Source organism: Colias eurytheme, chromosome 30, assembly GCF_061535395.1.
Source record: "Colias eurytheme isolate Ceu_HAF_F1 chromosome 30, ilColEury1 Martin Lab GWU primary, whole genome shotgun sequence".
NCBI lineage: Eukaryota > Metazoa > Arthropoda > Insecta > Lepidoptera > Pieridae > Colias > Colias eurytheme.
Window position 1 is genome coordinate 5,104,762 of NC_143009.1, and position 288,358 is coordinate 5,393,119.

At 32.9% G+C, this 288,358-nt stretch overlaps 6 protein-coding genes and 3 long non-coding RNA genes across 11 annotated transcripts; 4 read left to right on the plus strand and 5 right to left on the minus strand.

Moving 5' to 3' along the window:
• Positions 1 to 838: 838 nt before the first annotated feature.
• On the plus strand, positions 839 to 2,301 carry LOC149895836 (uncharacterized). Its single transcript, XR_016458448.1, has 3 exons — positions 839 to 1,138; positions 1,470 to 1,714; positions 2,203 to 2,301. It is a non-coding gene; the product is annotated as an uncharacterized LOC149895836 (long non-coding RNA).
• Positions 2,302 to 4,553: 2,252 nt separating this feature from the next.
• On the minus strand, positions 4,554 to 118,538 carry LOC149895837 (uncharacterized). Its single transcript, XM_090118689.1, has 16 exons — positions 118,036 to 118,538; positions 95,501 to 95,651; positions 19,323 to 19,467; positions 18,153 to 18,220; positions 17,764 to 17,911; positions 16,143 to 16,255; positions 14,630 to 14,744; positions 13,836 to 13,963; positions 13,069 to 13,184; positions 12,483 to 12,592; positions 11,433 to 11,569; positions 9,969 to 10,061; positions 9,279 to 9,395; positions 8,482 to 8,604; positions 8,012 to 8,110; positions 4,554 to 7,403 (listed from the first exon to the last, which is right to left on the minus strand). Exons 2-16 carry the CDS (start codon positions 95,592 to 95,594, stop codon positions 7,306 to 7,308), a joined length of 1,704 nt encoding a protein of 567 aa, XP_089974815.1. The 5' UTR covers positions 95,595 to 95,651; positions 118,036 to 118,538; the 3' UTR covers positions 4,554 to 7,305.
• A 14,727-nt stretch (positions 118,539 to 133,265) lies between these two features.
• LOC149895838 (uncharacterized) lies at positions 133,266 to 135,505 on the minus strand. The gene has a single exon (XM_090118537.1). It carries the CDS (start codon positions 135,166 to 135,168, stop codon positions 134,323 to 134,325), a length of 846 nt encoding a protein of 281 aa, XP_089974663.1. The 5' UTR covers positions 135,169 to 135,505; the 3' UTR covers positions 133,266 to 134,322.
• Positions 135,506 to 136,657: 1,152 nt separating this feature from the next.
• LOC149895839 (uncharacterized) lies at positions 136,658 to 137,843 on the plus strand. The gene is made up of 2 exons (XR_016458432.1): positions 136,658 to 136,996; positions 137,561 to 137,843. It is a non-coding gene; the product is annotated as an uncharacterized LOC149895839 (long non-coding RNA).
• A 4,173-nt stretch (positions 137,844 to 142,016) lies between these two features.
• LOC149895840 (P protein-like) lies at positions 142,017 to 172,025 on the minus strand. 2 transcript variants are annotated; one of them, XM_090118559.1, is made up of 19 exons: positions 171,914 to 172,025; positions 159,765 to 160,061; positions 159,272 to 159,380; positions 158,850 to 158,910; positions 158,174 to 158,309; positions 156,637 to 156,767; positions 154,390 to 154,543; positions 153,476 to 153,621; positions 152,621 to 152,824; positions 152,240 to 152,355; positions 151,452 to 151,590; positions 147,843 to 147,978; positions 147,138 to 147,235; positions 146,675 to 146,770; positions 146,280 to 146,373; positions 145,327 to 145,469; positions 144,841 to 144,951; positions 143,358 to 143,502; positions 142,017 to 142,829 (listed from the first exon to the last, which is right to left on the minus strand). In XM_090118559.1, exons 2-19 carry the CDS (start codon positions 159,937 to 159,939, stop codon positions 142,651 to 142,653), a joined length of 2,373 nt encoding a protein of 790 aa, XP_089974685.1. In that variant the 5' UTR covers positions 159,940 to 160,061; positions 171,914 to 172,025; the 3' UTR covers positions 142,017 to 142,650. The 2 variants fall into 2 exon arrangements, with proteins under 2 accessions (XP_089974685.1, XP_089974686.1); XM_090118560.1 differs by lacking the exon at positions 171,914 to 172,025 and adding an exon at positions 171,871 to 171,893.
• Positions 172,026 to 188,257: 16,232 nt separating this feature from the next.
• LOC149895841 (uncharacterized) lies at positions 188,258 to 193,575 on the plus strand. Its single transcript, XM_090118622.1, has one exon. It carries the CDS (start codon positions 188,689 to 188,691, stop codon positions 189,673 to 189,675), a length of 987 nt encoding a protein of 328 aa, XP_089974748.1. The 5' UTR covers positions 188,258 to 188,688; the 3' UTR covers positions 189,676 to 193,575.
• Positions 193,576 to 194,690: 1,115 nt separating this feature from the next.
• Positions 194,691 to 254,953, plus strand: plx (PTB_TBC1D1_like and TBC domain-containing protein plx). The gene is made up of 25 exons (XM_090118470.1): positions 194,691 to 194,835; positions 197,940 to 198,065; positions 198,538 to 198,626; positions 199,624 to 199,729; positions 231,271 to 231,434; positions 234,475 to 234,574; positions 235,304 to 235,444; positions 236,210 to 236,800; positions 237,542 to 237,740; positions 238,581 to 238,703; positions 239,389 to 239,504; positions 242,101 to 242,192; positions 242,859 to 242,994; positions 243,345 to 243,456; positions 243,897 to 243,984; positions 244,515 to 244,624; positions 244,999 to 245,130; positions 246,378 to 246,536; positions 247,093 to 247,254; positions 248,085 to 248,236; positions 249,391 to 249,489; positions 249,781 to 249,934; positions 250,823 to 250,992; positions 251,617 to 251,763; positions 251,974 to 254,953. Exons 2-25 carry the CDS (start codon positions 197,940 to 197,942, stop codon positions 252,868 to 252,870), a joined length of 4,365 nt encoding a protein of 1,454 aa, XP_089974596.1. The 5' UTR covers positions 194,691 to 194,835; the 3' UTR covers positions 252,871 to 254,953.
• LOC149895843 (uncharacterized) lies at positions 215,838 to 216,812 on the minus strand. Its single transcript, XR_016458452.1, has 3 exons — positions 216,717 to 216,812; positions 216,395 to 216,575; positions 215,838 to 216,054 (listed from the first exon to the last, which is right to left on the minus strand). It is a non-coding gene; the product is annotated as an uncharacterized LOC149895843 (long non-coding RNA).
• A 4,408-nt stretch (positions 254,954 to 259,361) lies between the features above and the next one.
• LOC149895844 (organic cation transporter protein-like) lies at positions 259,362 to 283,606 on the minus strand. 2 transcript variants are annotated; one of them, XM_090118616.1, is made up of 12 exons: positions 283,497 to 283,606; positions 273,918 to 274,321; positions 269,650 to 269,839; positions 266,668 to 266,797; positions 266,089 to 266,217; positions 265,428 to 265,620; positions 264,464 to 264,569; positions 263,561 to 263,808; positions 261,878 to 261,957; positions 261,050 to 261,225; positions 260,278 to 260,450; positions 259,362 to 259,630 (listed from the first exon to the last, which is right to left on the minus strand). In XM_090118616.1, the coding sequence occupies exons 2-12, from the start codon at positions 274,265 to 274,267 to the stop codon at positions 259,486 to 259,488; spliced, it is 1,920 nt and encodes a 639-aa protein (XP_089974742.1). In that variant the 5' UTR covers positions 274,268 to 274,321; positions 283,497 to 283,606; the 3' UTR covers positions 259,362 to 259,485. The 2 variants fall into 2 exon arrangements, with proteins under 2 accessions (XP_089974742.1, XP_089974743.1); XM_090118617.1 differs by lacking the exon at positions 283,497 to 283,606 and adding an exon at positions 275,313 to 275,331.
• Positions 283,607 to 288,358: the final 4,752 nt, after the last annotated feature.

The following is a 288,358-nucleotide window of genomic DNA, read 5'->3' on the forward strand; positions in this document are numbered from 1 at the left end:
ATCCACATAAAATTTCATAAAAATCGGTCTAGTCGTTTAGGAGGAACTCAATCACAAACAAGCGCACAGAAGAAATCTAAAGCATACAAATGTCAAAAATACCAAAAGTCCTGGGTTCGATTTCCGGTGGTGGTTAGTAAGAAAGTCGTTATATACCTACCACAATAGGCTGATCACCTACTAGGCTAAGGACAATAAAATTACATTACATCAATAAAAAAAAATAGATCTTACATTTTACATGCTCTAAATTCTAAAATTTAACAATAAGCTTTACAATTACATAAATTTGGTTCTTAGTATCAAAAGCAGTCTATGTGGTAAGTTTCAGTGACATTCATTAAAAAAATAAATAAATACCTATAACAACAAAAACATTTCCTAGACAGACAAAAAAACATAAAAAATGGTATGCCTATTACCTTGATTTTATTAGTCCATGCTATTACCTAGATATAATATACCTTTCTACTGGTGAATTTTCTAAGTGGATTAACCAAAATAACAAATGTTCATTTCTCTTTATTTGCCATAGACATTTAACGAACGAGACTGCGTCTTTCCAAACTATACAAGGCCAGTACGCAACAGTATGAAACTAATCACGTATAGTTTGGAAATAACTTTTTTATAAAGTTCTTCCAATCTATACAACAGCAGTACGCAAATACTCGCGTATACTTTGTAGTGAAGTAAGTAAGAATAGCGCTCCAAAACATACAGCGCCAGTACGCATGCGGACTAATCGTGTATGTTTCGGAGTAAGCGCGTCGTCTTTCCATTGCTCGCGTTTATATTATTGTATTGCTGTTTTGAAATCTATTATTAAAATGCATGTGTATCCTCGTAACGCCCAGATACCTATTAAAAGGCATGCAGCTCGATAGTGGTACCGGCCCAAGCTGTTATCCAACTTTATGACATAAACGCCCACGGTACCTTTTTAAAGGTATCTGACAGTATCTGATTTGAAAACGCCGTAACATTTTAAATTACGCGCCAAATCTAATTACTGTTTTTTATCCGGCTACTGGAAAGTATGTTTTTGTCTATGGTTAAGCAATAGTGCCAATAGAAAAATAAAATATATGTAATTTCCGGCGAAAAGTCTGGCCATCTTGACTGACTAGAGGACGTGGTAAGTTCAATCCATGATTATTGATGCAATCTTAGGTTTTTAACTGAGAGTATCTTACTCTGCTTGTTGACAAATAAGTAAATATTATAATTACATTTAGATTTACGCGAAAATAAAGAATATGCGTGTAAAATAACCTCGTAAAATCTGGATACCTTTTAGAAGGTATAAGAGTATTAACATATTATTGGATTTTAAAAGGTATAAGGGAATAAACCACTAATCAATTTGATTTGCCTTTGAAACTTATGATTTAGACCGTTTTCTCCTTCATAATATAAAGTAAATTATTTAGTCTGTTACAGAATATTTTAGTACCTATCCTTTTCAGGTAACCCAATGAGAGATGAGCAAATCGAAGAAGCTTTAGAAGTATTAAATCAGTCAGATATAGAAGAGTATGAACTATTTGGAGATGAGGATTACAACATATAAACCAAAACCAAGAAAGCTCTTCCAGTTCTGAAGAATCTGAAAATAATATTTTTTTATTAAAAACCAACTCTTATTTGCGAAATTATTTAAAATTTCTATAGAAATATATCAATTTACCTACTATCATTCTGATTTTAAAAGGTATATGGGTTGCTATTATATAGTGTTTTTGGGTCCAATTTAGAAACTTGCTAATTTTTGCTTCTGTCATCTGTTGGAAGTGGATTTCTTCTGATAGAAATCCTAAAACACGTGATAAACTAGCCTTTAAAAATAATAAGTACAGAAAATAATGATCATATTGTTCAAAAATTGATATTTTTTTCTCAGATTGTTAGTGTGAGATATCTTTTTGGTCATTAAAATTTTGGAAGACATGTATTAATCCAAATATTTATGTTCATTGTTTTTTGTAATATAAAATAAACCCTATATTGTCTACCGCTAATCAATAATTTAAAAAATACGAATTTTGCGAAATCGGGTTTTGTAATACATTAAAGCCCATATGCCTAAATAAAGAATAACGAATTTGGGGTTATTTAGTGTCTCAAAACCTTCCACTGACATACATTTACATGCAGAAAAAATCCCACGCTCATACGGAAATAATAAGGCACTTTTTTTAGATTTCATCACCTCCGGGTCCGCACCATGTGAACCTTTTAAAAGGTACTTGGGCTGCAAGCCAATGTTTGGTAAAAATAGCCTGGGCGTTACGAGGGTATGTAATGTTGCGTACTGATCGTATATTTTTTGTATCGAGGATGCTTGTGTCTTCGTTCCCGACTATACTGCACGACTTACAATTGACAATAGTGCTTAAATGTAAGAATCTAATAAGCGATGCGAATCGAATGCGAGGCGACGGAGCCCCGCGAAGCGGGGCTCCTATTTTTGTGTAATTAAAAATCACGAACCTAACCTAACCCATAGGTAACCCTAATTACTGTTACCTATTTATTTTTCTATAACTGTTACCTATTTATTTTTCTAAGCTTACCTAATAATATTTTTATTTCATATTTTACTGAATCAATCAAGAAGAATAGATATATATATAGCTGTACAAGTGTTTGATTGCCTATATATTTATTATTTCGCTTAAGCGTAAGTGGTGTAGTAGCTATATTTAGTTATACATATTTTGCGTACTGATCGTGTATAGTTTGGAACGAAGAAGCAAGCATCCGCGTTACAAAGTATACACGATCAGTACGCAAAATTCGTGTATATATTGTAATAACAAACTTAAAAACAGCATTACAAAGTATACACGAGCAGTTTCCTATGGTTGCGTTCTGGCTATGTATAGTTTGGAAATACGCAACGAGACTCAAAGTAAAATATGTAGGTAGTTGAATTTTGCAATATGTTTGGGTTCGATCCCCTAACACTTGGAAAGTCAGTAATAATCTTCATAAAATACATACACATACAAAAGCTGTAATCTGAAGAAATTTAAAATAATACAGTATCTTCTATTAAAATGACTGTCTGTACAAGCCGACCCAACGACGTCGTTGAGCCGACTCCTACATTAATAATTTATTACATTTTGTAAAGCCTTGCCTAAGCCATTTATTTTGGAAGAATAATTACAGTCGGAGAAAGTTTATTGTGATGGTAATATAAAATAAATACTGTATGAAAAAACTAAAAGCGCCTTCTATCGGAATATATAAAATTTGCAACCTTACGCAACATATAGGACCTTTCTATGGAAATGAAATTATCAAAAAAGTAACCTTAAGCCTATACCACTCTCTCACCTCGTAACTATCTCTACACATAAATAATAATGAATAGTTTAAAAAAACTAAAAAACACGCTTTTTATAGAAAACCGAACTAAAAAATAGAAAATTTTATCAAATTAGTGTATTGTCATCGGTTCTCAATAGATCTACAAAGTTTGAACGAAATCTGGCCGTTTAAAGTGGGTCAAAATCGCGCCCAAAGAAGTCGGTTACAAACATACAAACATACAGGTGAAGCTAATATAAAGCGTGTAAAAATTAACAAAGTTGATTCAGGGTCTAAATTTAACAATTACATTAATATGACAACGAAATGGGTTGCACGAGAGTTGCATTACATTTATTTACAGAAGTTGTCTTCGTTACTTTTAGTAGAAGATCCGAACCTAGGTCGACCTTCACCGGCGTGATAATAGAATGAGACCAATTTTGTAATAAATTTAATATATATTAAAAATGGGTTTGCTCGAAAAATCCCGGACAGGATATTTTTTATTAATTATTGTATTGTTACCACAGATTAGTAAATATTTGAATTTTGTTAATTATAACTTTCTTTAGATTATTACTAGCTTTCCGCGCGCGGCTTTGTCCGCTTTGTCTAAAACTTAATAAATTATATACTTACCTTCATCTTGAATTATTCTATCTATTAAAAAAATCGCATCAAAATTCGTTGTGTATTTTTTTCAAGATTCTAATTTTTTTTATACATAGCGATATAGGGACAGAGAAAGCGACTTTGTTTTATACTATGTAGTGATTCTGATCGACAGCGTTGTAGTTGGCATACTATGCTAAAGGGATCCTTCATAACAAGACATGTATTTTTTATTTTCTTTTCCATTTTACTAGCAATTAGAATTGAAATAAACCAAAATTGATCGATATGATTAAGATCTCTAATAATACAGCTACATTACTGCCGCCAAGATACGTCGTATAATATATACTAATTAAAAAGTGTATCAATGCTTATAACAGTGTTTTTCTGACTCTCTCACGGCCTTTAAGATTTTGACCATTATTAATTAAGTATTATTACTATTGTGTTAGATAGATTTATTAGTGTAGTGTACGCAATGGGTCAAATGCCAGGAAAAAATCAAAGATAATTTCCAAATGTGATTTTAGTATACATTTTATTGAGAAAATACTAAATATATTTTGGAACAGTCACGGGGCGGGTCGCTAGTTGGAAAATAAATAAAACACACCAAATGATTTTCAAATATATTTCAGTAATCAAAATATAATGATAGGCTTACATTAATAGTTACAAATCGTATCTCATGGCGATCGTAAGAAATACTCAAAAAATGACAAAAAAAAAACAACCGACTTTAGCCCAAAAAAACTCGTTTACAGCCGAAACCCAAAAATATTTACAAGCGAAACAACATTCCCAATACAGTAATACAGTTTTTACATACAATTCAGTGCATTTATTCACATTGTGGGTTCGCTTATTTTTTATTTTTCTCGATAATAAATAAAACAAAGGCACTGGCAACCCAATCACACGAGCTGTCAGCTGTCATCTGTCACCTGTCAATGTCAAACTTGACGTGAGCTGTCAAACGCTTGTGTAATTGCGTTGCCACACTTAAATACTACAGTGTATTACTTATATTGTGCATCAACATCTTAATTATAAATTTAAATTAAAAAACAATCTTTTGCGTTTTACATAGAATACGTTTTTTTATTCCATCGTTATTCGTTATATTCTCAATTCGACATAACTACATATTATTATCTCCATAATGTCCTGTACTTTAAAAAATGTGTTACGATTATAAAATTATATATATGAATTAATTACTCAGCTATTTATTTACAATAGTCATCTCGGCTACGTTTTTAAATATACTTTTAGAAATATTTTAGGCAAGCATCGATAATTCTTAAACTATTAAACGTAATACAGATAACAAATAAAAAGTTAGAAAACTCATGAGGAACTTCTCTTCTAGTATGTACATTTTTTTATTCTTAAAGTATTTCATATCACAAATAAAATTCCAAACTATTATATGAGCAATTATATTAAATACTACTATTGGTCAGGATTTATGTTAGCAAGTAGTAAGCTTTGATAAATGAGAAATAATCTTAATTTTTTTTATCGTAATAATATGTATGATTATCTGTAGCCCGCCGTTAATTAAAAAAATAAGCTGTCAAAAATAAAAATACGAATCGAATGTTTTTGTAATAAAAAATCATTCAAAAAATGCCTCACTTGAATTTAGGGCTGCCAATTATGTATAAAATATTATATTGAATTTTAAATTAGTATAATATTCTATTTTATTTAAATGCAAATAATTATTTAAACAAATTATTTGATCGCTTATAAAATAAGTGTAAATTATTGGCAGCCCTATTACAAAAAATAAAAATAAAAACAAAACTTCAGTATTATTTGTATCAATACAATTGAGTCAAAAAGAAATACTGAATGTACAATATTTAATAAACACTATCAAAAACAGTTCACTGGTTTAAAGAGGTTAAAAACAAGACAATAATTACGAAGAATTACATTTTAAGATGTACAAAATGGTTGTTCCCTCGTTTTTATTTAGAAAAAATTATATAAATTCGGTACATTTCGCAAATTCCATATTTTCCTACATTTTTACATTAACTGGTATATTTCGAATGAATGAATGAATAAATTTGTGCATTTACTGGATTATTTATATTTATATATTTTTACAGAGTCGAATTTGCAAAATATACCAAAAATAATCGAGAAATAAGGGCAGAGCTGTCTATATTTTAATCTATCTAAACTTAGTTTTAGCATACACTTAAAAGCGTTTTATATCTATAATATATTTGTCCCTAGTTTATAAAAATGTTTTTATTTCGTTAATTATTGAGCGTATCTTTAAAATGAACAGAAGCTGGGTTTTGTGACAACCCTAATAAAAAAAAAATACAAAAAAAATTCGTCTTAGACAAAACTAAAAAGGACATTTTAATACGAAAAAGTGGCAAATATAATTGCGTTGAATTTTCGTTTTTTTTTTCAAATATCGCAAAGCCAGATAATTTTATAAAAAGTCATATTTTACTATATTTACATTCGTCCGTCCGTACTAATTTAATATATATATATATAGGAAACATTGTCCATACATACAAAATTTAAATACACAGGCGTTTTGAACGCGGCGTTTTTTGTCAATAGATAAAAAATATTTTTTGTCGTTTGAATAAAAAATAAAACAATACACAATGTATTAAATAATACAATAAATTTAGAGGTATCAGAGAATATTATAATAAGATACTGAATTAAATTGATAAATCTAAACTTAAAAACTTTATTTAAAGTATTTTTATTTCAAAAATTACCATATTATTTAGTAAAATAATACATAAAATAAAAAATGTTACTAGCTGCCCGTGAAAATAAACGCCGCGTTTCAACCGCTCGTTTTAAGAACGCCCAAATTAAAATCAAACCCAAAAAATTATTTTACAGATAATAAATAACGTAAAAACTAGCTGCCATTACAAAGCTGGCAACATTAGAAAATTATTCCTGCCAAAATTTTTTATCACAATAAAGCAACACTAATTTTAAATGCGCTATTTTATATATAATTAGGTTAGGTTTAGCTGTGTATATGGTTATTTTATGCAAATTATATTTATTAAAAAAATAATGAAAATTAACATACTGGGGTTGGTAGCGCAAATTTTATTTTTATTTTTTAAAAAAATTAACCAGACCGACATTTTTATATTTGTTGTAATTTTTTTAATCTTCGAACAAAATCACTCTTTTTGAAATAGTACACAATCTTCAAACTGCACAAAAAAAACAATATTCCACAATAATTTTCTTCCATAAAAACCTACCATAATTCAGACAACAAATTCCAAATTAATTGTAATAATTAAAACAACCAACACACAGCCAAACCCCCGCACTGATCTACACGTCACAAGAGTATCATCTGACGCAGGCCAGCACTAGTGACGTCAGCAAGATGGCCGCCGGCGCCATCTTGTGAGCGACGCTGTTGTACTTGCTGCTTTGTTCGCATGTGCCTGGAAAATGTAATAATGTATTAAAAACTTGATTTTATGGAATATTTTGAGGATATAGCAAAGACATTCTGAAAAAGTATTATTAGATTGACATGGAGAAAATCTATACTAAAAGAGTTTGTTTGTTTGAACGCGCTAATCTCAGGAACTACTAGACCGATTTGAAAAATTATTTCGGTGTTAGATAGCCCATTTATTGAGGAAGGCTATACAGGGTGTAATCGTTAAGTGTGCACAGGCGATTATTCCGTAACTATTGCAGAAATCAAAAAACTTTAAGCTGATATCGAAAGCCCTTTACCTAATGAGTAAAATGACAGTAATAACTTTTAAAAAATAAAACGGGAATTATCCGAAAAAGTTACATTAAAGTTTAAACACTCCCATACATTGAATGTTCCATACATTTTGTGTTCAAAGCAAATGTTCAAAGTGACGTCCTCGTTTTAGAAAACCATTGTCTTCCAGCTTACCGAGTGGAAAATATCTACACACAATAAATATGATCCAAACAATAAAAATACTTTACTTGCTTGCCATATGAATGAATGAACAAACTAAATTTTTGTAAAATTCTATAGAATTATAATACTCAAAAACGGCTATACCATTAGAGGTGAGATTGTACGCTGCGTCTGGAGTTTTCGCAGTTCGGGAACATGATCCGCCCACTGCACTTAGATATACTGTTTCACCACCGCCGCTTGCTGAAATATTATTATTTATTTATTTATTTATTAAAGCTAATTAACATAAAAAATACACAACAATTAATATAGTCCGAAAAAACTAATAAAATAAATATTATATATGTTACAGTCAAAACCCTTAACCAGTCAATAACCTTATTGACCGGTAAAATTAGTCAATAAGGTTATTAACTAAGTACGATGACTGGGTACGTTGGTCAAAACCTATATTGACTGAATGTGTGCTCTTTAAATTAGTCAATAAGATTATTGACTGAGGGCGTCGGTCAAAATCCTTATTGACTGGTATATTTAAATCTTACCAAAGAAGTTTCACTTCTGACACTTGTGCTCGGTACATACACTCTTTTTTTTACAAAATATCTTACCATTAGCAGCTTTCGTAGTATACACGAAGCAAAAAGTCCGCGGGTGCGTAGACGAGCGTGCTACGGGGGCTGCTACGACGTAGCCGCGGGTACCGTCTTGCCAACTGCCGTAGCATGTGTATACTGGAGGAAATTAAAATATTTAAGTACATATTTAAACTATTAATAGTACTGAACTAACTATTTAAATTGTTCGTTTGTCGTAGCATTTGTTTAGAGGGAGGAGAGGGGAGGGCAACATAAACATGATAAAAACAAGACATTCTCAAAGATAAAAAGTTTGTTGCGTCGTGCTACAGGGTCGCTACGACGTAGCAGTGGCACTGTATTGCCAGGTACCGTAGCATGTTAAATGTATATACTTTAATTAATTAATTCCATAAATCAATATAATATGAAGATGAAAAAGAAATAGTTATATCCGCTACAACGTAGCTACGAGAACTTCGTCTTGCCAGGTGCCGTAGCGTGTGTATACTGCAGAATTTAGAAATACGATGAATATGTGATATATTCAAGTTAATACAAATCTTAATAATTATAATTATATGAACTCAAAAATTTGGTGGTAGTAATCATTGATACGTTTTTCCCATATATGTGTGTCTAAGTACAAAACTTTGTAGGTGCAAGCTACGGATCTCCGTAGCAATCTTGCTACGCCGTAGCTACGTAAACTTTGTAAAAACAGTTAAAGGCAATTTACAGCCGTAGTATACCGGGGAGAAACTACGTTAAACATAAGTATAAAACTGCTACATTTTCCACCCTTTTTGTCAACTAGTCACTCAACTCACCTGTACTCATACATGCTGACTTAAATTCGATGGTGTTTTGCGACGCGCTACAACCGATACTCGCGCTATCGTAGTCACCAGATACACACTCTGTGTGACCGTCCTCGTCTGGGTTGCCTGGAATGAGTGTGAGTTAGTTAGGAATAGTGTGTGTGAGTGAGTTGGGAATGAGTGTGAGTGATAATAATAATTTGAGTGAGTGAAAATGAAAAATGAATAATTTTTATTTAAGCAAAAACAAAATAAAATTAAAATGGGTTGCCCGGAATAAGTGTTAGTTGGGAATAAGTGTGTTTGTGCGAAAATGGAAAATGAAAAGTATTTTTTCCAGCAAAAACACAATACAATTAGAATTTAATAATAGTGAAAGAATAAACAACACAAGTAATAGATAATAAACTATTTTTGTTCTAGTGGATTATCTCAAACATAATGGATATTGGGAAACGTAAGAAAGAAGTGACCACTAATATCTTAGCAGTTCGTAGTTCTATTATCATTGCTATGTATTTTTGTAAAAACGTATGTAATTTTCCATTAAAAATACATTCATTCATTCAATCGCACAAATTCTCTATTAATTTATCAGTATTTTTATTCCATAAAGTGTGTATTACATGTGGTATTTTTTTTAATAAAATAAACTTTTAATTTCCTTCATTCATTTCATTCACTTCATTCATTCATTACCTGTCTGTTGTCTGCGCAGACGCCTGTCAGCCAGCGAGTCTATGATCGAGTATCGCCCGATAAGAGGACACCGCATTGGAGTCAATTGCGTGGCTGAAAACATATAAATACAAATGAATATATTTGTTTCATATAATTTATAACGTTTTGAGCATTAAAATTCAAGTTGAGATTATACTGTGTAAAGCGCTTATACCAAAAAACAATAGTGTACGTATTTTGCGGAAACCAATTTAAGTTTCGTGAGGGAGCATGTATGTATAGGTATGTGTAAGTGTTTAAAAACGAATGTAGTCTTTTCTTCTTTACTTCTATACGAGTGTTTGTATTTGAGCGAGTGACTGAATGACTGAGTGATTGAATGAAAGAGTTACAGAATTACTGAGTGATTGAATGACTAAATAAATAATTAATGAACGAGTGAGTGGCTGAAATGTTTAAACATTTTGTGACGATCTAAAAGTTCTTTTATAAGAAGTCTAAGTGACATATCACACTAGCGGATTGCGAGCGGTTTCAAAGCGGAGCGGGTGCGCAACGAATACGTTGCGGTTGCGCAGCGAATTCGTTGCGGACGCGTGGCAGATGCGCAACGTTTACGTCGCAGTCATGTACACTCATTAACAAAATGGAATCCGTGCTGGTTGTTACTTATAACTTGTGATAGTATAATAATTATGAGATCATTATTTTTTACGAGTTTCATAACATGTTAATGTTTAGGGTATTGTTTTATCTATTAAATCTTGGTCGAAATGCAATCAGATAACTTAATTGCTCATTAAGAAAGTTCATTAGTGAAATAAATGTTAAAGCTCCTTAACTAAAACAGGGCTATCTTATTATTAGATAAATAGCAGTGAATAGAAAATTTTATCAAGCAACCAGCAACTCACTATCACTTTGCTCATAATTAGGTTCACAAAATCTCTTTATAACATACGTTGCTATGGGAGAGATTATACTGGTCAGTCGTTACATACTTTTGGAATGTATGGTACATTCTAAAAGTCCTAGTAATTCAATTTTATAGCACCTTTTTTTAACAACTCCAGTTGTTATTACATCTTTAGTTAACTGTTAAGTAAGTGCATTTCCACAGTACGGTTAAAAAATTGAGTGCTACAGAAACGATGGAAATATTGAATGGAAGTTAGGCAAGGCGGAAGGGCTGGCTTTTGTGCGAGAGTATACAAAATGACGCGTCCGCAACGAATTCGCTGCGCAACCGCGGCGTGTTCGTTGCGCGCCCGCAACGTATTCGTTGCGCACCCGCTCCGCTTTGAAACCGCTCGCAATCCGCTAGTGTGATATGTCACTTATTGAATAAATAAATGTTCGAGTTTGAGTTTGTTTGAAGGCATGACTGAGTGACTTAGCCACTGAATGAATGACTTAGTGATTGAATGATTGTATGACTAAGTGAATGATGTGTATGTGTGTGTCTGTATGTATGTCACTCACACACGAGCGTGACGCCGTCCCCGGGCGCGTGGTCGGCGCATGCGTCCTGCGGCGCGTCCCACAGCGTAGTGCCGTGTTGCAGCTCGAGTATATTGCCTTCACGGCGGTGGAACTTGAGGCACACGTGACCAGACTCGCTAGAAACGGGAAAAGAGGGTTAATTTAAAGAAGAAAAAGACGGGTTGCACTCCGGGAGTGCCGGTAGAAGTGAAAACTTGATTATTAACGTTGAGCATGTTTGATATTTTGGAATGGTATCCGTCTTACGCTTTTTTGATCAGGTCATGTGTCCTGACGCGAGTTTAAAATTTTATACCCATTACAGAAAAAGTGCTCAACGCCGCTAAATAAGTTTTCACTTCAAAAATCGTGAAAATCCGAAAAAGAACGGCTGAACGGAGAAAATCATGAAAATCTGTACATCTGTTTTTACGAGGAAAATTGGACGATTCAAATAAACTAAAAATTGTGAAAATACGTTCAGCGGTTCGTAAGATACAAGTGTTGTAACGAAACGGAAATGCAAGTTTATATATTGCCAATAAACTAAAAATCGTGAAAATCTGTTCAGCCGTTCGTAGTTACAAGTAGTTACACGACTTTTTCATAATATATTATGTAAAGATTGATAAAAGATTTTTTCCCATATCAACATAAAACAATATTTTTATTTTATATGGGATTCAGATGGGATTATCATCATTATTATTATCAATTCTTTGAAATAAATGTCTCTAAACCTAATACATAATACGACAGTTTACAATCTCGCGAGATAGGTAAACATCTAACAATTTTTGAAGTGAAACTTCTTTATCGGGGTTGGAAAAAAATTTTGTGTAACATTTTTTCGTTACGCACCATCTTTTTCTTATCCCTACCACGCGTGATTCGACGTATTTCTGTAAAGTTGCATATAGTAAATTATTTTTGGAAAAATAAGGATCATAAAGAAGTTTCACTTCTTACGTGTGTACACTAGTACATGCACATATTTTTTTTTAATATATTTATGTTAAATGGAATGATGGTGTTGATGATGTCACTTACCACCCCCTAGTGACGTGTGCAACTAATGTAATGTGTTTCTTGTCTTTCTGTTCGAGTATCGAGTGACAAACGAGTCGCTTTTCTTCGTAGGAACCGTCTGTGTTCATTATCTGTAATATTATATTATTATGTTAAATATTTGAGTCAATAATTAAGGAGATTACTATAATAAACTACAATTTATTATTTTAGAAATACACAAATTTAACCAACTAGAATTTAACACAAATAGATTGATTTTTCTTTTAATTATTCCAAATTAGTTTATTCCTCAATAACATATAAATATTGTGGATATAAAGATGAAGGTATTATGTATTGTCTAGAGGCCGCCATATTGAATTTCAAATGACGTAATCATTAAAATTATATTAAAGAAATAGTCCTAAGGACACAATTTTGAAACAAGAACGTTTTAGATATTCTATTTCGAATTTATAATCTTTGAGCAATAATCAGGCGCCATATTGAATTTACAATGACGTCACAACCTATAACCCACTTCACTTATTAACACAACTACTTGTAATTTATCAAAACACATCCCACAGTTTCGACGCTACACCCAAACAATAAACATACATACCTTCAAAGTAGCATTTTTAATGGTAAAATGATATTGGTGCGTGTGATCAAGGCTGAACCATTTGTGATGCTCCACAATCCAGCTGGGGAAGTGACAGCGGTTGTGTTCATCGTCACCTGGAAGATATAAAATATGTATATGTATAAAAAACAATTTTGTGGAAACATATTTAGATATGTGAATATGCCTTTTTTGGGAAAACTTTGTACAGAGTCAAAAAATTTGCAAGTAATTTGTATTGATATGTGTAAGTTTCTGAAGAATTATGTACTAAAAGAGTTTTAAAAAGTTGTAATTCATTAGTTTTAGCATGTTTTAGTAATAAACTAATTCAAAATTAAATGGTGATTGTTACATAGTTTATTTTTTATAGACTTTTTAGTAACAATTTATTTATAACTATAGTCATTGAAATTGATATTTTTGATTTTATGGCATTCAAATGCTTTATAATGCGGGTCACGCGTGGCTGAGTTGGTCAGGCATCCGCCCCGGAATGGCGCGAAAGGATGCGGGTTCGAGTCCCGCTGAGCGATCGAATTTTTTCTAGTCTTTATAAATTTATAACTATAGTCATAACACATTTTTCAATAATAGATATATTATTATTTCATTTCCATTTTAATCATTATTACTAAGTACATTTTGTTATTGGCCTATAAGCCTTCCTCGATTAATGGGCTATCATCACGCTAAGACCAACAGGAGTGGAGCCACGCGGGTAAAACCGCGGGGCACAGCTAGTCTAACTTATAACTAATACTTACTAGTAGTAAGTTTCATAGTCCTACTGCCATCAGTAGGCGAAGAGAGGCCATTACAAGTTGCGTCACCCGACTGAGCTATTATGTAGGACATGCTTTTGTCACTGTGTTGCCCTTTGTATATGAAACACCTGGAATTAGTTGATAAATATATTAATAAAATTAGAAATATACGAATGAAGGAATTAATTAAAATCAGAATATGAAACAGCTGTAATTAATATATCACTACATAGCATAAAACAAAGTCGCTTTCTCTGTCCCTATGTCCGTTTGTATGCTTAAATCTTTAAAACTACGCAACGGATTTTGATGCGGTTTTTTTTAATAGGTTTTAGATAGAGCGGGCGAAGCTGCGGGCGGTAAGCTAGTATATGTATGTAAAAGAATTAAAAAAGACAATAAATATAGGAATTATCAAGTTAAATAAGTACATGTATGAATAAATGAATGAAAGAACGAACGCATGAATTGTTTCATTAAAATTTTTAATTCTAAATTTTGTTTAAATTTAGAATGAACAACAATAAAAAAATATGAATGATCTCAATGTTCATAATATAAATGAATAAATAAATGAAAACACTACAAATATTAACGAATGAAAGAACGAGTGAATGAATTCATAATGAATGAATGACTATATTAATAATACAAAATTTTTCCGAATTTGACCATCCCAGGAACTAGAGGAGCGATTTAAAAAAATTCTTCCAATATTAAATATATACGTGATCCCTGAGTGCTATAGGCTATATATGTACCACAAGCGAAGCCAGGGGTGATAGCTAGCTTACCTATATGTATCTTCATCGGAAGCTATGGAATTCCTCCTCTGGACTTGTGAAATTTGGCCCACGAGGTATCGAGTGGAACCTTCCTTCCATGTAGCCAAGCAGACTAGTTCTTCCACTGAAAATAAAAAAAGACGTGTGTCACTCGGAGACTGCCGCGGTAAAGCTATTGCATGCTATGCCTTCAAGCCACACCTCCGCGCCCGTCCCCGTGGGGAGCGTGAGGTTTTTTCGTTACGGAATTTCTCGATTCGGTCCCCGCGCTCAAGGCCCACGATAGAAGCTATGCAATAGCTTAAAATATTTATTTAAAAAAATGAGGGTAGATGAAAAACAACAAGTAGTTCATCATCACTATCAGCCCATATACGTTCCCACTGCTGGGACACGGGCCTCGTATGAGGGTATAGGCCATAATCCACCACGCTGGCCAAGTGTGGGTTGGCAGATGAATTTAATAATTATTGGATTTTATGGGACTTATGTACTGTAAGTACCTATATAAATATTTTATTTGTAGTATAATTATAACTGAATTTACTTGGAAATAATTATGTATTTTCAAATTATTTTACTTGGACTCTGAATTTGTGATAAATAATTTTCAAACTAGCCACGCTGCAGATGACAGCATACATACAGACAGCATGTATGCAGTCATCTGGTTGAATCTGCTATTTGATTGAATGACTAATATGTTCATTGAATGAATGAATGAATATGTTTATTGCCACAACAAGTTTTTAAAGTGAAACTTTTATTACATCGTCTCAAACTTTTTGGTCTGTGTAGCGCATGTCGCGTGACGGTCGAACCGTACGATAATTATCGTACAAATACGATAATTTTGTGCCTAAGTTTCACTTTTACCGTGGTTTCATAAAACCACACAACATTTTTATTTTTTTATTGAGGGATTTTCGTCCTAAAGGACGATGATAATCCCATCGTACCTTGTACAAATATTTTACACTTAACAAACGATATTAAATATATTTTAAATTTAAAGTTGAAAAGCATTCTAGCTGCATCAGAGTGTGGTGCAGCTAGAATGCTATGATATGCACCGACATTCATAAAATTTATTTTAAATTTTGTCATCAAGTCCTTTCTACAACAAGTTTGGTACATAAATTAAAAATCTACTTAACCTAAAGAACACAATAAAATTAAATAATAAGAAAATAAATATATTTGTGGCAAAAGGTCCACACTCAGCTATGCTGCTTGACTCGAATGGGGCAACAGCGCTGATTTTCAGTACATTTAATTGAATTTCATTCTTAGTATATACATTTATAGTATGTAGGATTAGTCCTACATTTCTCTATAAACTAACGGTCTTACTTATAAAATGTTACCCATTCGCTATGCAATGGATTAGTTATTGCAATAACCTGTCTTGTTTTTATGATTGACGTTTCATGTGAGCAAGAGCAGGACAAAGCTATAGTAGAAAATGGTAGAAATTTACCCATTGTTTAACTTTTTATAAGTAAGGCCGTAATAGACTCACCATTACTCTCAGTCCCGGGAACATCAGGACAGGCCATATACCGAAGCAGAAGCCTGGAATCATCCGTACAGGACTCTGCGCGGGATGGGGGATATGTACAATCGCCTGTGCCTCTGAAATTGTATACAATTAAATAAATAACACACATACAAACTCAAACTAAAACATTTATTTATTCAATTTGACTTCTTATAAAAGCACTTTTGAAACGTCATAACATTTTTTAACAATTACCACCGATTCGGAAAACAGTATCTATGGAGAAGAACCGACAAGAAACTCTATAGTTGCTCTTTTAAAATCTAAATCTAATACATATAATATTCCTACTAATACTATAAATACGAGTTTGTGAGGATGGATGGATGTTTGTTACTCTTTCACGCAAATACCACTGTAACGATTACAATGCAATTTGGTACCATGTATATAGCTGAAGACCCAGAATAAGACATCTGCTTTTTATATCGGAAATCCCACAGGAACGGGAACTAGCGAGTTTAAGTCTATCTTACAAATTGCAGATTTTGTAAAATCAGCCTGTTAAGAGTCTTTTACTAATACTTTATTATTACAAATGTATTTATTAGGAACGGGGATTAATTATTTAAACGTTGGATAAAATTAATATACAAAGAAAAACACCCTATATATAACACCTATTTAAATTTAGTTGCCGTATTCCAAAACAAACTTAAAAACAAATATACAGGGTGTTCGCTCAGTGGAAACAACCTTCTACTTGAATATTCATTCAGTAAATTTGAATTTTATTGGCTCGCCACCTGTGTACTTGCTTCTTTGTACCCTTTGAAATACTGAACAGAAAAAGATAAGTTTTATACTATGTGTATGTATTTGTTTCTGTAGTTATATTGAAAAATGTAAAAAATCAGTGTTCCTGTGTTAGGTGAAAGTAATTCACTTATTATTCTTTTTCTTACAATTATCGATTCAAACTCAAACATTCATTTATTCAATTAGACTACTATTTAGTAGCACTTTCGAATCGTCATTACATAGTATTTTTAACATTTACCACCGATTCGGAAAGCAGTATCTATGGAGAAGAATCGGCAAGAAACTCCATAGTTGCTCTTTTAAAATAATGTCAATAAATTTACATAATATGTAACTTATATCTAACTACATAATATGCCAAAGAACTGTCCTGTGGTTTTTACGCGACAACCCTCCATGGGTCTTTATCGTCCGCTTCTCTTTGGGAATAAATAATAGTAATTTAAAATAAATATCTATCTACAACTATGTTATAGACATAACACAGGGTATATGTTATTTTGTCTCTAATTATTATTAGAGACAAAATTAATTATATTATTATTAATTATTATTAACACAAAAGTTAAATGTTAACAAACATTCATCCACACAACCTGTAATGTCTTGTAGGATTATTAAATTTTCATTTATAGCAAGGTATACAGGATTACGTCGCCAAGTTTTTGCAACAAAGTTACACACAGAACCTATACATTATATCTTGTAGGATAATAAGAATAGTCTTATAACCTCAAGTTTTTAAAACACACAAGAACAGTACAAACTATCCTCTCTACTTTCCATTTATATAAAATTTATATCTTGTAGGACAACTTACTTATTATAAGTAAAAGTGAAAGGCGCCGGGTGGAACGGGCAGGGCTGTGGTGTCGGACTCGGTTCCTTTCTAAACATCGAGTATAATGGCGCGTCACCGCTTATCTCGTCGCAGATAGAGGATAATGAATCCTTGAGGCTGCAGTATGCTGGAAGATAGTGTAAATTGTTAGATGGGAGACAGAGAATAAATACTTATTTGAATGTTATTAGAATGGGAGACAAAGAATAAATAGTTATTTAAATGTTTTTTTTTCGTATTTAATTGTTTTAGAGTTAGTATGAAGAAATGGGAGACAGTAAATAAATCATAGTAGGATTATTTGGTAAATACTTTCAACATACATTGAATCCATTAAACTCGACTTATTATTAGATATTTCTACTCACTTTCTTTGTATTGCAGCACATATTTGTGTTTCTCGTGAATCACCATACACTTGTAGCAGTTGTAGCTCCTGGAAATTAGGAATTAATGAATGAATAATGGCACAGAATATTTTCATGGCGACCAGTCAATTATGACTAGGTCATTTGAAGTGAGATTAAAAGTAAACAAGACTACCTATTATAGGTAATTATGTAATTATGTATATTTAATATCTAATTGTTATTAAAAAATACAATTTTGTACGTTTATAATTTTTTTTCATATCTCAGTAAAGACTAGATCGATTGCAGTGAAACTTTTTTTGTTAATAATCAGTTACGGAAACGGATCGTGCTTCGATGCTTTCAACGTTTGACCCAACTACCCTCACTTTGTTTATAGGTGACTGGTTGTGATTTGTTATCAACTGACTATATCAATTAGGCAGTTGTGTAAAATCGCAGTACATTCTTATTACATTCAAACTAACATGCAATCCAGACGCTTCGAATATCTGTAGTGTCTGTATATATAAAAATGGATCCCTATTTCCCTTGCTCACGGCATCACGCGTATTCGGCTGGACCGATTTCGATAATTCTTACTTTGATGTGTTCGTTATTGTTAGGAGAAGGTTCGTATATAAGAAAAATTCAAGATATTTGCGACAAAAATACAAACTTCACGCGTTTGACTTTTTGATTTGCGCGTAGACAGGACAACGTCTGTCGGATCAGCTAGTTAATAATAATTATTCGTTGTAATTATTATTAGTACCTATACAGGGTGTCCCACTGTTGGTATACTAAGCTCAAAGGAGGTTATAGTTTTGCATACGCTGAGTTCGTAAAAAATACTTATAAAATTCCAGACGCATTTTTTTTTTCAAATAGATGAATTCTTAAAACTCTATGTGTACAAGCAACCCGCCCAACTTTGCCACCAGCACATGAGCTATCGTTTAAGATTATGTTTTCATAGACAAAATGCTCACATTAGCGAAGCGGTATATGCCGGCTGCACCAAGCTAGAGAAGAAAACATGGATTTTCAGGAAAAATTCAGCAAAAAATTTTTGACGTAATTTTGTTTTTTAAGTATTTTTTACGTGATCAGTGTATGCAAGAATACAAGTTCCTTCGCGCTTAGTATACCAATAGGACACCCTGTATAGAAGTCCTCCAAACATACCTGTCATATAGCAGGAACTTATCATACGACTCCGTCTCTGAACACTCGCCCTTCATCTGTATGTGCGTGGAGTTGATGTCAATCAGCTGCGGTACCCCCGACTGGAACCAGCTGCCCGTCCACTCAGAGGGGAAGGTGCAGCCACCTGGAATATAGAGAAGCCTTAATAAAAAAAGGCGTGTGGCACTCGGGGACTGCCGCGGTAAAGCTATTGCGTAGCAATGCCTTCAAGCCACACCTCCGCGCACGTCGGAGTGGGGAGCGTGAGGTTTTTCGTTACGCAATTTCTGGATTCGGTCCCCGCGCTCAAGACCCGCGATAGAAGCTATGCAATCTATACTAATATTATAAAGAGGAAAAGTTTGTAAGTATGTATGTATGTATGTATGGTTTTCACGCATAAACTACTGGACCGATTTCAAAAATTCTTTCACCATTAGAAAGCTGCATTTTTACTTAGCAACATAGGCTATATTGCATTTTCAAAAAAATTAGAGATCCTTACCAAAAATGCAATAATGTAACCCAAGGTGAAAAAAAATCCTCAATAAAACTTCTGTCATCGCGTGCGCTGCGGAATCTATTGAAGATAGAACAAAAAAATGTTCTACGGTATTATAGAATGGATTAATATCTACAAGAAAGTCCGCGATACCATATGTCCATCTTCAGTAGTTATGTTACTACAACAACTTTTTTACGTTTTCAAAGTAAATAGAATTGCCGACAGTAATCAAACCATGTTATCTATACACATATATTAATCCTTATCCCATTAAATGATGTTTTATTATAGACTGTTTCAATACCAGCAAAATACTTTTTAAATGAAAAGAATTGGATATTCCATTCAAAAGATATAACGAATTTTTAAAAGTGTCAATCTACAGAAAATAGTAGGTATATCTACTGTTCGAGCAGGCCGTAGTGCGGGGGTCACGGAGGAATTCTACCAATATGCGTCTTGACGGAATACAGTGGGGTTTTGGTCGGTAGGAATCCGACATAACCCACGGCCCCTCCCCCGGAGGCCGTGGGTATCTATGAAAGATTTCCCCACTAAAACAAAAAAAAAAAGGCCGTAGTGCGGGACGGGGTAAAGGTGATTTTCATGTGATTAAAAATTAAACCTATAGTCCGACCTATAGTAGACTTTTCACTGTAACGATATCGCTATCTATGCGGGTGAAACCGCAGGGCATTGCTAGTAGCTTAATAAAATCCTACTATCCTACTAATATTATAAATGCCAAAGTTTGTGAGGATAGATGTGTATGTGTGCGTTTGTTACTCTTTCACGTAAATACTACTGAACCGATAACAATGAAATTTATCACACATATAGAGGGTAACTTGCTTTAACACATAAGATAGGTTTTATCCCGAAAACGCGGGCGAAGCCGCGGGCGAAAAGCTAGCAATAAATAAATAAATATGTCGGGACAATTTTAAATAAATACTTAAATAGATAATTAACACCCAGACAAAGAGCAAACATCTATGTTCATCACACAAATATTTGAACCCACGACCTCTGGCTTGGAAGGCAGGGCCATTACCAGCCAAGCCAACCGGCCAGTCAAATCAAATCAATATTTTGAACAAATATTACTTCTTCTTTTGAGAACTTTACACTTTATACTTACCAAAAGTGAATACAGATAACATCAGCATTTGAATATAAAATGACGAAATTTTTATAAGGTCAAGAAAACAAATAAACCATTTCTTCCTTTTGCTATTGTGACCACAAACAATATTTTATTTAATTTTTTATCGCATATAGAGAAAATAAATGAAAACGAAAAATGATGGTTAATGTAAAAAATATCCCATCAAAAACATCCTGTAAAAAACCCAAGTCTCGCAGCTCAGTCTTTCTACCGTCAAAAGTTGTGAGATCCATGTAATACCAAGTCGGTTAATCTATTTAGTGTCTACTTGAAGGACCTTCTGTCTTAAGTTATTACATAAGTTATTATCATGCCAATATTAAAAATATTTAACGTTTTAAACAAATAGATCGACTTGGACATCGCTTGATTTGATTATTAGTATGTATCACACTACACAGCACGACGGGCCAGCGACCAACAGGAACGAGAGTTTCAATCGCGTGAGGCGCGAGAGACTAAAGAATCTAATATAATATTGTAATATTCATTTTGTTTTCATGCGATGTCCAAGTCGATCTATTTGTTTAAAACATTAAATATTTTTAATATTGGCATGATAATAACTTATGTAATAACTTAAGACAGAAGGTCCTTCAAGTAGACACTAAATAGATTAACCGACTTGGTATTACATGGATCTCACAACTTTTGACGGTAGAAAGACTGAGCTGCGAGACTTGGGTTTTTTACAGGATGTTTTTGATGGGATCTCACTTCTTTTTGTAGAGCCTTTCTTTTTGATACCACCATCAACCACCAACTGCATAAATAACTTTGTAATCCCATATATTTATATGGGATTACAAAGTTATTTATGCAGTTGGTGTATTTGGAAAACTGGACCGAAATTACAAAATATTTAAGTTTTCCCATGATTAAGACACTAAACTCTATATGTATTCCAAATATGAAGCTTCTAAGTCTGCTAGAAGTGCCTTGGACTTTTGATGATCGGTGAGTCAGTGAGTGACAAAATTTAGAAACTTTAACAAGTTGTCATTCTTAAACTACTGGTTGAAATTGACTGAAATTTTGAATATTCCGTGTTTATACAATGCCGGATTAGTTAGTGAAGATTAAGGTTTCTTGCTTTATCCACAACCGAATTATAGGGGGTCGAAAAAGGCCCGAATTGCTTCGAGAAAAGGATGGTACGGCCGTGCCGCTTTTTTTTTGCTCGACTTGGCGGGGGCACTGCCGTGCCCCCAGATGTTATGACGATTCAAAAGTGCTTCTAGAAGAAGTCTAATTGAATAAATAAATGTTTGAGTTTGGAGTGTTTTTCACTAAATATTCATACACAATACACGTTGTTTTTTACCTAGACTATTTTAGAGCCAGGCATCGTAAACCTGTTGTTTACGATGCAAAATATAATTGAATAACATTAATGAGTGCAAAACATGTTTTTTTTTGTTTTGAAATTTCAGTACTAAAGTATTGAATTTAATTTCAAAGGTTTGTAACTAGTGCTTCACCCTGGTTTCACCCAGTTTTTGCTATTACTGTCTTAAAATGAATTTAATAATCTTATATATAAAAATGAATCGCAAAATGTGTTGGTAAGCGCATAACTCGAGAACGGCTGAACCGATTTCGATAATTCTTTTTTTATTATGTTCCTTGAAGTACGAGGATGGTTTTTATGTAGAGAAAACGTAAATATGTACCACGGGCGAAGCCGGGGCGGACCGCTAGTTAATAATAAATATGATATTTTTTATGAGAAAAACAAAAAAGATTAAACTTATTAATCTATAACAGGTACTTAAAATTAATAATGTGAAAATATGTTTGTCACGCTTTCATAGCTAAACCGATGAACCGATTTTGATGAAACTTGTCATACGAAATGTAATGTAGCTACAAGATGACAGTTAATTCTACCAAACAAGAATAACCATCTCTACAAAAGCTTTCGTTTTCATAAACCACATTCAAATCGATTCATCCATACGAATACTACACTCAAACACACATGTTAAGTTCATTACACCCCTCTTTTCAGTCGGTTAAATCGTATGAAATTCATTAGTTTAATGGTAAAAGCAATTAATAAAGGGTCTAGCATGTAGGTCCCTTTTTGGTTCTTAAGCACAATACTTTATTGTTCCTAGGTATTTTAAAATTGACGCGATATGAAAAATATTATTGCGTTTGGCGCAATTTAGAAGCGATTCATTTTTAAATGAATTTTATTCGTAAGTGTTATAAATTTGTATTATAATATACATAATACAATATGTTAGATTTTCAAATATAGCGCCATCTATTGGTATTAAAAATTTCAATCAATTTCAATCGCTTCGTTATGACGCTAAGAACAGAAAAACAGTCAAACAAACACTTCTGAAATTATAATAGGTATTAAATAAAAAAAATAAATAAAATAAATCTTTATTTCACCTTATGACTAACAGCACCAAAACCACCATCGTTGTCGAGGGTGGGTCGGTTGCATATGTCGATGAGTATACTTACCTCGGCCAAATAGTTTCTTTTCAAGCCAGGCAGGATCAAGAAGTTGCCAAACGCATTGAAAACGCTTGGAGAAGCTTTTGGTCGATGAAAGAGCTGATGAAAGGAGACTTGCCTCTTTCACTAAAGCGAAGGCTCATGGACATGTGCATCTTGCCCATCCTCACCTACGGTGCACAGACCTGGTCATTGACTGATCGCCAAAAGTCCGCACTTGGGGTTTGCCAAAGATCAATGGAGCGCAGCATTTTGGGCGTAAAGCTTTCTGATCGCATTCAAAATAGAACGCTGCGCTCAAAAACACAGATTGTCGACGTAGCCCATAAAGCTGCCGAGCTCAAATGGAACTGGGCTGGACATGTTTGCCGGATGTCCGAAAAGTTGTGGGCAAAAATCACCACTATGTGGATCCCCGACAATGGAAAAAGGCTGCGTGGAAGGCCCAAAATCAGATGGCGCGACGAACTGGACTCTCATTGTAAGGAATGGGCTAAAATTGCTCACAATAGGAAGACATGGACGAAGGGAAGAGAGGCCTTTGCCCAGCAGTGGGACAGCCATGGCTGAATAATAATAAATAATTTCACCTTTAGATTATACAAAATTGAATATGAGGCTCTGGTTCTCTTGCTAGGCATAGCCTGTGTTAAGAGAGCCAGTCCCTTCCCTTGATACATCTTGGTCTTATTAAAGGTAAAAATGAAAAATGAAAGTATTAGAATGGATTTATCGAAATACATAATATTATATTGATTCTTTTTGCTTGATACAGCGAAAAATAACGCTGTTTTTTATATTACTATTTTATCCTTATATTATGTCTCGTGGTCGTGTAAACTGTTAATATTATTGAATAATTTTATAAAAATTAAACTGTTAGTAATTTTATTTTTATTGGTAGGTTTGAGAATAGATCTTTATCAATTTTTACATCTCTAAATGATAAGGATGTCTTTGCAGGACAGCGTTGACCAGGTCAGCTAGTACCTAACTAATGTTATTTGACATCTATACTAATATTATAAAGCTGAACAGTTTGTTTGTTTGAACGCGCTAATCTCAGGAACTACTAATCCGATTTGAAAAATTGTTTCGATGTTAGATAGCCCATTTATCGAGGAAGGCTGTAGGCTATATATCATCTCGCTGAGACTAACAGGAGCGGAGCACTGCGGGTAAAACCACGGAGCACAGCTAGTAATTAATATTTTTTTTTTACAAAAATCGCTTCCGCTCGTAACCCAGCCCACACAAACATACATACGTAATAACGCCTATTGTTTTCCACATATTGTTAGACACCAGGTGGTTCAGATTCAGTTCTAGACTGGATTGATGGGGTTCAATGAACCGTGAGGGCTCGTTGGGAATTCATTTGATTTTTAAAAAGTGGTAAATATAAATAGGGTAGTTTTCGATTTGATTTTTAAATACGATTATTGGTAAATTATATTTTAAATAGTTTTTTAATTTTATTTTTGAATAGGTACGTTTATAAAGCAAATTATGTTTTTAGTTGTCTTTGGTAGTTTCACCCGCGGAAAAATAGGGGTAAAATTTTATGAGGTACATAATCTACAAAACGGCTAAGTTTCATGAAAATTTGTTCAGTAGTACCGGTAATAATTTACTTTTTTTTATTTATAGTAGTATATATGTAGATAATTAGATATAGGTAGCGTTTAGCTACTATTATGTATTCTGTGATATACCTAGGTATGATGTAATAGAAATACCTATAATATGTCGTTTCTACTTGAAATACAGATTCCATAAAATTATTTCTAGTCTGTTTGCTTAATTTCATCAACATCTGTTCATCCTTATAGACTTGATTGCCACACGAACAAAAATAAGTTATTTTTTCACATTAAAATAATTAGAAGTACTTTCATACTTAATTTAACTCAATTAATGCATAAAATTCGATGATATTTTAGCAAAAAGGTAGATAATATTTCACATTGAAACGTAATGAGCATTAATATATTATTTTATGAAATAATTACATCATGTAACAAAACGAGCGTCAAAAGATTTTGTAATTGGTTTTCTGATTATGTTTATGCAAGAGTGAGACACGAATATTATTTAGTTTATTAGTTACTAGCTTACCGCCCGCGGCTTCAGCCGCTTTGTCTAATCACTACATAGTATAAAACAAAGTCGCTTTCCCTGTCCCTATGTCCCTATGTCCCTATGTCCCTTTGTACGCTTAAATCTTTGAAACTACGCAACGGATTTTGATGCGGTTTTTTTAAATAGATAGAGTGATTCAAGAGGAAGGTTTATATGTATAATAAGATCCATTAAGTAGTGGAGAAGTACTGTTATTTTTGAGGTTTCTAATGTGATGTCGTAAAAAATTACATTTATTCCGCTTACATTGCAAACGCAGGCTGAACCCTACGAGTTTTATCAAAATAATGTACTAAGTATTATACACATTGAAAAGGTCTACAGAAAAGTCCGCGATGGTATATGTCTATCTCTTATGGATAACCCACAATAACTTTTTTTTTGTCATTTACTTTTTACGACAAATAATGGCTAATTTTCGAAGCGATTTTAACCAATACAGCATTAATCCTTAACCAATTAAATACCATGGATACATTGTTCATTTAATATAGATCTATATGGCCCTTTACACCGTATGATTTAAGTGAATATTTTCGAAGATATTACGGATTTAAAAATTGCAGGACGTAGCGTTTGCGGCCGCCCGGCTATGTATTTTATACCCGTGCGATGCCGGAGGCCGGAGCGGGCCGCTATATTTTTATACCTATACAACGTTCACAATTTTTCTGTAGTGTATTTAGTATCAGCATTGCACCCGTGCGAAGCCGGGGCGGGTCGCTAGTACTTAATAAATTATATATTAAAAGTTAAAACCTTCCTCTTGAATCACTTTATCCATTAAAAAAAACCGCATCATAATCCGTTGCGTAGTTTTAAAGATTTAAGCACACATAGGGACAGAGAAAGCGACTTTGTTTTATACTATGTAGTGATGATAACATGACGTCATTTACAATAAAAAATACCTACTATATACTATGTATTATCGATTGATATTTTCTTAAAAAGTATAACAATTTAAGCCTTATTAATGGAAATCTATATATATATATATATATATATATATATATATATATATATATAACTCAAAGGTGACTGATATAGTGATCTATCAACGCACAGCCCAAACCACTGGACGTATCGGGCTGAAATTTGGCATGCAGGTCATAACGTAGGCGTCCCCTAAGAAAGGATTTTAGAAAATTCATCCCCCAAGGGGATCAAATAGGGGATGAAAGTTTGTACTATGAAAATTTATCTTTTCCACGCAGGCGAAGCTGTGGGCAACAGCTAGTCGTATAATAATCGTAGCACCATTCGTTTCAGAGATTCGTTTTAAACATACAGACAGACAGAGAAAGATGTATATAATAAAGATGTCTATATACTGAAGAGTATAAAAAATAGAATATTAACATATCATGACTCTTAAGCTATAGTTTAAGCATATTTCGTGAGAATCTGACATATTTTACATTAGAAAGAAATTTCTTTTTATTTAATACCTATAAAAAAAACAGTTGCTTTGGGATTTCGATTACTTACTTGGCTTTTCTTGATTATTTAATAAAACATAATTTTCATATTGATACAAAAAATTAAAAAAATTGAAATTAATTACCTATTACATAACACCATCCCATATGCGGCTAATATGATTGAAGTTCATTTTCAATGAGTAATAAACGACGCTCATTTGCTATTACAACCATCCCGCTCGCACACACACCCACACCACGAGTGTGAGCGAGACAGCTGTATACCCTGCCTTGTGATAGGAATTACAACCTTATGTTCAAGGTAACAAGGTGTAAAATAATGTAGCAAATATATAGTGATTAATTTTCCATTTTATAAAGTGCTACATATTGGTCGGTAATTGAAAAATATTCATATTTTTTAAGTTCATTGTTTTTCTATTTTACTAACGGTTCATTGGTTAGTAATTTTCTTTTAAACGTGCTTTTATTAGCTTCACCTGTATGTTTGTATGCAACCGACTCTTTACATTCGATTTTGACTCACTTTAAACGGACAGATTTAATTCAAACTTTGTACACTTATCAAGGATCGGTGAAAATACAATAATGAGTGTTTTTTTATTATTTACAAACTAAGTAAGCATATTTATGTATTGTTAAAATTGGTTAAAAAAACTCTTGAGTTTGAATTAAAAATAGCCTTTTTCATATTAAAATAGGTACATTACTTAAAAACTACCAAGCAATTTCGCCATTTTTAAAAGCATATTTCAATAAACATCACAGCTAGAGATTTACCTCAGCTTCCAGTAAATTACAAAAAACTCAAACAAATTAAAAAGGCTATTTTAGGGAAAAATTCGCTATAAAAATTCACCAAAGAAAATAATACCTCAACTCAAACAGTACATGTTTTCCGCCGTTTGCCCGCGATTAGAGGATTACCAAAATCGGCTTAGCTGGTCCGGGGGAAATTAGAAAATATGTAAAACATATTTTTATTCCGTTACCGGTTTATGTTTTGTAAATGTGAAAACAAAATTGACGTAGATGTTTGTAACTTCATAAGTCATAACTCATGGACGGCTGAACCGATTTTAATAATATTTGATGTGCTGGATTTGTTTCAGTTGAATTAGGATAATATGTAGATGCCTACATATTTAAAAAAAATAAAAGAGCGTGTGTGCCGAGCACACGTTTCAGAAGTGAAACTTCTTTGGCAAGATTCAAAGACTGCACAAAAATCGTCGCCTTATTCCATGACGTGATGACGTTGCCATGACGAAGTTTCACTTCAAAAAATTCCGAACGTCGTATATGCTTTGAAATTTTTATATTAAAATACGTTGAGTAGTTTATACTTTTTATTACACACAGACAGAAAAAACTACCTCTATAGTATTACTAGCTGCGCCCCGAGGTTTTACCCGCGTTGCTCCGCTCCTGTTGGTCTTAACGTGATGATATATAGCCTTCCTCGATAAATGGGCTATCTAACACCGAAAGAATTTTTCAAATCGGGCCCGTAGTTCCTGAGATAAGCGCGTTCAAACAAACAAACTCTTCAGCTTTATAATATTAGTAAGTAATTAAGTATACACTAGTGTAGACATGAACAAAAATAAACTACTTCTAATAATAAAACACAAAAACCCCAATACAATAGCTTTCATGATAATCATAGATTCGTATCTATGAAACATTTGCGGGCAAACAAACATCATTATATATAGATTGTTCGAAAACATGACAGTGGAATAACCCATGATATTGGTAGTATTTTAACGGGTTTATTACCGGTTTTTAACATGCGATGTGCCCTTATATTCATGAATTAAAAACTAATATGTACTAGCTTTCCGCCCGATTTGTCTAAAACCTAATAAATTATATACTAAAACCTTCCTCTTGAATCACTCTATCTATTAAAAAAAACCGCATTAAATCCGTTGCGTAGTTATAAAGATGCAAACATGAATGCATGAATGCATGGCCAATGGGACAGAGAAAGCGACTTTGTTTTATACTATGTAGTGGTACCTATGTATAATGTAATTTCCTAGGAGAAGTAAAATATATTATTAACGGATTTTAAACTCGATTTATTCGTAAAACCAAACATGCAAATTTTCATACGGTCATCATCTTAAAGTCAAACTTATGGTAGAAGATAAACTCAAGTTAGCATTTTAACTTAAACTTAACTAAACTGAAACTGCTGTGTTAATCTGACTTCTCAATAAAATATTTTGTATAATTATGTATGTATGTAAGTATGTTAAAAACTAGTATTAACCCGCGGTTCAAACACAATTTCTTTTTCGTAGTTGTTAGTTAAATCCATACTAATATTATAAATGCAAAGTAACTCTGTCTGTCTGTCTGTTACTCAATCACGCCTTAACTACTGAACCAATTTGCATGAAATTTGGTATAGAGATATTTTGATACCCGAGAAAGGACATAGGCCAATTTTTATTGCGAAATATATACCACGGGCGAAGCCGGGGCGGACCGCTAGTATTTAAATAATTTTACCTATATATCCTTATTATCACTAAAACATAGAAACACTTCAATTTTACAACCATTTCAGCACGAATTTTACACGACGACAGTCCTAGGAAAAAAACTAACAAGTGACAGCCCTACCCATGATATTGGCAAAGATAATCGCGAATATGGCCTGTCAAGACAAAGCGACGTGGGACCGCATTATGCAATTGTGTCTGTCACATGCAATTGTATTATTTAACGCGTAATTGAGTGCGTCTGCGATCTAGACTGCGCTAGGGCTGCCACAACCGAGTTATTAGTTGTAGTAAGTAGTAGTATTAGTTAGAATTTAATTTTAGAGAAATTAGAAGGAGTTAGGTTTGTAGTTATATTAAGTGAAGTCCCGTGTCCCCGTAGTGGGGTAGGGGGCAGATGCATTATTCATACATCTGTTTCACTGATCGATTTTTCTTTAGGGACAAGTAGGTGATCAGCCTTCTGTGTCCTGCCAGACCGAGACATTTCTTTTTCGTCTCCACCGGGAATCGAACCCAGGACCCCTCGGTTCTACGCTCACGCGTCAACCACTGTACCGAGGAGGCGGTCAATTTGTAGTTATATGCTCGGGTTTAATTCCCAATTAACTTGTATCATTAATTTCTGTCTATAATAGAACTACATGAAATTCTGTGTAGTAGGTTAGTTGTTATGTGAACAGACAGACAGACATCTTAGAAATTATTAAAGCAGTAAGGCTTTGTTTGAAAGGAATCATTATCTTATCACATGCATTTTTATGCCATAATATCACTATACATACATAGTATAAAACAAAGTCGTTTTCTCTGTCCCTATTTCCCTATGTCCCTTTGTATGCTTAAATCTTTAAAACTACGAAACGGATTTTGATGCGGTTTTTTTTAATACATAGAGTGATTCAAGAGGAAGGTTCTAGTATATAATTTATTAGGTTTTAGACAAAGCGGGCGAAGCCGCGGGCGGTAAGCTAGTTATAACAATAACCTTTTTCTTCAGGTATCAAACATTTTTAATTAAAGCAACTCTAGACTCGTACCGCCTCCTTGGTACAGTGGTTGACGCGTGAGCGTAGCACCGAGGGGTCCTGGGTTCGATTCCCGGTGGAGACGAAGAAAATAAAAAGGCCTTGGTCTGGTAGGACACAGAAGGCTGATCACCTACTTGTCCCTAAAGAAAATCGATCAGTGAAACAGATGTATAATGCATCTGCCCCTTACCCCACTTGGGGACATGGGACTTCACACTAGTTTCACACCAAATTTCATCAATAAAGGTTATGAAAACGTAACAGGCAGCTGAAATATCTTTATAGTATTACATACAGATATACTTTATAAAAATATCGCAGTTGACAACCCTTTCTGGACCACACATTAGTGTGTGTGAAATTCAAATTTAAAGTGATTTGTTTTCTGTGATTGGATATTAGAATATTGATTCATATCCAATTGATGAAGAGAAATATCATCATGATTCATGATCAATTTTTTATAAAAAGAAACTGCGAGAGGAATAGAAAATATTAACTTTGTGTTTTTTTTTTAATTAATAATATTTCACCGTTAGATAGCCCATTCATCGAGGAAGTCTATAGGATATAACATCACGCTAAGACCAATGCGGGTAAAACCGCAGGACACAGCTAGTAATAAAAATAAGTCTGAAGGAGGTAATTACAAGCTATAGCTATTTACCTAAATTAACATAACTTTACATAGAAAAAATTATATTTATGAATTGTAAAACTGATATGATTAAAAAGAGCAACTATGGAGTTTCTTGCCGAATCTTCTCCGTAGATACTGCTTTCCGAATCGGTGGTAAATGTTAAAAATATGTACCTAATGACGTTTCAAAAGTGCTTCTAGAAGAAGTCTAATTGAATAAATAAATGTTTGAGTTTGAGTATCTTATTATCTGCCCCTTACCCCCACAAGACCTAATGTCCCCTTGAATGTTTACGCAAATCGTTTTAAACCACTAAATTAGACAAATGTATATAAAATGGTTGCTTATAATTTATTGTAAATTGTCTTTCGGTTACACACCTGAGCGTATACAGCGGGAGGCGCGTTTTGATACTTTCATTGTTTTAATTAAATTTATTTTATATCATAGGAAATACTAATGCAATAACTTGCAAACTATGTGTATAAATGTGATGGAGAATGGATGTATAGATGTACAGTCACGAGCAATAATATATGCCTAGGGGGCGATGTGCAAAAATATTTGTCACTAGAACAAATTCAATAATATCTGTCTGCCCGTATACAGCAAAAATATCTGACATTAGTAGGCAGCATTATAAAGTGGCATCAAAATTATATGACGAAAATGTAGAGCAAATAATTGTGACAACCTCTCGAAGCATAAATATGTGACGTCACCTAGGAGGCAATAATATCTGACACACTTTTATATTTCTGTATTGTAAAATATAATTGATTCCTCACAAAAAGCATAAATATATGACACTAACTTTCCGCCCGCGGCTTCGCCTGCGTTTTCACAGAAATACCGCATAGTTCCCGTTCACGGCATAAATATGTGACTTCAACTAGGTGGCAATAATATCTGACACAATTTCATATTTCTGTATTTTGCATCGATTCCTCACAAAAAGCATAAATATGTGACCTCAACTAGGAAGCAATAATATCTGACACAATTTCATATTTCTGTATTTTGCATCGATTCCTCACACAAAGCATAAATATGTGACACCAACTAGGTGGCAATAATATCTGACACAATTTCATATTTCTGTATTTTGCATCGATTCCTCACAAAAAGCATAAATATGTGACCTCAACTAGGAAGCAATAATATCTGACACAATTTCATATTTCTGTATTTTGCATCGATTCCTCACACAAAGCATAAATATGTGACACCAACTAGGTGGCAATAATATCTGACACAATTTCATATTTCTGTATTTTGCATCGATTCCTCACAAAAAGCATAAATATGTGACATCAACTAGGAAGCAATAATATCTGACACAATTTCATATTTCTGTATTTTGCTTCGATTCCTCACACAAAGCATAAATATGTGACACCAACTAGGTGGCAATAATATCTGACACAATTTCATATTTCTGTATTTTGCGTTGATTCCACACAAAAAGCATAAATATGTGACATCAACTAGGAAGCAATAATATCTGACACAATTTCATATTTCTGTATTTTGCATCGGTTCCTCACACAAAGCATAAATATGTGACACCAACTAGGTGGCAATAATATCTGACACAATTTTATATTTCTGTATTTAGCGTTGATTCCACACAAAAAGCATAAATATGTGACATCAACTAGGAAGCAATAATATCTGACACAATTTTATTTTCAATTTAATATTGAATTAATATAAAATAAATAAATTTTATTTTAACTACGTTGTTTTAAAACATTCCATATTAATAATTAATATGTGCCGTCGTTGTATACTACATATCTATTGTATGTCTAGATATTATATCCTACTAGCTTAACACCCGCGGCTTCGCCCGCGTTTTCAAAGAAAAACACGCATAGTTTCCGTTCCTGTGGGATTTCCAGGATAAAAGCTCTCATAAGCGTTAATCCAAGTTACCTTCTATGTGTGTGCCAAATTCCATTGTTTTGTTTATTTGTGTGAAAGAGTAACAAACATCCTAACATGATACTCACGAACTTTCGCATTTATAATATTAGAAGGATACCTATCATATCATGACAAAATTAAAGTATTCATATACTTATATGAATACCCACTTGGGTAGATCTATTTTATTTGAAGGTTCAGTGTAACCTTCGTGTATTATTTAGAAATTGTTTTGTAATATTTGACGTTAGCGGCGTTTGACACGATTGCTCCGTTATTCATTTTCATTTACCTATAAAATTGCTATTATTTTATTGAGTATCGAAAATTATGGCAAGTTATCATATTATCGTAATTTCATTTGAATAAAAAATATTTACAAAATATAACTATTAATGTGTCTTTTGTTCATATTCTTACCCCAGCAAAATACAAAACACTAATTCAATAAAAAAACATTTGGCCTTTTTAAAATCCTATCCTATCTTATCCTACTAGTCCTACTATAATCCTACTTCCTATCCTACTAATCTTGTATTATAAATGCGAAAGTTTGTGAAGATGTGTATGTGTGTGTTTGTTACTCTTTCACGCAAATACTACTGAACCGATTACAATGAAATTTAGCAGACATATAAAGGGTAACTTGGGTTAACACATAGGATAGGTTTTATCCCAAAATTCCCACGGGAACGGGAACTATGCGGCATTTCTGTGAAAATGCAGGCGAAGCCGCGGGCGGAAAGCTAGTGTCACATATTTATGCTTTTTATGAGGAATCAATTATATTTTACAATACAGAAATATAAAATTGTGTCAGATATTATTGCCTCCTAGGTTACGTCACATATTTATGCTTCGAGAGGTTGTCACAATTATTTGCTCTACATTTTCGTCATATAATTTTGATGCCACTTTATTATGCTGCCTACTAATGTCAGATATTTTTGCTGTATACGGGCAGACAGATATTATTGAACCCGTTCTTATGACAGATATTTTTGCTAATCTGCAAATGGTAATATATTTATGCTTCTGACTGTACATAGATATTACTGACTACTATTTATAATATTAATGTGAAGAAAGTGAAGAAAAGGCAAAAATTTATGTTTGTTACTCTTAAATGAAAGAACAGCAAAATGTATGTGGAATTTAACAAAAATATTGTAGTCGATTAAGAAATATTTTCAAGGACACCTCCATATAAATACATTTATTTTGTATATCCTAACGTTTATTATTTCTTTCTTTAATTTATCAAGTATCAAATAGATTCGAACCCACTACAGTACAGTGCGGTGCCCAGGTGTGTTATTAAGACGTTTTTCTTGTCACTGTTAGTGTTGTGCTCAAATATCGATAAAATTTTATCGACTCATTGTCTTATTGGATAGTAATAAAGTGGAAAGTTAATTAAGCTATCAATGTCTTTGTAAAATTTATTGTTTAATATACCGTTTTGGTTAGTAAGTTACAAGTAAGTATAATTACGAAGTTTTTAATGACTTTAAGGTTTGTCAAATACATTTCCATTTAGGTATTTAGTTATTACATACATGAAAGGAAAATAACAATAAAATGTTTCAAATCCACTTTGATAAAATAATTTATTATTGTAAATATGACTGGGGGATAAAAACTAATTGAAAATAAGGCCACACAAGAAAAATTTAGTTATATAACGTTGAAAGAATGTATGAAATCTCTTCAATTCCCACAATACACAAACCACACATAAATACCTATATCATATGTATTATCTATACTAATATTATAAAGCTGAAAAGTTTGTTTGGCTACTGGTCCGATTTAAAAAATTCTTTCGGTGTTAGATAGCCCATTTATCGAGGAAGGCTATAGGCTATATACCTTCACGCTAAGACCAACAGAAGAGGAGCCACGCGGGTGAAACCGCGGAGCGCAGCTAGTAATATATATTTCTTGAAGTGGATAAGAGCTAAGCTAAGGTCTTAAAGTTCATTTTTGATTTTAATACAAGACGCGCTTAGTTGCACAAGTAACATGTATCTAGCGATAAAATCAGATATTTTAGTATGTTTATCTGATTATTGCTACACGTTCCCGTAGTTCTGAGACTAGCGATGACCTTTGGCTTCGTACGTGTTTGTGAGCTGTGTGAAATGTATCGTATCTTATTTCGTATTTTTGTATACTGTATTTAATATAATTATATTGTATTTAATATAAGTCATCATATATATTTTAATATTATGTAAAGGATCAAACAATTATGAAAAAATGGAGATACACAGTAAAATATCATATACTTAACTCTTTTCCTTAACAACTGATTTTCTCCATAAAAATCTATCGACATGTATCGCACATCACTATATCGTTTCCGCACTATGGCAGATATTGTTCCTCAAGTCCATAAAGATTTAGTACGTAAAGTGAATTTTAAAGAATACCCTCAAATTTATGAACATTTATAAATCCATACAGGATGTTTACAAATTGAATTATTTGGAAAAACTAACTATAGACCGCGGATTCACTCGTCTCTTACATATATAAAAGTTTATATAGATTTTCCTTGTCAAAAATAAGAGATTCATTATATCAATCTTAAAATTACCTATTCCATTGAAACAATAATTTCAAAATTGGTTAGAAATATCACTATCACGACTTAAAAACAGGTACAAACACAACCTTCTTTTTGGAAGTCGGTTAAAAAACAAAATGGCGGGCTCTTAGAACACTTGAAGCATTCTCAGACGGTATAAGCATCATAAGTAAGTACTTGGAAGGTTTTTATGAAAAATAAAAATATTTTGATGATGCTTACTTTTAAGGGGTAGGGTTAAGTTAGTTGTGTTAACTTGAAGTTATAGTGCAGTGGTTGACTTATTCTAGAGGGTTGGGGGTTCAATTCCCGTATCAGAGAAATATTTATTTTATATACTATGAACTACAGTATATTATCGGCTATTTTCTGTATTTCTAAAAATCGTTTATAAAGAAATTGTATGATTTGATTTAATAATTACTTTGACGTGGTTTAGTTATTTTTCTCATCTAGATTATGATTTAGATTAAAACAAAACATTGTAATAATATTATCACAGAATACTTAAATATAGGTTATAGGTACGTATCTACTAAGTATTAACTAAATGAATACTGAGAATTATTAAATTTCAACATAACATTAAACACACTAAAAATTGAACCTTTTCTTAAACTTAGAAACTAAGGAAGCCATCTTGGATTTTAGAAAACTTTACGACCACAGATAAGAAATTGGCGGGAAGCCAACTAGTAACTGTCAAATATTTTTAAATTTCTGATTCAATAATCTTCGTGGTGGAGCGTAAATTTTGTGATTTTGATACTATTAAGAAAATCTATGGTTTACGACAGAACCGGTAGGCTTTAAGTGATGAAATATTCATGTAGAGATAGTTTATCTATTCCAAAGTAGTAAAAAAAAGCGAAGTCCCATGTCGAGTAAAATGCATTATGCATGATACATCTGTTAAAATGATCGATTTTCTTTAGGGACAAGTAGGTGATCAGCCTTCTGTGTCCTGCCAGACCGAAACATTATTTTTTCTTCATCTCCACTACACAAATATTTGTGTTTTCTACCAATAATCATTCTTCATACACCAACAACTTCCCAACAAAAAAATCACATCCACGCACCAACTAATATTACTACTTAAAATCAACAATAAAACACTAGTCATATCCGCCACAGACAACAAATCGCGTTGACAGCTCGTCAAGTGACATTGACAGGTGACAGTTCGCGCCAAAAGCAATTTGCGCGGGCCACTCGAGAGCTATTGAACCGCCATGTTGATAATGTGTTTCGAAGTATTGTAGTATGATAACTATCTATGTCTAGAATAGGTTCACTAGTTTATAGGAAACTACTGAACCGATTCTGATGAAAATTTGTATGTATGTAGGTACGTTATGATCTTCTAGAGAAACGTAATTATAGGCATAGGTTAGCGGAATGCAATTATTTTGTAGCAATAGTTTTAACTTAAAAATTATAGGTATACCTATGTTTAATCTAAGTTAAACCAGACAGTCTATTGCACGCCTCATAAGCGAAGCGTTGAGGTGGGTACTACTGTCACTTCGCGCAAAACATCTGATTTTTCAAACTTAAAATGTCTTTATGTATCATACATTGCACTTGTAAGATAATACATACACACACATATTAAGAAAAAAACACTATTTTTAACGTTCATGATATTTTTGATGTCATTTTTGTTATTTAAACTAGTTAAAAAACAGTTTAAAAAAGTTCTGTCTTGGACGTCCGTGTGTCTGTATGTGCGGATCCTTTTTCTTGTTAACACGATAGCGACCGAAATACTTTACTAATCGAGTCTTTTTTTTTCTCTTACGCTTGAGTATGCTCAGGAATAGAACCCTTTCATTTTTCAGGGTCTGATTCGATGTGGTTTAATTGTTATTAAATAAACAAAAATAATAATTAATCCCTCAGTCCCGGAATCACAGACAAAATAGAAAATATATTGTGTCGCGGCCCGATCGGGCCGCTCGGTGGTCAATGGGTTAATAAATATTTATTAAAAAAAAATTATGAGGCGTGCACTTTTGGATTTTCCAAAATTATTTTTTAAATTGTATTTGCATGAACGAATAATTAACATATTTATATCCCTATCCCATTCAAAAATTATAATTCTATAAACTTCATATAGGCCAGTAGAAATCGACACTAAAAAACCCTAAATTCGCAAAGCACGATGTAGATTTGAATTTTTGGTATGTTGTTTGGATCAGTTAGGGTGATGTAAATCCCAATTTGCAACTTCGAAAAAGTTGTGCTCGCTGCGCACCACGTGATAAACTGCGAAAATTTTGGACTTTTTTCACTTTTTGCTCTAAAAGTCATAAACTATGCGTTTCCGACAAGTATGATTCAGTACATTAATTAAGGTTATTAAATTTGCAACAATTTAAGCCTAACCGCAGCTCTCTAAACCTTATAACGACTAAACTGTGGCCATTCGAAGATGGTTCATTTTTCCCGAAATATTGAAATTTTTAATTTTGCTCCCGTTTGAAGCAAAATATTGGCAAAAACCGCTCGTTCTATGAGAAGTTCGTATAATAAAGTTGTAGTGCATTTAATTTTCTTTCATAAGAGCATAGAACAAAGTCTGTGAGACAAATAGTTCACTCACAATATCTGAAAAACAAAAAGAAGGTAGAAATAGATTTTTAAAGAATTGAAACTGAGGGCATATAAAATCATAAAAAGGATAATACTTTTTCATTTGCAGGATAGGTAATTAACAAAATTACAAAGATAATTAAATTTGCAACAATTTAAGCCTAACCGCAGCTCTCTAAACCTTATAACAACTAAGCTGTGGCCTTTCAAAGATAGTCAGTTTTTCCCGAAAATTTCAAATTTTTAGTTTTGCTCCCGTTTGAACCAAAATATTGGCAAAACCGCTCGTTCTATGAGAAGGTCATAAAATAAAGTTGTAGAAAATTTAATTTTGTTAATTACCTATCCTGCAAATGAAAAAATATTATCCTTTTTATGATTTTATATGCCCTCAGTTTCAATTCTTTAAAAATCTATTTCTACCTTCTTTTTGTTTTTCAGATATTGTGAGTGAACTATTTGTCTCACAGACTTTGTTCTATGCTCTAATGAAAGAAAATTAAATGCACTACAACTTTATTATACGATTTTCTCATAGAACGAGCGGTTTTTGCCAATATTTTGGTTCAAACGGGAGCAAAACTAAAAATTTGAAATTTTCGGGAAAATCTGACTATCTTTGAAAGGCCACAGCTTAGTTGTTATAAGGTTTAGAGAGCTGCGGTTTGGCTTAAATTGTTGCAAATTTAATTAGCTTTGTAATTTTGTTAATTACCTATACTGCAAATGAAAAAGTATTATCCTTTTTATGATTTTATATGCCCGCAGTTTCAATTCTTTAAAAATCTATTTCTACCTTCTTTTTGTTTTTCAGATATTGTGAGTGAACTATTTGTCTCACAGACTTTGTTCTATGCTCTAATGAAAGAAAATTAAATGCACTACAACTTTATTATACGACCTTCTCATAGAACGAGCGGTTTTTGCCAATATTTTGCTTCAAACGGGAGCAAAACTAAAAATTTCAATATTTCGGGAAAAATGAACCATCTTCGAATGGCCACAGTTTAGTCGCTATAAGATTTAGAGAGCTTTAATTAGGCTTAAATTGTTGCAAATTTAATAACCTTAATTTATGTACTGAATGATACTTGTCGGAAACGCATAGTTTATGACTTTTAGAGCAAAAAGTGAAAAAAGTCCAAAATTTTCGCAGTTTATCACGTGGTGCGCAGCGAGCACAACTTTTTCGAAGTTGCAAATTGGGATTTACATCACCCTAACTGATCCAAACAACATACCAAAAATTCAAATCTACATCGTGCTTTGCGAATTTAATGTTAATTTCCACTGGCCTAATACTAAAACAGAAGCAAAACCGCAGGCTCTATCTAGTCAGAAATAAAACGTTCGTAAACAACCGCCCCAGGTTATTCCGACATCATTAATTTAAGAATATTAAATACGTTTCATTATCATAATATTGTGACTTATTCGAACAGTTCTTGAAACGATAAGGCTGTTTACAGACGCAGCGGTTTGTAGAATACGGAAAAAAACGCTACGTTATGTTAAAGTGTATGCAGCATAAGCTGTAGACATGTTTTGACTGCCTAAAAAAATGTTATGTGTGTAGTTTTTATTAGTATCTTGACGAAGTATATAGTTAAGGTGAGGCTAAAAATGTTTATATTTTGTACTGTTTACAGACCTTGACACATAGATATGCAAAATTTGAATTAACACATTTAAGTTAAAATTGATGAAAAACACCCTTCAAACATGTTTCTGTCTCTATTCAATTATTCATACAATAAAAAATCATGTGTACATTTGTGGAATTAATAAAACGCGGCGTTTCAACCGCTCCGTGTATAAAGCGCCTTTTCTATTATTGCGTGTTCCATCATTACATTTAGTCCGGGATACATCGCCCATTTTTGCAAGTGATTACTATCAAGCTAATTTTTCGTGAGTAGCTTTATTTTTATGAGATGCCCAATAATTTCATGTACAAAACTCTCGATTGTGGTAGCTACCAGAGGAAACAAGGATAAAATATTTTGATTTGATGTTTCTCAAATATTAATTACTAACTGAATGTTTTTTTTTGTTCAATCTCAAGATAATTATCTAAATTATTCGAAAAAATATTTGTCCTACAAAATCTATGGTTTGATCAAAGAGTCCCCCTTTCCAATGTGTATCGATAACGAAGTCATCATAAATGATTACTAACCAGCTGATTTTTTTATTTTCACTTATTTAATACTTATATAATTCAACAGACATATTGTCCTACAAATTGCGTAATAAATATTTGAGAACCGTCAAATCAAAAATTTTTATCCTTGTTACCTCTGTAAGCTACCACAATCGAGAGTTTCGTACATGAAATTATTGGGCATCTCATCAAAATAAAGCTACTCACGAAAAATTAGCTTGATAGTAATCACTTGCAAAAATGGGCGATGTATCCCGGACTAATTGTGTACATAATACCTCATTGTTTTTTTATTCATATTTTTGGAAATTTTATTACGAAATATAATTAATTGTTTGTCTTGCCCAGTGTTATAAGATTTTATTATTTTATTTTTAGCTTTCTATGAAGTCAGTTTTTCTATTGAAATAAGCTTTTCTTATGTAAAAGCAAAAAAATATTTAAATGGTGATTAAAGATGTTACAAATATTTACTCTCTCTATTATAATTGGTTTAAAATTTCATTTTTATAGCACAAACATTGATTGTCCTTTTTAAAGTAAATTATAATTTATTTTTATATATATAAAAATGAATCGCAAAATGTGTTGGTAAGCGCATAACTCGAGAACGGCTGAACCGATTTCGATAATTCTTTTTTTATTATATTCCTTGAAGTACGAGGATGGTTTTTATGTAGAGAAAACGTAAATATGTACCACGGGCGAAGCCGGGGCGGACCGCTAGTTTATTATATAAGTTACTTATAGCAAGAAAAACCGCGAGTATTCGCTAGTTATATGAAATACCAAACAGGAAACGGATGCGGCCGAAATCGCGCGAATCGGCCCTCGATCGAAAACGATTTGTCAATAGTGATTACAGCACGACTGATAGTATTGATACTTGGATATCTATACTTATTTAATAAAGCTTTTTTTGTGTGTTTGTTTGAATGTTATATGTTACTTTTGTATCTTTTGTATTATATAGCTATTTAAAAAGCGGTGTGCTAATATACAGGGTGTACCAAAAAGTAGTGATGAACGGAAGCTGAGAGGTAGAGGACCTAAAGGGCTATCCGAATCACCCCCATGTATGTGATGCGATTTTTCGTATTTTCGGAGTTATGACGTTTTTTTCAATTTTTCACCTATCGCCGAGTACGATGATATTTTCACTCATGCTGACGTCAATGATTGCGGAAGATGCTTGATTTTTTTTGTGTGCTAAGCTGAAAGATAGGCCAATTCAGTATGGTAACATTTACTATCGTTAGATCTTTGAATGGAATAAAAAAAAGAATTAAATGGCAAGAAAGATAAAATTACCCAGTATGTTCACCACTTCAAGGGCCCGTAAAAAAATAAAATCACATAAAAAAAGTTTTCCGTTTGACTTTTAAAAACTTGCTCTATCTATCAGATAGCTACCCTGAAAATTTCATTTAATTATTCAGAAAGCTTCAATCGAAAAATTTAAATCAAAATGTGGTAAGTGCAAAAATTGAATTAACTTGATGATCATTAAAACCAATAAATAGGTGTTTAATTACCAGAAATTTTTAAAATAACCCCGCTGTTGCTCAATGCAAGTGCGACATCACCGTAAAAAGTTGTCTTTTAAATGTCTGAATGCCCTTTTATCATTTTTAATGGTTTCTTCTGCTACTATGAATTTCCGGGTTATTTCGTCCAAATTGTGGCAGTCTCTCGTCTTTGTAGTATCCCCAAGGAAAAAATCAATAGGGTTTATGTCCGGGGACCGTGCAGGCCAGGCTAAAGGGCAAAGATACCCTGAAAGATGGATTGGTCGTTGCAGCCTGCGCATGCGCCGGTGATGCCTGCCTTAAAGCCTGGCCTCCACGGTCCCTCGACCTAAACCCCATTGATTTGTTTCAATGGGAATACTAAAAAGACCTCGGCTACTTGAGAGACTGCCACAATTTGGACGAAATAACCCGGAAATTCATAGTAGCAGAAGAAACCATTAAAAATGATAAAAGGGCATTCAGACATTTAAAAGACAACTTTTTACGGTGATGTCGCACTTGCATTGAGCAACAGCGGGGTTATTTTAAAAATTTCTGGTAATTAAACACCTATTTATTGGTTTTAATGATCATCATGTTAATTCAATTTTTGCACTTACCACATTTAGATTTAAATTTTTCGATTGAAGCCTTCTGAATAATTAAATGAAATTTTCAGGGTAGCTATCTGATAGATAGAGCAAGTTTTTAAAAGTCAAACGGAAAACTTTTTTTATGTGATTTTATTTTTTTACGGGCCCTTGAAGTGGTGAACATATTGGGTAATTTTATCTTTCTTGCCATTTAATTCTTTTTTTTATTCCATTCAAAGATCTAACGATAGTAAATGTTACCATACTGAATTGGCCTATCTTTCAGCTTAGCACACAAAAAAAAATCAAGCATCTTCCGCAATCATTGACGTCAGCATGAGTGAAAATATCATCGTACTCGGCGATAGGTGAAAAATTGAAAAAAACGTCATAACTCCGAAAATACGAAAAATCGCATAACATACATGGGGGTGATTCGGATAGCCCCTTAGGTCCTCTACCTCTCAGCTTCCGTTCATCACTACTTTTTGGTACACCCTGTATGTTTAGTTAAACTGTTTGTTAATCAAAACCAGTTCATAATATCAAGACAAAAATTCAATAATATCATAATACTGTCATTCCAAGTGCATGTTACTTCTATTTCATTACCAGTGCCTACTTCTCACGTGTCAATCACTATAGAAAACCTATAGATTGGATAAAATGTACACATTACTTAGATAGTATTTCGAAGTTTTACCAGCCACACAATAACACACGTTGAAATTACCTGAAACAATAAAACAAACCAATTAATCAATAAAATAATTCAATTAATAAATATAAATTAAAAGTAATCGAATAGCTTTGTAATTGTATCAATAAATGTGATATTTTAATTATTTATACTGTGATGTGTTAATTGTAATTGCAGCATAGTAACTATTGCTTTATTATCTCTATTCTCTACATATGCAATAAATTATATCAACAATTAATTGATATTAATGTTGCATATGATAAAAGCTTTATAACGTAGTTTTGGTTAATCCTAAGAGCCGAAATGGCTGGATTGATTTCGATGAGAATGTTAGATTTCGAAAGTTCAAAGAAATAATATTAACTTACAATAAATAGTTCAATTTCTTCATATATTTCCAGATTATTAATGTAAATAAATGCAAAGTATCAAAACTGTTAAATCGCAGTACACAAATTTGATCATCGCGTCGTTAAGTGATTGGCTTTTATACAAGAATGGACAAACGACGTTTTATATAAATGTTTTTATATTGTTCAACACTAGGTTTTTCCCTTGATTTTGTTCGTTTTGGAATAAAATTACAGCTTGAGAAAATTTACAACTATTGATAAATTATCGATGATTGTTTTACACTAATATTTAAATGAAAACACGTAAATATAATCTATACTTCATATTATAAAACTGAAGAGTTTGTTTGTTTGTGTGAATGCGCTAATTTCAGGAACTACAGGTCCGATTTGAAAAAGAAACATTTCACTGTTAGATAGCCCATTTATCGAGGAAGGCAATAGGCTAAATATCATCACGCTAAGACCAACAGTAGCGGAGCAATGCGGGTTAAACCGCGGGGCTTTTCATCATCATCATACAAAGTTTAATCCAGACAAAGTCGCAGTAAATGACTTGTTTAATAGCCTACTTCACCCCGTATACCTAAATAAATAAACTACCTACAATTTTACGCAATTTTATCTTCAAAAATAAAATGTTCCAACAAAATTAAAATTGAATAATATCTCAAAATTGTCCACATTTTTTCTCCATTCCAAGAACGAAAAATTTGGCCCGAATATATTAATTAAAAGGTCCATTAAAGGTATTCCTCACACGGTCCCCGGCGGGGCAGAACATGGGCCGTCCATTTGGCCGGGCCCTCTCCGGGGACGGACTTGGGACTAGGGTTCCTTTTCATATTATTTAGCTTAGATGTTACAACTACATTCATCATAAAGGCAATAAAGTTTTAAAAAAAGAAAATCGTCGCCTTACTCCATGACGTGATGGATGTCATGACGGGACCTTGAAATTTTACTCCCAACGCGCCTAAAGAAGTTTTACTTCACAAACTCTTCAGCTTATATAATAATATTATTGACTAGCTGCGCTTCACGGTTTTACCCGCGTAGATCCGTTCCAGTTGGTCCGTAATGATATACACACTAGATTTCCGCCCGCGGCTTCGCCCGCGTTTTCAAAGGAAAACCCGCATAGCTCCCGTTCCCGTGGGATTTCCGGGATAAAACCTATCCTATGTGTTAATCCAAGTTACCCTCTATATGTGTGCTAAATTTCATTGTAATCGGTTCAGTAGTTTTTACGTGAAAGAGTAACAAACATCCATACATCCATACATCCATACATCCATACATCCATACAAACTTTCGCCTTTATAATAGTATTAAGATATTAAGATATAGCCTATAGCCTTCCTCGATAAATGGGCTATCTAACACCGAAAGAAATTTTCAAATCGGAACTAGTTCCCGAGATTAGCGCGTTCAAACAAACGAACAAACTCTTCAGCTTTACAATATTAGTATAGATTGAAGAAGGAAGAATATTGCCTCTTTTTCCAAGTCGGTTCACAACCAAGCGTGATCCAGTTAATTACTACATCGGGGGTTCGATTCCCGGCGGGCACATATTTATCGTAACACGACCTGATGGAATGGTCGAATTTGTTAATGGAAAAGGGTTTTTTTGTATTTCTCTTAATTCTTTTATTGTTTAAATGGTGTTGAAAATGTGAAGAATTTTTTTGTAATGGAATAAAATCATTTATTGCCTGTTAATTTATTTATTACTTTCTACATTAAAATGTTTTGAGATTCATTTTGTATTCATATCGAATTTTTGAAGTGAAAACTTCTTAAGCGGCGTTGAGCACTTTTTCTGTAATGGGTATAAAATCTTAAACTCGCGTCAGGACACGTGACCTGATCGAAAAAGCGTAAGACGTAATATCAAACATGCTCAACGTTAATAATCAAGTTTTCACTTCTGCCGGCACTCCCCCAGTGCAACCCGGCTTTTTTTATTAATTTTTTATTCATGAATAGGTAAACATTTGGCCGCTGTTTCACCTGATGGTAAGTGACAACGCGTCCTAAGTTGGAGCATGTTTACCTAGAAGGTGCCTAATCACATTTGCTTTAAATTTGGATAGATTGTAAGAAGATAGAAAAACTGTATGAGTTATAGAGAGTTCCGTCAGTCCTCGGATCACAGACACAATAGAAAATCTATTGTGTCTCGGCCCGATCGGGCCGCTCGGTGGTCAATGGGTTAAATGTTCGAGAGAGAAATGATGACGTGAATCGCTTTGGGCGAAATTATGAAAAAAATACATTTTTTATCAAACAAGCCTATTTATAGTCAAAACTTGAATCGTAAAAAAACACAATAAAATTGCCACAATCAAAATAGTAAAAAAAGATTTATGAACCTCAATTTCCATTGAAGTTAAGATTTAACTTAAACATAACACAACTAAGTGTGAAGAAATGAAACTTCACTACATAGTATTAAACAGTCGATTTCTCTGTCCCTAAGTCCCTTTGTATGCTTAAATCTTTAAAACTACGCAAGGGATTTTGATGCGGTTTTTTTTTAATAGATAGAGTGTTTCAAGAGGAAGGTTTTAGTATATAATTTTTTTAAGCCGCGGGCGGTAAGCTAGTAAGTTATACTTTGCTCATACAATACATCGATATGCGTTGAATATCGCAAATTAGCTTAACTTTCAAGTTATTGTTCAATAACTTGAACTTAAATCATGTTCATGTTCATTCAATCGTGATTTTTCTGTTATGTCTGTTGCGGCTAAACTTACGCATCTATTTGGATGAAATTTGATAAAAAGATAGTTGACCTGAGAAAGGACATCGGATATCTTTTATCCTGAAAATCTCACGGGAACAGGAACAATACGGTATATATTTACTGGTAGTAAGTTAGAAATTTTTCCTTACGAACTACTCTATCTTTTTAACGAAACCGCATCAAAATCTGTTGCGCAGTTTAAACATCTAAGAATACAATATATCGACAGACAGATTTTATTTATTTATTTATTTATTTATTTATTTCTAAAAGGTACCGATGGGATTAAAGATTCTAAAAGGAACAGATGATTACAATATCTTAAAAATATCACAAAAATTACGTATTTTCATACGCATTTTGTGTTTCAAGGAAAAACACGCTGAAAGGTTTTTCGTGTTACTTTCTATCGATATCACCTGTTGTTGATACGTGACTGCTGTAACAAGTGAGGTGCGGTTGTTCAGTGGTAAGAGGTGGAGGTAATGGGTTCGATAAATTATGAGAAAAACATGTTTTTGAATAAAGATGCAGGTTTGAAACACGATCTTGATCGATATTTTTTATTGCAAATTATAGCATTTTAATATCTATTATTTGTACATAAATGCTTGCTATTTTTACAAATTCAGGTAGATAATAACAACAATAAGTTTGCGTGAAATTACAACAAAAACTAAGTTATACTGAACTTTATATAGATTGTACCTACTATAGCAATTCGGTATCTGAGTTTTAGATCATAACCACAAAAATCGATTTAGGAATTAATGATTTTAACGGATTTTAAACGCGATTTATTCATTATATTATTTTCCCGAGGTTTCGCACTATTTGCGAATAATATAATACAATGAATAGATCGTGTTTAAAATACGTTAAAATCCTTAATTTCTAAATGTATAATTCGCGTAAAAACACTAGATAACAAAAATTGATATTTAAATACGCAGCGCACTCCTCAAACAAAAATCCAGACGATTCCGGGAATCATATATTATAGTAACATGTTAAGTCCTTACAAGAATATATTATAAGTACACATCACACGTCGACTACAAAGCTGAAGGAAGCTTTGATCAAATTATATAAAAGGGAATAATTAAGTTTACCCCTTGAGTTCAGTGCTTGAGTTTGAGTTCAGTTTAGATTATAAAAAAAGAAAAAATGCCAAAAAAAATTCGAGTAATTTTTTTACAAAAAAAAACTAAACTAAAAAATTGTCAGAACTGGATAAAACTTAACTTAGACCAAACGAATAGCACTAGATTAAGAAAAATGTATCATCAAAATCGGTTCACCCAGTCGATAGTTCGAACTTCGAAGCCTCTAAGTTCACTGCAATTCAAAATCTATACTAATATTATAAAGCTGAAGAGTTTGTTTGTTTGTTTGAACGCGCTAATCTCGGGAACTACTGGTCCGATTTGAAAAAATCTTTCGGTGTTGGATAGCTCATTTATCGAGGAAGGCTATAGGCTATATATCATCACGCTACGACCAACAGGAGAGGAGCCACGGGGGTGAAACCGGGCGGAGCAGCTAGTAATAATTAATATAGCTAAAAATACGCAAACTCATGAAATGTTCTTTTGTCATCGATTCTTTTTAAGTGTACAAAGTTTGAATTAAATCTGTCCGTTTAAAGTGGGTCAAAATCTAAAGGAGTTGGTTACATACAAACATACAGGTGAAGCTAATATAAGCGTGTTAAAAAGAACAGTCGAAATAAGAACCTTCTTTTTTAAAGTCGGTTGAAAATGAGACAGCAACCTCGCTATCTGTAACTTGACTTAACTCAAACATTTATTCAATTAGACTTCTTCTAGAAGCACTTTTGAATCGTCATAACAGTTTTAACATTTACCACCGATTCGGAAAGCAGTATCTATCTATGGAGATGAACCGACAAGAAACTCCATTGTCGAATATTACATGTTATACTAGCGGTCCGCCCCGGCTTCGCCCGTGGTACATATGAAAAATAGATGTTGGCCGATTCTCAGACTTACCCGATATGCACAGAAAATTTCATGAGAATCGGTCCACCCGTTTCGGAGGAGTATGCAGACTAACATTGTGACACGAGAATTTTATATATAAAAAGATTTAGCACTAAGTAGCTTATTAGATATATATTAAGTAAGCTAAGTTAGCTCTCAAAACAAACACTAGATTAAGCTAAAATCACTTATATATTTGCAAGTTATCCCTAAGGTAACTTGCAAGTTAGTTTTGTAGACATTGACTTTGCTAATTACTGGATATTATACTTAGATATAATAATTTGTCAGGTTTTTAACCCCTGAGCAAAGAATGTTATAAATTTAGTAAGTGTGTATGTCTGTAGCTCCGTAGATCCGTAATAAATGGGCCGATTTAAAACCACATTGGTTTCTCAAATCTTACCAATCGATTTCATTCTATTTATGCTACCCTACTAAATATTATAATTTAGAAACGAGATAGTTTGTGAGGATGTATGTGTGATTGTTAGTCTTTCACGAAAAAAACTGCAGAATGGATTTGGATGAAACTTTACAGGAATAGATGTATAATCAGAATAACACATGAGCTATAGAAATATTTGCATTTATTACACACGGGTGAAACCGCACGGCACAGCTTATCTATCTCTTTAAAACTACTACAACGGTCTTCGATGCGGTTTTTTTAGATAGAGTGATTCAAGATGAAGCTTTTAGTAGGTATATAATTTATTAGGTTTAAGACAAAGCGGGCGAAGCCGCGGGCGTAAAGCTGGTATAGTATAAAGAACAATAATTTGTTTCGTATGTTTGAACATCAATACCTTTGCATCCATACATCATAAATCGATCAATACATTGTACCAACAAAGGCGCGTCTAATGATATTGAACAAACACCCGACTCCGCTTGCTTTCCCGTCATTACGGTGAGTTTTTGTTTGTCTGTTTGCGCAATGCTCGTAATCGGTTGGGCAAATTGTGACATCGGTTGATAGAGGGATATTTAGTTGTAAGGTTTAGGGTAGGTATAATACCTAATATGCTGGTAGAAAAATAGTAATGTAGTTGCAAATCGGTCGTTGAATTGAAAGTGAAACTAAACCGTAACGTCATGGAGTAGATATACAGGGTGTCCCACCGTCGGTATTCTAAGCTCAATGGAGGTTATAGTTTTGCATACGCTGAGTACGTAAAAAATACTTATAAAATTCTAGATGCATTTTTTTTTTCAAATAGACGAATTCTTAAAATTTGTGTACACCCCTAACGTCAAGCAACCCGCCCAACTTTACCACCCGCACGTGAGCTATCGTTTAATATTATGATTTCATAGACAGAATGCTCACATTAGAGAAGCGTTATATGCCGGCTGCGCGAAACTAGAGAAGAAAACATGAATTTTAAGGAAAAATTTAGCAAACAATTTTTGGCGAAATTTTGTTATTTAAGTATTTTTTATGTGATCAGTGAATGCAAGACTACAAGTCTCTTCGCGCTTAGTATACCGATAGTGGGACACCCTGTATATATGTTATATTAGTTGTAGTATACATATTACATACTAATCACTACATAGTATAAAACAAAGTCGCTTTCTCTGCCCTCTCTAATAGATAGAGTGATTCAAGAGGAAGGTTTTTTCATATAATTTACTAGCTCACCGCCCGCGGCTTCGCCCGTCTAGGTAAATCAAATAAATTATATACTAAAACCATGCTAAAACCTTCCTCTTCACTCTATCTATTAAAAAAACCGCATCAAAATCCCTTGCGTAGTTTTAAAGATTTAAGCATACATAGGGACAGATAAAGCGACTTTGTTGTATACTATACTAGATGTCCGCCCCGGCTTCGCCGGTGGTACATATTTCGCAATAAAAGGTAGCCTATGTCCTTTCTCGGGTATCAAAATATCTCCATACCAAATTTCATGCAAATTGGTTCAGTAGTTTAGGCGTGATTGAGTAACAGACAGACAGACAGAGTTACTTTCGCATTTATAATATTAGTATGGATTATGTAGTGATGATAAGATTATTATACTAGCACGTTTGAAAACAATTCAATTGAATTCTTCAATAATAACTTTACGTTTCTGTCACGTAGACGTAGATATTATAATTCAGACCGCTCCTCATATTTGGAACTGTTTTAATTGTATTATAATGAATTATGTGTTTGAATGAATGAATATTTGAAGGAATAATAGTATTAAGTAGATTATTTTAAAGAATTGTCAGGTGTATTAGCAGATGTGAATTAAAGTACCATTATTCAGCGAGGCACGTTATTTTTGTGTTTGTCCGTATTTTCTAGTAATTCTACGAATTGGCTGAAACGATTATGATGCAACTTTTTCAGACTGTTAACAGATTTTCGAACAAAAATTTAAAGATCTAATAATGACGTTATCTTTTATCGATAGTTTCATACTTTCATGCTTACTACTAGGAAAACATTTTCATCAGTATAAATGATGAACTAAAAAATTTACCAGTCCAACTAAAAAAAATCTGTATCTGAATCTATTTTATACGTCTGCTTATTTATTATGTTTGAATTTATTATCGTTTTCTATATACTTAATAAAATGATTTTTTTCCTATTCTATTTTTTCACACACTTATACTAATTATCGAACCCCCAACCCTAACCAATGAGCCACCGCGAATACGAGTACATACAATGCGCAACGGCGTGAATCACAAGTGTTTGTGCGTTTCCATTGTCACACGATACGGGATTATGCGTAACTATTTCCGAACACTAATTTACTTAACAAACAACGAAACATCCATTCTAAAAAACTTTATAATATAAGTGCGAATCAATCTATACTAATATTACAAAGCTGAAGAGTTTGTTTGTTTGTTTGAACGCGCTAATCTCAGGTACTAGTTACTACTGATCCGATTTGAAAAATTATTTCGGTGTTAGATAGCCCATTTATAGAGGAAGGCTATAGGCTATATATCATCGCCCTAAGACCAACAGGAGCGGAGCCACGCGGGTGAAACCACGAAGCGCAGCTAGTAATAAATAAAATAAAAAAATACTATAAAACTCGCTTTATTCAGACTAACATATGACTTTATTAAGTTTATTCTATTGTCACCAATAAGGAACTTAAGACTAATGGATTTTAACCGCGATTTCAAACTCAAACATTTATTTATTCAATTAGACTTCTTCGAGAAGCACTTTTTTAGTTTAGTCAATAAATTATCATCCCGACGTTTTGCAGCCTTTGCAGCGAGCGTGGTCACAGGGAGACCAGCGGCCAGCTTTAATTTCTAAATGTAGAATATTCACGAAAAAAAAACAAGAAAAATCTAAACGAGTCGGTTACATACAAACATACAGGTGAAGCAAATAAAAGCGTATTTAAAATGTCGTGTCGTGTGACAATGGACAAACCGGCGCGTGTCCATTATCGACCCGAGCGGGAACTAATTAACGACAGACTAACTGTCTTTTTGTTTGTGATACACGCTTTTGAGGAAAGCCTTTTATTAGGTCATTCAAGTTTTGTTTAATTTCAATGTAAGTTTTTTCCGTTGATGAATATTTTTATAACTTTATTAGTTACTTGAATTTTTGAATGGTATGTATAAAGTTGTTATATACTGTACCTATTAATGTAATTTTTTACTTTTTACTTCAAATGAAATGTAATGGCGGAATGGTTTATATTTTACTAGCATTCTCCGCGGTTTTACCCGCAGTGCTTCGCTCCTGTTGGTCTTATCGAGATGATATATAGCCTATAGCCTTCCTCGATAAATGGGCTATCTAACACCGAAATAATTTTTCAAATCGGAACAGTAGGTACTCCTGAGATTAGCGCGTTCAAACAAACAAACAAAAACAGCTATATAATATTAGTATAGATAAAATCATGATGTAGTGCATCTGCCCCATACCCCACTAGGGGACACGGGACACGGGGCTGTAATCCATTACCTTCCAATTCATGTCATCAGGGCATAGCTGCTCTCTGATTGGATAATCGCCGGATATTGCGATGACGTCACAACTCTCAACTTCCGGAACGTCGATACAGCCTATTTCGATCTGTACTAGGTCGTGTCTGTTATTTTTGTGATCGGGGTTCCGTCACTGTAGGGTTGCCAACCGTACTATAATATATAGTATTGTACTATATTTCGGGTCTGCGTACTATATACTGTTGAAAACATATATAGTACGCAAAAATACTATATTTTCCACACCGACAAATGTTACAAACAAATCCTTCATTAAAAAAAAATAAGAACGCGCCTTTTAATTATTATTGTTAAGATGGCTAAGTCATATAACCTATTGCGCATATACCAGTGGCGAGAAGAAAGAATTAAGAAACAGAAGTAGTGTATCTATTTATACTAATCTATACTATCTATATCTATCTTAATATCTATACTAGTATAATATTATAAAGAGGAAAGGTTTGTAATTATGTAAGTATGTATGTATGTATGGTTTTTACGCATAAACCACTGGACCGATTTCAAAAATTCTTTCACCATTAGAAAGCTGCATTTTCACTGAGCAACATAGGCTATATTGCATTTAAAAAAAAAATTAGAGATCCTTACCAAAAATGCAATAATGTAAGCCAAGGTGTAAAAAATTCCTTAATAAAAATTCTGTCATCGCATGCGCTGCGGAATCTATTGAAGATAGAACAAAACAATGTTCTACGGTATTATAGAATGGATCAATATTTACAAGAGAGTCCGCGATACCATATGTCCATCTTCAGTAGTTATGTTACTACAACAACTTTTTTACGTTTTCAAAGTAAATAGAAGTGCCGACAGTAATCAAACCATGTTATCCATACACATATATTAATCCTTATCCCATTAAATGATGTTTTATTATAGACTGTTTCAAAACCAGCAAAATACTTTTTAAATTAAAAAAAATTGGATATTCCATTCAAAAGATATAACGAATTTTTAAAAGTGTCAATCTACAGAAAATTAGTAGGTATACTGTTTAATACAATGAGCAGGCACTACGCCTGCTCATTGCGGGACGGGGTGAAGGTGATTTTCATGTGATTAAAAATTAAACCTATAGTCCGACCTATAGTAGACTTTTCACTGTCACGATATCGCTATCTATGCGGGTGAAACCGCAGGGCATTGCTAGTCGTTAATAAAAAATGAGCTTTTGATTTATATTAATTAAAAAATTGAATGTGACAAAGCTTGACACTTTTATTTTAAACAAAAAGCTGTTACACAGTGCAAGAAGTGCAAAAAAATATAGTTTTTATAAAAAAAATATATAATTGTCTATTTTTTTTGTTTTTCCCATAAAATACTATATTTTTTTTTAATGTACTATATTTTTTACACCTTATTTTGGAAAATACTATATTTTGATGATGAAATGTTGGCAACCCTTGTTCCGTGGGAATTATAAAGATATTTTGTAATAAATGTAGTTTCTTGTATTTGTAGGTTAATAAATTTTACAGTAATTGTAAAAATCTAAGTGGAAACAATTTGAACAAAGTACACTGAACATAGGTAACTAAAATACATACAGCCGTTTTTGTATACAACTTACGAAGTAATTGCTATTAATTTTCAATTTCCATACGTCTATAGCATTATATTATTATTTATTATCTATATTCTATACTAATATTATAAAGCTGAAGAGTTTGTTTGTTTGAACGCGCCAACCTCAAGAACTACTGGTCCGATTTGAAAAATTCTTTCGGTTTTAGATAGCTCATTTATCGAGGAAGCTATTGGCTATATAACATCACGATAAGACCAACAGGAGTGGAGCCACGCTGGTAAAACCTAGTAGCTAGTAAGTCATAACATCGCAGATAGAATAAAACCTAAATTATCTAACAAGCTTTCTATACTAAAACAACAATACGGAAATAAAATATTTATTTTATTTTTAGATCCACTAAAAGCTCGAATAACGAATCTAATTAGAATACTATACGTAAACACAGTTTTCTAGAAATAAATAAAAATAGAAACAAACAAACATTTCATAGAATTCTTCAATCAATAATAAAATTAAATAAAAACTTCCCCTAACTATTGAAATACGCATTCCCAATAAGGTCAGCGTATTTGCTATTTTACATTTTTATTCAATCTATTTCTTGTTATCGGAAAGGTCACAGGTTCGATTCCTTCATTCTTAGAAAGGGGTACAAGGTGCGTTAGATACGTTGGACATTTGTGGTAATACATGTTTATTTTCATGTCATTTTAAGAACATTAAATAATTGAAATTTTAACGGATATGATACGATGTACTTTGAAAATACTTACATACTTAAAAATGACAAAAAGCTGACACACGGACACTTTATAGTTTGTACATATAAGCATACACATTGATTTGTCAGATAAAATGCCTTATATGTGGATATACATATAGTGGATATGGACCTTCTGTATAGTCATACAAGTAATGAAATAATAATGAAGTTTTACTAGGTAAAAAAGCTCACGATAATGATGATGATTATTTAGATTGAGACCATAGATTATTACGAAATTACTTTTTTATATTTAGTTAATAGCATTTATACATGAGAAATTATTAATAAATGTCGATTTTTTTTCTATTCTTAAAAATGTCCTTAAATTACTTTTTTCCTATTTACTTGCTACTTCTATGTCAAAGTGAAGCATTATGTGGATGGATAGAATGTATATTTGTTACTCTTTCATCCTAAAACCGCTGATTAGATCCGTATAAAATTGCTACAGACTAATATGTACAAGACACTTATGCTACCCTGGTACCACACGAGTGAGGCCACTGGCGTTTGCTAGTCTTTATAATAATAAAAACACTTCCATAATGATAAAAGGTTAAATAATAAATATGCAAGAACAGCGTGGGATGGTTTCTTGCTATTATGTTAAATAATATGTTAATTCGCAATCTGCATACGTGGCGCATTCACTTGAGACTGAAATTCAGAGCAAATGAGCTGACAGTAATGCGTCTGCGTTATTTTATAATTATAATAATTTATAGAGACACTAGCGGCCCGCCCTGGCTTCGCCCGTGGTACATATGAAAAATAGATGTTGGCCGATTCTCAGACTTACCCGATATGCACAGAAAATTTCATGAGAATCGGTCCACCCGTTTCGGAGGAGTATGCAGACTAACATTGTGACACGAGAATTTTATATATAAGATGTTTCGAGTCGTCGTTGTTATGAAACGTAAATGCATTTCGCAATGTTAACAAAAAGGCATGAGAAGTAAGAATATAACGTACATTTCTACATCCAAACTAATATTGTAAAGAGGAAAACTTTGTTTGTTTGTTTGTTTGATTGTAATGAATAGGCACATAAACTACTGGACCGATTTTGATGAAATTTGGCACAGATAATCTTTAGACCCTGCGAAAGAACATAGGCTACCTTTTATTGCGAAATATGTACCACGGGCGAAGCCGGGGCGGACTGCTAGTGCAATTTTCATTGGTTTAGTATAGTTACAAAGATTACTTCCACAAACAAAAACAAATTTCTAAGTAGGAATGAATTTTCAAACCGTTCGCGTCGTAATTGCATAGATTAGATACTAGTAATAGTTCCACTAAAAACGCGAGCGAATCCGCGGGCAATGTCATTACCTTTTTTTGGAAATGGGATACACATTTATGGGATTCAATAGGTATATAAATACTGTCAAATACAAAGTCATAAATGAAACTACCCTACAGGCTAATCGAATAGGATCCAGCCAATCGCAAAATTACTTTTAAATTAATAACAAGAACGATTTGGATGTTTTCGTTTATTTGATAGAATAAAATTGATTACTCAAAAACTACTGAACCGATTTGGATCGATTTTGTATTGGATATAGATAAACCTGAAATAAAATACAGGTATGTATGTACATATACTGTTTTCTGCTTTGTCAGAAGTGAAACTTCTTTGGCAAGATTCCAAGATACCCAAAATTGTCGCCATACTCCATGACGTGACGGTATTGCCATGACGCGACCTTGAAATTTTACTCTCAACGCGCCTAAAGATTTTTCACTTCAAAAACCGCATCCAAATCCGTTGCGTAGTTTTAAGATACACAGCATACATTGAGACAAACAGACTACTATGTAGTGATATTACTGTTTTTTTACAAAAAAAACGCAAAAAAAAATTAACCAATAAAAATACAAATAGTCATAACAAAGAATTACACACAAAGGAAGTCAAATTAATCATAAAACGCTTACAAAGGATGGAAACCAAATCAATTTGTGTTCAATGAATAAATAGTCCCAATGCAACTCGAAACTGGGTCACACTCATTGCAGTTCATAAGTTACGTGTAGTTTTAATCATTTCGTATAATTAACGTGACATACTTACAAAAATATATTATGTAGGCTTTGATTTTTTAACTCACAAATAGGTTTTTTATCATGTCATTGAAGCGGTCAAATGGATGGTCCGATTTCGATAGTTTTGTTCGTTGAGATAGCTTAGCTATGTTTGATTATTTTCCTCATTTAATACAGAAACAGATTTTATTAATCTAAATAATATAATCAAAATGTATATAATAAAAATGAATCGCAAAATGTGTTGGTAAGCGCATTCTAGTTATGCACGGCTGTACCGATTTCATTAATTGTTTTTTGAAGTGAAAACTTCTTTAGCGGCGTTGAGCACCTTTTCTGTAATGGGTATAGGACACGTGACCTGATCGAAAAAGGGTAAGACGGATACCATTCCAAAATATCAAACATGCTCAACGTTAATAATCAAGTTTTCACTTCTGCCGGCACTCCCCCAGTGCAACCCGTCTTTTTTTTTAATAATATTCCTTGAAGTACGAGGATGGTTCTTAGGCGATTAACACACGGTGCCGCGTGCCGCCGCGGTTGGCGGTGAAGCGGTTCTCAAGTTGCATTGGCTTCTATTAAATCCGTTGATACCAAACACACATACACCGCCCGACCGCGCGGTCGAACGATCCGTTCCTCGTAGGGCTTCACTGCCAACCGCCGCGGTGCGCGGTGCCGTGTGTTAATCGCCTTATGGAGAGAAAACGTAAACATGTACCACGGGCGAAGCCGGAGCGGACCGCTAGTTATTTAAAATACTAACAAACACGCTTGAACTCTTGATGAAATGACTGTATTGTCACCGATCCTTGATAAGTGTACAAAGTTTGAATTAAATCTGTCCGTTTAAAGTCAAAATCGAGTCGAAAGGAGTCGGTTACAAACATACAGGTGAAGCTAATAAAAGCGTGTTAAAAACATAACCATTTTTACGCAGTCGGATAATTACTACACAAAAAAGTATTTTAAATCTACCCTCATTTCTTGTATTGTTATATTTATTCTGCTAAATAGTTGATGTATAAAATTTTGAACTTTTGTTAAAACATTGAGGTCGTGGCTTATATAAAATAAGCATTTGAAATGCTTTTTATTCACTTTAAAGTTAAAACGTTAATGTATTATTTGTGTGAAATTTTATATCAATAATAAGTATTTGTGATTTGCTCGTTGATTCAAATTTATTTTGAGAAAGTTTAATCTATACTAATATTATAAAGCTGAAGAGTTTGTTTGTTTGTTTGTTTGAACGCGCTAATCTCGGGAACTACTGGTCCGATTTGAAAAATTCTTTCGGTGTTAGATAGCTCATTTATCGAGGAAGGCTATATACCTATAAGGCTATATACCATCACACTACGACTAACAGGAGAGGAGCCACGGGGGTGAAACCGCGCGGAGCGGCTAGTATGTTATAATGCTGTTTAAATTTATTATATGTGCAATTTACTAAAAGAGGTGTAGGTAATAATTTATTGAAGAATAAAAGACAAATAGCTTTAGGTAATTATTTGAATGAAGAATAAATAATATTATAAATTATAATTATTTGTTTTTAACAAAAAAAACTGAATCGCCTTCAAATTGTCAGAATTGGATTAAATAATAATGGTATTTTGTTAAAAATTGTGATTTTATATTAAATACATTCTTTCACCACTCAAAAGCTACGCTAAGCTGATATGCATATATTCCTTTTATCCCTGTTCATTCCAAGCGAAGCCGGGGCGAACAACTAGTTACAAGTTACAACTTTAACATTAAGCCGTCGACAACATCTTAGATTGCTATAACACTATATAACACACTTGTTAAAAATTCATAGCCCCGTTTTATGGGGAATTCACCGTTGAAATGGGGTAAATACAATGCCCCTGGGGAAATTCTGCCCATTACATTAGTAGTCTGTCGATGGTCTGGACAAATGTGGGATCGATTTGTGACGTCATCCCATCTTGTGGGACCATTTCTTACTCTCGTTGTCGTTGCTACTAGCTGCGCCCCGCGGTTTTATCCGCATTGCTCCGCTCGACACATTTATTTATTTATATTGGTTTAAAATTTATACTAATACTAGCTGCGTTCCGCGGTTTCACCCGCAGTAGCGAAATGATATATAGCCTATAGTCTTCCTCGATAAATGGGCTATCTCCTGAGATGAGCGCGTTCAAACAAACAAACAAACTCTTCAACTTCGCTTCTCTTCTTTCTTATAATACTAGTATAGATTTTAAACCAATAGGGTTTAAAATATGAAAATGTGTCAAGTATGACTGCCCGTTCGCGCCGACCCTTAATGGGCTACTCTTTATAGGACCTACGTTTGAGTTTTGACCTACGTCAATGCAATAATTCAAATTCATCCCACCAGATGGCAGCACCTGGGCCATGGGACAAATATAAACCCCGGGGCACACTCATAAACCGTCCCCGTAAATGTCTGGACGTATAATGTATTCCTTCCTATATTTTTTATGGGCCAAAGCGCAATATTACTAAGTGACCGAGACGGTCGGACGGTCGGCAAAAAAGGTGCTGTCAATTTAATTTTTTATTGGTGATAAATTATAATGTTTGGATGTTTATGTTAATACAGGGTACATTATGTATATTTGTGTGTCAAATTCAATCTAAAATTCTACGATGAAATTTGACTAAGCGGTTCAATAGTTCTTGCGTGATAATAAACTAGCTTAATTTTATGTTTATTTTGCAATGATTATTTACTTACATAAACATTTTTATGAAATGCTTATGAATTCAAAATTAAAATGCAAAATTAAGAAAAGCACGGAAAGTTGGAAATTTCCAGAAAACTTAACCACAACGCGTTTGACAGCTCACAACCGACAATGCCTGTCGAGTCAACATGTACTTAAAACTTAAAAAGTATTATTAACTATCTGGAAACCCCGGCGTCACTCGTATCGCGGTAAAAAGTTGCTGTAGTGCAATCTCTATACAAAAATTTATACAGATTCAATCAGCTATTTTTGCGTGAAAGAGTAAGTATAGATTTGTCATAAATATTTATCGTTTCTATTTTTTTACTGCCAATTTGTAGCATTGTGGTATAGTGAATACCACAATGCTTCAACACACTAAGAAATTAGTAGCTAATTAGCTATATCTATAAGCTTACAAATTAAAATTATTAAAACGAGAATTCTAATAAAACATTGTCCTGTTCTGCTGTCGGTACTGCATTGTGAATAAGGACAAGTCGTTCCAGTGCATACATATGCAGACTGTAACTGCAAGTACATGGGAGAAATAAAACAATTCGCACCGCTTCAAATAAAACACTTTTAACGGGTTTAAAGTGGGGTTTATTTATACATAAGTTTCTAGTGTATTGTTTTACGGATTATTAATTTAAATCTTAACTTAAAAGAAAGTTATTTAAATAATAAATACACAGAGTTTATAGAGCTACAACGGTTGTCTAGAAGAAACAGCTTTTTAGCAAGAAGACCGCCAATTGTTAATTTATTAACTTAGGTTAAGTTTCACAAATTTTTATAAGTATCAAAAACAATAAAGCATAAATATTGAAACTTTATCATTTATTTTATGATTTCAAAGCAATAAACAAAACAAGAAAACTCAAACATTTATTTATTCAATTAGACTTCTTCTAGAAGTACTTTTGAAACGTCATTACATATTTTTAACATTTACCGATTCGGAAAGCAGTATCTATGGAGAAGAACCGGCAAGAAACTCCATAGTTGCTTTTTTAAAATCATGTCAATATTACAATTATTTATTAATAATGATTTAATTCACTTTATCCATACAATTAATTTCATAGTTAGATTTTCATTCTTACAATGACACTGCCCCATACCCCACCCAACAGGGGGACGGATTAGCACCGGGGACAAACAGATTACAATCCGATGAAACTAGATAATATATTAAAACCTAATAGATACTGACATTACTGAGATTACTGATTTTGTCCCCCTAGGAAATGGAGGGGCGTGGACCTATGTTATGTTGAATTATCGATTTTTTGTGTGGTACAAAATCGACTTTAACCCTGAAATATTGTATGTGTGTGTGATAAATGCATGTGTGTTAATGTTTATGCTTTGGCTTTAAAACATATTAGTGCATAGGTACATATTTACTGCTTAAATTGTAAAGTTTTATTTTTCTATAGATTAAAAATAATTATCAAATTCCAAACCAAATTTTTAACTCTATACAAAAAAAACTACCACCAAACACAAAAACCCACCTTTCAGTACAGTCGGTTAAAAAAGTAAAACTAAAACCTAACTCTCCTTTCAGTACAGTCGGTTAAAATGAAAACAAACAAGCTTCATCCCTGACTCGGAACGTGCCGCGGCGCCGCTCGCTCGGATTATGCGCAAATATTGAAGTCACCTGCTTCGAAATTACATTGTTTCTGTTTGTCATTTTTTTAGAGTGGAAATTTTTTATAATGCCACTTTTGCACGCCTCATAAGCGAAGCGTTGAGGTGGGTACTACTGTCGCTTCGCGCAAAACATCTGATTTTTCAAACTTAAAATGTCTTTATGTATCATACATTGCACTTGTAAGATAATACATACACACACATATTAAGAAAAAACACTATTTTTAACGTTCATGATATTTTTGATGTCATTTTTGTTATTTAAACTAGTTAAAAAACAGTTTAAAAAAGTTCTGTCTTGGACGTCCGTGTGTCTGTATGTGCGGATCCTTTTTCTTGTTAACACGATAGCGACCGAAATACTTTACTAATCGAGTCTTTTTTTTTCTCTTACGCTTGAGTATGCTCAGGAATAGAACCCTTTCATTTTTCAGGGTCTGATTCGATGTGGTTTAATTGTTATTAAATAAACAAAAATAATAATTAATAAATATTTATTAAAAAAAATTATGAGGCGTGCACTTTTGGATTTTCCAAATTATTTTGTTATTGCTGCGACGAGACTTTTCGCTTATCTCAACAGTCTTTTTTAATTCTAACGTTTTTATCACTAACTTTAGTTTGTGATAATAAATTGTAGGTTTGAAAGGCAGACTTTTCGCGTAAACATGGCTTCTTTTTCGGCTATGGAACGTGAAAGTTTAAAATAATAAATTGTAAAGGTTTTTATTTAAACTATTAACAAAAATTCAACCCCTTTTAATATACTTAATAGTAATTTAATCAAATATTTATAAGTAACGCTAAAGTTTTAAAATCAACAAGAATTTAAAACCTGTTTAAAACTCAACGTTATATGTAATTTATAATCATAAATTTCCATCTAATCAAACAACAAAATCCATGAAATACAAACGAAACCACGACAAACAACTAGTCAACAAATACCGTACGAAATGTCGCAGTTAAACATGCGAATTATGTATTTACGTGGAACGTCCGGGATGTCATACCTCTGATGTAACTTGACATGAATTATTGCAGAATATCTGTTTATTTTGTGGTGAAAAGGCTTTTAAATAACACTAGTTTGAGTTCGCATGTTTGCTTCAAACTCAAACTCAAACTCAAACATTCATTTATTCAATTAGACTACTATTTAGTAGCACTTTCGAATCGTCATTACATAGTATTTTTAACATTTACCACCGATTCGGAAAGCAGTATCTATGGAGAAGAATCGGCAAGAAACTCCATAGTTGCTCTTTTAAATCATGTCAATATTACATAATATGTAACTTATATCTAACTACATAATAATATATCATAATATGCCAAAGAACTGTCCTGTGGTTTTTACGCGATAACCCTCCATGGGTCTTTATCGTCTGTATATTCCTGAATACTGTAGTACGCTCTCTGAACTAGTACATTTTTTATAATTGATAATTGATATTATGAATTATCATCATCACTAATACATAGCATACAACAAAGAATAATTCTCTGTCCCTATGTACCTATGCATATTGCACGCCTCATAAGCGAAGCGTTGAGGTGGGTACTACTGTCACTTCGCGCAAAACATCTGATTTTTCAAACTTAAAATGTCTTTATGTATCATACATTGCACTTGTAAGATAATACATACACACACATATTAAGAAAAAACACTATTTTTAACGTTCATGATATTTTTGATGTCATTTTTGTTATTTAAACTAGTTAAAAAACAGTTTAAAAAAGTTCTGTCTTGGACGTCCGTGTGTCTGTATGTGCGGATCCTTTTTCTTGTTAACACGATAGCGACCGAAATACTTTACTAATCGAGTCTTTTTTTTTCTCTTACGCTTGAGTATGCTCAGGAATAGAACCCTTTCATTTTTCAGGGTCTGATTCGATGTGGTTTAATTGTTATTAAATAAACAAAAATAATAATTAATAAATATTTATTAAAAAAAAATTATGAGGCGTGCACTTTTGGATTTTCCAAATTATTTTAAACTACGAAACGGATTTTGATGCGGTTTTTTTTTCAATAGATAGGGTGATTGAAGAGGAAGGTTTATATGTATTATTTATTAGGTTTTAGACACAGCGGGCGATGCCGCAAGCAAAAACACGCTTTTATATTATAGATCGTATACTATACGATCCAAATAGGAATAGGATTAAAACAACGTCATATTCTGACGTCATAGCTGTTAATTCATACCAAGGTGAATTATAAAATGAAAATTTATCTTTTCCACGCGGGCTACGCTGCGGGCAAAAGCTAGTTTGTCATAAATTTAAATACAGAATATAATCAATGTAAATTATAAAGCATAATATATTAATACAACATTTATTAACAAATTATCAACACTCTCAAACATAATCTTATATATAAAAATGAATCGCAAAATGTGTTGGTAAGCGCATAACTCGAGAACGGCTGAACCGATTTCGATTATTCTTTTTTTATTATATTTCTTGAAGTACGAGGATGGTTTTTATGTAGAGAAAACGTAAATATGTACCACGGGCGAAGCCGGGGCGGACCGCTAGTACTTAATATATTTATTAATTCCTAAAAACCCATCCACCCCCCGACCGGAGCGAAAGTAGCTTAACCTCATTAATCGTAACAATGACGCTGCCAACTGTCACATATTTAACGACATATGTTTGTCCGTTTATACGCCTGTACAATGTACATATTGCAAGTCATTGTTTTTGATATATATTTATTTGGGTTTAATAAATGCATAAAAAAAATACATGTGGTACTGGAGGACTGCCGGGGTAAAGCTATTGCATAGCATCGCATCGCGGTGTCGGTTGGAGTGGGGGGTGTTAGGTTTTTTCGTTACGGAATTTATACATTCGGTCTCCGCATGAAAGCAACTGAGTAAAAATATACATATTGTGTTTTATTCAGAATAATAAGGTAAACTCGTGAAATTATTGTATTGTCACCGATCCTTGATATGTGTGCAAAGTTTGGATTAAATCTGTCCGTTTGAAGTGGGTCAAAATAGAATCTAAATACTATTTATACCCCGCAGTTTCAATTGCGAACGAACCCGCGGGCAAATGCATGTACATGCATTTCTATAGCTATGTGTTATTCTGGAACATAAGCTACATCACAGTTATGTATCATCAAATTCCATTCAGTGGTTTTCGCGTGAAGAAGGAACAAACATACATGTTTTAAAATAGTACCATATATTATGTACCTATATTTTATGACAAAATCATTTTTTTAAATATTATGTATATTCAGAAAAATATATCGTAAAAGCTTCATTTTTATTTATACAATATGGCGGTTAACTTATCTAAGTATATTTAATCAATCAAAGCAAAGCACACGTTTTGTGTGTAATTAATAATTATTGTGGGGTCAAAACTGCTGTATCATAATTGGTGAATTGAGTTGTACAATTGTAGGGGACGTGATTGGAAGCGGTTGAATAATATAATTATATAACTATTTTATGGTAATAATAATATCTAATATTAAGTGGCGTACATTTCGCGTACGAATAATATTAAAAAAAATAAACAAAAAAAAGATCGTGTGTGCCGAGCACACGTGTCAAAAGTGAAACTTCCTTGGCAAGATTCAAAGATACCAAAATCGTTGCTTTACTCGGTATTGCCATGACGCTACCTTGCTATACTATAAATTATTTTTCCTACACCAATTTAGCAACTCCTACATAAGATTTACATATCTTATCTTTGACATCTTCCTTTTTACAAAGAAAAACATACCTACTTCATCAATCATAAAAAACACGAATACGATTTACATATATTTCTTATAACATTTTAAAAGTAAACAATTCTTAATATTACCATAATTCAGTTTCAGCGAGTGACGCCGAGTGACAAACTTAGTTACACCCAGACAGAGGTGATATATTTTGTGAATTATTCACGCGAAACATAGAAATATTAACGAAGGGGCGAAACGGATGGTGGCACACTGAGCTCCAGTGTTGTGTTGTGACGCGTCAGAGAATGACATTCAAAAGAGAAGGTATTTACTATTTATTATCTATACTAATATTATAAAGCTGAAGAGTTGTTTGAACGCGCTAATCTCAGGAACTACTGGTCCGATTTTTTCAATCGTATATTTACCGGTTACGAAAACGGTTTCTGCAGAGTAATAAGAAGTAGTAAGAACGTAAAGTATGTGTATACCATTCTTTAAAATATAATTTAAAGCAATTAAAAATGCCTTATACCTTATTGGAATTTTAATCCAATGGCAAAAGTATATTTAATGGACTGTCAAACCCATTGTACCACTACCCTAACTCGACGGAAATCATGAATAATGACGTCACAGCATCAAGATATTAACTCATTATTTATTCACTAAGCTGTCTGATTTGCTACATCCCAATTTTAGTTGAATTATATGAATAGCTAGCTGTGCCCCGCGGTTTTACCAGCAGTGGTCCGCTCCTATTGGTCTTAGCGTTTGCGTAGCCCTCGATAAATAGGCTTAACAGTGAAACAGTTTTTCAAAACGGACCCGTGGTTCCTAAGATAAGCGCGTTCAAGCAAACAAACTCTTCAGCTTTATAATACTAGTGTACATTCGTATTTTTTTTTCATTCGTTAGGTATATGAATCTACACTGTAAATAAAATTAGAATTAATGTATGAAATTAAACAACCAAATAAGTGTAGGATATCATACCTACATGTTCATCTTATTTAGGTATGTCAATTTTGAATGTTCTGAAATCTTATATTCATCAATATCGATCCAACCGTTCCGGAGATTAATCCGAATACAATATATTCGAATACACAAATAATAAATACATAACAATAAGAACTTACTAATTAAATCTTAATCTCGTAGCTGGTAGCATTTTCTTTTACATATACTTCAAAATAAGTTACAACTTACCTGAAAATAAATTAAAAATATTTGTTAGACATAGAAATAAAACCGGCCAAGTGCGAGTCGGGCTCGCGCACAAAGGGTTCCGTAGCAGCAAATATAATAAATTACAGTTAAATCAACCTATCTCAAAAACTATAAGAGATACTTTGATCAAACCAAAAATCGTTGAAAGAGTTAATTAGCATGCATCACCTCTATTTTTTTTAGAATTTTATACCCCGTAGTTATAAAAATAGAGGGGGGGGGACATACTTTTTACGACTTTGAGAGCTGATATCTCAAAAACCGTTCACTTTAAGAAAAATGTTTTTTAGAAAACTTTATATCATTTTAAAAGACCTTTCCATTGATACCCCACACGGGTATGTACATCGAAAAAAAAAATTTCATCCCTCAGTTACATGTATGGGGGGCCCCACCCCCAATTCTTTTTTTTACTATTTAGTGTCATATTTTTGTAGCGGTTCATACAACACATATTCCCATCAAATTTCATCACTGTAGTACTTATAGTTTCCGAGTAAATCGGCTGTGACAGACGGACAGACGGACAGACGGACAGACGGACATGACGAAACTATAAGGGTTCCGTTTTTGCCATTTTGGCTACAGAACCCTAAAAATGTAAAAAAATGTGTGCGTGTACTAGTGTACAACAACATCAAAATCCGTTGCGTAGTTTTAAAGATTTCAGCATACATATAGGAACAGAGAAAGCGACTTTGTTTTATACTATGTAGTGATTGACAAAAAAAATTCATTAAGTTATTGAATAGGATGAAACCGCGTTTTTCCGCGATAAAATATGCTATATTATTACATCTATCTTTGTACAAATTTGTTTCACCTAAAACCAATCAGCCGATTTGGCGTAAAAAACGAACAAACTTTCGCATTTATTTAAGTACGAAAACATTATTTTGTCATCTCCACTGAAAAGAAAGGTATCGTATGACCTTTCTCTCTCTTTAATTGGCCCGTATTTGAATGTATGTTCGCTTGTAACCCGAGAACGGATTGACCCGTTTCTATAGTAATGCAAGAACTGATGAATATAATACGAAATTCTATACGTTTCTGAGACGGTACGGTTTATTTTATTTATATGGAAAATAATATAAATACTAGCCACTCAATCTGACTCCGCTTGGCATGCGGGAAGTAAATAATATTGTCATTCATAATGGAACTTTGTAGTGAAACATTATCAAAATTGGTTAAGTAGTTCAAGAGACAGTCACATACCAACACATTGTTAATTCGAATCTTCTAATTAATAAGAGAAATAAATCATAAAATTTGATCATTTTTTAAAGAAAATTGTTTGTTTTTTCTTATTCTCTACAATATAAACTAAACCGGGTAGGTAATCACTAAATTACACTAATTGCGTAACTACTTCATAAACTCAAGTAAAACCAGGGGACACAAATATACAAACACTAAGCCTAAGGCATCCTTCAATACATTTTCATTACATAGTCCTATAATTAAAATAATTTACAGTAATTTTTCTTGTCCTGTCAGTTCTCTAGGGGTTAACCCACTGCAAGAAAGAGGGTTATGTTTTTAGAATGTAGGTACAAAATTATAAAAAATAGCTAAGTAGTATACAGTAGGTATAGGATATTATCTGCGGTATAGGTATATAAGACGACCTTATCACTTAATGGTGATCTTTTCCAGGGTACCAGTCTCCAGATCGTAACAATGTAAAATTATATCTACACAATATTATAAACAGGAACAGTTTTGTATGTAGGTTTGAATTTGCTTAACTCAAAAATAAGAAAAGGCTTTTGAAAATACTTTCACTAGTAGAAAGCTATTATTCCTGAGTCACATAAACTTTATATTTTAACTTGCTTCCGCCCACGACTTTGTACGTACATCCCCGTTTTTCCCCGTTCTCTCAAGAATTTCGGGAAATCCTTTCTTAGCGGATGCCTACTAGAGCGGAGCAGTTTGGGCTGTGCGTTGATAGATCACTATATCAGTCACCTTTGAGTTTTATACATATATATAGATAGATAGATTTTATTGTAAGCAAAACCAGTGAAAATTACTAGTAGTTAAATACAAAATCGTATTTCCTTAACGTAAGAAAAACCCGATAGATACAGGCATTCTTGCGTGATTGACTCTCATACATACAAATTATTGCCTTAAAATAGTTGTTAGGTAATTAATTACCATTTATAGATATAGAGTTATTTTCCCACGAGAAACTAGTGCTCTAAGTTATCGTAAATAATTGTCTTAACCAACTTTATCAAAAGAAGGGGTTTGTTTATTGTTTTTTCTTTGTAATCTGTGAGTCATGTAATTAAACAGATGGAAAAATGTTTTTCATTTCAGGCACTTTTTTGGTAAAAAATATTTAAAACAATATAACTAGGTGCTTGTTGTTAAAATTAGTATTTTATTGTAAACATTAATAATTGCAAACAATACTACATCAATCAAACTATCGTTCCCACGAAGTTTCACCAAAACCGGTCCATCAGTTCGCTAAACAAACACCAATAATCATACAACCGCGTTATAAAACACTTATCAACCGACAAAACATCCGAACCACTGAAGGAATCAAAGAAATTATCGATCTTTCTTAAAGCCAAATTAATACAAAGCAAACTAATCTTTATCCCTATAACAACAAAGCTCATTTCTCTGTAACAGTATTCAAATAAAAACTATTCAAAAATAGCCCGTATCACAAGCCGTGACGTCACACAGAGGTGACGTCACTTAGGTCGTTATGGTATCGGAGTGTGTCCATGCAATAGTGCACTTTAATGCTATGGATTAGGGTTCAATTTGGCTTGTGTGTATCTGCCGTGAAGTTCCCCTTCAGTTGGCATTGTAAACAAAACGCCCATTATAATGGGATAGATATAGTGATGTTGGGAAGTCGATAATTTTAATCGATTTTTAATTAATTACAAAAGACTAATTTTATATCAGAAATATTTATATCTAAATTAAATTGAAAGAGTGGCAATAATAAAAGCATTTCTCATGTGATTTTTTAATGTGAATTGCCTTAAATAAAGGATCAATGCAACATCCGGTACTATTCAATACTTTAATATTGAATGTTTTCTTAGTTATCTATACTTTCTTGTTTCTAAATAAAATAAGATGAGCGTTTTACAATTAGGCAGGTAATAATAATAATTACAAAACCTACGTGAACAGTTTTAAAAATATTTCAGCAAAAAAAGTCACATTATCTATTATTGAATGGCAGAGCCTGGTCAAATGGCTAGTCTAAAATATTATGAACTAGTGGTCCGCCCCGGCTTCGCCCGTGGTACATATTTCGCAATAAAAGGTAGCCTATGTTCTTTCTCAGGGTCTAAAGATTATCTGTGCCAAATTTCATCAAAATCGGTCCATTTCATCAAATAGTTTATGCGTGTTTGCATACATACAAACCTTTCCTCTTTATAATATTAGTATTATAGATACAAACAGTGAGATTATATATGATCCACGTCAAAGATCCTTCATATGTAAGAATATGCTTTTGGTAAAACGTGAATTATTTAAAGGGCAATACACTTAGCTAAACGCTCTTCAAATGTAATATTAATAGATACGAATTTGTTTTATGTTAAATTGGGTATTTCGTTTTACTTAGGTACTATGGAAAGCATGTGACTTTACCTACGTTTAATATTATTGCTTGTATATAATACTGTAATTAAATAAGAGTTGAGAACTAGGTAAGGTATGTGTCAGTGTGAAAATTGTCTTTAAATTATGTTTATCCTTAGCATACGAGCTAATAAAACAAGTATTTCTTTTTTGTTTAGTGCGTAATTGCTTTAATTTTACTCACTTATAAATATATACGTCGTTTTGTACATGGTGTAAACAATTTACATTATTTGATTTTATAAAAAAAACATCGATAAAAACCATCGATACTCGCACACCACTACTATAATCCTAACCGTTGGCCAGCGATGATATATGAACGTCACATTTGATTGCCGAATATCCGATAATTGGTGTTACTGACATATTATTTTCAAAACTACCCGCACATTTGTGTGTTTCTGTTATTTACATAGGTAGTCTATGACCAGAAATATTATCTATGTCTATTAGTTGGAAGAATAAAAACGGCGAGAGCCATTTTGATGTAGTTTCTAAAATAGATAGAGCAATATTTACAACAATTAAGAATTCATGCGATAGAGCACTGTTTAATCAACACACGCTTGACTGTTTTTATTATGACTGAATATATTATTATGACCAGAAATGTCTCTATTACTGTTGTGTCTCTGTTATTTGGTTAGACAGGAATGGTTATAGCGATTTTGATGTACATTCAAATATGGATAATGAAATATTAAGAACTGTTGAATGTCCGTGGCGAGTAGAAAAAAATCATTCCTAGTCAAATTACATTATTATAATATTTATTAAGTTTTTTAAATATTTTCATAGCTGTAGTCACTCATACACATGTCAGAATAGTTTTAAATATTCATTATAGATTAACTAGCTTTCCGCCCGCGGCTTCGCCCGCGTTTTCAAAGAAAAACATAGTTCCCGTTGCCGTGGGATTTCCGGGATAAAACCTATCCTATGTGTTAATCCAAGTTACCCTCTATATATGTGCTAAATTGCATTGTAATCGTGCAGTAGTATTTGCGTGAAAGAGTAACAAACACACACACACACACATATATCCTCACAAACTTTCGCATTTATAATAAAATTAAGTAGGATAAATAAAATATATTAGAATTTGACACAATATTCGAATAATCGCCAATATCAATAATTTTAATCACATTATTACATTATAAATTAACATACCTAAATGCTAAGCCATTTTTCATATCACTTTAGCTAAGGGTGACACCCCTATACGGACAAACAGACAGACACAAATATGATTATAAATGATATATGGTTGGTTAATCAATCTTATTGTTGTTTTTTTAATGTGAAAATGTACAATAATTATTATCTGGTATGAGGGATTATTGTATACGATATTAAACTATTAAGTGAAGCTAAAATATGAGCTAAATGGTAATATTATGAAGATAAAATATTTGTATGTTTGTAATGGATAAACCCAAAAACTACTAAATCGATTTTGAAAAATTTTCACCATTGGATAGCTTATTATTCCAAAAATAATATTATTCCTGTGTCACATAGACATTGTGTTCATATTAGTCTTATGCCGATTCAAATTTAAAAAAAAATATTTCAGTTGCACCTTGCAAAATTGTATTTAAATATTTTGTTTTCACACCAAAACAGCTGAACCTATTTTGATGCATTTCACAATACTGGTAGATGAAAAGGGTTCAGATTTTAAGGAAATTTTTTAACTTCACAAAATTTTCCCATATACGAAGATATAAAAATGTATCTATACTATAGGTATAGCTACCATACATACATACACTTGTAACCTTCCACGTACAGTATGCCACGACTGTACATGTACACTATTTACATATTACAGAGTCGCGGGTTCGGTGCGGGTCAAAGTATACATTGAATGCTTTAAACTGAGAGCTAAATTTAACTTGGAGCTTAGTTAAGTTTAATTATGTAAGTTTTAATATTTAGAAATTAGCAAGTAATTATTGTCATTTTCAACAAAATATAGAAATCCTTTGATTTCTCTTGTTGAAAGACAAAAGATTGCACCATCTTCAACACCTTTGAAAACAAACTATTTAAATAACACTTTTAACGGATTAAAAACAAGATTTATTAATTACTAGCGGTCCGCCCCGGCTTCGCCCGTACATATTTACGTTTTCTCTACGTAAGAACCATCCTCGTACTTCAAGGAATATAATAAAAAAAGGAAGAGACCAAGGAAAACGCGGGTTTCATTTTTATATATTAATTATATTATACTAGCGGTCCGCCCCGGCTTCGCCCGTGGTACATATTTACGTTTTCTCTCTACATAAAAACCATCCTCGTACTTCAAGGAATATAATAAAAAAAGAATAATCGAAATCGGTTCAGCCGTTCTCGAGTTATGCGCTTACCAACACATTTTGCGATTCATTTTTAGGGTTCCGTAGCCAAAATGGCAAAAACGGAACCCTTATAGTTTCGTCATGTCCGTCTGTCCGTCTGTCCGTCTGTCCGTCTGTCACAGCCGATTTACTCGGAAACTATAAGTACTACAGTGATGAAATTTGATGGGAATATGTGTTGTATGAACCGCTACAAAAATATGACACTAAATAGTAAAAAAAAGAATTGGGGGTGGGGCCCCCCATACATGTAACTGAGGGATGAAATTTTTTTTTTCGATGTACATACCCGTGTGGGGTATCAATGGAAAGGTCTTTTAAAATGATATAAAGTTTTCTAAAAAACATTTTTCTTAAAGTGAACGGTTTTTGAGATATCAGCTCTCAAAGTCGTAAAAAGTATGTCCCCCCCCCTCTATTTTTATAACTACGGGGTATAAAATTCTAAAAAAAATAGAGGTGATGCATGCTAATTAACTCTTTCAACGATTTTTGGTTTGATCAAAGTATCTCTTATAGTTTTTGAGATAGGTTGATTTAACTGTAATTTATTATATTTGCTGCTACGGAACCCTTTGTGCGCGAGCCCGACTCGCACTTGGCCGGTTTTTTATATATAAGATTATGTCTGACTGACAGCATATATAGGTATACCAAAAAAAATATTTTATATACCTATGCGAAATATAGTTGAAATCACAATACTTCTTCCACAGTCGTTTTAAAAAAAGCGTATAAATAAGCAAATAATAACACAGCTATATAACAAAAACTCAACCATAAACTAAGAACACAACTTCCAGAGTAATAGAGATACGAACATTCAAACAAAATTATAAACTTCACTACTATAATATCAGTTTTCACATCAATATAAATTCTACATTTCAATAAGCAGAAACCCTCAGAGCCCCAACTTAACGTAACTTGGTAAATCGTTGGAGCAACTTATTTTTGTTAAGTCAAAACTTAGATACCTGCGCTCAAGGGACTGCCAAGTTACTACACAATTTACAAACATACAGATAAGAAAATTGGTGCAAAACGATCAATTTAAAAATACTAAAAATTGACTGTGTTAAGTAAAGTTATATAGCTGTCCCCCGCTGTTTTACCTGCATCTGCTCCGCTCCTGTTGGTCTTATCGTGATGATAAATAGCCTATAGCCGTCCTCGATATCGGCTATCCAACACCGAAAGAATTTTTCAAATCGGACCAGTAGTTCTTGAGATTAGCGCGTTCAAACAAACAAACTGTTCAGCTTTATAATATTAAGTATAGATTTATCATTCATTCATATTTGTTACATCGATTTGCAAATATTTCAGGGTTCACAGACACATACACAAAATTATATTATTTAATATTTATTTATCGTAATTTGCGTTAAAATAATTAAATTCTCACTCAAACAATATAATCCTATAAGCGCTACGTTTCGTAGCAAAATTAATGTCCGTATATTTCAACGAAATATTAAGTTTATAATTACTGTATTACATATGCAAATGGTAATAAAGAGATTACGTACGTATGTATTTTGAACTTATTTCGATATTAATTTAACGGTCTTAAATCGCGATTTATTCATTATTTGCATGGTAATTAATAATTATATATTTTAATGGTACCTATTTAAATTGGTATAAAGATGGGATTACTAAATATGGGATTCAATAAGTATGAATATAATTATTCAAATATAAAAATCAGCACCAGTATTCAAATTAATAAGAGTAGCGCGGGTTCGAATCCCACCTCATAAAACAATTGTTTTTCTATTCTTTCTTTACTTTTCTTTACTTCTGCAAATAAAGAAATTTGAATTTGAATTTGAATTTAAAACTATTTGATTTTAAGAACTTCCTTCTTTTTTGAAGTCGGTTATAAAACTAAATGCAACACAATGCAAGCAAATTCGGGAATTGAACCCGTGACTCACGTCAATTAATGCTGTATTGTGCTAATGAATGTTATCCGTCCGTCTGTATGTTTGTACATATATACATACACGGGTATATGTGTGGATAGATACATATCAAAAGTTGTATAGTGATGTCTGTAATATAAATTTCGAATTTGAATATTTATAGGAGAAAGTTTACTTTTAAAATTCGTATGAAATGAATGTAAATTGAAATGAAATGAACAAGTGTTTGTACAAGTATCTTGCAAAGTTCTAACGGCGTAAAAGTATAATAATTAATAAGGTAATTACTTCAATGTATTGAATAAATACAAGTGATAACTGCGTTAAAAACAACCGACTTCAAACTTGCACTTGCAACATTTACAAATACAGACAAAAATGCTCATAAAATAAAAACTACTGGGCCTATCCGAATAAAATTATGGGATCAATACGACACCATCCCGCATCGAACAAAAAAAGAATCACGTAAATCGGTTCAGAAACCTCGGAGTAATCGGCGTACATACATAAAAAAAAAACATACCGGCCGAATTGATAACCTCCTCCTTTTTTTTGAAGTCGGTTAATAACTAATATTATTAAACTCAATTTGACACAATATATTGAACTTATTATCTACAACGCAGAAGAAATGGCGTATGCTGTAGCTAATTACCACAAAACGCAAAACAATTTTTAATATCTAAGTATAGTAAAAATAAACATTATTCTCATTTATTTACATCTCTAAACCATCATCACTATCATCAAATCCAATGGTATTTCTCAAGTCACTTTAATAAATTTATCAACATCGATACATCAGCACATCACTAGCCCAGTCACGTCTCTTCGACGTTAAATTTACGACGCTTCTTCGGTCGGCTGTCGCCATTTTTTCGATATAAAATGCTATTGAATATCGAAACTTTTTGCATCGATCTGAGATGAACTAGAATCTAGAGTGAAATACTTAACACTTGTGGACCACCACGGCTTCGCCCGTAGTACGTATATATAGCCTACTAGCGGTCCGCCCCGACTTCGGCCGTGGTACATATTTCACAATAAAAGGTAGCCTATGTCCTTTCTCGGGTATCAAAATATCTCCATACCAAATTTCATGCAAATTGGTTCAGTAGTTTAGGCGTGATTGCGTAACAGACAGACAGATAGAGTTACTTTCGCATTTATAATATTAGTATGGATAGCCTATAGCATTTAGAGATCATGTACATATTATAGTTTATACAACGGTGAAATAATTTTTGAATCACTGCTATAGTTCTGGAGATTAGTTCTTTCAAAAAAAATATCGAGCCTTATGATATTACTAGCAGTGCCCCGCGGTTTTAACTGCATTGCTCCGCTCCGCCTTCCTCGATAAATGGGCTATCTCACACCGAAAGAATTTGTCAAATCGGAAACGTGGTTCCTGAGATTAGCGCGGACAAACGAACTCTTCAACTTAATATTAAAAATATAGATTTATAAATCTTTAAATAACACTTTTTTACGTCTTAGAAAAACTATTAAAAAGTGAAATACCTATAGAATCAAACATTTCTTTCGTACTTAATCTTGGCTAAGAGTTAGGGCTGCCTCTAGATTCTTTATTTTCATACTTACTGAGTGGAAGAAATTGATACCCCATCTATTCTAAGCTAGAGATAGGGCTGTCACTAAATACTTTCTTACTTTAAAACTCACGTGTGAAGGAAATCTGCTATAATGTAGGTACTTAAATAAATAGGCAGGGTTAGCACGAGATACTTTCTGCCATACCTACTTAGTGCATCAAATTGACAGTTTCTTACTGTTATAGGCAGCAATGAACATTGTAAGGCGCATTTTCCCCGAAAAAGTCGTAAGTCGTTATGGTGATATCCCATGGCCCCCCAGATCGCCAGACATAACACCTGCGGACTTTTTTTTATGGCGATTTCTTAAATCTAAAGTCTACGTTAACAAACAAATTTATTGCAACTGAAAATAAATATTCGCAACGAAATAAGAGGAATTTCGCAAGAAACTTGCAAAAAAGTTTTCATAAATATTATGGTGTTTCGTTTAAATGAATGTGTTCGTCTCCGTGGTAAACATTTAACTTCAATTATTTTCAAGAAATAAATCCGCATTTGTATGTTTTATTTTAAAATAAAAACGATTATATAAAAACTAACTTTTTTATTTTTTAATTTTAAATTCGAAAATTGTTTCGCGGACACCCTTTACAAATTAAACTCAGCCAGTGACAACCCTATCCAAAGCGTGCGACCAGAACCGCAACTTATTTCATTACAGCACTACGCTGTCGATATTAAATTATCGATATATTGCAATTATTGACGGCACTAGCACTTCACTGCATATGTCTTGGATGCAATTTTGAAAACGTAATGTGATTTTGCCGCGCTTTCGGCGGCCATCTTGGTTTAGTTAGTATTCAGTTGTATTTGAATTTGATATCTAATTTTGTTATTTGATTGACAATTCACTTAAATTATTATTCATTTTATCCTTCCTACTAATATTATAAATGCGAAAGTTTACTGTTTGTTGTTACTCTTTCACGCAAATACTACTGAATCGATTACAATGAAATTCAGCACACATATAGAGAGTAACTTGGATTAACACATAGGATAGGTTTTATCCCGGAAATCCCACTGAAACGGGAACTATGCGGGTTTATCTTTGAAAACGCGGGCGGAGCCGCGGGCGGAAAGCTAGTATATCATAAGAAAAATAAAGAATAGACAAAGAAAAATTACACGTTCATGTCGATGAAAAAGTACAAGATAAAATAAAAATCCATCTCTATATAAATAGGGATTTATAATTTTTTCAACAATCCACGAACAGAATAAGCAATGGAGTCGCCTCGAGCTAAAATAATATTTATTCAGTTATATCAACTTAATTATGTGCCACGGGTCTTGAGGCACGTTTTTCTGAGCATATAATTTGCCCCCTCCCGTGGGGCAGGATTTTAAAGAGGATTTAGAAGGAATTTAGTAAATTTTTACTTCTTTCCTGTAAAATTATGGCAACTATAATAATAGTATCTAGACGAACTAAAAGTTAATCTATACTAATATTATAAAGCTGAAGAGTTTGTTTGTTTGTTTGTTTGTTTGAACGCACTAATCTCGGGAACTACTGATCCGATTTGAAAAATTCTTTCGGTGTTAGATAGCCCATTTATCGAGGAAGGTTATAGGCTATATTTCATCACGCTACGGGCAACAGGAGTGGAGCCACGGGGGTGAAACCGCGCGGAGCAGCTAGTATAAGATAAAGCTGAACAGTTTGTTTGTTTGTTTGAACGCGCTAATCTCAGGAACTACTGGTCCGATTTGAAAAATTCTTTCGGTGTTAGATAGCCTATTTATCGAGGAAGGCTATAGGCTATATATCATCACGCTAAGACCAACAGGAGCGGAGCAATGCGGGTGAAACCGCGGTGAACAGCTAGTGTAGGTATATTGATTGAAAGGGACAGACAGTAACTAATTGCTAATATGACGATATATAGTTCAATAAATAAATGTTTGAGTTTGAACCCAATATAATAGTTTTATCGATATAAAAACTTTTACAATTAAAATTACGATGTGACTATTTGTACGGGTACTGTACGAATATAAATTATTATATTTATTCGTACAGAATGCTGAATGATTAGCTTAGCCTTAAAATTATTTAAATTGGCCATATCGATATAAAATAACATTATTTGCTATTATTATGATTAAAAAACAAAAATTTTTTTTCGTAAGTTTTATTTAACTCATAAAGTCAAGAAATTGAATTTGAATTTGAACATTTTTGAAAATGTATGTTTGTTACTCTTTCACGCTAAAACCACTGAACGGATTTTGATGATACTTGGCAACGATGTAGCTTATGTCTGATATTTAATACATTAACACAAAAGCTATAGAAGTACTTAATTTTTCCCTTAGTTTAAATATTATTTAGCTACCTAAAGAAAATCTAGTTTTTGCAGCTAATTTAAATATAAAACATGACCGTTCGTCTCAACTCAGACAGTAAACTAAAAATAACCATCATTAGTATTTACGCGTGTAACAACAATTAATTTAGTTTTTGTCTGTCTGTTTGTTACATGCCTGTCGCGGTATTTATGGCGCGCTTTATCCGTGCGTGTGTGGCCGGCTTAAATTATCTGAACGATTTGTTTTTTTAGCAAATTGTTAGAGTGGAATCCACTCTAACAATTTGCTAAAAAAACAAATCAGTGGATATCTATTCGATGTTTTAGTTTTTAAAATATTTTAAACGGAATGTAAATTTTTATATCTGCGGTTCTTTCGAGCAAAAATAAGTTAAACATTTTTGATGATGTTTTATAGGAATTATCATTTGTGGAAAATATAATTACCTATATGTATGAATGATAATTACTTCATTACAAATAGGTAAATAAAAGCTAGCTTACATAGAATATACGACCGCAAAGAGGGATTTCTTCCAAGTAGATAGTACATAGTAATTTTATAAAAAATCATCAAATCAATAAAATGTCTAAAACAGAAACAAACAAACACACACAGACACTCATCAAAACTTCAAATGCTAATTACTTCTCTACGCACAATAATACATTAAATTCACATACAAACATATATTTAACACATGAATAATGAATTCGCGTCTGTCTATCCGTGAACAGATGTCCTACAAAAAGCACCACAAGTACGACATTCCAGTCGCTATTTACAGACCCATTGTCGCGCGTGTGTGGCCGGCTTTATTTAGCTTTGCAATGTGCGTATATATTAGTAGGTATGTTTTATAGTATAATTTATCTTGTAATGTCATTTAATTTTGTCGAAATTGGTTCAGCAGTTGTAATGTGAAATCATACAAACTTCAACACACACGAACTCGAAATTAAAATTTTCTTGAAAATTAAAAAGAACTGTATCAAAATTATATTTGTATAATATGTAATACTAGACGTCTGCCCTGACTTCGCCCGGCTCCACCCGGCAAAAACCAATAGGTACATATTCTGAAAATCGATCTAGGTACATTGTTTGATTGATAAAAATTAAAAATAAATAAAAAAAACAACGGAACATTAAAAACTCTTTCTCAAATAAAATGCAACTTATGTAACTCTGAAGATGCTTGGATATAGTAAATAGTTTTTATAATCCACACTAGCTGTGCTCCGCGGTTTTACCCGCAGTCCTCCGCTCATGTTGGTCTTAGCGAGATGATATACATAATATAGCCTATATATACTCTATAGCCTTCCTCGATGAATGGGCTATCCAACACCGAAAGAATTTTTAAAATCGGACCAGTAGTTCCCGAGATTAGCGCGTTGAAACAAAACAGCTTTATAATATTAAGTATAGATTGTTAAATGTAAAAACAAAGAGAAATTCAAATCCTCCCTTTTCATAATATTAGTTCAAATTTCGTTATTTATTATCCCAAAACTTGAATTCTATAACTAAAACTGATCCTATCATATCGTCTCTTAGGGCCTTAGTTCTTAGGTATAACATCTGGTCATAGAATATGTTAACACAGATGCTGTATGTTTAGTTTGATAGGAATTAGCGATGTAATCGGTTTATGTGCCGTGTGTTACACCGGAGCGTAATGTGGGTAATAATAATTATTTAATATTTATGAATATGTGAATATTGTGGACACAATTATGTTAGAGTAATATATAAATTGAAGATTTTAAAGGTATTTTATTTATAATCATATTTGTCATGATGTTTCAGTCAGTCTGTCTGTAAGCGCCGCACGCTATAAATTTTATTTTACCCTGACCAAACTTTTACCTGTAACCAATATAATATTAATTAACTTAAGTTTCAAAAACGTTAAAAGCCTTCATTTTCTATAATATTCGATTAAAATCACAAACCAAGAATCTTGACAAAATTTTATCTTGAAAGTTGTAAGTTTTTAGAGTTAGGTAGTTACCTAATTCTAAAATAAAGTTTGAAGATACTGAAATCGGGAAATTTTTTGGTGACTTAGTTTTCTAAGTGAAATGTACAACAACAGTAGAATTTTTCTTCATGAAAATTAAAATCAATATTTCATTTCTTGCTCGCTACGGTGTGATGGCCTCCCTCAAATCACCTGAGCACAGATTAAGCAAACTATTAAACAATTCAAAGGATGCTCCCAAAGGCCGTCCGTAAATCGTTTGCAATGTTAATCTTACCCACCCTGTATATTTCAATTTATGTCGGTATTTTTTGTTGGCTTCAAGTTATACTAAGTTATAGTTAAGTTAAGTCATAGTTTAGTTATCTTACAAGTTATAATCCTCTATTTCTACTGATATTACTATCTTGTTATCATGACGTCTTAAAGCAGCATTATTTCCAGTATGGGAAAGTGATGGCGCTATGTGACCTATATGGCGCTGTCAGTTTTCCATTCTGGAATTAATACTGATTTATGACATCATGGTGACGTATCACGTATCCTACTAATATTATAAACGCAAAAGTTTGTATGTCTACACGTTTGCTACTCTTTGACTCAAAACAGCTGTTTGGATATGAATTAAATTTGGTAAAGAGATAGATTACTGTCTGGATTAGCACATGGGCTACTTTTTACCTACCACGAGTGCCGCCGCGGGTTCCAGCTAGTATAAAAATATTTTTTTTACAAAACATACTGTAGTATAGCACATTTATACCGGAAACTCGAAAAATACCGATCGTTTTTAAAAATCTCAATTAATGCGGTATTTTTACGACTTCCGATGGCTGTTGAGTTTATTCGTCACTTCCGGTTATATGTTATTTGGGATTTATTAAGTAATAGATCGGACATTGATATACTTATCTATGGACCCGCGGTGAAATCACGAACAATATTTCTACTTCATATACAATTTCAACGTTTATTTATACGGATAATATTAACTGTCCGCCCGCGACTTCACCCGCTTTGCAAAACACAAAGGTGACGGATATAAGTGATCTATCAACGCACAGCCCAAACCACTGGACGTATCGGGCTGAAATTTGGCATGCTATGTTAGGACGTAGGCATCCGCTAATAAAGGATTTCCCGAAATTCTTGCGGGAACGGGGAAAAACGGGGATGCACGTACAAAGTCGTGGGCGGAAGCTAGTAAATTATATACCTACTGACCACGCAACTTCGTCTGCTTTTAAAAGCAATATTTTCCCCATTTTTACAATATTTTTCATTGCTACTCCGTTCCTATTGGTCGTAGCGTGTTGTTACATAACCTATAGATTTCTTTGTTTACGTTAAAATAAAAAATATTTATTAAAGTGTCTATTTTTCCCCTATCCCTAAAAACTACTGAACTAAATTGAATGTAATTTTGCATACAGATACTTCATACTCGTACAGTTAAGTTACAATTTATTAAAGTGTCTATTTTTCCCCTATCCCTAAAAACTACTGAACTAAATTGAATGTAATTTTGCACACAGATACGTCATACTCGTACAGTTAAGTTACAATTTTAACCAACCAAGTTAAGGTTAAACGCTCTTTAACACAGTATTGGATTTCAAGTAAGGCTTCTTAGATCTATTTTATAAGTTAAGGGTGGAATATAATCCTGGCTACCCCTTGACCGGGGCAAGGGCCAAATGGGACAGAGGGTTGAAACAGAAGTTTGTTAAGTTATAGTTAAGTTACATTAAAGTTATATGTAAGTGTATTGTGTATTTTGCTATGAAGGTACCTATTGTTGTTGAGTGATAAAACATGGTATAGTAAGATGTAAGATTCGTATTTTTAGTTTTAATACGAGATATTATGTATTATGTAAATACATATATGTTTCTTTGCGACGAATATAATATTATAATTATTTTTTCATACAATTTAAAATACCTTAATGCAATAAATAGATTGTTATTTTTGAAACTGCCATGGAATTTTATTATTTTTAGGGCCGATTTTTCAATCGCGAGATAAATAGTCTAATAACTACCCCTCGAATAGATTTATTCAATTATTTATCTAACTCATAACGGCTCGCCTATTTTTCAATCGTGATTTATTTGATAAATAACTATCTGACCAAATATTTCCATATTGGCAGCTCTGCTCTCGGAGTGGCGAAACAAAAATATTAAATTAGTCAGGTTAGAGTGGGATAGAGTCAACTCTTGCAATTTGTCAACAACCGTCATTATGACTCACGTCAGGAGTGCATTTTAGTTTGTCTTGTATTGCTTTTGTCTTCTATGATTGTTGATTGTTGTTTTGATTCGAGTAAAGAGTTTGGTTAAATTTGTGTTTCAATTTATATATTTTACGATAGAAACGACATACTTAAAGGCAGCGTTCGGCAAATTTTCAATGGCATGGTCATCAGTACTATCAAAAACATCAATTTCAATATGATTTTAATTGATAATAATTATATAGAAAGAGGTTTAATTGTTAATAATTCTCTATGTTATGACATACGAAAATATCCCAAATTTGACGCGTCAGTTGTCAACTCAAACGCCTAAACCGTCGAATAGCGCGCTATCTGGCCGTTGGAGCGGCAAATAGATTTATTCCTCAAATAACGTAGTTATTCGATAGATAAGTCCTATTCGTCTATTGAAAAATTGAATATTTTGTTAACTGAAGAATAAAGTCTATCTAGCTGTTTATCTGGGCATTGAAAAATCGGCCCTTAATGTAATAAATAGATTGTTATTTTTGAAACTGCCATGGAATTTTATTATTTTTAGTATGTTTTTAGTAAAATAACATATGTTTAGATTTGGTGGCACGAGATTCGAACCTACTTCCATGTATAATAATATTTTTTCGACTTCCCAACACCATCTTCGAACATATAAAATACTAGAGGTCCGCCCCGGCTTCGCCCGTGGTACATATTTCGCAATAAAAGGTAGCCTATGTCCTTTCTCGGGTATCAAAATATCTCCATACCAAATTTCATGCAAATTGGTTCAGTAGTTTAAGCGTGATTGAGTAACAGACAGACAGACAGAGTTACTTTCGCATCTATAATATTAGTATGGATTATATTTTTTCATATTTACATAGGGAAATAATTCTCTCATCTTTAGTAAGTGTCACTTGTAGTGTTAAAACATGCACCCTTTAGTGCGAGTGCTGCAGAAGTTTTCTGCTTGGTTAGTGATTTTTAATTTATAGTGCGGGAGACGGTTGCATTTTTACGTAACAAATATTATAAACATTCGATTAGCGGACTTGACGCTAATTCGATCAATAAGGGAATAAATAGAAGATACCAGTCGTAAGAAATAAAACTGGATCTACATTTATGTGGAAATTATTATTAAATCCCTAAAAAGAAGTTATTACCTATTAGATACTAATAGAAAGTTATTATAAAATCGATAGTGTAGTGAATAAAAAATACATTTTATCATGATAGGTAAATGACATTCGCTACAAAAGATTGCAGGTACACTTTTCATACCTATTCATTTTTATCGAAATATGTCTGAATAGAGAATAATAGTAATGATGGTGAAAATAACATGCACATAGGTATGGTATTTACTATCTAAGTCAGTTTTAACTAGTTCTTACTCGAAATTGTAACGCCTAAAAGCGTTTAGCTTACTTTTAGCAACCAGCTCTCTGCCTATACCTGCAGTGTTGTAAGCAAACAATCTACCACAAAGGGCGTCCTGTGGTTATTACTAGTGATGTTCTAGTGATGTGAATTATCGACTAACGGAAGCTTACTTAGCACTACAGTTTTTAATTATGTTTGGGCAATTAATGTTATTTTTCGTATTATTTGTTGGGTAAAGGATTCAAAGCTATTATTATATTTACGCTAGCTACTCCATTTTTTCTGTGGTTGAATGTTATTAATAATTAAAACTATTACCTATATCAAAACGATTTACGAATAGAATGAATTTTATCTTCATCGTCACCTTATTTCAATTAATAAAAAAAGCATAAAGTAAAAGACACATTTATTAATTTACGTTTAACCAAATTTTCGCAATAATACCTAATTCATAATCGAACCTAAACCAATAAAAGCTAACCACTGAACAGAAAGGTAATCGTAACATGGCCGCTAAATTAAGCTGAGCCAGCAAATGTCACCGTAATAAGAACATTGCCGCTAATGGTGGAGACAATTTGTGGGGTATGCCCCTTGCCCCAGTGGTTAATGTACGATTTCGGGACGAAAATTGTAATATAAGTATAAAAATAGTAATAAAATACAACTATGTTTATAATATGTACATACATTTGTTATTTTTAGGACACTAAATTATATTATTTATCCTACTAATATTATAAATTTTGTTACTCCTTCACGCAAAAACTACTGAACCGATTTTCATGAAATTTGGAACACACATAGAGGGTAACTTGAATTAACACATAGGATAGTTTATATCCCGAAAATCCCACAAACTGGAACTATGCACGTTTTCCTTTGACTACGCGAGCGAAGCTGTGGGCGAAAGGCTAGTGAGCACATTTAATTTCAGTCTAATTTCACACCCTTGCTTCATACAAACATATGAATATACAAACTATTGAAATTCATCAAAATCCAGTCAGCAGTTTGGTCTGTTAAAATAACAAAGATTAAAGAATAAGAACATACCTACAAAATAATAAAACTACGTAATTATAATTTAAACGGATTTAAACCCGTCAAATTAGAAAACCGTTTTATGAAAGTAACAAATATGGCAGCAGTTCTATTTAAAATTAATAAAAATAAAAGGATAAAAACTTTCAAATAGACATGATATTCTAAACCAATTTTATACTGTCAACGCTTGTTCTAAATGAATGGAGTCGATGTTGATACATTTTTTTAATTAACACGTGATATTTGTTCCGGTAAATAAATGAAGCTATGGGCTACTTACGCATCAATATAAGTGGTAATAGCAATTAGTAGAAGTCAGTAATCTTATATCTATGTGTTGGTAAGCGCATAACTCGAGAACGGCTGAACCGATTTCGATAATTCTTTTTTTATTATATTCCTTGAAGTACGAGGATGGTTTTTATGTAGAGAAAACGTAAACATGTACCACGGGCGAAGCCGGGGCGGACCGCTAGTTAGTTAATAAAATTGATAGCAATAACAAAAACATATGTTAAAGAGAGAAATACGTTATTTTGATAATTTTAAGGTATTATTTCGTTAACAATTTCTACGATATCTCAGACGTTTTAATAGAAAAAAAAAATGTTGTGTGGTTTTATGAAACCACGGTAAAAGTGAAACTTAGGCACAAAATTATTATCGTACGGTTCGACCGTCTAACGACATGCGCTACACAGACCAAAAAGTTTGCGACGATGTAATAAAAGTTTCACTTTAAAAAACTTGAATTTATCCCTAACTAATATTTAAAATTGAAACGTTGAACCTAGTTATAGATATTATATAAGGAGCGATAGGCTATTCGCCTATCATCATATAATCATGTCAAATTATTGTTATTTAAAAATTATGGATCAATATCTACTCCATTCCATTCCTTGTTCCAAACATATGTTGAACACGTGTCATCAAGGCGATTTTATAACTTGAGGAAACACCTTTGAAATATTAATAGATATTTCATGAGAATTTTATATTTATATAATACTTGGCGCTCAGTCCCGGGATGAATCAAACAAAAATATTGCCTATGTTACTAAGAAATTATGTGTTTTTTTAAGACACTTATATTAGCTTCACCTGTATGTTTGTATGTAACCAACTCCTTTCGACTCGATTTTGACCCACTTTAAACGGACAGATTTAATTCATACTTTGTACTTATCAAGAATCGGTGACAATACAATAGTTTCATGAGTGTATGTATAGAAAAAAACATTATCTATGTATCTAATTATCTTAAAATACTTCAAGAATTACTTAAAATATCTGTAATATAGGCCATAACTTAACTATCTTATCGATACCTTATCCATAGATAAGCTACCTTCAGTCGAACATAAGTTACATTTTAAACGATCTTCCTTTATCTTTTTCAACTTACATTCACTGATATGTCGGCGGCTTTTAACTTAAACTTGATTTAAGTTTAAGTTTAATCTATTTAACTTCAAAAAAATCGAAGTCAATCAATTCTAACTTAATATCTATTACATATTAAGATGAAAAGTTCGTTTGTTCGCGCTAATCTCAGGAACTACTGGTCTGATTTCAAAAATTATTACACTCTTGGATATGTACATGATCCCTGAGTGCTATAGGCTATATACATGTATAGATTTATGTATAACACAACACCTATATTTGTAACTGCATTCTTGCAAATAAACGTAATTTTAATTATAGCTATACTACCTATCCAATTCAAATTTTTTCAATTTACCAATATTACAAAACGTGTATATATATCTAGTTCATTAGGTATCTATGTTATATCATCACGTCCGAACCACTGAATGTATTTAGATAAATTTTAATACAAAGATAGATTGATCCTTTGAAGGGTAGAGGCTACGTTTTGTCGTGAAAACAAAACAGGGATGAAAGGGGCTGCGAATTTGTATGCGTAACGACTGTCATGCTTTACCATGAATATATGTATGTATTTAAAGTTTAATCAATTACACAATAATATGATTAACTAGGCGGTTCTCCTGGCTTCGTTTGGATTGAATAGATTAAAAAGGGGTAATATTATGTCAATCGTATATAGGCTTCGCGGTAAAACTGTTTAAAATCTTTTGAGTAGTAAATAATATCGCTACAAACAAAATAATATAAAATCTATGTTTGTAATATTATAAGAATTCCGCCCGCGGCTTTGCCCGCGTTTTCAAAGAAAAACCCGAATAGTTCCCGTTCCTGTGGGATTTTCAGGATAATAAGTAGACCAGATGTCTTATTCTGGGTCTTCAGTTACATACATACCAAATTTCATTGTAATCGGTTCAGTAGTATTTGCGTGAAAGAGTAACGAATCCATCCTCACAAACTTACGCATTTATAATATTAGTACGAAGATTAAGATTTACCTCAAAAAGTCGAAAGCTTCAATTTAACCACCAAAACCGCGCATAGACAACAGTCGTTTAAAAATTTTAATTTCAGGCAAAGGAAAATACGCAGACAGCCAGCGTCCTATGTTGCCATCAATCGTCCCCGGGTAATTTGCTGAGACGTATACTTATTTATGCCGCGTTCGTCGCGTTCTTTTTTCAAATACTCGACGACGTTTGGCGGGAATGTCAAGTGACAGTTTTGTTTTTAATTGTTGTGCGAGCTGTCATGGTGACGTAATGATAATAAATTGTTAACAATGGAACGAATTTATATCTGTGAACGGGTTATTATGAATAGGAGGGCGTCGATTTATCAAAATTTTAATTATAATATTATAAATCGTAAGTTAAGGTTACAAAATGTTAAATGATGATACCTAAGATCAAGTTTAATCGCCTTTGTTCTGTTTTGAATAAGATAAGTCATAAGATTGCTTTATCGAGATAATAAAATAAAATTAATTTGGAAAATCCAAAAGTGCACGCCTCATAATTTTTTTTTAATAAATATTTATTAATTATTATTTTTGTTTATTTAATAACAATTAAACCACATCGAATCAGACCCTGAAAAATGAAAGGGTTCTATTCCTGAGCATACTCAAGCGTAAGAGAAAAAAAAAGACTCGATTAGTAAAGTATTTCGGTCGCTATCGTGTTAACAAGAAAAAGGATCCGCACATACAGACACACGGACGTCCAAGACAGAACTTTTTTAAACTGTTTTTTAACTAGTTTAAATAACAAAAATGACATCAAAAATATCATGAACGTTAAAAATAGTGTTTTTTCTTAATATGTGTGTGTATGTATTATCTTACAAGTGCAATGTATGATACATAAAGACATTTTAAGTTTGAAAAATCAGATGTTTTTCGTGAAGTGACAGTAGTACCCACCTCAACGCTTCGCTTATGAGGCGTGCAATATAAATTAAAAATTTTCCTCTCTTCGCTTGTCATCACAGATCAATCGCAATATCATACACACGTGTCAGCGGAAATTTCACTTCAAAAACATTTTTCAATGCGTTTTTAAAATCGTTTTGTTTTTTATCCAAGTGTAAAACTCTTGAATCATTATCATAATATTATAGCGATACAAAATATACAAATTTCTATTTCAAAATATACTCAAGTTAAATAAATACCACCATAATGTCATTGTAAGCTCAAATAACTAACTTTGGGTCACAAGTTGAATTGAAACTAAAGCCAGCCTTAAGTTATATATAAATCAGAACACGTTAAGTCACTTAATAAGTTGTATTAAGTTAATTTATTTACCTTTTACCGTTAGCTTAACGGAAGGGGGGTGATCGTCATAAATTTCAAACTCCGCCTTGCGATGTATCAATGGAACAAAAAACTGTGGAGTCGCAATCTCACAGAATAAGCGACTCCACAGTTTGAATTGCTTATTGAAATTCAAGAAGGAATAGAAATCAATACAATCATGATTACTTTGTTGATAGATACAATAAATCCTTTTGAAGTTTTGATATTTAGTTTTATAGCATTTGAAATGAGAATTTTTTTAAATATAAATTATCGAATATTTTGGATAGGAAACATGATTCGATCCCGCCTCGTTATCGAATTTTTTATATAAAAAAATTTCACAATGAATCCTTTTTTCAGACTATAATTAAAAAAAGGCCTTAAAACTACATAAAATTTACTTTTATTAAAACAACTAGTTTTAACAAAGCACAAGTAAACCATTGTCCAGTGATATTCTAAGACAACAAATACAATGTCACAATATTTAATCAAAGAAAAAAATAATTAAAACAACATCAGCTCCATACCTTGCATTGTTCTCAAACGTCATTACCGCGAACACAGACCATTTATAATGAACTCTATCCCCTTGTAATAAGGACGAGTTATTTATAATATTTAGTGAAAAACGGTAACATCAATATTCCCTTAGTTCACAATGTGACAGACTTGGAATTTAGTATTCAAATAAAATGGATTGTTCGCAATCTTTTGTCTTACTACCTTTCTTTCTTTAATTTCTAAATATCTTTGAATCCCCTTTTAAGTCTAAAAAATAATTATTACTATGGCAGGCTTAGATATTTATATATTTTTCTGCTGTCAAAACACAAAATATTTAAAAAAATCTAATAAATAACCTTACTTGAGAGGTCATTAGAAAACTTACAATACCTACATAGTATAAAATGTACATTATTTCTTGTATCATAGATAAAAGATATTATGGAAGCGATATTATTTAATATAATAGAAATTATATAATAATTGAATAGACACAAAGTTGCCTAAAAACCCAGCCTTCTAAATGACAGCTCGTTCAAAAACCTCAATATCCCATAAGCCGCCAAGCCCTTTGCCGATTATCTATGACGATTTAAAAAAGCAAACTGTCAAACTATATAGTTCGATATTTAAAACTGAGCCTAATAGCTGGAACGTGCCTTTCGCTGTAATGCCGATTACCGAATATAGCATGTTAGAGCGTGTTCACACAAGCTGCGTTTTTGGGTGATTACGATTAGATCAAATTTAATTTATTATAAACAAACTTTAAAATAAGTAAGTTTCTTTGAGCCTGTTTAAAATGTTTTCACTTTTCTCAGAATTTCTTCCATTGACACAGGTTCTATAAGAAAGAAAGTAACTAGGTATTTTAAAGTAAGTACACTTTTCAATAGGTACAACCACCAACCTAACCTGTATATAATGTGCGTACTACGTAAGTTACAAGCAAATTGACAATTAGAAACTTTAAGTACACATACCTACATATTATATCTACACAACCGCTGTTCATGTGAAAGTGGCCTAATTTCACAAATCCTCGCCTGCACGCGTTTGGCGCCATCTGTCATCGCGTTTGACAGTTGACAGTGGCACAGACTAAAAATAGCTTCAAAGCGCTTCCGAACGCTTAAAGTGTGTTTTTTTGGCGGTATATTTATATTTTGGGCTTGATATTGAAATTATGGTATTTTAGTTATTGATCGTTTAGGACTTAGGTGTTATTTAATATATCGTGGAATGTTATGTATTGATTAGATTTATGTTTAAAATGATTTCTTTTCTTATAAACGAGCTAGCTTTCCGCCCACGATTTCCTGTAATAATTAAAAAAAAAACTCCCATAAAAATGACATGACCAATATAAAAAGTAGCTTATATCACTCTCTAGCCTCCTAGCTATCTTCTAACACAAAAATCATGTAATACTATCCCACTATTGCGACCTGACAGAAAAACATACAAACACACTTTCGTATTACATATATGGTAAATCGTAAAACTATGTTATGACGATTCAAAAGTGCTTCTAGAAGAAGTCTAATTGAAAAATAATGTTTGAGTTTGGAAGCAGAATAACGTTCGGTTGCGACGTGAAAGACAGACAAACATACACATCTATCTATTACTTAATACTTAATATTATAGAGCTGAAGAGTTTGTTTGTTTGAACGCGCTAATCTCAGGAACTACTGGTCCGATTTGAAAAATTCTTTCGCTATTAGATAGCCCATTTATCGAGGAAGGCTATAGGCTATATATCATCACACTAAGACCAACAAGAGCGGAGCAATGCGGGGCACCGCTAGACTATATTTGCAAGGAAGTAAGGATGTCACATGCGGTTAGTGGTTACTAGTGACCATTGACCATTAACCGTTGAAAGTTCATTGACCCCTGGGTAACCGCAGGTATTCAGACCTTAAATTCCTTGTTATTTGGATTATGGGAATACCTTGAGAATGTTATTTTCTTTGGTTTTGCTTTTGGTGGAATTATTTTCAAGCATCGTTCGATAAATGATACAAAATTTATTATTGAACTGTAATGAATGAAACAATTAAAATATTTTTAAGCAAAACACATTTACATCTATTGATAAAATGGCTACCTATAACAACGATAAATACATAGAATATAAAAATAAGTTATGTATAATAAATATAATATAAAAATAAGTTATGTATAATAAATATAATATAAAAATAAGTTATGTAACAACATACCCGTTACCATTTAGATTTGTTATATCAGAAGGTTAGACATGTAGAAGATCTACCATTTATAAAAAACTTCATCAAAATTGAAACATCAATTCCAAGGGTCCCGACAAACACACACACACTTTTTTCTCATTCGGTCAAAGCTCCGCGTTAATGAGATCTATAACAAACATACTTAACGTCAAATTAGTGGTACAAAGATATAATTTGATCGCTTTTTCCACGGACCTTCATTTAAAATACATTATCTGGACCATAGATTTAAGAATGTTTAGACAGCCGAATCGTAAAATAATTATATTAAATTATATCTACCTTTGAATATAAAACGACGAAATGATTATCTTTTGTTACAAAATAGATATTCAAAATAACATCGAAAATTCTTAGTTGCATGAAAAAAAATCTTTCTATGAAAAATCTTTTTCATACCTATAAAGGTATGAAAAAAAAATACTTCTATATACTTAGATAAGAACGTAACAACGATAAATTACTATGATAAACGTACATAAAAATCATAACTACATATTAATTAATTTACTTTTTAAAGTGAAACTTTTATTACATCGTCTCAAATTTTTTGGTCTGTGTAGCGCATGTCGCGTGACGTACTATAATTATCGTACAAATACGATAATTATCGTAAGTTTCACTTTTACCGTGGTTTCATAAAACCACACAACATTTTTTTTAAATTATCAGTCACACCATCAATGCACTATTTTTTCAAAATCGCATGAACAGTTCTCGATATACTCGCAAAAACTTGACCTCTTTTAATAGAGATATTTTATTTAAACCAAAAATAGATATTTCTCACTAACATCAATACCAACATACATACACTTTGAAATATACAGTAATAACTTAAGTTGTTTGATGTGGTAACTTGCACCGCTTTGAATAACCCTGCTTTTGATTTTGTTTGTTTATCTATACATACCTACCTACAAACTACATAATATTATAAACAAGATTCTTGTATGTTTATGACGTTTAAATAACAGTAATATACTAAATGCATTATTAGTTATTAGTTACACAGAGCAAATATAAGTACACAAATTTTAAATAATGTGTGTGTCTGTTTGTACTGATTAAAGTAAATCGATTTGAAGTGATTCTCACAAGCAGCAAAGTCAACTTGTTACAAAGTACTTGAGCTCTTCTTAGCGAGAAAACTAAACAGAATAGCAAGAAATATACAAATAAATTAAAAATTAGATGAAAACCATATAAGTCATAGTGTTTAATTATTTTATTATTCTATAAAATTAAACAGCAGTTAATAACAAAAAGTAATTAAACATTCTCAGTCAAAAACTCCCAATCTGACAAAAAACCACTTGCACATTATAAAAACTGTGAAACAGATGTGAAATGCATTTACCCCATACCCTATAATAGCATCCTAATGGATTTTTTTATTAAACGTACTAAATAGAACTTGTGTAAAAGATCTCCCTTAAATAAGAAAACCTATAACAATGCTTTTTATCTCTCATATAAAACGAGATTTTAACTATAAATAAGCTATAAGTTATATAACATCACGCTACGACCAATAGAAGCGAAGCATTTAATGCTAAAAATATTACTTATAGCTGAAAATGTTACAATTATGAAAAACATCCTTTTAACAACATATACATAAATCATCCAATATAACATATTTCCCATAATTTTACCATATAAATCCATACATCAGGAAAAAATTAGTCCCATACAACCCCACGCTTTTACCCCACCCCCTCCCCTCACGTCAAAACTCAAGGGTGAGCTTTGACAAGTGTGACGAATCGTTACGACGTATCAAAAGATTTTTTAACATCTGTTTAAAAAACAACAATACGGCGGTTTACGATACAGTGGTGATGCTATTGATTTTATTTTTATACGTACTTGAGAGGAATTAAATTATTTCTGCCACTTGATGCGTGTATTGTTTTTTTCGATTCCCACTCTTGATACATTTTGGACACGTGTACAAAGAATTGAAATATAGAAGTGCGCTTTATGCCCTTAGATATTCATAAAATACCTATTGTTATACATTTTGTTTCTATTTAAGTAATTATACTCTTAACGAAGTCCATCTAAATCTGTTAAGCCATTTAGGCATGATTGACACACATGGATGACAATAATTACATGCAAGTATTCATTTTAAGAGTAGATACTATAAATAAATTCGTATTAAATAGGTACCTACTATAAATTATCGTCTTTAATTAAAAATGTCCGCTCTGAACATTATAAACTCTACATCGCCACCTGTTACAAAAATTACGTGAAATAAAATATAATTGGAAATAAATTACATTAATATTTAATACGCGACTTGATAGACGAGCCAAAGTTATGGTCCGGTATTTAAAACACCACGATTAAATTTTATAATAAAACTTTTGTAATAAACTGTTATATATGTTAAGCATTCCAATTCTAATATTTAAAAAAGAAAGTTTTTCTTTTTTAGCCAATCACGCAAAATCTAATGAACTAATTTTGATGAAATTTTACCAATCAGATAGTTTAATTTAAAACAAAAAAAATCCGCAATACCATCTAAAAATTATATAGTTACTTGAAAAAGCGGTTTTATTTTTAAATAGATCGAGATTTAAATCATCATAACCGTATTTTTAACTCGTTAAAAACAACAACAAAATACAACAAGGCTGCCCCAAGCGATCCCTGTTATTATTTGACATCTTCCCAAAAACATGTCGTAATTTTTTTCTCTATTATTTTTACAACTTAAACATTTTCTTGTAACTTAGACTGCTTGAGGGCTAAGTACCGTGTGTACTTAGTTAAGTATAACTAGACATCACTACATACTATATAAAACAAAGTCGCTGATGCTATCTGTCCGTCTCTATGTATGCTTAAATCTGCATTTTTAAGCGGTTTTTAACACGTGTTTTTAACTTCACCTGTACGTTTGTATGTAAGCGTTTTATTTAACTACTAGCGGTCCGCCCCGGCTTCGCCCGAGGTACATATTTCGCAATAAAAGGTAGCTTAGTAGTATGTTCTTTCTCAGGGTCTAAAGATTATCTGTGCCAAATTTCATCAAAATCGGTCCAGTAGTTTATGCGTGAAAACCATACATACAAACCTTTCCTCTTTATAATATTAGTATAGATATTTAAAACATTATTTTAATAGATAGTGATTCAAGAAAGGTTCTAGTTTATAATTAGGTAAGTCAACAGGCGAAGCCGCGCAGAAAGCTAGTAGTATATACTAGATAATATAATAACTATATACTTAGTACAAAGAGTACCAAAGAAAAACTTGTTGAGATAATTTCTGTAATATCTACTTAAATTATATTAATATGAAAATGTTTTCATTAATAAAATAAAGAAGGAAGATTTGATTATTTGCGATAAATAAAAACAACTCAATTACCAAGTTTATTAACGTTATTTATATTTCATTACTAGCGGTCCGCCCCGGCTTCGCCCGTGGTACATGTTTACGTTTTCTCTACATAAGAACCATCCTCGTACTTCAAGGAATATAATAAAAAAAGAATTATCGAAATCGGTTCAGCCGTTCTCGAGTTATGCGCTTACCAACACATTTTGCGATTCATTTTTATATATGTACTAGCGGTCCGCCCCGGCTTCGCCCGTGGTACATATTTACGTTTTCTCTACATAAGAACCATCCTCGTACTTCAAGGAATATAATAAAAAAAGAATTATCGAAATCGGTTCAGCCGTTCTCAAGTTATGCGCTTACCAACACATTTTGGGATTCATTTTTATATTATAGATAAGAAGATTTCTCTAGAAAGCTCAGGTCAATTGTTTAAATTATAATAAGTTTTTGGACGCAAATGTAATACAGGTTGCCTGGTAGAGATTACTGCTTAGCAATAAGGCCGCTTCGAGTACAAACGATGCCTTTTTTGTAATAGCCTTTTTTAGGTATATTACAAACGCGAAAGTTTGTAAGTATGGATGGATGCTTGTTACTCTCACGCAAATACTACTGAACAGATTACAATGGATTTTGGCATGTAGGTAGCTAAAGACCCAGAATAGGACATAGGCTACTTTTTACCCCGGAAATCCCACAGGAACGGAAACTATGCGGGTTTTTCATAAAAAACGCTGGCGGAAATATAGTTTAAAATTAAAATAAATAAATTTAAAAAAAAAGACGTGTGGCACTCGGGGACTGCCGCGGTAAAGCTATTGCTGGTATTGCATGCTATGCCTTCAAGCCACACCTCCGAGCCCGTCGGAGTGGGGAACGTGAGGTTTTTTCGTTACGGAATTTCTCGATTCGGTCCCCGCGCTCAAGGCCCGCGATAGAAGCTATGCAATAGCTTAATAAATTAAAAAAAAAACTCACCATAAGACGGGTACACCGAGCAAGCGAGCAGCAGGACGATTCGCGCCAAAACAACGCTCAATTCGAACCGGAACATATTCAAAATGGCCGCCATCGCGCGCCAAATCACATAATAGTTCACCGTCGAGTCCTTGTCATTCGTTTGGTGAACCTGGAAGAGACAACATTCAATATTTTAATAAAGATTATAAATGAACTTAAATATAGTTTATATTACTTCAATGACAAATAGGCTAAAGAGGAACTGCAAAAAAATGTTTACCGATCCAATTTATGAACGCAACAAGCGTTGCTTAACCTGAATTTTGTAGTATTTCATATTTTTTATTCGACTGCTCAACGCAGTACAAATTTTATATTTATAGCAAGTAAAACCGCGGTTTAAAACTAGTTATTTATACCACATGTATCTTTCAACACGCACGTAAATCTAAATAAGCTGACACATCAAAGACAAAATGGATGCGCCAAGTTGGATGAAATAATAAATGTCTGACAGGATGATTCTTAAATTTGTAATATAATAAACTAGCCACGCATTTCTCGGTATTATTTCTATAGCTTATTATTGTTATTCTGATATTCATGAGCTACATCACTGCAAAGTATCATCAAAATCTGTTCTGTTGTTTTTGAGTAGTTAATAGAGTAGCAAATAGCAATCATACATCCATACATTTTTACAATAAATCGAGTCGACTGCAGTGTACGTTTTTTTTAATTCTGGAATTTAAAATTATTAAAAAAAGACGTGTGGCACTCAAGGACTGCCGCGGTAAAGCTATTGCATGCTATGCCTTCAAGCCACACCTCCGCGCCCTTCCCCGTGGGGAGCGTAAGGTTTTTCGTTACGCAATTTCTGGATTCGGTTCCCGCGCTCAAGGCCCGCGATAGAAGCTATGCAATAGCTTAAAAATAACAAGATCCGAGAAAACCTATTAACTATTTTAAGACGAGATCACAACCCAGGTCATTCTTACCTATTATTTAAATTAAAAAAAATCAAGAAAATCGTATAAAAATAATACACATAAGGTGTACAATCTGTCTACATAAAAACATTGAACTTAACGCTTTTTTGCGCCCATTTCTATCCAACAGAGCAAAAAAGTGTAAGGTTTTGTGTTTGTTGTCTTTACTTTTTCTACGACAGATGGATGACTACTGTTATTTGTTGGTGTAAAAAAAAATACGTCAATATACCCTTTTTTTTCTGAACCTATTTTGATGAAACTTGCACGGATACTGCGTTTGACTTTAATGTGGGCGAAATAAAAATTTGCAGATAATATGTTCTAAAAAATGCATTGTACATATAAATATTTAAGTAAGTATATGATGATTGATGATGATGATGATTACTTATATTATATTATTATCATAGTATATTTTTTTTTCAAGTAACATTTACATGAACCTTCATTTTCGAAGTTGGTTAAATCATGCTTAAACCATATACCTACTCAAAGCCTACTCATATATTATTACGTGTTGGTTACTTACGTACCGTACCGTACGTATGCTACCTAGTACCTAGGTATATAAAAATACACATTTAAAAATTGTTCTTACATAAGTAAATACCTATACGAAAATATCAACAAAAAGCATTGTTTTCCAACATTATTTTTAATAATTAGACCGTTGTAAAGAAACGTGATGTACGGAGGCAAAAAAAGGCGGGAAAAAAACAAAATGGCTGCCGCGTTTGTCATGCGACGGATTGTTGGCGGGCTTCGGATATATTATTCACTTTTGTGGTATATTTTTCGCTTAACGTGTACAAAATATTATCTCTAAACCTTTATAAAACTAGCTTTTCCCCGCGGCTTCGATCGCGTTCAAATTGTACAACTAAACCATTCTCGAATCCAGAAGACACAAAAATTGTATTAAAATCGTTCCAGCCGTTTAGGAGTTAAATGACAAAGCCGATCTAAGAAGTTATACGTCTAGGTATCTGACTGACTGACATAGTGATCTATCAACTCACAGCCACTGGACGGATCGGGCTGAAATTTGCCATGCAGGTAGATATTAAGATCTGGTAAGCCGTAAGATCAATTCTACCCTCAAGGGGATAAAATAGGAGATGAAAGAAAATTTTTCTTTTCCATGCAGGCGAAGATGCGGGCAACAGTTAGTAAATAAATAAACTTGGAAGATATTACCACAGATACAACATTAGATTTTAGGTTTTTGTATAGATACTTTATATTCCTTTTCTTAATCAATATTTTCTTACGGTATGCTCTACTATCTCGAACCTTCGATTTTTATTAAAATTTGATACAACCAATGCACCAAACAACAAATTACAAAGAATTAAATAAAAGCCAATAAAGCGATGGACCGTAATTGATAATACGAGACCCCAATATTGTTAAACGGTTGAATTGGCCCACAATAGTTTTAATTTATTCAATGATATCGTACAATATTCGTCGAGTAGTATGATATGATCATGTACCGCTTTCTCTGTAAACTAGGGTTAAAAGTAACTTGTTACCTGTTGACTTATATATCCTTATTAATATTATAAATGCGAAAGTAACTCTGTCTGTCTGTCTGTTACTCAATCACGCCTAAACTACTGAACCAATTTGCATGAAATTTGGTATGGAGATATATTGATACCCGAGAAAGGACATAGGCTACTTTTTATTGCAAAATATGTACCACGGGCGAAGCCGGGGCGGACCACTAGTATATTATAAAAAGCTGAAGAGTTTTTTTGTTTGTTTGCTTGTATGCGCTAATCTCAGAAACTACTGGTACGGTTTGAAAAAATTAATTCAACGTAGGATAGTCCATTTAGATTATCCTGTGTATGTATTTTCTGACATGAACTTTCATCTCCTTTCTTTAAATCACTTTTTCAAGTATTTTGCGACTTTCTACTACCTACTTAAGTTTAAACCTATTTCTAACGAATTTTAAAATCATCATCTTATCACATCATCATTTTCCAGACGTTAAAAAACCGATTCACAAAATAAAAATGGAAAAAGCACTCATCTATCGACATCCAGCCCATCACTATCGCGGCCATTTCATCACTGCAGTTAAAATGATGTATATTTTAATAAACTCGAGAGCTGGACACCGAAAACGCGTGACCGTGTGACCTGATTCCAAAGCGCTGCTAACACAAAAAAATCTTAACGTTCAACGCGAGTTCTAGTGATGTGCTGTAGGGATATCGATGTTTCTCGATTTTTAATATGTTTTATGTAGGAAATAAGTATTCTGGAATGGAGTTGTTCCGGAATGTTCGGTATCCTCATCCTACTTGCTTAATTCTATTCAAAATTTAAATAAATCTTTGGAATTGTGATATTTTTGTTTCATTACACGTAAACTTATGTCCTAATTTATACTTTTATTCAAAAGTATTTATTTGTTTAAATTTTCATTATTTTTAATCGAAAATGCATCAAGTCTATCTAGGGTATACTTTATGATTTTGCAATCGAGAATCTCTATTGCAGTCAGTTAAAACAGTCATGCTCATGTGATTCATTATTCCAACCATTAAGACAGTTGCAAATCTAGATGTATCCATTTTATGACCTAGACGTGACGCATTATAGACCTAAGCGGTATCTGTAATGATAATTGCTTTCATGTTGATGAGTTTAATTTGTAATAAATAAAAAGCTAGGTAAATAAAATATAATCTATGTTATTTGAAATGTGAAAGATGATTATTTTACGTATCGCCATCTAATGTCAAACTAAGCAGAGTTTATTTAAACGCAACAACTTATAAACTCACGTTCGGAACAACCTGTGTCAAAAGAAGTATGAAAAAATTTTCTGATATTTCATGAACAATCGTATTACAACATCCAACATTCTTGCCAAAAAACGATACTATTTAAAACATCGACAAAAATCTATCGACACGCGCCCACCCTAGCCATTCACCTGCATAATTTGAAGAGTCCTCCACAACTCCGACCCCTTTACCTGTCTCTTTCTTTGTACGAGGCGTTTAGTTCATCCTTGAAAATAAGCGAAGAAAATACTAAGTGCTCGACGCTCATACTCGCCTGGTACTCGACTCCTTGGTTTGAAATCGTAAGTAACGCCTCTTGGCTATGCTGCCCTGGTACTTTGTGCTTTTACGGATTTTGAAATTCCGTTTTAAATGGTGTATTTTTTAATATGTTTTGATTGATAAGACTTATTTAACTGGTCATTGATAATTTTGGGCTTGAAAAAGGAACGAAATAACGTCATGGATATCGTGTCCTGGTTACCTATTAACCATGTACAGTGGATTTTATAAGATGTTTCAACGAGCTTTTTTATTATTTTTTGTTTAATGTAGATCCGTGAGCCATGTGCAAATTTCATCAATCCTTTATTTCAGGCCAATATAATTTGTACTTTGGTTAATATAATATTATTAAGCATGGTGACAGTCAGCTGCAGTTTTGTTTGTGAATTGAACAATGCAGTGTATTTTTGCAATTCCACCCATTCCAGTGCTTTTTTATACCAGCTTAAAGTTTAAAACCGGGTGAAGCCGGGGCACACAGTTAGTATAACATATAGACACATTAGATTGACAAAAATCCCTGCCACAGACGGTTGCATGTCACAAATGACACATAAAACGTTTAATAGTTCCTCTTTATGGCTGGATTTATGTCGGCGCCATTTTGAACCTGGTTAGTGGTTACCATGGCAACGCATTTAAGATCAATATGATTTTAATATTAATCTGCGCTAATACTAGCTGAGCACACTAGTGATAGTGCCTGGATATCTTTGTGCTAGTGTGGATTATTATCTGCGTGTCAAATTTTATCTAGATCTGATCAGCTGTTTTGTGTATGTAGCCAACCACTCAAACAATCTTTCGGATTTATAATTTGAACATGAAGTTGGATTATTAATGGACAATGCATGCAAATTGTTTCGTCTGTTAAATTATCACGTCTGAATCACTGCAAATATTATTTTTTTTTAGATAGAACATTAACAGACATTCAGCTATTTCAGTAACTAAAACTATTTATATTATTATGTAAAACGATTCTAATCTACAATTTGTATATTAAAGTAATTATGTATACCTATTTAGGTTAGTCCCTCTGTCAAGTCAGACAGATCTTGAGCTTTTAAAACAAATATCATAATTAAATAATAATTCTCTAACTTTTCAATGTCACAAAGGTAAAAACAGCCCTAAAGGTAACTACTACAGCCTAAAGGAACCGAAGTAAGTTGAAATTTGACCCCTTTCCCTTACGATGGACGTTGACAAAACTTGCTTAACATGGGTTATTATGTGTGGCGCAAGTTAAAAGCTTTATATAATATATATATAATATTTAGCTAATAGATAATCTTAATATATATAAATTTCGTGTCACAATGTTTGTCCTCAATGGACTCCTAAACCACTTAACCGATTATAATAAAATTCGCACACCATGTGTAGTTCGATCCAACTTGAGAGATAGAATAGTTTAAACATGTAGGTACCACGGGCGAAGCCGGGGCGGATCGCTAGTAAAGCTATATATAATATTTCATAACTTGCTGTGCTCCGCGTTTTTACCCGCAGTGCTCCGCTCATGTTGGTCTTTGTGAGATGATATATAGCCTATAGCCTTCCTCGATAATTGGGCTATCTAACACCGAAAGAATTTTTCAAATCGGACCAGTACTTCCCGAGACATACAAACAACAAACTCTTCAGCTTTATAATATTAGTATAGATTAAATAATATTGTTACATAATATTATAACATTTAATCATGAATTAAAAAAAAAACTGTATAAGTACCAGGAAGTTGTTCATGCTGACGATTTTTTAGCTGAAGAATAGATATAGAGAATTTTTAACTATAGTAATAGATAAAATATATGATGTCATAAAATCATAAATAAATGCTTTAAATTTTTGGTACAAGCTTTTTGCGTGTAATAAAAAATAAACAAGCAGTAAATAACTTTACTTGTTAAAATATCACGCTACCTCTCGACAGCTTTTTTATCATTTTACATTTAAAATACCACCTACCTACCCTTCATTATCAATTAAATAGACTCAAATCAAAATCGCTACACCCCGTCACTTGTACCACACATAAAAGCTGTCATATTTGTATGTACCGAACTTTTGTAAGTCTTTCATCTTATGTAAATCACTGCTTTATTAGAGAAAGGCTTAAATTAAAGAATTTTAAATACGATTTATTCGTTGTTTGTACTAACAAATGAGAATTTAATTAATGTTACTAGCTTTCCACCCGCAGCTTCGCCCGCACAGTCAAAGAAAAACCCGCATAGTTCCCGTTCCCGTGGGATTTCCGGGATAAAACCTATCCTATTTCCCGGGATAAAAAGTAGCCTATGTCCTTTCTCGGATATCAAAATATCTCTATACCAAATATCATGCAAATTGGTTCAGTAGTTAAGGCGTGATTGAGTAACAGACAGACAGACAGAGTTACTTTCGCATTTATAATATTAGTATGGATTATAACGTAAATACCTATAGTTGTATTTTTCAATCCTTGGTTAAAACTTATTCGTTGAATAAAATGTTAAACTACTCTAAAATGTGCTCTAATTGCCTATATTTTAACAATGAATAGGTGACATTTTTTATTAATATTTAATAATATATTGGACGGATAAGTTTTAACGTAATTTTAAACCAATGATTGAAAAACCAGCCCTTTAAGATATATGTACCTAATTAAGACTAGCTTGTGCTAGCCGTGCCCCGCGGTTTTACTCGTATTGTTTTGTTCTTATATACAGCGTGAGGATATAATATAGCTTTCCTCGATAAATGAGCTATAATATAACACTGGATTTTTTTAAGTGGACCCCGTAGTTTCCGAGATTAGGTCGATCAAGCAAATAAACAGTCTCTTCAGCTCTACATATGAGTAGGTATGGAACTTTTAGTTTTTAGAGCGGAAATCTAAGAGTTAAAACAAGGATCCGAACCCTGGACCCTTCCCCTCTGCTACCAACTTACTAACTTGCAAATTGCCAGTTAATAACACCAATTAAGACAATTATGTGAATTGTGTTGCCAGCAACAACCGCTTCATTTCCCACATACAGTTTCGCTAAAAATATACGTAATTATTATAATAACTACTCAATTAAATGTTCGTATTTACTTGATGACTTAAGTATGTGGGTTAGGATCCTGATGTAATAACTAATAACTAATACTAATTAATTCATTATTTTTTTACTAAGAAAGTAATTATTCACTGATTTAAAAAAAACACACTAAAAAACGCTTTAATTTATTGAAGTGAAACTTTAGGCGCGTTGAGAGTAAAATTTCAAGTTCACGTCATGGCAATACCGTCACGTCGTGGAGTATGGCGACGATTTTGGTATCTTTGAATCTTGCCAAAGAAGTTTCACTTCTGACACGTGTGCTCGGCACACACGCTCTTTTTTTAAATTATTTTTTGTTGCAGTTGTTGATTCAGGATAGGTAATAGATAAACTCATGAAATTATTGTATTGTCACTTACCTACTGTATACAAAGATACTTGTCAAGCTAATAAATAATAGTTTGGAAAATCCAAAAGTGCACGCCTCATAATTTTTTTTTAAATAATTATTTATTAATTATTATTTTTGTTTATTTAATAACAATTAAACCACATCGAATCAGACCCTGAAAAATGAAAGGGTTCTATTCCTGAGCATACTCAAGCGTAAGAGAAAAAAAAAGACTCGATTAGTAAAGTATTTCGGTCGCTATCGTGTTAACAAGAAAAAGGATCCGCACATACAGACACACGGACGTCCAAGACAGAACTTTTTTAAACTGTTTTTTAACTAGTTTAAATAACAAAAATGACATCAAAAATATCATGAATGTTAAAAATAGTGTTTTTTCTTAATATGTGTGTGTATGTATTATCTTACAAGTGCAATGTATGATACATAAAGACATTTTAAGTTTGAAAAATCGGATGTTTTGCGCGAAGTGACAGTAGTACCCACCTCAACGCTTCGCGTATGAGGCGTGCAATAATAAAAGCGTATTAAAAATGGCGCGCTAAATTGAATTCAATAATTACTAAGCTGTTATAATATTTTAATGTATCATCATATTTCAGATGTTAAAATTTTCCGGCCCCTGAATTGATTCACATTTCTCCTTACCGGCTGAGTCATAATTGATAACGTTCTTGCTACAATAAATATTAGCATTCTGATAAATCGCGATTGTGAAAAATTACAACCGTACTCCTTCAGTCTTGTTTGTTTATTTTTGGCTTAGTCATTCGTGAGGTTTTAGCAATGACTTTAAGAATTTCCGCTTACTGTTTGAACTAGCTTTGTAATCTGACTTTGCCCGTTAAAAAGAGATTTAAAGGTTCTAATTGATCTTCTAAATAAATTTCTGACTCTTTCTTAGAGCCGATCACGATTGAGACTAACCAACTACGCAGAAAATATATTATTGTGCTACCATTTTAACTATTTCATAACATGTGTTACCTATACTATCTGTGTGTCAATATTTCACCCAGATTTGTTCAGTTATTACGTATAAGTTATGTTGTTATCATATTTAAAATTTTATTGCGTGTATGCAATTGCTCTACAAAGATAAATAATTTTGCATCAATCTATTCCATAAACTATCGATTTGTCAAACTTAATTCAAACTAATTCATCCGTTCCATACCTCAACTAAACATACATGATACAACCTACCCACACACGAGAAATTTATATAAAAATAAAATATCAACAAACAGAAACACATATGTAGGTACCTACATTTCCACTTCAATAATGAGGGTAGGCTACAATTAAACATTTATTGATTCCCTTCTAGCTCATTGGGCCAGGTATTGTACGTTTCCGTTGCACGGGACGTTACGGCACGGGGTGTTTTATTAATTACTAGCTGTGCCCCGCGGTTTTACCCGCATTGCTACGCTCCTGTTGGTCTTAGGGTGATGATATATAGCCAGAATTTTTCAAATCGGACCAGTAGTTCCTGAGATTAGCGCGTACAAACAAACAAACTCTTCAGCTTTATAATATTAGTATAGATGGATTACAAATGTTTTCTCACTTATAATCAAACTCCAATAAAGGTCAGATTAGCTACAGACATTATGGTTTGTAGCACCTACAATCTACTCTGTATAGTATAATAAAACAATTTCGATATTTACCATTACTAGGTACACCCGCGCGAATCGATACTCAATCCATACTAATATTATAAATGCGAAAGTAACTCTGTCTGTCTGTCTGTTACTCAATCACGCCAAAACTACTGAACCAATTTGAATGAAATTTGGTATGGTGATATTTTGATACCCGAGAAAGGACATAGGCTACCTTTTATTGCGAAATATGTACCACGGGCGAAGCCGGTGTGGACCACTAGTATAAAATATTTTAATCTAGAACCATAATCAAGAAACTCAAAATATGCCGACCAATTTCAATACCACACACAGAAAAAAAATCGTTCAAAAATAAAAGTATAAGTATGTATTCGACATTTAAAATCTCACAAGCTTCAATGCCACACAGGCAAAAAAAAAAACAAAAAATCCGTTCAAAAATACAATGGACACGCATATTTATGAAATAACAAAACATATTTCTGCACGCTCATCGGTCGAACCTTTTCTTTATGTTACCTGCGCTGATTTATACATTTCCGTTCGTTTGAATTTCGAATCATTTCGAATATCGAACGCTTTTGGCGCGTTCCACATGCTACAGATAATAATTTCTATAGACTATAGATTGTAGAGATATCGATAAATATAATGTTCCTGCTACACCGCAAAAAAACTATTCAAGTATTTTTTGTTATTTTTTGCATTTTGTAAAACTGAATATGCAATACTCAGACCTTTCTAAAGTAATATTATAAAGAGAAAACATTTGTGTTTCTGTATGTATGTTTGTTTTCACACAAAAACTACAGGATCGATTTCAAATATCTTTCACCTGCAGAAAGCTACATTTTTCTAAGTCACATATGACATAGCCGGGCGGAGCCGGGATTACCAACTAGCTTATTATATTTTAACTTTTAAGGCATCATGATTGGTTGATTTTACTATAATCTAAATTCTCGGCTAGTTTGTTATTAGGTACCTACTGAACATGATCAATTTTCAATTTAAACTTGCAACTTTAAAATTGCTTTTTCAGTTCATGTTTTAATACCCTATGTTCCAAATTCCCAAGCATAGCCAGATTAAATCCTAGTTAAATTATCTTATTATTGAAAATATACTAGTTTTGCCGCGCGGTTTCACCCGCGGACGAACCCGCGGGCAAAATCAAGTATTTCCGTAGCTCATGTGTTATTCTGATGAATAACCTATACTACTTTAAAGTTACATTCAAATTTGTCTAGTAATTTTTACGTTCTTTTCAAGACAAACATACATCCATCCACAAACTTTCGTATTATAATATTAGTAGGATAATAATCGACTGAGTAATTGAAATACATAATATCAATTTATAAACAGCACGTGGGAATACGGTCAATTATAATTTATATAATTTATCTATATAGGGTAATTACTCAGAAATTACATATAAATTGCTTTTCCTTCAAGATTGCTGAGTAATTAAATGTAATAGATAGTAGCCTATTACTATTATCTTAATAATATTAATAAAGCTGAAGAGTTTGTTTGTTTGAACGCGCTAATCTCGGGAACTACTGGTCAGATTTGAAAAATTTCGGTGTTAGATAGCGCATCTATCAAGGAAGGCTATAGGTTACATATCATCACGCTGAGACCAACAGAGGCGGAGCTAAAGTAGAAAATATTTATTTAACTAGCTATTTTAATTGCTCTAATAACAACAAATATCACGACGCTTCAAAATATCATTTACAGAGAGAAAAATTAAGATGAGCCAATTTTAACAATTAAATCTTTGAATTCCCCAAATATCTTGAGATTCATGACTTCATGAGGATAAAAACTGATTCGTGTTTTCTTTCTCAATAATAACTTTCACTAAAATTATATTTTTGTTGACTAATATTTAGTGTGAGTATAAACCTTTATAATTATTAAACCGTGTGAACTAGCTTTATAAAATATGAATGAGCGCTTAATCACTGGCCTGTCATAAAAAAAGTTAATTCTATTTTTAATATACAACTAGCGGTCCGCCCCGGCTTCGCCCGTGGTACATGTTTACGTTTTCTCTACATAAGAACCATCCTCGTACTTCAAGGAATATAATAAAAAAAGAATTATCGAAATCGGTTCAGCCGTTCTCAAGTTATGCGCTTACCAACACATTTTGCTATTCATTTATATATACAGTAGCACCTCTATAAGTCGAACATCAAGGGAAACGCCAAAAAATTCGAGTAATAGAGTTTTCAACTTATGGAGGATTTCGACTTAGGCGGATTTTGATTCGACATAAAGGGTTTGAGGTTTATTCTTATAAATTTTGAGTTAGAGAGGTAAAGTACATTAAAATTCAACTTGCAGAGGTGACAAACATGTTTTTATTTATTACAAATCAACATTATTTCAAATTATTTTAAAATAAAAAATATGGCATTAAAAAAAGTCAGTATATTTTTTTTTTGCTTAAGATAATAATTTTTAATATACAATGAATAATTTTGCTTTACATTAACCGCACTGTATGTGCTATTTATTATTCATAGTTAGGTATATATAATAATTTAATAAATAATATAATGAAAGGAGTTTCTTGCTGGTTCTTATCCATAGATATTGCTTTCCGAATTGGTGGTAAATGTTAAAAATGCAATCACGTTTCAAAAGTGCTTCTACATTTTTTGACCTAAAACGTATAATTTGGCGGTAAACAATACGCCATTTTTCTTTCTTAATAATTTTGATCATCTATGCCACTCTAACACGCATATATCTTATCTTAGTAGTAGTCCTTCTTCAGTTAAAATAAACAATGTGTACCAGACACACAGTAAAAACTAAAAACATTTAAGCAAATTAATTAAATTGCATCTGAAGAAATACGATTCCAAACGCTAATGCGTCTAATGGAGAATATATAAAGTTACTGAGAAATCTATTTCCAAACACATTTTAATCCGTTGTTATTCTTCAACTAACTGTTGAGTTAACGTTCACAGAACTGCTATTTGAACCGACTTCAAAAAATGGCAGTTCTCGATTCGTCGAAGTCATGGACCGATTTTAAAAAGTTGAATATAAAGTAATATTATAGAAGAATGGAATTTATAAGTAACGATAGCGATCCGCCCCGGCTTCGCCCGTGGTACCTACATGTTTAAACTATCCTATCTCTCAAGTTGGATCGAACTGCACATGGTGTGCGAATTTTATTATTATCGGTTAAGTGGTTTAGGAGTCCATTGAGGACAAACATTGTGACACGAGATTTATATGTATATATATTAAAATTTATAAGACTAGAGTTACAATTTCAATATTTTATATTATCATCTACATGGTATCCTATTTTAATTAATACTTCGTAGAAAACTCCTCCGAAACAGCTTGACCGATTTTTATGACACTTTTTGTGTATATTAGTCGTTCTGAGAATAGATCGTAAACTATTTAAAACCTAGCTTGTGATCATATAAATACTAAACATCTTTCCTTGAAAGAATAATAAACAGAGCTAAAAACACACTTTAATAAGTTGAAATTATTTCATTGTCATCCCTTGATATAAGTGTACAAATGTTTGAATTAAATCTGTCCGTTTAAAGTGTCAAAATCGAGTCTAAAGGTCACATACAAACATACAGATAAAACATCGGTTACATAAAAACATACAGGTGAAGCTAATAAAGCGTGTTTTTTATTCATCTACCTTTATCTCAGTACACACCGAAATGCTAAACCATCACCGATTCGACTCGATAATAGTGGGCGTGTGAACTGTTTGGATTATCGCTGAGTATTTACAAACTTGAATGCGGTCATTGACACGGAAGTATGCCTTTTGACCAACTGCGGTGTGGAGGGTTATGTTTTACGTGGGTTCGTAGGTTTTTGCCTCGCCCGTGAGTATTTCAAATGATGGATTTGCTTGAGAATTGTTGATTGATTCGTCTTAATTGTATGATATCTTTAGGAAATTCAAAATCAAAATTGCGATTAAATACAGCAGATTTTTGGCACCAAATAAGTATTCAAAAGGTTTAAATTTAATTGACAAAAAACAGTTACATTAATAATAGTACGTTCCATCACTACCTACGTCCTACACAATTACACATTATATTATATTCTCTAAATTAAGCGGTTCGATTTGGGGAGTGCCTGGCGATCTGCACTACAGGCTACGGCCTATCGCAGACACCAGTCCTCTTGGTCTATGTTTACGTGCAAATTTTGTTAATATAGTTATAAGGTTTTTGAGGAGAATAAATGATTTATTAATTATTATTATTATTATTAATTATTAATTATTAATTAATTATTATAACAAACCCCTCCTCCGCGTCTGTTTGTCTGTTCGCGATAAACTGAAAAAAACTACACCGATTTTCATTATAGTAGGGGAGCCCAAGAGGGGATTTTGGGATTTACTCGAGCGCGTCAGATTACTATAAGGGACGGTACCTTAGCTATTCATTAGTACCTCTAGTCAATATGAGCAGTTATGGTTGGTGGGTGCGCTCAGGGGCCCCGCTGGAAAATTTGAATAATCCATAATTCCCTAAGGTTGAGCTCGAATCGTCAGATTAGCGAAATGGGGACTTCTTATACAGGGTGTCCCAAAAAGTAGTGATATACTGAAGCTGGGAGGTAGAGGACTTAGAGGGCTATCCGAATCACCCCCATTTATGTTATGCGATTTTTCGTACTTTCGGAGTTATGACGTTTTTTTCAATTTTTCATCTATCGCCGAGTACGATGAGATTTTTATTTATGGTGACGTGAATTATTGCGCTAGATGCTTGATTTTTTTTGTGTGCTAAGCTGAAAGATAGGCCAATTCAGTATGGTAACATTTACTATCGTTAGATCTTCGAATGGAATAAAAAAAAGAATTAAATGCCAAGAAAGATAAAATTACCCAGTATGTTCATAACTTCAAGGGCTCATAAAAAAATAAAATCACATAAAAAAGGTTTTCCATTTGGCTTTTAAAAACTTGCTCTATCGATCAGATAGCTACCCTAAAAATTTCATTTTATTATTCAGAAGGCTTCAATCGAAAAATTGAAATCTAAATGTGGTAAGTGCAAAATTTTTATTAACATGATGATCATTAAAACCAATAAATAGGTGTTTAATTACCAGAATTTTTTTTAAAATAGCCCCGCCGTTGCTCAATGCAAGTGCGACATCACCGTAAAAAGTTGTCTTTTAAATGTCTGAATGCTCTTTTATCATTTTTAATGGTTTCTTCTGCTACTATGAATTTCCGGGTTATTTCGTCCAAATTGTGGCAGTCTCTCGTCTTTGTAGTATCCCCACAGAAAAAAATCAATAGGGTTTATGTCCGGAGACCGTGGAGGCCAGGCTAAAGGGCAAAAATACCCTGAAAGATGGATTGGTCGTTGCAGCCTGCGCATGCGCCGGTGACGCCTGCTTTAAAGCCTGGCCTCCACGGTCCCTCGACCTAAACCCCATTGATTTGTTTCAATGGGGATACTAAAAAGACCTCGGCTACTTGAGAGAATGCCACAATTTGGACGAAATAACCCGGAAATTCATAGTATCAGAAGAAACCATTAGAAATGATAAAAGAGCATTTAGACATTAAAAAGACAACTTTTTACGGTGATTTCGCACTTGCATTGAGCAACAGCGGGGCTATTTTAAAAAAATTCTGGTAATTTAACACCTATTTATTGGTTTTAATGATCATCATGTTAATAAAAATTTTGCACTTACCACATTTAGATTTCAATTTTTCGATTGAAGCCTTCTGAATAATAAAATGAAATTTTTAGAGTAGCTACCTGATCGATAGAGCAAGTTTTTAAAAGCCAAATGGAAAACCTTTTTTATGTGATTTTATTTTTTTATGGGCTCTTGAAGTTATGAACATACTGGGTTATTTTATCTTTCTCGGCATTTAATTCTTTTTTTTATTCCATTCGAAGATCTAACGATAGTAAATGTTACCATACTGAATTGGCCTATCTTTCAGCTTAGCACACAAAAAAAATCAAGCATCTAGCGCAATAATTCACGTCACCATAAATAAAAATCGCATCGTACTCGGCGATAGATGAAAAATTGAAAAAAATGTAATAACTCCGAAAATACGAAAAATCGCATAACACACATGGGGGTGATTCGGATAGCCCTCTTGGTCCTCTACCTCCCAGCTTCCGTTCATCACTACTTTTTGGGACACCCTGTATTGTAATTAACCCCCCCATATATTAATCTGACGCGCTCGAATAATATTACTTAAATTTTTTACCCTTTCTTCATAGCGATTAAATCGCCACTTAAATCGTCAGATTAACGTATACTTTTTTTCAGTGACGTCCTGGAGCATGCAAAATATCAATATCTAACGCGCTTGAGTATTTCCAAGCCAATTTTTTTCTTTTTTAAATTAAAAAAAATCAAAAAACCCTTCCCCACCGCTAAAAGTGAAAACATTATAGGACCTTTTTTTCTCGCTATGGTCTAATCTACCAATTCTAATAGGTTCCCGTGACGCTCGAGTAAATCCACATTTAGCATCCTGGGCTCCCCTACTATTATGTTTCCACAAATGGATAGCGTAATTCTAGAGAAAGATATAAACTTACATACTTAATTTGTTAAGTTATAGAAAACGCGAGTTGAAAGCTAGTTTAAAATAATAAATTTCCCTTACATAAACACATCTATAAATATAAAATAATCATACCATCTTAGGTTGATGTGAACAAGTTTATATGCTAGTACAAAAATAGGAAACCTGAATTAAATCTAGGCTACGACGGCCATGTTTGTACCGTTAAGCCTGCCTTATATGTCTCTTAGGTAACCCAGGACCATTGTTAGTAAAAATGAATGAAACTTGATGATATAAATAACTCAAGATAAACAGAACTTTCTCGTATTATTTTAAATATGAAAGTGTGATTCTTTATTTGCTTTGGTATAACTTAAGAATTACTTCACTACATAGTATAAAACAAAGTCGCTTTTTCTGTCCCTATGTCCCTTTGTATGCTTAAATCTTTAAAACTACGCAACGGATTTTCATGCGGTTTTTTTAATAGATAGAGTGAGTCAAGAGGAAGGTTTTAGACAAAGCGGGCGAAGCTGCGGGCGGTAAGCTATAGTTTAACTAATAATCGTAAATCATACAATTTTACCTTATCTGAAAATAATTCATATTATTAAATATTAAGTATATGACTTTATTTAATGACGTGAATTTACAATACTAGAATACCATAAACCGGTCACCCATCCAAAACCTGACCGCGCCTTGATCCTTAACCCGCTTATCGTTCACAGACGGAATGCATCTAAAAATGTATTCTCAATTAGTATTTTCTCTATGCAAATATGTACCACATTTACCAAAATTTTATATTAATTTATCTCTTTCATTAAATTTATAGATATGACTATATGAGTAGGTATCACCTTACTTTTTTATAGTAAAAAATGAAGTCCCGTATCCCCGTAGTGGGGTAAGGGGCAGATGCATTATGCATACATCTGTTTCACTGATCGATTTTCTTTAGGGACAAGTAGGTGATCAGCCTTCTGTGTCCTGCCAGACCGAGACATTTTTTTTTTCTTCGTCTCCACCGGGAATCTAACCCAGGACCCTCGGTTCTACGCTCACGCGTCAACCACTGTACCAAGGAGGCGGTCACATATCATGAGGCGATCATTTAAATCGTATGTATTGATGTATGATCAATACAAATTTACCCTACCACTCAAAAAGACAGAATCAGAATCATTTTTAATGTAATATGGACACAGTACAATTTTAAACACCAATCAGACTGACAAATTACCAAAGTTAATTCATTATAATAAGAGCCAGTCTCACCATTTGCTGATTAACCTTTAACTGACGTGGTATACGTCTCACAGACGTCGTTATTTTTATTATGACAATATTTTTCAAATAACGTGACGTGCAGCGTTATCCCTCCCGCTACCTTCCCATCTCGCCATCTTGTTGCCGCCAGTCACGGCCACCAGCGCACCGAGTGCACAGGTGTTCCCACAGGAGCGATCGCCGTCTCACAGACGTAAGTACGGTGTTTATGTACAAAAACTAAGCATGTCTCTTGGTCGTCACCTCTGTGTTTACGTAGGTAGCCACATAGGGTCTCGTTGACGTCACATCGGTTTTAATTTTATTCAATTTCGCAGAATGCCTAGAAAAAAGAAATCTGCACCAAAGAGTATGCCACAAACACCTATGCTAGCTAGGAGTATGCCAAGGAAACGGGAAAGAACCCCAGTTGAAAGATCAACTTCTCCACCGGCACTGCATTGGACCAACCGACATGCCTGAACCTCCTCCGTCTCTAAAAGCCAAGCTAATCCGGAACCTGGAACTCGGAAGACGTATGCAATATGTCCAAGTTGCCTAAAAAGAAGTAGAAAGTACTATTGTTATCAATGCAGAAAGCCAATGCGTCTTACATGCTGTCTTCAAATATGCAATGACTGTATACTACGACGTTGAAAATGTACCGAATATGTGCCTTGTCATTTTTTTTGTTATTGAAGAAAGACTAATTATTTTTGTTATTTTTTAATTATAATACAAAGAAGTAAAGATTATTTAAGTTCATTTGTCGATTGATGAGTAGATTTATAAAAAAAAAGAGTTCCTAAATTTACCTAAGCAATTATAGTGTATTCATAAATAAATGTTGATTATTATTAAATTAAGGACAGTAGTTTTATTTTATCTGTAATTAATTGTTCTAAAACATGTATGAATCAATTTGTAAAACCGTTACAGTATAGTTTTGTTTAATTTATATTATTTTATTTCAATTTAATTTTTAACGTCTATGAGACGGTACTGCGGCGTTAAAGTTACATTTAGACCAGGACGTCAGCCAAAGGTTAAGTCCCTGATAGCTTTCCTTTTATGACATATTATTTAATATTTTCATGTTACATTTTAACTACCAGATAAGCTAATCTATACCAATAAAAAATTGGAGTGTCTGTTTGTGATATTAAAAAAATAGCTTTTTACTAAATGCATATGGATTATGGGTGTATAAATGGTATTTATATGTATAGAAAAAAAGTAATTTTTGTCTGTCTGTTTGTTCTGGCTAATCTCTGGAACAGCTGAACCTATTTTGACAGGACTTTCACTGACAGATAGCTGATGATATTAGCTAGTTGGAGTAACTAAGGCTACTTTCAATTTTGATATTTCATAAGAATTACGAACATTAAAAGGTAAATTACGCAGGTGAAACCGCAGGACACAGCTAGTCAGAAATATCCTAAAGTTATGAAACAATGTACCTACCATACTACAGAGTCAGGAAATAAAAATAGCCTCAATAACATAATATGTTTACATTACTGAATATTATGAGTCAATTGTTGACATAAACTACTTGCAACTTGATATTTTTAATAACATCCTTTCTTCACTTGCATTGCTTATACAATGAAATTATTTTGATATGAAATTCTTAAGTACCTACTAAATTTTATGTAAGTACTTATACTATATAAATATTACATAAGTACCTTCTTACACTTATTATTTCAAAGTATATTATACTGAAACTAGCGGTCCGCCGCGGCTTTGCCCGTGGTACATATGAAAAATAGATGTTGGCCGATTCTCAGACTTACTCGATATGCACCGAAAATTTCATGAGAATCGGTCCACCCGTTTCGGAGGAGTATGCAGTCTAACATTGTGACACGAGAATTTTATATATAAGATATTTCTGGTATGTTTGTCTTAACTCTTAAGTGATATATTTAAGTTTTATTTTTTATTCCATGTTACCTTGGCGAGTAAACTAATCTATTACATAAATACCTAACTAATAAAAAAAGCATGTGTGCCGAGCACACGTGTCAGAAGTGAAACTTCTTTGGCAAAATTCAAAGATATCAAAATCGTTGCCCAAGAACTGTTTCCTTAATACTATTGTGATTATATATTTTCTTTTTTATCGTTTTATCTTTGATTAATTTGTAAACGCTCATACTGCAGAGATTATAAATAATATGTAATACAGAATACTGTATATTGAAATGAATTTAAAAGAGCAACTATGGAATTTCTTGCTGGTTCTTCTCCATAGATACTGCTTTCTGAATCGGTGGTAGTTAATTGTTAAAAATGTTATGACAATTCAAAAGTGCTTCTAAAAGAAGTTTTATTGAATAAATAAATGTTTAATTTTGAGTTTATATATAAAAAATAATTAAACAAAAAGTACATATTAAATTTAGATCAGTGTTAAATCTCAAAGAAATTCTTTCCTTGTTTCCATACCTACTAGTTGCAGTTACAACTAGATTTCCGCCTGCGGCTTCGCCCGCGTTTTCAAAGGAAAACCCCCATAGTTCCCATTCCCGTGGGATTTCCGGGATAAAACCTATCCTATGTGTTAATCCAAGTTACCCTCTATATGTGTGCTAAATTTCATTGTAATCGGTTCAGTAGCTTATGCGTGAAAACCATACATACATACATACATACATAATTACAAACCATTCCTCTTTATAATATTAGGATAGATATGTACGAATATGTAAATTACAATCCTAAAAAACGATAACAACTTAACTGTCATCGCTAAGCTGTAACTTACACTACTTGCAAGCACATAACTGTACAACTTGACTCTCTGATTTTCAAACCTGTTTTGCTACTTTGCTTTAAATAGACTGGGATGAACCTAGATTTATGGAATGTCTAGACATAGGAAGCATTTTGTAATACTGAAAATCTGTACTAGTAATATTAAGATGAGTTTGTTTGTTTGAACGTTCTTATCTCAAGAACTACTGGACCAATTTCAAATTCTTTCACCGTTGGATATGTACATAATCCCTGAGTGCTATAGGCTATATGTACCTCAGGCAGGGATTGACTGCTAGTATGATATATTATACTGAATCAATTTGGATTGGAATATAGACTGTATACTAGAATAATAACTATGCTAATTAAAATTTATTTACATTACATTGTATAATACACCCTTCTTGGTACAGTGGTTGACGCGTGAGCTAAAACTTGTCCCTAAAGAAAATCGATCAGTGAAACAGATGTATGCATAATGCATCTGCCCTTTACCCCACTACAGGGACACGGGACTTCACACACATTTTATAATAACACCTGATAAACTTATTAAAACATTGACCTTATAACTACGGATATGTAGTATCTAATTTTTGTATCTGTATGTTTTATATTTAATAAATATCTGCTTTAATTTATCACTGCATTATTTTATGGTATCTTCATATAACATTCTCCACTAAGCTCTTTTACGCACATAGTCCTCATTACAATATCTTGTAAGCTTTAATTTTCACTTTGGTATGTTTGCAATTTGTAATTCATATTTTAATCTATTACTATATATTAACTAGTGTTAATCTGTGACGGTTTTATTAGTTTTTAAAGTGAAACTTTTATTACAACGTTTCAAACTTTTTGGTCTGTGTAGCGCATGTCGCGTGACGGTCGGCTGCCGAGTAGGTATAAACTTATAAAGCAGTGTTCAGAACCGTTCGAACAGTTTCACTTTTACCGTGGTTTCATAAAACACACAACATTTTTTAAATAATGAGTCTTCGGTCTAATATAATAATTTATATAATAATTTATATTAGACCAAAGTCTATGGTAGAATTACCATAAATACTTTTTTCGTAAACCTACATATATTATACAGATAAAAAAGGACAGACCATAGAGTATACACAATATTGATACCTATGTAGTACTATTAGCATTACAGTTAAGACCTAGGCTTTATTCTAGGACACAGTTTAGCATTAATTAACGGAATTAGGTAACCAGTGACGCTTATGTGATAGACGACTTCCACAGGCCATATAAGTCAACTAGCTGTGCCCCGCGGTTTTACCTGCATTGTGCTGCTCCTGTTGGTCTTAGCATGAAGATATATAGCCTATAGCCTTCCTCAATAAATGGGCTATCTAACACCGAGGGAATTTATCAAAACAGACAATTAGTTTTTGAGATTAGTCAACACTTCAGCTTTATAATATTAGGATAGATATAAATATGGTACTAAGTTACTATCTATCTGTGTCTGTTTGTCTGTGCTAAACTCAAGAACAACTGCACCAATTTTCATTATATTTTTGTCAATAAATATAGAATAGTTCTCAAGGTAGGCATAATTTGTTAAGTTTTAGTTAGACAGCTATTATAAAAATTAAAAAATTATTCGCATAAACTCACTACTAAGTGGATTTGGTTAATTCTTTCAATAGAAAGCTATGTTATTTTTAAGTATTTTTACTCAGTCCATTTTATAAAAATAAACTCTTATAACTAGATATACTTAAAATTGCAGATGAAAAAGATGAACTATTACTTGCTTTTGTGCATGGATAAAACCGAAGGCACCGCTATTATCTAATCAAACTGAAAATCACTTTTGTATAGAACAACAGACCTACCTTGATTTATTTATTATTTTAGGTTTTAACTGATATAATTGCGAAACTTAATTTGTTTAGAAAATAATAATTCAATGAGGCTACAGAATAACATAGATTAGCACAGTAGCATAACTACAAGAGATAAATAAAAGCAAAACAGTGCAAGAATAGCTAGTTCAATTTTAAAAGCATCCCTTTGTATGACCTTTTTGCATTCCCCTAACAATATACATACTCTTGAATCCTGAAAACTCTGCCAACAGGGTTGAGTAGCGCTTGTTAATTATGAATTTGTATGTCAGTAATGTATGTTGTATCTTTCAGTTACTGTATGTGTACAATTGTTTGTTGTATATAATCTATATTTTCAACATTTTTGACAGTTTTTGCTAACATTTGGCGCAATAAAATCAATGTAGAATAAAATCAATGTATCTAGTACTTGAGTAAGGTAAATAAATACCATAGACTACAAATTACGGACTGAAATTAAAAAATACGATCACGTAATGTTTGTTTTCAAGTTGTTTTCATTCACGAGTGAAAATGTCAGATCGATACTATTAACGACATAAAATAACAGTCATAACAACAATACATTTCACCGTTTAAAATGTCACAGAACAATGGTTATAGATTCCTGATAGTGATAAAAATCATCACGCGATCATAAAACATTATCTATCCTGAGCAATTTGAATATATTATGCGGGTCACAGACTATTTTATTATTCATTATCTGTCGCATGAAACCTTTTCCAGTGTCATTATGGTACGCTTATCACTGAAAAAATTACAATTCCAATTTCGAACATCGAACCTTTTATTTTTAAATGCACACTGGTTACTGGTTAGTCATAGATGAATATTAAACACGAAAATAATGTTACAGATTAAAAATATGTTTGTTTACTAACCTTAGTGTTTCAGGATTGAAATCACAACAATATTTTATCACTCATATCATTATATCACTGATCGCACTATCAGAAACACAACATCAGCCAGAACCAAACCGGCTTGTATCGAACCGATATTAAACCATGGGGAAAATATGCATTTTTTATTACCCCTATCGATTTTACCGCCACGATTGTACTGAACCGAAAATATTTAACTGTAGTCTAAACAGGTTCTATACAACAATATCACTTGGAGCACCTTAGTAATTTCATTAATAACACCTAATATCGATTCCCACAAAACGACAATTCAAACACTGCCCGATAAATTCATTATTTCTTGTTCACCTTACATAACACGCTGCGATTCGTGATCGATTGTGATACATAAATTATTATTTATAAATTCAAAGTTTACTATGCTATGTTTTGAGGATTTTCCGTGTCATTTTTCTTTATACAAAGGTTCTAAATACGTATTATGTGCACGCACAACCATCACGGTGAACGCTCGCGATGACACTAAACTCTGTATAGATGTCGCATTACTTTCGGCCATTATAGAAAATGGCGACCGATGTGAGATGTCAAGTATCATCAGGCGAAATTTTGCCTTATTGCTTACGAAATTGGAATTACATTGCCATATATGAGATTAGCCCCGAAACTATTCGATCGTATTATGCGACTAATTCAAATTGCCGCGTAATTCGGGTCTGTTATTCGGGAATATGTGTCTATTTGTCTATTCGCATTAGAAAAAGTATCTTTCTCTTCCACTTGGATGCGTTTTCGAACAAATAAATTTTATTACGCTTGCGCGACACATCTCGTTGTTATTGCAACATTCGACTTAATTTGAATAAAAATAAGGCATAGACATGGCATAGAAATAATATTTTTTGTAACAAAGATAATGTAGAGTAACTATAATACAGTTATGAGTGGGTATCGCAGCCAGAGACAATGGGATAATTTTTTTATGAAGGTAGTCGAATGAAATCTTTGTTTTATTATTTTTTGTACGATTTACGCCTGCATTTTAACCGACTTATAGAAGAAAAGGTGTGTTACATTATTAATTATACTGGAGTACCGGAGAATGGAATGGTATATTGGTTTATTTATTTATTAACTATTATTAATTGAAAATCATAAATGTCAAGAAAAATTTAATTTTAAAATTTGTTATACCTACATTTCATTTCTTTGCTTTACTTTAGAAAATAACGTAAATACGAATGTTAGTAAATAAAGCATGTAAAATGTCATACTTTTGAGTCCCGCAATTTAGTATGTGCATTGATAAAATAGGTATGGCATGAATGTGTGTTACTCAATCACGCAAGAACTGCTAAACGAATCTGAAACGGAGATAGATTGAGATTCTGCTCCATACATACCTAGGTGTGACCTATAATATAATATTTTATAATCTATACCAATAATAAAATTGGAATGTCTGTTTTATTATCAAAATAACCGCTTTTAATTAAATGCATATACCAAAACAGTAATTTTGTCTGTATGTTTGTCTGTTTGTTCCGGCTAATGTCTAGAACGGCTGAACCGATTTCGATGGGACTTTCATTGACAGCTATGGTTGATGTTATAAGGAGTAACTTGGGCTTAATTTTTTATTCTGATATTCCCACAGGAACAAAGGAATTACGCGGGTGAAGACGCGGGACGCAGCTAGTTTAATATAAAAAAAACTGTCAAAAAGCTTTGTACAGAACCCCGTTGTGCATGTATCAACTTACACTTAACCAGATGCAATTCAACTTACTCTAAGTTAAGATTAAGTTACATAATAAGCTTATTATGCGTATATAGGTTAGAACACTTGTCGCGCCAATTATACATATATGTATATGTGTCAAGGTTTTACTTGCCTCGGTACTGGTTTAATTAATTTTAGAGTTCCATTTTGGGGCCCCAGTGCACTATAATAGAGGCCCCATGTGAAAATTTTGCTTTATGACGTCCATACAAACGAAAGATCTTTAAATTGTGTTCAATATGATATACATTATATAATTAAATTAATTCAGAAATATCTCTGTCCTTTTCATTTTCATTCGTTTTAAAACATTAATTCATTCATTCCTTCATTTCCAGATTTAGTCCTATAAACTAGGCTTCGGAGTGGCAGCAACAAAAAAAATGTGTGTGTGTACTAGTGTACTCACGTAAGAAGTGAAACTTCCTTATGACCTTATTTGTCAAAAAATAATTTACTATATGAAACTTTACAGAAATACGGCGAATCACGCATGGTAGGGATAAGAAAAAGATGCCGCGTAACTGAAAAATGTCACGCGTAACGAAAAAATGTAACACTAAATTTTTTTCCAACCCCGATAAAGAAGTTTCACTTCAAAAACGCAAAATATTGACAATAGGTCATCATTTCAGAAGCTTAAGAATATTACTCTAGCAGAGATCCTGATAATAGTTGGGCTTAGCTGTAGCAACAACGATAGGAAGAAAAAATTGTGAAAATGGGGCCTTAAAACATGCCCTGACGTTATAGGGCCATATACGAGAGGCCTCGCTGTAAGAGGGTCATATAGCAGACACGATAAGAACAACAAACTACCAGCAAATATGGTGAAATAGAGCCCTATAACAGAGGCCCCGTGGTAATAAGGCCCTATAACAGAGGCCCCATCAATATGTCACCTAGGTGACTATTGACCCGTAATAGGTACACCCTTGACATTTTCACGAACTGTGTATGATTATACGAGTTAAAACAATCTCTATTAGTTTTATTAATGAGCGAGTATGTTTGTGTATAGTTTCAAAAAGGTTACTGAAAATATTTTTATTAAAGTAGAACTAGCTGTGCCCTGTGATTTTACCTGCAGTGCTCCGCTCCTGTTGGTCTAAGCGTGATGATAATATGCCTATAGCCTTCCTCGTTAAATGGAGCTATCTAACACCGAAATATTTTTTCAAATCGGACCAGTTGTTATTGAGATTAGAGCGTTCAAACAAACAAATTAAAAAAAAAAATGTGTGCGTGTACTAGAGTACATACGTAAGAAGTGAAACTTCTTTATGTCCTTATTTTTCAAAAAATAATTTACTATATACAATATTAAAGAAATACGTTAGTCACACGCTCGTCGCTACCTACTTAAATATTTACACCGGCCGCTGCTGCAACTCGCTCGCTTCGCTCGCTCGGCTCGTGCGGTAGTTCAAAAGTTAACCTAAAGGTAGCATTCGGATCTGGGCGGTCGCGACCCGGCAGCCGCTGCCCCGCAGCCGCGACCGTGGTCGCGCTTCATTACGCTCACTTCATTTACGCTTAAAGTTTCATTCATTTATTATTATTTATAAAATATATAATAATGCATTTAATCGAAAGTTTTTGACATGTGAGAAAATACCATAATTATTTCCAATAACATGAAGTCTACAATTAGAAAGTTTAATATTTTTGTCCAAAAACATATTGTGTCGACGACTGTACCCCATTTTACGTTAGTATGTAGAAGTTTACAATCAAATTTAATGGTTTTCTAGGTCAAAAGTCAAGCAAAAATTGGACTGATATTGGGCACTATTTCAAGCACAATTTTTTGAGACGTAAATTGTTCCTATAGCTCGTTCGATATTCGCGCGCTGAGGTGAGTATGCTGGGCGTAGAACCTACGCCCAGCATACTCACTGAACGAAGCCTGTAACTCCGAAGTTATTCGAGCACTGTTTTTTCTTTTTGGGCACCGTTTGGCACTATTTGGGAACTATTTTTTGAAGTATGAATTATGTTTGAAGCGTATACAGATTCTCCGGACGGAGGTGAGTATGCTGGGCGAAACCTTCGTCCAGCATACTCATCGAACTATGGCTATAACTTCGCAAGTACAAGAGCACTATTTTTTTCCTTTGGGCACTATTTAGCACTATTTCAGAACAGTTTTTTGACATTCATGAAATATCAGGATTCCATGGTGAGTTGTGGTGAGTATGCTGGACGAAGGGACACCCAGATCCGAATGCTACCTTAAGATGCTCGTCGCTTCGCTCCTCGCTACCTATTTGAATATTTACGCCGGCCACTGCCGTTTTCAGCTTATAAAGGATTTCGACTTAGGCGGATTTTGATTGGACAGAGAGTTTGAGGTTTATTCTTATAAATTTTGAATTCATAAAATTATAATTGAACACCTGACACCAATCAAGCAAACACGTGTTTACGTGAGTCATAGATTTATTATCGTATACTCGTAAAATGTTTTCTAAGAAACAATAGTGTACTTACATTGTCGGCACGTTCTTAAAGTCGGTAACTTATTTTTGTTCGAACAATAGAGGTAATAAATTCCTAATGATCAAGTTGTAAAGGTTGTAAAATAAAAAATATTCTATATTAAAACGTATATATAATATGTGCGTCATTAATTTCTGACTGTTTCGAAATTTGGTGTAAAATAAAATAGTGTGAATTAAGACAGAGGTTAAGCTTAAATAACTTGAAAAATAAATAACATGATCTCGCCCACGTGTTGGTGTTTTAAAAAATTCAATCAAAAACTGAGGTTAACTTTAAATACAATTTTAGAAAAATAAATACCACAATCAACATTCAAGTATTAGAAAAAATTGATACCATAATTCCACCCACGTGTTAGTGTATTGAAAAATACAATCAAAAAGTGAGGTTAATCATAAATAACTTAGAAAAATAAATACCATTATTACACCTAAGTATAAGAAAAATAGATATAATTACTTATTTACTTTTTTTAGAAATTCACTGGAATTAGAATTAAAACAAACCCTTTGATTTTCGAGTACGGCGTAACGCGTCACGCGCGCGGCGTAACGGCAAAAATGTCTCACAAAATTTTTGTCCACCCCCGATAAAGAAGTTTCACTTCAACAAACTGTTCAGCTTTATAATATTAGTATAGATAGATAGCTTAGACTGAAAATGAACAGTGGATATATACTTATGAGAAAATCTTTTTTGAAATCGGTCCAGTTCTTGAGATTAGTGCGTTCAAATAAACAAATAAACAAACTCTTTATGTATCTATTATTAGTATAGAAGTAGATTATATGTATATTATTTACCCGGGCGGAGTCGGGGCAAGCAACTTGTTAGAGACAAATATCTTTTTAATTCTAAGACATAACTAAACACGATAAAACAGATATAATTAACATATATTAATGAATAAATCGCGTATAAAATCCGTTAATATCTTTAATTTCTTAATGTGTAATACTCGCGTAAAATCAAACACTGGAAAATACTAAGATACACAGATTTTTCATGTTTTTCAGTTGTAGTCAGTACTCAGTAGTTGTAATATCACAATGTGCCAACGATATCATCCTCATATATACAAATCACAATCCAAATATAAAATTTTCTCATTTTTTTCAGTTAGTCATAGCCTCCTATAGCCTATAGTAACTGTAGTGTTTGAGTAAAGTATAGGTACTATATCCCCGGATGTCTCGGGTTCGCGGGTAGTGGGGAGCACAGTCACGCAGCAGCATCAGGCGTGAGCGGACGTGTGTTTACCCTAGTTACTGGCGACGTAACGAGCCATTCCCATCCATTGCGTATACGAGTGTGAACACGTATCTACATTTGGCGACGAGGATAAAGGTCAGACCTATAATTTTAAATAATTATTCTTAGAATTTATAAAAAAAGGGAGGTAGATTACTAATGTTATTACGTTACGTTTTCCTTTTGTTCAAGTCGTAAGCGATAATCATGATTTAGGCTTTGAGTTTGACACATAGGATGCTTACCTACTTACGTACGCGACGTCAAGGCACTAAACTAAACGTAACACTAACCTGACGCCGCGCTAATATTATGTCAAACGTGTTGTACCAGTATATTTTATATGGTTGTAATGCGCAGTAACTACTGTATACTGCTAAACAGATTACCAAGCGTGAAGCGCCAGCGCTGGGTGTACCTACTCAGACGCTTGACGTCTAACGTTATAATTTTCATAAAATTTATATTAGCGTCAGATGAAATATTTGCTTTTTTAATGTATTTGAGTACATAATTATTGTAAAACGGATATTATTAGTTAGGAAAAAACCTAGCGTGTACAAAATTATTGTATTATGATAATTCTTACTTATATACTCATGACACAAACAATGATATTCTGCTAAATGATTTCTCTTTATAACATGATCTTAATAGCTTCACCTACTTGTATTAAGTTAGTCCTTCAGACTAGATTTTAACCCATTTTGAACGGGCAGATTTGGTTCAGTATATTTTGCATACTTATCAGGGATCGGTGGTAAATGGTAATGCAATAGTTCTTAACGCACTAATGACACACGGGCTTTGCTTAGCGAGGCACTAGTCAATCGGTATGACATGAGCAGAGCGTGACACTAAAGCTACGCGGTGCTAAGTACGTGCACTGTCTGCCAAAGTTATTATATTATGTAGTTACCCACATGAGGTTAAATAAGCCAAACAAAGCGGCCAATGATTTTGTATCATAAATCTTGTAGATTGTATTAACTAAATATTATGATTTAATTATGTAATTGCTGAGCTCTGTTTTATAATAGTAAATAATATGTACATTTATAGGGCTGTAACTACTTATTATAAATAATAATTATATTTTATAATATAGTCGGTATCAGAACAATTAATAAATATGACATGATCATTTTGTTTCGAAATAGAAGACTTTATGTGCCACCATAAAAAAAATGCAATTCTTAATAATCAAATAAAATTAAAAAGAAGAAATAGCAATAGCGGCAAAAAGGATTACCGCAAAGCAGCAACCATTAATTGAAGGGTATGGCTGCTCATAGGAGACCACGTGACTGTACGGATGCAATAATTTTCTAATAAATATTACGTATATTATGACACTGTATGATAGACATAATTTATATTTGTTTATATTATAATATGTTGTCGTAAAAAGTAAATGAAGACATAACTTATTCCTCTTCTACGTATTAGTTGTTCAAATATACTTAATTCATATAATATCCGCCTACGGCCTACTGTACCTTAACCTCCTTTGCTGTTATTTATTGTCTTTCTGTCAACTTCATCTGTGTGTTCAATAAAGTATTTTTATTATTTATTATTATTACACTCTTTACGCGTGCACACTGCACAGTACCCGCTGTACACATTTGTATGGCCATAAAACTATTTAGAGTATTAAGTCGGAAGTTTTATGTAGGTACTACAACTTATACTTACTGGATACAAAATCTATTAACTGTACTGTAGTATCTTATAGCGAATTGTGTACCGACTAAATGAAATAAAATTATGTAAGTAGTATCCAAAAGAAAGATATAACTTTATAATTGATCTACGCTTGATCTACGTATTTCGCTTAATATTAAGTATGCAATTGTAAATATTAATTTTATATTCGATCAATATATACATACTGGCTGACCCGACAGAAGTTGTCTTAATTATGAATATGAACGGTCAAACGCGTAGTCTTCTAATTATTAAATAGCGCCATCTATTGAATACTTACTCAATCCAGTCAATAGATGCCGCCATATTATGTAAGAATCGATTGGAGTTAACAGATACACAGAGAACTGACTATCAAATAATAAAAAAAAAATATATATTTTTGCGACTATAAACTGAAATGTAACCTATTCATCTTCAAGTTAGACGAGACTGCACACTGGGTGCAAATCAAATCTATATATACAAGGCTCAAGGGTGACTGTGTGTCTGTCAAGTGATCTATCGGCGCGCAGCCCAAACCACTGGACGTATCGGGCTGAAATTTGGCATGCAGGTGGATGTTAGGACGTAGCTGTAGGCGTCCGCTGAGAAAGGATTTCCCGAAAGTCTTGCGGGAGCGGGGAAAGGCGGTTATGCACGTACGGGGTCGTGGGCGGAAGCTTGTTTAAAATAAAAATAATGAATAAAATTATTGGTTTATGCAAGATATATAGGCTGTACGAGCCTTCATTAAATGTAAATCGTGCGTGATTGGTTGTATAGGCAGTACGAGCCTTCATTAAATGTAAATCGTGCGTGATTGGTTGTATAGGCAGTACGAGCCTTCATTAAATGTAAATCGTGCGTGATTGGTTTATAGGCAGTACGAGCCTTCATTAAAAATGTAAATCGTGCGTGATTGGTTTATAGGCAGTACGAGCCTTCATTAAAAATGTAAATCGTGCGTGATTGGTTGTATAGGCAGTACGAGCCTTCATTAAATGTAAATCGTGCGTGATTGGTTGTATAGGCAGTACGAGCCTTCATTAAATGTAAATCGTGCGTGATTGGTTGTATAGGCAGTACGAGCCTTCATTAAAGGTAAATCGTGCGTGATTGGTTTATAGGCAGTACGAGCCTTCATTAAAAATGTAAATCGTGCGTGATTGGTTTATAGGCAGTACGAGCCTTCATTAAAAATGTAAATCGTGCGTGATTGGTTGTATAGGCAGTACGAGCCTTCATTAAATGTAAATCGTGCGTGATTGGTTGTATAGGCAGTACGAGCCTTCGTTAAATGTAAATCGTGCGTGATTGGTTGTATAGGCAGTACGAGCCTTCATTAAATGTAAATCGTGCGTGATTGGTTGTATAGGCAGTACGAGCCTTCATTAAATGTAAATCGTGCGTGATTGGTGACATAGGCTGTACGAGCCTTCATAAATTGTAAATCGTGCGTTATTTGTTATATAGGCTATATGAGCCTTCATTAATAGTAAATTGTACGTAATTGTTATATAGACTGTATGAGCCTTCATAAATTGTAAATCCTGCGTAATTGGTTATGTAGGCTGTACGGGCCCTCCAAACCTTATGTAAAAGTAGTCTGAGCAGGACGGGCCGTTCGTCTTGAATTTGCGATAGCTGTATAGGCCTCATTTTAAAATGTAAACTATACGTATATTGTATGTTGTTTGTTAGCAGTAGGCAGTATGAGCCTTCATTATATTAATGCATACAGACCATTTTTAAAGTGAAACTTTTATTACATCTGCATCGTCTCAAACTTTTTGGTCTGTGTAGCGCATGCCGCGTGACGGTCGGCTACCGAGTAGGTATAAAGCAAGTTTCACTTTTACCGTGGTTTCATAAAACCACACAACATTTCTTGTAATTTTAATGAGTACTTTTTGTGTGATATATTGATAAAACATTTGACTTAATAATTAATGATGGTATATAGTTACTGTATTCACTTTTTTATGTTATTGTAATGATTTAAATGTTGTGTGCAGTTTTAATTGGGTTGTAATCTTAATACTGATTAATTTAGTAAGTTGATTTAAATGTTTGTGGATTATATCATGTAACTGTGCCTTATATAAATAATAAATAAATAAATACGTACCGGTGTTATCACATAAAATCAAACCTGATTTTAGGTTGTCCCTATTGGACTAAAGAATGACTAACTTACTTTTCCTCCTGGTATACTCGACCTAGAAGATGACAATGCAACACTTGCTTTTTGTTGGAAAAGATGGAAAAGGTGTTCTTGGATTTTCTTGGACGCGCGAAAGGCGCCGAAAAAAATAGGGCCACTTTGTTATTGTTAGGTGGATCTGAGTTACAGGAGACTATTTACAGTCTACCTGAAATATATGTAACTGATTCTGAAGGAGTCGGTGTAGTTATTTGCCACAGCTATAGGAAAATAAGACGAGAAGCTACAGTGGGGAGTCTATGTTAGCACTGCCGCTGCTAGAACCAGCTCAGCTGCGTACAGTTCGGAACATGAGGCATCATTTCACGTATAAAGATACGACTAGATTGGATTATTAACTACTTTCATGACATATGGTTACTATGGGGCTTGGCAGCAGATATTGAAACTGTTCTTATATTGCACAAATGGCCCATACGCATTTATATAAATTGCGTGCGCGGGACTCACTAAGAGATACTGGCATCCTTACAGTAACTTCACAGTATATAATTAAATTTTAATAACGTTTTAAATGTACGCAATAATACTGCAATAATACGCAAGAGAAGGAGATAGACATTGTAATCACATAAGGAACAAAATAAAATTGACATGCTATTTTCCGGCTCTCTAATGGGTCAAGATATTGTACTCTTTTACAATAAAACTCCTGATAGAATTAAAGAGTTTAGTATTGGTAATTTTAAAACTTAAATATAAAACGTATTAGTTCAGTGAGCCTATTGCAGCATTAAGGAATATAATATGTATTATGGAGAATAAAAAGCCATGGAGGCTTGTCGCGTGGGATCCACGGGACAGTTCTTTGGCATCATCATTATGTTATATGTTAAATTAAATGTAATATTGTCATGATGTTAGAGGAATAGCTAAAGGGTTTCTTGCCGGTTCCATTCATAGATGATGCTTTCCGAATTGGTGGTAAAGCGTGAAATTATGTTGCGACGGTTCAAAGGAGTTTCTAGAAGAGGTCTTATTGAATGAGTAAATGTTGAGTTTGTGTTTTTATTTATCGAAAGGTATATGTTTCAACAAATAAAACAGGAATAAGGAGAGGTATTCGAGAAGTTGTAGGAAAACTGCGGAACCAAGCTGGAAAGTTGAATATACAAACAAGCTCCGAAGAACAACCGATGAAATGAAATTTTTTTGGAAAACAAGGGCATTCTCTGGAAGACAGAAAATAAAGATAAAAAATAAAGATAAAATTTCCTCTCGGTTGTATAACGAACAAAAATTTGACAATTCAGATGTTAGAGACAGGGATGTAAAAAACAATAGAAAATAACATACAGATAGAAAGAGGAGATTTTAAGGTCAATAACAAGTGATAAAGTATAATATGTAAAGGAGATGGAAAAGCGTAACAAACTGACAGCAAACTTTAAACCAACTCGAAACAGTGTAGAACGATTAGAAGGTGGATACGTACTTGTCAGAAACGTGGATACTAGCCAAAAGCATAGAAGTAATGTAACTTAATAAGAACAGAGGGAGAATGGAATGGAAGGGGTCCAGAAAGTTTAGGATACAGGTGGAGACAACGGTGATGTAAATGAAAGCGAAGAATACCGCTAATGAAATACCGAACTAAATCAGTCTGATAGCTTTCTATAATGTATGTCTATAAAGTATGTTGTAAACGATTACATTTTAATAAAAGAAAAAAATAGAATAAGGAAGGGATGTAGTGTTTGAGTAAAGTATAGGTACTATATCCCCGGATGTCTCGGGTTCGCGGGTAGTGGGGAGCACAGTCACGCAGCAGCATCAGGCGTGAGCGGACGTGTGTTTACCCTAGTTACTGGCGACGTAACGAGCCATTCCCATCCATTGCGTATACGAGTGTGAACACGTATCTACAGTAACTATTCATCCAAAAAATTAGATTTATACATTTTAAATAAACAATTTATCCAAACCAAATTGTGATCAGCGATATGGAAAATTTATTGAAAGTTTCACTTTAAACGTAAAAGAAGAAATGGGGAAAAAATAACAAAGACAGCGCCCGCGCCGCCTGAGGCAACGAGTCTTAAAAAGAATCCTAATTTTTGAACTGAGAAAACGATCATATTATTTTAACTGACAGCTCTTTGAGCGGGAAATTAGTTGTTACATTTTAGAATTCCTTTTATAGAATGATACAATATTTGGTTAATTTGAGTAAAATCAAACGGGGGCTTGAATATTTTATGATTTGGAACATTTTTTGTTTGAGATAAAAATAGTATCTAGTCGTAGCGCGCGCGCGGAGACCAATCCATAATCTATGCTATGTTTTATAGCTATGCTATGTTTTATATGCGTCATGCGAATCATAAATGTTAATAAACTTTTCTTTTAAAACTGTAAAAAAATTGTGCACCTACTTATCTACTATTAAATTTTTATTATAGGTTTAAATTAAATATCCTATACTACCATATCCTACTTGCTACTTATCCTACTAATCCTATAAATGCGAAAGTTTGTGAGCATGGATGAGTATTTTTGTTACTCTTTCACGCAAATACTACTGAACCGATTTCAATGTAATTTAGCACACATATAGAGGGTTGAACTTGGATTAACACATAGGATAGGTTTTATCCCAGAAATCCCACGGGAACGGGAACCATGTGGGTTATTCTTAGAAAACGCGGGCGAAGCCGCGGGAGGAAAGCTAATATAATAGCTAATATTAAAACTAAACCTATTTTCCTAAATCCCAAAATTCATTTAAATTCACTCCAGCTTTTAGGGATGCGTGATACAAATACATCAGTAAAAAATATATTGATTGTGCAAAAATTATTTCTTTACTATTATTGTACCTAATGTTACCTGTTGTAGGGGCTTGTTATGTGCGGGTGTAATAAAAGATGGATAACTACGCAAAGGTTATATTTCGTTAACTACATATATTTATCCGTATGTAATTAATATTCGACCTATGCGACCAACCCGCGTCCCGACAAGCCCTTAACTGTCTGTGCATAGCGCACGAACTGTTTATATATGAGTTACCGTGTGAACTTTCTTAGCGTTACACTTGAAATTCGATAACTCATAAATTGGCTTGTCGTCGCTACATCATTCCCCCCTTAAAATAAAAAAGGATATACAAGTAAAAAAATCTTACAATAAAATTAAACAATAAACAAAGGGGTATATATAAAGTGTCGCTATATAAGATTACAAAATGTTTACAATATAAAGTATAAAAAATGTTCACAATATAAATCAATCATAACGTATACAAGTGGTTAAAAGTTAACACCTAATTTCGTTAAACTATTTATGTTTTTACAAAAACTCGGTTGGGTCTTCTAAGTGGCGTGCGATAATTTTTACACGTCAATTAACACTTAGTAACATCAACATTTCAAATCTCAATACGTTCTTAACACTTGTATCGTTTAATATTACAAAGGCTATTACTATTCACTATACACTCAAAAGCCATAAATCAAAAGTACTTAAATTTCTAAGTAGTAAACATTTCAATCAATACTTAACACAAACATAAATATGAAATACCATACTTAAAACGTTACACAATGAACTCGTTTCAAAATTACTTAAGTTTTATTATTTATTAAATACGATGTGTTGATTACTAAGTATTTATTATACATTTCTAAGAAGACTTAAGAATACTTATAATCATCGTAATTCTAATAAATATAAAATAGTGGAAAAAAATTACAAATACAATACTATTACCTAAATCGTACTGGTAATCGTATAGCTCTTCCACTACGCGTGGTATGTGTATTAGACAATTCGCTACTTGGAATTAATTGTAATGGAACCTCAGTATCTGCCCCAGATGTCGTATCACTATCATCATTCAAATAATATGCAGGTTTTAGACGGTCTACAGATATTCTAACTTTCCTGCCAGTCATTTGAATGTAAAATACCTTTTCCTCTCGACTCAACACACGATAAGGACCGTCGTATGTTGGTTGTAAAGGCTTACGTACTGCGTCGTTTCTTACAAAAACATAATCGCACTTTTCTAAATCGGGGTGTATAAATATGTTCCGTCTTTCGTTCTGCCTAATAGCTACTGACTGATATTTCCTAATAGAGTCTCGTAATTTACATACATACTCAAGACTGCTATCTATTTCAAAACTCGATTTTTTATCGTAATAATCACCTGGTAATCGTAAAGTTGTTCCGTACGTTATTTCTGCTGCGCTTATGCCGGTATCACTTCTTACTGCTGTTCTAAGTCCTAGCAACACAGTTGGTAATTCCGTAACCCAAGATGATGATATATTGCATAAGCGAGCCGTTAATGCCGCTTTAAGCGACCTATGCCAACGCTCTACCGCCCCGTTACTCTGTGGGTGGTAAGGCGTCGTACGCAACTTATTAATACCTAATAACTTCATTAGTGTAGCAAATAATTGACTTTCGAATTGGCGTCCCTGATCGCTTGTTAGCTTTTTCGGACAACCAAAACGAGAGATCCATCCTTCATATATTACACGCGAAATCGTTTCAGCAGTTATATCTTTCGTAGGAAAACATTCTGGCCATCGCGTCCCCCTATCAACTATGGTAAGGCAATACCTAAAACCTTCGGGTGAAGTGGGTAAAGGTCCAATTAAATCAACATGAATATGTTCAAACCTATCGCACTGCGGAAACGATCCTAAACCTGACATTGTATGTCGATTAACCTTTGATCGTTGACATTCAATGCATGTTTTAGCCCATTGGCCAACATCGCGATTCATATTTGGCCAATAAAAACGATTTTGAATCAATTTGCGTGTAGTCCTTATTCCGGGATGACATAAATTATGTACACTATCAAAAGCAATACGTCGAAATTTATCAGTCAAGTAGGGTCTAATTTTATCATTATCTAAATTACAATATATAAATGTACCGCTTTCAGGTAACATAATTTTCTTTAACCTATTATTAGCGTCTTTCGAATTAGATAATTGCAACAAATAAGAATCTTGTTGTTGTTCCTTAGCAAGTTCCGCGTAATCTATCACAGTGGGACAATTTATTGTTGCGACTCGAGATAACGAATCTGCAACGACATTATCTTGCCCACTAACGTGTCTAAAATCCGTTGTGAACTCACTAATGAATATCAAGTGTCGTGTACGTCTGGGTAACTCTTTCTCGCTATTTACTTTAGAAAATGCATAAATTAACGGTTTGTGATCCGTATACACTGTTAACTGTCGTCCTTCGACCATATTCCGAAAATGACGAATAGCTAAGTAAATTGCTAATAACTCCCTATCATACGTACTATACTTGCGTTCAGTCTTAGATAAATTCTTAGAAAAATAACCTAAAGGTAACCATTCATTATTTGCACGTTGTTGTAAAACTGCACCTACATGAGTATCCGATGCGTCCGTCATAAGTGCGAGCGATGCATCGGCTAAAGGGTGCGACAACGTAATCGCATTACACAAGCTCGACTTACATTGTTCAAATGCTTGTTCGGCGATTGATGTCCACACAATGGGTGTTTTATCTTTCTTTTTAGAGCCATGAATGAAACTATTGAGAATCGATTGTGATGAAACTGCGTTAGGTAAATGCGCTCTATAAAAATTTACCATACCTAAAAATCGACGTAATTGTTCGATGTTTTCGGGCCTAGGAAATTCATTAATCGCTTTTACTTTATCATCAAGCGGGCGAATACCATCTGACGTAACATGATAACCAACAAAGTCGATTTCCGTTTTCCCAAACGTACATTTCGCTAAATTAATGGTTATATTATATTTGCTAAATTGCTTAAACAATGATTCTAAATGTCTACGGTGTTCGCTTTCATTTGATGAAGCTATTATGACGTCATCAATATAACAAAAAATATTATCTTTACTGTCCGCGTCTAGGTCCTGAAAAACAGTATGATGCATGAATCGCTGAAACGTCTGCGCAGCGTTACGCAAACCGAACGTCATGCGTGGAAATTCGAATAACCCAAACGGCGTTATTATTGCAGTTTTTTCTACATCTTCCGGGGCAACAGGAATACAATGATAAGCCCTATTTATGTCGATTTTAGAAAATATTTTCTTACCAGCTAATAAATACGTAAAATCTGATAAGCGCGGTATAGGATATCGGTCCGGCTTGGTTATAGAATTAAGCTTTCTATAGTCCCCGCACGGACGTAACTCGCCATTCTTCTTAGGTACCACATGAAGTGGACTAGCCCAAGGACTCTTAGAGGGTCGGCATATACCTGCTTCCTGCATGTAACGAAATTCTTCCCTAACTTTTTTATATCTAGCTGGAGGTAAAGGTCTAGCCCGGGCAAACACTGGAGGTCCAGTCGTTTCAATATGGTGAAAAACACCGTGGCTAGGTATTTCCCTGTACGATGAAGGCTTAGTTATATCTAGGTACTTACATAACAAGTCGTGAAATTGATGAGTTTCCTCAACTGTTGTCACAGACGGTTGATTCACCTTAATAACACTAGCTACTGATTTTAATTTAGTTAAACTATCAATTAATCGACATGATCTTAAATCTACAATCAAACCATGATGTGCTAAAAAATCTGCACCTAATATAGGTTGAGTTACCTCGGCGATAATAAATGACCATTTATACGGTCGCCGTAAACTGAGATCTAAAGTCATTAACTTAGTACCAAATGTCTTAATTACACTACCGTTTGCCGCGTATAGTTTATAGTCACTACACTCACTCGCGAATCGGTTATTTTTCGACACTGGTAAAACTGAAACATTAGCGCCGGTGTCCACTAAAAACTTAAGATTACTTTTTCTATCTCTTATACACAGGCGTTTATTTACGGTGGAACAGACATCCGCCTCTGTCTGCACCGTATTTAGTTTTTTTGTTGGCTCTCCTGCTGCTTCTGCCACGCACAAGGTTGAATGCACTTGCTGGCGTTGTGCTTATAGCGGTAATGGTAATAACATATCCAATTGGAATTTTTGTGTTTTGATATTCCTGTACGATCGCGACTTCGCGATGCGGAGCGATGCGTGCGATTTCCGTACTTTCCACCACTAAACGATCTGCCTCTCGAGCCTGCAGATTCCAGCTCGTTTAAGCGCTGCGTTAACTGTGTAATCTGTTCAACCAGCTTAGGTTGTATTGAGGATATTTTATCTCTGGCACACGATACCTCCTGTATCTCCGCGAAACGTGTCGTTTCTATAATTTTATCCGCCATGTTAGCTAATTTTTCTAAATCTTTTAATTCGCTAACTGTGAGGACTGCTTGCACAGCTGCGGGTAAATGTCCCATCCACAGCATCGTCAGTGTTTCGTCCGAGAATTTTTTTCGAGCCAGGTCTCGCATACGACGTAACAGTTGGGAAGGCTTTTGTTCGCCCAACTCAAGCTCTTTTAATAATTTTTGGACCTGACGCACTTCAGATTCTTCATATAATACGAGCAACCGTGTTTTTAATGCTTCGTACTTCTTTGTATCGGGTGGTGTTAATACAATGTCGCTAACCTGCTCAACGTGTTCGCGACTTAATTTCGCTACCACCAGGTTATATTTCGATTCGTCCGCCAGCTTCTGATTCGCCACCACTGCTTCAAACTGCGCGAACCAAAGTCGTGGTGATTCTTTCCAGAAGTCTGGAATTCTACTCGACACAGTGATCTGCGCGAGAGCATTTTCACTCTCATCCGCTCTAATTGGAACTGCCGGATTCATTTTGTATTAAATTTTTATTTAATCAATAAATTAAATAATCACACAAACGAAATCTATGCAATTCACTATAATAATGTTCACTTTTCGTCGGGGGTCACCAATGTAGGGGCTTATTATGTGCGGGTGTAATAAAAGATGGATAACTACGCAAAGGTTATATTTCGTTAACTACATATATTTATCCGTATGTAATTAATATTCGACCTATGCGACCAACCCGCGTCCCGACAAGCCCTTAACTGTCTGTGCATAGCGCACGAACTGTTTATATATGAGTTACCGTGTGAACTTTCTTAGCGTTACACTTGAAATTCGATAACTCATAAATTGGCTTGTCGTCGCTACACTGTGTTACTATTTTTGAAACGACGTGTAGGCAACACGTATAAAGCATAAAAATAAATTTGTTTATTTTATTACAACCAAATTGAACCCAAAATATGCATTTAAATATGTATTACAATTTAGTATTTACCTATCTATACAAAATTTCCTACAAAAAGGATTGCATAAAAAATTTACAAGCAAGAAAAAAAAGAAGTAACAATTGCGTGGTAGTTAAGTAATTATGTTTTAATTTTTTGAGTCATTAATATTTACAGACAATAATTAATTATAAAATTATTATATTTTTTAGTTGTATACGGTGAAATTATTTCGCTGCACTGAGGCTGTATGAATAAAAATAAAGATTTCTATCTAAAAACTCGAGAAATTTAAAATCTTATTTGTTCTTTGCAAAACATCAGAAAATATGAATACTAAAATTTTCAATAATATAGGTATTGTTGGTTGATTACAATCTGGCGGGATTTATTTAATTCAACTGGGTGAGGTTTATATTATATAAACACCGCGTGATTTCACCGTTTATTTTACAGTGACAATCAAAGTATATAAAATTTAGCAATTGTCAATAACGATTTATTGTTTTTACATTATTAATTATTTCTGATACCTCTAAGCTGATAACTCGTCAAGTTTTTAATTTCATGATAAAGAAATTAAGTAATCTAAAATTTCTTTTATATCACTGACATCTAGTGGTGAGTAGAAGAATCAAAATTAATAATATTTACAGCAACTTTCTAATAGATGGCGCTGTATAAAATTGTAGGATTCATCGAATAAAATGTAAGACTAAATGTAATACAGATGATATCCAAAGCATTTAGAAAAAGTTAACTGATAGTTTTTTTATGGATGTCTAAATATTACTGAAGTTAAAAACTTATGGGCATTTTCACAAAAATGTATACCCCCCTGATTTTCAACTGTCCCTCGAATTCATTAAATTCTATATAATGAAGTAGTTGCCAGAATTATTTATATATGTTATCAAAGTGATTATACGTATACACTATTTTGTTTTTTTAACAAAAACTATGACAAAATCTAAAATAAAGTTAAGTTAATTATAAATAACAATTGAAAAATGGGTAATTTTACGCTGTCCCCTGCTTACTCTTACGCGTTTATTAAATTATTTCTTAACTTTTTTGTAAGAAAGGTACCATCTTTTAAGGTTTTATTTGGTCCAGGATAATCAGTTACTGTGATAATAGTTAAAATATAATAACCTTATATAACAAAATAAAAGATAAAAAAATAAAAAAGAAAATCAAAAAAATTGTCCTTCCCGGAACATTCAGTTGTGTCACCGATTTTCTAAAAAGAAAATTACTGTGGTTCAAATAGTTTTGCATTACTGTCAACACCATAGCTACTGCTATGCAACTTATCAGGTTAGAAGCCGTCAGGGTCAAAAAACTGCTTAGAAGGAGTGCACGCGTGTTTGCAAGCCGCAGGGACCAAATTCTTCATTCAGGTATGTGACCATATTTTGGCTTATTTCTATCTATTTATCTTGTAGTATTTAGTTAATTTTGTTTTAAATGTTTTTATATGTAAGTTGATCAAAAGTTTTGATGAATATAAGTGTTGTGGTTATATTTTAAACCGTTTTTATTACTAGAGGATTATCAAATGTGACTTCCGCTGTGTGACTATTTGAGCGGTCACATATACGCTGAACGAAAAGTCACAACATGCCTGAACACATAAAGCAATGTTTACATGGCGATTTTCTTGAGCTATAAAAATATTTTTCCAAGACATTTTTGACTGAGTAGGAAACTACGGCAAAAAGTAGATTTCAAAAATAAAAATTATTTCCCCATACAAATCGCAACAGCTGATTGATCATTTTGCATGAGGAAGTAAAATTTTTTTTTGAGGAAAAAAAAAAGAAGCATTATGCAGAAAAAGAAACAAAATAAGCCAGCAGAACTAAGAATCTAGACAATGTGCCTTGTATAACTACGAAAGATAATAATGGAACAAAAATTAATTTTTTTCACGATATTTTTCATTGGTTTTTTTTTATTTACAGATTAACCTTCGTGTTTGCAGCGTCCACTGAAACAAGATTTTTTTATCCAATATGGTGATTGAGATTATTTAAGGTTAATAATAAACGAATCACGAAGACTGATTATCGACTGATTAATTTGATTAGTGCCAATATAAAACATAAAAGAGACTTCTTATTCTTGAATCTTGATAGTAATTTACCCTTTAGATAAATAATAATAATGTGATGGCTTAAGCCCGAACTGATTGTGATAATTTAGTTTGAAGTTAAGTTAAGTTTATAATTATATTTATTATGTGTGCCTGCGTACTTTTTTTTCGCCATGTAAACGCACCCTTTCCCTTTTTAGGTATTCGGTTGTGTGACTGTCCCTATATTACGGAGCTGAATTTTTTAAATATTTCAGTAGATTTTACATTTAATGCCCTTCAAATCAGTCTCTTTAATGGAGAATAATACATAAGTGTAATATTTGTTGCCTTTTCTCTAAAAAAGTATCTAACATTTTAAATGTAAAGATAATAATGACAGTTGAAGTACCAGAGTCACAATACTGAATATACTATTGTTTTTTTTAATTAGCTTAGATCCAAAAGTTGGGAATAGTGAGTGTTTAAAATATACAAAATAACGATTTTAAGTTAATAAATAAACAATATCTAAAAATTCTTATATTTTGCACTGTTTTTCCAGCTACTGAATATAGTCACACAACTGATATAAAATTGCGAGACTTTCCATTGTGTCCTATTATTTTTACAGTTTTCTCATTTTAACCCCCTCATATTATATGTTTTCTTGAAGTATATTGAATTTCCGTTTTAAAGAGACCAAAAAAAGTTTAAAATATAATACTATCCAAAAAAATATATTTTTCAAGGAGGGGGTACATTTTTGTGAAAATGCCCTTATATTATTACTTTAATATGCAACCTACTAGCGCCATCTATATTAACATTCGATTAATTTTAATTTATATCTGTGACATCTAGCGGTGAGTTGACATAACTAATTGCCCACAAGTTACAACTGGATTCTAATAGATGGCGCTGTATTCAATTTCATCATTACTGAATAATTTACGGAATAAATATTACAATATGGATAGCAAAAATCAGTAGCATTAAAAAAAAGGGATTTTCATTTTTTTATTATAATAAAAATATTGCTGTAGCTGAAAAGCTTTTATTATAAATTTATATAATTAAAACTACTAGCGCCATCTATATTAACATTCGATTAATTTTAATTTATATCTGTGACATCTAGCGGTGAGTTGACATAACTAATTGCACACAAGTTACAACTAGATTCTAATAGATGGCGCTGTATTCAATTCAATCATTACTGAATAATTTACGGAATAAATACTACAATATGGATAGCAAAAATCAGTAGCATTAAAAAAAGGGGATTTTCATTTTTTATTATAATAAAATATTGAAAAGCTTTTATTATAAATTTATATAATTAAAACTACTAGCGCCATCTACATTCACGTTCTATATAATTTATTATATATCAACGACATCTAGTGTTGACTAGAAGTATCAAAATGAAATAAGTACAGCCTAGTTTTAATAGATAGCGCTGGCATTAATTATGTGAAAAGTAAATTATTTTCGTTTCGCTTTTTGGTGTCGAATTTAACAATAACAATACCGGTAACTTTTAAAATACATACAAATGTAATCTCGTTTTGTTTTGGTGCCTCTGACATTACTGTTAAAGAGAAAAGTGATGGCAAATTTAATTTTCGTTTAAATTAACAGTTAAGGTTACACCGGATTACACATATTATATTTTAAAATTAAAATAAATGAATAAAAATGCGAGTCAATAATGTAGTTTTAATATTCGCCGCTAGATGGCGGTGCTTGGAAGTTAGTAGTAGTCTGTGTTAGTAGTATATTATTATTAGTCTGTGGTAGTATCACAGACTAGTAGTATTTATTAGTTCTGATACTTATATTATATTTTATTTTATGTATGTTATTGATAGCTTATTTAAAAAAAAAGCAGTTATTAATAAATTGAAAGAATGTAAAAACATTCTAAGATGGTATTTACAAGCTACTTCTATTACTACTAACATGCTACTAACACAGACTAATAATAATATAAGTACTACGCTACATGTACGCTACTAAGTTTTTTCTTGTACCTATTAATTGTATTGACACGATGAAACGTGATGAAATGAAACACCATAAAATATGATTTCAATGTAATTTATTTTCAAACAAAGTATCACTTTGCTGCTATATTTCTAATAAAAATTGTATACCAATTTACTATTTCTACAACAGAAAATGTCCCAAAAATATTCTATTGTCTGTAATCACAAAGGGAGACACATAGTTATGGCGGGATTGCGTTTTAAGACGCAGTTTACGCGCCAAAATTAGACATAAATAAATACGACCCTTGTTTATTATTGTAATGTTATTGTAGAAATGGAAAGGGAGTATGATATATTTTGTATACTTATTGCACAAAATTCAGCTTGAGTGGTTTCATTAGATTCGGCTTAATTTTGAATTTTAATATTAGGTAGGTACTTAATTATTAATTAATAATAAATTCTGGCATAGGTATTAGGTACAGTTTACTCTAAATAGTCGGTTTACTCGTATAGTATTATTTCTTTCCTAGCTCTGTTTTCATATTAAAGTATTTATCATTAGATTATGCCATATAAATAGAACCATATTATATTTAACTATTTTTTCATAACATGAATATGGTTATTGGCTTTTTACGAAGAAACTATACCTAATGAACAAATTTAGATGAAATTTTATGATGATCTAAAAAATTACATAGTTTATCATTAATTTCTTTTTTCTAGGTAGGGAGCAATGTGCTATGACAATAACTACCTACCTTTCAAGATTTTTAAAAATTAAATTTGTCTTCAAATAATACTGGTTTCTAAGCACATTTTATGTCTGCCCTCTATTTTTAATCCACAATACATTATTGTCATATTATTCTTAAAATTGCTTAAAATTTTATCAAAATTGATACACTAGCTTCGAAGTTCAACAGACACATTGACGTAAAAAGTGAATAATATATATATATTTTTTGTGTAACATATTATGAATAGGGAAAAAAACACACACATTTGAATAAAATATATTTATTTTCAATCAATAACAATAAAAATATCTTACAAATTTACGAAAATCTCATCATAAAGTTATTTTTAATTTTTAAAGCTCAATTTCTATTAGTACTCAGAATACAATACAAATATATTTAATTGTTAAAAATTAAAATATTTTAAAGTAAAAGAGAAGAATCATTTTTTCATAAATATAAAAATATATTCTAACATAGTTTTAATGTAATACATGTTGCCTATAACAAAACAAGTGTTCCGTTGTTACTTCACTTGGGACTGGACTTATTTTGATGAAATGAAACCATGTTTTTGATTCATTTTATCAATACAAGTATTTGTAATAAGTTAAGAGAGAATAGTCATAATATTATTTATTTTAATTAAATATAATATTACAGTTTTTAGTGGAAGACTATTTTATTTTTATATTATCACGAATATTTTATCACAAGTACCTAGATTTTATACAATTTTTGATAAAAATGTAATGTGACATATCCCAGAAAAAAACTAAATAATGTTTTTTAAAGTGAAACTTTTATTACATCGTCTCAAACTGTTTGGTCTGTGTAGCGCATGTCGCGTGTATCGCGGCTGCCGAGTAGGTACACCTACTCGGCAGCCGACCGTCACGCGACATGCGCTACACAAAGCAGTGTTCGGAACCGTTCGAACAGTTTCACTTTTACCGTGGTTTCATAAAACCACACAACATTTTTTTAACTCAATTAAATTGTGAATACAATCTTTTTTACTGGTAGGTAATAATATATGGAGACATTTTAAAGGTTTTTAACTGAAATAATACATATTTTATTATAATAAAGGAACTTAATTTAGGAGTCAATTATTAAAACAATCTTTTTTAATTATAACATACTAGCGGTCCGCCCCGGCATCGCCCGTGGTACATATTTACGTTTTCTCTACATAAGAGCCATCCTCGTACTTCAAGGAATATAATAAAAAAAAGAATTATCGAAATCGGTCCACCCGTTCAAGCGTGATGCCGTGACCAAGGGAAACGGGTTTCATTTTTATATACAATATATAGATGTGATAATTAAAATTTAAAATAGTTAAATTGTTATTTTATGGCATGTTACAGAACTATTAAGGGCCGATTTTTCAATGCTTAGATAAAACTTATCCGTCCAATAAAGTATTACACGATGATATTAAAATGTCACGTAAACTGTCAAATACGGTCAATTAGAATATGTTTTTAAAATGGTAGTTTTATACATTATTCGACGAATAAGTTTTAACTAAGGATTGAAAAATCAGCCCTTAGTATATTTATTGGTTTGTTACAAAACATAATATTTATCATATTACATATATTTACATATATTTAGAGGTAATAAAAAAAAATTATTTGTAGCAATGGGAATCGAACCCACTTCTGGCATTACAGTCATTAACCACTGGATTAAAACTACTTAAAATTAATTTGTGATTTATTTTTGAACATTAATTAATAAATAGAATATTAAAATAATTATTTTATTATTTTAAAAATATATATTTTTTAATAACTTAGGCCACTTCAATTTAAGTACTTATAACATCACTTTGTAAAACTTAAAACTATAAAATATCTCAAGTTTAAAATAACCAAATTAACATGATTTTTAAGAATAAAAATGATTTTTGCATACACATGTTAAAAATATAGTAGAAGGCAAAAGTAAAAAAAAATTTTTTTTGGACCTAACAAAATTTAATGGGACCTTGACTCTGGAAAGTAAATTTTACGTATTTTAATATTTTTTCATTGATTATTATCAAAAGCATTAGAAAAATTCAATTAAAAATCATATTAAAAAACATCCAACCTTATTACAATCAGTTATAGTTCCAAATCAAATAATAATAATTCCTTCCTATCACATTACTATTTACTATTACACTAAAATACATTTGAATACTACACAATACAATAAAATTTCAACCTTATTCCACCTACATAAGGTCGCTAATGCCATGTAAATAGTACATGACAGAATAAAAGATAAAACGAAGCTACAATAAGATTTCCGATCATAACCGGAAAACCGATTTTTAAATACTGCATGAATGTGAATCGGTAACCGTGCTGTTCAGCCACTCCTGCGCATACTACATTCGCACTTGCGCCAATTAATGTCCCATTACCTGTAGAAAACAATAATTAAATTAAAGAATAAGTAATAATAATATATTTATTTATTAAAACAACAGAAATTTACTTAATAGTAGTAACTAGTAGTAGTAAATACAATTAAATATCCAAAAAACTATAGCTATTTTGATTATTATATGCGATGTAGTTGTAAGACGTACGAAGAAGAACAAAAATGTCTTGGTCTGGCAAGAAACAAAAGGCAAATCGCCTACTTGTCCCTAAAGAAAATCTACCAGTGAATCATGCATGCGCTAGATTTCCTCCCGCGTTTTCACATGTACCCTACATAGTCCGTGTCCTACATAGTACACATGTACCCCACACAGTACATATGTACCCTACATAGTACACATGTACCCCACACAGTACACATGTACCCCACACAGTACACATGTACCCCACACAGTACACATGTACCCCACACAGTACACATGTACCCCACAAGTACACATGTGCCCTACATAGTACACATGTACCCTATATATCCCCCATGTACCCCACACAGTACATGTACTCACCGCCCAAGCAAGCGCCAAAGCTGAGCGCCCAGGCGAGCGGGGCCAGCGGCAGGCCGAGCCCGCCCGCCGACAGCGCGGCTGTCACACGCACCATCATAGTGCTGAGCGGGATGTTGTCTACAAACGCTGAGGCTAGACCTGATACCTATGATGAAATTTGAATTTTTATGGATGTTTTACATGCATATTTATTACACACAAATACCGATACGAGATACTTGTGAAAAATGGTTGTCTGTAAAGTCGGTTTACTGGCGATAGTTGAACGTGACAACGTCCGATTGTGCTTCTTTGTCGCTCGTTCCGCGCTCTCGCTTGCACTTCAAGCCTTACATGGAACGCCTCAGAGCGAGGTAACGCCGCATGAGTCATGTTTTTTCGTGCGTGCAGCCGGCTCTATCGAATTATAAGACGTTGTCACGTCATAAAGTTACCATTTTTATGGATATCTTACGGTAAAGACCGAAAACGTTAAAGAAACAATGTCACAATTCGCTGTGATCACAGTAATAGAGCCACAAAGTGAAATTAATGCTAAAGCTTTGATGATAACGCTCACAAAGCAATGGGGAAACTGGAAATGAAGTTTGAGACTCGATTGCATTGTTAAATAATTTGGAAAATCCAAAAGTGCACGCCTCATATTTTTTTTTAATAAATATTTATTAATTATTATTTTTGTTTATTTAATAACAATTAAACCACATCGAATCAGACCCTGAAAAATGAAAGGGTTCTATTCCTGAGCATACTCAAGCGTAAGAGAAAAAAAAAGACTCGATTAGTAAAGTATTTCGGTCGCTATCGTGTTAACAAGAAAAAGGATCCGCACATACAGACACACGGACGTCCAAGACAGAACTTTTTTAAACTGTTTTTAAACTAGTTTAAATAACAAAAATGACATCAAAAATATCATGAACGTTAAAAATAGTGTTTTTTCTTAATATGTGTGTGTATGTATTATCTTACAAGTGCAATGTATGATACATAAAGACATTTTAAGTTTGAAAAATCAGATGTTTTGCGCGAAGTGACAGTAGTACCCACCTCAACGCTTCGCTTATGAGGCGTGCAAAAATAGCATCGCAGTATGTTATTGTTCGTATGTAGGTATCAAAGTAGAACGGTTAAAAATAATTTATTTTTTCAAAATAAAATCAACGATATTGGAACGCGAGCAAACCGTGGTCAAAAGCTATCAATGATAGGAAAATTGTCATTTCGTCGTTTGACAAAGCCTTCTTCGATTATAGTAAAATAAAAATCCATTACCTAATTATCTGTGTGATTTTATAATTATTGTATAAATTGTTTCTGTAATTTAATGTTAAAATTGAAACCAAGAAAAATATACTTATATTCGCTACACAATTTACACAGTCCACAAAAAATTAAAACAATACAACAAGTCAAAAAATAATCAGTGAAATAATAAACAAAAACATTTATAGTACAAAATAAATCAACTACAAATACATACCCATAAAACCAGCATCAAAGCAACAGCAAGACGTGACTCTTCACCGACTTTCATAATGACAGCTTCAGTTAATCTCCCTATCCACGATATTAGACCTAGTTTTGATAATACCTGAAAAAACATTAAACAAACATGTGAAAAATAAAAGTGTGTGCCGAGCACACGTGTCAGAAGTGAAACTTATTTGGCAAGATTCAAAGATACCAAAATCGTCGCCTTACTCCATGTCGTGACGGTATTGCCATGACGCGACCTTGAAATTTTACTTACCTTCATCACATCATGGAGTAAGGCGACGATTTTGGTATCTTTGAATCTTGGCCAATAAGTTTCACTTCTGACACGTGTGCACACACTCTTTATTTATTTTTAATATATTTTGACTCAATTTAAGTAGGTATAGCTCTTTTACTATTCTTAGTTCGCATATAAAATTAATATTTTCATCCCAAATAACCTCAAAATCTATTAATTATTAAAACTCACCTCCATTAAAACAAATAAAGCTCCAAAGAACAGTAAAGTAGACCATTCTACTCTCGCTAAAATTGGCTCTAAATCATCTCTTTCAGCTAAAAGTAATAGTAATATAGCTCCTAGTAATGCTGTCCAGCCGAGTGATAGACTTTCTGTAAAGAAACATATTATATGTAAAAATAAATAAATTTTATTGGGACTTAGGACTAGAGATAGATGAAATAGAAACATATATTTATTTTATTGGGACTTTGCTTTTGGGACTTTATGTAGAGAAATGTATATAATAATAGTTAAAAAAAACTAAAAAACACGCTTTTTATATAAAACCGAACTAAAAAATAGGAATTTTTTATCAAATTAGTGTATTGTCATCGGTCCTCAATAAATCTACAAAGTTTGAACGAAATCTGGCCGTTAAAGTGGGTTAAAATCGCGCCCAAAGAAGTCGGTTACAAACATACAGGTGAAGCTAATATAAAGCGTGTAATAAAATTAAATTTTTTGGGACTTCAACATTGATAGAATTCCTGAAAAGAAACATAAACAAAATAAATAAATTTTATTGGGACTTCTGCTTAGATTACTTTCCGTTATTAAACTTGGACTTCAGTATAAATATAGGACTTTCTGTAAAGATATAAGAAGCTAGACAAATTTGAATGGGAATTAGGTACACTAGATCACACAAACTAAGTTTCATACATACTATATGTATATTAATGTTAAACAAATTTTAATGGGACTTATAAACTTATATATTTCTTTTCAACACATCTACTTTTACTTTACTTCAAATTCAACAAATTCTGTAACAACTTTAACTTTTAATTTGACTTTAAATTAACTTCATCTTGTACTTTTAATTTTCATTTCAACTGAGAATTGAACTTTTACTTTGACTTTTACATTAATAATTACTTTTACTTTATTTTTTATAATATTATTTTAAATATACTTACGTAACTGTGGTATGGCGTGAAGGAAGAACACAATAACTACAAATGTCACACATATTGAAGCTTTTATTAATAATTGGGTGTCTCGGATTCGATACTGGAAAATAAAATATTACTTAAATTATTTTATTAATTACAAAATATTATTTCAATAAAAATTAAAAAAGGAGGCAATTAGGTATAATTTTGATGTTTGTTACCTCAGAACTTCGACTGAGTGAACTGATTATGATGATTTTTTCAAGTTTTAAAATAATTATTGAGCGTTAAAAATGCTTCTATTTCTACATGAATAAGAAGTTAATGCTCTTTAATGGATACCGGAATTAAGTCTGCTGAAGACTTTAATATCTTTGATTAAGAAAAAATATTATAATAAATAGCACATTTTTACATACCTTTTGTTTCATCTGAGCTAAATTGGAACAGAACATTGGGTCAGTTTTGCTTTTCCCGGATTCTCTCTTCATTAACATTGTGTTTAATCTCTGCACCTGGAAACAAATATTTAGAATTATGTTTTATTAGGAAAAAAGAAGTTTGAAGGAAAACATTTTTTTTAAAGGTTAAGTAGATATCAGAGCCAAAAATATATATGTAAAGTTTGTCTTATTAGAATATTTTATTTATATCTCAATATAATTAAACTGAACTGTTTTCTTTATCTGTATGTGAAATTTAGTAAAGATGTACTTTTCTTATTTATTACTTAAAAACAACTGTTTAAATCTGCGTGAAATTTTTTGTAAAAGTCAAGATAATTGTGGTACTATTAACAAGATTGATGGCACTGTTTAGAACATTGAAACTAGCTTAAATATCAAAATCCCAAAATCCTACGCGTGTGTGAAGACGCCTTACCTTTTTCTCTAAAGCCCTCTTCACAATGTCCTCGTCTCTAGAGTATGACGTCAGAGACGCGGCAGCTCGCTTCCATACTGCTACTTCTTGACGGAGTTCTGGAAGAAAATTCAAACTCAAATTCTTCTGAATTGAAACTCAAACTCTGATTTTATACATTCAACGTAAAAACTTATTTCAACTCTAATTCAAGATTTAACAGAAGTCTTTACTCTCACTAGTACCTAGTACCTACTCTTACTCCAACTCTAACATAAATTAACTCTAATAAAATTCTAAAAGAAGTTAACTTTTACTCTTACTTATAATCTAATTTTTATAACAGAAACTAACTCAAAATAATATCTTTCTTTATCTCTAGCTAAACATTAATAAATTGTCAATCAAATGAAAAAAAAATCTCAAATTTGAATAAGTAAAACTAAAACTTATACGCAGAAATAACTTCTCAAACTCACAAACTAACCCAAACTTATTGAAACTCAAAAACAAACACACAAAATTTCAGGTAATTTTTTGAAAATTAAATGTATAAAGTCGCTTTATTTGATAAACATTCAGCAAATTTGATAACTTAAATAGCTAGGTATACAATGAAAAAACACGAATTCCCCAACCACCATTTCTAAAAAATCTCATCTATCACTCCGCTAAAATTCACCACAATCCGTTCATCCGTTACAACAATAGTCAATACATACATACCAACAATGTGCCGTGGTACTGTGTGTCTCAACGTATTGATATCTCTGAAAATGTACCGGATCTGGAGGTATGTTTGGATGCAAACAAACAAAATGCCGACACCCATGTGTAGTGTGAAATTTGTGAAGTTTATATTCTGAAATATAAATAATTATTTAAAGTAAATATAGGATTCAAATAAATGTATAATGATTTAAAATAAATGCAGGAAAAAATAAATAAAAACACGCTTTAATAAGACAAAATCATGAAATTATTGTATTGTTACTGATTCTCGATAAGTGTACAAAGTTTGAATTAAATCTGTCCGTTTAAAGTCGGTCAAAATCGAGTCGAAAGGTGTCGGTTACATACAAACATACACGTGAAAATAATAATAATATTATTGACGTACGTTAACAACAGCTATAGTCTGTCCCATAGAAATCTAAATAACAAGACACTAGAAGTCGTAAGCGTGCGTGACCTTGTCGCCACTCAGGTGATTTGCACATCACCAGTGCATTCGTCACTGTTCATTTGCTCTGGAGACGTATGAGTGTATACATGGTGTGTTTCAGCAATTCCCATTGCGGAAATTCTTCCACAACTTGTAATTATACTTATAAAGGAATAATATTTCATCGGAAAATATTTTTTTTTAGAAATAATGCCATTTTTCCTTAAAATTATAGAATATTTACAAGTATTACGAGTGTCACCATAGTAATCGAAATAACAATGAATGACACAGTCGACCATTCTTATTATCACGTTTGTTCGTATTGGAGCAAAAAGTCTCATATACTTAGGGATGTTATTCTAAAATAAAACGTAAATTCGTGCGTTAGGATACATATTCAAAAGCTTAATTTAATAGATAAGTTAGTTTTCACTAAAATCAAGCTGTCCAATAAAAGGCATAGTTTACTTGTGTGTACTGTTTAGCTTTCGGTTTGAATGTGTTGATTTTGGCGACAGCGGTTTTCATACGAATTATGACATTATAGCACTTCTATGTGTCTTGTTATTTAGATTTCTATGGTCTGTCCCTTGTCCACTATAATAGCATCTACAGACGCTCCGATTTGGTTGGTGCCAACCATATCGGAACCGACAAGGCAACCATTCCAACATTGCTACAGATTGTCCGACGGTTGGACTTCCAGCTGTCAGTTGACCATAGAGTAATATGTCAGTTGACCATAGTACGTAGAGAATGGGCTAAATTCTACTATAGAAATAGAGAAAATTACAGTCATATGCGGCTCTTACAACTTATTTTTTAAGGTTTTTAATGTAGCCGCACTGTCAATTTTTTTTAATACTTCTAACATAATAAAATACGCTTGATTCCTGGCATCTCTATTTGCGTAATCTTTGTTACTTAAGTCCCACAAACAGGGAAAGTATTTATATAGTTCCAGCAATTTTATTAATATGTCACGTTCGGTGACCGTAACTCCCTCGGCGTTCATGTTGACGTCCTACACCGGCGGCGTTGCGAATGTGAATGAGCCAATTACTTATATTAATCTATGGAATGAGCCGATTTGGTCGGAACAAAGCTTCCAGACGTTCCAATTTGGTTGGATCGGATAGGAAGTTGGTTTGGTCGGAATTGCTGGCGCATCCGACCACGTCAAACCAATATTAATAATAATTATGTCGGACCGACCGCTCTCCACACTTTCCGATTTGGTCGTGGTCGGATGGTTGGCACCAACCAAATCGGAGCGTCTGTAGATGCATTAATAGCATCTACGGTCAGGAGCGGAGCTACGGTCATCGAACGTGACATATTAATAAAATTGCTGGAACTATATAAAGACTTTCCCTGTTTGTGGGACTTAAGTAACAAAGATTACGCAAATAGAGATGCCAGAAATCAAGCGTATTTTATTATGTTAGAAGTATTAAAAAAAATTGACAGTGCGGCTACATTAAAAACCTTAAAAAATAAGTTGTAAGAGCCGCATATGACTGTAATTTTCTCTATTTCTATAGTAGAATTTAGCCCATTCTCTTCGTACTATGGTCAACTGACATATTACTCTATGGTCAACTGACAGCTGGAAGGCCAACCGTCGGACAATCTGTAGCAATGTTGGAATGGTTGCCTTGTCGGTTCCGATATGGTTGGCACCAACCAAATCGGAGCGTCTGTAGATACATTAAGAATTGCTTTTTGACAGCTCGACGGGTGAAACCAGAAGTGATGTTCAAAAGATTATCGATTGTGATAACATTTCAATTATAAATTCAAAATATTATCATAAATCGAATCAGGTACGTAAATAATATTGACAACGTAAACGTACTAATAAGATATGTAATAATAAGACCACATATCTATGCATCGTATGTTAAAACTAAACTAAACTAATATTTTATTATTTATTGGTTTATATCTTACAATTTGGTTGTCCTTACGTTTAAATTTTATAACATAATAGAAGAGTTTTTCTGTATCGGATATATTTTACAGAGTATTTCTATCGATTATTTTAATCTATCGACCCATCATTGAATAATTCTGTGTAGGCATCACTAAGTGGGCGGGACCTGTCCATGAAGTACGATAATTATTTGTATGACATTTTAACATAGACAATACAATCCTACATAGGCGTGAAGCTGTCAAAAAGCAAATAATATAATGGACAGAGTATAGTCTCACAATCGTCTAAAAATGTTCAAGCGGCGTTGTATAAAAAATTCAATGAAATTAACACTTTATTTCGTGGCAGTAATGTTCACAGTCGATCCTTAGAAAAATTTGTGAGCGTGATTGTGAGTCTAGTTGTTGATTATGCGTCAATGGGTATGGTGTATAATTTATTCTGGTACGTACATTTAGATAGTGGTTCTAAAAAAATATTAGTATGTTGATTTTGGTGGCACAATAGTTTATAGACTACTAGAGGTCCGCCCCGGCTTCGCCCGTGGTACATATTTCGTAATAAAAGGTAGCCTATGTCCTTTCTCGGGTATAAAAATATCTCCATACCAAATTTCATGCAAATTGGTTCAGTAGTTTAGGCGTGATTGAGTAACAGACCGACAGACAGAGTTACTTTCGCATTTATAATATTAGTATAGATTGTATTAATACTATTTAATACTATTGTATTATGTATTATATGTGTAATATTATGTTTAATACTATTGGTATTTTAATTTGTTAGAATATATTATGAAATCTATACTTATAATGTAAAGCTGAGGGTTTTTTTTAAGCGATAATCTCCGGATCTTTTTTTTGAAGTGAAACTTATTTTGGCGCGTTGAGAGTAAAATTTCAAGCATGGCAATACCGTCACGTTTTGGAGTAAGACGACGATTTTGGTATCTTTGAATCATGCCAAAGAAGTTTCACTTCTGTCAGTTCTCAGTAGTTTCGGAGGCTAATCAATTCAATTCAAACAAACAAATCTTTCCTTTTTATAATATAACTAGCGGTCCGCCCCGGCTTCGCCCGTGGTACCTACATGTTTAAACTATCCTATCTCTCAAGTTGGATCGAACTGCACATGGTGTGCGAATTTTATTATAATCGGTTAAGTGGTTTAGGAGTCCATTGAGGACAAACATTGTAACACGAGATTTATATACATTAAGATAACTTACCGAAGCCAACACAGAGGGGTGGCTGGCTATAATCACATTGGGGGGATCCCCCACGGGGGTGGCTGCCCCCCCCACGTTACTGAATATCACCATCGACATTAGTACTGGGACTGGGTTTAGTTGCATCACTTCGCATAATCTGGAAATATGTAATATTAATACAAAATAGTTGGAGGAAATCATATGTGAAAGAAGACTAATTTGTGTGTCTGTTTGTGTGTGTCAAATATCTTATTTAAGTCACAAAATAAATTGAAAGATATAATGCCATAGAAAGACAAATAGATATACATGATTTCTTCCTATTTTTAGTTTCTAATTTTATTCGAAAGTATTTACATGCATTTATAGACAGTTATTGATTTTTTATGAAGAAAGGAACTGGTTTATAAATGGCTTCATTTATAAATCAGTTCTGAGTATCGCCTAATTATTCACAACGCTCAACTTTTTATTAAAAATTATTCTCCATGTGTACGTTTCCTTAAACTTCTATAGATCTAGTATTTTCTAGTGTTCAACGAATTCTATAGATCTACTACCATTATGATGAATATTTTATGAGCATTAGCATGTCTGCTTCATTGATAGTACTGTAGCAGTGGAGTGCATTCCTAGTAGTCATATTGATTTTTATTAAATTGTATTATTCTTACTAACATAATTTTTAAGTTATCAATTGTTACTAACAAAATGAGTCCTGATGCTTGAATTAATAAATAAATTATTATTATTATTAGTACAAGTAAATTATTTAGTATAATAGTGAAGATAATATATTAAATTACCGTATAGTAACAGGCGTCATCAACAGCACAGTAGTAACATTATCAAGAAAAGTGGAGAAAAAAGCCGTGAAGAAACAGAGGCAGTTGATCAGCGGCCAAGTTCTGCCTCCTGTGACCTGGAAATTAAAGTAAACAATGATTATCATTGAGTTTAAAATTATAGAAGTCAATGGTATAATTGAGGCCAGAACTACTACAAGTAATTATTTGTGAAAACTAACCACAAAAGTAGCTAAAGTGACTAATATTCACTAGAATAGACACTTCCCACTAAGTATTTTGTCGTTTTTCCCATTTTCTTTCGAATTTTCAACTATTTTTGCCACTTTTTTTCGCATTTTCAGATTTTCCCCACATTTTTCCACTCTCCCCATTCCTCACCTCAAAAGCGACAACAGCCAGGTAATCAAACAGCCCAGTCTCCGCAAGTATGGCCACAAGGATCATCATGCTGAACAGCAGCAGCAGCGTCTCCACGTCTAACCAGGAGACCAGCTCCAATAGTGTGGGTCTGGAGCCACTGATGGCCAGAACTGCTACTCCAAGGGATGAGGTTAATAGGGCAGCTATTGTTCGATTTACTACCTATAAAGGGAGATTTGAATGTACAGCAATAATAAAATTGGAGTGACTGTTTGTAATATTAAAATAAGCATTTTTAGTTAATATTTAAGAGAGGTATGCATGGTAATTTACCGAAATATCATTTTTTACAATTTTTGCTCCGTTTGTGCCGTGTTTGAACTTTGAAGATCGAATGTTGTGTAATATCAATGTTCTAACTGATAAAGATACAATGCACGTATAACAAGTTATGTCGTGAGACGGACACGTTATGGAAATAAAGAAAAGCCTCTTTGTTCTTTTCTGTTTAGTTTTAGGTTAAAAATAACACAATATGCAAACCTCAATTAATTGAATCAATTTTAAATTCATACAAAAATCGATTCTGGTTGAGTTTGCGAGTCAACCGATCACGCACGCCTCTATAAACTATTTTTCTTGCTCTTAAAATTACCTACTTAAAATAAAAAGGAACTAAATACGTTTTTCTGTACAAAAAATGCTCTAGAATAGCCATATGAAAGTCAGGTAATTGCCTGACTCTTCTAAGAGTACGAGCAAGATGTAATGTGAAAGAGCGAGGCTTATACAATATTGAAATTGGTGTATTACCTATCTATCCTTTCGATATGTCATTGGTTATTTATATAAGTTGAAAAAAATAGCACTTACCTCAAAAATAATTAAAAAATACAGTAGTAAGAGTAAAACAGCCGAATAGATAATGCCGTCCTCTTCTGATAACGGATCCACTTGGTAGGTTAGAGTGAGAGGCACTGTGTGCTCGCTTGTGCTTATCATTCGGAGTGTTACTGTGCCTGGAAAAATATAATTACTTATGTAAAAAATGTAAAAGTTTATCTGTTTGTTTGTGAATCGTTACGAATGAATCAATTGTAACGAAATTAATAACAGAGATAAACTAAACCTTGCATAAGTATATAAACATTTTAATCATATATCCAAAAAATTCAAAATTAACTGATTCAAATTCAATTCTTCTTACGCGTGTATTTTCTAACTAGCGATACAATAGACTTTGAACATTACTGCCACGGAATAAGGTGTAAAATTCAATGAACGTTTTATGCAACGCCGCTCGGACATTTTTGACGAATTGTGAGTCTAGTTGTTGTGTAAGACAATCATTTTATAAAAAAATAGCCTTGTGGTATAGGTAATATTCCTTTCTATACTAATATTATAAAGAGGAAAAGTTTGTAATTATGTATGTATTGTTTTCACGCATAAACCTCTAAACCGATTTTGATGAAATTTGGCACAGACAATCTTTAGACCCTGAGAAAGAACATAGGCTACCTTTTATTACGAAATATGTACCACGGGCAAAGCCGGGGCGGACCGCTAGTATTAAATAAATATATATGTCGTTAAAACTATACTTATATAATATTATTATCTTCTTTACAATAAGAAAAGCTCATGAAACTATTGTATTGTCACCGATCCTTGATAAGTGTACAAAGTTTGAATTAAATCTGTCCGTTTAATGGATCAAAATCGAGTCTAAAGGAATCGGTCACAAACATACAGGTGAAGCTAAGATAGTGTTTATAATATATTACCATTAATTCCGTGATTTTCCAGATCTTCCAGCCCGCTGGAATTTATCCTGGAATTCTGTTTACCCGGTAAAGTTAGTGTTTTGGTTTCTGATGCACTTGGAGAGAAATCCAGGTCTTCGTCAGGTTGCAGGTATACCTTCCAGTTCTGGGAATCCTGGAAAATATAAACAACTTACTAATATTTTATTAAAATTGTGTTGAAAAATGCCATCTACTTATCTATTATCTATGACTAAAATTGATTTTTTCACAGCAATGTAAAAACTTGATAAGTAAAATTATTTTAAAAGTTTTTTGTTGTTTTATTTCAATCATTCATAAAAAGGTAAACATATATTTTATTGATATAATATTTTATTATATGTGTATAGGTATAGAATGATATGAAATAAAACAAAACTATACATAACTAAACATACAGGTTTTGTCAATTGTTTTTTATATATAAACTAAAAATAATTAAAAATCACAATGTAAATTACCGTATACATTACAATGAACGAATAAATCACATATCGATGTTATGTTACATATCTTTAGTTATATGTTACAGAAAATCATTTATTATTACTATAATTTATTTTTTATACTCTGCCTAGGCTATAATCTGTTTTATGACAGCATTGTCTCAAGTACTTGTAAATTTTATTACTTTTAACAATGTGTAGTAAAAAAATATATTTCCTGTAGTTTTGTCAAACTACGTGTATATCCTGTCTCACTCTTTTGGTAGGGAACGAAAGAGACATGATATAATTTACTTTACATAACTCAATTTTTTTTGATCCAAAGAACATAACGATAGTTTTTAACCGACTTTACAAGAAGAAGGTTCTTCATTTTTCATGAAGAAGTTCATTCAAACGCGATTTCAAATCGAATTTAAAATCCGGTAAAATTTAGAGTATAGCTGCGTTCAATCTTTAATTTCTAAACTAATAGTCTGATTTATATTATTTATAAATTACTAAATTAACACAGATTAGGACAAACTTAGTATGAATATAAAACATAGTTTAGTACTTAGCTTATATAATTTTTACATTTAATATCATAGCTTTGTGTTGGTATTTGAAAAAAAATTAAGAATACATTATTTTCCTAATCCTAAAACAATTAATAACTGATATTATAAATCGAAGGTATGCGGACATATTTAAAAAGTGTGTGAAAAAGTTTTGAAAGTATACAAAAAACAACGGAAAATTATTGACATACAAACGTACACTTGTATCAATATTTATAGATGTAACTGTGTGTTTGTAATCATTGGCAGTTGTAACCGGTTATGATTAACCGACTTCGCAAAAAGGTGTTGTTTTTAATTTTTATTAAAATGTCGAGAGAAATGTTTCAGTAATATTTAAAAAAAAATGCATTATCCATTATTACGGTTACACTCGACATGTGTAATATTTTTGATTGTTTGAATGAGCTAATCTCAGGAACTGTTTTGAATTGAAAAAAATATTTTTGTGTCGGATAGTCCATTTATCGAGGAAGGTTATAGGCTACATAATATCACGCTAAGACCAATAGGAGCGGAGCAGCAACGAAAAATGTCGCAAAAATAACAAAAAATATGCCTTATAAAAACATCTGTAACAATTGTTAAAGTAAATCCATACAATAATTAGTACAAAATTACTAAGCACGTAAAGATACGGTTCTTCCGTATAAACTGTCTGTTATCTAAAACATGGTGTTTATCTATTTAACTATGAGATAAGTGTCATTATGGTTTTTTGTTTTATATGTAAGTAGATAAATATCACATAAATATATGTATATATTTTTAAACAACACGTGATCTTGTTATTTTAACACACTTTTTAATATGAATATTATAATTTTTAACAAAATAATTTAGCGTTTCTCATTTACTTTGCATATAAAATAGGATAATAATAATAAAATGATTCTTAACAAATGAAATATATGAACTGTTTATTTAATTTTAAGCGATGAACTAGTACAATAAATGACAGTTTTTAATGTTTTTTCCAACCCAACACACCAAGCTGCTATAATGAGCACATTTTTAATATTTTTACGGTTTTTTTATAACCCTCACAAAGCTACTTATAAAAAAATACATATTTTTTCCTATTTATCAACAAAATGCTTATCTGCCCTTGCAAAACCAACTTGACCAAACAGTCAAATGGTACAAAAAAAAATATTTTTCCTAATTTTTTTAACACATTTTTTCCCATTTTTTTTTCAATTTTTTCACAAAAAACTTACCTGACTATAATCCCCCATACTTCTATGTAACCAAACCGTCAAATGATTGGTTTTATTCGTGGAATCACCAAACGGGCCTGTGAGCGTTACGGATACTCGGAATGTTGAATTTGTTGTATCTAGGTGGTATTCTGTAAGGAAATAAATGAATGAATGAACATGCTTTATTGCTTGTCAAATACATAAAACAAAGACTTAACAGAATCAGCGAAGGGCGGCCTTATCGCTAAGTAGTGATCTCTACCAGGCAATCAGAGGAAATATAACAATACGTTGTGGCGTCTTTCCAAACTATACAAGGCCAGTACGCAACGGTGTGAAACTAATCGCGTATAGTTTGGAAATAAATTTTTTACAAAGTTCTTCCAATCTATACAACAGCAGTACGCAAATACTCGCGTATACTTTGTAGTGAAGTAAGTAAGAATAGCGCTCCAAAATATACAGCGCCAGTACGCACGCGGACTAATCGTGTATGTTTCGGAGTAAGCGCGGCGTCTTTCCATTGCTCGCGTTTATATTATTGTATTGCTGTTTTGAAATCTATTATTAAAATGCATGTGTATTGTATATGTAATGTTGCGTACTGATCCTTTATTTTTTGTATCGAGGATGCTTGTGTCTTCGTTCCCGACTATACTGCACGACTTACAATTGACCATAGTGCTAAAATGTAAGAACAGAGTATAACAATAGGAAATAATATTGTAATACTGTGGTAAGAATCTAATAAGTCCAGAAGAAGATGGTTGCGAGGCGACGGAGCCCCGCTTCGCGGGGCTCCTATTTTGTGTAGTTAAAAAAAACACGAACCTAACCTAACCCATAGGTAACCCTTATATCTGTTACCTATTTATTTTTCTAAGCTTACCTAATAATATTTTTATTCCATATTTTACTGAATCAATCAAGAAGAATAAAAGTAGATAGATATAGCTGTACAAGTCTTTGATTGCCTATATATTTATTATTTCGCTCAAGCGTAAGTGGTGTAGTAGGTATATTCAGTTATATTTTGCGTACTGATCGTGTATAGTTTGGAACGAAGTAGCAAGCATCCGCGTTACAAAGTATACACGATCAGTACGCAAAATTCGTGTATATATTGTAATAACAAACTTAAAAACAGCATTACAAAGTATACACGAGCAGTTTCCTATGGTTGCGTTCTGGCTATGTATAGTTTGGAAATACGCTACGTTGTGGGTGAGTAATGAGGCAATAGTTGTAATACATCAATACTTGATATTATAAAGCTGAAGAGTTTGTTTGTTTGTCTGTTTGTTTGAACGCGCTAATCTCAGGAACTACTGGTCCGATTTGAAAAATTATTTCGGTGTTAGATAGCCCATTTATCAAGGAAGACCATGCCATGCAGACCAAGCCCATTTATCACGCTAAGGCCAACAGGAGTGGAGCACTGCGGGTAAAACCGCGAAGCGCAGCTAGTTATTACCGTCCGATTTCATTCCCATATCGTGGTTTAGTCATTCATCAATAGACAGACAGATATACACATTTATAATATAAATCTTACCTTTGATTTCCCCACTATTAACAGCAGTATGTAGCACTACATCAACTTTCTCTCTATTAAGTAGTAGCGCTACTGTGAGCAGCGCCCAGCATGCTACTAGACCTGATAACTTCAGTATACGTAATGTTTTTAGGCACTAGAAAAAAAAGAGTAAAATATTTTTTATAACTGGTCAAAAAAATCATCGAAATCGGTTCACATAATCGAAAGTTTTGAGGTAACGAAACTAAAACAGCTTTTTGGAAGTTTTTTGAAAGTCGGTTGAAAAATCAGTAGATAGATTGAAAGATTATGAAAGAATAACAACATACTAAGTTAGGTCTTAGTAATAGTAGTAGTAGTAGTAGTAGTAGTAGTAGTAGTAGTAGTAGTAGTAGTAGTAGGTAGTAATTTATTTACTTGTGACCTTTTCTATCGGATCGGAAAAAGATGCTTTTATATTATAACTAGCGGTCCGCCCCGGCTTCGCCCGTGGTACATATGAAAAATAGATGTTAGCCGATTCTCAGACTTACCCAGCACAGAAAATTTCATGAGAATCGGTACACCCGTTTCGGAGGAGTATGCAGACTAACATTGTGACACGAGAATTTTATATATAAGATTAACATACATGTATTCCTAAATTGCTAGTCCTACAAAATTAGGACTAGGTGTACTAATTAAAAACATTTACCTGTTTCTTTTTAGCTGATTTTTGAGCCTTCTCATCTTTTGTATTATTTTTATCCAATGCCCTGAAAAAGTATATTAATAAATGCATAAATAATATGTTTAAATATTTTGGGAGAATTTTCACATATGGCAGTATCTGGTCATACTAAGCTTTCGCTTGGAAACCAGATGGCTGATAAACACGTACATAGGTTTTAAATAATTTTAAATAAATACCTACTTATAAAGATAATTAACACCCAGACACAGAGCAAACATCTATGTTCATCACACAAATATTTGCGCTTGGTGGGAATCGATCCCAAAAATATGAAAATATATACTAATAAAATTTGTTATACCTACAGTCAATTCCCATAGTAGTATCATACACGTAATATACATATTCTTTTTTTCCTTGTTAAGTATAAAAATTAGACATACCTTCCGTGTTTGTTGTCCTCTTTATGATCATGGTGGAATATTTCAGACGTCTTTCTTGTGAAGATGTTGTGATTTTCTTCAGTAACAATTTCTGGTGATTCCAATTTGCCTGGAAATGAAAATTTATCAACTAATTACTACATAGTATAAAACAAAGCCGCTTTTTCTTTCCCTATGTCCCTATGTATGCTTAAATCTTGAAAACTACGCAACGGATTTTGATGCGGTTTTTTGTAATAGATATAGAGTGATTCAAGAGGAAGGTTTTAGTATATAATTTATTAGGTTTTAGACAAAGCGGGCGAAGCCGCGGGCGGAAAGCTAGTAACACTAAAAGGGGGTTAACTGTGATGTCTTAAAGCAGTATTAATTCCAGTCTGGAAAAATGACAGAACTATATTTATACTAATATTATAAAGCTGAAGAGTTTGTTTGTTTGTTTTAACGCGCTAATCTCAGGAACTACTAATATGAATAGTAGATTTTGACTCACCATGCCTCTGTTCGTATAGCTGCTTGAACGGTGCAAGTGCTGGATCGTATTTGATGGAATCCGGTAGATCTAGCCACACTTCCAGGCTGCCTGGAGTTAGGTCACTGCACGATACCATAGAATAAATACTAGGTGTATCACATTTCTTCTTTTTTAGTATGTTTAGGAACGACATTTTGTTACATGTTCACTTTAGGAGTAATTGTGTTTCACTTTAGGATTGATTCTGTTTCACTTTAGGATTGGTAGTTTCACTTTATAACACTTAACACTGTTAGAGATTTTACGAATTGTGCACTGAAAAAGTTTTGGTAATCAAGTTATAATATAAATTTAACCCAAATTGAAATTAAGTAATTTTTTCTGTTCGAATACGATTTTGTGTGTGTGTTTTTAAACGTTATATGTCGAAGGTACATCTTTTTAATAACAAACGATTCATATACGTTGTCACGTAAGGCCATAAGACTTTTCTGACCCTTTTTTTTTTTTTTTTTTTTATAGTGGGGAAATCTTCCAAAGATACCCACCGCCCCCGGGGAAGGAGCCGTGGGTTATGTCGGATTCTTACCGACTAAAACCCCACTGTGTTCCGTCGAGCCGCTTTAATGATGGGGCCGCGGGTATTTGTTGGAATTCTTCCGCGACCAAGACTTTTCTGACCCTACTAATAAAGCCTTTTTGAACCTTGAAATTGATTTATACCTTACCCATACATCTTTATCCGTTAAATATTTGTAATTATATATACATAGTAATAACACATAGCTGAAGGATTTGTACGCGCTAATATCAGGAAATACTGTTTCGTATTGATTTTATTTTTTTGCGTTGGATAGGCCAGTTATCGAGTTTAGTTATGAATTATGATATTATGATGTTATATTTAACTTGACGATACGACTAAAAGTAATTTTTTTGAAAAATATTTATTTTGAGAGCAGACGATCTTTCTTTTCAAAAAACTTTTTTGAGGTATATTTCATTTCATTATAGTCTATTTTTTATTTGTTTTTGTCTTATGTACTTTTTAAATCATGAAACAATGCAATAGATATTTTAGTGGTAAAGTTATATTTTGTCAATATGTGTCGAGTTTTAAATTCCTTTTCGAGCTCCAAATAAACAAACAAAAAATAACAGGTAGCTTATTATCAACAATCCTACGATTATCTGTTCACACATTCTCAAGCTATGCACGGACGGATGTAAACATATTGTAATAGTAAACAGAACGTGACACAATCAACAATGACCAGCCTTCTTGGAACTGATAAGCGTGCTGCAGTGCAATATAAAGAAAAGGCAGTTTAGATAATGTCCAGATTTTTTTTAATGTCCTTATTATCTGCTTTCAATTGTTTTCAGATACTGTTTTTAGGTAGTGTAATGGTATTTTTTGTTATAGAGACAAAAATATGTTACACTACGTAATTAACCGACTTCAAAAACGAAGGATCATTGTTTAATCATTGTTTAATCGCATTTTTTTTAATGTTAAGTTTATCCTACTATCCTACTAATATTATAAATGCGAAAGTTTATGAGGATGTGTGTATGTTTGTTACTCTTCCACGCAAATACTACTGAACCGATTACAATGAAATTAAGCACACATATAGAGGGTAACACATCATTTTTTATTGGTTTGTGTTCTATACTATAAAGAATCACCTTGCAAATTGCATCATCGCTTCAGTAGTTACAACGTAAAAGAGTAACATACATACAAACTATCGCCAAGTAGCGAATAGAAAATTATATTTTGAAATCATGTAACTACGTACCTACTGATGTTGTAACGTTTTATTTGTGTGTACCTATGTAAGAAAATAAGACAATAAATTGAGAAGCCATATTTGATATGTTCAATGGCATTGAGAATCTTTAAAAGTTGTATGAATTGAAAGAAAGTATTTTTATAGGTACTAGCCGTGTCACCCGGCTGCGCTCGGATTGATAAAAAATTAATTTATTTGTATGATAATCGGTTAACATGCATGTAGGTAACAGTATTGTAACTTTTTAATTATTTTCAAAAATAGTCAGCTAGTTTCTGAGTTTATAAAAAACACACAAAAAATCTAATCTTTCCAATTTAGCACATGAGTTTAAATTGTCCTGTGTGTGTCCACGGACGAACAGAAAGACAAACACACAAAAAATATAAATAAAACTTATAGTAGGTATTCAATAAATATTTTACATGTGAAAACGCAGCTATGTTGAAATCATAATTCTATATGTAAATTTTATTTAAATGTTGTCCTACGTCCTACTTACTATGAATATAAAAGTTTATTGTCTGAATGTATGTATATTTGTGTATCACGCAAGAACAGATCGGATCGGTATGAAATTTGGTACAGAGATAGATTATAGTCTGTATTAGAACTCTCTGTAATAAGTATATAGTCTATGATTAGAACATAGGCTACTTTCGACGGATATACCAGGAGTAAAGCCGGAAACTTGGTCTAGTATAGATTCCATTATCAAAAATTGCGAAAAAAACTACTAGAAAGTCGCTAAAAACATGAACAAATAACTCTAAAACTCATACAAACGAAACAAAATAACTTTCTTAAAGAAACCACAGGTCATTCACCCCGTAAACTAGTTTGATCCGGTTCGAACCGGTGCGAGTGGAAACTTTAGCGGCCATCTTGATTTGTTTTGGCGAATCGGCGATGGTCTAGAAAGATCCAGAAATTGAACAGTAAATAATATTATGTAGAATGAAATACTTAGTTTTTGACATCGAATAGATAAAAAAGCATAAGTACTTAATTATACATAACCTTTTCAGAAGTTGGTTAAAAAAATAGTTGGTCAAAATAACGATACTCTTAAAAATACCTAAGTTTTTTCTGACTTTTCCAATAAGTTGGGGAAAAGCAAAAGACATACATAGAAAAAATGTAACTGTTGTAACTTGTAAATGTAGATAACCCCATTTTGGAAAGTCCCAAGAGTAACAGATAAAATTTTATTATATTTATAATGTTACTAGCTTTTTGCCCGCGTCTTCGCCCGCGTTTTCAAAGCAAAACCCGCATATTTCCCGTTCCCGTGGGATTTCCGGGATAAAACCTATCCTATGTGTTAATCCAAGTTACCCTCTATATGTGTGCTAAATTTTATTATAATCGGTTCAGTAGTTTATGCGTGAATAGCATACATACATACAAACCTTTCCTCTTTATAATATTAGTATCTAGATAGATATTCATTATTAATAATGTTTTATAATAATAACTGAAGGACGACTCACGGTAAATTGATAAACAGGAAATATTCGTTTAAAACGGTAAATAAAACCGTTTTTATTAGTGCAGCTAAATATAGAAATACTAGATCCGGCCCTGGCTTTGCTTGCTTGTTTGTTTGTCATGCAAATTATACATATTATAGGGCTTCAATAAATGGGCTATCGAACACTGAAAGAATTTGTCATTATCGGACCAGCAGTTTCTGAGATTATCGCGTTCAAACAAACAAACAAGGAAAAAAATTTTAATAATATTTTTGTCAAATCCAAAATTTAGATTTCTTTTTTTTTTTTTTTTTTTTTTTTATGTTAATAGCAGGCAAACGAGCAGACGGGTCACCTGATGTTAAGTGAACATCGTCGCCCACTTGCACCCACAATACCAGGGGTATGGCGAGTGTGTTGCCGGCCTTTAAGGAATGTGTACGCTCTTTTCTTGAAGGTCCCCAAATCGTATCTCATTGGAAACACTGCCCGCGGGAGCAGATTCCAAATTTCCGTAGCACGAGGCAAAAAGCTTCTTTTAAAGCGAACTGTTGTTGATCGCCAGCTGTCCAGATGGTATGGATGGAATTTGAGCTTGTGACGTGCTGTACGGTGGTGGAATTCAGCCGCAGGCAGTGTTCCAAACAGTTCTTCAGAGCACTCCCCATGATAAATGCGGTAGAAGACGCATAATGAGGCGACTTCTCTACGCAGTGCTAAAGAATCAAGCCGATCGGTTAGACTTGGCTCGCCAACGAGGCGCACAGCTCTCCGTTGGTCTCCCTACCTTCAAGATGACCAAGGCGACGAAAGCAGATATCTTCCCGGATATATGCGCATACACCAGCGCGGGGTAAAAAATTGTGCTCCAGGCTGAAGCCAGGGTAACTAAGGTATGATGCATCTGACGGTGAAGATATCTGAGTTTCGGTTAGAAACAGTAAGGCCGGCTTCGCCGTTTCGAGGTGGTAATGCACGGCGTTGATGTTAGAGTGAATACCCCTGATATTGCAGAAGTTAACGCAGAGCGTGGAGAGGGGTGCGCTGGTCTTTCTGCTCTTTTTGCCTGGTAGGGAAGTAACGAGCGGTATTTTGCCCTCCCCAGAATACGTAGGGCGGCCTGAACAAGATTGCTCAGGGAGGGATTCTCCAGCATCGATGGAGCTGGTACCCTCCTGGGGTAAATGTCTGTTTAAAACCGCTGCCATGATGCTTAAAGGGGGGGGGGGGAGATGGGCTTCCGGATGCCTCACTTACCCAATGCGAAACGCAAATTTATGCTTCACGCCGGTTTCCTGTGAGGTAGTGGTCCTGCCCCGGACGAACTACAGCCCGTTCGTGCTACATACAGAGACTGTATGCAGCTGTAGTTCTACCACTCTAAACTAATCGCCAGAGCCTCGTTTGTAGACCAGCAGGGTGCACCACAAGCAGGTGAGGTTGGCTTTGGCCAATAGGTGTTATATGGCCATGACACCCCATTTCCCCATTTCATGAGCAGTTATTTTTACTTAAAGTTACAAATATGTGAATCACGGTGTTTTGAGTGTCAACAAAATTACAAAGAATGTCTGTTTGTTAATAACAAATAAAAATAAGGAAATAAATTCTATTCGATTTATTTTTATCCAACTGAAATCATTTTTAAAATATACCAAAAATAGATAATATTATAATTTATAACCAATTTTCATAAACACTTTAAAAGTGTTAATTCTTAACTAACTTTCCGTCCGCGGCTTCGTACACTTTGTCTACATCCTATAAAACCATAGTATAAAGAGAAAAGTAAGTTATTTTCGAACAAAATATTATGCTAAAACCTTCTTAGAGAATCAATCTATCTATAAAAAAACTTCATCAAAATCCGTTGCGTAGTTTAAATGATAACATACATAAGGACGGACAGACAGCTCCAGTAACTTTTTTAATACTATGAAATTATAGTAGGTACCTTCTTACTTGTCTACTGTAGCACATATTATATATGGTAACTACATATTTGCAAATGCTGAATCAATTTTGATTTATTTTTTATCCGGAAACGCTGTAACAATTTAAACGGCAACAACTTCCATAGTGTTGCAACCTTGTACTACAAATGACATTTTTTATTATTTTTCACAAAACAATACTTACAAAAACTACGAATAAAAAACGATACTATATTACGATACGATCTTAATTGATAAAATGGTGTATTTTTTTAAAACCATTAAAGTGTGTTTTTTTTTAAACTGTACATGTCGCAGCTATCTTGTTGAATCTGCTATTTGATTGAATGACTCTAGCGCTTTCATTGATTGGCGATATTTCAGCAAATTCAACCAGATGATGGCGACATACATAGGTATTATTAATTTTAGAGTGTATTCAGTCTTACACTCTAAAACTATCGATTTGGTTTACTACCCGAAATAACATACAGGATTTTATATCCTAACTACTCAAGTAGTAATATAAGTTTTAGGGCCGATTTTTCAATGCTTGATTAAAAGTTATCCGTCCAATAAAGTATTACACGATAATATAAAAATGTCACGTAACTGTCAAATATACGGGCAATTAGAATACGTATTTAAAATGGTAATTTTATACATCATTCGACGAATAATTTTATCCAAGCATTGAAAAATCGGGAACAATAATTTAATAAATCTCAATTGAAAATTGTCAAAATAGACGAACAAAATACTATACATATATCTACCATATTATATCTACATACTTATGAATATATCTACCAATATTAAATAACAAGATTATCATATGGTCCAATTTTTTATCAATTCCCATGATATGAGTGCTTTCACCCCATACTCTTTTAGATACGTATTTGTCATTACCCATACATTTATAGATAAAATATGTTTTTATCCGACTACGCGAAAAGAGTTACCGTTATAACAAAAAATCTACATTGCGAATAAAATTGGAATAATAACGTTTTGTTTATTAAATACTAGCTTTCCGCCTGCGGCTTCGCCCGCGTTTTCAAAGAAAAACCCGCATAGTTCCCGTTCCCGTGGGATTTCCGGGATAAAACCTAGCCTATGTTACTCGTGGATAATGTAGCTTTCGAATGGTGAAAGAATTTTTAAAATCGGTCCAGTAGTTTATGAGCCTATTCATTACAATCAAACAAACAAACAAACAAACAAAGTTTTCCTCTTTATAATATTAGTGTAGACAAGCCACTCTTTCTGGCATCGCCCAAATTGGCCGGCGATAAAATATTTATTTATTAACAAAAATCTACACCGACTTCAAATGATCGCATAAAATTTAAATAGGACCAACTGGAAGGCATAAGCTTTCAAATAAAAAAAGAATCATCAAATTCATGAGCTGAGAATTGAGAAACTCCTCCTTTTTTCGAAGTCGGTTAAAAAAACTTATTTTAGAAGAAGTCGGGATGAAAAGCTAGTCTTATAAAAATCTTAAATGCAATAGATAATTTCATTATCTAGAGTGCCCGTAAGTATCTGATAAAATTGTTATTTTTCTGGAAAAAACCGGTTTGCGTCAATAGATATTATCGATTCAATTTATCGGTCTATGTAGTAACAACCCTCGACCTTGATACCGGTTTATTGCAGATTGTAATCTATCTTTGTGCCAAAATTCATCCGTATATGTTTAGCCGTTTTGGTGTAGTAACTATTTAGTAATATGTGGTATATCTTATTAACATTCTGCATATCATGCATGCATTCGAATATCAACTACTGGCTGGTTGGCTTGGTTGGTAGTGGCCCTGCCTTCCAAGCCAGAGGTCGTGGGTTCGATTCCCACCCGGGGCAAATATCTGTGTGATGAATGTGGTGATGAACATAGGTGTTTGCTCTGTGTCTGGGTGTTAATTATCTTGTATATATGTATTTATTTAAAATTATATGTGTATGTTTATCAGCCATCTGGTTTCCATAACACAAGCGAAAGCTTAGTATGGGATCAGATCGTGCCGTGTGTGAAAATTGTCCTGAAATATTTATTTATTTATTTATTATAAATATTAGATACATAAGAGGAAACTATTGTATTGTCACAGATCCTAGATAAGTGTACAAAGGTCGAATTAAATCTGTCCGTTTTATGAAAACATAATCTTAAACGATAGCTCACGTGCTGGTGGCAAAGTTGGGCGGGTTGCTTGTTATGGGTGTACAAATAGAGTTTTAAGAATTCATATATTTAGAAAATAAATGCGTCTGGAATTTTTATAAGTATTTTGTACGTAGGTACTCAGCGTATGCAAAACTATAACCTCCTTTGAGCTTAGTATACCAACAGTGGGACACCCTGTATATGCGTGTTAATCAAATCTTTCCTCTAGTAAATAATTACAGTTCACATTGATTTTCCATATAAGTGAAACAAAGGTCTTATTCATAGAATGATATAACGAGTTGTTGTCAATGAATAACTTCTTTATTGTAGTAACTAGTAGTTTTCCGCGACTTTCTGTATTTTAATCGTAGTAATTATTATTTTGATACCATGAGTTGATACGAATTAACTCAAAAAATATACAAATAAAATAAATCAATTGAAAAATTATTTTACTATTAGAAAGCTAGGTACATTACCGAATGGCATAAAAATAGAAATAAAAAGGCATATAATAATATTAATAATACATCTTTTTTTAATTCAATACAGGCGCTATCTACTAGAAAATTTTTAGTTAAATATGTGTATCTTTTCGCCAGCTTCGCGTAGTCAAAGCAAAACCCGCATAGTTCCATTGAATTACTATGTATGGTTCTACCAGTTCTACGTAGTAATAATTCATCAATGCATAGTTCCCGTTTTCGTGGGATTTTCGGGATAAAACCTATCCTATGTGTTTATCCAAGTTACTCTGTGTGCCAAATTTCATGAAAATCGATTCAGCAGTTTTTGCGGGAAGAAGTACCAAACAAACAAACATACAAACTTTCGCTTTTATTAGGTATATTATATAAAAATATGTAGTATTTCTAACTTCCGTATATTTTAATAAATAGACTAGATTGTAAACTTCCTACAATAATATTGTCAGAGTATTTGATTCGGTTGACTTGTTGTAATGTGAGATTATAGTACATAACACTTATTAGTTATTTTCTTGTAATTGATGTAAAAATTATGCAATTAAAATTAAATAAGTGAAATTATAAAGCTGAAGAGTTTGTTAGCTTGTACGCGCTAATCTCAGGAACCGTGGGTCCGATTTGAAAAACTTTCACTGTTAGATAGTCCATTTATTGAGAAAGACTATCTATACTAATAATATAAAACTGAAGAGTTTGTTTGTTTGTTTGAACGCGCTAATCTCAGGAACCAACCAAATTATTTCACTGTTAGATAGCCTGTAGTCCAATCTGGTCAAGTTCAATGCGACCAAGACCCAGGCGTGTCTATTCTCCGCAAAACGGAGTCCATTCAACCTGACTCCGTCCTTCCAAGGTGTATCCGTGCCGATAACTGACCGCCTCGAGCTTCTTGGAATCACCCTAACGCCTACTCTTAATTTTGGTTCATACATTGAATCCATAGCCCAAGTAGCCTCGAAAAAGCTTGGTATACTGGCAAAGGTGAGGCAGTATTTCAGCCCGGGACAGTTGCTCAATCTCTACCAAGCACAAGTCCGTTCGTGCATGGAATACTGCTCTCATCTCTGGGATGGATCTGCCAAGTACCAGCTGGAGTCGCTTGAGGCGATAGAGAGGCGTGCCAAGAGGCTCATAAACGACGATGTGCTAGTAGGCAAAAAACTCCAGAGCCTCGCTCATCGTCGCAGAGTGGCAAGTCTATCGGTTTTTTACCGGATACACTTTGGAGAGTGCGCTGCGGAATTGCACGACCTTATTCCGCCATCCCCGTTTTTCCTTCGTTCATCGAGGCGCACAGATTCTAGGCATCGCCACATGGTTGACGTTCCATGTACCCGGACTAAGCGGTTCGGATCGACATTCTTTATTCGAACCGCTAGGGACTGGAACATGCTTCCTGAATCTGTGTTCCCCGATGAGTACAATATGGGGGTCTTCAAGAGGAGAGTGAACAGGTACATTCTAGGGAAGCACGCTCCATCTTAGGCCACATCTCAGCTTACCATCAGGCGAGATCGTGGCCAAGTGCTCCCCTATCGCAGCATAAAAAAAAAAAAAAAAAAAAAAAAAAAATTATCGAGGTGACTATAAAGGACTAGCCGTGCCACGCGGTTTCACCCGCATTGCTCCGCTCCTGTTGGTCTTAGCGTGATGATATATAGCTTATAGCCTTCCTCGATAAATGGGCTATCTAACACCCAAAGAATTTTTCAAATCGGACCAGTAGTTGCTGAGATTAGTGCGATCAAACAAACAAACACATCAGCTAAGTCTTGGATAGTTTTTAATATAATTCTCTTACTCCTAATAAAACCTAGACTAGGTTTTTTTAACTATGATTTATCAGCCAGTGAAAATCTCATCAAAATCTAAAAGAAGATATTTTTGTAAATCAGTCCATATTTCATACATTTATAAACATACATACATTTTAACATGTACAAGTAAAAAAAATTTGGAAAATCCAAAAGTGCACGCCTCATAATTTTTTTTTAATAAATATTTATTAATTATTATTTTTGTTTATTTAATAACAATTAAACCACATCGAATCAGACCCTGAAAAATGAAAGGGTTCTATTCCTGAGCATACTCAAGCGTAAGAGAAAAAAAAAGACTCGATTAGTAAAGTATTTCGGTCGCTATCGTGTTAACAAGAAAAAGGATCCGCACATACAGACACACGGACGTCCAAGACAGAACTTTTTTAAACTGTTTTTTAACTAGTTTAAATAACAAAAATGACATCAAAAATATCATGAACGTTAAAAATAGTGTTTTTTCTTAATATGTGTGTGTATGTATTATCTTACAAGTGCAATGTATGATACATAAAGACATTTTAAGTTTGAAAAATCAGATGTTTTGCGCGAAGTGACAGTAGTACCCACCTCAACGCTTCGCTTATGAGGCGTGCAATAGAGCAGAAACTCTATAAATAAGTACCTATGTTTGTTCGCACATTACTCCGAAACAGCTGTGTCTAATTATGTTAATTTTTAATTACGCATATTCCATTGTAACAAGGAAAATTATTTAAAACTATTGTACTAGTAAATGTAATTATTTCTAATGAATCATACAGTTCAATGGTTTATTTTTCCATAAGTCCAAGGTTCGATTTCCATTGATAGTAATGAGTACTTTGGAGCCTAAGTTTGGAGCTAATTTTAAAGACGATTTATTCGTAATATAATATTATTTAGTATGTTTTTTTTTGTGTTTTACCGATTTAAAAATGTAATTGTAATTGCTAGTCAGATTTCGATGGAATTTACTGTTCGTATAATTTTTTTTTCGTTTATATTAATATGCTCATTAGCTTATTTTAAAGCAGTTATTAGCACTTATTATAAAATTAAATACTTATAAAAACAATTAAATACGTTCAGTAATATTTGCGAAATATTATTAGAAATCATGAAATTGTCATAATAATGACTATACTTTTTATTTATTTCCCACGATACCGACACACACTTGGCCGGTCAATCAATTTGTATTCTACTAAACAAAACTATATAAAAAATTGATTAACATTTTAACATAAAAAAAAAACTTTATTGTCATTCATAATAATATATTAAAACTTTTGATGACGTCAATTGAATAATAAATGAGATACAATTTAGATTTTCGATTAACAATATGTACATGTAAAAAATAGTAAACGATAAGTGTAACATAAATTGGCAACAATTTCATCAAAATAGGTTTAGTTATTTTTGCAATAACGAATAACAAATAATATTTTCATCCTACTAATAGGTATTATAAATGCGATACCTAGTTTGTGAGGATGGATGTATGTGTAGGTGTGTATGTTTGTTACTCTTTCACGTAAATATGTACTAATGAACCGATTACAATGAAATTTAGCACACATATAGAGGGTAACTTGGATTAACACATAGGATAGGTTTTATCCCGGAAATCCCACGGGAACGGGATCTATGCGGGTTTTTCTTTAAAAACGCGGGCGGACGGCTAGTCTTCAATAATTGTTAAACTAAGTGATATATTTAATCTAATAATATTGTTTTGCTAAATTTTCCTTGACCACCAGGTTGTCTGGTAGAGATCGCTGCCTTAGCTATAAGGTTGTGCTCAACTGTGTGCTATATGTTCTACGTCATGTTTTGTTTTTTTTATGCTCAATATTTTCTCTATTTTTGTTTGTTAAAGTGCTTTATTAATTATTTAACTGTTTATAAATCATTATTATTATTATAGTAATTAATAATCCCTACTGGTACTAAATAAACAAGTCTGTTTGTCTGTCTGCTAAATCTTTACATCTAAACACAACACTGATTTGGTAATAATGATAGTAAATATTTGAAAAGCCAGACTCAAACATCCATCCTTTGTTTTTTAAAACAACACAATGAAAAGTTTTTGCTCACGTTTTACTCACGTGGTATTTTAATAACAATAAACCACATGAAATAAAATACAGATTCTATGACAATAGTAATCTATCTCTGTGCACAATTTCATACAAATCCGATCAGCTGTTTTTGCGTAAAAAAATAACAATTCAAGTTTTTAATACAACAACAACAACTTTCAACTTGTAATTGTATTCTAAGTTTTTAAAAACTTAGAAAAGTATTTGCTATTTATTTTACTTAGGCCTACCTAAGGTATATTTTAGGTATTAAGGTATTAGGTATATTTTATTACTTTCGTTCCTACATAAAAAATATCATTTCATTTCAACACGTTGTTTTATATCTTTAACGCCATCTACCAAGCAAAATTTATTTTCCAAAAATAATCCTCAAAATAAATGCTTCAATGCAATCCACGGAAACAACACGCTAAAACTGATGTGGTTCACACAAACACAAAATATAACTTTGCACTGAAAACTCGAAAGACGTGTAGTCTTCACTAGATCGCGAGCAATACTGAGCACAACTGAGTTGAACCATGATCCATGATTTGAACTCAAACAACTTAAGTTATTGTTATCTCTAACTTGTTTTAACTTTGTTTCCAAAAGCGAAACAAGTTACCTATAGTGTTTGTGCCTTTGTTTGGATGAAAGTGATTTATTATGACTGTCAAAAGGCCTGTTTTTGTATGTTTGTCCCGCTTTGTAGTGTGATCGGCTAGATGTATTTCAGCTTGAGATGTGTGTCAATGGTATTATAAGGAAAAAGGTATTTATTAGCGCTCCGGGATAAGCAGCATATCGAAACGTGGCTAATTAGCCACAATATTCTTCGTCTCTTTTTCGCTCACCGTTCCCAATATTCAAACTACGGTTATAGATAGACAGCTATCTCCGATACCTAGCTAGTAAGGTTCTATCTATCGTAAGATAGATACGATATTGGGAACGGCCATTACTGGCTGACAGCTGTCAAAACGTTATTGGGACGCTCAAATAGACAAATTCAAAGAGAAAAATATACCTCTAGTAAGCAGTTAGTCCTCCAGACGATAGATAGCGATCAGAAATAGGTTAGCTTATCGCTAGTAAGTTTTGGGACGCCAAAACAAAAGATAGATAGCATTTTCTATCTTTAGTAGGGTCAAACCGAAGATAGATACGATATTGGGAACGGCCATAATCGTGTGTTCGAAGATCGAATTGTATTGTTTATCTAGTTTTTACTTAGGTACTATAATAATATATAATATCATCGATATGTATATAACCGTTTGTCCCCGCTTCACCCGGATTTACTCGGAAAATATATCTTTAATCTTTATTAAGGTAGAAGTAAAACAATAATTAAAATTGATCGTATAGTTTTAAATTAAAATATAAATATTTAATTTTTCTGTAAGCATAATATCTATTAGTTTAGATATTGTTTAAAGGTGATTTAACGCAAAATTAAGGCAAAATTGTTTTCTTCAAAACCTAACGAGTTTGCTATCAAAACGGAGTATTTTAAAATGTGCATTGTATTGCAATAATATAAAATGTTATTTTCAATTATTCTAGACTAGCTTTCCGCCCGCGGCTTCGCCCGCTTTGTCTAAAACCTAATAAATTATATACTAAAACCTTCCTCTTGAATCACTCTATTTATTAAAAAAAACCGCATCAAAATCCGTTGCGTAGCTTTAAAGATTTAAGCATACATAGGGACATAGGGACAGAGAAAGCGACTTTGTTTTATACTATGTAGTGATAGTGAAGTACATTTATTTACAGTATCAGGAAAAATAATTACTGTTTTCAGAGTGGTTTCAATATATTTGTTCCTTTCTTAGCAATTGCATATACCTACCTAATTGTGACGCAAATTTTCATGAAATACCTATGTTTTTTAAGAGTTAAAATCTATTTATGTATTTGCCAAACGACCAGTAAAAAAATAATGAGATTTTAATTAATTGAACACAAAACCCTATTTTATAATAGTTAATATGTATTTAATGGATTTCAAATCGCGTTTTAAACATGTTTTAAAAGGTTTTTTTTTGTATTACTAATCGTAAAGTAAATAATGATTTTATTCACGAGTTGGAAGTAAATAAAATAATATATTACGTATGTCTGTTTGTTTGTCTTATATCACGTCTTAACATCACTACTTTTATCACTACACTGTACAAACTATAATTAAACAAAGTCGCTACTCTGTCCCTATGTCCTTCACGCATAGATAGAGTGGTTTTCGAAAAAGATATTATAATTTATTAGGTTTTAGATAAAGCAGGCGAAGCAAGGGCGAAGCCGCTAGCCGGTGGAAAGCTAGTATACGTATATTACATACTAGCTGCTCCGCGCGGTTTCACCCCCGTGGCTCCACCCCTGTTGGTCGTAGCGTATATAGCCTACTAGCGACCCGCCCCGGCTTCGCACGGGTGCAATGCTGATACTAAATACACTACAGAAAAACTTTTAACGTTGTATATAAAAACAAAAAAACGTTGTAGGTATATAAAAACATAGCGGCCCGGCCGGCCGGTACCGCCGCAAACGGTACGTCCCGCAATTTTTAAATCTGTAATATCTTCGAAAATATTCACTTAAATCATACGGTGTAATGGGCCATATAGATCTATATTAAATGAACAATGTATTCAAGGTATTTTATTCGTTAAGGATTAATACTGTATTGGTTAAAATCGCTTCGAAAATTAGCCATTATTTGTCGTAAAAAGTAAATGACAAAAAAAGTTATTGTGGGTTATCCATAAGAGATAGACATATGCCATCGCGGACTTTTCTGTAGACCTTTTCAATGTATACAATACTTAGTACATTATTTTGATAAAACTCGTACAGCCGTACAAATAAAAACTTGCTTATTCAAACCTTATGCAATGCATAGATATGATAAGAATAAATAAAGAATAAGGATGTCATAATTTCTTACAAATAAATTTGGAATAACGTCGATGTATCTATGCTCACGCTATGCAATAGGCGCGAAGCGGCAACGTCGCAATTCATTCACAAAATTATGAAAAACATTGAAATTGTCTACGGTTAAGCCTTGGTGCTGTCATTTTGCTGACGCTCGTTTGACTTCGTCGAATTTGTTGTGAAGTTTCATCATACGATGTTCTGTTTATTTATTTTTTAAATATTTATTGGAAATAATTTAAATATATCATTAAATATGCAAGCAAATGATAGATAACGCGATCCGCTATACGAAGATAAACCCACCTTGAGATAGAGAGTTGCCAAATAACTGGTATTCAAAACATACAACTCCAGGCTTAGAAGATTTATATTTTCAACGAAAGTGTATATTATTGTGATAAGTTTAGAAATAAGTTTTATGTATGTATGGTTTGGCGCATGTTGTAAATAAATAAATCATTATAAATATCAAAAGGGTTTTTCATAATTTCGTATATTTTGACATTTCATACAAAATTTTCCATTTCAATAGGTACGTAATGAAATTATTAATTTGCTCAACTTTTTCTACTTCTCGTATTACTCTCATTGCTATTATCTCAAATTTAGATTGAAAATTGCTCCTAAAACTTGTAAAACACAGCACAATGTACTAAAAGATATGTTATAACTCGGTTATGTCAGACTTATACTAGGGTGGTAGCCGTAATAAGGACGGAATAGCATTAGTATGAATACTTATTACGAAGTTATACTGGGTTACATTTATTTCGTGTTTATTTGTATGATTTTTCCTTATTCTTAGTTTATTCTTTGCATAAAATGTTATAACTCGTTTATTTGTACGGCTGGTAGGGTTCAGCCTGCGTTTAACGTTGCGAAAAACAAATTGTGTAGAGTTTATCCTTCCAAATGTAAAAAAGGTCAAAAGGGATATCATTTTAAACGGGGAGGTATTATACCCTGTCGAGTCTACTGTTTTTCTTGGTTTGACACTAGATGAGAAGCTACAATGGGGGACCCATGTTGCCACCACCGCTGCTAAGCTCAGCTCAGCTGCATATGCAGTTCGAAGAATAAGGCATCTCACCGATGAAGATACGGCTAGATTGGTTTATTTTAGTTACTTTCATAGCATTATGTCCTATGGAATTCTACTATGGGGCAGGGCTGCAGATATAGAAACTATATTTATATTACAGAAAAGAGCCATACGCTCTATATATAATTTACGTGCTCGGGACTCACTAAGAGATCTCTTTAAGAATATTGGTATCCTCACTGTACCATCACAGTATATATTTAATAATGTTTTACATGTACACAAAAACGCGGACTTACACACAAAAGTAGGAGATAGACACTGTTATGGCACAAGGAATAGAAATAAAATTGAAATGCCATTTTATAGGTTAGCTAAAGTTAAAAATTCATTTATGGGCCAAGGTATACGTTTTTACAATAGAATTCCTCATAGTATTAAAGAGTTTAGTAGTGTTAAATTTAAAACTTATTTAAAAAATGTATTAGTTCAGAGAGCCTACTACAGCATTAAGGAATATATGGAAGATGAAAATCCATGGAGGGTTGTCGCGTAAGAATAACAGGACAGTTCTTTGGCATATTATGATAATATATAATATTATGTAGTTAGATGTAAGTAACATGTAATGTAAAATTATATTGTATATGGACATGACTTTAAAAGAGCAACTATGGAGTTTCTTGCCGGTTCTTCTCCATAGATACTGCTTTCCGAATCGGTGGTAAATTTAAAGAATGTAATGACGATTCAAAAGTGCTTCTGGAAGAAGTCTAATTGAATAAATAAATGTTTGAGTTTGAGTTTGAGTTTGAGTTTGCAATGTAAGCGGAAGAAATGTAATTATTTACGACATCACATTAGAAACCTCAAAAATAACAGTACTTCTCCACTATTTAATGGATGTTATTATACATATAAACCTTCCTCTTGAATCACTCTATCTATTAAAAAAGACCGCATCAAAATCCGTTGCGTAGTTTCAAAGATCTAAGCGTACAAAGGGACATAGGGACATAGGGAAATAGGGACAGAGAATGCGACTTTGTTTTATACTATGTAGTGATAACCTTCCTCGATAAATGGGCTATCTAACACCGAAAGAATTTTTCAAATTGGACCAGTAGTTCCCGAGATTAGCGTGTTCAAACAAACAAACAAACTCTTCAGCTTTATAATATTAGTATAGATAAGGAACTGTTTGTTTTACACAAAAACAATGAACCTGTACATTTATCTGGAATCTGCTATGCGTGTTGTTTGAATAGATTTCAATCTGAGTCCTAATATTTTATTTATATATAAGAAAAAGTAAATTAAGCTCGTGTGCGAAGAGCTTTAAGTTTTTTGTTAGAATGGTTAGAACAATCCAGTTTGAACCGGTTAATGGTAACCTTTAAAGGTTTGTTTTGACTGCATAACCATACTATATATAAAGTTTAGAAATTGTTGCATGTAGGGATGATTTTTTTTCTTATTGTAGTCGAGGAAAAATCCCTACTTATTATACCTATTATAAATGCGAAAGTAACTCTGTCTGTCTGTTTGTTACGCTTTCCCGCTTAAACCTCTCACCGATTTTGATGAAATTTGGCACAGACAATCTTTAGACCCTGAGAAAGAACATAGGTTACCTTTTATCAAAAGACCACGCGGGCGAAGCCGCGGGCGGAAGCTAGTAAATAAACGTAATAATAACAGTTTTTTTTTAATATATCTACATAACTTTACCTATATTCTTTGGTTACCTAAGTAATATCTCTTTGTTAGAAGGGTTTTATTTTTTATTTATACATCTTAATTAAGGTTGATGTTCCGACCGTCCCTCCATACATTTTTGATTACCTCTAAACACTTAACACAGACACTATTTCTTTAAAACTAATCATTTTATCACTTCTCTATAATGAAATGTGTGCGCGTTCGACCTTTTTAATCAATAATTTACAATATTTACTTAGAAAAACAACAGTAAAATACCGGAAAAATTTGACACTTCTACAGTAGTGTGCGTGACTTTTGCCAAGCGAAACACGACATAAAGCACGACATCTAGCGCATAGACTATATACTTATTACAGATCTAGCGCGTCAATGTCTAAACGAAAGGCGATGTTTAGACATTGACGCGCTAGATGTCGTGCATTCGCGTTCGTTATCTTATGCATAATGAGCATAATTCTAATAAATCAAAGTTCTGTGTAAAAATTGAGTAATTTCATTTCCAATCGTTCAAAGAAAATAACAATAAAATAAAATAAAACTAATGACCTTAGAAACTATGTTTTTTTTTATTTATTACTCATTATTGTTCGTCCGTCGTAGGTCTGTAAACTGTATTGTACACTGAAGGTAAATGGTACTGTAGGTACTTTAGTTCGGCGTCGTCGCTCGTCGGCTTGATATAAAATTACATTCTTGATTTCATTGACACGCGCTATGATTTGCGCGCGGAATTTCTTGTGTTGTGAATTTATTTTTGTATGCTATGCATTTTAATTGATTCAAATTGCAATGTTTCTCTAGTATGCATTTGAGACTATATTGTAAATTGTAATAATTGATCGTGGGTATAGTAATTAATTATTCTAATAACGCAATTAGTAATATAATATGTATTTTCGGTGGGATTCAAAACAAAAAATTGGCCCGTGATTTTTATGAAATTTCACCACATTGCAAATCACATCAATCATAGTTCATACACATGTATGACGAAAGTGATTAGTATTGTGGCTAACATTGACTCATCAGTTCATCACTGAAACCAGTGATAAATCAGTACCTATATCATATTGTGTTTGAATATTTTTAAACAATGATATAAGTATACAATTATTATAAATCGGTAAAAAGTAATCACAAACTTGCAAACATTGGTAAAATGTCCAGTAGTTTATGAGCCTATTCATTACAATCAAACAAACAAACAAAGTTTTCCTCTTTATAATATTAGTGTAGACAAACACTATGAATACGATCACGAATGCAAATTCGGGGATTTTCTAATTATTGCTAAATAATAATTGAATTCGTTTTGAAATACTCTATAATTTTTAGTGTATAAATAGACATTTATAATGTGGTGCTCATTTTTTTTGTACTGCTAACGCTATTGTAGGTACCTATTTTCGTTGTTTTATTTCAAGTGAACACGGCCATACAATTTTGTCACGAGCCGCCTATGATTGTAGGTACTTTTGTTAGGCTCCTTCGTCGTCCGCGTCGGCTCGAAAGTTCTTGATTTCATTGTCACGCGCTATGATTTGCGCGCGGATTTTCTTGTGTTGTGAATTTATTTTTGTATTATTATTATTTTTTATTTATTTTTTTATTTTATTGATTCAAATAAAATATTTCACTAGTATGCATTTGAGACTATATTGTATTATGTATAATTTATCGTAGGTATAGTTATTCTTATAACGCAGTTATATTTTCGGTGGGACAATTTGACCCGTGATTTTTCTGAAATATCACCACGTTGCAAATCACATCAATCATACACACGTATGACGAAAGTATAGTGGCTATAATTGACTCATCAGTTCATCACTGAAACCAGTGATAAATCAGTACATAGGTATATCATATTTTATTGTGTTTGAATATTTTTTAAACAACGATATATACAATATTATTATAAATCGGTAAACTACCAAAGTACTTCCGAATTTTCAGACAGACAAACAAGTAGTTTGAACACGCAGTTTTCTTATACTAGTAGCAAAAATCAAAACCATAATATTATGTTTACCTACTATATTTTACTAAAAGTCGAGTGCGTCGAAATCGTAAATAATAATATGTTTTTCACCTTCCTGGTTATTTTCCCATAGTAAATAGTGTTTTAGGTTTGTTGTTGTAGGTAGGAATAATAATAATTATTCTTACATGTTGGTTATGAAATGTATATTGAAATAATTTACTTTTACAAATCATTAGTGATATAAGTTTTGAGTGAAAATGCTTGGATCAGCATAATATTATATGGTACTTCAAATACATGTTTTGATAAAAAAAACAATAGTGTAATAAAATAAAACTGCGTTTTATTGTAATCAATGTTGACAATTTTAAATTCCAAAATTATTGATCAATAAAATAGTTTACACCAACAAATATAACTTTTATTTTTATAACAATCGTTCATAATATAAACCGTAGCAGGTGGCGTTTTGAAGTTCTGTCTACTCATACAGAAAAATGGAAAACTTGTTTTTTTTGTAAACAATTTATTACTCATGTTGTTTGGCAACTCGAAGCGTGGTCGTCCGTCGTAGGTACTTTTGTTCGGCGTCGCGTCGTCGTCCGCGTCGGCTTGATATAAAACATTCTTGATTTCATTGACACGCGCTATGATTTGCGCGCGGAATTTCTTGTGTTGTGAATTTATTTTTGTATGCTATGCATTTTAATTGAATCAAATTGCAATATTTCTCTAGTATGCATTTGAGACTATATTGTAATAATTGATCGTGGGTAGGTATAGTAATTAATTATTCTAATAACGCAATTATATTTTCGGTGGGATTCAAAACAAAAAATTGGCCCGTGATTTTTATGAAATTTCACCACATTGCAAATTATATATTATACAATTACAATTACAATTATTATAAATCGGTAAACTATCAAAGTAATTACAAACTTGCAAAATATGCTTTTCCGAATTTTCAGACAGATACACAATTTTATTAGTTTGTTTTAGCAAAGTAGGTACCTACCTATACCTATACGCTTACGTCGCGCGTCGCGTCGTCGAAAACGGTGCGCCCAGAAACAAACATACCTAATTCAGTTACAATCCTTTTTTTGTTCCGTAATTTATTGTATTTATTCTAATACGATTTTTTTTATTCGTCGGCCAGTTCTACTAGGTATAAAAAGATAAAATTGAAATATAATTATTGTAGCGACAGCCATATTATGTTACTATGTTTTCGTAAATATGTTTTTCACCTTCCTGGTTATTTTCACATAATCTTATCTTATATATAAAAATGAATCGCAAAATGTGTTGGTAAGCGCATAACTCGAGAACGGCTGAACCGATTTCGATCATTCTTTTTTTATTATATTCCTTGAAGTACGAGGATGGTTTTTATGTAGAGAAAACGTAAATATTATGTACCACGGGCGAAGCCGGGGCGGACCGCTAGTATATATATATAAATGAATCGCAAAATGTGTTGGTAAGCGCATAACTCGAGAACGGCTGAACCGATTTCGATAATTCTTTTTTTATTATATTCCTTGAAGTACGAGGATGGTTCTTATGTAGAGAAAACGTAAACATGTACCACGGGCGAAGCCGGGGCGGACCGCTAGTCTTATATATAAAAATGAATCGCAAAATGTGTTGGTAAGCGCATAACTCGAGAACGGCTGAACCGATTTCGATAATTCTTTTTTTATTATATCCCTTGAAGTACGAGGATGGTTCTTATAGCTAGAGAGCTAGTTAGTTTAGTTTTAGTGCAGTGGCAGTGTAAATGTTGTTGTTGAGGTTATGTAAATTTAACACTTTAGTTAACTACCAAGATATAAAGAAATGAGGATAGGACACAATAACTATTGGTTGAGGTATTTATAAACTCATAATATACTTTTAAAAAAATCACGTTTTAATAAATTTCTAGAATTAAATTAGAACAGCTGATTCAAAATAGCCTAAAAAATCTTAATAATAATAATTACGCTTCACAGCAAGAAGAAATGTACCATATGTACCCGCACAAAGTCGATATTGTGTTGCCTACCGTTCGACTCAATGGCTAGGGTTGTAACTACCTTTAATAATTATTACCAAACTAATAAACCGAGTGATGCGAAATAACCATAATTCTTTTAGAGTTTGATAAAATGATCAGGCAGGTATTTTCTTTAATCCTCTGAATTCTCGGTTACTAAATTGTATCGTTGAAATTATTCTTAATCGCGTAAATTTAATAAATAATCATATGGAAAACACTTTTCATTTGTTTTTTTACTTTCACGCCCAACTACTATACAATAATTACGTTGTTTCGGTATTTTGACGAGAAAACGCAGGAAACATCCGTTGTATCATTTTAGATAGATTGTATATTTTGTATCTGTAGAATTGAAATCAAAGCTATGTATATGTTGTCTCCATTCTTTTCTTATCGGATTGTTGATCCCAATGCGAATGCGTCACTTAAATTTTATAAAAGACAATTAAGAACATCAAAAATAAAGTGATACGTAAATATTTCACAGTGCAATATATTATGTAATTAATAATAATTATATATTTATGAAAAAATAATTACATCAGATTTAATAATAGCAATTGTTTTGAATGTACATAATATGAATAAATGATTACATCATAATAGTAATAATCACAATTGTTTTATTTCCCATTTGTTGCAACCCTAGCATATTTTCATGTAGCAGCAGAAGTACCTACACTGGCGGCGCGGCGGCATCGTGCGACATCAAAGGCATTGCCTTACTAGGTAAGTTTATAATGACTCATTTCTTTTATTATATAATTTACGTTTTACTTTTACAGAATCCGATTCAATGGATTATGAAGACGAGTCACACAACGCCATACGATAGCATGGGCGTAGCCACGGTGGGGCAGGGTGGGGCACTTGCCCCACCCTGGCTCTGACCTGGAAGGTACCTAACCAAATCTAAAAAACTTAATTATCTAGGTACTGACTACAAAACTTAATATCCGTTAAAAAATTCTCACTGGAAAGTTGTCAGTCGACACAAAAAAATGCGATCTAAACAAAAAGCTTGCGCTTCTGTTACATGATTTAAACCACTTTTGGTGCCAGAAAGAGTAGTGTAGTACTGTTACCCCATTCAAAGCTGTTTTATTTAGCCAAATTCGCACTAAATTTCCCATCCAATTTCACTTTTGTTTTTGGATAAAGTTACTGACCATAAAAGCACAAAATGCTGACAGATCCAGGTGGAGCTACGCTCGCAATCTTACACTAGTCTTACATAAAAGTTATATATGGTAGATATCTCGGAAACTAATCAATATTATAAAACTAAAAAAATCTATTTTAAGGCAAAAAATGTTGGGATTTTTTTGTAGATAGTAAAATTTTACATCTTTTATACCTTGTAAACTTTATGTAAAACTTTCCGTTTACGATTTATGGCCTATTTAATGAACAGGTTAATCATGTTTGGCAAGTAACTCTTTAAATATTGGATTAATCAATGAAATGTATAGGCATTAATATATATACATATGCATTATCCATTTATTAAGATTACTTTATTTGAAACTTTTTTTTCTAATGCTTTTTGAGTTATTTAAGGTTGATGTTCCGACCGTCCCTCCATACATTTTTGATTACCTCTAAACACGATAAATAGAAAATTTCAAATATTAGCACTAGAAAAAAAAATTCAAACAAAAGTTGAAGTCGGATATAGTGACCTAAAAACTATGTAAGTACATACATGCACTTTATTCATTAATCCAATATTTTAACGATAAACCGGTTCATTAAATAGGCCATGAACCGTAAATAGTAAGTTTTACAAAAAATTTTACAGGGTATAAAATATGAGAAATTTTACTTTCTACAAAAAACTTTTGCCCTATAAATGTGGATAGTTTTCGAGATATCGGTCAATAACTATAAGATTGCGAGCAAAGCTCCAACTGGATCTGTCAGCATTTTGTGTTTTTATTGTCAATAAGTGACCATTCACCTAAAACAAACATGAAATTGGATCGGAAGTGCAAGATTTGCTTTATTTACTGAGTTATTTGAAATGGTTTATTTTTCCATTTACATAGACATGTTTAGTAGCTATATTTTATGGTAAAAAGGAATCATATTATTGTATTAGACAGATAAACTATAAAATATAGGGATGAAATTTGCAACATAAACGGCTGTAGGTATCTTTTGTTTGTTTTGATTTATTCATTACTAGCGGTCCGCCCCGGCTTCACCCGTGGAACATATTTACGTTTTCTCTACATAAGAACCATCCTCGTACTTCAAGGAATATAATAAAAAAAGAATTATCGAAATCGGTTCAGCCGTTCTCAAGTTATGCGCTTACCAACACATTTTGGGATTCATTTTTATATTATAGACTAGCGGTCCGCCCCGGCTTCACGCGTGGTACATGTTTACGTTTTCTCTACATAAGAACCATCCTCGTACTTCCAGGAATATAATAAAAAAAGAATTATCGAAATCGGTTCAGCCGTTCTCGAGTTATGCGCTTACCAACACATTTTGCGATTCATTTTTATATATAAGAAGATTATTTCAGCTTGATACCGCCATGCGTTCTTGAAAAAAAAAAGTATTTTTAGACAGACAGACAGACGGACAACAAAGTCTGCCTGTCGGTTTGTCTGTCAACACACTTTTTCTCAGGAACGCGTGGAGTTATCAAGCTAAAATTTATATCCAATACTCAAGTCTACGGTCTCTTAAAACTGTGAAAAAATCAAACTTATAAGCCAACGCAATCAAAAGATACAGTCATTTTATGCTGCAAATTATCGCAAATTTCGACATTCGCAAGGGAATCAAAACCTACATTGTACTTCCCGTGAACACAGAGTCTTGAAATTTGGTTAAAAGCTTGGTTAAAAGCAATGTCTTAAAGCACAGATAAAGGAAAAATTGCTAAAACATACATTTTAGAGTTACAACATAATAAAAAGTAGGTTTGTTCGGAGCCCTCGGTGCGCGACTCCGACTCGCACTTGGCCGGTTTTTTTTTTTGCCCCACCCTGTGCCCATGGCTAGCTACGCCCATGTACGATAGTGATGATGAATGAACATTTCAATAAATGCATGCGTGTTTTTTTATGTTGTTTTGTAATTGTTAATTGTTTCTTAAATAAAGAAATAAACTAAATATTTAAATGATGATTTGTTATTTGCAACACAACTTTATATTTGAGATTCTTTACAAATGTATATTTAGTTTTGTATCATCAAATTTATAAATTTTATTCCATAGTTTTCAAAATTAAATGTAAATGACCATAAAAACATTAATAAAGTAAATCATTGATGTAAGGTCAGGGAACGTAATACATATATACATCTGACCATGTAGAAGCTAAGTCTTGTTGACTGCTGAAGTCTGTAAAGTTTTGTTGTCTGCTGAAGTCTGTACGCAATGAAAATGTCTGCCGTTCCGAAAATAAGTTTTTAAGACCCTAATAAATAAAATATATGAATGGCAGATCTGGTCAAATACTTTCAAAATTGTATTTTTTTCAGCACTTTCATAAGTGTCTGCCAGAATGTTATCCGCGTGATAATGGTCTGCCATTGTTATTTTCCGATAGTAATAATAATCTATTTTCAAATATCAAAATGGCAGACGTGGTCAAATGGTTTCAAAGTTCGCCAAAAATTTCCACCTGTCTTACCTAAGCGCGCGCCCCGTCCACCACTCTGGGCTTAGTGACTCCTCATCTCATGGTAGGTATAGGGGAATCAACACACAAAAATCCAGATCTGGTCAAATACATACAGGTAGCTTTGCGCTAGCTCTCTAGCTATTACTTCTTATGGAGAGAAAACGTAAACATGTACCACGGGCGAAGCCGGGGCGGACCGCTAGTAAATAATAAAATAATAAATAGTGTATTAGATTTGTTATTGTATCTTGTATACCTACGAATAATTATTCTTACGTCTTGTTGGGAAATGTTCAAATACCTACCTATTGAAATAATTTACTGTTACAAATCATTAGTGTTATTAGTTTTGAGTGAATAGGCATGGATCAGAAATTCAGAATATAATATGCTACTAACTACTCAAATACATACATGTTTACACAACAAACACCACTGACCTCTATAACTATAAGTTATAGAGGTCAGTGACCGTCAGTGACAAACACTATGGATACCTACGCTCGCGAATGCAAATTCGGTGATTTACTAATTATTGATACCTAGTCATTGAATTCGTTTTGAAATAGCCTGTACTTTGTAATTTTTAGTGTTATAGACATTTATAAAATGTGGTGCTCATTTTTTTGTAATAAATCATCCCGAACGCTATTGTATTTTCGTTGTTTTATTTCAAGTGAACACCTATACAATTTTGTCACGAGCCGCCTCTGGCCTCTGGGTGAAATAAACAAGTCAAATGATTTTTGTTCTAATTGTATTTTGGTAGTAGTTTGTTTAGAATTTACATTACCATTGTTTAATTTTTATTTTGTATTTGCAGTAAAATAAAAAGATGAAAAACTTCATTAGGTATATTGTACGACACCTCACTCTGAATCGCGCTAGCGAAATTTTTTCGTTACAGAGCACATATACAACTTTCGGACAATCTTCATTGAGGCCGGCCGGCAAATCGAGTATGTCGAGAAACTTCACTTATTCGATGGAGGTATTCTACCTTCCTTCCTCCACAGTTGTGGGACCCCGACGTGCATTGAACACGCAGCTTTCTGATACTAGTAGCTAAAGTCAAAACCACAGATATGTCTGTGATCAAAACCATAATAATATTTTTACCTATTATTTTACTAAAAGTCGAGTGCATCGAAATCGTAAATATGTTTTTCACCTTCCTGGTTTTTTTTCCATAGTAAATAGTGTTTTTGATTTGTTGTTGTATGAATAATTATTCTTACTTGTTGGTTATGAAATGTATTTTGAAATAATTTACTTTTACAAATCATTAGTGATATTAGTTTTGAGTGAAAATGCTTGGATCAGCATAATATCATATTTGCTACTTCAAATACATGTTTTGATAAAAAAAAAACAATAGTGTAATGTAGGTAATAAAATAAAACTGCGTTTTATTGTAGGTAATCAATTTTGACATTATTTATTTCCCAAAATTACAATAAAATAGTTTACGCCAACAAATATAACTTTTATTTTTATAACAATCCTACTTCCTACTAATGCGAAAGTTCATACATGTTTCAAAAGAAAAACTTTTACTTTTACTATTATTTCAATTTATCCGGTTTAATTAAGACTTAATATTGATACATATGATCATTATAAATACAAATAGGAATTAACAATATAACGAATACGTGGCACAACTAAAATTTTACCGATACCACCCGTGGTCATTCTCCTTTGTGGGTCATTTGTAACAGGATGGCGGTTCTACAGCGAAAAAAGAAAAATGATGGTCAGAACGCTGATACCGGATACCTTAAGATACTGTAATATAAAATATTACTAGATTAGATAAAATATTATAGGTAGTATCTTCACCGTGTGTGACGCGCTTTACATTCACGCCATCTAGAGTTAAATCTTTATCATTTTTGTATACGTCTGTGTGTGTAAACGACCCTGTATGCAATGACAGATGTTAAAACGCATAATTTTACCGAATTGGGTGGATTTTAAGGCAATGATATAACATATTTCAATAAAATATAATATTCAGTAACCGCCATGACTATTCCTAGGTTTGATGACTATTCCAATTACGCAAAAACTCAAATAAACTAGAAATGTAGAATTCAGCGCCATCTAGCGGGATATTGGCTGGGAACAGATCGTTGCAATCACCTTAACATATAAAAACTGGTTTCTAATCACGTGTTTATATCAGATTTATTACCTCTTCTACCGAAATAATGTCCCTGCCTAATGATTTTATTATTCTATGGATACCAAAAAGTTAAGAGCTTCGATATTTTTAAAGAAATATAGGTGTTTGCTGATATAATATTGTTTTATTTATTGTTTAAATATTTTTAGGGCCTATTTAAGTTCAATCTACAACATTAAAAAAAAATGAATTGAAATTTGCAATATGTTTTGATTTGTGTACCTAATTAAAAGTAACTTGATATTAAAAAAATTGTTTATCTTCGAAATTTAGAGTTTCAGAATGAGTTTAAGTTTGTTATTACATCCCTTATTAGTAACTGAGAGATTTCAGATTATTCAAAATTCAAATCCTCGTGTGAAATGACTAACTAGTCAAATAAGATTTTCAGTAGGTACTAGAACTAGGTAGGTACGTATTTTGAGTGCAATAAACTTGAGTTTGAGTTTAAGTTGAAACTCACCGATCATAATCAGTAGACACATCAGCTTCACAACTGGACCCAGTGCCGGTCCCTTTCGACCTGAAGACCTTCCAACGATCACTGGAGTCAGCTATAGACGCGGTCGAGATTGTGGACTCCCTTGAATGGTAAAATTGTTAGTAACTAGCTGTGCTCCGCGGTTTTACCCGCATTGCTCTGTTGGTCTTAGCGTAATGATATATGTATATACTATAGCCTTCCTCTATAAATGGGCTATCTAACACAGAAAGAATTTTTCAAATCGGACCAGTATTTCCTGAGATTTGCGAGTTCAAACAAACAAACTCTTCACCTAAATAATATTAGTATAGATTCACATGTATTAGAAAAAATAGTTTTATTCCTAGTGCAGTTGGATAAAAAGATAGATGTTGTAATGTTAAGATAAGAGATCAATCGTGACACAATCATATTATACTATATTATCGATATCGATAAGTTATCTAAAATTATTGTAAATGATAATATTGCTTCATTACACTCGTGTCGGAAGCCAAGACTCTGTTTGGGTCGCAGAGCTAGTTAAGTAAGTAGTATAGACCAAAACAAATTTTGAAAAAATGGACACCTTTGGTAATGTTTTTCAATTAATTATTATATAAAAAAGCGTAATTATAGGTATACATATAAAGTTTAAAAAGTTTACTTAGTTAAACCACAGTTAAACCTTATTCATTTCGGTCTGTGACAGTTGGAGTGACAGTTACTGCTCTGCAGAATTTTAAGTTTTTTAATTATTTATACGTAATATACAAGTTTAAAAAGTGCATAAAAACATTATACCTAATACATTCTACCACGACAAATGTTATATCAGTGAACTTTTGTGTTATTGTGCACATACGTGTTCCAACGGTTAATACAGCTGTCAAACAGCTGATCTAACGGCAGTTACAATCAAACAGCTGATGAAAATAAAACCATATTGGAGATAAGGTTTGGACCAATTTCTTCTTAGTTTACGGCAGAAGGCCAATAATTAATCAAATATATCAAATATTATAAAATCAATAAGTGTACCTATCATACAATCACAATCATAGGTATATCTTCACGCCATCTAGTCGACACGTAAGATATTTCAATAACTAGTGGATCAATAGTAAAAAATCATTATGGCAAATAAATGTTCCAGCTGTGGAAAGTTTTGTGCGGCGGCAGATGGCGCCAAATGCAACAAATGCAGCGTTACTTACCACAAGCAATGTTGCAATGTAAGCCCTGATACGCGTATAAATGCTAAATGGGTTTGCCATAAATGTAAGCCGAAAAACACCGCAAAAGCACTAGACAATATTACCACGCAAGACCAAGATATTGACGAGTTTCAAGACGCAAATCCTTCTCGAAGTGATTCACCTTCACTTACACACGAGATAAAACTCCTGCGAACCGAGCTATCGAGTTTCAGATTAGAGATGTCTAAGCTTTCCGCACTTGTTTCAAGCTCTGGAACTAGGCTAGATAATGTAGAGGAGCGCGTATCGCAGCTTGAAGCCATTAATACGAACGCAGTGCATGAGCATGAGCAAATACAGCAGCACATTGAGTCTATTGATATTTTAAAAAAGCAATTGAATGAATCGGAGCAAGAAAGGCTACTGAATGATATCGAGATAACGAACGTACCGGAGGTTAATGGCGAGAACTTGCTACATGTCGCTATCACGTTGGCGCAGAAGATCGGTTTGACTCTTGACGAACGTGATATAGCGAATGTACATAGGCGTGGGATACGACGGCGCGCGGAGGTCGAGAGCCCGGGCAGCGCGAGCGACGAACGAGTGCACGCGCGCCCCATTGTCGTGCGTCTCACGCGCCGGCATCTGCGCGACGAACTACTGCACGCAGCGCGCGTGCGCCGCGGTGCCGACACAGCTAATACGGGGGTGGGGGGTGCACCGCGACGATTTTATGTTAATGAGCATCTTACCTATACTAATCGTAATTTATTTTATTCAGCTCGCGAGAAATTAGGACGTTCAAATAACTGGCGCTTTGTATGGACCCGAGGAGGTCGTATTTTCGCCAGGCGAGACAACAAATCAAAAGTTGTATATATTACATGTGAAAAAGACATAGATAAGGTTTTTTGTTCTTAAACGAGTTGGAAAATAATATTATGTATGTCATTATTAATTTAAATTTTATGTTTTATTACAATAATATTATGAATACGATATTTTATAACATATTGTCTGCGCCAAGTAATTTGAATCATGTTTATGCAACAAACCTAACCTTTTTAACAATAATTTTAACTTTTTATATTTTTATTTCCATGAATAACTTTAACACTAAACATATTTTAGTCTCAATTCGATTTCATTCCGCAAAAAATTCCAAATATATAATAAGTAACAAAATTGTATTGCATTGTGATATTACATGTGAGAACATATTATTACATTTTATTAATTTACTTTTTCCCTTATTCTTGCAATATTTGAGTAGTATATATTATATCATCAAAATGAATTTTATTATCATGTTCTATAAGTACACTGCATGGCTTTATATTTTTTCCCCGTTGATCTTTATGAACAAACAATCATTATATAATATATTATTTAAAATGTGTGATAGTAATGTTCAATATTAAAGAGAAGTTAAAATTTGGATTCTTAAACCCAGGATCACTGGGAACTAACCATGATGAGTTTTTTATAGCCATGCAGCGTCACTCCGTCGATTTGATGGCTATCAATGAGACATGGTTACGCGAGGGTGAGGAGGGGCGCGCGCCTGTCGTGCCCGGCTACCGGCTGCGTCATGTGCCGCGTCCACCCAGCACTCGTTCACGCGGAGGTGGTGTCGGGTTTTACATAAAAAAGGGCCTATCTATACAGCTGGTATCTCATCCTGGACATGCCTTTCCGATGGTTGAACAAATGTGGCTTAAACTTGTAGTTCGTGGTAAATCCCTGGTCGTGGGTACTGCGTATCGCCCTCCGTGGATGGACTCGGGGATGTTCTTTGAGGCCTTAGCTGAAAGTATGGGAACCTTTGTGTGGTGTGATTATATTATTTTATTAGGAGATTTTAATATTAATGCATTAAACTGCAATCACTCAAACTATTTAAAAATAGAGACATTTTTAAGCACCTTTAAATTAAAACAACACGTTACTAAACCCACACACTTTACTGCTAATTCGGAAACATTATTGGATTTGGTTTGCACAAATACTCCAGTATCATGCGTCACAGTGGACCATATTGGAGATCTTAGTAGCCATGCTTTTATAACATTTTTAATAAATATAAAAAAAGAAAAACCATTGACTACGCACATTATTCATAGACCCATTAAGACTATTGATACTGACCTTTTTACACAATCATTAAACAACATAGCGTGGAATGATTTACTGTTACTGGAAGATGTAAATGACCTAGTGGCTACTTTGACTGGTATTGTGTTATCTCTTTTTGATTGTCATGCACCAAAAAAGATAATACATATAAGAGAGAAACACTATCCATGGATTACCTACAACATGAAAAAAATCATGAAGTGTCGCGATGAAGCCCATATAAAAGCGCGGAAGACGAAGCTTAGTGCGGATAAAGACACCTACCTTGAATTAAAGCATTATGTAAGGCTCGCTATTCACAGGGAAAAGAAGGCATATTTTGACACATATATCAACAATAATATTCATCGACCAGCGATAATGTGGAAACATATTAAAGAGCAAGTTCAAATTAACACAAAAAAAGAAACCATTTTACCATCCCACATTAACAACCCAGTCGATATCAACAGTCACTTTCTAAATATTCCTGGTACCACACAAGTGGACCAGTCTACCCTAACTTTTTATCAATCTCGTAGATTCAATAGCTCTGTGTTTAAATTCAAGCTTGTCGATGAGAATATTGTCCTTAAAACTGTGAATGAGATCAAATCTCAAGCTGTAGGTGTTGATGATATCTCGTTAGATATGTTTCTCCTCACATTGCCTCAGTCCTTACCTACATTGACCCATATCATAAATAGATCTTTCCAGACGAACACGTTTCCACATTTATGGCGACAGGCACTAGTTTATCCTGTGCCTAAAAACAAAACTCCAGATAGCCTGAAAGATCTGCGGCCTATTAGTGTACTTCCTTGTTTGTCAAAAGTCATAGAAAAGATTGTTCATAAACAATTAATGGAATATCTGGAACTACATAATATCTTACCTGAGCACCAGTCCGGCTTTAGGAAGCATAGGGGAACAGCTACGGCTCTGATGGACGTTGTTGATAACATGTTGTGTGCACAGGAAGATGGAAGGGGCACAATCATGTTATTATTAGATTATTCTCGTGCCTTTGACACAATTGACATCGCCCTACTGCTCTCCAAGCTTGTATATTATGGGTTGGGTGATAATTGCGTTAAATGGTTTGAAAGTTACCTGAGCAATCGAACACAAACTGTTTCTGTCTTAAATGAAGACGGAACTAGATCATATTCTAATACCAGTATCGTCACGAGAGGGGTTCCTCAGGGTTCAATCTTAGGCCCTCTTTTATTCATATTGTACAGTGCAGATGTTGTCAAAATCATAAAGAACTGCAACTATCAAATTTATGCTGATGACATCCAACTCTACTACTCATTTCATCCTAATGAAACCCTTGAGGCAATTAACAAAGTCAATTCCGATTTGAATGACATTAACTTATGGTCTGAACGCAATTCTTTAATTCTGAACCCATCCAAGACAAAGTTTATGATATTAGGCAATCCAAAAATAATCAATAGAATTAATCAATTTGACATAAATGTATTAATTAATAATAGGAAACTTGACCGCGTACACGAAGCTCGTAATTTAGGAATAATTTTTGACGAGAACTTAAGATTCGAGAAACATATAAATACCATTATTTCCAACTGCTTTTATCGACTTAAGACTCTGTATAGAATACGAAAATATATTGACACTTCTCTCCGTATTCGACTTTGTGACGCGCTTGTACTATCCAAGTTTCATTATGCTGACACAATGTACGGACCTAGATTGCTCTCACGGACAAAAGCAGCAATTCAACGTGTACAAAATGCTTGTGCACGTTATTGCTGGAATATACCGCCTCGAACTCATGTTAGTCCATATATTCGAAGTGCTAAGATATTAAATATGGAAGCTCGAAGGCGCTTACATTTTGCCACTCTTCTTTTCGGTGTCATGCAAACCAAAGTTCCATCATACCTATACCAAAAACTTGCCTGGATGGGTGAGCGCAGTGCCCTAAGCTATCAAACAAGATCAGCATTTCAAAAGCTGGCCATACCTAGACACCACTCCGCAGGGTTCAAGGGAAGTTTCCGATACAGTGCCACCAAGTGTTGGAATAATCTTCCACCACCACTACGTAATTTGCGCAATAAGGAAAATTTTCGACGCAAATATCGAAATCACTTACTTTTAAACCCTCCATAGGGGACTTGGTGGCGCTGTGTAACTCCCTTTTGTAAATATGTCATTTGTATTGTGTATGTCTAAGTAAAATAAAAAAGGTGATGTTTTGAGTTTAAGTTTATTTATTTTCAATTGTTTTTCTTCGTAAGTGTTTGATGTTTTGATTGCATGATTTGCTTTGTTTCTCCTTTGGTTTTATCTATTCTGTTTTATTTTTTTATCTTTTCTTCGTTTTGTTTTCATTACTTTATTTTTTTATTATTTTTATCTCTTTTAGGTTTAAGGTGTAATGTATTTTTTCATTATTTTATTGTTCAGTGTGTAATTGTCAACTCCAAATGTCATAAGGGGCCACTGAAAATCAGTGGTGCGAATGGTCCATCTCATCATTCGTGCCAGATACTGAGTGGTCCCTTTTGTCAACAGAGAAATGTTCAATACCTATTATTAACATATGCTTTTCTTATATTTTATTACTATTGTTATCTCTTATTTTTGCTTTGAATGTTACTTTTGTTTTTATTTTTTAATCTTGTATTGTATGTTTTTGTGTGCTGTTGACAATAAATGTTTTATTATTATTATTATTTATTATCATTTTCAAAATTAAGGGATGATTTTTCAATCCTTGGTTAAAACTTATTCGTCGAATAATGTATAAAACTACAATTTTAAAAACGTATTCTAATTGCCCCTATTTGACAGTTTACGTCACTTTTTAATATTATCGTGTAATACTTTATTGGACGGATAAGTTTTATCCATTGGTTTTATCCAAGCATTGAAAAATCGGCCCTAAATTACCTACACAATTAGGTACTTACACATAATATTTGAATTTAGAACTAGGTAACTAAGTACCTAGTTAGGTACTCGTGCAAAAAGTTTTCCAAAAAAAAAAAAATGGTTTGTTAGCTTGCTAATAAAGTATTTATTATTTTAATTGATTTCATCTGTCTTGTAATATAAGCGATTTTATCTTTCTACAAAATATTATGTTGCACCTAGTTATATGTTTTTGTTTGAATTTTTGAAAAAATTAAATTCTGTGGTTGACATGGTACTTTTACACATCAGGAGATTGTTATTAGTTGAAAAATGTAAATACAGCAAAATTAATGTCCACAAAAAGGTTATTAAATGACTTACATAAATATGCTCATTAAAGAACTTGATTTAAACTGGCTTCTTTCAATTAAAATTCCGATCAAATACAACGTTCACACACAAGACATTTTTATTATTGTTAACATTTTTTCTACCTACGTTTTTTTTTAATCTACCTTAAATTATTAGGCGATGACTTTCAACAAGCTTTCAACAAAAGGTATCTACAAATCTTGTTTTTATATTTTTAACACTTTTAATAATTCGATAATACAATATTATTATGTACTTTAATCAATTAATTTAAAAATAATAATAAACTTGCATTTTGTTTAAAGCGCCATCTACTAGAATTAGATTTAACTAGTAAAACTCAGTGTTTCATAAACTAAAATCTGTAGCTATTCATCACTAGATGGCGCTGAAACAAACAAAATGTTCCTTCTAAATTTGAACGATGGCGGTAATATTTTATCAATATTTACGATGACTATATTCCGTCTCGTTTCAACGTATGGTATAGAGTGAGATGGAAAACACCGTAAAACCACAGAATGTATTTTTCCCCATTGTTTTTCTGATGTCCTGTGTTTTGGTTGTGAAAATTGCGTAAAAAATTTGTAAGATATGATCAAAATTCTGTGTGATGTTTCGTTTTTTGTGAACAAATTACTTGAAGGTTGTTTGTGGTGATAATATTGTAGTTTTGTTATTGTGGTTTTCCTTAATAAATAGGTAAGTTGTTATAATAACAAATTAATTATTAGTGGAGTCGTTTTATTTATGTTTTTAAGTAATTAAAGGCTTAAGATTTACCTATGTTCATCTTATGTAGGAATCAAATTATTGTCATCATTAGAAAAACTACGATCAAGTTAAATCGATGGAGTGAATACCTACAGCATTATTTGAAATAGAAGGCCTTGGCTTGTTTCTAACATACATAATATGTTACTTCAATACTGGATGTGTAGGTGTTAAATTAAATAAAGTTATTATCCATTTCTTTATTTATTTATAGTTCCTATGAACGTAAGAAAAAATGTTAAAACTTTAAAGGTACCCTAGATTAGTAGGTATTTAAGTTTTGCACGTAAGCGCTTTTTTCAATTAGGTAGACTGTAGGTACCTACCTACCTTTATATACCTTTATTACCTAGGTATCTAATTAAAATCAACATTATAATAATTATATTGAAATTAAAATGTTATAATAATCTTCATGTAAATATTAATTAGCTATTTATTATTATAATAATTGTGAACCACAGTTTCATAACGAGCGAAGCCGCGGGCTATACATTGAGTTACTATCACGTTACTATGTAGGTACTACGTAACTTACGTAGTATTTAAGTAACTCAATGGGGCTATAGCACTTTTTTTTAAATTTATTTAATGTTTGAGTTTGAATAAATTGTAACTTAAGATCCTACCTACCTATATTATTTAACAAATGTATTTAAAACAAATACGATATTTTTGTACCTATGCCACTAAAAATATCGATCATCTTTTGTCGCTTACGGTCTACCAAATTCTTAGAATAGGGGAGTCAAAGGTACTAAGGGGTGCAAAGAGGTAGGTACCTAATTATTAGTGTATCAAAGCAATTCATGTTTTTTCACAGAATCGAGGAAACTTGATTCAATACCTACATTTCACAGTACCTACCTACTATAATAGAAAAAAAGAAAAACTATGACAAGATTTTTCAATTTATCTGCACATTTTATAAATTTCCCTACAAAAGCGTTGTTTTGACAAGATATCCTTATCATTTAGGGATAAAAAATAGTTTCCGATCTACCTACGTCGATTTTATATAGGTAAATTGGTTCAGCCCTTTCGTAGGAATTTGGTTACAAACTGACTCTAGGTACGACAATTTTTAAACGTACAGATTTTGGGACTAAACCTAAACATAATCTTTATATTTGACGTAGGTAGTTACTCAACCTGTTATACAAATCTCGAAAAATACCGGTTTTTAATATTTATTCTTACCAATATAGCAAACATAGAGTTATGATTTTTTTTGTATTGGGTTATTGTTCGCAGTTGCATATGGATAATTAATTGTATGCTTGACTACCTACTGACCGCGGCTTTGATTGCGTTTAATAAGATTTTTTGGCTTTATCTACCTATAACGTTATATCCAGTAATGTTTTTATTTGCCGTTTTGACGTGTAAAATTAACAGACATAAGAACATTATTACTAACAGAAATAGGTAATTGGATAGAATATAGCAAAATTACTTAGTTAAGTATATGAATTTTAGGAAATGAACACTTTTTTTGAAGTAAAACTTCTTTATCGGGGTTGAAAAAAAATTTAGTGTAACATTTTTTCGTTACGCGTGACATTTTTCCGTTACGCGCCATCTTTTTCTTATCCTTACCACGCGTGATTCGACGTATTTCTGTAAATTTGCATATAGTAAATTTTTTTTTAAAAATAAGGTCATTAAGAAGTTTCACTTCTTACGTGTGTGTCTTTATAAAATAATGAGCTGCAAAGCTCTACCAGTCCGTCAACTTCATGCTTGATATTTTTTTAACATAAAAGGTCGTAATATATATTTTGTTATTACGAATTATAAATACAATACTTATACTGCTTACTTATACTTAGGTACATGATAACAATTTAAGTAACTAATCACCTAGGATTCGAACCTAAAACTTTTCACTAACCACTACTGTAAATGTCAAGGATTTTCCTATCCTTGTTATTAAACACTACGAAACTTGTTCTGATAAACAAATAGACATAGTAAATCTTCTTCTTATATATAAAAATGAATCGCAAAATGTGTTGGTAAGCGCATAACTCGAGAACGGCTGAACCGATTTCGATAATTCTTTTTTTATTATATTCCTTGAAGTACGAGGATGGTTCTTATGTAGAGAAAACGTAAACATGTACCACGGGCGAAGCCGGGGCGGACCGCTAGTATTAATAATAATAGTGTTAATTAATAATTAACACCTATTACGAGTGAACGTCATCACTTTAAATCAATGGAATGTTTCGATACAATGACGATAGTTTACATTTAGGAATTTAAACCAACTAGCGGTCCGCCCCGGCTTCGCCCGTGGTACATATTTCGCAATAAAAGGTAGCCTATGTTCTTTCTCAGGGTCTAAATTTTCTGTGCCAAATTTCATCAAAATCGGTCCAGTAGTTTATGCGTGAAAACCATACATACATAATTACAAACCTTTTCTCTTTATAATATTAGTATAGACTAAATGCTCCGCGTGGTTTCACTCCCGTAGCTCACCTCCTGTTGGCCGTAGCGTGATGTTATTAGCATATAACCTTCCTCGATAAATGGGCTATCTAACACCGAAAGAATTTTTCAAATCGGACAAGTAGTTCCCGAGATTAGCGCGTTCAAAGTTCAAACAAATAAACTCTTCAGCTTTATAATATTAGTATAGATATTACCCATTTATATTTCGCGACATTTTATATGCAATATAGGTAATGTTTGTAACTATCAATAGTGGAAATTTTATCAATATTCGTATAGCCGTATATAAAGTTAGTTACAATTTTTCACGTTTAAAAATTAGTTTTACGTTATTTAGGTACGTGATTATTAGCAAAAAATGGTTATTTCGATGGTTTGCAATCGACTTCATAAAAAGGACGAGATTCTCAGTTCGAATGTAATTTTTGTATTTATTACCTCAGATCTTTCGGCTGGGTGAACAGATTTTGATGATTATTTCTTTCTCATTCAAATTTAACCTCGTTCTGATAATTTGAAAGTTCAGTTTATTGTTAAAAATAATAATTCTAAATAACATTTCCTATTTCTAGATGAAAATGAAGACAAAACTAACTTCCGTTACCTACTTCGGTTTCACGGCGATGGACCGTCGCTTATCAAACTCCATGCTTCCCTGGCTTTTGAGAGAGATAAGAGCCACTGGCACACAGGAGAAGGTAAGGAAATGAGACCCCGTCACAGTATAAATATATAACAGTATAGTAAGTAAGTCTACGTAAGTTGTAGCTCGCGATAATCGTAGCGACGCGGGCGTAGGAAATCGACAAGGTAATAAAAGCAGTGGATAGATCCATCATAGTATAGATATGGAGCAGTATAGAAACTAACACTGGTTTGTTCTCGAAGAGCATCGTTTTGAAAGGAGATTTAGTAGGAAAGATCTGTCACAGTATAAATATGTAACAGTATGGCAACTAAGCATTAAGTATATGTATGTATATTTTATTTTTTACTTCGTTTAATTAAGAACTGTGACGTCACTTGTCGTTAAATCGATCCTATTCTTACTAAGTCTACTTCAATTAATCAATGTTTGAGTTTGAGTTGAGTTTGATCACGTATCAATGCTTGAGTTTGAGAATGAGTTTGAGTTGAGTTTGAGTGATTAATTTTCTATCTTATTTTCAGCTAAGCATTGCAATCGAAGATGGCTGCTTGAAGGCGTACAATGAAAACTTTGAGCCAGTTATTCTTCACAGATTGGTCGATATTTTGAGGTAAATGTATAAATAAAACACTCACAAACTCACAACAAAATAAAGAAATAAAACCCTGCCTAAACTCGATCTGTGGAACAGTAACAAACATACACACCCACACACATACACAAACATCCATCCTCATAAACTTTCGCATTTATAATATTAAGCAGGATAGGATATAAAAATAACTATAATTTATTATGTAATATTCTTAAGAACATCATTATAAAATCCATTGATTTTATATGTATTTAAAAATGTTTTGTTTGTTTATCTGTGTAGAAAATTTGCAATATACCTACTGAACAATTTCCTACTTGTTTTTCCCGGGATTCAAACCCGTTACCACTTTACCAACAAGGCGGAAATAAATAGCTTTAATTTCAATTGATTTTACATATAATTGTTTGTAATTAATTTAATTAGATAACCAGGAAATATGTTAAATCACACCTTGACCTGATTGAATACTTAACGAAATTTATAAAATAGTGTATTGTTTCCGCGTCTATTGTAAAAAAAAATATTAAAAAGAGATTGTATTATTCTAGTGTTACCTGATTTTTTTATTTTAGCAACATTTTTAGAAGAATGAGGTTATATTATGTAATTTTAAATATTATGTCGTATGAAATTATTAAATTTATAATAATAATAATAATTAATAAGGAGAACTTCATAAAGAATAAAAAAAACGATCACGAATCACGACCACGGGCGGCTAAGACGCTAGGCGCGGGTCCGAATCCCGCCTCGAAATCGATTTTTTCCTATTCTATAAAATATTTCATTTTTAAAGCATTTGAATGCTATAAAATATAAATCTATAAGTGTATACAATTTATGATAGTTAGTCAAAATGTTTAAGATTATCTTATTATCATTTATTTTCTGGAAAAACAGCCTCTAATATTAAATAGCTTCCAAAAACATTTTTTTGCAATTCCAAATTGCAATAAAAGACCAAAAGACCAACATATACTATAGAAACTAAAATATACCCTGTTTCCAGGGCCAGCCAAGTTCCCGGTAGACCAGAAGAATTATTTTACATTCTTCTAAATGAAAAGGAAGGTCTTCTGCAATTATTTCTGTTCAGAGCCGCTACAGTTGTGGAGGTATGTAAAAATAAATATAATATAGCCTATGTTAAAATAATAATTTCGATTTGTCCTGGTTATGTTAGAAAAAAATAGCCTAGCATGTCTGGTTGTCTGGAAGAAATCGCTGCATAGCGATAAGACCGCCAATTGTTTATATGTATTCTTAGGTTAAGTTTTATTGTAACCGTCTCGGATCAATCTATACTAATTTTATAAAGCTGAAGAGTTAGTTTGTTTGTTGAACGCGCTAATCTCAGGAACTAATGGTCCGATTTGAAAAATTCTTTCAGTGTTAGATAGCCCATTTCGTCGAGGAACGCTATAGGCTATATATCATCACGCTAAGACCAACAGGAGCGGAGCAATGTGGGTGAAACCGCGAGGCGCAACTAGTTAGATATAATTTCAGATATTGATTCGAAGTTCGAACTCGCAACCACTGCCCCATTTTGATCTCAAATACAGCGATATAACTTCCATAATAACCTCTTTTTTAAGAAGTCGGTTAAAGCTATCATTGTTTACTCTTTATCCAGGTTAGACAGTGATGGATGGATGGCACTATCTCATTTTATCAAATTAATTACTATATATAAATATATGTATGTTATATGTATACTATATTATAACGCATCTTTATTATCCATATTCTTCGAGCGTATAATAAAAATATCAAAATATAGTATTTTCTAGTGTTTGATTTTACGCGAGTATTATACATTTAGAAATAATGACTTTTTAACGGATTTTAAACGCGATTTATTCATTATATTATTTTCCCGACGTTTCGAACACTTTACAGCGAGCGTGGTCACGGGGAGACAGATATAATGAATAAATCGCGTTTAAAATCCGTTAAAAAGTCTTTAATTTCTAAAAATAACAAAATACATATTGCCTAACAGAATCTTATCACAATAAATTTACAGATATCTGCAAAAATATAGCAAAGTTATAAGACATGCTTACTAAATATACAAAAATCTAGTATGTGATTATAAAAATTTAAGATGTTTGTCACTCTTTCCGGCAAAAACTGCTGAACCAATTTGACAAAAATAAAGTAAATAGATAGAACATGGAATACGACGTAGGATAAGGCGAATATAATTATTTCCGCGTAATTTCGGGCATTTTTTTTAACAGAAATAGAATAGCAATACATAAATATTAAAATAATTATGAATAACATTTAACGCAAAACAATAATCATTGGTTTATTTTATGCAAATAAAGCGTTAGGGTTAAACCGCACAATTTGACCTCTCATTATTTTAAATTTAAAACCTTGAACAGTTTTAAAATTAGACGAATAGCGTATCAGTGCTTTCATTTATAACTAGTCTATACACAACGCTCAATGTGTTATAATCTGTGGAGATTTCACGTCTGTGCAAAAAAAAATTAAAAGTTACATTCGAAAAAAGAAACGAACGTCTCGAATTAAAAAGTTATGTTTGGAAAACGAATCGAAATAGAACGCCTGAAATTAAAAATCAAAGAGGAATTTATAAATGGAAGCAGGAACGAAAATTAAAATTGGAGTCAGTTTTTAAACAGTTTACAAATTTGAAGAAAGAACAACAGTTGAAACAGGAAGAAATCTGACTGGACTTGATATTCGAATCCAAAGTTCAACAAACAAATGAGACGAACGACATTCGAATTTTGAATTTAAATCTCGAAGCTATTTAAATAAACAATTTCACGAACAGGAAGTATTTAAAATTGGAACGCGATAGAAATAGAGCTAGACCACAAAATATACGATTTATGTGCATCAAGAATACGAATTAAGACTACTTATATGAAGTGAATTGTAAAGACAAATTGATCAACGTCCAATAAAATTAAATTGAACAACATTCTTGGAGTTCTTATATTGAAGGCTGAGTTAAAAATATTGAGTATGTACTTTTAATTATGACAGGTGAAAGGTGAATGTTACCTCTAAACCCTTAAACTATATAAAACAATTATCGGAATATAAAATAATTAATGACAAGGAAAAGAGAGCTATGACATTTAAGGTTTTACGGATGTACAAGAGATCAAGGTTCGAATACCTTCCTGATTTGCCTCTGATAATATAACTGTGCCTCACGGTTTTACCCGCATTGCTCCTCTCCTGTTGGTCTTAGTGTGATGATATACAGCCTATAGCCTACCTCGACAAATGGGCTATCAAACAGTGAAATAATTTTTCAAATCGGACCAGAAGTTTCTGATATTATCGTTCAAACGTATAGATGGTATCATGTGTAACCCAAATTCTGTGTTCCGTATAACAGTTTCAAGGGTAACAACACATGGTGATGTTAATGTTTATGTTAGTAATGAATGCAATCAAGATGTAAATCAATCAATCAATGATTTGTGAGAGATTATCCATTGAAGAGGGAATATCTCAAATATGAAGATTGTAAATAAATCATAGAGGAGATATATTCTGAAGATACTTTGAGAATATCTAAAATTGGAAAAGCATCAACATAGATATTGCATATAAATTTATATCTATCGATATATTGTACATTGAATCAAAACAGAAAAGGACAAAATTTGAAGTCTTGAGGATAAGTCATACACAGGAGTCTGTTTATTAAGTTCGATATATTGTGAAGATTGAGTAAATCTAAAATTGGAAGAAAGTCAACAATCATAGACTATACTTAGGACTTTATTTCCTTCATTAACAAATCAAAACAGAAAATAACAAAATATTAAGACTTGAGGAAAAGTCACACACAGGAGTCGGCATGGAAGAATATCAACGACAATAGACTATAGATAGGATGTTGTATCCATCAAAAACAATACGATATATAGGACGATGAACAAAATTTGAAAACTAGAGGGAAGGACTGGAAGAGGAAGGTGATTCCTGTAACGTCAGCTAACAATTTTTTTATCAGAACTCGAAGAAACTTTTAAGAATTATTATTTAGTTTAATTTTTATTTAGTTTAGTACTAAATCATAGGCTATTTCACTCATTAATAAAATCATCGGATCGCAGCCAAATAGTGACGTAAAAACGATGTCATTTGCGTTAGTGTGTCTCCCGCTCTCGCGCGCGACGCTCGTGTACAGAACAGTGTCACAATTGGCCAATTTCGAATTTTGGTTCGGCGCTCTGCTAATAATAATCGCGTGTGAAATGGACATAATATATTTCCACATTTTGAATATGAACGTCGAATCTTTCGCGTTCCATATTTGAATTTGACATTTTTACGTTCTTTATTTGAATTTGAAATTGTGTGATGTGTTAGTGTGTGTGTTCTAGTGTTTGTGTAGGTATTCTTTTTAAATTGTTTTTCTTTATGGTATGTCAATATTGTGTGGGAACACTTTTGGCGCGTAAAATATAAATTATCTTTGGTTTGTATTATGTGTGTACTTGCGTTGTTCTATTATTAGCTTCACCTGTATATTTGTATAGTTCTATAGACTCGATTTTGAAACACTTTTACACACAGATTTAATTCAAACTTTGTACACTTATCAAGGATCGGTGACAATGCAATACTATCAAGAGTCTATCTTTTTTAGCGCGTGTTTATTAGTTTTGTAAAACTTTAAACTACCTATTTATTTTCAATTGTTTGCTTTTCTTTATGATGAAATTTTTTGGCGCGTGTTTTAAATTATCTTTGGTTTTTCCGCATTTGCGTACTTCTATTTTAGAATATTGTTTATGTAAATAATAATTTAGTCCTTGTTTTATATTTGTTTTTAATATGTTTGCAATGTTTAAGTATGTGATATTTACATAGATACGAAGGTGTGATGTTTTTAACCGACTTGTAAGAGGAGGTTATTGTTTCTATGAATAAAATGTATTAAATATTGTTGTACTAATATTGGCTCTTTGAAATAATTATATTGTTTGTTAATTTCATTTATTTCAACTGAGGCAGTTGAGACGATTTCATCGAAATCGATTTAGCAGTTTAATAGTTATTCCAATCTGTTCATATAATTTTTATACTAGATTTTCAGTAGTAGCACCACAGTATAAAAATGTAACACTAGAATATAAACTTCACTAGGTAGTTATCTTCCTACTAATATTATAAATGCGAAAGTTTGTGAGAATGGATGTGAGTAGGTATGGTATGTGTAGGTGTGTATGTTTGTTACTCTTTCACGCAAATACTACTGAATCGATTACAATGAAATTTAGCATATAGATGGTAGCTTGGATTAACACAAAGGATAGGTTTTATTCCGGAAATCCCACGGGAACGGGAACTATGCTGGTTTTTCTTTGAAACTGCGGGCAAAATCGCGGGCGCATAGCTAGTCTACTATAATTTTCTATTTCATACTTAACCTATAAGTTAATAAAAAAGTGAAGTCCCATGTCCCCTAGTGGGGGCGGGGGGGGGGGGGGGGCAGATGCATTATGCATACATCTGATTCCCTGATCGATTTTCTTTAGGGACAAGTAGGTGATCAGCCTTCTGTGTCCTCCCAGACCGAGACATTTTCTTTCTCGTCGCCACCGGGAATCGAACCCAGGACCCCTCGGTGCTACGCTCACGCGTCAACCACTGTACCAAGGAGGCGGTCTCGGCGGTATAAGTTATTAGTTAATAAGTTAATACTTTATACCTACTTAAAAACATACACAGTCGGACAGCTACATACACATAAAATGTAATTAAAATATCATGCAGTAGGTACCTATGTTTATTTACTTTTGTCACGATTTCATTTAAGTTAGATAGTTCACACATTTATTGTTTTTTAATTTAAAATTATTGTGTTTACTATTTACTACTTCTAACCTAGGTACTTATTTTGCTTTTTTTATGCAAGAATTATTTTATTTCAGTAAAAATTTAAATACTTACCTATCTGGAGATACTTCTGCACTGTGCCCCCTTCACACACACGCACACGCATAAAAGTATTTTCTTACTAATAAATTACTTCAAACATTTAGTTTTGTGTGTGTTTTGTTGAAATTATTAGTTGAAAGTTCACCAAATATGAAGTAATTATTGCTATTTTAAATTTTCAGAGGAAAAACAAATTAATTTCAGCTTAGTTATCGAAAGGGTAAATTATAATAATACTTTATGACATAAAACTTAAAATATTATACAACTTTTTTACCGACTTCAAAAAAGGAGGTTATCAATTCGGCCGGTAGGTATACCTATTTTTTTCTAAGTGCCTACTTAATTGATTAGATCGTTTGAGATTATATTTTTAATCATTAGTCATCGTAGTTTCCAAATAGATGAATCTATTTCAATGCGGTTTTATCTCTCTAGTTCTTATCTATAGATTGATGTTAATTACTCTTACGTAAAAACAGCTGATCAGATCTGTATGGAATTTGGTACAGAGATAGATTATAATTTGGATTAGCACACTATTTATATCCATAACACAGATAATCTATACTTATATTATTTTTAATATTATAAAGCTGAAGAGTTTGTTTATTTGAACGCGCTTATCTCAGGAACTACTCTTCCGATTTGAAAAATTCTTTCGTTGATAGATAGCCCATTTATCGAGGAAGGCTATAAGTATAATATATCATCACGCTAAGACCAACAGGCGGAGCAATGCTGGTAAAACCGCAGGGCACAGCTAGTATAATATACACAGACTCCAAACAATAATAATATACTTGAATATAGAACTAATGTAAAAATGAGTTTATCCAAATCATAGGAAATGATTCTACTATTAGTAACTAGCTTTCCTACCACGGCTTCGTCCGCGTTTTCAAAGACTAATCCGCATAGTTCCCGTTCCTGCGGATTTCCGGATAGCCTGTCTTATTCTTCGTCTTCCGCTATCTATGTCAAATTTCATCGTATTTGGTTCAGTAGTATTTGCGTGAAAGAGTAGCAAACATCCAAAAATACATACATACAAAATAAATGCGAATTATAAAATTATTAGGATAGCAAAATACATTATACTTTGTAGCATTAAAGATTACAATGATTGCATTGCACCGTGTTATTAAATATTGTTACTATTACACACTTACCATAAATTATATGCTTTAAAATTATATGCTTTTTAACGATAAAAAATCTTTTGGTATAGTGATCGATAAAATAATCCTGAGTCGTAAAATAGTCCTGAGTTAATTTCCCTTTAATATTAAATAGCTGTGCCTCGCGGTTTTACCCGCATTGCTCCGCTCCTGTTGGTCTTAGCGTGATGATATATAGCCTATAGCTCTCCTCGATAAATGGTCTATCTAATAATGAAATAATTTTTCTAATCCGGCCTGTGGTTACTGAGATTAGCGCGTTCAAGCAAGCAAACAAACATACAGCTTTATAATATTACTAGCGGTCCGCCCCGGCTTCGCCCGTGGAACATGTTTACGTTTTCTCTACATAACAACCACCCTCGTACTTCAAGGAATATAATAAAAAAAGAATTATCGAAATCGGTTCAGCCGTTCTCGAGTTATGCGCTTACCAACACATTTTGCGATTCATTTTTATATATAAAAAGAATAGTATAGATACAATCACTACATTTGTCAATAATCGAACATTTTCAATACTTAAGTCCCTTTACATTTTAATTACTTCGTGTGTAAGATTTCCGATTACTTATGTAATTAAGTAAGTCAATAACTTGATTTAAAAGCCTTGTGCTTGAATTTTAAGGTTAAGAAGGTATTTTTATAACTTGTCGATTTTCATCAATTTTTAAAGTACTGGTTGATAGCCACAATTTTTTTGCGTTATTAAATTAAAAAGTAACTTACCTGCCATTAATTTAAAAGTCTGATCATATTTGATATAGCCCTTGCGTAGATTAGTTGGAACCAACGGATTTTGATGTGTTTTTTTTAAAGATAGTGATTCAAGAGGAAGGTTTTAGTACATAATATATCATTTATTAGATTTCAGACAAAGAGGGTGGAAAGCTAGTCTATACTAATATTATAAAGAGGAAAGGTTTGTAATTATGTATGTATGTATGGTTTACACGCATAAACTACTGGACCCATTTTGATGAAATTTGGCACAGACAATCTTTAGACCCTGAGAAAGAACATAGGCTACTTTTTATTGCGAAATATGTACCACGGGCGAAGCCGGGGCGGACCGCTAGTTTATTATAAACTAGCTGTTTTACCCGCAGTGCTCTGCTCCTGTTGGTCTCAGCAAGATGATATAAAGCCTATAGCCTTCCTCGATAACTGGGCTATCTAACACCGAAATAATGTTTCAAATCGGACCAGTAGTTACTGAGATCAGCGTGTTCAAACAAACAAACAAAATCTTCATATTAGTATAGATTATACTGGAATCGAACCTTAACCCTCTGAAAATAAACACCGCACCATCACAACAATATTCATAAGTTAAATTAAGTGCAATCAAGTATGAACGTCACTAAGTTAATGTTTTGTCGTGTTTTGAATAACTTAAGTTAATATATTATGAATAAATTAAGATATATTTGCATATATGTACATACATAATATGTAAACACTTATGTGCCGTAAGATTTGAATTTAACGGGTATAAAACTGGATTTATTTACGCACGCAGCTTTAGCCAAGGAAAAAAAAGAGTGTGTGTGCCGAGCACACGTGTCAGAAGTGTCAGTCAGAAGAAAATCGTCGCATTGCTCCATGACGTGACGGTATTGCCATGACGCGGGCACGGCTAGTATTTTATAAACCTTATATTATAGAGATAGTTTGAGGAAGTTCTTTCACGCCAAAACAGCTGATCAAATATGTATAATATTTGGCATAGTGGCAAAATATGAACCGGTGTAGTAGTTAGCACAATATATTATATAGGTAATAATATAATAATATGCAATTTTTTATATCAACGCGACCTATTCGAACTGTCAAAAATAGTTAAAATACTATACTAGTAGTTACAATTAGTCGCATATCATTTTGATTTTATTGAAGTTTATTTTGAAATCAAACAACTTTGACCCAAGAGCCACGACGTCGTTTTTTTTTCAGTGTCACTCTCTGCAGTCATACAAGAAGAATCCAAAAACATAACTCTATTAAAACAGACAAACAAAAGTACTATATTGTGCTTCAAAATATTAAAACAATTAAAATTACTTCATAATCGGGTAACTCCAAGAAAACGGCCCATTTCTGGTAATTTATAACTAAGGTTAACAACGTAACGACAATTTAATATTCAAAATTTTATCTGATAAGTAGAAGTGATTAAAATATTAATTTGAATAGATATAAAGTTAATTGAATAAAAGATGAAATAATTTTGGTTCATTCAAACCGGTTAGTCACCTAAAATAATATAAGACAGTTTAATTTTTCGTCTTTACGCTCGTGATAATAAGAAAAGCCTATATGCTAATCCAGACTATAATCTATCTTTATATCAAATTTCATACATATGTGATCAGCTGTTTTTGCGTGAAAGAGTAACAAACAGCCATCCTCAAATACTTTCGTGTTTATAGTACGTGGATTTTTGGTAGATTGAGGAACAATATATTTTATATTCATTAATAATACATCCATACTAATATTATAAATGCGAAAGTAACTCTGTCTGTCTGTCTGTTACTCAATCACGCCTAAACTACTGAACCAATTAGCATGAAATTTGGTATGGAGATATTTTGATACCCGAGAAAGGACATAGGCTACCTTTTATTGCGAAATATCTACCACGGGCGAAGCCGGGGCGGACCTCTAGTATACTTATATATTAACATCAATAATTGTTTTACGTGTAAGTTACGTTAGTTAGTTGTGTTTTTTTGCACTCTTCAATTGAAATACTCTATCTTACTTATATAAAAAAGTGTAAGAGTATGTTTGTGTATAATTTGCATGCTCTTAATAACGGCTGAACATGCTGGAACTCAATTGTTAACATATAGGTATATATACCATGTTTTTTTTGGCAAATAAATTAATTTGAATTTGTTTGCTTGACCACGCTAGAAACAAGCATCTCTAGAACCACGGGTCAGATTTGAAATATTATTTCACTTTTAGACTGTCCATTTATCGAGGAAGGCTATACATATATCATCACACTAAGACCAACAGGAGCGGAGTAATGCGGGTAAAATTGCGGGGCACAGCTAGTGTACTATAATAGCGTAAAATTATACACGAGAAATATTAATATATTCGTAGTTTCGCAAAAAAAGGCATTTTTAAATATAATTCATGAATATATTTTTTCGTCAAATATTTAATTATTATTCTACGTAAACACAACCTGTATATTTTAGCTGTAAGGTCATTGGGTACATACAAGGTCTTTTACCTTACTTCGCTTGGGTTTTAAAGTTTTAATAAATCGATTTTGAAAAAATATTTATAAAAATATATAAAAATGCATGGAATGGAAGTCTGAAATCACAGGAACTGTCCTGTGATTTCAGACTTCCATTCCATGCATTTTTATATATTTTTAAATATTTGTGTTTAAATTTTTGTGTTTGGACAAAATTAATTTTAAAACAATAACTGTAGAGTTCCTTGCCGATTCTTCTCGGTAAAAGCGACTTTCCTCGGTAGTTTTAAAATTATTATTTATAAATACAAAAATTTTACATGAATAAAAAATATTTGAATTTGAGTATACATACCAGTAAAATATTTACGGTTGTATCATCATTCATCATAGTTCATTTGGAAGCTGATATGTTCCCGATTTGGTTAAAAAGCAGATGTCTGTTTTCTTATCTATTATGTTTTGCCAGGGACAAAATAGAAATAAATAATCATTTTAGATAGGTACGTAATAACTAATTTATACTAATATTATAAAGCTGAAGAGTTTGTTTGTTTGAACGCGCTAATCTCGGGAACTATTCCGATTTGAAAAATTCTTTCGGTGTTAGATAGTCCATTTATCTAGGAAGGCTATAGGCTATATATCATCACGCTAAGACCATCAGGAGCGGAGCACTGCGGGTAAAACCGCGGAGCACAGCTATTCACAGATAACATAATACCAAACTGGTAGTAATATGTTACATAGTCGGAAAATACATCTTTTCCCAGGATGATAATGTACTTAATTATGATGGTTATTATAATATTTATATTAATTTAACTAGGACGAGTTGTTTTTGAGTTTTATCATAACAAACGAACAAAAAATGTAATTTCCATTTATAATATTAGTTTGTATGAGTCGCCTTATTTACACAATTATTAAACTATATCCGCGATTCTCATGATTTTTTTGTTTATTTTAAAACAATGAAAGACAAATGAATGAAATAAATTGATATAACAAGATTTTAAGATTGTTTTTATGGTTGCCATGGTTACAAATTATTTAATTATTATAGTCCTACTTCCTAATTACAGTAATGTACTAATATTATAAAAGCGAAAGTTTGTGAGGATGAATGTATGTTTGTTTGTTACTCTCTGATTTGGATGAAACTTTGCAGTAATTTTAGTTTTACCATCAGAACAACAAATGCTCGTATAATAGCTATGTAGTTATAGAAATATTTTATTTTAACCTTTCTAAAATTGTAAGAACCATAAAGATTGAAAATATTTATTTTCGTCAAACAAAGCCCGAAAAATTGTGATTTTCTTTTCCAAAGAAAGTTAATTAAAAACGGTGACTAATAAACTTCCCCTTTGCCCTAAATAGGGTTAATGACGTCACACAACTATCTCTTTCGCACGTATATAAGTGCTGTGTGTTAGAAAGAGACAGACGATCGCTTTATTTCAAATTCGGTGTCACAATCAATTAGCTTAATGGAAAATTATTTTTTTGTTTGTAAATGAAAATGTATAGAACTATTTCCCGTGGTTTTATGCTATCGCGTGACATACAAATATATTTCCATCCCTTATTCCACTTGCATCGAGTTTATTTAAGTAGGTACATGTCTTATGGTCTAGTCTATCTCTTTTTAAAATTTTGTTAATATTTGTTCAGTGGTTTTGGTGTCTATTTAGTTATTTTCGCAATTATAATTGACAAGCTTTGCTCAAAAATATAATTAAAAACGAGATTATTTTTCATGGAATTATTGTATTGTCACCGATCCTTGATAAGTGTACAATGTTTGAATTAAATCTGTCTGTTTAAAGGTTCAAATCTAGTAGATTACATACGAAGTACAAACATACAGATGAAGCTAATAAAAGCGTGTTAAAAAGGGCTACACACACATACACACACATTAGCTGATGATTTTCCCAACTCGTAAAGGTCATTGGCATTTTGCCGCCAAAACGTTGCCAAAATAAATATTTAAACGAATTTCCTGGTATATTTCAATTGTTAACCGACTTCAAAAAAAGGAGGAGGTTATCAATTCGGCCGGTATGTTTTTTTTTTTTTTTTTTTTTTTTTATGTATGTACACCGATTACTCCGTGGTTTCTGGACCGATTTACGTGATTCTTTTTTTGTTCGATGCGGGATGGTGTCGAATTGGTCCCATAAAAATTTTATTCGGATAGGCCCAGTAGTTTTTATTTTATGAGCATTTTTGTCTGTATTTGTAAATGTTGCAAGACGTGCAAGTTTGAAGTCGGTTGTTTTTAACGCAGTTATTGACTTGTTTAATAATATTCGAGTTGTTCTAGAACATAATTATCACAATAGTTTTAAAATATCGTTTTATCAGAAGAAAAATCCAAATAAGTAGGTACATACAAAGCATACAAAGAAACATATTTTTAAACATACCGAATTCAAAAGACATTGACATTGAAACAAAAAATAAAACAATAGGTACAAAACAATAACATACAGATTTTTCAGGAAATACCATGTTTGTGCATTTAAAGTATTACAAATTATGAATTATAAGTTTTAATTATATTCGTCAATTATTGTTTGTTCACCCGTTCGATGTCAACGCCCGGACTGTAAAACTAATAATTTAAATTTCTATGAAAATTATCAAATGTTTTCTGTGACACAAAAATTTTGAAGGGAAACTCTGCCTTCGCGTGTATCAGGCAGAGTTCTCTAATTATTGATACACTTTGAACATTAATGCTACGAAATAAGGTGTAAATTTCCATGAACGTTTTGTACAACGCTGGTCAAATATTTTTCATCCCTCAGGCAATTTTGAGTCATGTTGTTTATAATATTAAAGTAAATAGTTATAAAATATAAACTGTTTCAGAACAATGCACCCTACCCGCCCCCCCTTTGGGTCGCATTCCGACACATCAGCTATCAATGTGAAGACGCTGGTAAGGGTTGTGTGTGCAGACCATATCGTTAAGAGAGCTTAAGAAAGATGTTATAGAAAATATTTTCAAACCTACACAAATTCGTGCAAATACACAATTTTAATTGGAAAAGAAACTCAGCGTTCACACGCTACGTTTGCATACGCAAAGCGCGGCGTTATTACGCTGCAGCTGCTATAAACTGCCGCTTTGCCACGTGGCTGTAAAATGTGGGGTTGCCACGTTGCTGTTGAACGCGGCATTGCCACGCTGCTGTCGAACAAGACGTTGCCGCGCTTCGCTTGAACGTGGTATTCAAACGCGGCGTTGCCACGCGGCTGTCGAGCGCGGCGTTCATTTGTTTATCTTACATAAACTATAATAAAGACTATTACCACCTATTATACATAGTATAAAATAGTAATTGATGAAATTGATAACCAAAAATAAAACTTTGTGAATTCATATGGTTTATTACTTATGTAGATATATTTTATTTTCAAATGTAAAAAGGTACATTACCAAAAATTACGTATAAGAGATTCTTTCTAAGCTCTCACAAAAATAACAATTGATATGGTCTGTGCTGCGTTTCCTAACCCGATTTGAGTGACTACTAATAACTAAAAACTTCACTAAAGTGTGTTTTATTTTTTCGTGTTCTGTTATTATATTAAAACAGCATGAAAGCATGTATTTTTTATGAAATTTCGTACCCACTTTCAGTGTGTGTTACTATTAAAACGAATCTAAACATACATATAGTACTACTAGCTTTCCGCCTGCGGCTTCGCTCGCGTTTTCAAAGAAAAGCCCGCATAGTTCCTGTTCCCGTGGAATTTCCGGGATAAAACCTATCCTATAATACTCGTGGATAATGTAGCTTTCGAATGGTGAAAGAATTTTTAAAATCGGTCCAGTAGTTTATGAGCCTATTCATTACAATCAAACAAACAAAGTTTTCCTCTTTATAATATTAGTGTAGATAATAATATAATATGTATGTGTGTACCAGTTAATAACAACTGAAAACATACAAAGACGGAATACTTGTAAATGCAAGACCTTGCGTCTTCGTATATTGCGAATACAAATAAATAAACAACTATCAAATGTATATGAAAGACATAAGAAAGAAAGAACGTTAATTTAGATGATTATACAGGGTGTCCCACGCTAGCTTCGCGCAGCCGGCATATACTGCTTCGCTAATATGAGCATTTTGTCTATGAAAACAATATTAAACGATAGGTCACGTGCTGGTGGCAAAGTGGGCGGGTTGCTTGTTATGGGTGTACACAGAGTTTTAACAATTCATCTATGTATTTGAAAAAAAAGCGTCTGGAATTTTATAAGTATTTTTTACGAACTCAGCAAATGCAAAACTATAACCTCCTTTGAGCTTAGTATACCAACAGAGGGACACCCTGTATAATTTCAAAACATCAAGTAGTAACTACAGAGTTTCTTGCAGGCTCTTTGTAGAAACTGCTTTCTGATCCGATGGCAAACAATTAAAGAATTGGAAAAACACTTCACTGTAAGATAGTCCATTTATCGAGGAAGGCTATAGGCTATATATCATCACGCTAAGACCAACAGGAGCGGAGCAATGCGGGTAAAACCGCGGAGCACAGCTAGTAATATATGAAAACATGATATAATATACGATACGATATAATAACCTTGGCTTTAAATTGAATGACATCTAATTAGTTGCGATGGTTGAGATAAGACGATTAGATGAGTCTTGATTTAGGTCTTATTATGTCCCTATATTATGTTCAAAATTTACGCGTTATACTTATTTAAAATCTTAACTTAACCACTTTCACTACGAACTTAAACTTAAATTGCGAATTCAAAGAAAATCCCATGAGAAAGATGTTTCACTACCCTAAAAAGTAGCCTATACATATTACCTAGGTACTCTCTAGGATCCTATCTCCAGACAAAAAAATCATGTTCTAAAATCACTCCATTTCGACGCGAAAGACAGACAAACATACACACTAAAATGTATATCCATAGTCCATACTAATATTATAAATGCGAAAGTAACTCTGTCTGTCTGTCTGTTACTCAATCACGCCTAAACTACTGAACCAATTTGCATGAAATTTGGTATGGAGATATTTTGATCCCCGAGAAAGGACATAGGCTACCTTTTATTGCGAAATATGTACCACGGGCGAAGCCGGGGCGGACCTCTAGTACATAGTATACAGTGGTGGTCATATAATTAAGAACGCTGATACAAAGGGAAGATTTTTTCAGACCAAGATGCATAACTAATTTCATGTAATTATTTTTATTTTTCTCGATATAGAAATACTTTTCCAACAAATCACTGTATTTATTAATACACGTGATTAGCCTAAAAATTAATAGACAAACTTTTTACACTACTTCTAAACATAGTATTCCTATTTACTAGCTGGGGGGTAACCGGCACCTTTAGAATAACAGTCTTATTATGGGTACGTTTTGTTGCGTTCACAAAATAATCTTACTTTTTTGGCACCGGGACCTTCTAAAACATATGAAAACCAATTGCAACAAGACTGTTTCGAGCGGTTTCGAGACGTCAATCGAAAAATTGGAACCGGCACGCTCTCTTTGACATTTAGCATTCTTGTTATAATGTCAATAATGACAGTTTTAAGCAATTTTAGTGAAGTTGTAAATATGGAACTTTTATAACATTATTTTGAATATTATTAAAAGAATACACATCAAATTTAAGTGAAACGTATGTAGTTGGAAATCTATTTAATAAATGAAGCTTTTAAAGAAGATAATACATTTATTATATTAAAAATGCAAAATTAACATAACTACATCGGGTTGTTCCAAGAAAAGGCTTCAAACCTTTTGATTTAAGAAGAATCGTGTAAATAATTTATTATTGCGAAGTGCGCAATCATCACGAGTCTCTATGAGATATGGGGGCAGCATATGAACAATCTTAAAATACAATAATTATAACCTACAGATTTATCTGTGTAAGATAAAAGTAATGTAAGTACCATACCCAATGCAAATCTTAAGAGTATATTTAAAAATACGTTTGTTTATGTACACATTCTCCACTTGTTATTTCTCTATATAATAAAATGCAACCCTACTTACTTATTCTCTAAACATAAATTTTATCTAATACCTATTTAATGTAAATCTATAAAAGATTGTTTATTATTTCTTCTTGATTCAATATATTTTATCATGTTATATTATTTATATAATAAAACACTTAAAAGTAAATCTACACTCAAATGCACTACCCATATCATACTTATGTTAGGGATCTCATTTAATTTTGAGAAGTAATACCATTATTTATTTCCAGGTTCTACAATCAATTCCGAGCACTAGGGATAAGATTACCCAGAGTAACCACATGGAAGCATTGATAGTATTCAAGAAACTATAAAGTGCCAGCGCAACATGAATATATTTTTTTCAATAGGAAGCAATATCATGCTTTAAATGTATTAGTGCAATTAAAAACATATTTTATAAATCCAAAATCTTTATTTAGTCCTTTTTATTTATTCATTGACAAAACATTTGCTCCTTTACTTCTCTTGATAACATTTATATATATATAAAAATGTAATAAAACATGGAATTATTTGAAAATAGATTCAATTCTATTTTGATTAAATATTAATTAAAAACAATTAGGTATATTACTCAAATCCAAATTTGTAAGTAAATAGCATATTAAAAAGACCCTTGATTAAAAAAATAAAGTCTTATATTTTATAATACCAGCCTTTAAAACTTAAAATGCAATAAACAAAAACTTTATATTTACATCACAATGAATAATTCCTGCACTAATAGTTTAATGGTATTTATATTTTTATTTTAAATTTAAATCAATTATTGTATTTGCATAATATAGAGTAGATAAATAATTCAAAAACTTGCAGTACTTATGTATACTTTTAATTTCATTTTTATTAAACTTAAAATAAAAACAATGTAGGTACTATATTAAGGTACAATTAAATTTTTACATTTTCTTTGAATATTTTAAGTGTAGACATGGTGGCGCCTCCCCCAACTTGAAGTTCTCACTACCACATGATCATCTCCCAAGCCGGTACGTCCTTGTTCAATGTTCGGGCAAGCCGGCAATCAACACAACTGTGAAAGATAAATTGGATTTAAACTGATTCTTTGTTGCTTTAAAATTTAATAAGTACATTTAATATGTTTACTTTTATTATTAAAGGGCTTGTCATGGTGTATGTAATTTAAGATGTTTTTTTAAACAATGTCGGTATAGTTTGTTAAATAATAAATACTTTATTTGTTAATCATTTTTCTAGTATTTTAACATTTTAGTTGTTTATCTTGCAATTCTTAATATCGTATTAAAAAAAAGTTAAATGTGTAGGTGTGTAATTCCTTACAAAACTGTTAATATAAGTAGCTTCTAACCAAACATAGATAGGTTTGCTTATAAATTAATATAAATATTTACTTTTGACCAGCTGCTCTAGTTTTTGTGAACTCCCAAATCATTTGCACTTAAACTTTCAGCAGAGAATTCTATCAACTTCGTCTCATCATAACTTTTACCTCGTTGGGAGTTATTCATGTACCTATCTTTGTCTGTGTAATTTCGGGGTCAGGGAGCTTCGCGCACTCTGCACAATGTTCTGCTGTAAGTTAAATAAAAATTACTTCAATTAAGTAACAATAATCAAAACAGACGCAATCATGTAAAAACCAAAACTTTATTCGTAAAAATATATCTCTGTAGTCTGTTATCATAAATCGTCCTTACTCGTACTTTATCTTACCTTGCTATTTCAATATTGCTTTTTCGCACTTTCTCATTTATCCATCGATGAGATTCACATATTTAAGTTTAAGTATGAATTAAGACTAAGAGGACAGTGACATGACATTTTGATTTTTGACGTTTAATGTTCGATACAAATCATTACGACTTGGCCTAAAAGCCTCGTAGCCAAGCCATTAATCTTAAAAAAATAGACAAAACTTCGGAATTCATTCGCTCTTTGGACATTGTAGGCAATCGTATAGTAATCATGTTGAAAAGGCTCCCGGTACCAAAATAAAGTAAGATTATTTTGTGAACTCAACAAAACAAGGTTGTTATTATAAAAATGGCGGTGATTGAAAATTAAATGTCAAAAATCCAAATGTCATAATCACTGTCCTCGTATTATTAACTAAAATTTGGATAAATCAAATTAAAAAATTGCGAAAGATAAGTAATATGCATTAAAGAATGCATGAAAGAGGCATGAAAGAGCAATTGAAATAGCAAGGTAAGATAATATATACGAGTAATAAATATATCTAAAACATTGGACGATTTATGATAACACAGATATATTTTTACGAATAAAGTATTGGTTTTTGCATGATTTCGTCTGTTTTGATTATTGTTAATTGAAGTAATTTTTATTTAACTTGCAGCAGAACATTGTGCAGAGTGCGCGAAGCTCCTTGACCCTGAAGTTACAAAGACAAAGGTACATAAATAACTCCCAACGAGTTAAAAGTTATGCTGAGACGAAGTTGATAGAATTCTCTGAAAGTATAAGTGCAAATGATTTGGGACTTCACAAAAACTAGAGCAGGTGGTCAAAAGTAAATATTTATATTAATTTATAAGCAAACCTATCTATGTTTGGTTAGAAGCTACTTATATTAAAACTTTTCTAAGGCATTGTACCTACACATTTAAGTTTTTTTTTATACAATATTAAGAATTGCAAGATTAACAACTAAAACGTTGAAATACTTGAAAAATTATTAACAAATAAGGTATTTAACAAACCATACGGACATTGTTTAAAAAACTTCTTTTTAGACGTTTACATACACCATGACAAGCCCTTTAATAATAAAAGTAAACATATTAAACGTACTTATTAAATTTTAAAGCAACAAAGAATCAGTTTAAGTCCAATTTATCTTTCACAGTTGTGTTGATTGCCGGCTTGCCCAAAAATTGAACAAGGAAGTACCGGCTTGGGAGATGATCATGTGGTAGAAGAACTTCAAGTTGGGGGAGGCGCCACCATGTCTACAGTCTACACTTAAAATATTCATATTTGTATCATACATCTGAAAATGTAAAAATTTAATTGTACCTTAATATAGTACCTACATTGTTTTCATTTTAAGTTTAATAAAAATGAAATTAAAAGTATACATAAGTACTGCAAGTTTTTAAATTATTTATCTACTCTTTATTATGCAAATATAATAATTGATTTAAATTTAAAATAAAAATATAAATACCATTAATCTATTAGTGTTAGTCCGTTTTCTTATGGGAAAAGGTATACATTTTTGAGTAAAGCAATGCCATTTGGTACGAATGTTGTACTCGTCCACCTAAGCCCAATTCGCCTGGTAGCCAGTGTCTACTCCCCGGCAGAATGGAGGGAGGGGGGGTTATAGAACAGAGCGCCCGGCGCTCGGAAAAAAAATTCTGGTGGATTCATTTGGCCCTTTGAGTCGAGTTTGGTGTCGTTATCAGGTAACTAGATGATGCCCGATTCATTCCCCATACCAGTTTTTTAGGGTTCCGTAGCAAAATATGTCACAATCTTTAAAATAATAAACTTTTGGCAGTGGCAAAATCCAAACAAACCAGTATATTTTTATATTTTTGTATCAAACTTGGTTGATAAAAAAATACTGTCTGAAAGGCCATTTCATGCAGATTATAAAAACATTAACGTGTAACATATATCTTACCATTTTCAATGTGAAATAAATTATAGAAAGTACAGGAACGTTCGTCAGCGCAGCGTAGCGGACGGCTAATAGAACCGAAAAATAAGCAATAACATAAAACAAAAACCAATCAAGTGCGAGTCTGACTCGCCCATCGAGTGTTTCGTACTTATTTGTCCTATACCATGTTATCTTGTCTGGTATTACCTGGTTAACTGATACACACACACACTTTCGTCTTTATAATATTAGTGTGATTTTTAATCATCTTTAAATTATAAATGAAGTCAGGTAACATTGTTAAATATAAAGATATATAATAATAGAACGTTTTTGTATTAATAATAATGACAACCACCTCCACAATTACATAATTCGGTACATTTGAGCTGGCGTATAAAACACTTCAATCTGGAATTGCAAGATTTCACGCACCGACATCTTATCAATTCAAAGCTTCTCTTTTCTTTTTATTTCAGATGGGCAAGGAATATTTTGATTTTTTTAGGTCCCTAAATATATTATACAGCCTGTAAAACTGCCCTTAAGGTGTGTTATTTAAGGGCAGCTTCTGTGGGAGGCAAATTTTCGATTTGCCTGTCCGTTTTTGTAAAAAATTTGTTTGCGACCCTCATTTTCTGCCACAGCGGGGTACAATATGAAAAACAAACATGTACTTATAATAATTATAAAAAAATATAAGTTCTGGATAAGAGTAATCCTTAAAATATCGTGACCGTCCTTACCTATCATGCATTGTAATCACAAACTTTTCAATTTCACTGTCTGCATATTTGCCACTGTAAAGTGCTTCAAATCCTCGTGTGACATTCGGATATGCCTTCCATACCTCAAATGCAGGTGTATCTATAGTTCTTTTAGACCTTCTAGCTTCGGAACACACGATATAGTAGTAGTAGCCAAAATAATGTTAAGAACAGTCGATAGATATGGCTAGTACAGAATATCATGTATTCCAAGCTAGAAGGTCTAAAATAACTATAGGTACACCTGCATTTGAGGTATGGAAGTCGACCTACCCCGGAACCTACCCCTAAGGAAGGAACCTACCCCGCTGTGACAGTAAATGAGGTTCGCAAACAAATTTTTAACAAAAACGGACAGGCAAATCGAATATTTGCCTCCCACAGAAGCTGCCCTTAAACAACACACCTTAAGGGCAGTTTTACAGGCTGTATCTATACTAATATTATAAAGCTGAAGAGTTTGTTTGTTTGTTTGTTTGTTTGAATGCACTAATCTCGGGAACTACTGGTCCGATTTGAAAAATTCTTTCGGTGTTAGATAGCCCATTTATCGAGGAAGGTTATAGGCTATATTTCATCACGCTACGGGCAACAGGAGTGGAGCTACGGGGGTGAAACCGCGCGGAGCAGCTAGTAATATATATTTAGGGACCTAAAAAAATCAAAATATTCTTTGCCCATCTGAAATAAAAAGAAAAGAGAAGCTTTAAATTGATAAGATGTCGGTGCGTGAAATCTTGCAATTCCAGATTGAAGTGTTTTATACGCCAGCTCAAATGTACTGAATTATGTAATTGTGGAGGTGGTTGTCATTATTATTAATACAAAAACGTTCTATTATTATCTATCTTTATTTTTAACAATGTTACCTGACTTCATTTATAATTTAAAGATGATTAAAAATCACGCTAATATTATAAAGACGAAAGTGTGTGTGTATCAGTTAACCAGGTAATACCAGACAAGATAACATGGTATAGGACAAATAAGTACGAAACACTCGATGGGCGAGTCAGACTCGCACTTGATTGGTTTTTGTTTTATGTTATTGCTTATTTTTCGGGTCTATTAGCCGTCCGCTACGCTGCGCTGACGAACGTTCCTGTACTTTCTATAATTTATTTCACATTGAAAATGGTAAGATATATGTTACACGTTAATGTTTTTATAATCTGCATGAAATGGCCTTTCAGACAGTATTTTTTTATCAACCAAGTTTGATACAAAAATATAAAAATATACTGGTTTGTTTGGATTTTGCCACTGCCAAAAGTTTATTATTTTAAAGATTGTGACATATTTTGCTACGGAACCCTAAAAAACTGGTATGGGGAATGAATCGGGCATCATCTAGTTACCTGATAACCACACCAAACTCGACTCAAAGGGCCAAATGAATCCACCAGAATTTTTTTTCCGAGCGCCGGGCGCACTGTTCTATAACCCCCCCTCCCTCCCTTCTGCCGGGGAGTAGACACTGGCTACCAGGCGATTTGGGCTTAGGTGGACGAGTACAACATTCGAACCAAATTTCATTGCTTTACTCAAAAATGTATACCTTTCCATACAAGCATGCCCATAAGAAAACGGACTATGTAGGAATTATTCATTGTGATGTAAATGTAAAGTTTTTGTTTATTGAATTTTAAGTTTTAAAGGCTGGTACTATAAATAAAACTTAATTTTTTTTAATCAAGGGTGTTTTTAATATGCTATTTACTTACAAATTTGGATTTGAGTTATATATATCTACCTAATTGTTTTTAATAAATATTTAAGCTAAATAGAATTGAATCTAATTTCGAATACTTCCATGTTTTATCACTTTTTTTTATATAAATGATATCAAGAGAAGTAAAGGAGCAAAAGATTTGTCAATAAATAAATAAAAAGGACTAAATAAAGATTTTGGATTTATAAATGTTTTTTATTGCACTTAAACATTTAAAGTATGATATTGCTTCCTATTGAAAAAATATATTCATGTTGCGCTGGCACTATGGCTTCTTGAATACTATCAATGCTTCCATGTGGTTACTCTGGGTAATCTTATTCCTAGTGCTCGGAATTGATTGTAGAATCTGGAAATAATTAATAATGGTTTTATTTCTCAAAATTAAATGAGATCCTTAACAACAGATTACATAAGTATAATATGGGTAGTGTATTTGAGTGTAGATTTACTTTTGTAGTCTTATATTCTAAATAATAAATAATAATAAATAGTAAATAATAACATGATAAAATATATTGAATCATGAAGAAATAATAAACAATCTTTTATAGATTTACATTAAGTATTAGATAAAATTTATGTTTAGGGAATAAGTAGAGTTGCATTTTATTATACAGAGAAATAACAAGTGGAGAATGTGTACTCATACAGACGTATTTTTAAATAGATTTGCATTGGGTATGGTACTTACATTATATGGTATAGATTGTCTAATCTAAAAATGAACGCCCCTCCACTGTGTTTACGCTCACATTCAAAGTACGTGTATAGACGCAATACACACAAATTGGTCTGCCTCATTGGTCGTTCAGTCCTCCAGTCCTGTCCATGCCCGAACGACAGGATCAGTTGGCCAACTAGTGCATAAATGACGCGATGCACGACAGAACGGACGTGTCATTCCGTACATAGCGCACTCTCCCCGCCATACAATGCTAGGCACCTGAACTGATCGCCCGATTAGTTGACAAATCAGTGCGCGAAAGTCAAAGTTTGCAGTAGAATCGCCGCGCGCACACATATAAAAGTGGTTCAATAATTATTTGTCCTCACACATTGAAACAATGAAGTTTAGTGGAAGGGCGTTCATTTTTAGATTAGACAATCTTTACTTACACAGATAAATCTGTAGGTTATATTGTATTTTCAAATTGTTCATATGATGCCCCCATATCTCATAGGGACTCGTGATGATTACGCACTTGTTTAATATTTAGGTACACGATTCTTCTTAAATCAAAAGGTTTGAAGCCTTTTCTTCGAACAAGCCGATGTAAAGTTCTATTATTATCTGATAACTGTCAAATTGTCAAATGGATCGCAGTTCGCACCGGTCCCAATAATTGAGTGAACTATTACGAGTGACGTCATCAAAATTGCTAGAAAAACAAAATCAGTTTAACGCTGCAACAAGCTTGCGTTAAGGGTGTCACGGTAGGAAAAGACATAGTAATGTTATAATAAGCTTGCTATAAGAGATGCCGGTTACCCCCCTGGTCACGTAATTAAGAACGCTAAATAGTTTATACTTTTATTCAAATTTCAATAGAGAACACTGGACTCGATTTGTTGTGTGTTGTGTGTTGTGGTTGTTTGTATAATTTTGGCGCCATTAAGTGTTGCAAAAGATTAAAAGTGATTACTTCTCATAAAAAAAATGGAAATAAATAAAAGTTGTGATAAATCTACTAGGAAAGTTATAATGAAACTTCGCGGGAAGAATTGGTCTTATAAAAAGTGCATCTGCAATGTTCAAACTATGGTCACCTATGGTTTTACACACCTTAAGGCATTTTGATACGTATCAAACAACTTCGGATGTCCCACGTATGCCAAGACAGAAAAAAACAACTCCTCAAGATGACCGAAACATCGTCCGTAATCCGTATGGTGAAACAAAATCCTTTTAAAGGGTCTAATGGGCTGAGAAAAGAATATTTCGGCGAAAATAACCCTTCAGCAATCTCAGCACGCACTATTCGAAGACGTTTGGTAGAAGAAAAATTGCACGGTCGGATAGCAAGAAAAGTACCCATGTTGAAACTTCGCCACAGGCAAGCCCGGTTTAGATTTGCAAGAAAATATGAAAACTGGACTGTGCGACAGTGGAAAAATGTACTTTTCTCTGACTAAACGAAAATAAACAGAGTATTTTCCGATGGAAAACGATATGTTTTACGTCCTCCGAATACAGAATTCGACAGGCACGGTGGTGGAAATGTGAAAATTTGGGGGTGCTTTTCTGGACATGGTGTTGGACCTGTAAAGTTAATAGAAGGTAACATGAATCAATTCCAATACAAAAATATACTGGAAGAAACAATGTTACCTTATGCTGAAGAAGTTCTACCGGTTATTTGGACATTCCAGCATGACAATGATCCAAAGCACACTGCACACACTGTAAAAGAATTTCTAACAGCGCAGTCAGTTTCTGTTTTGGACTGGCCAGCTAACAGCCCTGACCTAAACCCAATAGAGAATCTGTGGTTCGAAGTAAAGAAAAAGGTTTCAAATACACAGTGTCGAAATTTAAGGGAGCTGTACGACGTTTTCTTAGAAGAATGAAAATCTATTTCTCTAGCAAAATGTCAAAAATTAATAGAGTCAATGCCTCGCCGGTGTAAAGCAGTAATTAAAAGCCGTGGACATGCTATTAAATAGTAATTTAGTATTAACTTGCTCTACAAATTTTTCTCGCAACGTATTATTGTAATTTTTTTAAATAAAAGTGTCATACAAAACAATTCCCGAGCAGATAAATTAATCGTTCTTAATTATTTGTCCAGCTTCACTATTATTTGAATGTGTTGCTTTGGTAAAATAAATTATTTTTCAAAAAATATTGTTGGCGGTTTTATTATTTATTATTAAACTTAGTTGCTCTATTAATGTGGCTATTTTATGACATAACTAGTTGCTTCTCAGAAGGTGAACCATCTCTGTGTATGACATTATTTAAATAAAAATTTCTAGTACTTCAGATCGTTCTTAATTATATGACCACCACTATATAATATATAATATAAAGTTAGGTTTTTACGAATAAACAATATGATTTACGGAAGAGCTTTTCAATAGATATATACAAGTACAAACATACAAACAAGTTAATTAGGACAAGGACAAACATATTAATGTTTTATGTACGCACGCGATTTAATATATCTATTGGTGTTTTATTAGTTCGTTAGTGTACGACGTACGTCATGCTCATGCAATAATAGATTTTGTACGTATAAAGTTTTGAACTAAAAACAAACATTTATTTATTCAACTAGACTTCGTTTAGAAACGCTTTTTAATCGTCACATACAAACAAAAATATAACATTCTTACTAATAGTTAAGAGGGTTTACGCGGTCCGTGAGCTGTTTGGCTCAAATATGTGATTTTTCAAACCAGATTGTCCATCAACCACTTATCTTACAAACATATGAATTACTAATAATTTTAGGAAATTTTATTGTCTATGTAGTTAGTTAAGAGTTTTTTTCAATTAATACAGTATTTCTGAATACCATCAAGATAACTGAGCCGATGATTACTTGATTTCACTTTTAGTGTCAATTTCGAAGCTAAAAATATCTGAAATTGCTGACAGATCTAACACACAATTATTTTTAACTAACTGCAAAAATCCTTATTAAAATAGTAAGTTAAAAGATTTTTTTATTTTGGACTCCTAACTTACGAAATTAAAATCCGAACAATGTGAATTTTTTTAGAAATTATAGTCGACAAAATGATTATTTTCACCAAGATATTTGACTTTATTGAATATAATTTATACATATTGCAATAAAAGAATGTCTTACTTATAAGATAAAATTTAAAAAATCAACTAAGGTACCTCTATTATTTTTCTACAAATTTTTTTAAAGTACTATAAAACACTGCGCGCGACCCGATTAAAATCAGTCGGCAGCGAGCCTTTCCAGAGAGAGGACATGTTGCTCGGCGCTCTCCTGCGGACCTATGCTGTTCATAGTAAAAGGATAGCGCAAGCCGCGATCTATCGTAATAGATCGCGGAGTTTTTGACTTGCGTTAAATAGAATATGCGCTCTTAACTTACTATGGATATAATATTAAGATTTTTGTGTCTGGATAGATAGGAGACTAGACAGTGACTAGACTACTTTTGACTTCGGTAGCGAAAATCAGTATAGCGCCCGGCAAACTTATTGGCCAAAAAGTACATGGTGGGGGAAGCTTGCGCAGATAAAAATGTACTAAAACTTGATGCGCAAACTTCCCCCACCACGCTACTTTTTGGCCAAGAAGTTTGCCGGGCGCCATACCTACCTACCCAATATTATTAATAAGAGGAAACCATCATTTAATCATATTTTCGATCGAAAGTTAGTGAGGATGGATGTATATTGTATGTGTATGTATGTTTATTACTCTTTCACGCAAACACTACTGAACCGATAACAATGAAATTTAACACACATAAATAAATATAAATAAAATAAATATTTCAGGACAATTTTTACACATGGCACGATCTGATCCCATACTCAGCTTTCGCTTGTGTTATGGAAACCAGATGGCTGATAAACATACATATTATATAATTTAAAATAAATACGAATATAGATAATAATTAAAACCCAGACACAGAGCAACATCTATGTAGATATATAGAGCGTAACTTGGATTAAAACATAGGATTTATCCTGGAAATCCCACGGGAACGGGAACTATGCGGGTTTGAAAACGCTACGGGTGGAAAGCTAGTAATTTTAACAAAACTTCTGTTTACAAATCAACTGACGTATGTGTTTTTTTTATTTTTAACTTGTTTTTAACTAATGCATAAAGCCTTGACTGTAAGGTTATACACGTAACGAATCTGTCAAAGTAATGGTTTTAATATGGAAAAGATATAATGGACCGAAGATCAAGGTGGTAAAAGACCTTTGTTTATTTACTAGCTTACCGCCCGCAGCTTCGCCCGCTTTGTCTAAAACCTAATAAATTATATTAAAACCTTCCTCTTGAATCACTCTATCTATTAAAAAAAACCGCATCAAAATCCGTTGCGTAGTTTAAGAGATTTAAACATACATAGGGACATAGGGACAGCAAAAGCGACTTTGTTTTATACTATGTAGTGATATACTAGCTTCCGCCCGCGGCTTCGCCCGCGTGGTGTTTTGATAAAAGGTAGCCTATGTTCTTTCTCAGGGTCTAAAGATTGTATGTGCCAAATTTCATCAAAATCGGTTGAGAGGTTTAAGCGGGAAAGCATAACAGACAGAAAGACAGAGTTACTTTCGCATTTATAATATTAGTAGGGATAGTTATTTTTCCTCATATAGTCTAAGGAAATTCCGATGAGAATATGTTGTTTCGACGCGATAAAAGTAGCCTATAATATGACTCTTTAGCATCCTAAATATCTAAGGTCAGGTGGGGTAAGAGGAACATATTTCATTTTCAGTAAAATATTTTGACTGCTAGGAACAACATTTGTAGCTTTTTAAGATGTTTGAAACACACAAAACTTACCTTTATGTATTAGCTTCCCGTAGGCTAAATGTCATTACTCTAATAACAGTTCTTACGAAGATATTGACATTAATGTCAAGATTGAGTAATCGTTCCTCTTCCCCCTTACATGGGGTAAGAGGAACAGTCATTGTATTTCCTAAGATTGGAGTTTGAATTAAAATATTCGTTGCTAAATTTTCGTTAATTTGTAGGTAGAATATCTTTGGTCAATATTAGATCTTAATATCGATGAAATAAGGTATAATTTGGAATAAAAAACAAGAATTCATCAATTCGGGGTAAGAGGGACATACAGGTTCGATCAGGGGTGGCAAACTAAAAAGAAGTCGTCAAGTTATACTGCTATTTTTATTTAATCATATAAACTATGTGATATGAGATCAACATTGCGATTCAGTCTTTAACCCTTAATCGGCCATGACTTCAAACAAGCATTGTTTGCATTTTCACTGCATTGACAGCCGCATTTTATTTATCATTATCATAACTGCTTCTATTAGATTTTCTTATATATTTTCGCGGCATGTTTTATCTTATATTCCTGCAACAGTCAAACAACAAGAAGTCAATACTTATTACAATTATAGAGAAAGAGACAAATCGCATGAAATTTTATTTATCTATAAAGGTAAAATAAATATTTAAATTTTTATTTGTTTGTGATAATAATAATATGGTTTCAAAAACTAAAAGACCGATTAAAATTTTTTTTTTGTTATAATAGCCCCTAGACAACACTGGCTATAAATTATAAATTATACTAAAAAATTAATCAAAATGTTGGTCATCCCTAACACGGGGGAAGAGAAACGTATGTTCCTCTTTCACCGTCAATAGTGAGCCTCTTACCCCAGCTATTGTTTTTGGAGGCTAGGATTTTCAAGCGAAATAAATTCATATAATTAGTTGTTTCTCAACTAAAATGATTAATAAAAGAAATACTTACAGTTTTTTCCGTGTATCACTGTATTTAAAATATTTCTAGCACTATTTTATCAACAAAATATGGGTTCGCAAAAAAACGCGCCAACTTGGTGTAAGTCAAATTCGCAACTGTCACATTTGTTTACATTTTTTGTAACGTCTGTGCTACGTAGCGACATCTACTCAAAACCGCTCAAACTAATTCGCCTTCACTGTTTTACCGACGGAAAGTACATAGTCATAAACGTTTCGGTTTACTAGTTATGGTCTTTAGGCCCTCTTCCCCCAGTGACCCTCTTACCCCACCTGACCTAGACACAAAAATCATACCATAAGATTACTCCGTTGTGACGTGAAAGACAGACAAACAAACACACTTTCGCATTAATAATATTAAAGAAATCTATCTAATCTAATATTCTAATATATGTATATATGTATATGGCGAAATTTTGTAAGGATGTATGGATGTATGGATGTTTGTTACTCTTTCACGTAAAAACTACTGAACCGATTACAATGAAACTTAGCACACATATAGAGGGTAACTTGGATTAACACATAGGATAGGTTTTATCCCGGAAATCCCACGGGAACGGGAACTATGCGGGTTTTCCTTTGAAAATGCGGGCGAAGCCGCGGGCGGAAATCTAGTATATTATAAAGGCGAAAGTTTGTAAGGATGTATGGATGTATGGATGTTTGTAACTCTGTCACGTAAAAACTACTGAACCGATTACAATGAAATTTAGCACACATATAGAGGGTAACTTGGATTAACACATAGGATAGGTTTTATCCCGGAAATCCCACGGGAACGGGAACTATGCGGGTTTTCCTTTAAAAACGCGGGCGAAGCCGCGGGCGGAAATCTAGTATATTATAAAGGCGAAAGTTTGTATGGATGTATGGATGTTTGTTACTCTTTCACGTAAAAACTACTGAACCAATTACAATGAAATTTAGCACACATATAGAGGGTAACTTGGATTAGCACATAGGATAGGTTTTATCCCGGAAATCCCACGGGAACGGGAACTATGCGGGTTTTCCTTTGAAAACGCGCGAGCGAAGCCGCGGGCGGAAATCTAGTGATGAATATTATAGAGAGGAACGATATCATTGTTTGTTTGTTGTGGATTAACTCGAATGTTAACTTATGATTAAATCATCAATTGATCAGCCGTTTTTAAGTGCTACAGTAACAAACTTACCAACGTTATACTAATTCTGATTGAATTAACAAGTTTTCCAATAACCAATAATTATTAATTAAATAAAATTGCGTCCAATTTTATATGAGAACATTTAAATTTTAATTAAAATGCATTTATTAAAAAATAAAAGATGTAACATACCTAGAATGGAATTAATTTAGAATTTAAATCATTAAAACTCTAATTCCTAAATGTTAGAAACTTCCTAGCTACAGAAGGGTAGAATTTTATGGCAACATTAAAATGTCTTTCCTTTCTTAAGCTGGAACAGTGTTACAGTGTTACATAAAAGATATGGCATCATTGCTGCAAAAGGCAGAAACTTATGGCCACATGGTGGTGTCTTATCGCAATATTAATACTCTGTCCATTATATTATTTGCTTTTTGACAGCTTCACACCTATGAAGGATTGTATTGTCTATGTTGAAATTTCATACAAATAATATTGTACTTCATGGACAGGCCCCGCCCACTTAGTGATGTTTACACATAATTATTCAATGATGGTTCGATAGATTATAATAATCGATAGAAATACTCTGTAAAATATATCCGATACAGAAAAACTCTTGTATTATTTTATGTAATTTAAACATAAAGACAACCAAATTGTAAGATAGATAGTTATACCAATAAATAATAAAATATTAGTTTAGTTAAGTTTTAACATAAAATGCATCGATATATGGTCTTATTTTTACATATCTTACTAGTACGTTTACGTTGTAATTATTATTTACGTACCTAATTCGATTTATGATAATATTTTGAATTTATAATCGGAATGGTATCACAATCGATAATCTTTTGAACATCACTTCTGGTATCACCGGTCGAGCTGTCAAAAACCAATTCTTATAGTGGACAGACCATAGAAATCTAAATAACAAGACACTAGAAGTCGTAAGCGCGCGTGACATTGTCGCCGCTCAGGTGGTTACCATTCCACAAGTCTGTTCGTCGCTTGGTGGTCGCTTGTTCAGTTGTTTCTGACACGTGCGTGAGTAAACATGGTGTGTTGCAGCATTTCCCAGTGCGGAAATTCTTCCATAAATTGTAATTATACTAATAAAGGAATAACATTTCACCGGCAAGTATTTTTGTTTATAAATATTGCCGTTTTTCCTTAAAATTAAACAATATTTACAAACAATACGAATGACACAGTCAACCGTTCCTCTCATCACGTTTAGCTATACATTGCCTTTTACTATTGTCAACATCTGACAGGTCGGTTGTTATAACTGCCAGATGTTATCAAATGACAATTACAAGAAGCAATGTACTGCATTGTTAACGATAAAGAGTAAATAGTCGCAAGCTAGTGATTTGATGTGTTAAAATTTTTCGATATCGTAATACGATGTTTTTTTGCGTAATATGACGACTGATGGAATAATTGGATTATATTTTAATTTGAATTCTATTTTATTTTTATAACTGATATATAACTTTTTAAACTAAGTACATCGATACAATCATTTTCGGACAATTTTACTGTCGATACAGAATCACATTAATTAAATATACAATAATGCCATAATGTAAAGGACATTCTTCGCTTAGGTTGACAAAACTATTTTATGTTAAATATATTCTTTGTAGATTTCCACAACGCCGTCCTGACATTAAGGACGAATGGATATCCGCGACTGGGAAAAGAAATTGGTTCCCTACAGGCTATAGTAGGATATGTTCAAAACATTTCAAAGAAGATAATTTCAATGTCACAACAAAAAGACGTACATTAAGTAATTGTTATAACTCTTATAATTTTTGGTGGTCTGGCGCGGTTCTGCATCAGGTGTTCGAGATTTTCAAATTTAAACTCTCAGTTTCTAAACCCCCTCCATTTTTTAAATATATAATGTAATAAATATTTAAGTACATAACATGTTTTTATTTCTTATACCTATATGTACAGTCTGCCGTGGGCCCACGAGATGAGCCTACCACTGTATTAAAATCAACAACTATATATTTCTTATTTGTTAACTATCACTTAACTATCGATAACAAGGCTGATGAAGTCTTACATCACTAAAGCGTTGAATGAACGTTAATGAAATTTCAACCTTATTTCTATGCGTTGAGGTTAGAAGTTATATCTATCAAAAATTAACGCCCTCTGTTGTCGAGTAGCCAAACTTTTTCGTATTTGAAGTTTCTAAGCAAAAGGAAACAAAACATCTTACGTACCTAGGGATGTTATACTAAAATAAACCGTAAAGTCGTGATTTAGGGTACATATTAAAATGCGAAATTTATTATTTATGTTAGTTTTCATTAAAATGAAGCTGTCCAATAAAAGGCATAGTTTACTTGTGTGAACTGTCTAGATATCGTTTTAAATGTGTGGATTTTGGCGACAGTGGTTTTCATACTAATTATGACATTATAGCACTTCTATGTGTCTTGTTATTTAGATTTCTATGGGACAGACTATACCTGCAATGATTTCCTTTCCAGGTGACAGACCTGTTCACCCAAATGCGGGACCCCTCCACCCCCAAGGGGTCGACCGGCTCGCTGAACGTCACCAAGAACGCTGGCTTCCATCACCAGAATGGATCTGAGCATCTACCCTGGACGAGCCCGGCGATCTCGCTGCCGGGGAACTGTAGTTCGAATTTGTAAGTATTTCATTCCATCATATCATTTATCATTCACTAGCTTCCGCCTGCGGATTCGCCCGCGTGGTGTTTTGATAAAAGGTAGCCTATGTTCTTTCTCAGGGTCTAAAGATTGTCTGTGCGAAATTTCATCAAAATCGGTTGAGAGGTTTAAGCGGGAAAGCGTAACAGAATGACAGACAGAGTTCCTTTCGCATTTATTATATTAGTAATTTAGTAGGGATTATATCATTACTTTAGCAGTAATGTTTCAACGAGACTTCCTTATGAAAAGCTTTTTAAAATACCACAGTAAAATACGTTTTATATTTATCGGGAAAAGGTTAATAAACATCATGTTATGTATCGTCAAAATTCATAATTTATTATTTACTAGCGACCCGCCCCGGCTTCGCACGGGTGCAATGCTGATACTAAATACACTACAGAAAAACTGTGAACGTTGTATATAAAAACATAGCGGCCCAGCCGGCCGGTACCGCCGCAAACGCTACGTCCCGCAATTTTTAAATCTGTAATATCTTCGAAAATATTCACTTAAATCATACGGTGTAAAGTGCCATATAGATCTATATGAAATGAACAATGTATTCAAGGTATTTAATTGGTTAAGGATTAATGCTGTATTGGTGAAAATCGCTTCGAAAATTAGCTATTATTTGTCGTAAAAAGTAAATGACAAAAAAATGTTATTGTGGGTTATCCATAAGAGATAGACATATACCATCGCGGACTTTTCTGTAGACCTTTTCAATGTGTATAAAACTTAGTACATTAGTTTGATAAAACTCGTAGGGTTCAGCCTGCGTTTGCAATATAAGCGGAAACAATGTAATTTTTTACGACATCACATTAGAAACCTCAAAAATAACAGTACTTCTCCACTATTTCATGGATGTTATTATACATATAAACCTTCCTCTTGAATCACTCTATCTATTAAAAAAAACCGCATCAAAATCCGTTGCGTAGTTTCAAAGATTTAAGCGTACAAAGGGACATAGGGACATAGGGACAGGGACAGCGACTTTGTTTTATACTATGTAGTGATTATTTGATCATTGTAAGTATAGAGGTATCAAGTTGAAAATTACATCAATTACTACTACCACTTACTACCTAGTGTCACTTGAAGATGCGAAGAAATCCATACTAATATTATAAATGCGAAAGTAACTCTGTCTGTCTGTTACTCAATCACGCCTAAACTGCTGAACCAATTTGCATGAAATCTGGTATGGAGATATTTTGATACCCGAGAAAGGACATAGGCTACCTTTTATTGCGAAATATGTAGTATATACCACGGGCGAAGCCAGGGCGGACCTCTAGTATCAAATAAAACTTATAAGCCAACGCAATCAAAAGATACAGCAGTATTATGATGCAAATTTTCGCACGACATTCGCAATCAAAATGACAAATTTTAATAAAATTAGTTCAGGTTACTATTACGTCTTAAAGCAGTATTATTTCCAGTGTGGAAAAGTGACAGCTCTATATTGGCTCTAGCGCCATCATTTTCACACACTAATATATCCATACTTATATTATAAATGCGAAAGTAACTCTGTATGTCTGTCTGTTACTCAATCACGCCTTAACTACTGAACCAATTTGCATTGAATTTGGTATAGAGATATTTTGATACCCGAGAAAGGACATAGGATAGGTTTTATCCCGGAAATCCTACGTGAACAGGTTTTTCCGCTTTTTAAGCCGCGGGCGGAAAGCTAGTAAATAATATTGCTATAAGACAGCATGCGATTTCCATGATTGCAAAATATTTGTTTTATACTAATACTAGCGGTCCGCCCCGGCTTCGCCCGTGGTACATGTTTACGTTTTCTCTACATAAGAACCATCCTCGTACTTCAAGGAATATAATAAAAAAAGAATTATCGAAATCGGTTCAGCCGTTCTCGAGTTATGCGCTTACCAACACATTTTGCGATTCATTTTTATATATAAGATATACAGTTAGTTAACCTTACTTGGTTGTAAAACCCGTCGGAATATTTTGGATTCGCTCCAAGATTTAAATAGATCGACATTGATGATATAAGCTTAAGGTGTAATTTTGTAGACTATTTTAACTTTTGTTATTGTGAAAACTTATGTCCCCATGTGGGGAATGGGACATTGGGACATATACATCTGTTTCACTGATCGATATTCTTTAGGGACAATTTGATGATCATCATATGATAGCATACTTGCAATCAAGTATTTCTATAGCTCAAGTGTTATTCTTATGTATAAACTATATTACTGTAAAGTTTCATCAAAATCTGTCCAGTAGTTTTTGAGACAATTCGTTATACTCATACTTTTTGTCATAGCAAGCAAAGGAGCAGGAGTTTCATACAAACCTTCATGTTTATAATATTAGTTTAGACTAAGATTTTTTTTAATGGATGACAAAATGTTCATCCAAATCATTTTTTAGTTTTTCATTTACTCTTCCTTATTTTAACATAACTATACAGGGTGTCTCGCTGTTAGTTTATAATGCGCATTGGAACTTATAGTTTTGCATAAACAAAAAATATTTAAACAAGAAAACGAATGATTTTTGAAGTGAAAACTTCTTTAGCGGCGTTGAGCACTTTTTCTGTAATGGGTATAAAATGTTAAACTCGCGTCAGGACACGTGACCAGTGTGCTAAGTGTGAATTTTTTCTCGCACTCGATCGCGATAAAGTTAACTCGAATTTCTATGAAATTGAAACAGCGCCGCCTAGCGTCCCCATACGTTCGCTACGGGCGCTGTTCGATTTCTCATACTAATTCGGCTGTGACGCAGACGCGATAGTAACGTTTCGTACTCGATCAAACTCACACTAGGGGTACTGATCGAAAAAGCGTAAGACGGATACCATTCCAAAATATCAAATATGCTCAACGTTAATAATCAAGTTTTCACTTCTGCCGGCACTCCCGGAGTTCAACCCGTCTTTTTTATTGTATTCTTTCATATTTTTATTATCAATAACATATAAATGTATAATTATTAATTTATAATTATTAAAATTGTCAGAAACAGCGAAGCGCCACCCCTAATGCGCAGCGCGAGCAACGCGTCAGCCCTGACGTCACTTTGCGCGGATCTATCGCCCGCTGAGTCGCACTTCTTTGAGGTACATACATACATACATACATACATACATACATATATACAAAAAAATGACATCACGGGACTCCTGCACAACATCGACATTATTTTGTACGATGAATTTAGTGAAAACACTACTGCATATAGACTATGTACATATATGTGGGAAACGGAACGGTGACGGATGAAAGAGAGGTATGAGGTGTGCGAGAGGGAAGGAGGGCTTATGGCGGCGGACGTAAGACGAAGTGTGCGTGCGGAATATAGTAAAATTATTTAAAGTATTAAAAGACGTATTTACAAGCAAACAACCATTTATTTATTTCAATCCCACATATATATACCATCATATAGCGGAAATAAATAAATATAAAATATATAAACAACTAGACTCACAATCGCGCTCAAAAATTGTCCGAAGTAAAACTCTTCAATTATATTTAATTACCTACAATTAGTGTTTATTTTAATAAAATGCTTGTCAAAAGTGAATGAAATGAAATGAAATGAAATATGTTTATTGTGGATACATAAAAAAAAATACAAATAAAATAAAACAAAGAAACTTAAATCTATGCATGCCACAAAAGGCCTGCCACTCAGTGCAATACACTGATTTTCAGTGGTTGCCTTAGAATGCCCTGTTGACAGTGGAGGTTTTTTTGCTCAAAACTGCATAAAGTTATTAAAAATTAAAAAATAAAGTGATACCTTTTCCCATAATATAAAATGAACATATATTAAAAATTTGCAGGTTCTCTACATAGGTAAAGTGCGTATTTCCCAGCGCAAAGTTCCAGATACTTTAATAGATGATGCTCTTCTGAAATTCGCTCAGCATGAGGCTGAGAAGAATAGACTGCAACGACGTCACAGCTTGCTGTCTTCTACTGGGGTAAGGGATACTCAAACTCAAATGTAAACTCAAACTTGAACGTATACTCAAACTCATACTCAAACTAAATTGTGAACTCAAGAAGCTAAACTTAAAGTGATGCATAATCTAGAACTCGATTTTAAATCATTTTTTTTTTAGTTTTTATTTGATTTTAACTCAAACTCAATTCTCAATCAAACAATTATCTCAATTTTTAAGTTGAACTCAAAATTAAACTTAAAGTCAATTTTGTTGATCATTATAAATTTCCTGCTGAAGATATGAAAATTTTAGCCAATGTAAATCAAAGTAAATAAATTAAAATACATAGTTTGAAAACAAACAAAAAGGTCATTGGCATTTCACAACGTCAAAGACAAATGACCCTTATATTTAAATATTAACATTAAACATGTTAATAAGTTTTTAATATTTATTATTAAATTACATATTCTAATGCCTTTCAAATAAGGTCAAAATTCAAACAATAGGTATGTTAATATGCTTCCTGAGACTACACGAAATATTTATAACTAGCTGTGCTTCGCGGTTTCACCCGCATTGCTCCGCTCCTGTTGGTCTTAGCGTGATATATAGCCTATAGCCTTCCTCGATAAATGGGCTATCTAACACTGAAATAATTTTTCAAATCGGACCAGTAGTTCCTGAGATTAACGCGTTCAAACAAACAAACGACATAGTATATTCTAAAACAACACCAAATATTTCTTATTCAATTTCCGACTCTAAGGTCCTTTAATTAAAGTCACATTTACTTTACAGACTTCACTAAGCAGCAATTCAGTTGAGAGTCTAAACAATACATCAGCTTCTAACGAAAACTTTCAAACATCTTTGATACCAAGCACAACTCCATTAGAACCAGATAAATCTTACCCTTGGAAAAGCGCAGAAAGCCTTAATAAACCAGAAATACTAGTAGATAAAGAATTCGATGAATTCACAAAAGAAAGAGTCGAAAGAAAGCAAGAATTAACAAAAAATGGTAAAACTAATTTGGGAACTGTGAAAGAGGACGAGGAAAAACATGACGAAAATCCTTTTAGGGAGATCAAAATTGTTAAAACTGTTACTTTAGACCCGTTACATATATCAGAAGCTGGTGATATTAAATCAGAAGAACTTAAAAATGACGATAAAGAAGTTAAAATAGAAAAAGATGAATTAAAAGATATTACTGAAGGAGCAGAAAAAGCTATGAATTTTAATGAATTACGTAGACATGACAGGAAAGGCGATTTGCCAGAAAATGTGCTGTTTTTAAGAGATAGATCTGCGTCGATAGGAACGTTGAATTTGAAAACTCCGCTCGCACATTTGTTTGGTGAACAGAATAGAACTATGCTGTTTCAGGTGAGATTTTTACTAGTTGTAGATTATGGTTTTGTTCGCTTTTAAAGTACATACTTGGTTATAGTATTTTATAGGTTTATATTTGTTTGCATATTTTTGCGAAATCGATTTATAAGTTTTCTTAGTTATAATATAAATGGTTAAATTTACAGATAGGTTTAATTTTAACTTATGTGAAGTGGGGGACAGAGTTTACAGTAACTTTCATTAGATTGCATATTCAAGATTGTATCGTATAAAAAGTAAAAAAAAAAAACTATTACTGAGGAGTAGGAAAATACATATGAGCGTGGTAATATTTTACACTAAATTCATGTTTCTATTTAATGTTACTAATGTCAGACGATACAGACGGTCTGGTTACTACGCCACGTCTGCTAACTTAGCAAAACACTTTCTGGTAGTATAAAAAAAAAGTATTTTTTCGCGTTTTTGAAGTGAAAACTTGTTTAGCGGCGTTGAGCACTTTTTCTGTAATGGGTATAAAATGTTAAACTCGCGTCAGGACACGTGACCATCGAAAAAGCGTAAGACGGATACCATTCCAAAATATCAAACATGCTCAACGTTAATAATCAAGTTTTCACTTCTGCGGCACTCCCCCAGTGCAACCCGGCTTTTTTTAAATCGTAGTTCCTGAAATTAGCGTGTTCAAACAAACTTTAGCTTTATAATATTAGTATAGATTTGAACATTTATTTCTCCTTCTTTAATTTTTTTTTCATTTTTTTTCATTTTCAGGTGGGTCGATCAGAACTACGCTTAATCAGCCCCGATCGCAAACAAATCCTCTTACACCGTGCTCTCACGGACGTCGCTAGTGTTGCTCTGGGGAGATGTAACACACAGCACTTGGGCTTCGTGTGCCGGGAGCGAGCTGCGTACGCGTGTTATGTGTTCAAGTGTGAGAGTGGGGAGGTCGCTGTGGAGCTGGTTAGCGGTGGGTAGTGGGGATGGGGAAATGGGAAAAATGAGGGTAGTTGGCAAAATTAAAAAAAATTGTGGGTACATCGAAAAAATTGTGGGTAGTTTGGAAAATTTATAAAATGTGGGTAGTTTGGAAAATTTATAAAATGTGGGTAGTTTGGAAAATTTATAAAATGTGGGTAGTTTGGAAAACTTATAAAATGTGGGTAGTTTGGAAAATTGTTAAAATGTGGGTAGTTTGGAAAATAGTTAAAATGTGGGTAGTTTGGAAAATTTTTAAAATGTGGGTAGTATGGAAAATTGTTAAAATGTGGGTAGTATGGAAAATTGTTAAAATGTGGGTAGTATGGAAAATTGTTAAAATGTGTAGTTTGTGTCTAAATATTACGCAGTTGAAAGGTAGTTTGGAAAATGTAAGAATAAACATCGAGAAAAGGGTGGGTAGTATAGAAAAAGGAAAAAATGTAATCTTAATAGCGCGTAGGTCAATTGGAAAATGCGACAATAGAAACTATTGGAAAAAACATCGAAAAAGTGAAGGTAGTTAGTTAATTATGAGAATAAAAATTATTGTTAAATTAGTTAAACAAATGTAAGAAAAAACATGTCTAAAGAGTAGTTGGTTTCTGAGTTTGCCGGTATTTAAATTTATTTAACTACACATTATAGAGGTATGATACTATACTTATATAATGCAGTCTATATGCAACAATTACCGTAATTTTTTCACGTTTTTCAGGGATTTCACTATTCACAAACCTATAATTAATATTTATACCATCTTTAAAAATATTTTCAAATGCTAAAAATCTAACCAATTCTATATTTAATACATATTTTATAAAATTTTCAGCTATAAAACAAGCATTCGTTGCACACGCGGAGTTACTCAAGAAATCAAGGGAAAAATCACCGAATATGACATGCGAACATTGCCCTATGTTGTGGTACCACAGATTATGTCATGATGTTGAAGGTTAGTAGCTTGGGGTATGGGGCATGGGGCAAAAAAACATTTATAAAGAAGAAACAGATCGCGTGTGAAGATTCAAAGATACCAAATTCGTCGCCTTACTCCATGACGTGACGGTAATGCCATGACGAGACCTTGTTATTTTACTCCCAATGCGCCTAATGAAATTTCACTTCAAAAACAGGAATAACACACCTACAACAAATAATAATAAAAAATAAGAAAAAATGTAAAAACATTAAAATTGATTATACATTTAATGTTGTGTGGGTTGTGCCGTTAAATAAAAAAAAAACGTGTCTAAATGTACAATCAGGCGCTAGTTAGACGCTATAAGTCTGTTTGGTCTGCTACAAGTTTTAGTTGACGAAAAGGGTCTGGCAATATTCAATATTATATTATAACTAGCGGTCCTAGTAAATAGATGTTGGCCGATTCTCAGACTTACCCGATATGCACAGAAAATTTCATGAGAATCGGTCCACCAGTTTCGGAGGAGTATGCAGACTAACATTGTGACACGAGAATTTTATATATAAGAAGATTATATTTTATAGTAAACGTATACGTATATATTTTCTCTTTCTTATAATATTATAGACGTAGTTATTTACCTTATAACAGTATTTATAAATAAATAAATAAAACTACTTTCACTGTATTAATTAATTACAACATAACTTTCCAGGTATGAATGACAAGAAAACCCATGCTTTTATACTGCGTCGGATAGAAAGTTTGCCTGAAGATGAACAAGACACTATCATCACCAAGTACCAGGGTGGGACTAACCATATGTTTGAAGTGAGTAAAACCTTATTTATTTATGTATACTAGCTGTGTGTTTTGATTTCATCCGTGAAAAAATTGCTGCAGATTATACAGGGTGTCCCAGAAGTCGACGTCAAGCCGAAATTTTCTGAAAGGTTGCCACACCAGTTATCAGAAAAATTGAATAAATTAAAAATGTCACGAGTATGGCGTAACGCAAAAATGTCACGCGTACGGCGTAACGCAAAAATGTCACGCGTACGGCGTAACGCAAAAATGTTACACTAAATTTTTGTCCAACCCCGATAAAGAAGTTTCACTTCAAAAATTTAAGTCATGTATTCTTGAAGTTATGGGTTTTTTTTTTATTTAATTCCAGAAAATATACACCATGTGACAGTTTTTTCATTCCTGTTGTTACAAATATTTACTTTTTGCCAATTTTTTTTCTCTAACGTCATCCCGAATAGTGCTTTATGTAACCTGTGATCCTAAACCCTGTGCCGATCACTCCAATTTGTAGAAAAATGTCATTTTATACCGTTGCAATTTTTCTGATAACTGATAACCTTTCAGAAAATTTCGGCTTGACGTCGACTTCTGGGACACCCTGTATATTAGAATAATTAGAATATTAATATAGTTATAAAAAATGTTACTCAGTATAGATGTGATTTTCTCACGGTACAAATGTATTAAAAATGATCAAGAAGCTTTTGATAATAAATCGTAAAAAGCACTTACTTACTTACTTACTCCTCTGGCGCTGAAACCCCAAAGTGGGTCTTGGCCTCTGAGACGAGAACTCTCCATCTTCCCCGATCCTGAGCGGTCTCTTGCCAATTATTATTGGCTCGTAGCACGCGCAGGTCCGCCTCTAGTCGATCGCGCCAGCGATACTTAGGTCGTCCAACCGGCCGTCGGCCCAGGGGTCGCCCCAAGTATGCCCTCTTCAGTCCTCGTTCCTCACCCATTCTTTCTACATGACCGAGCCCACGGAGCCGTTGTGCTTTTATTTCTCCAAGTATATTTGGCTCGGCCATTAGTTTTTCTAGTTCGGCATTTGTTCGGACTCTCCAGCTTCCATCCTCTCGTCTGGTGGGACCAAAGATCTTGCGAAGAAGCTTTCTTTCGGTGACTAACAGCTTGAGTTCTTCAATCTGGGTCAGGGTCCAGGCTTCACACCCATACATAAGTATTGGTCTTATGACCGTTTTGTATATACGCAATTTGGTGTTTTTGCTCAGAAGCCTGGACGCGAGCACCTTATGCAAGGCTGCACCACATTTCAGGGTATTTTGGATACGGATATTAATTTCTTCCTCCCTGGAATGTGAGTCAGTTATAGTGCAACCCAGATATCTAAATCGCGTTGGCCCTTGCGGCGTAGGGGAGCGTCCCCCGGGTGGCGGATGGGGGGATGGTCGGTAGTATAGCCTAGCTACGCTACCGGCTAAGTCCGAGGGACTCGCTGACCAACGATGGGTGTGGTCCTCCAGCAATATGGGGGTTGTGCGGCGGGTTAACACCCCTCCCACGTAAAAATCTTTATGTTACGAAACTGAGTACGAGAAATAGAAAATCCGTAAAAAGCACACCGACAAATAAACATCATATTACTGTTTTTACCAGTTGCTATTTAACACATCTCATCCTTTATTTTTATAACTATCTGATGTTAAATTATTTATTTATTGCATACAAATAAAAAAAAAAACAGATCACACGCATTGAGATAATATTAATAGGAGACGACACCGCCTACATCACATATGTTCACATAATATGTATTTTTTAATGGTTTTAAAGTGAAACGCATCAAACATGCCTTCGTGTGTGTTACGCAATTGCACAAATAATACAAATAATACGGAAAAGTGCAAAGGAATAACTTTTATCGGTAAGTACCTAACTAGATAATAATTTTTAAAACTTAGTTAGAGCAAAAAAATGGCGCACAGATTTTGTTCGTGGTGTCTCCTCCATACGTAGTAATATTATCTCAATGATCACACGCAATTTCTTACAAGCAACCAATGTATACCAGATAATTTGGTAAAATTATGTACACAATAAAATAAAAAAGACACCACATAACAAGAAAATAATAATTCTCAATGTTGTGATGTTTAAATTCACACATTGTAAAAAAAATGTGTGCGTGTACTATTATAGTGTACATACGTAATAAGTGAAACTTCTTTATGACCTTATTTTGCAAAAAAAAAATTACTATATGCAACTTTACAGAAATACGTCGAATCACGCGTGGTAGGGATAAGAAAAAGATGGCGCGTAATGGAAAATGTCACGCGTAACGAAAAAATGTTACACTAAATTTTTTTCCAACCCCGATAAAGAAGTTTCACTTCAATAAAAAAAAATTGGTTGTCCGTAAAGTCGGTTTACAGACGTTAGTTGAACGTGACAACGTCCGATTGTGCTTCTTTGTCGCTCGTTCCGCGCTCTCGCTTGCACTTCAAGCCTTACATGGAACGCCTCAGAGCGAGGTAACGCCGCATGAGTCATGTTTTTTCGTGCGTGCAGCCGGCTCTATCGAATTATAAGACGTTGTCACGTCAAAAATCATCGTTACACATTATTTTGGTAAATTTATCTTTCTTTACAGGTGAGCGAACACAACGCGTTTCTAATGATGCTTCTGCGAGCACATTGCGAAGCGAAACAACAACGGCACGTACATGACACCGCTGAAAATAGGTAACCATACTTACTTACTTACTTCACTACATAGTATAAAACAAAGTCGCTTTCTCTGTACCTATGTCCCTATGTCCCTTTGTATGCTTAAATATTTAAAACTACGCAACGGATTTTAATGCGGTTTTTTTTAATAGATAGAGTGATTCAAGAGGAAGGTTTTAGTATATAATTTATTAGGTTTTAGACAAAGCAGGCGAAGCCGTAGGCGGAAAGCTAGTATGTACAGCTAGGATAGCAACCAATTTCAACTCTAAAACAAACTCAACAAATTTGAACTCTCATTTAATTATAAATCATTATAATTAAATGAGAGATACCGAGAGAGAAGACCGTCAACCGTAGACCGGTTTTCATCATTTAAATTTTGCTTTTTCTGCCATAAATAACAACCAGACGTTTTAAACCGAATTATGTTCAAAGCGTCTGGTATGAAGTTTATAATTTTAAACCTTTTGTCTACTTAAGTAGTATGAATAAATACTATTTAAAATATGTAACTATGTTATTTATTCTATTTAGTATTGGGTTAAAAATTGAATACATTCCTCATAAATATGAATGCTTAATTATGCACATAAAATTATTTCTTATACAAAAAGCGGTCTTATGATTGTAAAAGCGATTTCTACCACACAAAACACATCAAATCTTCTTAATTTTCAGGTCAGAATTCCTCAACCAATATCTAGGCGGTAGTACAATATTTATGAAAGCAAAAAGGTCATTATCTAGTGGCTTCGATCACTTGTTGAAACGTAAACAGAGTAAGGAAGATGGACTTTCCCCTAGTTTGAAGAAGGTATGTCAGAAATGGATGGACGGATTTTGATGAAATTTAGTTACTATGGCAGATATGTTGCGTTTGCGTTTACTTTCAAATTATGTGTTTTGTAAGAGAAGCTGCTGAAGCTAGAAGTATATTGCATCGAATACTCTAAAGACTAAAACGATTGAACCGATTTACATGATATTTTGTATGTTGATAGCACGTGAAGTTGAAGTTTTTTGTTCGAAAACAAAAATAGAATCTTACTGAAACTTCCATAAAATAATATAACACTAAAATCATGATTATTCTATAAGATCCTATAAGAATAATAAGATCACCATTTATACAAATAAACAAACAAACAAATAAATAATTTCCAGGAGCCATCACCAAAACCATCACCACTAAACCTGGAAACATCATCAGAACCGAACACTGAACTGTTATCACCAGACACTGTGTATAAGTCGTTATCACCTGCTGTTATGAATGGTGAGTCCCTACTGTATCAATACAGATCAAAAAAATCAAAATCAAAAATATTTATTCAGTAACAAATATGTTTACAATTATATCAGTCATTGACTTCCTTCTTCCCTTCTCCCCGTGGTAGCCTGGCAGAAATCACTACGTAGTGATAAGGCCGCCCTTTGTGTTTTTGTTTATTGTTATTTTATGTACTTGGTTTATTGTACAACTAGCGGTCCGCCCCGGCTTCGCCCGTGGTACATATTTCGCAATAAAATGTAGCCTATGTTCTTTCTCAGAGTCTAAAGATTGTCTCTGCCAAATTTCATCAAAATCGGTCCAGTAGTTTATGCGTGAAAACCATACATACATACATACATAATTACAAACCTTTCCTCTTTATAATATTAGTATAGATTTATTGTGTTAAATAAATAAGTACCGTATTTTATATATTTTTTCAGAACAAACAACACCAAAAACGCCTCCAATTGAAGACCAAACGGATTCCAAAGAAAACACGCCTACCGTCAATTCCCCAATGATGGATATGTAAGTATATATTTACAACTAGCTTTCCGCCCGCGGCTTCGCCCGCGTTTTCAAAGAAAAACCCGTTCCCGTAGGATTTCCGGGATAAAACCTATCCTATGTCCTTTCTCGGGTATCAAAATATATCTATACCAAATTTCATGCAAATTAGTTCAGTAGTTAAGGCGTGATTGAGTAACAGACAGACAGAGTTACTTTCGCATTTATAATATTAAGTATGGATTTAGTACAATTCCTGATAAAGTCTTTCGTAGTTTATTTAACACATTTTGACATATATGACACACATGATTTGTCATTTTAACCGACAGATTAAATAACAAGAGATTAATTATGATAACTTGTGTCTGTATATTTGTTCTGGTTATTCTCTCAGACGGTTGGAGTAATTTTGAAGTCGTACGTAGTTTAAAAAATTTACAGCAATCAAAAATTATTTGCATTTAAATTCTAAATAATCATAGTGTTAATTAAATTAGGAAAGGTAAGTTTTCCAATAAAATGAAGCGAATAATTACGACTTTTTACAGATTTCTCAAAGTTAGTGACTCTCGACCTCAACCCTCTGAAGCGAATGAAACAGATACGACTTGGAGACAGGCGATTTATGAGAAAGTTATTAATCCGGAGGTTCATGAAGGTATACATAATTATATTTTGAAGTACTTATTAATTATAAGACAATAATACTGAAAAGATCAATGAAAAACTTTAGAAATGGCAATTTTGCATAATTTTTATTCCTTGTGGCTTACAGAGATTCTGTAAGAATTATTTTCTATTTGCGATTGCACGAAGACAAGCCAATGTCTATCAGTTAGTAATTTCCAAAAGTTTTATCGAAATCTAAAAACATTTTTGTGTTTACGAACAGATATTCTTACACAATCGCAATTTCAAAAAAAAAATCATTGATTTCAACAGCTCATTTGACCATAATAAACACTTAAATAAAGATTATCGAAATGATAGAATTATCTACCAGAACATAAAATACGATTTATTATATTTCAGGTGATGCTTCATCAAACCAAAATAAACCGTCTGGCAAACGAACTAAGGAGCAGTTGCGACAGTTATGGAAAATGGCTATCGACCAGACCCTTTTGCTGGTTAGGATGGAGAAAGAAAATAATAGAATTAAAGGTATGTATTTTAGTATGTAGGTAAATATGGAGACGGAATTCATCAGACTTAATCAGACCAAATAAATAAATTCTGACTAGACCAGACCCTATCAAATCAGATAGATATAATTATAATTATATTTTATCAGACCAGACTGTTTATAAACCAGACCAATCATATATTTTAATCATATTCACACGAGATTTATATATATATTAAGTATATATAAATCTCGTGTCACAATGTTTGTCCTCAATGGACTCCTAAACCACTAAACCGATTATAATAAAATTCGGACACCATGTGCAGTTCGATCCAACTTGAGAGATAGGATAGGTTTTTTTTGGTTTGAGGAAATCCCACGGGAAAGGGAACTATGCGGGGTTTTCTCTGAAAACGCGAGCGAAGCTGTGGGCGGAAAGCTAGTATTAGTATAGATTTATGAATTTATCTATTTATACTAATTTGTATGTATATATTTCTCAACCAGAAAGCGTAGAATCCTCTACCATGCGTCGAATAAAGCTAGAATACACTGACCTATCGGCATATGATCATTCATAAAGTACATATTACTGTTTAGCTCTGCCCTATCTATTTATCTATTTTCATCTATTTAACCAGATTTTCTTATTTCTCAACCAGAAAGCGTAGAATCCTCTACCATGCGTCGAATAAAGCTAGAATACACTGACCTATCGGCATATGATCATTCATAAAGTACATATTACTGTTTAGCTCTGCCCTATCTATTTATCTATTTTCATCTATTTAACCAGATTTTCTTATTTCTCAACCAGAAAGCGTAGAATCCTCTACCATGCGTCGAATAAAGCTAGAATACACTGACCTATCGGCATATGATCATTCATAAAGTACATATTACTGTTTAGCTCTGCCCTATCTATTTATCTATTTTCATCTATTTAACCAGATTTTCTTATTTCTCAACCAGAAAGCGTAGAATCCTCTACCATGCGTCGAATAAAGCTAGAATACACTGACCTATCGGCATATGATCATTCATAAAGTACATATTACTGTTTAGCTCTGCCCTATCTATTTATCTATTTTCATCTATTTAACCAGATTTTCTTATTTCTCAACCAGAAAGCGTAGAATCCTCTACCATGCGTCGAATAAAGCTAGAATACACTGACCTATCGGCATATGATCATTCATAAAGTACATATTACTGTTTAGCTCTGCCCTATCTATTTATCTATTTTCATCTATTTAACCAGATTTTCTTATTTCTCAACCAGAAAGCGTAGAATCCTCTACCATGCGTCGAATAAAGCTAGAATACAGTGACCTATCGGCAAATGAGACGGGTTCTCTAATATGGGACGATCTGCTCTCGCGGGACCCGACACAGAGGGCTCGTGTGGACCGCCGCATGCTTGTGGAGGCTGTGAGACAGGGTGAGTGGGGGGAGGGGGGGGTTTTAATTAAAAATTATGTAATGACTAGCCTACCGCCTTTTTCTAAAACCTAATAAATAAATAATAAATAAATAAATATTTCAGGACAATTTTCACACACGGCACGATCTGATCCCATACTAAGCTTTCGCTTATGTTATGGAAACCAGATGGCTGATAAACATACATATATAATTTTAAATAAATACTTATATGGATAATTAACACCCAGACACAGAGCAAATAAATATGTTCATCACACAAATATTTGCCCCGGTGGGAATCGAACCCACGACCTCTGGCTTGAATGGCAGGGCCACTACCAACCAAGCCAACCGGTCAGTCCATAGTAATGGTAGTAGGAGTAGTGGCAGAAGTAGTAGTGAAATAGTTATAGTGATAGATGTCTTTTCAACTGTGAGTTCTGCCTTCAATCATAATTTATCTTATATCAATTGACATGAAATGAATTGAAATAAAATTTTAATTCCAAAAATTCTTAATAATGTAATTTATCCATTCTTATCATCAAACATACCATTGTACATCTACCCAGGTGTACCCCGGAACCTTCGCGGTGAAGTATGGTATTTCCTCGCGGAACAGGCGTGTCTTCGGATGCCTCCACCTGACGCGAAATGGCCGAACTATGCGGCACCATATAGGAAATTACTGGCTGGACTGACTAAACACCAACACGCTATTTTGATTGATTTGGGTGAGTAACAACACAAACACACAAGATTTGTGATACACATAACATGAAGTAAAGTTAGGCAGGCAGTAACACAACAGAGGAAAACAAAAGACAATAATTTATACATATATTGCAACACACACAAAAATTTAAAATACACGTAAAACAGAAAAATAAACAGTTGAATAGAATTTTTAAGCTATTGCATAGCTTCTATCGCGGGCCTTGAGCGCGGGTACCGAATCGAGAAATTCCGTAACGAAAACCTCACGCTCCCCACTCCGACGGGCGCGGAGGTGTGGCTTGAAGCCATAGCATGCAATAGTTTTACCGCGGCAGTCCCCGAGTGACACACGTCTTTTTTTTATTACATCAGGCTATGACAAATAAAAACAGAAATTTTTGAAAATAAAAATTGTATCTTGAGTTTGAGTTACTTTACTCACTTCTATAGTACCGATGACAATCTTATAATTAATTCTTTCATGTAATTTTCCTCATTTTCCCAACGAGAACTGTCAAAAACAAACAAAATAATAAATATTTTCCGTCGTACACGTTATTATCCAAATCTTTTTGCACTTTCCATTTTGACGTGACAACGTCTTATAATTCGATAGAGCCGGCTGCACGCACGAAAAAACATGACTCATGCGGTGTTACCTCGCTCTGAGGCGTTCCATGTAAGGCTTGAAGTGCAAGCGAGAGCGTGGAACGAGCGACAAAGAAGCACAATCGGACGTTGTCACGTTCAACTATCGTCAGTAAACCGACTTTACAGACAACCAATTTTTAACCTATATTTTAATTTGCAGAAACATTATCTTTAGTATCCATTTTATCAATTTCAGGTCGTACCTTCCCAAAACATTCTTATTTTGCATCCGCGCTTGGGCCCGGTCAATTGGCCCTATACAACATTCTGAAGGCCTATTCATTATTGGACCCTGAAGTTGGATATTGCCAGGGCCTTAGCTTCGTTGCTGGTGTACTGTTGTTACATGTAAGTTTGTTTTATCATCATATTCATCATCATCATAAAATTCATCATAAATGTCATCTGCACCATCATCGTCACCATCACTGTAATCCATACTTAATATTATAAATGCGAAAGTAACTCTGTCTGTCTGTCTGTTACTCAATCACGCCTAAACTACTTTACCAATTTGCATGAAATTTGGTAAAGAGATATATTGATACCCGAGAAAGGACATAGGCTACTTTATCCCGGAAATCCCACGGGAACGGGAACTATGCCGGTTTTCCTTTAAAAACGCGGGCGAAGCCGCGGGTGGAAATCTAGTTTCATCATAAATGTCATAAGCATCACTTCATCGTCACCATCACTGTAATAATAAATAAATGAAAACAAATATTGCTAAACCAACGAATAAATTAATCATCATCACCATTAACATCGCAAGAATGGTCATCATCACTAAGTTAATTTCCAATTATATATTAAAGTGAATGGCAATACCGTCACGTCATGTAGTAAGGCGACGATTTTGGTATCTTTAAATCTTGTCAAATAAGTTTCACTTGACACGTGTGCTGCGTACACACGCTCTTATCTACATTAATATTATAAAGAGGAAAACTTTGTTTGTTTAATTGTAATGAATAGGCTCATAAACTACTGGACCGATTTTAAAAATTCTTTCACCATTCGAAAGCTACATTATCCACGAGTAATATAGGCTATATATCATCACGCTAAGACCAACAGGAGCGGAGTAATGGGGGTGAAACCGCGAGGCACAGCTAGACTTCTTCTTCTCTTATATATAAAAATGAATCGCAAAATGTGTTGGTAAGCGCATAACTCGAGAACGGCTGAACCGATTTCGATAATTCTTTTTTTATTATATTCCTTGAAGTACGAGGATGGTTCTTATGTAGAGAAAACGTAAACATGTACCACGGGCGAAGCCGGGGCGGACCGCTAGTTATATATAAAAATGAATCGCAAAATGTGTTGGTAAGCGCATAACTCGAGAACGGCTGAACCGATTTCGATAATTTTTTTTTATTATATTCCTTGAAGTACGAGGATGGTTCTTATGTAGAGAAAACGTAAACGAAACGAAAACGTAAACATGGGCGAAGCCGGGGCGGACCGCTAGTTATTGATAAAAATGAAAATAATTACAGATGGAAGAAGCCGAGGCCTTCATGCTCCTTCGTCATTTGATGTTCCGACGAGGATTGAGAAACCAATATTTACCTGATATGAGCGCTTTGCAAGTTCAGGTAATTATTTATTTATTTCGCTTTCGCTGTTTTGTTAAAATTGTTTGTGAAAATTGTCCTGAAATATTTATTGACGTGACAACGTCTTATAATTCGATAGAGCCGGCTGCACGCACGAAAAAACATGACTCGTGCGGCGTTACCTCGCTCTGAGGCGTTCCATGTAAGGCTTGAAGTGCAAGCGAGAGCGCGGAACGAGCGACAAAGAAGCACAATCGGACGTTGTCACGTTCAACTATCGTCAGTAAACCGACTTTACAGACAACCAATTTTTTTTTTATTTTACTCCAGTTGTACCAACTATCCCGTTTACTCCGGGACCACCTCCCGGACCTCCAAGCACATTTGGACCTGTTGGACGTCCCGCCCGCGCTATACGCTGCCCCGTGGATGCTCACGTTGTTTACCAGCCAGTTCCCATTGGGATTTGTTGTGCGCGTGTTTGGTAAGTGGCTGACTGACTGACTGACTGACGGTAGTGCTATCTAACACTGAAATAATTTTTCGGATCGGACCAAAAGTTCCTGAGATTAGCGCCTTAAAACAAACAAACTTTATAATATTAATATACAAAGTGTCCCGTAAGTAGTGGACCAACAGGTTATGGGGGGTGGCGAGACTTAGAGCCTATACGCACTATGCGGGTAGCCGCATTGCGGGTAGCCGTCCGGCTGACCGCAAGCACAATTATGTACGGAATATTCATTTCTATGCGCACTGCGATGCGGCTACCGCAGACCGCACAGTGCGCATACAAATGAATATTCCGTACATAATTGTGCTTGCGGTCAGCCGGACGGCTACCCGCAATGCGGCTACCCGCATAGTGCGTTTACGCTCTTATTATGTAACAAAAATACTAAAATTTATTGTCCTAGACCATTCATTTTTTTTTTAAATCAGCTTTGTTTAAGCTTCAGTCCGTAAACTTTAAAACGTAAAATTTTTACCTATTTTTTGGTCTAATTTTCTTGTTGTTGTTAATTATGCTTAAGTATCATTTTAATTAGGAAGACTTATGTATTCTTAACTACCTTGAACAATAAAATTAAAAACAGAAATGGTAATAGTTCATATTTAGCGTGAATGATATTTTTATCAATTTTTTTAAATAAAGTATAAAACAAAAACTTTATGGCCTAGAACAATAAATTTTAGTATTTTTATTACATAAGTCTCTCTACTCCCCATAACCCGTTGGTCCACTACTTACGGGCCACCCTGTAGATTATTATATCGATAATTACAATATTGTGTCCTGAATTTAATATTGATATTTTGTAGCACTCAAATGCGATGATAAATGACTCTTTTTTACAATTACCCCCCACAGATCTAATTTTCGCGGAGTCACTGGACATAGTTTTTTCCATCTCGCTCGCACTGCTTACGGTACACAAGGACGGACTGATGATGTGCGAAAGTTGTGAGGAAGCTGCTGAGTATTTGAAACATAAGCTGCCGGATATTGATAGGGGCGTGTACGAGCGGGTTATGAGTATTGTGAGTACACACACATGTATAGTAAGAAACACATGTATAGTAAGAAACACAATCACCTGCACACATACTAACACAAACACATAGAAAATTGTTAAGGATTATGGGGATAATTAAAGATACAAACTGAACATTTAAACGTGCTTTTTATTAATCACACAACTGATAACAATATGGAGGAACGTATTACATGATTGACACAGAGCAAGTAAAATCTTCCTTCATAACCACAGATTAAGTATACACATCAACGCAGTGTTGCCATTAAAATATAATCCATACTAATATTATAAATGCGAAAGTAACTCTGTCTGTCTGCCTGTTACTCCATCACGCCTTAACTACTGAACCAGTTTGCATAAAATTTGTTATGGAGATATTTTGATACCCGAGAAAGGACATAGGCTACCTTTTATTGCGAAATAATAATATGTACCACGGGCGAAGCCGGGGCGGACCTCTAGTTATCTATATATGTATTTATTAAATATTATATTTATCGTCGCCTAGTACCCACAACACAAGCCTTAATTGAGCTTACTGTGGGATTAGTTCGATTTGTGTAATAATGTCCTATAATATTTATTTATTTATTTATTTTATTTATCTATGTATATACTTTGACAGGTCTACAAACTAGACATATCCCGGCAACTCGTAGAGTACTCAGTAGAGTACAGCGTCCTGAGAGAAGAAATGCCGCGACTGGCAACACTCACGGAACAGAATAGAGTACTGGGGAGTGATGTGAATAAGATGGCAACCGAGTTGGACGTGAGTATGGGTTACACATACACACACACACAAATATACATTTTTAAGATATAAAAATAGTAATAATGTTATATCGGGGGTTCCTCAAGGTTCCTTGGCCCTATTCTTTATAATATCTTCCTTAATGACATTCCAAACTCATAAATATCAATCAAGCATCAGTAATTTTGTCTCTTAAAAATATTATCTAATAACAACACTCTTTTCCAGTCGGCCATGGAAGCGCTCACAAACTACCAGAAGAGCCAATCTCGCTTAGAATTACAAAACAAACTGATGGAACAACACCTGACTATACTCAGCCGATACATAACCAACAAAAACGACGTGCCCATAGAAATAAAGAAAATCGCGCAAAACTACACGAAAAAACTATCGTTCAGTTCAAAAATAAGTTCCTTGACGAAATTCGCCGGAAACGACGAAGACGAGGAAAAAGAAAAGTATTCGAAACAGAAAAGCGCGCCAAATCTATTTGCGAAAACTTCGAAAGAAGATATTATTAATGCAATGAATAAAATGAACGAAGACAGGAAACATTTTATGATGAAGAAATCACAATCGGTACATTCTGGTCTAATAGCGAATAGACCTTTTCCCCTGCAAGTTTTACAAGAAAAAGATTCAGAAACTAGAAAATATTCTCTAATAGATGGTCCGAAAAGGATTGAAGGGACGAGAAAGCACAGTCTTACAGATATAGGCAAAAGAAATAACAATTTATTCAACACACAGGAACAAATAAATCAAGAGAGACTTTACGAACAACAATTAAAACATGATTTTGATGAAAACCTGCGTAAATTGGAAAACAACGATTCTGAAAACACGTCAGACCAATCTTCCGACATTTTTGACTTAAAAACGGATTTAAAACGCGATTTAAACGAGTTTCAGAGCAAAAAGAGCATGTCGTTAAACTTTCATGGTAAAAGTGATAGCGGTTTTGTCACACCGTTGACTCCAGATAAAGAATTGAATGATCGGAAAGAGGAAACCGCATCAATTATTTCGCATCCGTTGAGTGACTGCTGCAGTGATATAGATGTGAAATTTGATGGGCAATCCACTAAGTTGAAACAAATACGACCGATAAGACACCATTAGGATAAAAAAACACACGTGTCAGAAGTGAAAATTCTTTGGCAAGATTCAAAGATACCAAAATCGTCGCCTTACTCCATGACGTGACGGTATTGCCATGACGCGACCTTGAAATTTTACTCTCAACACGCCTAAAGAAGTTTCACTTCAATAAAGGATAAAAAAAGATAAAAAATGCCTAAATATAGGAGTAGTGACATTTTCAGAGTTTATACACGCAATCGAAAGTGTTCATATAAAATCGTGATAAATATTCGTATGTAAAACTAATTCACTGTAGATTTTTAATTTAATAACTATTTCAGATTTATGACAAATTTTTGCACCACATTATTATGATTTAGGTATTTTTTAATATTTACTCAGCGTTACTGAAAATGTACTTATTTGGTACAATACTTAGCTTCAGTCTTTAAAATAAGGTCCTAAATTCGATTCCCTTTAGAGATTCATTAAAGATAGTATTACAAAAACCTTAAAATTTACTTTTAAATAGTACAATAAACAACTAGACTCACAATCACGCTCAAAAATTATCCAAAGAAAAACTCTGCCTACGGGTAATAGGCAGAGTTTTCTAATGAGCGATACAATAGACTTTGAACATTACTGCCACGAAATAAGGTGTAAATTTCAATGAATGTTTTATACAACGCAATTTTTAATCCTATCCTATTCTATCCTATCCTACTAATATTATAAATGCGAAAGTTTGTGAGGATGTGTGTGTGTTTGTAACTCTTTCACGCAAATTCTACTGAACCGATTACAATGAAATTTAGCACACATATAGAGGGTAACTTGGATTAGCACATAGGATAAATTTTATCCCGGAAATCCCACGGGAACGGGAACTGTGTGGGTTTTCCTTTGAAAACGCGAGCGAATCCGCGGGTGGAAAGCTAGTATTTAATAAAGGTGATTGTGAGTCAAGTTGTTTTTATAATATAATACTTAAGTATGTTACCATATATTTTTCTTACTTATTAATGACAATAAACAATAGAAATAAAAAGAAGTCAATTTATTTTACAGACTACTGAATAACCGCGTTTTTGCGTAAATTTTCTCTCAGATATAATAATGAACTTACCTTCCTACCAAAATCCTATCATTTTAGACTCAGTTAATTTACTTAAAAAACATAAAAATACTAAAGTATTCCACGCGCTGTCTAAACCTTAAATTATTTGTTAAAACCTTTCTCTCTAGTGAAAACAGAATCAAAATCAATGCAGTAGTTTTTGAATCTATCGAGAATTGACAGACAGACGTGAATGACTTAATGATTATAAAAAAAACTTCTTTAAAAAAGATTAAGTACTTTAGTTTGAGTTAGGTAACTTGAGATTTACTTAAGGCTTTCTTGCCACATGTATATTTTTTCGTTTTACTATAAAATAAATATATTTTTATGATTTACTTTATCGATATAACAAACCTATTTATTTTTAATTCAGTATTTTCAGAGATTTCAATATTTATACATATAAAAAATATAATAGTAACACATGTGTTCCGCTTATTATAATATAAAATATATTATATAGATAATTATAAGTATAACACAGAACTTAATTATAAAATATATGAAAAGAATATTGTCAATATTGTTGACTGTCAGTTGATAAATTTCTGTAGTGAAAATATCATGCCATTGTCCGCCATATTGAATTTTTAGAAAATATATTTAAAATGTAATAATATTTTATTTCAGATCTCACTCACATGTAGTTGTTTTATGTATTTGCTCAAAAATATTGTTTTGTTATTATTTGTAAGGATTGTCGCTCATTCAACGCTTTTTTTAATTTTCTCTAAAGTATTAGTATAATAAGATGCCTAAGTTACTCCATAATACATCATCTATCTGTCAGTTAAAGTCCTATCAAAATCGGTCCAGAGCTTACCAAGATTAGCCGTAACCAACAGTGACAAAATGTACCGTGTGAAAATATGTAGGTACCGTGTATTTGTAAAAAGAAAAAATATCGTTAAATGAGTGAAAATCCAACTAAATTCTTATTGTGATGTGTATCAAAGCTTGGTTAAGTTAAAGTGTTGATGGAATAAATAATTAGTTGTATTTCTGTTGTTTTAAATTTTCATTTTTCCTTAAAACATTAATATCATAATATACACACATTCTTACTTTATTTTTTTCGCTGATAATGAAACCAATATTTTATTCTCACAAGGATTTTCCGTAATTAAACTTATCAAAGAAATTCATATCCTTTTAACACGCTTTTATTAGCTTCACCACAGGCTTCACCTGTATGTTTGTTTGTACTCCTGTAGACTCGATTTTGACCCACTTTAAATGGGCAGATTCAAAACTTTGTACACTTATCAAGGATCGGTGACAATAATAATAATTTTATCTTATTAGAGCGTGTTTTTAATTATTGTCCGATGGTTAAAGATTCTATTGCTAATTTTCTGACAAGTTTATAACATTCAGTAAATAAATTGGACATTTATATGACGAAAAGGTAACTTGTAAATGTATTTTAGGACCTATTTTCTTGTGTTTGATTTTACGCTATTATTACTTCAATTATAACTGAGCGTTTTCAAAAAAAAGTGTACCCCTCACTTTCGGCCTGTCCCCTGTGTTTCAAGTCGAATAACAAGTAAAATTTATATGATGGCTAATTATATAATGCTTGAAAAGTATTAAATACATCATAATTTGATAAATGCAAACAATTAATTCACGGAAACATTGCGTACTATTTTTTAAATAATCATTTTTAAAACTAAAGTGTCAGTTTTTGGCGTGTCCCCATCCAAGTTCTTCGATGTTAGAAAAGCGATTCTAAAAAGTTTTATACCAAGGTACCATAAGTTAAGTGTCATCTAAAAGTACATTTATTTGCGAATCGTCGCATGTAGTTCATAATTAAGGCCTTATAATCGTTTAAAAGCAATTTGATTTCCAAAAATATCTTAAAAAGTGGTACCGACCGGACATGTCGGGTTTATCACGGCTAATAATGCCACTTACAAATTTTAGATTACTATTTGAATTTTATAAATGGCAAAATTATCGTTTACTTTCACCGTCCGCTAATTTAAAAAAGCTTATTTTCAAATACAGTTCGAGTAAAACAGAAGTGTTTTGTGAGTGCAACGGCCGTTGCAATTTCTACTGTCTGGTTTGAGACATATTATTACTTGATACAGGTAAGTAAACATCGTTTAAATACTTTCAGAAGATGAGCAATATATTCATTAACCGTTATTTACATTTGATAATCAGTGTAGGCACATTTTTTCGTCAGAATATAATTTTGACTAAAAACTGAAAAGAAAACGTCACGTCAGTTTTGCAACATTTTGCTTCGTGACCTATAGGCTGACAAGAAAAGTCGCAAAACTGCAGCATAAAGCCAAGCCTAGATTGTCATTGTAATATTCTTCATAATTATTATAATTTTTTCATATTTTTAAGTTTCACTAATCTCGGGACCAAAAAGGACATGTATAATTTGCAAAAAATGGTATTGTAATGAATGCGTTGGTCAGCAGGTATACCCTGAATACTTAATATGTGATACATGTATGGAAAGTTAAAAGGTGTAGGTAGTGTAATTCTGAGTTTTACCCTAAAATTGATGCTGTGTCAAACTGTGTGTTGGTGTATTTTTTTTATGAGACTAAAATAAAATTTTTGTAAACGTATTCTCGGTTTTATTTTAACCATGTTAATTGGATTCAATATAAACCTAGCCTTATAAAAAATGGTCTATCGGTTCTGCGACAGTCCCCCGTTTTGCGACAAGAAAAATTTTAGTTTTTACATTTTTTTATTATAAGGGACACAAATAATTTGATTTCAATATTGAAAATGGTTTAACTGTTCCGAAATAAAATAATCACTTTGCCGATTTTAATCGAAAAAGTAACGGCTACTTTGGCATCAGCTGTGACAAAACAGAACTTAAAGCTAGTTTAATAGGAATTTTAATTATTTGTCGACTTCAATTTTCTATTTTTTAAATAATGTATGTTATAATCTTCGTAACACAATCAAAATATTTTGCGTCTTTCTTCGTAGTTAATAGTTATATGAGCATTGATGACTGTCGCAAAACTGACACTTTTTTTCACAGTCCCAATTTATTTTGATGATTTCTCGTAAAACAAATTAATCTGCAAGCAATTAAATATAATTTCACTTACTATGATGTATATTTAAAATTTCTAAATCAAAATTTTATTAAAAATGCAACATTTAAAATTTATCCATAAATTCAGCCATGGTACACTTTTTTTTGAAAACGCTCTATATTAAAACATCAGGTTAATTATATTTTATATCAGAGACATCTAGCAGTGAGTAGAAATAACTAATTGCACAAGAGTTATAACTACATTCTAATAGATGGCGCTGATTTCAATTTCATTATAATGAATTAACGGAATAAAATGTAATTACATTACAATATGGATAGCAAAAATCAGCAACATTAAAGAAAAAATAAACATTTAATTTTTTTATATTATAATAATTTTACTGTAATGAAAAAGCTTTTATTATTTATATAATTAAAACTACTAGCGCCATCTACATTTATGTTCCATATAATTTATTATATATTCACGACATCTAGTGGTGACTAGAAGTATTAGAATAAAATAACTACATCTAGTTTTAATAGATGGCGCTGGAATGAATTATGCGAATATTGGAATACATAATATTTAAAAATAAAGAAATTTAAAAATAATGATGTCGTTACATACGCTCGGTGCACCATATTATTTTAGTTATAAGGTTAATGTCAAATGTAACAATATCAGTAACGGGAATCGGGAACTGATAAGTTTGATTTTTTCATAGCTTGAAGAGACATTTTCATTCGATATAAACAGCTTGATACCTCCACGTGTTCATGAAAGTACCCTGTAGGTTTTGAATTTTGATACCCTTGCGAATGCCGAAATTTGCGAAAATTTTCAGCATTTACAGCTGTATCTCCTGATTGCGTTGACATATAAAATTTGATTTTATTACAGCTTAAAGATATTATAGACTGATTTTTTGATTTTAATATCAATTTCATGAAGCGTTCAAGAATTTTAAGTTTAAACTTATTAAAAATATCTTTTTTATATAATGTATTTAAAAATTCATATTCTTTCCTATATACGTAGTATATTATTATTAGTCTGTGCCTATATTAATTGTGTTATAAGACGTTATTTTATACCAAATTTCAAGACTCTGTGTTCATGGGAAGCACATGTAGGTTTTGATTCCCTTGCTAATGTCGAAATTTGCGACAAATTTCAGCATTTACGGCTGTATCTTTTGATTGCGTTGGCTTATAAGTTTGATTTTTTCACAGCATCAAGGGACCGTAGATTTGAGTATTCGATATAAATTTAATTCAGCTTGACAGTTGACACCTCCACGCGTTCCTGAGAAAAAAGCTGTTGACAGACAGATAGACAGACGGACAACAAAGTGATAGGGTTAGGGTTCTTAGGGTTAGGGTTAGGGTTAGGGTTTTAGGGTTCCGTTTTGTCCTGTTGAGGTTCGAAAAACAATTTTTTTCTGTCCATGGTTTTCTTTGAATGTTATGGATATGTCAAGACCCTTTTTTTAAAGAACGCGTGGATTTATCGAACTGTTATTTTTATTGATACTTAAATCTAGGGTAGATTGAAGCTGTGAAAAAATACAACTTATAAGCCAACGCAATCTAAAGTTTTACAGCTGTTTATGCTGCAAATTTTCGCAAGTTTCGACATTAGCAAGCGATTAAAAACAGGTTTAAACGGAAATTAAGGTGTGCGAGTGACTCCGATTCGCACTTGGTCAGTTTTTTTTTTATATATTGTACAATGTTAGATTTTTTTTTCTATTTTATCGAGTACGATTTTTAATTATATCTATGGTGGGCAGGATAGAGGTAAAAGAAACACAAAATTCACTTCAAAAAATATAATTATAATATCACAGACAATCTCATTTACCAAAAAATGGTAAGTTAGGCAATTTTCATACAATTATGGAACTAAGAATGAACGAAATAATATATTATACAGTACCTACATAAAATATTGTTTTTACATATTTTAATAATAAAATGGTTGAAACTTGAATATATAAAATGTTTGATGGTTAGGTGGGTAACGAAATCATAAAGACAAGTGATTATATGAAAAGAAAAAGATTCTAATTCTTTAGGTACATTGTTTTTTAATACTTTAACAAAAGACTTATGTCATGTAAGCTCGAATATGCAAGATGGTTTTAACTTGATAAAATTTACACTTTCTTTTGATATTTTATAGCATTTAAATACTTTAATTAAATCAATAATTAAATAAATGAGACATTTTTAAGAATAGAAAAAATCGATCAAAGTGGAAGACGTGGCTTCGAATCCCGCCACGTGTCGATTGAGTGAAACTTATTTGGCAAGATTCAAAGATACCTTACTCCGTGACGTGACGGTACTGTCATGACGCTGAAAGTTTTACTCTCAACGCGCCTAAAGAAGTTTCATTTCAAAAATATTTAATCTATCGTCTATAATCCAACACGCCTCAGTTCCAATAATTCCGAATAAATAAATATTAATTACATATCGTCTAGTTTAACTATACATTGTCATTTCTTCGCTTATTGGATCTAGATGATAATCGTATAGAAGCTCTAATGGAGGCCCTAGAACCGATCCCTGGGAGGGGCCGGACGAAAGTCTCTTGTGTGTCTTCTATTCTTTGCTGGTGGACTTCTTTTTTCCTGTGAATTATTAATAATTTAGTTAATTTTTAGTTTTAGTTTGCAGCATTAAAGGTTTCAACAATATTTAATAATTTTAAAGGACCGAAAAATATCATACTGGTGGAATGCGAAATATAAAATAAAAATGTGTGCGTGTACTAGTGTACACACGTAAGAAGTGAAACTTGTTTATGACCTTATTTTTCAAAAAATAATTATATATGCAACTTTACAGAAATACGTCGAATCACGCGTGGTAGGCATAAGAAAAAGATGGCGCGTAACGGAAAAATGTCACGCGTAACGAAAAAATGTTACACTAAATTTTTTTTCCAACCCCGATAAAGAAGTTTCACTTCAAAAATATTATATAAGCGTATTTTTAAGCGTAAATTAGGTACTTGATTAAATATACAGAATCATTTAAATACTACAACAAACAATCGAAAGAGTGATTGCTGTTAATGTAATTATTACGAAGTCAAAGTATTTCTAAAATATTTAATTTTGAGTTTACTAAAATATTATACATTTTTTTAACAATTTCACTGAACATGAACATTTTTTAAATTACCTCATTTTTATTTTTTTCACAAACAAAAAGACAATACCGAACTTTTAAAAGAGAATTTGTAAAAAAATTACCATCATAAAAAATATCTCACCTAGGAAAACACGGATTATCCCAGAACCTCTGATCAGCCCCGAAAGCCTCTCCATCAGCGAGGGTCTGCGGCATCTCAGCCCCCATCGTCTCCGGCAGTAGGAGACACAACACACCTCCTAATATACCGAGCACTCCTAGGATTAGGAGTGGCAGTTCTGGGGATATGTTCGCCTGGAGATTAATAAAAAAATTATATTAAATTGTAAAGTACATGAATTAATTAACAAAAATGTAATGTTTTTTTTTGAGTCAAATAAACTTTATTTATTTAATTTTTATTATAAGCCAGGGATCATCCTTTCATCTAGGTATACTACTTAGAATCGTGCCCAATCATATTTTTTTAGATAGCATACATAATGACAGGTTCTTGGGGAAGGTTTTAGAATATAACTTGTTAAGTTTTAGACAAAGCGGGCGAACGAAATCTTGGGCGGAACGCTTGTTTTTAAATATATAAAAAAATCTTTAAGGGATAGAAAACAAAATCGATCACGAGGCGGGATTTGAACCCGCGTCTTCTGCTTTTTTGCCGCCAGAGCAATCGAATTTCTAACGGACATACATATATCATTTTTAAATAAGTACTTATATAGATAATTAACACCCAGACACAGAGCAAACATCTATGTTCATCACACAAATATTTGCCCCGGGTGGGAATCGAACCCACGACCTCTGGCTTGGAAAGCAGGGCCACTACCAACCAAGCCAACCGGTCCGGGTCAACCAAGCCAACCAAATCTTACATAAATAACAATCAAACTCACAAGATAAACAACAAACGGCGCCAGTATACTCGCGACGTAGCCCATAATATGAATTAGGGCTACGCCCTGCGCCCGCACCACAGTGGGCAGCAGCTCGGCCGCGTACTGGAGCCCTATGTTGTACGACACGTTCACTGCGAAGCGCCCGAGGATCGCTAGGGCTGCGGACGGACCGCCTGGGACGAGATAAATGCTAAAATTAGCAGTATACAGGGTGTAATCGTTAAGTGTGCACAGGCGATTATTCCGTAACTATTGCAGATATAAAAAAAGACGGGTTGCACTGGGGGAGTGCCGGCAGAAGTGAAAACTTGATTATTAACGTTGAGCATGTTTGATATTTTGGAATGGTATCCGTCTTACGCTTTTTCGATCAGGTCACGTGTCCTGACGCGAGTTTAAGATTTTATACCCATTACAGAAAAAGTGCTCAACGCCGCTAAAGAAGTTTTCACTTCAAAAAACTTTAAACTGATTCCCGGTCGAAGCAAGTGATTTTTCAAAAAGATTGGAATGCACTTCTAATTCTTTTTAAAAATGAAGGAATGTTCCTTTCCTTTCCTTCGTATTTCAAGTTCTTTCCCTCCAGGGCACATTGAAAATGTCCACCCTGTATACCTCGACTAATCGTGTGTTTGGTTGTGTGGTGTACGTATGCTATGAGTATTTCTGTGCAAAGGAAGATCAAACTCAAAGTAAAACTTGTTTTTTCATGTAAATCTCAACAAGTATTCATTATTATTACAATTTAAACCGAGAAGAAATTGCAAGATACTTCTTTAAAAATATTTACATATTAAATTATTTTCTTAAAACAAAAATCCTCACCGATCGGCACAGCAGTTGCCAGTAGACTGAAAAGACCGCTGATGACCATGGAGCCACAGGCCAACCATCTTCTACCCCATCTGAATTTATAAAAAATCATATTGAATTAAATATCAAAATAAATATAAATATCAGATCAGATCGTGCCGCGTGTTAAAAATTGTCCTGAAACAATTTTTAACACGCGGCACGATCTGATCCCATACTAAGCTTTCGCTTGTGTTATGGAAACCAGATGGCTGATAAACATACATATATAATTTTAAATAAATACTTATATAGATATTCAACACCCAGACACAGAGCAAACATCGATGTTCATCACACAAATATTTGCCCCGGGTGGGAATCGAACCCACGACCTCTGGCTTGGAAGCCAATCGGTCATATGTTAAGTAGCTGAAACTTTAGGAAAAATAGAAATCTCGTAACATAATAGTAAATACTAGTAACTATTTCATTAACTTTCTTCGTCATAGCAAATGATCATGCAAACTTCAATATCTTTCCTTCAACTTTCTTTGACAGTCATTCTTTCTTTTCAAATTTCCAAAAAAAGCAGTTTACAAAATTGCAATCAAACATGGAACCAATCAATAAGTTCCTTCAATTTATTAATAAAGTATCAAATAAATATTATAAGTGGAGAAAAATCCACTCTTAAGGAGTTGGTTACATACAAACATACAGGTGAAGCTAATAGTGTGTTAAAACGGAATGATAAAAGGGAGTAACATCTTAACAAAAATTAACAGTAATTCTTTCTTTCATTCTTTTAAAAGAACTTACCGACAAAGTACCAGCAGCCAAAGGGACAGCAGGAAACTCCGTGGCAGCTAATATTTAGATACCCAACTCTTTCTTTCACCTAACTTTCCTTTCTTAAAGAACTTACCAAATACCAATTAAAAACTACAATCACAAAAGTTTCAGAACAGAACGTCATGACAGTAACAAAAAAAGTTTAGTAATGACAGTAATTCTTTCTTATTTACTTTGCAGTTAAAAAGCTTATCGAACCACAGTCAGATAAATGATTCATGATAATAGCAACTAATTTTTAGAAATGACAAGTCTCTCTTTCTTTCATAATGATAAATATCTTCCCAATCCCTACTAATATTATTAATGCGAAAGTAACTCTGTCTGTCTGTTACGCTTTCCCGCTTAAACCTCACATCCGATTTTGATGAAATTTGGCACAGATAATCTTTAGACCCTGAGAAAGAATATAGGTTACCTTTTATCAAAACACCACGGGGGCAAAGCCGCGGGCGGAAGCTAGTTTATAAATAACAGTATTCCTTTCTTTCCTAATCTTAGACTCTACAGTACTTTTAAGTCTCAAGTCTCAACCTTTCTTTCTTGTCCAATTTTATAGAACTTATATTTAAGCAACTTAATAAACGGTATTTCATTCTTTCATCATCTTTTCTTAGCTTAAAAATTATATTACAATAACATTTTTTTACTACAGATTAAGTTTTTAACTACAGAATAAGCTTTTTAAATACAGTTTAAGTTTTTAACTGCAGTTTAAACAGTTCATTACAGATTGTTTTTAACTACAGTTTAAGATTTTCAAAACAGAATAAGCTTTTAACTACAGTTTAAGTTTTTAACTACAGTTTAAGTTTCTAACTACAGATTCAGTTTTTAACTACAGTTTACGTTTTAACTTACCGATCCAATACTATAGTGAGGAAAGTATCAGCCGGGAACTCCGTAGCCGTCGCTATAGTGAAGGTAATGAATATATCCAACCCCAAAGACCCAACATTTCTAACATGGCCGTCGAAAACCAAAGAAATGGCCATCCAAATGATTATTAACAAAATGGCGTTCTTTCTGAGACGGGGAGTTCGGAAAATGTCAAGAACGGAATAAGTTCGTTGTGTCTCTGTCTGTTTTAGTGCGTTGTGGGATGCTTGCTGGAAAAAAAAAATATTTTTTATAGAATTATATATTTTTGAGGAATAGTTTTTTTCTTGATAGTGACAGTGGGTTAAAAGTAACTAGGTTTTAAACTATTTCTAATTGAACGTTATTTTACACACATAAACTAACATAAAATAGAAAACAGCGACAAGTTTTTACAAATGGCGGCCTTATCGCTAGGTAGCGATTTCTTCCAGACTACCAATTACCATTATTACTATGAAGAGAAACATGAAAAGACATTGGTATATTGGTTTTTAAAGCGTATTTTTAAAGAATAGAAAAAAAATTATAGTTATTTTTTTTAAATTAATTACTTTAAATAAATAAATAAATGTTAACTTTAAACTAAGGTATTCTATTTTGGAAATTTCGTATTCTCAATTTTGTGGAGGAATATTAGCAAAAAATGTATTAGTTTGATACAGAAGGCTTGTACACAACAAAGAAAGAGTTAAAGGATAAAAATGTAGGAAAAATTGTAAATCACGATAATTATTAGAAAAAAAAAACATTTTTAAATATTTTATATCATACACAGTGGTTAATCGTTACCATTATTGTTTATATAATTTAATAATTTTAAATAGATATCGCATACAAAATAATATCATTTTCACATCTAAATAAATAAATAAATAAACTCACTGTAAATTCACTGAGAACTTTATCCGGTATCTGCCTTTTGTTAATCCTCTCAAACTTCTTCATAATAACTAGAGCTTTATCTATTTTCCCTTGTGATAAGAGCCATCTGAAAATTAAATAAAAATTAGTTATTTTTAAATAGATATTTGGTTTTGATATAGCGTCATCTAGTGTAAAATTAAGGCTTGTTTATGTGTGTGTGTGCGTTCGTACTTATACTTTTGTATTGTGTGTGTTGAAATATTAAAATCATAGTGACAATGGGCCTTAGACAAAGTAAAAATTAAAAACCTTAACGAAGTTAGAAAAGGAAAAATGTATGGGATTGACATTAGATAGACCACGTGATCTAACGCGGCGTAGGTATGTCAATCCCATACATTTTTGCCTTTTCTAACTTCGTCATCGTTTTTTAATTGTTACTTTGTCTAAGGCCCAAGGTTATTATAAATCAAGTGGTTATAATATTATGAACCCATAAGATCATATCTAATCATCGGCTAATTAGTAGAGTCCCTTCTGTAGTTTCGAAGGGAAGAAATTGCCAAAATGATTGTTACAAACGCTTTTGTGTGTGTGTGTGTTAGCGTATATATGTATTTGTGTGTCTATGTGTACATGCGTGTAAGATTATATCTGTGCATGTATACATATGTGCACTTATGTTTATTTGTTTGTTTGTCTATGTGTGTGTGCACTGTATGTAAATATATTTGTATTGATTTTGCATTTTTTATGTGTGTCTATATATGTATATTTATGAAGTTTTTGTTCGCAGGCTTATATTAAAACTTTGTGTGCATATAACATAATGTATATGTCTCTGTTTCAGTATGTGTATGTTCATACTTCATAGTGTGTGTATGGGCATAACGCTGTCAAAGTTAATAATAGTTATGTTAATGTCTGTCAAAGTGTGCGTGCATACACTTATATGTGTGTGTGTGTGTGTGTATATACAAACCTAGCGCTCTCCGGCACAACCCAAGGGGTAGCGGCAGCAAATATAAACGGCAGGCTTATCCCAATAGCGTATCTCCGCCAGTCAGCTGCCCACAACGCGAGCCAGGGTAATAATGAGGCTCCAAATGTAAAGAATATAGCTATTGACATGTTCGCTACGAATGTCCGCCATTTTGGACCGACGTATTCGAGGACTGGAATGTTTTGATACTTTATTTATCAGAATCGAAGTGTTATTGTTGATTGTTGAAATAAATTATTAAATTTTATAAGTGTTTTATTTATTTATAATGATACTTATCAATTTTAACAATTATTTATTGAAAGGGACCTAACTTTATTTTAGTTACTATAAAGGAATAATGTTTATAATAATAATTTTGTTGTTACTAAGAGGGATTTGTATTTCTAGCAATTTTTTTAGTATAAATGCTATTTTGAACACTTACATTTACATTATTTATACTAATATGTATACGAGTCATATTTGTAAAATTTCCTTAAATTACAATATTTCAATAAAAATTCAATATTTCACTGAAATGTAAATTTCTTCTGATGAAGGAATATTCAAAATAGATATAGTTATTTAGCTATACTGAAATACTAGAATAATTATAGATACTGAATACTGATACAGATATAAGTAAAGAAAATCTCACCCAAAATATACATCATAGTGAAACAATTATCAAAGGCCAATCCCACTAAAAACCTGCACAAGGCAAAAGACCAAAAACTGTTCGTGAAAGCCGTTCCCACTCCTGCTGCGAATCCCATCATGTTCGTACCTGGGGACATACTCAAACTCAAATGCGTACTCAAACTCAAGTGCATACTCAAACTCAAATGCGTACTCAAACTCAAATGCGTACTCAATCTCGATATGGAACTAAAACTTGAAATATGTCTCAACAAAACCTTACTCAAACTCAAATGCGTAGTTACTCAAACTCAAATTCGTACTCAACTCAAATATAAAATATTTAAACGGGTACGAATCCCGTCTAGTAATCGCATTTTTCTATTCTTTACAATTTACTCGTCGTTCTAATTAAAATTTTAAAATTGAATTGCATTGAATTGAATTTCATAGAATTAAATTGAATTGAATTGCATAGAATTAAATTGAATTGAATTGCATAGAATCGAATTGAACCAAGATGAATTGAATTAAATTGAATTAAATCGAATTGAATTGCATAGAATTGAATTGTATCAAATAAAATTGAATTCCTTACCAACCAAAGCCGGTATCCGACCATATTTATCAGCAATCCAACCAAACACAAGACCCCCCACGATGGCCCCACAAAAGAAGATAGCTTGAGCTGTAGCAGGTAGGTTGTCTTTATCGCACACCCAGTCTAACTGTAATAAAAAAATAACATTATTTAAATTATGAAATTATTAGCTTTCAGCCCGCAGCTTCGGCCGCATATTTATAAGTCATTAGTTCCCGTTTCCGCTGGATTTCCGGGATAAAACCTATCCTATGTGTTAATCCAATTTACCCTCTATATGTGTGCTAAATTTCATTGTAATCGGTTCAGTAGTATTTGCGTGAAAGAGTAACAAACACACACACATCCATCGTCACAAACTTTCGCATTTATAATATTAGTAGGATAAGATAGGATAGGATTGTATTGTCACCGATCCTTGATAAGTGTACAAAGTTTGAATTAAATCTGTCCGTTTAAAGTCAAAATCGAGTCTAAAGTTGGTTACATACTTAAACATACAGGTGAAGTGTTATAAGCGTGTTAAAAATAACTAATATTTTGAAAATATACATATAAGAATTTTATATTACTGGCACAGAATACATAATAGTAGCTAAACGCTATTACTGCTTCTAAATTGTAATAATATTTTGAAAATATATGAATTTTGCCTGCTTTTCTGGGAGAGATAGCTTCTAGCGACTCGTCTCGCTTACCTATAGCGACAAGACCGCCCTCTGCTCATTATTAGATAAGTACCTAAAGTTTTTTGTAATGGTTTTCATTAAAGTATTTTTTGTTTATTTGAATTTCATTTCATTCGTCAGTGCATTTTCCAAAAATTAGGTAAGTAATTAAAATATTGAAGTAATTAAAAAGTTGTACGCATAAAAATTTGTAGTTAATTTTTTATAACCACTTTTTAACAACCTTAATTTTAATGCACATAATATGTAGGTAGACTGTACTTTTTTATTTCTTTGTGCTTGAGAACACAAAAAAACAGTAATTTGCACAAAAATAACAAAAAAAGTTGTTTAATTTACACAAAAATATTTTTTTACATCGTCACTGTCATTAACCTTTGGAATTCATTAACCGAAGAAATAATACGAACTGAATTAATTTTTTTATTTCAAAGAAACTAAAGAGAAATAACTTTGTACCTATTATTTTTATTTATTTAAAAAAAATGTATTACATATTGACATGATTTTAAAAGAGCAATTACGGAGTTTCTTGCCAGTTCATCTCCATAGATCTTAGCCATAGATAGTATATACTGCTTTCCGAATCGGTGGTAAATGTTAAAAATATGTAATGACGTTTCAAAAGTGCTTCTAGAAGAAGTCTAATTGAATAAATAAATGTTTGAGTTTGAGTAATTGAGTATATGATATGTGTGTTTGTATGTATTTACTTACTTACATATTTAAGATATAATATTTTAAATTAATGTAATATTTAAGTTTTAACTAACTACTATTGATGTTTTGTATTGAACTCTATTACTGAGCTGTGCCCTGCGGTTTTACCCACAGTGCTCCACTCCCAATGGTCTTAGCGTGATGATATATAGCCTTCCTCGATAAATGGGCTATCTCTAACACCTAAAGAATTTTTCAAATCGGACGGGACCAGTAGTTCTGAGATTTGTGCGTTCAAACAAACAAACAAACTCTTCAGCCTTATAATATTAGTATAGATTTAGCTAAATGGTAGGTACTATACACGGACACATTATCACATACAGATAATTAATATTATATGTAGTTAAATAATCTTATAAATAAAAATGAATCGCAAAATGTGTTGGTAAGCGCATAACTCGAGAACGGCTGAACCGATTTCGATAATTCTTTTTTTATTATATTCCTTGAAGTACGAGGATGGTTTTTATGTAGAGAAAACTTAAATATGTACCACGGGCGAAGCCGGGGCGGACCGCTAGTTACAAATAAATCATAGTAATATAATGGTCTATAGTTTATGTGCAACATATTGTAAATAAACATTTCCATACCGACTCTATTTTAATAATAGGCATTTTATTATAGACTAGCTTCCGCCCACGACTTTGTACGTGCATCCCCGTTTTTCCCCGTTCCCGCAAGAATTTCGGGAAATCCTTTCTTAGCGGATGCCTACGTCCTAACATCTACCTGCATGCCAAATTCCAGCCCGATACATCCAGTGGTTTGGCCTGTGCGTTGATAGATCACTATATCAGTCACCTTTGAGTTTTATATACATATAGATTGAAATATACAAGCAGAATATTATTATAAGACCTTCAAATAAACCGATCAATTTAACTTATGTATTACTTAATAATTGTACATAGTGCTTTGTCGTTATAACATACAGGCCTGTAGTTTTATTATCTAAGTAATAACTGTGTTAATATCTTTACTACGTTAAAAATATATTTTTGTGACGGACAAACAGATTTGCGTGTAAGTTGAAATTTAGCACACATATAACTTGAATTATCACATAGGATAGGTTTTATTCCAGAAATCCCATGGGAACTCGAACTATGCGGGTTTATTTTTGAAAACGTGGGCGAAGCTGCGGGCGGAAAGCTAGTCTATAATATTATAAGCGCATAACTTGAGAACGGCTGAACCGATTTCGTTAATTCTTTTTTTATTATATTCCTTGAAGTACGAGGATGGTTCTTACGTAGAGTAAACGTAAATATGTACCACGGGCGAAGCCGGGGCGGACCGCTAGTATATTATAAATGCGAGTTTGTGAGTATGGATGTATGTGTATTCTATGTACATATATGTTTGTTACACTATCACGCAAATACTACTGAACCGATTACAATGTTTAGCACACATAATATAGAAATTAGAAGGTAACTTTGATTAACACATAGGATATCTTTTATCCCAAAACTCCCACGGGAACGGTCACTAAGTGGGGTTTTCTTTTTAAACGCGGACGAATACGAAAACGAAACGATAAAACAAACAGAAATAAACTAACCTGCGAAGCAATAGTTTCATACGGCACATCGCTCCTATTATACTCCCACGTAGTACAGGGGACGATGGGCCATTCGTCGTCTGGTGTCGTCCGTCCCTGGGCCAGGGCCTGGGTCCAATTTGTTGTGTACATGTGACACCTGTCGTGGGGGTATGGGCCGTTCGATTTAGGGGGGATAGCTAGCTGACGCCTGAAAGAGATTATTTGGTTTTCACTTATTTTTGTAGGTTATTTTTTTGTGCGGTGCATTAATATCAAACGAACATAGAGCTAGAGCAAGACCATTATTTCGTGGTCTTTTAGTGTAAACGAAAACTCGTATTCAGTGTTGTTCAGTATTAGAACATGGCATAGAATCTTTCCGACCGCACTATAAGAACAATGAAAGAATGTTCTATGCCTGTTTACACTGAACGAATTTGACATAGTGGGGAGTGAGCATTCGTTTTAAAATTCAGAACGAATGCCATGTGATTACAAATAAATTATGAATTCCTTATTACACATTTTCTATATACAAATAACCTATTTACATAACTATTAGATATACAACCTTCTTTAAAATTATATTATTTTTTATATAATAGATGTCATTACCTAGCCAAGGTTTAATAATTCTCGAAGGTTCTTCCTAGATTGAAACGGATGCAATTTTGATTGATAAATCGGTTCAGTTATTACTAATTACTTGAAGATTATCTAGATACTGACATCCTTACTTTATATTATAAACTAGAATTCTCCCCTGGCATTGCCTAGGTTGTCTAAACACACAAATTATATCCTAAAACCTTCCTCTTGAACCATTCTATTTACATAAAACAGGATCAAAATCTGTTCAGTAATTTAAAAGATCCAAGCATACTTACACAGGCGGTGGTAAGTGACTACTATAAAGTGATGCTAAAATTGGTCTGTCTGACGTTTCATCGGGTAAATCAGGGCACAGATACATCAAACGAACATAGAGCTAGAGCAAGACCATTATTTCGTGATCTTTTAGTGTATACGAAAACTCGTATTCAGTGTTGTTCAGTATTAGAACATTGCATGGAATCTTTTCGAACGCACTAAGAACGTTCGCTCGTTTTTAGGGTTCCGTAGCCAAAATGGCAAAAACGGAACCCTTATAGTTTCGTCATGTCCGTCTGTCCGTCTGTCCGTCTGTCCGTCTGTCACAGCCGATTTACTCGGAAACTATAAGTACTACAGTGATGAAATTTGATGGGAATATGTGTTGTATGAACCGCTACAAAAATATGACACTAAATAGTAAAAAAAAGAATTGGGGGTGGGGCCCCCCATACATGTAACTGAGGGATGAAATTTTTTTTTTCGATGTACATACCCGTGTGGGGTATCAATGGAAAGGTCTTTTAAAATGATATAAAGTTTTCTAAAAAACATTTTTCTTAAAGTGAACGGTTTTTGAGATATCAGCTCTCAAAGTCGTAAAAAGTATGTCCCCCCCCCTCTATTTTTATAACTACGGGGTATAAAATTCTAAAAAAAATAGAGGTGATGCATGCTAATTAACTCTTTCAACGATTTTTGGTTTGATCAAAGTATCTCTTATAGTTTTTGAGATAGGTTGATTTAACTGTAATTTATTATATTTGCTGCTACGGAACCCTTTGTGCGCGAGCCCGACTCGCACTTGGCCGGTTTTTTATTTAAAATTTAATTGCACCCTAAAGGGTTGAAATAGGTGATGACAGTTTTTGATCCTGTGAAACCTCGGGACATTACTAGTAAAAATTTTATGTACAAGCACGTACAAGCTTTCTATCCGACTTCCCTTGTATTTAAATTTATGAATCGACTCTACTCCACGATTTTAAATTACTAACCTCCAATTCAATCTTTATTTATTACTCCCTCATAGCACAATAACACGTATTTGACAAATTTCCTATCTAGCTATCAAAAATATTGATCACCATTTTTGCTAAACCAAAAAAGATAAAACTCTACCCCATTGATAGATGCACGCTATGAAAACATACAAAAGCGGAACTACGGGAATCGAACCCACGATCCGTGACAAGTGACCGTGATCGTTTTGCACGAAAACATCGACCTTTGAATGGCCTTAAATATCTAATTTGTCACGAAGCTATTAATGAATTTTGTTTGTGTGTTTGATCGTAAGTAGCTATGGAACAAGTAGATTAAGTGTCATAATTAAAAAAATATTTGGCAAAATAATTGTTAACAAAAACGGCCAGAACTGGAAAAATATTAATGATACCAACCGAAAGGCTCAATAAAAATGCAAGTTGCAACATCCAAATCGGTTCATCCAATAGAAGGTTCTGAGGTAACATACACACAACAAAAACAGTCGTATTGAGAATCTCCTATTTGAAGTCGGTTTAAAAGTAACAACTATGAGTTGCGACTCTGTACCTATTAAATTATGAATCACAAACTTCTAAATAATAATCATACCACATTTTCAAATAGTTAGGTTATATCCCTTCAAATTCTAATAGCAATAAACAAAATATTACAGTTTTGAAAAACAAAAAAAAAATAATGTATTATTTGTATACGTAGTACTTATATTATTATTAGTCTGTGGTATTATCATCGATCCTTAGGTAATCCATACTAATATTATAAATGCGAAAGTAACTCTGTCTGTCTGTCTGTTACTCAATCACGCCTTAACTACTGAACCAATTTGCATGAAATTTGGTATAGAGATATTTTGATACCCGAGAAAGGACATAGGATAGGTTTTATCCCGGAAATCCTACGGGAACAGGTTTTTCTTTGAAAACGCGGGCGAAGCCGCGGGCGGAAAGCTAGTTTCTTATAAAGCATTTTAATGTCATAGAACCAAAATATAAAATTAAAACTGTTTGCTATATAAACGACTAGGTTGTTTGGTTGATGGTCATTACCTTGTGGGTCAAGGATTCGACGCCCGGTGAACGCAAAATAATTGCGAGAATAATATAACTGTTAGGTTTAAACCATAGTTTAAATCGTGTTTATTAAATAACAAAATAGTTTAGTATTTTTATTAGACGCGATTGAAAGAAAAAAATCTGTATCTTTACGCTTAAGTATATATTTACTAATATTAAAAAGAAGAAACCTTTGTATTTTCTTATTTTTGTATGTTTGTATTGAATAGGCCCAAAACTACTGGACCGATTTCAAAGTTTCTTTTAACATTACTTCTTCCGAATCCGTATAGCCTAGGTATATTTTATCCCGAAAAACGTAAATTTGTACCACGGGCGAAGCCGGGGCGGACCGCTAGTGCTAATATATTTATGTATATGGAAAAATATTTGTACATTTGTTTTTTACGAGTTTACAATATCATTTTTTATTATATTGAATAACATAGCCTATAGCCTATAACATTCACATGATTATTGATTAGCTTAACCTGTATGTTTGTATGTAACCGACTCGATTTTGACCCACTTTAAACGGACAGATTTAATACAAACTTTGTACACTTATCAAGGATCGGTGACAATACAATAATTTCATGAGTTCATATCGTGTTTTTTAATTTGAACTATATTATATATTCTTGTAAATAATTATAATAGTCGGAGAAAAAGCCTAGCACTTAGTTTTTGGAAAATATATATGTAGTGCCTTTAATACTAATTAAAAACATATCTCAAGGCTTTTTCCAAGTGCTTTATTAAATCAAAGGAAATCCTGCTTATTGAAAAACATAATAAATTCAAAATGAATTATTCAAGTGAAGTTTTTTATTTAAGTTTTTACAAACGAAACAATTAAATGTTATTAGTTATTACGATTGTTAACGTAATAATTGCGAAATTTTGTGATGATGGATGGATGTTTATTACTTTTTCACGCAAAAACTACTGAACCGTTTAGGGTGAAATTTTGTTTGGAGATAGATGTTGGTTATGATTAATATAAGCTACGAATTACGATATAATACCTATAGGACTCTTATAAAAAGGTACTTTGTGTAAAAACGTAAGTGTGTTTGTTGGTTACGCTTTTGCTGCACAGATCTGGATGAAATTTTGAAAATAGAAAGAAGAATTTAAAACAAACTATTTTTTTTAAATGAACACCTAAGTAGTTATTTAAAAGAGAAATTACCTATCTTTTTGTCCCTAACTATAAAGTATAATATCTTTTAACTAGTAAAATTCGTAAATCATGATTTAATAGGTATCCAAATCCATTATATTTACCCAAATTATAATTTTTAACTAATACATAAAGCCCATACATTTTATAATAAAAATAATCCTTACCTCTCTTCCACAGTGAGATTCGCCAACTCCGGTACCCAGCACCAATGCTGCTCAGGCACAATCGTCATAAATATTTGTGAAAAATATACGAACGCCACGAAAAACGCAAACGGTATCATCAGCAAAAACAATATCTTCTGATATAACCCAAATTCGCCTATATATGGCAATAAATCGTCGAAATCTATCACTTTCTTTTCTTTTTCTTCTTTCTTTTTATTATCTGTATCCGAACTGTCATTTGTGAACGCCTTATTGACATATCCTAGGTCTATATTTGACAGGTTGTCTATGGGCTCGTTTTGGCGGGAATCGTCTTCGCAACAAGAAGTTCGCTCTTGCGGCGCCATCTTTGTTTTGTTTATTTTTTAATTGTTGAAGTCGGGGGCATGCTCTGGTGCAACCTGTAATTAATGAAAAATAATGTTAGTCTATACTAATATTATAAAGCTGAAGAGTTTGTTTGTTTGAACGCGCTAATCTCACGAACTACTGGTTCCGATTTGAAAAATTATTTCGGTGTTAGATAGCCCATTTATCGAGGAAGGCTTTACGCTAAGACAAACAGGAGCGGAGCCACGCGGGTGAAACCGCGAAGCGCAGCTAGTATTCAATAATAATGCAATTTTTGAAAAATGAAAATACAAAACAATACAAAAAGTATAGAATTGAATATTTAACTGAACATTTTTTACTCGTACCTAATTACAATTCAAAAAGAATTATCATTCATTTGTCTAAGTAAAAAATAATTTAGACATCTGTGAGTTTATGCAAACCATAATAAAAAATAACAGAAATCATAACAGCTATAACCACAGTATAAAAAATATATATAAGTCTTGTAAATATTTCTACTGACAAAAAGTTCGGTACCTAGTAAAAATTTAACTTAAAAATTACTCTATATCTCTTTTTATTATCTATACTAATACTATAAAGAGGAAAGGTTTGTAATGTAATGTATGTATGGTTTTCACGCATAAACTACTGGACCGATTTCAAAAATTCTTTCACCATTAGAAAGCTGCATCTTCACTGAGCAACATAGGCTATATTGCATTTTCAAAAAAATTAGAGATCCTTACCAAAAATGCAATAATGTAACCCAAGGTGTAAAAAATTCCTTAATAAAAATAACGTAGTACAAGGATGTAAGTACGAGGATGGTTCTTATGAAAAAAAACGTAAACATGTAGGTACCACGTGCGAAGCTAGGGCGGACCGCAGGCTATATTAAAAATATACAAACAAATATGAAATAAAGATTCCATACATTTTGATTAATAGTTAACTCTGTTTATAAATTTTCAATTAAACAGAGAAAATTTTATCAATATTGATTTACTATTTTCCAGTATAAGTACATACAATTATATTAAGTTATCGACTTACTGTTAATAAATAACAAATTACGAACCCACTTGAACAAGGCAGTTACAGATAACTAAAGTTGATTTAGGACTTTTACGGAGACTGGATCTAGTTCAAACTAAATGTCAAGTGCTACCTAGACTTGTCGACTACGACTACGATTTCGACTACGACTACGGCAAGTTTATGATTACGACTATGATTGAAGATATAACAATGATTTATGACTACCTTAAAAATATAAGCATGTGCAAATTGTGCACATTTTTGAAACAACATATTGCGTAGTGATAAAATATCAGTAAATTCACAAATCTTTTTTATATATAAAAATGAATCGCAAAATGTGTTGGTAAGCGCATAACTCGAGAACGGCTGAACCGATTTCGATAATTCTTTTTTTATTATATTCCTTGAAGTACGAGGATGGTTTTTATGTAGAGAAAACGCAAATATATACCACGGGCGAAGCCGGGGCGGACCGCTAGTATTTAATAAAATAAACAGACGATATTTAGATAAAGATTCAGCCAATTCGTTCAAATAGATGAATAAATTGAAAAAATAATAGTTATATTTAAAACTTATTGATCCACACTTTTCAGCCCCTTTCCCAATAAAAAAACATTTAAACTAGAATTTATGTTTTTGGTTTTATGGCATTCAAATGCTTTATAAATATTTAAAATTTATAAAGAATAGAAAAAATTCGATCACGAGGCGGGACTCGAACCCGCATCCTTTCGCGCCATTCCGGGGCGGAAGTCCCGCCTCGTGATCGAATTTTTTCTATTCTTTATAAATTTATAACATTTAAACTTTTAATTATATTAACTACGATACATTTTTCTTTTTAGAATCCTAAATTCGACTACATGCATCATACCAAGATAATTCATACTTACTTATAAATATATTTAAATTTTTACCTGTATACTTTTTGAATTTAACCGTATCATATTTATATTTATGCCCTCAATTAAATTCACTTTTTGTACATCAAATCGGGGATTTACTGATTACAATTACTTTGAAAGTAAAAAACATTGTATTGTTATGTTTCTATACGAGATGAAGATGGTAAAAAATATGAAAACCCAGTACTGATGTCTGATGACTTTAAGATGAATTTATGATTGTCTGTGTGTTTGCGGTTTGAAAACTGTGGATTTGATTAGAAAAACAAATTAAAATATGAATGATTTGTTTGTTTTTTTGTGTTTGAAAATAATTTGCAACTGTAACAAAAATGGTCTATATATTTTTTATGTTTTTATAACGTAGTACTTAGTTACTACTTACTAGTTACTACAAAAAATGTAATGTTTTTTGTTTTAGATCGAATGCGTTAAGTGTTAACCATTTTATTTATTCCTCCTGATAGATCAATTATTTTTTGACATATTTGTGCCGGAAACATAACAATAAACGAAAAAAATGTACCTGAAGCTCATTTTTATTTTGAAAACATAGGTACTTAATACGTGTATTTTGTTTAATATATTCAACAAAAATAACAAAATATTATTAAATAGCAGGCAAAGACAACAGCTACAACTAGTCTTCATTACCAGGAAAATACATATTGTATTCTACTTACTGTTGCGTAAATTTTAACATTCTGCTGGCATTTATAGCAAGGCTCTTGATGGAAGATTAGATATACTAGCAGTACTAGCTTGAACCGTGGTTTTGCGTAACACATAGTATAAAACAAAGTCGCTTTCTCTGTCCCTATATCCCTATGTATGCTTAATTCTTTAAAACTACGCAAAGGATTGTGATTAGCTGTGTCCCACGGATTTACTCGCATTTCTCCGCTCCTGTTGGTCTTAGCGTGATGATACATAGCCTATAGCCTTCCTCAATAATTGGACTATTTAATAATTTTTACAAATTAGTATAGATTAAAAATTCTATCTGTTGTGTTTTATACATACTTGGCTAAACTATTACACCTATTTTGATGAAATTTAGACAATAAATAGTTGAAAACCCAGTGTCCAACATTATAGGCTAAATATTTTATAACTTTTTTTTAATTATTTGACTTATATTACTGTTAACTTTCATACAAATCCGTCAAGCAGTTTTAAGGTGACAGAGTAACATACATACGCCACAAATAATCAATAAAAGAAATTACTTTCCTTTAAAAGAAATAAACAATCTATTAATATTCAAATTAACTAAATATTGTAATTGATCTGCTAAGTTATCGCTAAGTTACTATAAAATTAATTAGCATACTTGAATAATCTAACTTGATTATTCAGTTTCGACCCTGGCATTGTAACCATACTTCCGATTGAATACCAAGGTAATAATTATTAATTAATAATCCATACTAATATACAGCTTAAGAGTTTGTTTGTTTGAACGTGCTAATCTCAGGAACCGCGGGTCCGATGGAAACGTTATTTCACTGAGATTATTGAGGAAGGCTTTATAGACCAATAGGAGCGGAACAATGCGGGTAAAACCAGGGCACAGCTAGTTTCACTTCAAAAAATGTTGTGCAAAAAATAGAAAAAATCTGTGTTTTTATGTATAGTTATTAAATAATACAAAGATGTTTTTTGTATGTAGGGCCTCAAAAAAGGCTCAAAGAAGGTCCTAAGAGCTCGATATACCTATTCCTTAAATGCCATAATAAGGCCTAAATGCCCTATTAGATTCCTTAAAAACCTTGTTCAAAGCACTTAAGTACAAAATTTAAAGAATTAATGCCGTATATAATGTATAAGCTAAAACACCTTTCTACATATTACATGTGCAAGTGATTTTATATCTTATTCCATTGAGATTGAGTTTATTTTTATTCGGATGATTTAGTACAGACGCGTGGCAATGACCTGAATCTTTTTACTATGTAATTGTTACTTGAGTATTTATAATTCTTTACATAACACTTGTGCCTAGATTTAGTGCCCTAGGTTTTAGGTTTAAATCTAAAATAGGTTATATAGGTAAACTAGCTTTCCACCCGCGGCATCGCCCGCGCAGACATAGAAAAACCCGCATAGTTCCCGTTCCCGTGGGATTTCCGGGATAAAACCTATCCTATGTCCTTTCTCGGGTATCAAAATATCTCTATACCAAATTTCATGCAAATTGGTTCAGTAGTTAAGGCGTGATTGAGTAACAGACAGACAGACAGAGTTACTTTCGCATTTATAATATTAGTATGGATTAAATATTGTTACTTTTACAACTGTTAAAGTTGAAACAGTTTAAAATCTACGATATTTTTCTTATCAATAAATTTTAAGTTTATGCTGATAATAATTCATATTTTTCTAATTGCAGAGAGAGAAGTTTCACTAGCTTTGGACCGCTGCTTTAGCCGCGCTTATCTATACTAATTACTAATACATATTATAAAACTGAAGACTTTGTTTGTTTGTTTGAACTCTCAGGAATTACTGGTCTGATATAAAAAATTCTTTCGGTGTTAGATAGCCCATTTATCGAGGAAGGCTATAGGCTATAATATCATCACGCTAAGACCAACAGAAGCAGAGACACGCGCGTGTAGTGTGATATAATTTCATCCCCTATTTATATATTTTTTTACTCTTTTGAAAATTTATGAACAGAGAAGATTATATTTTACGTACTTTACCCGTTTGAGGCAGACAGACTTTATAATAATCGATAGTGAAAGTAAAATCTCAATTTAAAGCACTTAAGAAATAGCTGTTACATACAATCATTTATTGTTATATAAGACAGTTAAATTTAAAAGGTAATTCATTGTACGTAAGTTACCTTGACCTTGTCCATTCATAATTTACCGTATAGTATACTGTTTTATGTTTAGTTTATACTATGGCATAGATATAACTTTACTAGATTTCCGCCCGCGGCTTCGCCTGCGTTTGCAAAGGAAAACCCGCATAGTTCCCGTTCCCGTGGGATTTCCGGGATAAAAACTATCCTATGTGTTAATCCAAGTTACCCTCTATATGTGTGCTAAATTTCATTGTAATCGGCTCAGGAGTTTTTACGTTAAAGAGTAACAAACATCCATACATCCATACATCCTTACAAACTTTCGCCTTTATAATATTTATTAGATTTTAAGCTATCGCATAGCTTTTATCTCAAACTGAGTGCGGCGACCGAATGTAAAAATTCCGTAACGAAAAACAAAAAACCTAACACACACTCCAACCGGCACATCGATGCGATGCTTCATGCTATGCAATAGCTTTACCGCGGCAGTCCTCGAATGCCACATGGCTATTGCATAGCTTCTATCGTGGGCCTTGAGCGCGGGGACCGAATCCAGAAATTCCGTAACGAAAAAACCTCACGCTCCCCACTACGACGGGCGCGGAGGTGTGGCTTGAAGGCATAGCATGCAATAGCTTTACCGCGGCAGTCCTCGAATGCCACATGTATTTTTTTCTTTGATACGCGAGCACATGAGTAGAAAGACGCGAGTAAATAAATGTGCAGCAACCGATTTATTTGCCACTATCGTAATAAATAGATAAATAAATATTTCAGGACAATTTTCACACACGGCACGATCCGATCCCATACTAAGCTTTCGCTTGTGTTATGGAAACCAGATGGCTGATAAACAACTACTGGTTCGATTTGAAAAATTCTTTCGGTGTTAGATAGCCCATTTATCAAGGAAGGCTATAGGCTATATATCATCTCGCTAATACTAACAGGAGCGGAGCCACGCGGGTAAAACCGCGGAGCGCAGCTAGTTTTTAGTAAAGCTCTGTGTTGCTTTGAACTATGTAGTTAGTTAACTTTGTGAGATCTTTTTAAATATCTGTAAGTTTATAAAATAACCAAAAAAATATATTTATTTCTTTGTTTAAAGTAATGACGCTATATCAATTACTAGCTTTCCGCCCCCGGCTTCGCCCGCGCAGTCAAAGAAAAACCCGCATAATTCCCGTGGGATATCCGGGATAAAAAGTAGCCTATGTCCTTTCTCGGGTATCAAAATATCTCCATACCAAATTTCATGCAAATTGGTTCAGTAGTTTAGGCGTGATTGAGTAACAGACAGACAGACAGAGTTACTTTCGCATTTATAATATTAGTATGGATTGGATAATTTAATGTAATGATTAAATTGCACAACTTTATATAAACGCGGAAGAGTCAAAGCTTTATATATATAATTAGTGTCTGTATGTCTGTTTGTCCTTGATATATACAGTTAAAATACATTAAGTAGGTACTTATATGTGTTTAAGAACATCGCTTACGAATGTATGTAGGTAATAAGTATTTATTTTGTTTAATTTACGTACACTTATATACTCTCTCTAGCCCGCGGCTTCGCCCGCGTAGTAAAAGAAAAAACCCGAATAGTTTCCGTTCCCGTGTAATTTCCGGGATAAAACCTATCCTATGTCCTTGCTCAGGTTTCAAGCTGTCTGTGTATCAAATTCGAAGTAAATCTATGCATTAATTTTTGAGTTTAGCCCGGACATACATACAGACAAACTTTTTTGGCATCAATATCTATATTGTAGATCACGAACCGTATTATAACGAACGTATTATTTAAAAAAAATATTCGATGTACAGTTTTGACTTTCCTACGATTTTATTATGTTACGAGCAGTCCGTCCCGGCTTCGCCCGTGGTACATATTTACGTTTTCTCTACATAAGAACCATCCTCGTACTTCAAGGAATATAATAAAAAAAGAATTATCGAAATCGGTTCACCCGTTCACGCGTGATGCCGTGACCAAGGAAAACGGGTTTCATTTTTATATATTGTACTAGGTTTCCGCCCGCGGCTTCGCCCGCGCAGTCAAAGAAAAACCCGCATAGTTCCCGTTCCCGTGGGATTTCCGGGATTGCGTCATTTTCCCGGGATAAAAAGTAGCCTATGTCCTTTCTCGGGTATCAACATATCTCCATACCAAATTTCATGAAAATTGGTTCAGTAGTTAAGGCGTGATTGAGTAACAGACAGACAGACAGAGTTACTTTCGCATTTATTATATTAGTATGGATGTAAAAAAGTAATAAATACATATAATAAAATTTATCAATTGTTCTCTTCTGTTTATGATCTACACAGTTTTAGGACAAATATTTACCTAAACTATTCTAAATACGGAAGGGCGTTTATTTGTCCTTCCGTCATTCTGTAACGGATGAATGATTGACGTGACTTCAATAAAAAGATATCTATCTGACAGTGGCATACAATAATTTTTATTTGAATAACTCGAGCAAATCCGCGTGTTATAGGTATATTAAGTACCTTTTTAACCAACTTCAAATAAAAATAACTACGTTAAAAAACGGACTTCAAAAAGGAAAAAGTAAAATATTTGGTATTAATCAAAACATATTATTTAGATGTGCTATTTAATAAATAGGTTTGAAGTCATTTGTTATGTATTTTTAAGTATGTTATTTGTGCACTAGAATATTGGTGACAGACACACAAACTTTTCTACTTCACCAATGATTTATTTTATTGTTGTAATAGTAGGAAATCATATCATTAATGAAGTAATAAAAATCCCTTCATAACAATCAATAATGATTGTTAAACAATTAAATAATGATACGTAATATACAGGAAATTAATATCAATGGATTTACCAATAGTACCAACTACGAGAATAGTCTGAACACAATAACTACAAAATTTTAAATGTCATAATAATCTATACCAATATTATAAAGCTGAAGAGTTTGTTTGTTTGTTTGAACGCGCTAATCTCGGGAACTACTGGTCCGATTTGAAAAATTTCTCGGTTTTTGATAGCCCATTTATCGAGGAAGGCTATAGGTATATATCTGTGGTATATATCATCACGCTACGACCAACAGGAGTGGAGCCACAGGGGTGAAACCGCGCGGAGCAGCTACTTCTATATACCTATGTAAATTAAGTTCATTCGATTCCATAAATTACTACAACCCGTACGAATTAACTTGAGACCTGACCCGATGACGTTATTTTCAATTTAATCTTATATATATAAAATTCTCGTGTCACAATGTTAGTCTGCATACTCCTCCTAAACGGGTGGACCGATTCTCATGAAATTTTCTGTGCATATCGGGTAAGTCTGAGAATCGGCCAACATCTATTTTTCATATGTACCACGGGCGAAGCCGGGGCGGACCGCTAGTATTATAGGTAATTTTCCAAAATAATAGAATGTAACTGAAACTAAGTAAGTACCAGTGTTACTTACTTTGGGTACAAATATTTTTAAGGAAGAACTAATATATCGCCTATGATGCACTCCAGCCGAGTCTCATTATAGCTGTGCCCCGCGGTTTTACACGCATTGCTCCTCGTGAATTGGTTTTAGCGTAATGATAGTATATTAGCGTAAAACTTTCTTCGATAAATTAATCTAAAAGTGAAAATAATTGTTCAAATCGGATCCGTGGTTCTTGAGATTAGCACGTTCATGCAAACAAATAAATTTTTTAGCTTTATGATACATATTACTATAGACGTATGAATGTTAAATGTACTAAAAAAGTAATAGTATGGAAGAGACTATAGATAATTGTAAATTAAAAAGAAGTGAAAATTATAATTCTTGCGGAAAAATTAAAGTCATAATTAGCTAAAGCACTTACCGAAAATAATTAATAATGCCATTTCAATTTTTTATTTTGATTAGTTCTTATCTTCTTATCAATTTTATTGTTTTTAAATAAATTACAAAACAGCAACATTATGTAACAGCAATTAAATTTGAAATTACTTTAAAATGAAGACAATGTTCTCAATTCGAAATGCATTTTTTTTTATTAAGTCGGTACTACACGGTCATTTTGATAAAAAAGTGAAACGTTCTAAATAAAATATTATAAAATATAAATAAAATTATCATCTAAGCGTCCTTTAAAATAATATATGCACAAAAACAGATAACTTAAAAAATATAAATCATTTAATTAAGTTATTACAACATTCAATGTCGAATCCAAATCTTAGTTATTTTAACGCAATGTCACGGTCAAATACGAAAAACACAATATTCGATTTTAATCTATATTTTTATTTAATGCCAATTTCAATCTTTAATACTTTACACAACCGCCTTAATTAAATAATATAAAATCAAATTAAAAACTGCAATTCCAAAAATGTCAAATTCTTTTTTCAAAACTTTTACGTTTCAGCCACAGCCCATTCACCCTAAATTAAAAAATAAAAACGTCAAAACGTCAAACGTACCAAATGGTTTTTTTTTTAATTCCCGATTTGCACAGATCACGAAACCACAGACACAAGTAACTATACGCGCGTAAATTTACTTGATTTTGGCGGCAAACGCGTGCGCGCCTACCAACCGACTGAGTAACTATGAAAAATGTTCTGCTTAAATAATATTCCATTCAATGAAACAGTATGTAAATAAAAACATTTTTAATTTTTAAGGCTACGCATAAATGGTTTGCGATTTGTTAATTAATAATTTGTCAAACATAACAAAAATATTGAATAATAAATTTAAAAATTATTGAGACGCGCGAAACGTTCTTAAATTTTAGAAAAATAAATCCATTAACCATACGTTCAAATAAAGAATGGCTTAGAAAATAATATAAAGTATTATGGAGTGATTTTCAGTGATTTCAAGATACAGAAAAAATGTTGATTGTGTGATGTGTGTTTTCTTCGTGTTTATCTGAAGTTATGTATAAAACTTTGGGAAGAAAGTTGGGAGTTTTCTGACAGGTAAGTCAATAAAGTTTATATTTTGTATTTCATAAAGTTCACCCGGGGCAAATATTTGTGTGATGAACATAGATGTTTGCTCTGTGTCTGGGTGTTAATCTAATATATATTATAAAGGCGAAAGTTTGTAAGGATGTATGGATGTATGGATGTTTGTTACTCTTTCACGTAAAAACTACTGAACCGATTACAATGAAATTTAATTTATAGCAGAAAATTTATAGCACACATATAGAGGGTAACTTGGATTAACACATAGGATAGGTTTTATCCCGGAAATCCCACGGGAATGGGAACTATGCGGGTTTTCCTTTGCAAACACGGGCGAAGCCGCGGGCGGAAATCTAGTTATCTATATAAGTATTTATTTAAAATAATATATGTACTAGCGGTCCGCCCCGGCTTCGCCCGTGGTACATATTTCGCAATAAAAAGTAGCCTATGTCCTTTCTCGGGTATCAAAATATATCCATACCAAATTTCATGTAAATTGGTTCAGTAGTTTAGGCGTGATTGAGTAACAGACAGACAGACAGAGTTACTTTCGCATTTATAATATTAGTATGGATGTTTATCAGCCATCTGGTTTCCATAACACAAGCGAAAGCTTAGTATGGGATCAGATCGTGCCGTGTGTGAAAACTGTCCTGAAATATTTATTTATTATTTTAATACCTGAAGTTTATGTAACGAAACTATACGCTACTCTTATAAAAGTATAATTTTTAAATTAACTAGCTTACCGCCCGCGGCTTCGCCCGCTTTGTCTAAAACCTAATATATTATATATGTACTAAAGTCTAAAACCTTCCTCTTGAATCACTCTATCTATTAAAAAAAACCGCATCAAAATCCGTTGCGTAGTTTTGAGACATAGGGACAGAGAAAGCAACTTTGTTTTACACTATGTAGTGATTCATTGATTACTATCGTATTATTAATTTGTGATACATTCCATGCATTTTATAATATATTCTTTAATTATATTTTTATCAAAATGGATGTAATTTTTTACTGACTACCAAATATGGTGAGGGCATTCAACCAAAGGACAAGGTTCATTCCGGCGCATGCCATTCCTTTGACAGTTTTTGATAAATAAAACGAAATAAATAAATAAAAACTATAAACTAAATAAGTTTCCTCTCACACGTTTATTATTTGTCACTAGCTGTGTCCCGCGGTTTTACCCGCATTGCTCCGTTCATATTGGTCTTAGCGTGATTGTATTAGAATAATTAATGTGAAATTAAGCTTCTGAAATTGTATTATCTCTTGGTTATTAAGTTACATTAAAAAATAATCCATAGAAAAATATTTAAATTGCAAACAGCATGAGTCATAATCTTGCGAAAAAGTTTATTTATCTTACCTAAATAAATACATAATTACTTAAATAAATGTAATTTAAATAATCAACAATTAATAGTGCTAAATAACGCTTTTATAGCTAAAGAATTTTTATACGGTAACTAGCTTTTCGCCCGCAGCTTCGCTTGCGTAGGTAAAAACTCGCATAGTCCCCGTTCCCATGGGATTTTTGGGATTTACACCTTACACTCTGTGTGTGCTAAATTTCATGACAATCGGTTCAGTAGTTTTTGCGTGAAGGAGTAACAAATAAACACATAAACTTTCGCATTTATAATATTTGTAGGATTATAAAAAAAAATGTTTTTATTTTTTACTTGCCAGTTGTCCAATTTGATTTACCTAAAGCTTTTTACTATGCCTTGGCTCGATCCTCTGATGGCATTACATTGAACGGTCACCCATCCAAAACCTGACCGCACCTCAAGTTGCGTAACCCGCATACCATGGTTCAATAGAAACCATTTTTTGAAATAGGTAATATAATTAAAAATGTCGTTTCAAGGGCGGTATACATACGGATGTTATTATGTTTCATTCATATATAAAAAGTAACGGAACGACCGTTTACATTTTGTCGTGACGATATTATATCGTGGGTCTTAATAAAAAAGAGCGACTACAGTAGATAAGTAATTTAACAGGTAACTTTTGTGCATGTAATATTCCACGATTATTTAAGCCGTTATATGAAATAATAATTTCCAATTAAGACTAATAAAAAGTTATAATATGCAAAAAGTTTATACAATAAAAAAAATCTGAAATCAAAGATTAATCAGCTCAACACCTGCATTATTCATACCAAGATCACATTCATTTCGCTTGTATGAGTGGTGTGTGTGTGTGTCGTAATTTGAACCTTATATTATTTTCAAATATGTATTACTTTATAAATTAAACACATAAAATATACCAAGATACGAATTACTACGTCCTTCTTATTTTGTAAAATGTATCATTTTTAATGTAATATATTATGTACTATACGATTGCATGCCAGTTCACATGGCGAACACTGTTACTATAATATAATACTTTTGCAATAGAAAACATATAATTGACATTATATTATATATATATTGACATTAATAAATAACTAAATTGCATTAAATCCGTTAAAAGTATAATTCTTCATAATCACTATTAAGTAGGCTTGTCAAGTTACATGATTTGACATCAGCATCCGGTACCTAGAACTTACAAGGTAATAACTACCAAGGTTATAAGTACATAATCTATGCAAAGAAAGGTGGAAGAAAACAGTTTATTGAATAATTAGAAAATTATCATAATTGTAATGCCTTTTATTAATTATTATCTATTTGTGGGCTGACCAGGAAAGTATTTGATAAATGGCATTTGTTGGGTAGAGATGTCGCATTCTTATAGCAAAAAAATAATAAAAAAATATATTTAAAAAGCACGCTTTAAAAAGATAATCTCATGAAATTATTGTATTGTCACCGATCCTTGATAAGTGTCCAAAGTTTGAATTAAATCTGTCAGTTTAAAGTGTGTAAATCACTCAATTTTGATTTAAGGAGTCTGTTCCATACAAACATACAGGTGAAGCTAATAAAAGTGTGTTAAAAAAGGAAATGAAATAGGTACAATCGAGTTTTTGAGTTAACTCATAGCATCCACTTTGTTAAACTTTCATCGTAGTATATATTATGTAACTAGCTTTCCGCCTTCGGCTTCGCCCGCTTTGTCTAAAACCTAATAAATTATATATGTACTAAAACCTTCCTCTTGAATCACTCTATCTATTACAAAAAACCACATCAAAATCCGTTGCGTAGTTTTAAAGATTTAACTATACAAAGGGACATAGGGACATAGAGACAGAAAAAGCGACTTTGTTTTATACTATGTAGTGATTGTGTACTATGATAAACTGGGTTAATAACAATAAATTTATTAAAGGTAGTTCATTGTTATATACTTGTAGATATACTATTTATATTATTTCCATGTATATTTAAAAATTGTCAAGTGATTAATATATTTCATTCAATGCAATGGAAAATCTTAATGGTGCCCGATATCTGACATTTCCGTATTTTGATAAATATGTGCAATTTAATTGCATATTTATACTATTTTATAATTTATTTCAATTTAAGAAATCCCACTGTCATGTTAAAAAATCCGGAAGTTTGTGTTGATATTTTTAAAATTGCTTTTATTTTAAGCCGGTAAAAATAAGCAATGTGTTTATAAATAATTATTTATTATAAATAAACTAACTGTTATAAATACACATTGAAATATAATGTATTTTCCATGTTTTAGCGGAGATCGCTTTCAGCGCTAAGTCTGCTTTATTTATTCTGTTATGTTATTTTTATAAACAAAATATTTAACTTAAAAGGTTAAGAATAAAGCATCATTGGGTTCGGTTCTTTTTGAAGACTATTAAAAAAGTCAGACTTGGACGAATTTTTAAGATTTACAATGAATATGATTAACAATGAAATTTTTTGGTACCTATTTCTAGACTTTAATTCAATTTTTAAGTTTTGTATGTTTATTCTGATATTATTACTATTTACTAATAACAAGTCTTTTTAGCTTTGTTTTTTTTTTGAGAATTCGACTTTGAAATATCGTCACGATATATCGTAAACCGGTTTCAAATATGTGGTATATAACCTCAAATGCTTCCTACATAATATATACCGGTGTGAATTTCGAAAAAATGTCGAAAGGAAGTCGTCGCCATTTAAAATTACCGATTTTTTGTTGCGTAAGCAAAGAAATATTTATTAATTTATTTTTGATCTACCCACGCAACTCCATCCGCTCTGTAAGGGAATAATTTTCCAATTTTTGCTTTTTTCCATTCATTGTTTTTTGATTTTCATAGCAAAAAACTCAAAAACCAACTTTAACATTTATAAAATTAGGTTGGCTTTTGACTGCATTTTTAACACGCTTTACTAGCTTCACCTGTATGTTTGTATGTAACAGACTCTTAGACT

Bases quoted from the DNA above. Each gene is read 5' to 3' on its own strand.
- LOC149895837 (XM_090118689.1), bottom strand. From the start codon at position 95,594: ATGGCGGCCATTTTGAATATGTTCCGGTTCGAATTGAGCGTTGTTTTG. The intron at 11,570-12,482 runs GTAAGTGACATC...TCCCGTTTCTAG, and splicing joins GCACACGTCACTAGGGGGTG to CGAGTCTGGTCACGTGTGCC. The intron at 8,605-9,278 runs GTGAGTTGAGTG...AATTTCCTCCAG, and splicing joins GTCAGCATGTATGAGTACAG to TATACACATGCTACGGCAGT.
- LOC149895838 (XM_090118537.1), bottom strand. From the start codon at position 135,168: ATGAATCCGGCAGTTCCAATTAGAGCGGATGAGAGTGAAAATGCTCTC.
- LOC149895840 (XM_090118559.1), bottom strand. From the start codon at position 159,939: ATGTCGTTCCTAAACATACTAAAAAAGAAGAAATGTGATACACCTAGT. The intron at 152,356-152,620 runs GTGAGGAATGGG...TTTAATTTCCAG, and splicing joins TGGCTGTTGTCGCTTTTGAG to GTCACAGGAGGCAGAACTTG. The intron at 144,952-145,326 runs GTGAGTTTTAAT...ATGTTTTTTCAG, and splicing joins CTTTATTTGTTTTAATGGAG to GTATTATCAAAACTAGGTCT.
- LOC149895841 (XM_090118622.1), top strand. From the start codon at position 188,689: ATGGCAAATAAATGTTCCAGCTGTGGAAAGTTTTGTGCGGCGGCAGAT.
- plx (XM_090118470.1), top strand. From the start codon at position 197,940: ATGAAAATGAAGACAAAACTAACTTCCGTTACCTACTTCGGTTTCACG. The intron at 242,193-242,858 runs GTAACCATACTT...CTTAATTTTCAG, and splicing joins CATGACACCGCTGAAAATAG to GTCAGAATTCCTCAACCAAT. The intron at 242,995-243,344 runs GTATGTCAGAAA...AATAATTTCCAG, and splicing joins TTTCCCCTAGTTTGAAGAAG to GAGCCATCACCAAAACCATC.
- LOC149895844 (XM_090118616.1), bottom strand. From the start codon at position 274,267: ATGGCGCCGCAAGAGCGAACTTCTTGTTGCGAAGACGATTCCCGCCAA. The intron at 261,226-261,877 runs GTGAGGATTTTT...ATCTCGTCCCAG, and splicing joins GGCAACTGCTGTGCCGATCG to GCGGTCCGTCCGCAGCCCTA. The intron at 260,451-261,049 runs GTGAGTTTGATT...ATTAATCTCCAG, and splicing joins CGCCGTTTGTTGTTTATCTT to GCGAACATATCCCCAGAACT.